Source organism: Phycodurus eques, chromosome 1 (genome assembly GCF_024500275.1).
Source record: "Phycodurus eques isolate BA_2022a chromosome 1, UOR_Pequ_1.1, whole genome shotgun sequence".
NCBI lineage: Eukaryota > Metazoa > Chordata > Actinopteri > Syngnathiformes > Syngnathidae > Phycodurus > Phycodurus eques.
Genome location: NC_084525.1, coordinates 12945770 through 13231295, shown reverse-complemented (window position 1 = coordinate 13231295; position 285526 = coordinate 12945770). Strand labels below are relative to the sequence as shown.

General features: G+C 43.1%; 8 protein-coding genes across 26 annotated transcripts; 4 read left to right on the top strand and 4 right to left on the bottom strand.

Annotated features, from left to right (window-relative positions):
* Positions 1–5955: 5955 nt before the first annotated feature.
* klf7a (Kruppel like factor 7a) lies at positions 5956–42478 on the bottom strand. The gene is made up of 4 exons (XM_061681464.1): positions 42187–42478; positions 18984–19584; positions 12516–12639; positions 5956–7874 (listed from the first exon to the last, which is right to left on the bottom strand). Exons 1-4 carry the CDS (start codon positions 42286–42288, stop codon positions 7823–7825), a joined length of 879 nt encoding a protein of 292 aa, XP_061537448.1. The 5' UTR covers positions 42289–42478; the 3' UTR covers positions 5956–7822.
* A 64992-nt stretch (positions 42479–107470) lies between these two features.
* Positions 107471–115107, top strand: LOC133403339 (cyclic AMP-responsive element-binding protein 1-like). The gene is given in 9 exon segments (XM_061678252.1): positions 107471–107620; positions 109786–109873; positions 109967–110113; positions 110199–110299; positions 110397–110536; positions 112240–112422; positions 112495–112648; positions 112726–112741; positions 112743–115107. Coding segments are annotated over 8 exon segments (951 nt in total). The 5' UTR covers positions 107471–107620; positions 109786–109792; the 3' UTR covers positions 112872–115107.
* On the bottom strand, positions 113611–115950 carry mettl21a (methyltransferase 21A, HSPA lysine). Its single transcript, XM_061678266.1, has 3 exons — positions 115700–115950; positions 115514–115625; positions 113611–115424 (listed from the first exon to the last, which is right to left on the bottom strand). The coding sequence occupies exons 1-3, from the start codon at positions 115844–115846 to the stop codon at positions 115027–115029; spliced, it is 657 nt and encodes a 218-aa protein (XP_061534250.1). The 5' UTR covers positions 115847–115950; the 3' UTR covers positions 113611–115026.
* A 653-nt stretch (positions 115951–116603) lies between these two features.
* Positions 116604–128728, top strand: LOC133403331 (cyclin-Y-like protein 1). 4 transcript variants are annotated; one of them, XM_061678211.1, is made up of 11 exons: positions 116604–117426; positions 117531–117605; positions 117695–117729; positions 118554–118654; positions 119047–119082; positions 120803–120854; positions 120935–121054; positions 121941–122107; positions 122394–122559; positions 122637–122768; positions 128642–128728. In XM_061678211.1, exons 1-10 carry the CDS (start codon positions 117270–117272, stop codon positions 122751–122753), a joined length of 1026 nt encoding a protein of 341 aa, XP_061534195.1. In that variant the 5' UTR covers positions 116604–117269; the 3' UTR covers positions 122754–122768; positions 128642–128728. The 4 variants fall into 4 exon arrangements, with proteins under 4 accessions (XP_061534195.1, XP_061534205.1, XP_061534215.1 ...); XM_061678221.1 differs by having other exon boundaries at positions 122637–122787; positions 128642–128717; XM_061678231.1 differs by lacking the exon at positions 128642–128728 and adding an exon at positions 123149–127295.
* tns1a (tensin 1a) lies at positions 128692–220040 on the top strand. Of its 12 annotated transcripts, none has more exons than XM_061678106.1 (35): positions 128692–128773; positions 142422–142580; positions 154749–154863; positions 158239–158276; positions 171526–171564; positions 173440–173481; positions 184429–184478; positions 184962–185133; positions 185213–185263; positions 185324–185446; positions 186588–186652; positions 186970–187053; positions 188335–188447; positions 188537–188597; positions 188677–188752; positions 188846–188975; positions 190404–190469; positions 190556–190672; positions 205041–206711; positions 207557–207720; positions 207856–207934; positions 210295–210357; positions 210535–210567; positions 210747–210828; positions 211297–211859; positions 211929–212015; positions 212088–212216; positions 214062–214157; positions 214223–214300; positions 214379–214450; positions 214554–214580; positions 214699–214867; positions 216945–217013; positions 217749–217778; positions 217855–220040. In XM_061678106.1, exons 2-35 carry the CDS (start codon positions 142485–142487, stop codon positions 217982–217984), a joined length of 4980 nt encoding a protein of 1659 aa, XP_061534090.1. In that variant the 5' UTR covers positions 128692–128773; positions 142422–142484; the 3' UTR covers positions 217985–220040. The 12 variants fall into 12 exon arrangements, with proteins under 12 accessions (XP_061534090.1, XP_061534119.1, XP_061534081.1 ...); XM_061678135.1 differs by lacking the exon at positions 128692–128773 and adding an exon at positions 141811–141905 and having other exon boundaries at positions 211297–211838; XM_061678097.1 differs by lacking the exon at positions 128692–128773 and adding an exon at positions 141811–141905.
* Positions 220041–232901: 12861 nt separating this feature from the next.
* On the bottom strand, positions 232902–243454 carry LOC133404735 (homeodomain-interacting protein kinase 2-like). 5 transcript variants are annotated; one of them, XM_061681061.1, is made up of 12 exons: positions 243350–243454; positions 243150–243185; positions 241956–242224; positions 241698–241883; positions 236289–236470; positions 235285–235408; positions 235110–235217; positions 234970–235038; positions 234705–234898; positions 234393–234626; positions 234207–234316; positions 233419–234125 (listed from the first exon to the last, which is right to left on the bottom strand). In XM_061681061.1, exons 3-12 carry the CDS (start codon positions 242145–242147, stop codon positions 234022–234024), a joined length of 1503 nt encoding a protein of 500 aa, XP_061537045.1. In that variant the 5' UTR covers positions 242148–242224; positions 243150–243185; positions 243350–243454; the 3' UTR covers positions 233419–234021. The 5 variants fall into 5 exon arrangements, with proteins under 5 accessions (XP_061537318.1, XP_061537045.1, XP_061537133.1 ...); XM_061681149.1 differs by lacking the exon at positions 243350–243454 and having other exon boundaries at positions 243150–243253; XM_061680964.1 differs by lacking the exons at positions 243150–243185; positions 243350–243454 and adding an exon at positions 242387–242624 and having other exon boundaries at positions 241956–242229.
* A 12160-nt stretch (positions 243455–255614) lies between these two features.
* On the top strand, positions 255615–263296 carry igfbp5a (insulin-like growth factor binding protein 5a). Its single transcript, XM_061680823.1, has 4 exons — positions 255615–256294; positions 261004–261176; positions 262465–262584; positions 262676–263296. The coding sequence occupies exons 1-4, from the start codon at positions 255844–255846 to the stop codon at positions 262811–262813; spliced, it is 882 nt and encodes a 293-aa protein (XP_061536807.1). The 5' UTR covers positions 255615–255843; the 3' UTR covers positions 262814–263296.
* A 2572-nt stretch (positions 263297–265868) lies between these two features.
* igfbp2a (insulin-like growth factor binding protein 2a) lies at positions 265869–282576 on the bottom strand. The gene is made up of 4 exons (XM_061678084.1): positions 282182–282576; positions 269958–270130; positions 268603–268743; positions 265869–266159 (listed from the first exon to the last, which is right to left on the bottom strand). The coding sequence occupies exons 1-4, from the start codon at positions 282561–282563 to the stop codon at positions 265995–265997; spliced, it is 861 nt and encodes a 286-aa protein (XP_061534068.1). The 5' UTR covers positions 282564–282576; the 3' UTR covers positions 265869–265994.
* Between the last annotated feature and the right edge of the window lie 2950 nt (positions 282577–285526).

Below are 285526 nucleotides of genomic sequence, written 5' to 3'. Positions count from 1 at the left end.
CCTGGATTTAAGCCTGCCAGATCCAAAACTCCACTACCAGAGTGTTAACGTTCAGCGGCTCTCTACTTACATGTAAGCTACGCCAGTCCTCGCAATATTTCTGATCCCCATGTTCTTCCTTGTCCTCAACGCTCCTTCCATGTTCTCCGCCTTGCTTACCTCTTCCACCACGCTGTCAAACCATCCGCTTGCTCACGCCACCACCTGCCGCAAGCTCCCTGTCTCGACGACCCGCCAGTACGCCTCGAGGATCCACCTCCGAATCCCTTGTCAATAAACTATTCTCCACAAAACTTCTTCAGCCTCTGCCTGCTTCGGGGTCCAGTTAAAATTGCATCGTGACACCAAGAAGCAGTTGAATTCTTACTTTTGTTGCAAATGTACAATTAATTGCCATAAAAGTGCAAATGCAGAAGCACTTAAGTGCTTGGAGGCCACTGCTTTTTCAGTGGACCCGGCTCAGAGGTGCTCCAGAATCCAAATGGCTCACAGCGTTCCACTTGCTTCCACCATCATCAGTCTTTTCATGACCTTCGCATACACCCGTCTTCCCTTGCCACGCTTATTATTGACAGTGTTCAGTTGAAAGCAAGTGTGATTGCGGTGACCTTTCCATCTAACCTGTTAGCAACGTGAGCTCGTTACGCTTGGGTGTTTAATTAGTAGGGGGATGGCAATCAAGAAGGAGTCTGGGACCTCTGTGCGAATAATGGATCAATGGCCATCAGGAAGTTGTGGTACACAACTATTGTATGCTCAGAATGCAAAACAAAACAAAACAAAAACAGAATAGTGGCACAAAAACATCTCGAGTGAGTCTTTTAAAACCACACCGATCATGAACATGATGCATGTACGAAACGTAGTATGGTGATTGTAGTGAGCCAACTCTCCAAGGCTGCAATAATGATGAGCGAAGGTGTTTTAGCACTTTGGACACACACACACACACACACACACGCACACACAGACACACATCTTTACTTGCCCACTAGCAATCATGCAGACCAACAAAGACGAGCTTGAAGCCAATGCCGGTGAGCTCCAAGTGGAAGCAAAAAGCATAAAAATGAATCCAAATGCTCAAGTCTGTTGTTCTATTTTTATATTTATATTTTTTCTATTTTTACAGCAACATAGTGAAAGCATAATGCATGGTGGCTCAGTGGAGTGCTGAAGATGTTGTCGTTTTAAGACCTTTTTAAGTGTGCAGTCCGTCATTATTCAGTTCCATTTCTGGCCTGGTCTTGTTCGCCTAACAACTGGCAGGAGGCGTTTTCAAGTGAGAAATTATTTGACTTGTTTGGATGTAAATAAGTATTTTTTTAATTCTTCCCACAACTGCAACAAAAACAAAAATAAATACATAAATAAAAACAAGGCTATTAAACGCCACTAGAATCCAATGCATCACCAGAGTCCAAATTGCATTAAAGGGCACGTATGATACAAAATATTCTGTCACAACAAATTGGGTAGATTTAAAATGGCAAAATACCTCACAGGGACTGAAATGTTGCTCAAAGCTGCATATGGAGGGAAGCTTGATGCGGATGCTTCTCTGCAGCCAGTAGCTTGATTAGGTTTTAATTACAGAGGGCCACGGTGACACATTCTCTATAATTGTAACTATTGAAGCGCTCAGCTGCTGGTTGCACAAATTCAAAAGACCACTCCCCCCCATCTTCATAAAACCTCATGATTACTTGATGTACTATAAATGAACTCTTGTGGATGTAAGAGTGTCTCAGACATTTCTATATAAAAAAAATATATATATATTGCGTGAATCTTAATGAGATAATCCAGGAATTTGCAATACAAAGGGGCGACATTTGGTGCTGATACAATGTACTGTGGAACTATTTGCTGAGGTTTGCACTTTAAATGACAATTTTAGTCAATTAATTTAAATGTTCCTGTTATTATTAGTACTTGTACTTTCCTGCATGTTTTTGTTGTATACGTGACAGTTGCTGATGAAGGTAAAAATTGTATATGTGGATATAAGTACGTTTTAATTTAAATGGTGCTTACATTATTTTCCTCGTAGTTGTAGCAATTAAAAGCAACTCATTGCATGCTCTCGTAGATTGAAAAAGTAATTTCTATGATTCAGATGAAGAGAACCTTTCGAATTTGACTCTTCTTGAGTATCCACCTGTTAATAAATACAAAGAATAAAAAATTTACGGAATAGTAAGAGAAGTTTGACTTTTGCATTTGTGTGCAAACTGGTCTATCATCCATCCATCCATTTTCTTCACCGCTCATCGTCACTAAGGTTGCTGGCTGCTGGAGCCTATCCCAGCTATCGTTGGGCGAGAGGCGGGGTACACCCTGAAACGGTCGCCAGCCAATCGCAGCTGGTCTATCATTTGAAACTAAAATTATTTTGTGTGCAGATTAAAGAGGAAGTTAATTTACCATCACGGAAGCAGTTTTGTGGTGACCATCAGCCAGCCGCACACCGAGCACCACATCTGAACTACAGAACTAGACAATTTTGAACAAATTGTGATTTGTGACCCTTGCACACCTTCTGACAATCCTGAACTCGCTGCAACAAGATTCGTTCACCTTTGGTCTTGACAGTTGACCAGTTCAATATGCCCTAATTTAGCCGGGACATTTTTTAGTTCCTGCTGTGACCCTGGACAGGATAGGCTGTACAGAAAATGGATGAAAGAGGACCAGAGTGAGCAGTTAAGCATCTCTAACCACGTTTATCAAGACTGCTTTTCAATTATTTCCAGAATATTCCACTTGGGATCTGTGGTGTAATAGCAGGATTAAAAAAGTGTGTCGTTATCCTGCTGTGAAACTTTCTAGCAGTAGGAGTGTGGGTATTAGTGGTAGTGGGTTCACTGTGAACTCCTACCCAGTCTTTTACCACCATGTTTCATGAAAACAGAGCCTTTATTGAAAAATTATTCAGTCATTTCTTATGTAGTAGTAGAAGTAGTAAGTACAGTTAGGTACAGGGGTACGGAAAGTATTCAAACCCCCTTACATTTTTCACTCTTTGTTATATTGCAGCCATTTGCTAAAATCATTTAAGTTCATTTTTTTACTCATTAATGTACACACAGCACCCCATATTGACAGAAAAACGAAATTGTTGAAAAGGTTGCAGATTTATTAAAAAGGAAAAACTGAAATATCACACAGCCATAAGTATTCAGACCCTTTGCTGTGAGACTCATATATTTAACTCGGGTGCTGTCAATTTCTTCTGATCATCCATGAGATGGTTCTACACCTTCATTGGAGTCCAGCTGTGTTTGATTATACTGATTGGAGTTGATTAGGGAAGCCGCACACTTGTCTATATAATACCTGCCAGCTCACAGTGCATGTCAGAGCAAATGAGAATCATGAGGTCAAAGGAACTGCCTGAAGAGCTCAGAGGCAGCATTGTGGCAAGGTTACAAAAAAAAATCTTATGCACTTAAAGTTCCTCAGAGCACAGTGGCATCCATAATCCTTAAATGGAAGACGTTTGGGACGACCAGAATCCTTGCTATAGCTGGCCATCCGGCCAAACTGAGTAATCGGGGGCGATGAGCCTTGGTGAAGAGGTAAAGAAGAACCCAAAGATCACTGTGGTTGAGCTCCAGAGATGCAGTCGAGAGATGGGAGAAAGTTCTAGAAAGTCAACCATCACTGCAGCACTCAACTAGTTGGGGCTTTGTGGCAGAGGGGCCCGACAGAACCCTCTCCTCAGTGCAAGACACATGAAAGCCCCAATGGAGTTTGCTAAAAAAACACCTGAAGGATTCCAAGATGGTGAGAAATAAGATTCTCTGCTCTGATGAGACCAAGATAGAACTTTTTGGAAAACCAGGTACTGCTCATCACCTGTCCAATACAGTCCCAACAGTAAAGCATGGTGGTGGCAGCATCATGCTGTGGGGGTGTTTTTCAGCTCCAGGGACAGGACGACTGGTTGCAATCGAAGAAAAGATGAATGCGGCCAAGTACAGGGATATCCTGGACGAAAAAATTCTCCCGAGTGCTCAGAACCTCAGACTGGGCCGAAGGTTCACCTTCCAACAAGAAAATGACCATAACCACACAGCTAAAATAACAAAGGAGTGACTTCAGAGCAACTCCATGACTGTTCTTGAATGGCCGAAACAAAGCCTTGACTTAAACCCAATTGAGCATCTCTGGAGAGACCTGAAAATGGCTGCCCACCAACGTTCACCATCCAACCTGACAGAACTAGAGAGGATCTGCAAAGTGGAATGGCAGATAATCCCCAAATCCAGGTGTGAAAAACTTGTTGCATCATTCCCAAAAACACTCATGGCTGTATTAGCTCAAAAGGGTGCTTCTCTGAGCAAAGGGTCTGAGTACTTATGGCTGTGTGATATTCCTGTTTTTCTTTTTTTAAATAAATCTGCAAACATTTTAACAATTCCGTTTGTTCCCCCTGTCAATATGGTGTGCTGTGTGTACATTCATGAGGAAAAACATGAACTTAAATGATTTTAGCAAATGGCTGCAATATAACAAAGAGAGAGAAATTTAAGGGGGTCTGAATACTTTCCGTACCCACTGTCGATAGCCTGTCTGTAATTACTGATAATAGTACATTAAGTTGAACAGATAATGTACATGTAAGCTTCTTAATGAGGGTGCAAGTTTTAATTGAAGCATACAGTATAAAATGAAAAAAAAAAAAAAAAGCAGGGTGGGGGAGCCCTGATGGAAGCTCCTCTTTGCCAGACCCAAGGAGAATTAATACACTATATAGGGCCATTTAGCAGGGAGTAATTACTCCCTAATTATCCATTACTTATTCAATTAGCCTTTTATTAGCTGGTCATGGTCAAAAGGCAAGCATAGCGGAGAAGCCTTCGCACCTTGTTTGCTGACAGATGTGATTACTCAATGTGAGCAGGTGTTTTCAGCCTTCCTGTGAAGGATGGAATCTGAAGTCAAGATACAAGGAACACAAAAACGACACACTGAATTCAATTCTGGTCCCACTTTCAGGGCAACTGCAAAGACATGTCAGTGATGGGCGCAAATACAAGGGGCTGAGTCTGCGATTGAGTCTTGTTAAGACATCATAAAGATGCTTTGAGAAGATGTGATTGACAATGTGTGCATTTTGTCACTGAACAGACCAGCCATGAAACATGACTACTCCATGCCAAACTGCATCTACCATTTATTACACATCATTACATTCTTAAATTAAAAAAAAAAAAAAAAAAACGAAACAAAACAAAACCCCAAAAAAAAAACAGTTGCTTGCATAGAGATATTACAATACCAATTTAAAAAAATTAATTATGAAACAAACTGGTAACAAAAATAAATCTCTCATTTTTCCATAATAAAGAACATTATCATACCCATACATCATAATATACAAATGATAAATTTGAAACACTGTATACAGTCGAAAGAAAAGGAGAAAGACAACACAGGAAAACAGGGGGAAGTAGGTGATGGGGAGTTGAAAGGGTTGATATCTCATGGAGAGGAGTGCAGGGAGGAGGAGGCAACAAGGGGACGCTGGTAGAAAAAAGGGTCTGATTTAAAATTCAGGAGGAGATCAGCAATGCTGAGAGCTGCAGCCTGCACCTCAGACCGTGCCAGTGTGTAAGTGAATGAGTGTGTGTGTGCACCCTTGTGTGTGCACTCGCATATGAGTGTCTGTGCATGCGCTGAGGGCGTGCTTGAATGTATGTGCGCAAGTTTGTGTAAAAAAACAGCTACTGTACAGAGATGCGATGGTAGTGGTGTGAGGTGCACAAGTGGACAGAAAACTTCAGATAGGTTACTTTTTCTTGTTTTCCAAAATTGAGTGCAAATACAGACAAAAAAAAACAACAACACACACACAGGCACAGCATAATTGACCATCATTCGTTAAAATGACACGTGAAGCACACAAAAAAAAAGTATAAAAAAGTAAACATTCACATTTTGCCAACGTACACTTTCAAATTAATTATGTCGTTTCCAAACAATGCTGTATTTGGGATATTTGTGTGCTCTCGTCCAGGGCTGTCCATGAGAACATTTAGATGAACCAAAACCACCAGTCATGTCAACATTACATCTGGATTTTTTTAAACACATACATAGAGCTGCCATTGAGGGTACAAACCACTTGTATTCATTTTGTCTGCATCCAAATACGGACCGAACACGAGGACTGCGAGCTAGGAGCTGATCTGGTGGCTTACGTACTATCCTAGAAGAGCTCATTTGACTCAAAATTTAAAAAATCCCATTTTTTAAACAGAGACCGTAGATTGTGTCAAGGATTACAGCTGAGTCAGTCAGAATCATGGCATAGCCTCCATTTGTCCACACTGCCTGGATAAAAGGCATTTAAGGGTGCTGGCAACTGGGATTCAGAGGTCAAAGCACCATGAAGAAATGCAACTATGTGTCTTTGTATGTTGATGTCTCACTCTGTTTAAGTTTTAGGAGTTGAAAGGGCAGTTAACTTTGCTGAGTGTGCAGATCTGATCAGTGTGCAGATCAAATCCCTCCTCTCTCCCTCTTAACCCTCCATCGAACACCCCATGGAAAGCTGCTCTCCTGACCCCTTGATGGTCAAGCGGAACAATGTATGACACAAGTCACCAGGCGTGACTTTCGAGTTTAACAATGACGTGGAAAGGTGTGGTTTTAACCAGAAGTGACTGTTACACCATTCACATTTTCAGCTTCACGTGCACAGACACATTAAAGATACATTCACATTGATCTGCCAGCCAATTGATTGGACTTGTTCTCCTACAAGTCCATTCCATGTCCTACAGGGGATGAATCGGTGGAATGTCCCAGGAGATGCATAGGGCCTGATTTACTGGAGAAGATTGGAAGAAAGGAAGTGGACGAAACTGGAAAAGTTCTGCATGGCGAGCAATGTGGTGGCTGATCTGATGCCAATCACTCTCAAAGGCCCGAGAGATCACCTCAGGCATCAACAATTTTTATTTGGCTGCATCCATTCCCAAAGAGTTCTTCAGAATGGTCTTCCAAACAAATAGGAGATCTTTGCTTAAAAACAATATAACCTTTACATACATAGTGATCTTGTCTGATGTGCGATTACAGTCAGCAAGCTGCTTTGACTTGTGCATGGGGCCCAGGAGCCTCTCATTCTGACAAACTTGGGCCTTTCTTTTTAACAAAAGGTTTGCAAAGAGTCAATTGTGCAATAATTTCAGCTTCGAAGATCTGGATATCAGGTTCAAGCAGGAGATGGCCTCTCTTTGCCAGGAGTAGATTAGTTGACCACATCCAGGGGAAAGTCCTAATGGATGATGTTTCTAGACCCACACAGCTGTTTGGATGACCTCAATCAGCCTCCACACACAGAACCACACTACAATCTTCAAGTCTGCAATCGCCAAGTGCCATCGAACCAGATGGATTTATCAGTGGATCAAATAAAAAACTTATGAAATTATGCCACCTTTGACTGAAGAGAAAGGCTACGGCAACCTAGCAAGATCGTGTTTAGCTCAAAGAGGATGAAATAGAGGCGCTAAATTGGCTGCATGTGGGGCAATGCTGCATGAGGCAAAAGTGGACTGAAACCAAGAGCTGCCAGCTAAAGGTCCCATTCCAGGAGGCAGACGACGCTTAATGGAATCTTGTGGGACCCGTGTGTTGCCTGCCAGTGCTTAAGCCAAAGGCGTGATACATCTGCCTCCGCTCCAGAACTGCCAAATATGGGGTTTGACATCTGTCTGAGATCCGTGGTAATAATTTGTCTGCAAGTGTCGTTGCCCTCTCTGCTCCCTCTCTGTCTCCACTCCCTTTCTGACTTCTCTTGTGCTCCTCAGATGTGCCTCTTCATGTGCAGCGCCAAATGATCCGACCGTGAGAAACACCTGCAAGCAGAGGGGGAAATGTTTCGTTAGGTTACAAACACAGTGCTGTGGAAAGAGGACTGTTTAGTCATTGGTGCTGTTAGCTAGCGAGCACTGAGCTATCCAATTAGTACTCGTGTAACTCATTCAAAATCTGCATTTTCAGCTGGAGCTCCTAATGATTTGAGCTGTCATGCCATGAGCAACGTTAGACACTACACGAAGCTGAAACAACAAGAAAACAAAAAGGAAGCAAAGAGGGAGTTTTAAATGTGATTATTCCAAACACAATGGCCTTAAATTATAATCATAGAGCTGGTGTTATAATTATGCATGTTCATGGTGAGCGTGGAGCCATTACATGAGACCCGCATTCCACCACTGACTAGATTGACACCATTCCTGCTGCATTTCAAAAGGTAGGGTGCCGGCTGTATGTTCTGGTGATTATACTGTGTTGGGAAATATTTCAGAAACCGGAATATTGTTCATGTGGCAGATTCCTTTCAAGACTAAAAACAAAAGTGACAATTGTAACACTGTTGGTAAAAACAATTCTCTTATGGCCTGATTTTATGTGCATGTGCAGCATTTGCAAAACATCAGCCTTGTTTATGTACACGCAAATGCATAACACACTTCGATAAACTTACCAGCTTGTAAGGACAAAGCTGGTAAAATAGACTGTGTTCATGTCATTTTCTGTAAACGAATTGTGACACAGCAAAACATTGGTTCCAAAGCCAATCCCCCATTTGAAGTCTACTCTTAATTTTCTTTCATTTAATTATTTAATCTTGCAGTGGTCCCCCTTTTTTTTAATTTTTCCATAGCTGTATATCTTTTTAAAAATATTTTTATTTCTGTGCGGCCGCCTACATGTTTACTGAAACTCCTCTCACAAAATACTTTTTTTTTTCCCCCCAAGAAGAGTGGAATCCTTTAAACCTCTAAAGTCAAATACCCTGAGGAAAAAAAGTATGCCTCAAAAGACTCAAGATCTCAGTTCAGCGAGCATCAAATGATTACCTTCGCATTTCTGTTTTGCTTTTACTCTGCCTTTTATGTGGCTATTTTGTGACAATAATTCAAAAAGAAGGATGAGCCTCAATAAGGCTTGTTCAGTGAAGGAGAACATACAGAATACAGAGACTGTTTAAAACTACTGTGTGTTAACATAGGGGAGTCACTCAAACAATAACTCATAACTTAATATTTTGTTGGACAAGCTTTTCAGGCAATCGTTGTAACCGATCGCATTTGGTAACTTTCAAAGAGACCTGCCAGGTTTGAAGGCTGTCTTCTCCAGACTGCATGTTTCAGCTCCTTCTACAGATGTTTAATTACACCAGGGTTTACAGATTATACATATTTGCCGCTAGCTTTCTGACACATGCTCAATATTTAATACCTTGGTTCAGCTATTTGTTGGTGTGTTGTAGTCTGCTAGATTGTCCAGATAATTATTCAAGTTACTAAAAAAAAACGGCGGTTTTGCTCATTTAGTGTTTTTTAGCACTGTAGTTGATTATAACTCATTCGTCTGTACAGTGAACCCTTTATTCAATTTCTACTTATATTCTTGTGACAAATAAGAGAGGGGGGTGTCACATGGTTTGTTGTGATAAATTTTTTTTTAGCTTGGAATTTTTACAGTGTGAACACACACACAGACACAGAACACAGACAGAGATAGCACATATTGTGAAAGGACTCATTTTTGTATTACTTAACAGAAGGTAACTTATTATTACATGTGTATGACCGATAGTAATATTGAAGATGTTAATTAAATAAATGTCAGCTACTGACATTTCTATGCTGGAATAGATCATTTCTATTTGCATTATCTACTCAAACCACAGGTCAACGTGCGTAACCTGGAACAGATTGTGTTCAACCTAATTAAAAAAAATAAAAATAAAATAAAATAATTTTAACGATTTACAATATTCTACGTCCAGGTGATGAAACACACTTAAATCCAAAGGAATTGAAGTGAGATTTTTTTTTTTTTTTTTTTACACTTCCGATTGCTTCTTTTGAGCAAGACAGAGGTGACTGTCAGGATTAATCAGTGTTTGGCTAATACACTGATCAGCCACCAGTCATGTGTCTTACTGTCGCACCTGCAAGCATGTACAACCACAACTCCAATGAAGTTGGGACGCGGTATTAAACATAAATAAAAACAGAATACAATGATTTGCAAATCATGTTCAACCTACATTTAATTTAATACACTACAAAGATAATATATGTAATGTTCTAACTGATCAACTTTATTGTTTTTAGCAAATAATCATTAACTTAGAATTTTATGGCTGCAACACGTTTAAAAAAAACTGGGAGACGTGGCAAAAAAGACTGAGAAAGTTGAGGAATGCTCATCAAACACCTGTTTGGAACATCCCACAGGTGAACAGGCTAATTGGGAACAGGCGGGTGCCATGATTGGGTATAAAAGGAGCAGCCCTGAATTGCTCATTCACAAGCAAAGATGGGGCGAGGTTCACCTCTTTGTGAAAATAGTCGAACAGTTAAAGGACAATGTTCCTCAACGTATAATTGCAAGGAATTTAGGGATTTCTTCATCTACGGTCCATAATATCATCAAAAGGTTCAGAGAATCTGGAGAAATCACTGCATGTAAGCGGAAAGGCCGAAAACCAACATCAGTGTGTAAAGGATATCACCACATGGGCTCAGGAACACTTCAGAAAACCCATCCATCCATTTTCAACACCGCTTATCCTGGTCAGGGTCACGGGGCGCTGGAGCCTATCCCAGCTGACTTCGGGCGATAGGCGGACTACACCCTGAACTGGTCGCCAGTCAGTCGCAGGGCACATATAGACATCGACAACAATTCGCACTCACATTCGCACCATCACTGAGTGGGAACTGAACCCACACTGCCCACACCAAAATCAGGCGAGTGCACCACTACACCATCAGCGACACTTCAGAAAACCAATGTTCGGCGCTACATCCGTAAGTGCAACTTGAAACTCTCCTATGCAAAACAAAAGCCATTTTTCAACAACACCCAGAAACACCGCCGGCTTCTCTGGGCCCGAGCTCAACTAAGATGGACAGATCTAATTAAATGATTATTTGCTAAAAACAATAAAGTTTATCAGTTTGAACATTAAATATCTTGTCTTTGTACTGTATCCAATTAAATATAGGTTGAACATGATTTGCAAATCATTTTATTCTGTTTTTATTTATGTTTAACACAACGTCCCAACTTCATTGGTATTGGGGTTGTATGTATGTGTACATGTGTGAGTGTGTTACTGTCTTATGCCATCAGACAGCGTAGCAAACACATGGGGGGAACGAAAGGCTCAGGAGACACTCAAGCATATTTTTTTGAATATGATCAGCGAGACAGATGGTAACGTATGAGTCATAACTCGGGGCACCACACCAGCTGGCACACCGCGGGTCTTTCAGCCCCTATCACTACTCACCTCCAAACCCCCCCCCCTCCCCATCCTCCATCTCCCAGCCTGTCTTCTCTTTTCCTTCATCTCAGCAGGATCTGCACGGGGCCCGAGGGGTCGGGCGCCATGCGACACATGACAAAGATGAGCCCGAATTAGGGAATGCGCCTGCAGGGTCCGGGGGTGGTGCTCAGATGCAAGAGGGAGATGGGGAATTGGGGGTGGGTATGGTTTACTGTATTTACAGTGTGTCCAGCTGAGGCCTGCTGATGACAGATGCTCTGATGGCCATGAGACCCTCATCAAGACAAGCAAGCTAGCTATCAGGTAATGCACACTAAGTGTACCGGCCTACTACACGTTGATACTTATTGTTCAAAATGGCCTATTTAACTATCATATTTACAGCATATGTACATAATTCTGTTGACTATTCACACCCAACAACGCATTTACTTTTTAATATAATCGCTGACACTGATGTATAGGACAATATGGCCCCATAAAACAATCTTTACGATGCTACAACTCTCTCAGATTTATACCGTTGGATGCGCTTTCAACAAGATCCCAAAAATGACCCTTTCATTCCAGCAGCTATTCCCCTGAAGACAAAATTGCTGTGAGATCTCCGAGGTGTCAGCCAGGGTCAGATCACAGACAGAGGATTGTAATTAAAACAGGGCTAAAAGATTTCTGTGTCACAGTCATCCGTGATCTTTTTATAGCAAATAATGGCCTCTGAATGCGCGATGGTTTCGGCAGCCAGGCTGCAAATTAACATTTTGCTTGTCTTTCTTTATTAAACAGGAGCCGCGGTGACTAATTAAGGTAGGGAGTCGACAGCAAATTACGTCACATCACCACAGCAGCGATGCTTGAATAATATCTTATTGTCTTTTGCATAGGAATATGCAGAGTTGGATAAAGATTCATTCCAGGGCCCCCAATCCATCTGCCAAAGAATTAAGTATTTAGACGCTGAAATATCATGTGGGGCAAACTGCTTAGCTGGTCAGTTTACTCTGCTGAAGGACGCATGGGATCAGAGCAGCAGTCACAAAATGTTCTGGTAAGTAAGTGGGTCAGCTTGAGGCTTTATTTACAGAAACACACTGACCTGTATTCAAGCATCACCCTCAGCTCAAGAGTGATCACTCAAAATACAGAGACAAAAAAAGTGAAGGATTGAGGGGGCAAGTTGACAGACCTGTCGCAGTGGTTGCACTTGAAGGGTTTGGCGCCGGTGTGTTTGCGGTAATGCCTCGTCAGCTCGTCACTCCGGGCGAATCGCCATTCGCAGCCCTCCCATGAGCACTTGTACGGCTTCTCACCTGTATGGGGGAGGGGAATGAAAACACCTGTTTCATCAACAATAATACATTAAGCAAAGACACATAATTGTCACTGATTATGTCCCAATGGTGTGTGATCATGCTGAATGCACAGAAGAAGAATGGAGGGAAGTGGATAAAAGAGGGAGGAGGACGTGTGGGGAAGATGGCTAGAAGGTGATAGAAGGGCCTCAGAAGCAGACAAAGGCAGGGAAGGCTGTAGTTGGAGGGGAAGGGCACTGGGAACCAAAGCAAATCCTGCATTGAGAAGTCACTGTGTCACCATTGAATAGCTGCTCACAAAGAAAACTGGGATTTTGAAGCGTAACTGCCGATTAACCCTTCAATAAATCAAAGTTTCTTCATGTTACTTACAACATAATGCTAATTAGCACTCTGACAATGGGTTATACCTCAGTTCATGTGTTTGGAACACGGAACCTTGGTTTGAAATCCGATAAAGACCGGTGGATGCAACAAAGAAACACATATGGTCACTTGCAAATGACAGCATGGACAGGAGAGCTTCAAGATCCAACTGGATAAAAAAAAATTGATTCGCCTTCAGTCTGAACAAGGCCATTGAGATAGAATTTATTTATTTATTTGTCTTGATGATTCTTGGTAAACGTAAAATGTATTTTAAAAATTTTTTTTTGTCTTGATGATTCTTGATGAACGTAAAATTATTATTATTTTGGACTGTGGAGAGAAGCTGGAGTACCTCGAGTGAACCCAAACAAGCACAGGGAGAGCATGTAAAGATCACAAAGAATTAACCCAAAAAACCGAGACTCCCAAGCTGAATCTTATTTCTGTGAGGCAACAGTGTTAACTAATGCACCCGTGTGCCGCCCATTAATTAACATGAATTTATGAATAAGAAATACTGTATACAGTTGCAATTACAAATTAAGAAACATATCCTCATGGTCTGTTTTAGGGGTTGTATAGACTAGTGGACTAGTCAATTTTACTACTCCACAATGATGTTTAGCGCTTAATGTTGACAGTCACTAATTCCGTGTTTGGGTTGAGGAGGAGGCAGAGCCGCTTGCTTGACCAGATGAGTGCCCTGAATGAAATTAACCCGTCACTTTTATTGACTTAAATTGTCTCCAATTTCTTAATGCATAGAGTTGGTATTCAATGGGATACAGTAAAGGAGAAAAAAGCCCAGTTCAAGACGGATTTTGAATAATTTTTCGGCACTATCAAAGTGGAAGGAGAGCGAAGAATTAATTTACAGCACTTGAAGAGGTCATTGACTATTTGCACAAAGACAGGTTTGCCTGTTTGGCCAAGTTGGGCAAACATTATTTGTGCTTTTGTGTTCTGCACTGAATAAAATGTCATCAGCGACTTGTCGACATCAACCCGACTTTCATCACATTAGTGTTGACTTCAAAGAATATGAAGTCATGCATAACCTATTCTGTACCCAGAAACAATTAGAACAGCAGGTGTGGGCCAACGGGCTGTGGTCAATGAAACCCCGTGAGACTGGGATGCTTGACTGTGTTGCCCAGCAACGGGGCCCAGAGAGAAGGAGTTTGTGTTGATGCTGGGTGAATGCAACATGAGGAGGCAGTAGTCAGTGCAGCTGGCTGGATCTGGCAACGGCACGCTGCCGTGCCACCGGCCAATTACCAGGCATGCCGGCAGAGCATGGAGGCAGTTGCCTAGCAACCGTAGCTGTAGAGATGTAAAGAGCAAGGGGGAGGGATAGTGAGAGGTCTAGTTGTGGTGGTGCGGAAGGAAGGAGGAAGGGGGGCATTAAGAGACCAGTGCCTGCAGCAATAATAACCACTCAGCTACCGAGTCCTCCACCGAGTCCTCCACCGTTGCCTGGCAACAGAAGCCACCTCCCCCACTCATTTCTTTCTCAAGATACCCTCACAAACCAGACAAGTACATTCTCCTCCTCAAACACACACACACAAATACAAATGCACACACTGCTTCCATTCAGTGTCAATAAAAATTGGAGATCAGTGATTTAATCCACCAGATTAGCCGAAATTTGTCAACATAATCTGATTATGCTCTTGCTACTTTTATAAAACATGACATGGTTTATGTTATGGATCATTTCCTTTCATTAAAATTATTATAAATCCTCTGTTACCGGATCCACTGGAAAGTGTTCAGAAGACACTGTTCAGACATGTCATGCTGTCCAAATGGTTTTTCCCCTTCCACCTTAAAATGCCTCACCGAATAATCAAATCCAATAAGAAATTATATATTCACATCCGTAATCTGATAACTGGGTGTTTCCTGAGTCACGTAATCATATCATGTGTCACGCACGCACGCATACATACACACACACACACACACACATGCGCGCACACACACGCACACACACAGAGGGAATGGACTCCAGCCTCTCAGGTGCCAGTGTTGATCTTAATTGCATTCCCTCCATTAACTGGAGCCAACACCGGGCATCTGGGTCTCAGAGGTCATTAGAGAGGCTCTCCGAGAGCGCTTTACAGGCTCCGACCTGCAACCAGCATTACGGACTTTGATATTAGAGAGTGATGTGGGGTTGGGGGTAGATGCATGAAAGGAGGAAGACTACAGATGTGGGTGGGGGGCATGTTAAAGAGAGCCTGGAGGTCGGCTCAGATATTCATGTGGCTATCAAAAGACAACTTTTCTTTACATAAAATGCTTTAAAATCAGTAAAAACAACTGGATTTTGATGTCTTTTAGATGGTGATGACTTTTACATGGATACTGGCAGTGACCAGAGATATAATGATGGGAGCATAACCCTGATAAACCCAAGCCAGGGAAGAGGATTTGGGTTTGCACTGTTTACCGACACGTCCCACCATGTTACTACTCAATAACAGTCACATGGTAAGGTTACGCATCACTGTTGACTTGTATAAGTACTACACATTGGAAGCTAATGTGTCTAACGGTGTTAAATTACAGTGAAGCAGCTACCCCAGTGTCAAGTTAGAACTGGAGTGCAAGTATTTTTGTGAAGAGAGACACAGGAGAGCAAAGAGGAAGGTGATGGAGGATGTTGAATGAGCGACAGAGGAAGAATAACTTGAGCAGTCTTGTGTTTTAGCTGTTCCGTCAACCTGCTCCCTATCTAATTGTACCTCGCCTTATCTGCCATAAGCCTATTCACAAAAAAACTCTACAGGGTACCGCTATTCCATGACGAGCAGTCTAATTCCAGATTAAATCGTTCCCTTTTCTCCGGCAGTAATTTATGGAAATAACCAGTAAGAAAAAGAGGATTTGAGTAATGACATCTTTAAACGTGTCAGGATAATAGCGCAGTGACTGGGGGAGCCTGTTGTACAGCTGTTGCTTCCCAAAGAGGATTGTGCCTTCGTGTTGCCTTGTGTGGCTTCACTCTTTCATACATCATCCTTTTCCATCTACGTCTGTGACTAAAACACTTGATTTATGTGCTGTTTGATTATAAATCTGATTGTCTTGTGGTGGGTCAACTTGAGTACCGTAACTTCTTGATTTTAACACACACATTATTGCTTTTAAATGAGCTCAAAATATTCTGGTGCATATCATACACGAATGCAAGCAAAATACTTAAAATACTTTGTCTCGCTAAAAATGTCTCATGATTGCAACACATCTGATTCATAAGCTTATTGCTTCCCTTTAAAAAAGGTTTTTCAAACTTCCGTAACGCGTTCTTGTCTACTCGGCTTAGCACTCGCTAAACTTGATCCGACAAAAGTGTATGAGCACATGAATACAGCCAAGGTCAGAAATTGAGTAATTTGCATATGTGAAGCAAAAGGTGTTTCCGCATCAGTTTAAGAGACACAATCGTGTATTTGTTGTGAAAATACTGAAATTCAGGTAAAAACCAGGGGAAAAAAAATTTCCTGGTTAACTCACTTGACATTATGTTTACCCGTTTTGAAGGCAAATATACTTTCCAGGTGAAATCAATTCGTGTATCTTTATTTTAGTGTGCCTGGTGCCTCCAGTACATCTATGGAGTGCATAAAAGGAGAAAGGCATACAGAGAGAGTTTTCTTGCTCTTTGACAAACAAGGCACAGATAAGCCGACTTTAGTCATAAGCGTGACAACACAAACATGTACATTGTACAGTTTTGCCAGTGGCAAAGAGGGTTGCGAATAACTTGTACTTGCACCTGCCTAACGGTACACCTGCATTTACTTCAGGGGTCCACCAGTCTACTATTGATTCTTTTTTAGCCTTTAGGGCATTCAGCTAGCCTTTTAATTATTATTATTATTTTTTTTATAGTTAAGCATATTTTTAAATACAACGGCCACTACTGACTGTATATTTAAAAGGACCTTTCAGAACAACTTTTTAAGAAACTGAGGTTGAACATAACAAATATGTACAAAAATGAATATAGTAAAATTTAATATATCAATTGCAGAAAATATGGCTTATATCTTCTCACTGATCTCTTCTTTTTAGGACAGTGCAACATTAATATTTTAATTTTAATTTTTTTGAAAATGTAGGATGCAGACAATTACAATAACGGTTTTAACAATCTGTATAATTATGCAATAAAAATTTGTTATGTAAGATGCTGTTGAAATGCTTATGAAAGTTTGAATCGCAATTGTTTTCTTCTGATCTGCACTGATATTCAAGTAAGTGCCAAGAAGACCTCCAAAGCCAGAGGCTGAGTTGCACTGTTTATTTACTGTGTGGCTTCAGCGTGAAGCAACTAGCTTGCTGTCCCTTAACTTAAACACTCTGTGTAGGAACTCGTGATGGTACAGAGGTGTACCGAATAGGAATACATGTATCTTTACACGACAAATACCCGGTAATAATATTTCTGATACATGCCTGTCAAAATTATGTTTCTTCTTTGTCTTTTCCTTTCAGCTTGTCCCGTTAGGGGTCGCCATAGCGTGTCATCCTTCTCCATGTAAGCCTATCTCCTGCATTCTCCTCTCTAACACCAACTGCCCTGAAGGGGATCAGGGTTGATCCTTGATGCAGTCCCACCTCCACCATAAACTCCTCTGTCACACCGTATTTTCAAAATAAAAGGCAAGTGCAACCTGGCATGCACATTAAATATTTCACTGTACATGGAGTCCTCAGTTTACGACAGTTCTGCTCCTATAGCGGTGATGTAACCCAAATTTGGAGGTAAATCGCAACATGCCATATTCTCTCGCTAAACTATGCTAATGCAGCAGTTGAGTCATATCAGTAAATTGTAAATTTTATTTGTATGAAAAACACTTATGGGCTAGGACATACTGCAGATATAAAACAATCAAATGAAAATCAGTAACAAATTATGGCGGTAACTGATAGTGCCTTGATGTCGTGCAAAATACTTCATTGCGCGGTGTTCATAAATAAAATATAATATATGTCGTATGTCGGTACCGTTTTAAACCGAGGATCCCCTACATTTTTTTAATAGATGTCAGTGGCCCTCTAAGATGGCTCAGTGACCCACCCATTGGACCCACCAATTGAGAATTACTGCTTTACGAGCAGGTGCTCAAGTGGCAATACCAACCAAGTAAATTGAGCCAAGTGAAGACTTGTCATGTAACAGCGACTTAATTTTTTTCTTCAACCTTCTTTGCTGAGTTCAGTAGGTAATACTGTGTCATTTACTTCACTGACAGAGCTACTGTATCTCCATCTCTCCCACACAAGCCATATCCAGGTCTGGAAAGATGGCTTTAGATGATGGCAAGGCGTGACCTAACACACGACAATATAAGCCACCATACCATGACCTGCCTCCATAACAGTTATGTCTGCAACATATTTTTAGTTTCTGGATGATTACAGCCCCAGCAAAAGGTGGGCAGCCTCTGACCTAGACCTGTGGGATGCTTCAGTAGGGGGAAGTGGGATGTGCGTGGGGGTGTAAGTGTTGGAAATAAAGCTAGGAATGGCAGGCAGGCTATCCAGGTCAATCCATCCATCACTGAGCAGTTACTCAGACGGAGGATAGTTCTCCGACAGGGGTCTGAGTGGTTTGGGATGGAGATGGAGGAGTGAGAGTTATGGCATTGGGACCCTCCCCCATTCGCTCTCGTCAACAACCTTGTCACTGGAGACAGGGCTCTAGTAGAAAGCGTGGGACAAGAGAAGTGATATTATTTCCCCACTATAAAAATAAGTTTTCATTTCATATTTCAGCTCATTCTTCACCAAAAATCGAAAATGTGGAAATGTATTACAACAAAAGAAGCCTACCAAAAATGGATGTACATCGAAAACATAAAAAGATCTGTACATGAGGAATGGAAGTCATGAATGTGAATGTAGTAATGACTAGCCATCAGAAATTTCTTCAGGCTAATAAAAGTTCTCACCTGTGTGTGTCCTCTGATGGGCCTTTAGGTGGGAGCTCTTGGTGTAAACCTTCCTACAGCCATTGAACTGACAACGGTGGATCCTCTTCTTATTCTCCGGCAGCTCACCGAGCACGCACGATACTCCCTCGTCTTCTTCCTTTACCTGGACGGGGAGCGGGTGTGCCGCCACCAGCCGGGCAGCGCTAAGCCCCACCTTCCTGGCCACCAGCTTGAGGGTGAGCGCCCCATCAGCAGACGCTGTTAGGGACGGGCTGGGTTTCACAAGATGCCGACCCAGTTCTGGCGATGAGGGGGGCGTCAGGGAGGTGACTGCACTTAGCTGGGCCTGGTGAACTCCTTCCATCCCTTCTGTGGGTTCTGGTACCTTTGGTTCAGTTTTTATTGATGTAGTGGAGGGCAAGTTCTTCCGTGTGGGGCAGAGTATCACTGTTGGTGGGCTCCGGGGCTCATGTATGCTGGGGAGGAGAACGTCAGATAGGTCTTCCTCGGCATCATCCTTCAGGTAGGCCGGGGTCAAGAGTCCATCCAAGTCATGGTCAAAGAGCTCGGACAGACGCTTGGGCTCCGTCTGCAGATATCGCTCCAACTCGAGGCAGGTCTGGAAGAAAGAAAAACATGACAGTGCTCACTCTCCAATCCAACTTAATAAACATCCATCATTGGATATGCCATCATGCGCTTGCGGGGCACTCCACTTGTTCAGCTGTCACAGGTGCGCTCACACACTTTGCTAGAAAGTTTTGACAGTGATTACATGCTGATTGATTGCGAGCGCAATAGGAGACGTCCTAAACTGCATACAATCCTTACTAAACAACATTTTATTGTGCTGTGACGAGCATGCATGGATTGGAAGATTTATTCAGCTGTAGGATCCTTTTCCCAATTACTCCAGGCACCTAATCATAGATGCCAAACAAAAGACCCCTGATTTATGCACACTGGCGTCCTGAGGAGTCTATTACTTTACACTATGTTGTCACGCTTCTATGAGGCGAGCTGGCCAGGGAGTGAGGCGTCCAATGTCCAAGGATAAAGCTATTATGTGCGGGCAGACGGCGCCGGTTTGATCCCAGGGATCGTTGTGTTTCACTTGTATCCACTAACCCGTTTTGACAGCTGAGATGGAAGCGAGCAGCTCTGGCGGGTGCGTACTACTCCCCACTTCATTTGTGTGTAAATAGGCACTGACACACAGAGTAGCTGGTCCCATTATAAGAAATAAGGTTGTACAGACTGAACACATCAGAAACATTTACACCCCCCCCCCCCTCCCTCGTTCCCCCATTCGGCTTCCATCCTTCCCTCCTTGTTTGCACCTTATAAAAATAAAATCACACATTCCTCCTCTTTTTGGGGGAGGGTGGGGTCTGTTGCTAAGGGAATGTGTCTTCCAGGAACAAAAGCGGATTTTTTATTTTGCAATGTTTACACGATTTGCATACTGACATCAAATTAAATGCAACTCAAGACCACCCACCTCCTCTCTGTGCCACACGCCTACATGATTTCTTCCTCACTGTTAGGAATTTAGAAAATAACTATGTATTTAACTAACTATATAACTTTATATTACCAAATGATGTATATATAGTATATAAATGACAAACATTTTGGTAATGTAAGGAGTGATGTTTCATATCTGTGGCCATGTCCTATTATTCTCCACAGCCTGTTTTGCTTCATTTTAAGTCCTCTTATTGTGGCTGCTTCCTCTCCCAAGGTGAGCACTAATTATCCACCTAAACCAGGCACTCAGAGAGGAATTTCTCCAGCAAAGTGCTGAGGACTGCAAACCAAGGTAAGAGTGTGTGTGGGAGATAGTCCAAGCAGACAGAAAAGAGGATAGAAGAGGATAAGTGGGAGAAAGAGGAAAGTGGAAAGTGAGTAGAGCAACAGGGGCAACAGTGAAAGAAGCCAAAGAGCTGAGGAAGGTCTTGACTTCATTTTCTCTGCAGGGGGAATGGCGGAGTGAATCATTTTGGGAAGTGTGACATTTGGTGTAAGATGGTCTTGTCAGTGGGCCTCACACACACACAGCAGCATGCAGGTGCAAAAAAACACACGCTAAATACAAGGTTACGATCCATGGTGAAGCAAAGGCATCTCCACTGTAACACTGCATGAGGTGAAGCGTGTGCAACTTATGTGTGGGTTGTGGCCGCTGCACTCGCTTTCTACACTTCTTTCCTCCTGTCACTCCATCAGGCACCACCCCCACACCACATCCATGCCCCTAGGTGGTGACATTAATATTGTTTGAGAGAAGGTCATGTAGTTGATCAGCAGCCTGTGTGTGTCTATAGGCCGTGCAGCATGCGGCGCTGGTGTCATGTGGTCAATGTATGCTGCTCTGAGTGTAATTATTCAATGCTTGTATTTTTGTGCAAACATCTACTGTATGCTTATGCATAAACAAACCTCTTGCTAATCTGATGCCCTAAAGCAGAGGTGCTCAATGCGTCGATCGCAAGGTAGTATTGGTAGATTGCATGACATCGCGTGACATAAAAAAAAAAAAGACATCAGCCTATCATCCATCCGGTTGCTTGATTGATATACCTATATAATCGATGATATCTGAATTTTCTGACACTTCGGTCACGCACATGCGCAAACAACGCTGCTAAAAGGTAACTGCATATGCGTAAAAAACAACAACACCAAGTGTGTCAAAACTAACAAGCTAGTCAGTGAGTTGCCTCCAATTTTTCTCTCTCTGTGTTTTCTCTTAAACTTAAGAAAGGGTATAAAAATGAGTGGGGGAGCTGGACCAAGTAAGAAGACAAAAGCTTCCCACTTTCATACGGAATTGGATGAGGAGTATTTTTTCACGATTACATTTTCGAAATGCATATCCCTTATCTGCCAGTCTGCCATCGCATTACCAAAGAACGGAGATATGGAGCGGCATTTTAGGACTGTGCATGGAAAATACGACACTGACTACGCTGATTCACTTCAGTGCAAGTCATCGGAGTAAACTCAGGTAATGACAAAACAAAATATTACATTCTTATTTATTTTGTGTTGTGCAAGATTGGCTCGTGGTGATGCAAGGTACATCAACATACATTGGTGCTGAGCTGTGTCGGCGGCCCAGAATTTTAGCTCACTGATAGCGCTCTGCGCTCTCAAACCCGGAGACATGGCCCCCACCCCCCAAAAAAAAGGTAGATCGCGGGAGGTCGGCTGCTTGAAAAGTAGATCTTGGGGCAAAAAAGTTTGGGCACCCCTGCGCTAAAGCGTGTGTGCCTGTGTGTGTTTGTGTGAGCGTGTGTGTGTGCATTTGTGTGCGTGTGTGTGTGTGTGCATGTGTGTGTGTGTGTGAAAGACTTCTTGGCGGAGTCCCTGTCAGGTGTGCTGACATTTATTGGTTCTGCACAAAGCCAAGTTCCATTCTCCTCATGGGCTTTTTTGGGATGATTCCTTTACATGGGCCAGGATGAGGTGGGACAATCCGTTGGCTATTCCAGCTGCCAATCACTGAGTGAAAGGTGGTGGCAGTGACGGTACATTTGTGGCAATCTGGCGACCTGGCAGTCCCTGTCTTGAATCGTTTGACTCGCACAAAACCATTGATGCTTTTGGCAAAAAATAAAATAAAAAATAAATGCTAGCTGTATGGGTGAATGGTAATGTTGAGACAGAGGATTTATCATAAAAATTGATCTGAGTGAACTCTTATGTGTACAACGTAGTAAAAATGTGAATGTTTTTTTTCTTCTTCTCTTCTTCAGATTGACTGGCAAACAGACCAGACCCCAATGTGGATAAGCAGTAAAGAAAATGGTTGGACATATGTGTTTTGTACAGACGCCTTTGAAAACAATCCAAATTCACACAGGCTGAAATGACTAGCCATTAGTTAGCAATAGCACTTTGTAAAGAAATAATACAGTATATGCATGTTTATCAACTACTTGTACTATTTGAAAAAGATAATTTCAACATCTTTATATCTGTGAGTTATGAAGAAAGTATTGGAACTCTGCTGGACACATTAAAAGTGAATATACGCTTTCCCAAAGAATCATTTCAAAATGCTGAACAGTGATTTTTTTGCCATGCTACTTTGGCTGTGATGTACTCATCCATGTCCAGAGTACAGTTTCTTCCATTCTCTATCACACAGAAAGAAAGAAACTTGCTTTGTTGTCTTATTTATACCAACAATTTAAGCTTTTTTGTGTTTCGTGCGCAGGTTCACTAGCTTGAGTATTCTGAGCTGTGCATCACTTGGCAGCACTTCGTACATTTTTGCTCGAGTTGCTGCACCTTGATTATGAAAAATTACATGATGGAACAAGTATTTGCAGTACAAAAGGGAAATTAAAAAGGCATTTCTCTGCCTTTAAGTCCATTAATCTATTTTAATGGGTGTAGCTCGCCGAGTAATGGCACATATATGCACAAGGCTTTCTTTACTTAGATTTGCGTAGTTTATAGCATTTAATTTTCTTTACGATCCCCTTCAGCTTACTTTGATCAATGCTCCTCTAATAGTAAATTCCCAAAATGCTTTAGAAATCATTAAAAGGATCCGTAGGCATATTGTACATACACAACTCCAGTTTTAAATACAGCAGGTGTGACAACACCAGACAGACAGCCTGCCTGCCTGCAAACCAGGCTCAGCCTCACCTCCCCTCTTTTGCGGGGGACCTGGGCCTGGCAGCTGATGCCCTCTCCCCCGTTGCCTCCCTCCACCTGCCTGCCATCGCCATCAAAGCGCAGGCTGCCTCCCAACTGTTAGCTCCCCGCTACGCCGCTAATAAAAAGTCTGGGTTATAAATATGAACAGAGGAGCATGCTTAATGCCCTAAAGGAGGACCCAAAACACCACTAAACAGATAAATGTAATGGGATGGATATGGCTCATTAATTTTAGGATGCTTAGTTTTTACAGATACTGTGATAGAGACAAGGTGTTATGAATAACATAAAAAGCGTTGGACTGCATTTAAATGCAAAGAGGTTTACATGGGATGGGAGGGGGAACCAATCCATCTGCGTTGTCCTTTTAGAGGCTGCACTATTGCTGAGTAATATGGATTTTTTTCCTGATGTAAATTCTAAGACAACATCGATTGTGCATTATTTAGCATAACAAGCGACATCCTGTTAATGGCAAGTCACAGATCGATAAAATATTTAAAAAACAAACTGTGCTCTGGAGTCATTTTGGATGCAACAGAATTTGCTTTGCCGCTTTGTCTTGTGGCATCACACTTGTGAAGGTTATTCACAAATGGGAAAAAATAAATGGCTGATAAAGATGAGCACTTGGTTTTATTTATTTAAGAAGTCAGGGTTAACTTTACTGTCTTATTCTTTTGATGCAGAGTCCTGCTGTGTGTGTCTCAAAGTGGCGAGGTGCTACAGGCCTCCCATTGATCTCGGGCTGAGCCATCACTTTGAGATGACAGCTAAATGACCTGCAGCCCTGGGCGCTGACCATCTCACCATCATCCTTTGTGTGCGCGTACGTGTGTGTTTGCATTGCAGTGACTAATCGATAGGGAATGATGCCTGCATAGAGCTCATCAGTGGCAGCAGTCGCAGCAGACAGACTGTAATCTATAGGTTCGCTGAGCAATACTTACAGGGCGCGCCCCCACCTGCATGCACGAAAAAAAAAAAACAGCAGAAAAGGGGAGGAGTCCCCCTCCCCCCCTTTTCTGCTAAGCCCCCCTGCCCATACACCCTTTGCAGCCTCCTCAGAGAGCAGCACAGGATCATCATGGCGAAGCAGCCTGCAGGGCTCCAAGAGGAGCAACGATTAATTTTCCTCAACGCCCCTTATATTACCCACCATTCTCAATAGATTCACTGGCAGGGGTGTATTTTGGCCAGGAGGGATTTTAGAGGCTCCGATGGGGCTCAGGAGCAGAAAAAGAGGAAGGAAAGATACAAAGAGAAGGGAGCTACAGGGGAGAGAGGAAGCTCATTTAATCTGTCTTCTGAGAGGTGAGACGTAGAGAAAGAAAGGAGGGCAGCACGAGGGGTGAAAGATCTCCAAACATTACACTGCAGATTAGAGTTGAAGATAGCGAGGAAGAGATACTCCTGATCGACCAACAGCTCCGTCTCTGCCAGCAATCGAGCCTTACCTAGCTACAGATAACGTGGCGGAAACAGCTTAATTACACACACGGCCTTATCAGGAGACATTAGCCCGGCAGTGTTAATCAGTGCCAACGTCAGGCCCTTCCGTCAAAGTCTTGTGGCGCTTTCAGATTGAGTGGGCACCAGGCTGATAACACATATCACCCCTTGTTAAATCACAATTTGCCGATAGGTTTTGAGGGGATGGAGCACAAGAACGTGTAAAAAGATGAGTCCCTCATGTATTGGGCATTATTTTTTGCTTAGCTGAATCGCACAAGAAGTATTTTGTCTTTGAATCAATTGTTTTACAATTTAGGGCTTGAAACTGAGACATTCCTTTCATTCTTCTCTTCTTTCTGCATCCCCAGAAATGTCAAGAATAGTATTTTATAAGAAACGTCACAGATGGATAATCTGTGTTTTGCATGACATGTAAACCGATTGAACTCATGCAGTTCGGCTAACCTTGAGATGCACACAGAGTTCAGGAGGGCTCAGGGTACAACAAGTGTACAGCACATAAAGACCAAAGAAAATCTGTCTGAAAGGCGCGTCACAAAGAGTGGAAAATTTATTTTTGTTCTGGTACTAAGGACGATGATTTGAGAAATGAGTGTGTAAGAGGATAGAGAGCTCAAGACAGAAGAGGAACGATGGAGAGGAAGGTTGAAGATGCAGCAGAGAGGAGAATGGCAAAGAGGATGGAGGCAAAGGCGGGGAAGGGGGAGGTATAATCCCACAGACAGAGCGCCAGGGAGGGGAAGTCTTTTGAACTGGATTTGGGTGAGCTGTTGTTTATCCGCGCACGATTGGCTGAGTGGCCCCTCTTAGCTGTCAAAACCATCCTAATCTAATCACAAGACATTTCTGCCATTTCACTCCAACATGCACGTGACGTGTGTGTGGGGGGGACGTGCATGCAGTGGGGGCCGGTGACAACAGTGGTTTTATAGTTTGCGGTGGGATTTGGGGAGTGTGTACTCCGGATGTAGGGGACCCCATTGTGTGAGGCAGACTGGCTAATCTTCATTACCGCACACAATGGTGGGTCCAAAGAGCGAGTCCTTGGCTGCAAAAGGCACGGGGAAACAAAAGAGTGACGAGCAACGAACGAAATCGGGCAGGAAGGCGGGTCGACAATAACAGGGCGAGAGATAAAGGGAACAGTGAAGCGTAAAAACTCTTACTCATACAGCGAGCGTCCGAAAAGGCTGCTCAGTACCACAATCACGTCCTGACTGCAACTGTGGCGCTGTGCTACCACTGATAAGGTTCGTTCATACATGCTGAATTAGGGACACATTTTGAGTGCTTTCACCACGGTGGCATTGTGCAGCTGGCTGCCATTGTCCTTACCATGCCAAAATTCTCATGAAAACAAGGGAGGGCATCGAAAGCAGGTGAGTGGAAGTGTCACCAGGTGGATTAGCTCAGGTACATTGTGGCGTGCACGATCTCATATTTGCCACACTAATGTAATGAAAGTCGAGTCGATGTCGACTAGTCACTGAACACATCATTGATGGTTTTTCAGTACAGTACTATATTTAAGAGGAGGGAATGCTTGGGAATAATATATATTCACCAACAATAGACAGCTCATACACAGAATTTATGCAGAATTTACACCTTAGAAAACAAGAGCATGGACATGGGCTGGGTGAAGAACTAGCCCGTTGTCAAGATATGTTATTTCTAGCCAAAGATAAGCCTTTTGCTCTGTGTGCTTGCCGCTGGGACAGCCCGGTAACGTTTGCACAACTTGGCCAAACGGGGAAACGTGTCCTCGTTCTGGGCCCACATATACATTTATTTCTGGTGGGCCGCCACAAATGAATTTTGGCCGACACTCATAGATTTTGCCGCTTTCTATTTGTCCTCACTGTGAACGTGTCAATAGGTTACGTTATGCATCGCCTCCGCCAAGACACGCAGCTTGGTCTGCCAGAGAAGAAGAGGCTCAAGACGAAGCAGGCCGCCAGCGCGACTCACGAGGGACACAAACAGACGAAGGTAAACAAGTAATGCCATCACAAAAAAAAAATAAAAAATCATATTTCACCAAACAAGTCCAGATGTTGGGGACGGTCAAATTTATTTATTTATATAATTCATATTAATTAATTCATTATTAATTATTCTGTTAACGTAGCTAGAAGCTAAACATGAGCATAGACAGTATTAATTCGCGCTATGTTCATTATTGCATGGAGTGGTTCTGCTTGCGAATTACTCATTCACACAGATGAATATTGAAAATTATTTCAAGCGAATCACGAAAAAAAACTCGTCCTGAGGACACATGGCAACATGCTGTAAATCAGAATCAGAATCATCTTTATTTGCCAAGTATGTCCAAAAACACACAAGGAATTTGTCTCCGGTAGTTGGAGCCGCTCCAGTACGACAGTCAATTGACAGAAAACACTTTGGAGACATAAAGACATTGACAAAAAAACAGTCAGTGAGCAGTAAAGGGTTGCTTGTTATCTGGTAATGCCGGTACTTTTTTTTTTTTTGACAATTGTGCAAAAAGATGCAGAGTCCTCTCGCACTTAGAGCAGTTCGAATGACTAATATTGCAATAGTCCGGTGCAATGACCATTGTGCAAAGCGCGCCGGGACTTCAAGGAGTATATGTGTAAAGTGTAAAGTCTGCTAGTTTGGAAGCAACAGGTGAGACTTAGCACTTAACACAAGGCTGATCCTAATTTATTTTCCCCTTTGCCTTCATGACTGCATCAGCGAAGTGCACTAGTGCATTTGACCCAGGGTGGTTCAAAATGCCTCAGTTTAAGTCATGGCTGTATGTGACACAGCACAGTAAATTTAGTAGCTGAATTATATCTTCAGTTATTAATAACCTTGTTTTTTAAGAGGGTTCATCTTGTAATTTGATCAATGCGCTACATTTTAGGGATGTTTTGTTGATTGTGCAGAATCCACAAGCCTACAGCTAAGAAAGGCCCAGGAAGGAGTTTCTTGAGTTTGGAGCAGAGGTTTACAGAAAAGACGACTTGGAACGGCCGGCTTGTCACCACAGAGCACCACAAGGAACAAATATCTCTCACACTAATTTTTTAACAGTAAATACGGTAAGAGCATCATTTTAATGAGCAAAACAATCTTTCAAACTTGTTATTATGGGTGCAGTTTTGACAGTTATTTTTATTTTTTTATTTTTTCAATTAATCCTTAGGTGAAAACAGACCTCCGCAATAGCTGACGAGGAGAACCCCTGGCCGCCTGCTTCTAAGTATCTGTTAATGGGCACGATCTTGTGGACGTACATTTTGAGGAGGCTTTGCAATATTTTTTTAGAACCTACTGAATGTAAAATGCAATGCTCCAGTGAAGAGCGCAAACTGCAAACTTTACACTTGTTACTTCTGCTGATTTGTTACGACCCTATTTCTTGTTTAAGTAAGCTATTATATTGTGATTGAAATGTCCTTTATTTGGTAAGTGTTTGCATGATAGTTAATTTATAAACACATTAATTTATTTGGCGTTATTTAAGTTAGCAATTTGTAATTTTTTTCTTGTGTTATTCGGTGTTTGTTTAAACACAACATTAATTTCTTGGTGGTAAATGTCCATCCATCCCTTTTCTGTACCACTTATCCTCACTAGGGTCGCGGGCGTGCTGGAGCCTATCCCAGCTGTCTTTGGGCGAGAGGCGGGGCTGTGTACACCCTGAACTGGTCGCCAGCCAATCGCAAGGCACATATAAATTACTTAATTGTAATTCAATTACTTCACACGCACCGAAGCTTTAGAGCATGATTCGACAGAATGCCGGTACAACCGTTAGTGCTAGCACTAGGTTGCTAAGCTACATTGCGTTTTGTTCCCTGCTTGCGAGCCGTATCGTATGAAAAGTACGTGAACATACCTCGAGCAAGCCTTGAATTAAAGTACTCTCCCGAGCACCGGTGACCACCAGCACACGTTTTTCCCCATTTTGTTCTTATAATACACACGACGCGATCGTTTGATGTTGTCGTGGCCGTGGTAACGAGTGTATCCAGTCGCATTTGAGTTGACAAGATGAAGCCCAGTGATCATAAAAGACGGGGTGCGGTGGTATTGGAATACCAAATAAAGATTGTATTGCAGTAGTCTGACATAGTGCAATCGTGAAAGACCAAATTTGTCTTGTAGTCTGATCCGGGCATTACGTGTTGTCTGTCCCACACCGCCGACATGTCTTTTTAAAAATAATTTTATTGGTTGTCAGATATTTACACTACTACGTCAAAAGACATGCGACAAGGCTACAAATAAACCAGCTTTGGGTTCAAATATACTGTGCACGATGGCAACGCGGAATAACGGGCGATGGGGAGCCGTGGCCCAATGGTTAAGATTATCGCGTGCCACCGTGGGGGACCTAGCTTCAAGATCCCAACCGGACCATCTGCCAACATCCTCCGGACTCACGGCTGTGGTGTCCTTGAACAAGACACTGATACTCCGAACTGCTCCCCGGGTGCTTCAGCTGCCCCCTGCTCCAGTGTGTCCCACTAACAAGTGTGTGTGTTCACTGTGATGGGTAAAATGCAGAGAACAAATTTTGTGTACATCCATGCATGTTCATGACAATGAAGGTGATTCTTCTAAATGTCTTTTACGGAGCCAATCAATGACGTCATTGATTGGATCGGCGAATTATGACATAAAAGCCGATCAGCATAAAATGCTAATTATCGTCCGATACCGATCAGGTCGATCAAATTGGTGTAGAGTCTACTGGTAAGGGCTGAAAATGTGTTCAAAATCCTGTTTTGAGCCTGGTGTTTTGAGCCTTTAATGGGTCTCCCTCACTTACCAAAGCTGCATATTTAGAAAAAGAAGACAATCGAAATGAATTAAGGTGACGGACTAATTTCATTCCGTGCTATTACTTGTTGCAGTAACCGGCTCTACTTCCTCCTCAAGACAAAAACAATCTCATTGTGGTGTAGTAAAGTCTACTAGTCGACTAGTCTGTACATCAGCGCGCGCGCACAGTTACACAAAACAATAGTGTTCACATCACAATGATTATACTTGTGCCTGTTTGAGCAGCTGGGATACTGTCGTTCGGTCTGTATTCCCACAGCAACGCTTTTAAGACAAACCCGAGTGGGAAAGATTAGCCCAGGCTGCTTAAAATATTGAAAGACATCTCTCCACCGAGTGGTGAGAGAGCCCAGGAGTGAGTTGATGTTGCTCACGGATGGGCGGAAGTGAGGCTGAACCCAGTCACCCCTTTGCTGCCGCAGCGCAAACAGTGTGCACCCAAATTTCATCCCCAAAGCTCCACAACAATGGCTGGCTGGCTGAGCTGCAAATGTTGCTTGACCTTTCACGTTTACCTTTGCATTTAACTGTGTTGTGGTGCATGTTTCTGTGTGTCATAATACACACACGCACACACACACACCACCTGCGAGTCAGAATATTCAAAGGAAAACTCTTCTGACTGCTGCACACACACACACACACACACACACACACACACACACACACATAAACCCAGTAAACTCTTGCTTGTGATGCTTGCTGTGTCGCTGTTCCTGGCTTACATGCACGCACGTATTCACACATGCATGCACACACACACGCGCATACACACACACACCAGTGAAAATTATTGATGTTCTCTCTTATAAAACAGTAGCTGGTCCCTGAAGTATTCCTGGCAACATCACGGGCTGAAAATAGCTGCCGACCCAAATAACTTTCCCCGACGGAACGGAAACAGAGCCAGACCACAGCCACAGGCAGCTGGCTTAACTAATTGGCATCATTTTACAATGAAATAATATCTGGGACGCAATAGTGGTAAACTACAGAGCAAGAGGGTGTGCTGTCTAGCCATGTACATGTCTGGGAGGAGCTTCCGTCTTGTTGGTATAACTTATTAGTAAAGAGACAAAATGTGTGTGTGCGCGTGCGTGTGTTCGTGTAAGTCAGTGTGTGTATTTGTGTGGAAGTGGTGCCATAAAGGCATGCTTGGATGACTTTGGTCGGAAAGAAAGCACTTGCCTCGAGAAATTACAGCAAGTGAGAGGCAGACCTGAGTAAGAAGTGGGAAATTCATCTCATCAAATGGTTGCCAGCCCAACATTAACGCCTGCTGTAGACCGATCCACGTGGCTGGATGCTAATGAACTGGACAACTGCATAACTATCTCACTGCGACAGTGTGTGTGTTATATCTAGCCAATATATATATATATATATATATATATATATATATGTGTGTATATATACACATGTATATATATATATATATATATACATATATAGATATATACACATGTATGTATATATATATATATATATATATATATATATATATATATATATATATATACACACATGTATGTATATATATATATATATATATATATATATATATATATATATATATATATATATATATATATATATATATATATACACATGTATGTATATATATATATATATATATATATATATATATATAAATATATGTATATATATATATATATATATATATAAATATATGTATATATATATATATATATATATATATATATGTATATATATATATATATATATATATATATATACACGCACATGTATATATATATATATATATATATATATATATATATATATATACATACATATATATGTATATATATGTGTATATATATATATATACACATGTATATATACACACATGTGTATATATACACATATATATACATATATATGTATATATATATATATATATATATATATATATATATATATACATATATATACATATATATGTATATATATATATATATATATATATATATATACATATATATGTATATATATATATATATACATATATATGTATATATATATATATACACATACATACATATACATATATATGTATATATATGTGTATATATACACATGTATATATATATATATATATATATATATATATATATATATCCCCTCCCTTAGCCGTCACCTTATCGTGGTGGAGGTGTTTGTGTTTTTTTTTTTTTTCCCAATGATCCTAGGAGCTAAGTTGTCTGGGGCTTTATTCCCCTGGCAGGGTCACCCATGGCAAGCAGGTCCTAGATGAGGGACCAGACAAACCACGGCTCAAAGACCCCTTATAATGACGACAAAAAATGGACTCAGGTTTCCCTTGCCCGGACGCGGATCACCGGGGCCCCCCTCTGGAGACAGGCCTGGAGGTGGGGCTCAAAGGCGAGCACCCATGGGGCCCGGCCGGTAACAGCCCGAAAGGGTAACGTGGGTCCCCCTTCCCATGGGCTCACCACCTGTGGGAGGGGCCATAGGGGTCAGGTGCAGTGCGAGCTGGGCGGTGGCTGAAGGCGGGGAGCTTGGCGATCCGTTCCCCGGCTACAGAATCTGGCTCTTGGGACGTGGAATGTCACCTCTCTGGCAGGGAAAGAGCCCGAGCTGGTGTGTGAGGTCGAGAAGTTCCTACTAAATATAGACGGACTCGCCTCCACGCACAGCTTGGGCTCTGGTACCAGTCCTCTCGAGAGGGGTTGGACTCTATTGCACTCTGGAGTTGCACACGGTGAGAGGCGCCGAGCAGGTGTGGGTATATTTATTGCTCGTGGCTCGGCACCTGTACATTGGGGTTCACCCCGGTGGACGAGAAGGTAGCCTCCCTCCACCTATGGGTGGGGGGACGGATCCTGACTGTTGTTTGTGCCTATGCACCAAACAGCAGTTCAGAGTACCCACCCTTTTTGGAGTCCTTGGAGGGGGTGCTGGAGAGCGCTTCCGCTGGGGACTCCATCGTTCTGCTGGGGGACTTCAATGCTCACGTGGGCAATGACAGTGAGACCTGGAAGGGCGTGATTGGGAGGAACTGACCCCGATCAGAACCCGAGCGGTGTTCTGTTATTGGACTTCCTTGCTCATCACGGCTTGTCCATAACGAATACATGTTCAAGCATAAGGGTGTCCACACGTGCACTTGGCACCAGGACACCCAAGGTCGCAATTCGATGATTGACTTTGTGGTCGTGTCATCGGACTTGCGGCCGCATGTCTTGGACACTCGGGTGAAGAGAGGGGCGGAGCTGTCAACTGATCACCACCTGATGGTGAGTTGGCTCCGATAGTAGGGGAAGATGGCGGTCCGAAGTGGCAGGCCCAAACGTATTGTGAGGGTCTGCTGGGAATGTCTGGCGGAATCCCCTGTCAGAAGGAGTTTCAACTCCCCCCTCCGACAGAACTTTTGCTCATGTTCCGGGGGAGGCGGGGGACATCGAGTCCGACGAGGAGCAGTGTGGTTTGGCCGTGGAACAGTGGTCCAGCTCTACACCCTTGGCAGGGTCCTCGAGGGTGCATGGGAGTTCGCCCAACCAATCTACATGTGTTTTGTGGAGTTGGAGAAGGCGTTCGACCGTGTCCTTCGGGAGGTCCTGTGGGGGGTGTTTCGGGAGAATGGGGTACCGAACTCCCTGATACAGGCTGGTCGGTCCCTGTACGACCGGAGTCAGAGTTTGGTCCGCATATCCAGCAGTAAGTCGGACTCGTTTGCAGGGAGGGTTGGACACCGTCAAGGCTGCCCTTTGTCACAGATTCTGTTCATAACTTTTATGGACAGAATTTATAGGCGCAGCCGAGGCGTAGAGGGGGTCCGGTTTGGTGGCCTCAGTACTGCATCTCTGGTTTTTGCAGATGATGTGGTTCTGTTGGCTTCATCAAGCCGAGACCTCCAACTCTCACTGGAGCAGTAAGCAGCTGAGTGTGAAGCGGCTGGGATGAGAATAAGCACCTCCAAATCTGAGACCATGGTCCTCAGTCGGAAAAGGGTGGCGTGTCCTCTCCAGGTCGGGGATGAGATCCTGCCCCAAGTGGAGGAGTTCAAGTATCTTGGGGTCTTGTTCACGAGTGAGGGAAGAATGGACCGGGAGATCGACAGGCGGATCGGTGCAGCGTTTGCAGTGATGCGGACTTTGTATCGGTCCGTTGTGGTAAAGAAGGAGCTAAGCCGAAAGGCGAAGCTCTCGATTTACCGGTCGATCTACGTTCCAACCCTCACCTATGGTCACGAGCTGTGGCTCGAACAAGATCCCGGATATATATACATATATATATATGTATATATTTATATATATGTGTATATATATATATATATATATATATATATATATATATATATATATATATATATATATATATATATATATATATATGTCATATATATATATATATACACATATATACACACACACACACAAACACACACATAAATACATGAAAACTAGTGTAAACTGTGTGACAGTTCAGTGACGTTGCACAGTTTGCGGTGGACCTAAGTTTTAAACACGCACTGTCCATCCATCCATCCATTTTCTGACCCACTTATCCTCACTTGGGTCGCGGGCGTGCTGGAGCCTATCCCAGCTGTCATCGGGCAGGAGGCGGGGTACACCCTGAACTGGTTGCCAGCCAATCGCAGACACGCACTGTCCTGCTCACATTATGTAAGAAGAACAATGAAGAAACATGTTCGATGTCATGCTGATGAATGGCTCTTCCCACAGGTCTCATTAAATCATTGCAGGCCACTTCCCAGGCCAGTTGGAAACTGACCATCATTCTAATTTGACACTCATATGACAATTTTTTCCCCTCACACCAAGGCTAAATGTCAGAATAAAATAACATCACATCTCATGTTCTGACGTGTAGGCCAAGAGCAATTTCAAGTTGAATCAACCCTTTTTGAGGTGGATGTATCATTCAAACACTTCAAGCCTGGAGCTTGGAAAAGAAAACGCTGCAGGACCTAAACTTTAATTTGTAAAGTTTTCCATGTATGATCTTTCCATAACATGTTTTAAATTTAAGCTGCATTCTACGCAGCATTTAGCTTTCAAAACAAATTTCTCATCAGAAATTCAGGTGTTCCAGCACTCTGGCCTGCTCTCTGGCCCACCATGCCTTTCCCCTGCAGATTTTTAATGCACCCCATGTATTTGCATATCCTTTGGGGAGCTGGTTGGCCTCGGTGTGGGTGACAGTTACGGGTCATCATTGCCCTGTGACTGTCTCGCCTCACCCCCACCAGTCTCCCCAATTTTAATCCACGACACCCCACCACACACAATCACGGTACAGGGATAGTGGTTGCCATTCTGGTACCTGGTAACCGTAGTAATAGGGTGGTGGTGGGTATTCACCTCTCTTGGCTTGACTCCTGGGGCCTGCAGACAACCGCCCACCCCAACCCTTTCGGTTGTCGGGGTGCGGAGAGATGGGGGTCCGCCGCCTCCCCCCCTTGGGGCCCCGCCTTCCTCTCGCCTCTCTTGGTGCCCTCGCTCGTCCTTGCTCAAGACTGGGGCTCCCATGCTCTCTGGGGGTGGTGAGGTGCGCTGGGTGAGGGGTGGGGCTGGGGGGATTGGCCGTGGGGGGCGGTGGTCCGCTGCCCGTGACCCAACCTCTGGGACTAGTCGGGACACTTCAGTTGGGCTGGGGACCGGCCTGGGTCCTGGGGAGTGGTTGGCGTCCCCCTGGTTGGGTCCCCTGCTGGACGGGCTCACTGGTTTGGCCGCCCCTTCCTCAATGTGCCGGCTCAGCAACTCCATACACAGTTGACTAACATGCATGTGATATGGTGTTCATTCACTAATAATACTGATAGACACGCTATTGGCTTTATTTGCTTGTGCTGGGACCACAGGTTATACTAACATATCAACTCTGAGGTTCTTCCAGGTGTTTAGACACGAAAGCGAATCTCACTGCACGACCCATCAGTAGCACTGCCTTGCTCTTTTCTCTCTTATCTTGTTCTCTTTGTTAGGTATTGTATGTCCTCACCGGGTGACCCCCCCCCCCCCCCCGCGGGTATACCCCCCCATCCACAAATAAAGAACACGATTTGTTACATTACTTGTGCTCAAATATCTAGACTGTCTAACTATTGTTCTGCTGTGGTTCACACCCCAATTCCCCTTGTTCACTCTGTCCCTCTGTCTGTCCCCTTAACCCTTTTCTGTCCGGCTGCATTTTCAATATATCCAAAAATATTTACAAATAAGCAGAGGGAGTATTGCAAACTCCCCTGTTACGCAGCAAAACCGTTCCAGCAAAAAAGGCATACAGATCCACCATTCAGCAAGGCCATGCAGCTGAATAGGACAGGTTAAAATTATATTTAATTTATTTATTTAAATTTTATTTTACAAGATTATAAAGAAATATTAGCAACGGGAAGAAAAAGAACACCAACTGTGATGGAGCGATTCTATTGAAGCAGGTAAAAAATACCTCTGGTTTGCATGTGGAACAACCATGCAAAGTGCACACAAAGTGGCTTACATAACATTGGAAGCTCCTGCTACACCAGCTCGTTGCAACCTTGGGCCAGGATGAGATCTCATCTAAAGAGAATTTAAAAGCATATGCATCACACAAAAGTCAAGATGCTTTGCCCTGCTTTATAACAAGTGGCTTTACGGCATGTCCTTGCCGCCGTCAACGGCACAAGCTAAACGCTGTGATTGATGACTGGCTTCAGATGACAACAAGGAGTGGTGTTTACTCAGTCAAATTGCCCTTGTCTCTCTCTGCCCTGCATCTCTTTCCTCTCCTTGGCTCCTATGGGAGAAGGTCTTCATGGCTGGATGTTTTTTGGGCGTCTTGTGCTCCCTCGGGGTGGGATTAGTCTCCCCTAAGGAAACAAGCAAACAGACAGTCCTTTCTACTGGCATTGCTTACCAAGGCTGCCTAGCAACAGGTAGCCAGTGAGATGGGATGGCGCACTGTGCCAGTGATGGTCATAAAATGCATGAATCGCCTGTTCGCATCTATCTGTGGTTTAGGACAAAGTGGAAGAGGATCATTTCATTTTCAAACATTTTTAGTATAGTTTAGGATCGTTTCATTTTAAAACATTTTTTTCATACAAATTATATCAGCTTTGCTGAAGCACAATCGCTGCGGTATATCACCATATTGAACTCATGTTCTCATTAATCATACACACCTACAAATGCAGTCACTGGTTGTGTAGTGGTACACTCGCTTGACTTTGGTACGGGCAACGTGGGTTCAGTTCCCACTCAGTGACGGTGTGAATGTGAGTGCGAATGATTGTCTGCGTCTATATGTGCCCTGCGACTGACTGCTGATCAGTTCAGGGTGTAGTCCGCCATTTGCCTAAAGTCAGCTGGGCGACCCTAACCAGGATAAGCGGTGTTGAAAATGGATGGATGGACCTACAGATCCTCACTGACTCTCCCCCCTATCAACTGCGATTTTTCAATAAATGCCCATAATAATACAAATAACCACGGAGGCAGTAAATAAAACTCCTCTGTTGCACAGAAAATCTGTTCCAGCATTAAAAGGTTTACAGATCGTCCATTCTACATGACCAATCAGGTGAGCAGTACAGGTTTAAAACTCGTACCCTCTTTCAGACACTTGTTTCCCTCTAAATGTTTAAATAAAGCCAAGGTCAGGGCCCTCTGAGTGCCATTCAAGTCTACTGTTTGCTTTGGCATTTTCCACACGCAAACTGCTTTGTAGTCACAGATAACTGACTTGTATAACATGTAAACAAGTGGGGGAGAGGGAGTTGGGTTTGCCAGATGTCATGGTGCGTTGTATTCTTATGCAAGCTAATTTGAATCTTGTTTTTGTTTTGTTAACTTCATATCTTCATATCCAAGCATGATATTATATTATTACTTCACTTTACTATTAGTGTACAGTATGATTCCACTTTTCCTTGATTTGCTGTTTGTGAGTATTGTGCCTTTTTGTGGCTTCTGATTAGCTAAAATGACAATACAGCTAGGGGTCATTGCTCCACCAGTTTCTTGTGCAAGCGCATGACAGCCTGAGAATGTGTCTTCATGTGGGCAGAAATTCCTATGAAACATCATTGGTGTGGAGAGAGATTTTCTCAACCTGAGTATTCTTTTTGTTTTGTACCTGTGGCAACTCGGTCAGCCAAGCATATGTGAGCAATTTAAGGTGCCACGACGGGCGTCCCGATATTGGGCTGAAATGATGTGAAAGTCATTGCCAAGCCATGTGTGTGCGTGAGTGTGAGGTGACAAAAAGACAACTGACTCTGCTGGTTGTTAATCAAACCTGGGGCGGCAGAGCGTTTCGGAAAGCTATACATAAAGATGTGCTTGTCCACCGCACTCCCAGGCCCCTCCCGCTCCCTCTGACACGCAAATGAATACATCCACCGCCGCACTCTCTTTCATCAACGCTTCCCGGCTTTTCATCAGCTGCCATAAAGCAGGCACCTATCACTGACGATAGCCTCTCAGCTGCCTGAATGATGAGACAGACATGGCAGAGTTCACGAAGCGCTCTCATAGCAGAATGGATGTTACTAGGTCAGGGGGTCACTTGCACATCGCATTACACAAACCTGCGTGTGCACAGGACCATCAGCAAGCGATAAACCTGAGCATGCCTCAGTATGAACAAACACCAAGTGCCCTGTCTCGTTAACTGTGGTTCCAAATAGAGTCTTAACAGTTATGCCTCATTTATCAGCTCATTTTAATTGGATGAGCTTCTAGCTGTTTTTTCTAATGGTCATTTCTTACCCTTTTAAACAGACATGCGTCCTCGCTCCAAATAGATGCTTTGAGGAATAACATTGTGGCTGGATAACACAAAGGCTGCCTTTCACTGGCCAAGGCATGTCCAATAGATTCTATGTGACCAACATCTCCTGACTGCTTTTTGTCTTGAGGCAAACATCAGCCATATTAGTCATCTGAGTATCACGAGATAAAAAAAAAAAAAAACTGTAATACTTTTAGAATGTTTTTGGAAATTAAAAAAAATTGGAAAACAAAGGTCAAATTTATTTTGACAGACCTGAAACAATGAATTCCACTTCAAATAAAAAAAAAAAAGCTATAAAACACGGCTATCTGAGACAGGTAAGATTACATTGGTCCTCCCTTCTACTGTTCATAAAATACATAAAAGTGCACATTTGATCGATCTCATCTTCATTTGGATAGCATAAAACCAAATTGAGCAAAAAGGTGCTGGAACAGGTAGAACAATCCATACTGAGCTACTTCTATAGGAGGGAAGGGAATGATGCCAGGATGTGAGAGGCAAGAAAGAGGGGTGGTTGCTATCAAGTCTGCTGCGAGTGAGAAAAGCAGCTGTGGCCCAGTGAGGATTACATAACATCGTGAGATGCACGGCTGGATGAGCGTTCACACGTATGGATTCAGACGTTCTCTAATAGATGGCAGATGCCACTCTTTATCTTTTTGCCACTTTTCTTCACCGCCTTCCTATAAACTGGAAGAGGGGTCACCGTGCGTGTGGAGCTCTTTTCCCACTTTCTAGACTACATATGCAACCCTGCATCTTCATCTGCTGTCTGTCTGCCTTTGGGGTTCAAGCCCATCCGACTGTGAAATGTGAAACCCTGCAGCAGTGGAGAATGTGCGTGCTCGGCAACTTCCTCCACTGCCATGCTTGCACCGGCTCCCCCACCTTGGCCAGACTGAACCGCTGTAATGTGCGTGCAAGAGAGAGCAGATGTATGCGAGCGCCGCGGCTCGCGGGTTGCCCTGCTGCTGCCGCTTCCAGCCACATGTAGGCAGGGATGTCCACATATAGACACCTATAATGCACTGCAGCAGCATGTAGCCATTTCGCTTGGGCGGCCATCATGCACTTGCTCCAAATGCGTGTGTGTGTGTGTGTGTGTGTGTGTGTCTGTTTGTTGAAGCCATAAGAGATAATAAACTGTATGTGTTAGTTGGTATGGAGTGTGTCCTGGGGTCAATGACAGTTATGGTGCCCCGTTACTCATCAGGGTCGAGTGCTACAGAAAAAAAGATGCATAAGTCAGAGGGATGCCTAAAAATTACAGAAGATGCTAATAAATGTCTGTCCACATGCCAGACGAGGCTTTATCAAAGTGGAGCAAGTTTACAAAATGCACAACAAAGACTGGTAGAACTGCAGCTGAGATAAGTCCTTGTTGGAGTTGAGTTGTGATTATTTGACGGAAAAGCTCAACTAAGTCCAGTGTAATACCAGCTATTTGTTGCAAATCTGAATGGCTGACCATACACGGATTTAGATGCAAGACATTTTAGCTCCAGTAATGCAACAAAAAGCAGCCTCAAATGTATCATCTGCAGACCTCCAAACACGTTCGCCCATGTCTTCTCCCCATTCATCCATTATAGACACCAATACGGGACGAAGTCATCACTCTCGCCGTCACATCTCTGGGAGCCATTTAAGTCCGACAACAACGGCCTCCTATATCACCACTCCAGCCCATAAAAGACATCAAATTCTAAATTGTGGCTGGAATAGAACAACCTGCTCAAACCTCGACTCACGAATTCCCTTATTTAGGCGGACTCAGTGGCATCTTCATTTTGGAGCTGGCATACGGCATACTTTGCAAACATGCCAACATGAGTGGTTGCCCAAGTGCAAAGTGAACCATTATTATTATTATTATTATTATTATTTCCATTGTTAATGAGACACAAGACTGTTTTGTGTGATTACAATTAGGTAGCGCGGGCCTAAGACTTTGATGGGCAAAAGTGGCTAAAGATGCACCAAATAGCCTGACATTCTTAGAAATCATCATCTTGCAATATAAAAGAATGCACAACACGTTGCTACAAGTTGGAGAATTACAGTACAAGTCTGCTGGAGGACATTGTTTTTCATTCCAAAATGAATGATGTCTTGCAGGCTGCAGGCAGTCAGCCCAGTCAAAGCAAACTGACATTTCCAGCCTCTCCAGATAAGAGCTCTCGCACTCTCTTCCATTTGCATTAGGTATTGATTCAGGGATGCTGGCTGTGGGTGAGGCGTGGGAGTGCCATTTAAAATTCCACTGACAGAGGAGGCAGGGAGTAGGGAGCATTTTATGAAAAGATGCGTTGGTGGGTAACAGTGGGATGCCAATTAGGCTGCTTGGCTACAACAAATGGATCCATTGTCACGCACCGTTCACCCTCTTTTTTTTCTTCCCCTTTAGGCATGGAGCAAAGGAGGAGGGAAAGCTGGACCATGTCAAGTATATACTGTCCATATATGTTTGTGCTTTCTCTGTTTTAGTTAGTCTGAAATAAAGCACAGTCAGCATCAGCACCAGAAGCAACAATGCAGGTGGTGCTGATGCAAAATAACAAACAAACAAAGAAATTAGTAGTAAAATTGCACAAGTGTTTTGGCATCTTGACCCAAACTGTTAACCTTATGTAACAAAATGGATACAATTTTGTTTGAAAAATATGCATGAGCTACAATGCGGATTTGTGGATAAGATGACACATCTCAATGGCTATGTGGCCACGTGTTCACCTCCGCAATCATCCACTGGACTCGGATTCAGGAAGTAAGATACAAGAAGAAAGCGAGCACAGATGACAGTTAATGTCTTTCTGGAATGTTTCTGGAATACCTATTGCAGCATTGTATTTAAAAGATGCAAAGACAGACATGTCAGGGTATCAATTATGGATAAGGGGAGAGGGCGAGTGGAGGGGTTGTTGAGGGAAATGAGGGGTGCGCGCATCTCTTCGTGTGGGTCTCCACAACTCGGTAATGCGGATGTATAATTCACGACCAATTCGGTCTCGGTGATGGCCTGCGCATCTTCATCTTCCCAAATCTCGCTTGGCAGCTTTATTACGCGCCGGCGTGCGTCCGCATCCCATCCAGCTCTGTGAAAAGTGTCACTCATACTCCACTGGGAAGGAGAAAAAAAACAACAACCTTTGAATTCACTTAATTCTAACCTGTACATCAGTTGCACGTAATTTGATCAAATCGTGTTAAACTTCCATATATTATTCTATTAGGGCAGTTTACCACATTTTAATCATGTGCAACTGATGTACACGATCAAATTAAGTACTTTGTATATTGTGCGTGACATATTGAGGGGGGGGGGGGGGTGGCAGCAGCTTTTCCTCATTTATACTTTACTACTCGGCTAAAAAAAAAAAGTTAGCATCCTATATCCCTGAGCGCACAAGTGTTCAGCTTCGAGCCCCCGCGTCGTTGTTTGGACGCTTACCTGCTGCCAATTCTCTTCCAGCGAAGGCATGGCGGAGAAATAACCGGTGTCGTGCACTAGCTGAAGTTCCTGAAATATACTGTGGTTGGCCAGGACGTCCATGCTGACACTCGCGGTCGGGACAGATAGACTGATCCACGGGAAATGTGCCTCCTCTTTTTGCCGTGTCACGCCTCTATAAGCGCACGTTTGTCATATTAGTCCACAAGAGGATCGATTGCTCAAAAGGTGACGATCAGGACCGGCGCATTACCGGACTCGGTGCGTGAAAGAGAGTGGGGGTGATGGAGACTCCATGTGTATCCGTACTGCCAAAATAGACACTGATAGGAAGCCAGGGGAGGGGAGGGGCGAGAGTAAATGAGGAGGCGTGTCTTTATGTGTCAATCAACTCCCCTGTTTGTCCATGTAAGGTAAATGGGCGGTCGGGGTGCCATTAACGCGGCAGTGGAGCGTGGAGAGGCGGGACTAAGCAGATTAGAGGAGCCCGATTGGCTCCAGCGCATTGTCACTCACGGTCAATATAGGCTGGATAGGCGCGCTATTTAGGGATGGGTATATTAGATTTGGGAGGCTGAGAGGCTAGTCTGAAAGCAGAAGCCATGGTCTAAACATGTGCAAAAGCTGGACTGGCCGGTATTGTTTCACAGAGTAAATATTTAATTAGTGTGAGATACAGCATGTGAGGCTTTGCAGTACACACGCTTCATAGCAACCTTCCCTGTCAGATCTTCGAAAGAACTTCAATACACAAAGATGCACACAATTTGTTGAATGAGGTTAAGAACAAGACTTCTTGGCATGTGACGTGATGTCACCAAGATAAGGCCAGGCTCACACCACCATTCCAAATATACTGTACACATTTTTGCCCTTTTGTGCATATGCAACTTGTGTTTAAGGTAATTTAAAACACGTTCAGACTGTGTGTTCTCTCTTCAGCGTGGGTGACCATAACACCCATTTGTTATTACTAAAATTAATATTTTACAGTTGCTTTGATGGCTTAGTAGCAGAATGTGCGGAATAATTGCCTTGAAACTATTCAATTTTGATCTTTTTGTTTTGGGTTATTTGTTGTTAACTAACGTTTGATTTTGTTGTGCTATGTTGTGAGAAGTTTGCAGCAATGACTTTCTTTCGGCTTCTGGCTCAGAGTGCCTTACACTCAAGCATTATAGCGCCATCTGTGCTTTTGATATGCTGAAGACATTCTGCAAATGCATTTTTCGTACAGGCGAAAGACATTTCTACAAAATGACAGGTTTAGATGGCGATTCTTTTTCACATGGTAGTGGTGAAAAATACAAGTTGTGTATGTGCAGTTGCAGCCATACATTATTCTGACCTGCTGGCGCATTACTCGTGTGCTGTAAATTCTGGACTGGGTGTGCTCAGAATGACAAAGATGCATCTCAGTTGTAAGTGATTCAGATTATTCGCTCGGTCCGTGGATGAGCGCATCAGAATTCTTGAGGTCTGTAATCTCATTATTGTGTGAGAGGGGAGGGGAGCATGTGATTTGTGCATGGCATTTTGGGAGGGAGCATTTGGTTCAGATGGCGACAAAGCTCTCTCTGACATTTATCCATCTGACACAACTCTCTGCATCACTCCTTCCTCTTCCTCTCACTGCTCTCTCTGATATGCTGCTTTTATTCCTCCCTGTTGCTCTTTAAATCTGCTTTTATTCCTCATCCGTCTCTTACTGCCATGACCATCCCAAACCTAATCTAGCAACCAGCTTCACCAACAATCCTACATCAAACTTTGTATTCCACAGTGTGTGTTCAGTAGAATGAGAAGTATGACATTAAGTGCTGGCTCATCCCATTGTGTTTCTTTGTACACCAGAACGTGAAAAGAAAAATAAATAACGTAGAGTATTTTCATAGTTACAGATGACAACAAGATCTGGTTTAACATTTGGCAAAAAAGTGGGTTATGGATAGATGGATGGATATTTGTTGGTGCAGACTATAAGCACCTTGTGTTAATTTGCAGTCTTGTGCCATTTTGTAAGGCAATGTCATTAAAAAAAAAAAAAAAACGCAAACACATTTACTGTCAAACATATACTGAAGCAACAGTTGATACTACACGCATGGATAAAATTGTTGGTTCCAGTATGGTCACTGTTTTAAACATGAAAAACTAATGGAAATCAGGCATTGTTTTCTTTTTGTGGTCTAACAGCATTATTTAATGAAACTGGCCTGAATAAAACCATGATCTTAATGTTTTGTTGCACAACCATTTGAGGCAATCACTGAAATCAAACAATTTTTGCAACCCTCAATAGGATTTTTGCGCCTGTCGACAGGTATTTGGCCCACTCCTTGTGAGCAGACTGCTCCATTTGTCTAAAGTTTGAGGTGTGCCTTCTCTAGATTCAGCTGCTTCATCAAATGTTCAAAAGGGTTTAGATCAGTGATCTTCAGAATAGTCAGATTTTTTGTCTATAGCCATTCTTGGGTACTTTTGTATGTTTTTGGGTCATTAGCCTGTTGACTGACCCGAGACCTGCAACTGAGACCAAGCTTTGTGACGCTTGATAGCCTTCAGACTCCATTGGACACTGCTCAGATTCAAGAAAGATTCAGCAAATGGAGCCCAGAAGGGTTAGTTGGTACCAGTTTTTTAAATAACAAAAATACAATAAATACTATTTTCTTTTTAAAATTCACTGTCATTTTTGTTCTTTCCCCACTTCAAGATGACCCTCGTTGCCAACATCAGCAAATAACATACAGAAGGTTGCAATATAATAATAATAATAATAATAATAAGTGAGGCCTATTATCCACAGGGCATGCAGCATTATAGTGTGGGTGCTGACATTGCTCTTACCTGGCAGCCTCTGCTTTTACTATATTAATAATGGAGCAGGCGCCATCCGTGATGGGGCTACAATGTTGCTAATCATGTCAGCCTTGTGCATATTCACCCGTCTCACCGGAAGATGGTGAGAGGTGGACTGGGAGGACAGAGAGAAAAGCGAGCGATAAACAGAGACCGTGGTGGAAGAGATGGAGGAAAGGGAGGCAGAGAACGGGGGAGATGCGGGAGGACGGTATCAATGTGCTGAAACACATGACAGATGCCCTTGGCCTTTTGCTGAATGGCTTCCCTGTTGGCAGGAGTTAACCAGTGTATTTAAACAGGACAAGACGAATGGGACCTCTACTCCCCCTGCTCACTGAACCAGCCCATTTCTATTCCGACTCACAGCCGTCCCCCATGTGGGAATGCTAATGCGGCTAGCTGACATTGCCAGGCTTATTGGAGACACACATTACTTGAACTTTTTCATCTCTTCAGTATGATTTGTCAAAATATAAAAGTTCTGCCATTGCTAAGCTCGTTAAATGGTCATACACCTGACCGCTGTCTTAGCAAAGTGCAATTAAAATGATGCTTGATTGCAAGCAGAGTCACTGTTGTTTGCTGCAACCAAAAGACCTTGAATGTTGCTTCATTTCCCCTCATTCAGTGGACTATAAGGCATCTGTGCATTCTGGTGTCTTTACAACATTTGCACAATGTTCTTCCTGTTTAAACTGCCTCCGTGATGATCTTTACGTTTTGAGAAAATCGTCTGGCCACAAACACGCCTTACGCCGTTGGCACAGAAAAGGAAATTTGCCCAAGACGGGCAGGGCTGGTGAAATAAAGATAAAGTGTAGTGAGCCATATGTCAGAATCGCTTCTGGCTCGGTGCCTGGATAGAGAGTAACTCCAGACATCTTCTTCATGCTCGTGGAAGAGCTGTGGGAGAAGGTAAAGATGGGGGCGGATGACTAAAGGATAGCAGGAGGAGTGAATTCCAGAGCGACAAGCTGACTCTGGAAAGTGATAATGAGTGCTCTGAGCTGTCTGGGGTGCAAACCCCTTCCCGAGCGAGGAGCACAAAAGTGGGGGAGGACGTGATGGGAGCAGAGGGTGCAAGCGAAGGTGCACCCTCAGCTGGTTTGATATGGAGCATTACTGTTTCCTATACCAGGGCGAACGAGCAGAGGCATAACCATCAAGGCGGCCATTCGAGGCGGCTGTTAAGTGCCAATTAGGCTAAGAGTGGGAGACGGAAAATACCCATTTGCACTTTTGCAAGCAGGCAGGATGTGAACCAAAAAAAAGCGCTTAAACCCTCTCCGGTTTCAGAATCACTTTCTTGCTAACATCCTGTCATCTTCCATTGAGCTTAATCTCCTCTGTAAATGTTGTCACTTCTTATAAAAAAGACAATGGCTGGCACAGGCATCCAATTAATGGACACATTCATAAACAATAGTAGAGCATAACCCGCACTTGATGAGGTTGAAGGAGTTAATTGAGCTTTGTGCATTGTCTATTCTATATCTGAATTTGTTTGGCAAACCATAAATCTCTTTTTTTTAACCAGCGATCTTTACTGAGTACATCAGGAATGGAGTGCATTGTGAGTTGCAGGAAGTGAATTGAGAAAAAAAAAAAAGCAGGAGCTACAAGGTCAGGAATAACATCAGTCTTGAGGACTGAGGAAGCTATGGCAACTATTGGCATACAAACCAGCTGAGCTTGCTTGTAAAAGGCATTTACATCATGTTAATCCATGACACATTTTCTTCCGCCTTGTGTCGTGTCAAATCGTACAAGAATCCAAATTGCTTTGATAAGTTCACAATTACTTCAAATAGAAATGTGTCACTTGTCATCAGGGCAGCCACCAGTGAACAGCTGATGTCCATGCTCTTTCTCTATGTTGTTTCCAAGCAAGCCACACACCCGTGGCCTTGCTAATTTCCCAAGGCTGCCCCCTCTGCAACATTCGGTTGTATATTCATGTGTGTACCTTCCTATCTTAATCCTAGCTATTACACAAATGGCTGGCCATGTCAAGCGGAGATTTGCTCACTCACGGTGAATGGGCCAATATTGACAGCACACCCACCGCATCAGCGATCAGTGTAAGGGCTTAGCGCACAGTGCATTCACGGCAGCAACACTGAGTGCAATCAGGAGGCAAGCCATCCTCATAGGGAATCCATGCAAATGTCAGTAATGATGGTTCAAAGGTGCTGTGGTGTCTCACAGATATAGCGCATGTTGTTTGGGTCCAGTAGAAAGCCAATGGCGTTTAATGTACAATATTTCAGTCTGTGTCAACACTGGCCCAAAGCAAACCTGGGGAACTACAGACTGCACTGGTGTTAGTGTGGGTTGCCAGGATCTGGGGTAAGTCAAATATTATCTGCCCCTAAGCTGTGGACCTCCAGCATTTCTTTTTAACCAGTCCAGCATTCTCTTTTTTTTACCCATTAGGGAACATGTCAGAGTAAAAGCGGGTAGAGAAAAGACAAATAAAACGTTAGGTGAGGGAGTATAAAGGCGGTTATTGTAACTCAGCAATTATTATTATTATTTTTTAATTCAACCACAATTTTTTACCCAAATTCATTTTATGACACTGGAGACAAGTTCAGAAGGACTGCGGGTGGGTGTTAACTGCTTTGAGGTTACCTCAGCTCTATCACAGGTCAGACATTTGCTTGTTTTCATTCTGAAGTGTTTGAAATACATATCATTTTGGGTATTGTGTCAGTCCGCCTCGCAAGGGCTACCTCACTTGTAATTTAAGAATGGTCAGGATAGGCTTTTTGAATTTGGGTCAATTCAGACTCAGTCCTTGACAACTGCTGACCACCTCCAAGGCTAAAAGGTGATTCCATCACGGCAAATATTTCTGAAGCACCAAATAAAAAAATTTTTTTTTTTAAAGTTGGAGAGCTACCGGCTCCATCGAATGACTCACAAGTTGTGTGCGATGATGCTCTAAAGCAGTACGACTGACATCATTCCCAGTGACACATAAGCAGCCAGAGAAGCAAAACCCTCCAAAAGGGTTTTCACTGTACTTTCAAAACCTCAAGACATCATGTATAATTAAATCTGATTTGTGATACACCATTTTTAGAACTCTGAATCAATACGCCATAAAAATACCTCATAGGGTTGCATGTCTCCATGTCCAATAGTCAGAAGCTGTGAGTTCCCTGAAGACTATTGATTCCGGCTGTGCAACTATCCTCAGGCCAGTCAAACCGGCGTGGCTGAGTTGGACCATGAAGGCCTCTCAATAGTCACATTCAAGATGTCCCTGTGTCAGGGTAATTGGATTTGATGCAGAACAACAACATGAGACACGTGAGAGTGGGTGAGCCCATGTACTGGTCATATGATGGTGACCTCACATTGTGCCATGGTTAATGCTAGATACTGAATCTTTTGTAGATGTTGGTGCAGTGGAGGGTGTTTACAGAAAAAGCTAACTCTGTGGTTGCCCAAAATGTTCTGACGTATCACCAAGTGATGAGGGGAGCGTGATATCTGCTGTCACCGCACACAAACATAAACAAACTCCTTGTTCTAAGAGACGCACGTCTGTTTGTTTTGCAGAAGAGCACTCCCCATTAACAGGCAAATTGCCGTTGGACATGGAGCCTGCAACGTTAACAAGCTCGTCCTGCGTGATATGTCATTACCAGCCATCTACATTGCCTTCATGCCAAATCCCCCTTTTCAATTGGTCCCCTCCCTCACTGTTCTGAGAGTACAGTGAGGCTCACACTTCAAACTGCTCTAAAATGAGCTTGCTCTGCCAGGCCGGCATCTAGCCAGGCCAATCATCCATCTGCAATAATAGAAATCGCCTGGCTGATGACAGACTGAGGCAATCACTGGACAGGCTGAGTGGGCTCTTCAGCCCGGCCTCTGCACCCCTGCTGGTGGTTGATAGCGGGGGAGAGCCGGGGGAGGCTGGCACTGTTATCTAGTAGGTAAGCCTATGAGCTTTGGCAGCCTGTGTGAATACACATGGAGAGGAGGAGTAGCAGGAATAAACACAGATTATATTTGCAGTTTGCACCTTTTAGCATTTCTCATATCGAGCATGTACTTTCTCTCGGGCACACAAAAAATGTGCAACCATCATTAATTTCCCCCCTGCCCATCACATCTCGTCTCCCCTTCCAGACGGTCCTTCTACCGAATGTTGGATTTCCACACTTCCACTTCAACCTCAGTGTGTTCCTCCATCCAAACCTGCCCCTCTCTATTGCGTTCATCTGCATGAGGAGTGGCTTGCTCCGCCCGAGCTAATTGGTTCTAATTGGAGTCATTCAGCAGGGGTTAATCAAGGATGACTTACGAACATTACGGCCGCTGTGCTCGGTGAAAGGGGGCGCAGCAGCAATGGAGAGTCAACGTGTCACAACACTGGATCAAGACATTTCCACCTCTTTCTGACAAAAGAAAAGAATATTACAATAAAAATAAAAATAAATAAATAAATAAAAGAATATACATATAAATACACACACATACATCTCAAATATTATTTTTTTTTATACATCTAATTTATAATCAATAGTGAGTTTCTTTATTAAAATACAACCAGAAAACATAATGAAAATGCGAAAGTTGCAAGTATTTACAGCACAGTACATAGTTCTTAGGCCACCACTAGCTTTGTTTGTAATTTTGACTCAGCAAAACAGTAAATACGAAGCGCGGATACAATTTGCAGTATTATGAAAAATACAGTGGTGATGCATGGGCCAATGAAGAACATTGGTAAAGATTGTCCATAAACCAGGTATTTGCCTGGTAACTAACAAATCAATGGAAAAAACAAACACAAATTCGGCAATCCACTATAATCATTTACCATTTTTGGCAGGTCTTCAGAACTTAAAAACAATAAATTTTGTGTGATAGTAACACTCTATTATGAATAAATCAAGGTGCCAACATATCAGTCGTGGCTAACATTGGCTTGGTTACAGTTCTAACGCTAGCTTAGTATTGCGAGGCAAGAAAACTGCAAAATCAGTTCAGGGTGTCCCCACCTCTCACCCAGAGTCAGCTGGGATAGGCTCCAAAATGCCTGTGACCCTAGTGAGGATAAGCAGTTTGGAAAATGGATGGATGGATGGATGGACGGGGACTTAATGGTCCATATTTCACTAACAAGTTGATTTTATGTATTTTTTTTTTGTTTAAGAAAATTAAACTGACAGTCATTTCCAATAATATCAATCCATTTTGGAGCAATTGATAAATAACTACTTGTCTTTGGAACATCCTTTTTCATCGCCAAAATCGACACGCCCCCCATGTCTTGGTGTGACGTCAGTGCATATCCGGTGTGGAAAAAGGAAAACACTGTACTATGTAATGGCATTATTTAGTCATATTTTATATATCGTAGCTGTCAGGCGGGAACTCCCCACCTCCAAAATGACAGTTTTGAAAAGTTTTGAGTTTCGAAAAAACAACAAGCACAAAAAAAAACCAAAAAAAAAACAGCTTGCTTGAGCTTCCAAACACCACTTTGTTCAAGTTGGTATTATTGCTATCATTACACCGTTGCACTCTGACATGAACACAACAGCCCCAAAAATTATGTGCAGTAGCTTATTTAATATTATGAAAAATAGCCTATTTATTAGGGTGTCATCAATTAAAATGGCAAAAACACGGCAGCAGATGCCACACTTCCTCATCACAGCTTCATCAACCCAAGCAATCATATAGCATTGCTTTGCACTCGGACATGAACAAAATAGCTATAGGACCCCAAAATTATGCTCAGTCGCCAATTCAATATGTTCAAAAAACTTTTAAAAACGTTTTTAGGGTGTCATCTATTAAAATGATACAAACATGCCAGCGGGTGCCACATCCTTGCAAGCCTTGTCAACCCAAGCAATCATATCCTGTTGCAATGTTCACATTAAAGGGCTCCTATAAAGCAAAAAAAAAAAGAAAAGAAATAAATTATGGGTGTGGGATTAACAAATATGAACAATGAACAACAACTTCATTGGAATCAATGTAATTACGAAAACATTTACTATTTGACTATGTCAAAATGACTTTTGTGAAAAAGGTCAGTCTTTTCCACAGTCCTAACAGTACTGAAGATACAGTTAACATTAGCAAAAAGATGCAAATGATAAACAACTGCACAATTAGATAGCAGAAGGTTGTGTTTAGATGAACCGATTCAGCCAATGTGCATGAATTGATGACATCATGTAAGTTTCATTTACAAACTGGAGACCCTTGACATCATTAACCTAATGACCACCACCTTGCACACCTGCTGCTAATTAGCCGGGCTATCCCGAGTGTCTTACTAAAGCAGCTGCGTTGGGGTCATCACCCGCATATCTCGCACCTGATTACTTCTTTTAGAAGCTGCAATACTTGTCATGAATGGCGCCTGCGATCTACAAGACAAGGCTAGGCAAGTTTACTTGTGTAGGACCATTCATATACAAGGCAAATCCAGAGTGCTTTATGGAGGCAAATACATAATTATTAAAAACTAGATACAAATGCAAAAAAAAAAAAACGTAACATAAAATACCAACATAAAAGCATGCAAAATTAAAAGACGGGGAGGAAAAAAAAGTAAAATGGAAAAGCATATGAATTGTCAAGGTAAAATCACAAAATAAAAGCAAGACGGTGAAAACAAGAAATACTATTTGGATTTATGAAACTGCATTAGTGAACAATAAAGCTTTCAGGTCAGCATTAAATATACCAACAGGTTGAGCAGATATCAGGTGTTCAGAAAGTTTGTTCCTTTGTTGACCATTATAGGAACCGAATGCAGCTTAATTTTATTTGTTTAGGTTCTGGAAACACTAAATAAGCCTGCATCTGACGGCCTGAGGGGTCTGAATGTCTCACAGGGGACTAAAAGGTCTTGAATACAGTGGTACCTTCACTAACAAGTGCCCCAGCTTTCAAATTTTCCGAGTTACAAGCCATCGCTTGGTGGATTTGTTTGCTTCATGTTGCGAGCCAAAATTTTATTTAAAAGCGAGGCGCTTGAGTGAAGTGAAAATTTTTTTTTTCCAGTAGTTGTAGGAATGGATAGGCTCCAGCACGCCCGCGACCCTAGTGAGGAGAAGCGGCTCAGAAAATGGATGGATGGATAGTTGTAGCTGTAGTTCCGTGCCTGAACGATGTTAGCGATACCGCGTCTATTAGTCAGTTTGACGCTAATACTTATATGCTACGTTGGATGAGTCAAGACGCTGAACAGATGTTTAGCGAGGGTCGGCCAGGGGTTTGGTGTCAGTCAACTCTTGATGGTTGTTTTTGCTGGTGTTCTGCTCCTAGCCTAGAAAGCCTCGAGAGGCTAGCGGGTTGGGAGTTAGTGACAATTTTGCAAAAATGTAGGGTAGCCTAGCGATCCAAGAATCAGTAAATTCTTGAGTAATACTCTTGAAGAGTCATCAACTGGAAACCACATTAAAGCGGAAAATAAAGGGAAAATAAATAGCAATATGGAAAAGAATAGACAGCTTCAATAAGCATGAATAACGTAACATACACACAGTTGTAGTTGCTGTTGCATCACCACCCTCAGAGGATGACCCTCAGAAGCATTGTAGCTGCACAGGGAAAGGTGGAAGTGACGGTCCACGAGGAAGGCAGGCATCATAGCCACAGGTGTTCGGCAGACTCTTCTTCTTCACCGCATAGTTACCAGATGTCCGTTTCTGATTGTTCTGTGAGGCATAACCATCTACGAATTATCGGGTGGTGGCTGGTATGGAACCGAAGGTCAGTCAGTTCTGCGTTGTTAAGTCTTAGACGCACTGGGTCATAATTTCTGTCCAATCATCAAATAAGAGCCAGTCTTGTTGATGTGTTTGTCTCAGCCTGTGGGGGTTTAGACCCTTGTTTGGCTTCAGCATCGGCCATTTCATTGCCCATTAGGTTGAAGTTCCTTGGAATCCACACTATCCGCAGTTGTTTGGATTGGGTAGTGTGGGAGATGTCTGTTTGGACTGAAATGACTGAAGGGTGTGTTGAGAATTGATTCTCCACTGCCTCAACTAGGGATCTGCAGTCAAAGGCTATTTTTGCTGAGTTCCAATCATCAAAGGTCTTCAGCCAGGTGAATGCTTTCTCAATAGCTACCCTTTCTGCCTGGAAGGAGCTGCTTCTCAGAACTGTTGAGTCATGCGATCTTTGGATGTCCTCATCGTTTTTTAAGATCACCATCCCTGCTCCTCTGTTATCCGAATATACAGTACTTGGAGGTTGGTGCTGCCACGATGGTTGATTATTTGGTGAGCCTGTCGTTAATTGGAGGGACACAGACATCATTTTCTCAGCTTTGGTTACTACAATAGATGCAGGAGGTGGACGATCCCAAGGAGGTGGGGACCATTGTTCGTCAAAGAGCTCAACTGGATGAAGGCTCATACCTGAGAGTATAGGCAGGGTTGTGCTGCACCGATCTCTTCTGGCAAAATGTCGTCGTACACTTAATGTGACAGTGAGTCGTTGTTGCAAATTCCGGCTTGTACCAACATACAGTAATTACTTTTGCACCCGAGTCGAGTCCAAGTCTTTGATTTTAAGTATCTGCCTACACCGAGTCCCGGTCCGATATAACCATAACTCAACTTTAATATTTAAAAGAACATTCATTCATTCATTCACACCCTGAACTGGTCACCAGCCAATCGCAGTATTTAAAAGAACAACCACAAAATAAATTAATAACAAGTACAGTAATAGTAGTAAAAAATAGACGGGGAAAAAAATATTAAAAAAATATATATAGCAAATAGAAATAATTTTGGTAATCCTAATTGCCATAAAACAGGAAAATTTCAATGTCTTATTTCATGTCAGAGAGTGGGGGGCAGGGGGGGTGAGTGTATCAGCTGTTCCTGCTGTTTGCGCCTTGTCCTCTTAGGGGCGGTGTGGTGCCATGCATGCATGGAGCTACAGGTTTGCAGTAAAAAAAGAACAGTTGAAGAAAAAGATGTGATAAAGATAAAGATAAAACATTAATTTAACTTGTTTTTCACAGATTAGGAAGAATATTGCATATGCCTGTAAGTATTGTTATCTTACTTGTCTGTATGTGATATAAGGAGTTTAGATATAAATATTCATTATTTTAGGGTAAATCCCGTGATGCATCCTAATTTTAGCTAGCCTGTCAGTGGGTGTGTCCATTGACTGTTAGCATTAAACTGGCGATTTCTAAAAAGATCATATGTGTCTTCAATTTAAATACACGATGTGTGTAATTCTTTTTGTTGCGTGTTTAGTTTAACAGTCAACGACACCTGGAGTGTCATTAAACAGTTTGAAGCACTATCAGGGAAGGCAGAGACTGTGTTTCTGTGTGAGTGTCGCGCACGCACAAACACAAACACAGAGCCACCTTTAGAATCTTATATTATAAGGGTGATAAAAATACTCCAAAAAGTTACATTGTTTTATTTAAAACTAAGATATTACTGTTCCATGTGGCAAGATATTTGTACCTTTGGATTATTTTGTCACTTTGTGACATTTAAAATGTTAGAAAATGAACAAACCGATCTTTTTCACCCAATCTTGATCAGCTGGAAATCACCTAACCAACCCCGATTTTCCATCACATCGGATCGGGACATCTATCCATCCTTAGTAATTAAACTTAAATAAAAAAGATTTAAAAAAAGTTTGTTTCTTTACATTCTCTTTCATTTATGTTTTTTTGAAATATAAAATATAGTGCTATTTTTTCTTTATTAAACACACGTAACACACAAAGTCAAGGTACCAATATGTTTAAGTCCAAGACCATTCAGAGCGTTGCAGACTAACAATAAGATCTTAAAACCTATTCTTCGACTCACAGGCAGCCAGTGTAGAAATTTTAGGATCGTGTGATGTGGTTCATTTTCCGAGTAACAATAAGAACTCGAGCAGCCGCATTCTGGACCAGTTGCAGTCGTCAAATTAGTTTTTCTGCCTTGTAACCCCCCTGTTATGACAGTCCAATCCACTGAAAATTAACACGGCAACCAGCTTTTCTAAGTCTTGTTTGGACAGATTGGAGAGATGAATTAATTCTAATTGTGTTTAAAAAAAAAAGAAAAAGAAAGATCTCCTATTAATACTGACTTGGATCATCATGCTGTTCTTACCAGCATGCACACAACGCAATATCACAGGTCTCTTTATCGCCTTCTCTAGCCTGCTTCCCCTCTACACACGTGCACACACACATGCACACACACACACACACACACACACACACACACACACGCAAACGCACACACACACACACACACACACACACACACACACACACACACACACTGGACAGAGAGTAATGGTCCAGCCCTTACTGGTAAAATGGTCCAACTCTTACTGGTAATGGCTTCTGCTTCTAAGTGTGTGTGTGTGTGTGTACGTGTGTGTGCGTGTGGGTGTGTGTTTGTGCCTGCGTGTGTGTGCGTGTGTGTAGGTGTGTGTGTGTGTGTGTGCTCGTACCAAGACTATTTGATGTGACTAGTCCATTAGACTTTCACTGGGCTCCTACGATATAGTCGTGAATACACTAAGGCTGTTTTTTTTTTTTTCCGACACCCCCGTCTCTCCGTTGGGCTCCTCACTGGAACAGCACTATAGACTGCTCCTGTCACCATTGAAGCAGACAAATTTGCCCCTCGTATATGCTGCATATGGGACGGTATTGTCTCGTTATGGACCCGTTACGTCCCCCCGTGGCAACATTAGCCAGCAGCTGTAAAAAGACCATTAGGATCCAAATCATTGCGAAGGTGGAGCAGCAAAGAGGAGGCTGTGAGGACTGATGGGAAATTGAAGATGCAGAAAGCGTTACCAAAGGATTAGGTGGAGTGATCATGCACGTAGAGCAGGTACTTTTTCTATATGAAGACATCAAAATGTTTATTTACCTTCCCCGAGGGGGTTATGTTTTCATTGCTTTGTTGGTAGGACTACAAACACAATTTTTATAGTGGTAGCGACATGGACCACCAGAGAACCATTACATTTTATTTCAGATCTTGATAATGATGCTGATCCATAATTTCTGGGGGCCAATGATAGTGTAGTGGTTCAAATAGCTGATCTTAATTGTACCAGCATGGCCTTACAGCCCACTTTTTCACTTTAGTTAACATTTAACAACAACGGCATTATTTCCCTTAAAATACATGTATATTGGTAACAAAGTCGAGGAATATAGTTTGCTATTCCAGTTCTTGAGTGGATTTTTCCTCCCACATCCCACTTGGCCAGAGTTGGCTGGGATATGTTCCTGCTCACCTGTAACATCAAAGAGGACAAACGCTATTGAAAATAGATAGATGGATCCATATAATTGTGTTTTCTCATTTTCAGATTTGGAAGAACCCTTTTGCCAGTTCAGACATTTACAGTTACAGTTGACATTTACAGTTAGTGGTGTAACCAAGATGAATAAGGTTTTAGACCGGTCAAGTCAATCACCAGACTTAAACCCTATAGAGCATGTGTTATGTCTGGCAAAGAAGACTGAAAGGTGTACCTCCCCAAAAAAAAAAAAAAAACCTACTTAAAGAGACTGTGGTGAAGCCTGGAAAATCAACATAAAAGCAAAACGCAAAAATTTAGTCATCTCTCTGTGTCACTTGATGCAGTTGTTGCAAAGGTTTCATTTGCAACACTTACAATATCTTTGGTCAATGAAATATCTTTGAAGAAGGGAAACATCGAAAATTGAGTCACTGAAAGTTTTCATCCGAACATTTTTGGTTTTCGGCCAAAAGACTTTTGTCACCGAAATAAAAGGGCTGAAATAGGATGTTATGATGATTCAGGCAAAAACTGCAGCCAGTGCGCAGTTGTGTACGCTATATGGTTTAAAAAAAAAACCATACAAGAACAGAACAGTCACCCAACCTCCCTACTTTCCGCTGTTAAGGTACTACTGGGGAGCGCGTTGCGCATGCTATTTTGCACCTCCCCAGCTACATACAAGCTACAGCTGGCTATGATGGCTAAGCAAGAGGCAAAAATGTGTTTCGTGTCCAGTGTCAACGCAGCATAAGTCACAATTAATCGCCTCCATGACAGCAAGTGAGCGCCACTTCTGACAAGTATCATTATCACAAAGGGAGGATGAGGAGTAATTAGCAAGAGAAAGATGGAGAAGCCATGATAATGGTTAAGCTATCGTGACACGTAGTCTCAAAACACTGAAATAAATGACTGGGTGATATACACTTGTCACAAAGGTCTGGCTAGAACCGCGATAAAGGGAGAGTAACCAACTTTAAAACTGCAAAATAGCAGACAAATTAATAAGTGTCTGAAGAGAAAATAATACACAGCGACACAGGACGCCATCTGAAACCGGAAATGAACTATTAAGTCACCACATATGTCACCTGAGGGCAGGGGCCTATGAGTTTGCAAGTACATAAATATAATGCAGTGCAGAATATATTGTCTGTGCATAATCTATCCAATGCAATCGATGAGTATTTGTTTCTTTGCAGAGTGCTGAGTTTCAATTTTGATTTTTAGGATCTGATTAATATGATTTAATTGACTTGCTTTCTTAACTCCGGTTTAAAACAGAATCGGTAAAGGCTAATCAAGCCATACAGATATTTTTGATGATGGCACTATTTGTTTTTTTTTTAATTGTAAAATGTCAAACAAAGCCAGTTGTAGTTTTAGACTTTTGTACAGTATTGTAAATACTTGCCACTTTAGTTCATGTTTTCATTATTTTTATCCTTTTATCATATTTTTTATGTTGTGATTTCTTATTGCATTATAATATAGAGGAAAAAGGCGCCTTAAGATAGCACTCTCTCTCTCTCTTTTTTAAGACGAGATAACAAAAAAACAAAATAATGCTCATTTATTTCATTCAAACTATCATTCCTTTTTCATTTCCTTGTGTTTCACAAGCTGGAAATTGGAAATGCCCCATGAATGTGCCCGGAAAGCATCCAAAACCAAATTGAGGTGCCATTACCCTGACGGGCAATTCACAGCGCCGGGCTGAAAAATCTCTGCCGTCCTCCCTAGTGCTCAATGATTGTCTCATCAGCAGGAGTAATTTGGGTTCCTGGTTATCACGTCATTTCTGATGCAGACGAGGGGAGGAAAATGGGGAGAGAAGTAATTACTTCTGTTGGCAGGCGGAGAACAGATGAGGTATCGTCGAGTAATTAATAACTAGCGACTGAAGTAGATGGTACCATCTCAGAGAGACTCCCATGTTGGATCAGCAACAGGCAGCTCACAGAGGGAGATGGTAAGAGAAAGAAATTAGAAAGCATGGTGAATGCGAAGGAGGCGGAGGTGGAAGATCGAGGAGTGATAGAGGAGAGGGTAAAGATAGGGAATGAAGAAGATGGATGGAAAGGGGACAGATCGGCCTCAGCTTTAATACACGTGAGAGGCAGGGGAAAAGAGATTGGGGAGGATATAAAAGAAAAAGACTAGTCGAGAAAGCCATTAACCCAAAAAAAGACACGATAAGAAGCTATCAAATCTGGCACTTTTCTGTATGTGTGGAAAAAATATTGCAAAACCTCACCTTTTACTTTTCATTTCCTCTGCTGTGTTTAGATAATACATCTCTGATCGCCTGTTGCTCGTATCTGCTCTCTCAGACACATGTCACTGCAGCCTTGACAACATACTATCTACATATAACAACATTAACAACATACAATAAAATAGCTTTGATTATGCTAATTTTACAGTTAAACATGAAATTGATCACTTGCGCAATCAGAATTATGTTCTTAATCTGTATCATTGAAGGCCCTTTTTGAGTGGAACAACACTATTTTATATCATGTTCTAGCCTTTTTGAAAGCTAAAGTGTATACCATCTGACTGTGGGTGAAAGGCAAACTACTCCAAGCTAGTGAATGGCAGGGCACATAGAGACACAGAATCCGAAATCAGCTCTCCAACACAAAAACATTTGTCCAAAACAATACAGTATGTTGCAGCCATAAAAAGTACACTGGAAAAAGCAGCAAACAGCTGTTGGGAGTATATTCTTTGTAGTAAAAGTGTGAGAGTACAGTGGAACCTCAAAGGTTGCAGCACATTTCAAAACCTTTTATTCATTTAGAAAATAATGGAGATTGAAGTTATCAATTAAAGGGTCAATCCGTCACTATCATAAAACCTAGATATATACTTTATTTATCCAATAGGAAATGCTATATATCAAGTGCACAGGTAATATACTAAGTAGAGTTTTACACCCTATCTTGCAATGAAAAATGGAACAAAACCCGTACCAAATTTGGCACAATTTGAAAGGACCGTGAGAAGCCGGGGAGTAACATACATATGCTTCCCATCTCATAATAGACTGCCTTCAAGTTTTGATATGCCCTAGTGTGTACTGTCAAGTTTAGTTGCGGTCACCACGTTTCACTACGGCTGACTAGGTTTCTCATCTCCTCCATTTTCTGACAGTTTATAAATCACACCCCGCCCCTCCTATGTTGTCTCACTACCAACTTGCTTTGTCCACGATGGCCTAAAGCGATGTTGCCGTGGCATTAAGCAATACTTTTGACTTGTATTCATTTCTCCATCTTATTTCCTGTTTGTACTTTGTAGCGACCTTGCATGTTACAACATAGCATTTATGGTTCTGATATTAAAACTTACCCTCTCCATGTCTTTTCATCTTCCCATTTCTATTCTGCACCACTTCCTCTCTCCCCGTGCTTAATAAGATCTTTGAGGTGGTGAGCTGCTGCTGAGTGCTGTCTGTGAGAGGGATGATTGGCGCTGGTCAAAATACAATCTTGAGTCTCAGGTGAAGTCAACAAGATGGTATCTTGACAGCGAAGATGAAGGAGGTGATGTCTCCCTGTCTGTTTAGAGTGCGACGCACACAAACACATGATCGGTATCTACCGCGACCGCTTATTGCTCACCCAAATCACATGCAAGAAAGTCCGCATGGGCATATCCATTTATCACTTGACACAAGAACAGTGATGGTATCTTTCACGCTATTGCACAAACACAAGCTGATAGCAAAGCCAGGTAGACGGCCAGCACACCCATCTTTATGAGTTATGGTGCAGAATGTTGGACGAGGGCTGAACTCTAATATGCAAAGACAATAAAGGCAGATAAAGGCGCAGACGAAGAGGAACCGAAAGGTAAATGAGTGCACTGAGGAGCTGCATATTGTTACAGGCCAGTGCGAATCAATCACGCTCATCTCTCAGAGTTTATTAACAATTCAGGAAGCTGCAACACCAGTTTGAGATTAATTGATGCTTGCTCAATTGTGCCAAGACTATGCCATTCAGTAAAGTCTCACACCTATTTTTTGCTCCATCTTGTCGTCAGTTGGTGGAACAAATGTGCAAATTAGGCAGTGCTTCACTGACCAAAACTTCTTTTTTTCCAATTTACTGTTTGCTTTTAGCCACAAATGTCGTTATCATTTCACTTGAAGAAGCAATCTCTCACCTCACTTCCCTTTTGTAAGACTGCAAAATATCTCATGGGTCACAAAGATGATGCTAGCTGGTTGCTCGGCAACCTGTGACAGCATGAGTAGGCAGAGGCTCGAATTGCCGCTGAGTACAATACAAGGGAAGCTGAATCCATCAGGTAAAACATGTTTTTCTGTCTGCTGCCAACACCTGCGGAGGGCAGCTGGCTGGGTTGCAGTGTGCTTCACATCCTACATGTGCAGGTGGTGGGGGGCTAGTGAAACACGCTGAGTGTTACAGCGATGTTTCACACCGTGACAACATTCAGTCAACCTACTGATGCAACTGCTCACATGGGACATAGGAGTGGAGCTCACACACAAAAAAGCCAGTTTTCCCATTTCAATTTCATTCTCAGATCAAATCGGGGTTCAAATCTCGGCCCCACCTGTGTGGAGTGTGCATGTTCTCCTTGTGCCTGCGTGGGTTTTCTACAGGTACTCCGGTTTCCTCCCACATCCCAAAAACATGCATGAATTGGAGACTCTAAATTGCCCGTAAGTGTGCATGTGAGTGCGAATGGTTGTTTGTTTATATGTACCCTGCGATTGGCTGGCGACCAGTTCCCGCCTCTCGTCCGGAGATAGCTGGGATAGGCTCCAGCACACCCGCAACCCTAGTGAGGATAAGCGGCACAGAAAATGGATGGATGGATGGCTGGACAATAAGTAGTCAACCAGTATAAAATTAAAAACGTAAGACAAGGAGACTACAGTATATTTGGAGATCAGTGGTCTCAGCTAATGCTTATAGAGGTTAATGTTCATCACATTCATATTTACATTTATTTATGCATATCCAACACTTTTTTGTTACACCAAAAGAAAGGTCACACTGTTGGGTTTTCTGTGTTTCACAAATGATGTTGACTGAAAATTATTGATACAATATATTGTCAATGTGAGTGTTAATGCTTGTTTGTCTGTTTAGCCAACCGCTGAAGTCAGCAGGTCTAGGCTCCAACTGACCTGCAACCCTGAGGATAAGAGCAATAGTGAATGGATGGATGTCTTTCTGGGCACGAACCCCCTTGGCCCCACCACTCAGACACCACTCTGGTAGCAACTCTCTGGCTCTGCCCCTGTCGTCATGGTAACAACACCTGACTAGCCATTGGCCCAGCAGTACATGAGGTGGGGTATACAGTCACTCAGTTGCATGAGACGGGGCTGCCCCCCCCCCCCCCCAAACCGAGCAGACAAGACAAGAAATAGTGTGTTAAGAGTGTTCAGTATTCATTATTTTGATGAAAAGCATGTCACAGACATGCGAAGACAACTGTTTTAAATTGTGAAAAAAAATGCACATTGTAGTTTCATTAAACTAATAACTGATTTAGAGTATTATATATAAAATCAATAAGACTGCATTAAAGTATTTGATGTATTGGACTCCTGCTCACTAGCGTTATTAAACTGCCATTGATTTCAGGGCAGCTAGCTCTTAGCAACAATGTGAGGGTTGAGCAGGTCTCAGAGGTGGGTAAATCAAAGGTTGCAGCTTGTTATCAGGTTTCATATGCAGCTAGAGGATCATGGCTATGTAATGTAATAAAACTGGAGCTCAGAGGGAGAGCAAGGATGGTATTACTACTGGTGCATTGGGTAAGCCAAAAGCCTGGCAGCCTCAGAAACATAACTTATTCACATGTACTGTATGCATGAAATAATGTAGAACACAGAGGGCCAAAAGACTAACATAAACACTGTATTATATACAGATAAATGTCTATAGGTGCAATAGCCATTAAATATAGCATGTATGTATTTTCAAACTTTTAATTCTGATGATTTATAGAACTCTGGAAACCTTTATCACACCATCCCGCCTACAGGATTGTTCAATCCCCACCACTCCCTGCCTGACAGGACAAATTCCCTCTACCCCGGCCAAAATCTAATCCTGCATCAGTGTGTGCCGAGCAGTGCAGTGACGGATAGTTTGTAAGCATCCCACCATGTTTCATCAAGCCCTCTGCTCTTGTCATGTCTGGAGAACAAAGACTTCCATGTGGCGTTTCAGCTTTGGGACAGTGGCATCTTCAATAATTCAGTGGCTCCAGTCCTGCGGAGAATACTCGCCAGTGACCGATGAGCATCAAGAGTAAGTTCAGAAAGGAACAGCCCACCCTACCCTATTTAGTTGTCTAAAATGGGTAATAAGTCCAACTACAATATAGACAGAATACATAGAGATTTAGAATTTGTCAGCCATCCCTTGGTAGCCTCTGGGCTAGCATTTACTGCGCTTCATATTAGCTTGGCTCAAAATGCTTTGATAGCCATGCTAGCACACGCTAAGGCCTCCCCTCGCAAAAATGTTTTGTTCTATTCCAGCAATGTTTTAATCACAATGTGCTCCAGGTCATTGATAAACTTCAGATTTGTTGAAAAGGAAAATGTAACATTCTTAATGGTTGTACAAATGTACAAAAGTCTGTTCATCACTGCTCATATTAAAACATTAATACATTAAAACACTTTTCAAACAGTCTAACAACATGTGACAAATGACGAGGAGTGCACCACAGTTATGCGTCATGCATCTCATTTATTAAAGGCAGGGTATGCAAGTTTTCAAAATGCTAGCAAGATTTGAATCTAGCCTCATTTCATGTCTCTGCCCCCGCCCCTGCCGCCTCCAGCTCACTCAACGAAAGAGTCCTCGTCGGTTTCCCAGGCTCGCACGACAAGCAGCTGGAGGAACAAGGTTGGGACCTGCGTCCCGCTCGCTTGCACCTGCCTCACTCAGAGTGCATCGTGAACGCTAACGTTACACGAAATGTTGCCAGTTTGATGTTGTAGTTTTTAGATTGTACAATCAATTAATAATATAAGAGAGGTGATCAATTTACCTGACAACTCGGTGAAAACAGTTAGATGTTTACCCTTTATTTGAAGTAGAGCGACCCAATTCTTTTTACCTTTTTTAAATTTATTTATTTATTTTTTGGTTAACTGGAATTAAATAATACGGCTCAGAAACAACAGTATACTTGTCACGACTGGGAATCATATGATGTTGGACTGGACCCAAAAGCAGACGCAGGCGGAGGAAGTAGATGAGAATGGTTTATTAAATAATCGCTCAGTGGGTAGGATATCTGTGGGGCAATGGTGGTCCATTGGAACATGGAAGGTGTAGGAAACGGATGCATGGGCAGGTGGAGTAGCTGGGCGGTGTGGCTTGAATGGGCAGTGAGGCGGGAGACACGGAAGGAGCACTGAACACAAAGAAGAACACGAGGGGGTAAGTATGGTTGCGAGTGGTCGAGGTAATTTACAAGGAGTCATGAACATTGGCCTGTGTACCACGGATTACGTCAATACTCTGGCGCTGATTTCCAGACTCTGGCAGGCTTATATGCAGGCAGTGAAGAGTGCTGATTGATAACAGGTGCGTGGCCAAGATAGTACTGATTGCTAGGGAGAGGAGAGAGAGAGAAGGACGAAGCACAAAGCGCCACCCGAGCTCCAAAAGGGGAACTGCAGGGCACAGACTATGACAATAATCTCCTTTTGCACGAGGCTGCTAAATCCCTCTGCGAGGTTTGTGAGCATGAGGTGCGTGTGAGCAAATTATTGGCAGACTGTTTGCTCGCGCCTCCTGTCTATACACCAGCTGATTGGCTATTATTGTCCCGCCGTGCCTAGTTGTAAAATAATAATTAGAAATAAATTAGAGGCATTAGATGGGGCCAGAGAGGGATGTATTTTATATATATATAAATATAATATTCTGCCATCAGGTCATAGAGACAGTTTTAACATACAGTATATGAAAAGAAATTCGTTTTTTTTTTTAAACTGCAAATTCCAGCTTCAGCATTCTTAACTGCCACACAAGTGTAAGTGAACCATTGAATAACAAAACATTATCAACAGTCACTCTGGTAACAAGTGATCATCCAAATAGCATTACAATTTTCTCAGATTACTTAGCTCTGACCACTGAAGTTCCGATTGCAAGTTTGTCTACGCCAAGTGCAATTCCCATTCCATATGGTATACCCTGGCCGAAAGTATACTGTACATTTGGGGGTGGTTGTAACTCATCAGTCAAGACTTTGGAACCAGAGGCTGATGTTTAGAGTCCTCCAGCAAACAAAAGAAAGTGCAATTAGTTGTTGGAGAGACGCTAGTTTACATCCTCACTACTGTCAAGGTCTCCTGAAGCAAAACACTGAACTGAAGTCACACCCCCTCCCCACTCCACCTGGTCCTGGTTCAGGGGGGCTGGACTGTTTCCTCGCTCCATTCCACTCTGACGTCCCACCTTCCATATCTGCAGTTAAAGCAGTATAAACAGAAGAAAATATAGGTCATGATGTTGTAAAGCCAAAATGAAACCATAAAAAGTCACACATTTATGTCAGTCCAAATTTGGTGACAAATGAGCAAAATTTTTAAAAACGAATTAGATGAATAAAGGTTTTACTGATTCAGAAATAATGAAAAAACATTGTCGCGACTGTTTTAAAAAGTGACACTTTTTACAGGGTACACTGAGCAGGATGTCAGTGAAACAGTCAAGTCATTTGGACAGATGGAAGGAGGAGCTTGGGTCTTCAAACTGTGTAATAACATTGTTTAGAAAGGTAGTAGCACACCCCGAGCAGTATAGGTTTTATATTTATTTATTTTTAGGTTCAATGACAAGTTGAAGTCCAGGTCATCTTAGAAGGAATCAAGAGTGGAAGGTGAATTTCCCTCAGGTGGTGTGGTCTCCGAGGTTTGTGGTGAATTAAAGTTCAACCCTTGGCTGCTGCTCCCCCTGCATTCTGCTTGTGCCCTCGACGACCGATGGTGGCCAGGATGACAGACAGACGCAGTGGGAATGGCAAAACTGAGGAGAAAGGCACATTGAGGCTGGCCAAAATAATGGCCACTGGTGAGGATCGAGTCCTCCAGGGTCTGGGGAAATGTGTGAATTGGAGGTTGATGTGCTTCTGTGGACAAGGCACCAACATGGCCACTGGGTGCATCCTACAAATCAATGCGCTGCTTGACTCATTTAAAGAAAAAAAAAAAACTGTTGTCTTTTGAGCGCTTGTAAAAGAGTCTCCAATTAAATTTGAAATGGGATCTTATCTGTTCATTATATTTGTTCATTCTGAATGATCACACCTGTCCTTCCTGCACATTTTGTAGCCTCCCAAGTCTCCTGCAGGGGAATTCCTCTGCCATCAGTTTCACCTCTGCCACATTTATGTGCCATCCCTTTAACAAAGCTATTGAGAAGCCAAGAAACTGACGGGACTCCTGCGTGACATGTCAGCCATGTAGCTTCAGGCATCGTTAGCCAATTCCAGGTGGCGGACGGGAGATGGGAAAAAACAAAGAAGAGAAGTGCATAAATGACACAAGGGAGGGAGAAGGCTAGAGGAGGATGACTGTAATTTTCAGGGTAATAACAAAGCGGTGATGGAACCCACAGCTCACAGTGTGATTAAAATTACATTATCAATGCTTGGCTTCAAAACAGGACATTCTGCGTTAAAATTTGAGAAACGTAAACATCAATTTGCACTCAATGTTATTCTAAAATGTTAATGCCAGACAAGCATGACTTGTTAAAATTGATCATTTTCAAGTTTTAAGATCATTTATTGTATTTGATGCCAGAGTTGTTGTTATTGTTGAACGGTTTCATGTGCACATTAGTGGCCAGAAAAGGGAGATTATGACTCATGTCTAGCACTTTCACGGGACCACGCCACACAACTGTACACACATGATAACCCTTTTTGCTATGTTGTGCTATCCTCCCAGTGGTCCATCTCTCTGTACAGATCAGAAAAAGACATAAAACACATAAAACAAGCACACGATCTATTTTCTCCTACGCTGTTGTCTCAGCAGAGCGCAAAGGAAGCAGCATGTTCTAAATAGCTCATTAACTTTTGATGACCGGGTCCTTTGGTTGTAGATCTTGAAAGCATACAGGAGCCAGAATCCTTATGGCTATTGATTCAGCAATCACCCCCACCCCCACCGCAACCCCCGCATCCGGACCATGGCTACTGACAACTTCAAATTATTCATGCCAGGCAAACTAAGCGTTGGTGAAAGAATTGATGGGGCAATGTGTCCACTTTGGTTTGATAAGTATTAGCATTAGATTTCTGTTGTATTTTCCAAGCTACAGTAAACTTTAAATTGAGGTATTAAGAAATATTTTTCAGCACCCTTCTCTTATAGCTTGGAATATTTAGAGGACACATTGTTACTCGTGTGTGTGAGTACGTTTCTGCATGAGTGTGAATCATACAGAGGCTTCTGGGCTCAAGAAATGTATGCAAATAAGGTCAACCTGCAACTTCCTTTGGATGCTACAAATTCTGGGGTGTGGCCGATTCCAATCTCAGAATAACGCATTTGGTAAAAAAATAAAATAATAATAAAATAAAAACTCCTGTACCTGCATCCTTATACAGATCCTCTCTTAAATACAATTGGTTCTTCCTTGTGTCACGCACAATGCCTCAGTAAAGTTATGTGGATTTTTATTTTTTATTATTTTTTGTCATATACCTTGCTAACTGTAGGTTTCAAATGACAAAGCTCCACCATGCTGAATTCTTAACAAAGCTATTAGAATGCTAATTGACCCAAATATTTACCAAAAAAGCAGGCATAAAGCCTATCACAGTTTGGAATTAGATTGCGGTTTGCAGCATTTTTGACAGTAAACAGGTTTGTATTGCAGTTTCACACAAACACTTTGATGACAGATAATAGAGTCTGTACATGATAGAAGAGTTTTTTTTTTTTTTTTGCTGAAAAGAGTTATGGAAGTGTGTGTTAGCAAGGAAAAACCTTGTCAATGACGGCATGTCTGTGCGCCCGAAGGAAAACACAAATCTTCACTTTTAAAGTCGCACCTTGAACAGCTCAAAGGCCAGCAGGTACCATGTCCGAGCCTGATAGTGCCGCTCACTGACTCAACCTATATCTGACGTGGTGTTTCCTGCACGGTTTCCCGAGCGGGGCCAGGAGAGAAAGGCGGCTAACAGCAAGGAGAGCACTGATAAGGTGGGGCCGGTCATGTCCAGGTTCCGTGTGGCTGAGATAGGGCTACACGAAGTGAAGTGTGACCACTTTCTGATTGTTTTCCTCCATTTTTGCACCACAGGCCTCCAGCCCTCTGCTCATCCTCAGAATTGTGGCATTATATCGTGCAGTACTAATGTATGCTGCTTGTGTCTTTGCTTGTACTCATTTGCGTATGAATGGCACCTTTGCCACCAGCGTTCAATGTGGCTAAACGTTACACTGGCCGCTGCGCTTGAGCAGAGTCCCTACAGTGTGGACAAAAAACAAAACAACAACAAAACAAGAAAGAAGAGACGTTAAACCTCTGCATTCATTTTACTCCTTGTCATCTGCAGCTCCTTGAATGTAAATGGAATTTTCACCCCACTTCTCATAAAGTTCTGTCTGGCTATAACACTGAGGATCTCGCACATCTTCCCCTCACACATTCCCGCAGGATAGACTTCAACATCTGCCTCATTGCTTGAAGTCAATTTGATGCTCAAGAGGGAGGCTGACTAGGAGAGAATGTGAGATCTGGGTTCTCTCATCTTTCCCTGGCCAATCCGGTGGGGCGGAGGACACTTACTGTACAACTCACTCATCTCCAGTGGCAGCTTTGATTCTCCGGCCCCTCTGCTGATTTTGCATAATCACGCGATAATGAAGTTGGCGGCGGCCCCGGCGCACTGCATGTTAGCACACGCTAAATTGCTCCAAATGGCTGAGGAGGTTCCACTAGAGAGGTGGTCGGAGGAGTGGAAGTAGGAAAGGTGTGAAGTCCCCGACATGGCAGCCACATTTGTTAGAAACACAATTACACATGTGCACAGGGGCATGCCAGACTCCACAATGATTTCTCCATTCTCCAGTCGGTGGAGCGGCTAATTTCCTCAGCAGCTTAGTACTTATAGACTGTTCTGACGGCGGCCTCACTCGGGTGAGGACAATGTATTGCATGGTTGTTTTTTTGTATCCATTAAACTCGGAAAACATTCAGACTCACTTTAAATTTTCTTATGGTGCAGCCTTGTGCTATAAGATTTCATTTTATTATTTCCCGCATCAAACCACATTCAGTAGCCTGTATTGACAAAATGAAAAGAGAATACAGTGGAAGTCAAACACCCCAGTGCTGTATGGAATTCTACCAAAATTTACCAACAATGCCTGTTGCACAAAATCTTGGGTCAAAATGCCATGATTTAGCTCACTTTTGACCAAGCATACATATACCTCAGACTTGACCATGTGTTACGCGTTTTCTTTTACCTTTTGTGGCTTGTTTGTAAAACTTAGTTCAAACAGTTATACATTCGAAAGGATTTTGGTTTTCTATTGAACTGTGTGTTAATTCAACCTTTTAAACATTTCACACACAGTTTTTGGTGTTTACATGTAAGGTCTGGTCTCAAATGAATGCAATTCAGCTTGCTCGAGTATTCAACAGCCTAATATTTTCGTTTCATCAGTTTGATTAATTTATGTTCAATGTTTTCAATTGGGGCGGCACGGTGGACGACTGGTTAGAGCGTCAGCATCACAGTTCTGAGGACCGGGGTTCAACCCCCGGCCCCGCCTGTGTGGAGTTTGCATGTTCTCCCCGTGCCTGCGTGGGTTTTCTGCCGGGCACTCCGGTTTCCTCCCACATCCCAAAAACATGCATGAATTGGAGACTCTAAATTGCCCGTAGGTATGACTGTGAGTGTGAATGGTTGTTTGTTTGTATGTGCCCTGCGATTGGCTGGCAACCAGTTCAGGGTGCAGCCCGCCTCCTGCCCGATGATAGCTGGGATAGGCTCCAGCACGCCCGCGACCCTAGTGAGGAGAAGCGAGTCAGAAAATGAATGGATGGATGTTTTCGATTGGAATAAAATGTGGATACTTCCAAATACATTTGCTTGTAAGGAAATGAAAGTTATTATGAGCATTCTGTGCTTTACTCATTTTTTCAAAACATTGTATTTACCCCTGGCCTTCTATTAAACAATGTATGGTGAATTTGAGCTGCAAAAAGTCCAGTGGCTCTTGGAGTATTTCCATCAAAAAGTCAATTTGTACACAGAGTTGAAGACTTGAAATGTCTTAAGGCAGGGGTACCCAAAAATTTTGGCTCAGGGGCCACATTGACGTAAAAAAATGGTCATGCGGGCCAGCATTAATTTTACATGCTACCGACGAGGGGAATGCTTTTTTGTATTTATTTTTATTTTACTTTGTTTTACTATGCTGTCTGCTGCTAGGTAGATCTGATAACTGCCTGACCTGGATTAATGAAGGTTAAAATAAAAATTAATGAAATGCAAAATAAAGTATTTTTATGAAATTTGACTCAAACTCAAACTTTATTCATCAGAATCAACAAACAACATGTTTGCATTAATGTGAAGGGAGACACTGAGATCTCGACTGCAGTAAATGGGGCAGGTCTGGCTCAAAAGCGGTGGTTTTAATGCGCAATATGTCACGCAGGTGGGAGTCACTTAGTCTTGTCCTCACGCGGTTCTTATTCATGTTCATGACTGAGAATGTCTTCTCACACAAGTATGTCGAGCCAAACAAGCTCAACATTTTCTTAGCAAATGTACGAATCTCCTGGAACCTGTCTTCATCCAGCTGCTGGTAAAAGTTGACAAGAGGGAGTTGTTGGTACCGGCTGCGACACTCCGTGTCACACTGCAGCTCAATGAGCTCCAACTGCAGGTGGGCTGGAACGTCACTGAGATCCACGGAAACGGGAGAAGAAAAAAGCGTGATCTCCTTTTCAATAGTTGCAAAATCCCTGAAACGCTGTTGAAACTCCTCAGTCTGAGATGAGATGTTTGCGGCATACCTCCTAATTTGCGCACTGATATTGTGCACTGGAAAACAGGTCATTATTTCTTGCAGAGATTGGAAATGTGTGGTATTGGGCTGCGTTTGTGACAGGTGGGTTATGAAAAGTAGCAGTCCGAAAGGCTTTAATATGTGAATACAGTTGGCTTATCAATGCATTTTGCTCCTGAAGGCTCGTGTTCGGGGTGTTAAGATGTCGGGTTATGTCAACTAAAAATCCAAAATCAGACAGCCAAACAGGATCGGTTAGTTCTGGCATCGGTTGTCCCTTTTTTGCCAAGAATTGTTCAATTTCCTCTTTGAGTGAGTAGAAACGCTGCAGTGCAGACCCCCGACTGAGCCATCTTACATCAGTGTGATACACAACATCTCCGTATTCAGCGTGGCTATCCAGTAGAAATTGTTGAAACTGGCGGTGGCACAGCGCTTTGGAGCGAATATAATTAATAGCCTTCATTACCGGTTTCATAACATGATCATATTTCAGATGTTTGGCACATAGAACTTGTTGGTGAATAATACAATGGAGTTTTATAGCTTTACCTCCTTCTTCGCTTACTTTGTTACACACTAGGGTTGATAATCCACTGTGCTCGCCAACCATGGCAGGTGCGCCATCCGTAATAATCCCCGTGATTTTATTCCACTGTAATTTTATGTCATCTACGGCGGAACAAACAGAAACAAATAAATCTTTCCCTCTTGTTTGGTCTTTAAGGCTCTGGAGGTCAAGTAGCTCTTCACGCACGTTCATTTCACTGTCCACTCCTCTAAAAAAAAATCAGTAACTGAACGCTGTCGGATGCATCCGTGCTTTCGTCACAGGCTAACGAAGAAAATTCAAACTCCACTCCTTTTGCGTCCAACTGTCTCTTAATATCAGAAGAAACTTCTTCGATCTTTTGTGACACAGTGCTACGAGCCAGGAAAAAATTGGCGAACTGTTCCTTTTTCTCAGGACAAATGTTCTCCACCATTTTCATCACACAGTCTTGAATAAATTCACCCTCAGTAAAAGGTTTGCAGTGCTTGGCAATCAGCGTTGCCACCTCATAGCTTGCCTTTGTTGCATTTTCATTCTACTCACTGGCTCTTGTGAAAAAGTGTTGTTGTGCCGTTAAACCAGCTTCCAGTTGCTACAATTTTTCACTGCGTTCGTTCCCAGTTAGCTTGTCATAATTAGCATGTTCCGTCTGGTAGTGCCTCTTTATATTGAACTCCTTGAACACAGCAAATTAGGCAGACGCAGTTGTTTCTAAACTCAGTGAAAAAATATTCAGACTTCCATTTGTCCTGGAAACGTCGGCCCTCGCTATCAACTTTCCTTTTCTTACTTCCAGTTGCCATTTTAGAAATGGGCAAAAAACAGATCATGCGCAAAACGGCCCCGCGAGAGTTCAGCCACAAGTTTACTGCCATCCTGTGCTTAAATATAAAATTGCGCATGTATTTTGTACTGCCGGTCCACATATTATTGGTTTTATGACAGAGGCTTCGGGCCAGTGGAAATATGAACACGGGCCGGATTTGGCCCGGGTGCCGGACTTTGGGCATGTCTGTCTTAAGGGTTCTCATCACAGCCACAAGCAGCATTGTTGACAAGAGGAGCGACATGATCCATAAAGATTTGAGCCAATTCACTCACACATGCACACACGGGGCTCATCATCCCGCTGTACGTGGAACACATGGTGACCAAAGTTTAATTTATTTATTTGAATTTATTTGTTTTGAAGTATTTTAGGCGGCACAGTGGCCTACTGGTTAGAGCGTCAGCCTCACAGTTCTGAGGACCGTGGTTCAATCCCCGGCCCCGCCTGTGTGGAGTTTGCATGTTCTCCCCGTGCCTGTGTGGGTTTTTTCCGGGCACTCCGGTTTCCTCCCACATCCCAAAAACATGCATTAATTGGAGACTCTAAATTGCCTGTAAGTGTGAATGGTTGTTTGTTTGTATGTCCCCTGCGATTGGCTGGCAACCAGTTCGGGGTGTATCCCGTCTCCTGCCCAATGATAGCTGTGATGGGCTCCAGCACGCCCTGCTTGCATGCAATACATTGAACAGCTATCTGTCTGGGCTATGTGTGCACACATTGCCACATGATAGCACCATTTACTTACAGTGCGGGTGCAAATATTCATCTTCCACTAGTTTGGCTGTCAGCGTGCGGCCGGCTCCTGAGAACATCTCGTCATATTAGTCCGTCTTCACAACATCTTTCACCCATGAACACATCGCACGGGAAGAAAACGCTCCCGAAAGAGTGTTTTATTTTTTAATAAATACATTGCTTGGTGATGCACTGTCTGCATCCTCTGAGCCTGCAGTAATCCAACAAAATGCAGCAGCTAGGGGCTCACCATTTTTTTTATCCTTATCAACCTTTAGGTCTGCGTGGACCTTTAATGAAAGCATCTTGCCTGGAGGTCTGTCTCAGTGCCATAATGTATGGTTGAGTGTTGAGGCCTATTTGCCATTATAACACTCAAGTCTAATCAGAGAATGGGACACTTTTAGAGTGTTTGGAGAAAACCCTTGTGCCCACAGGCAATCAACACCTCATCACTCTTATGTGCAGAGAAGAGGGCATGAGGCGCAAAGCAGTGAAGAGTGCAATTTCACCTCCTCGTCATTCCCTTTGTTCTTGCATTAAACCCCATGTTCGTTTCCTCTGCTCTGTATCACACATTTCTCCAGCTAATTTAGTTAGGCTAAATAAAGTCATGTTTCCACCAGAGAGTGTAAATCCTGTTTAGGTCGCCATAGTACAGTTTAGAACAGTCACGACAAATTGTAACTCAACAACAAGGAATGAGACACAGTAAACTCATGACAAGAGCTTTGAGATGCACGCGTGTAATTTGACGACTTGGTTATGAAGTGTCACCTCCATGAGTGAAAATACAATTGATGCTTCTACTATCTGTCTCACAGCAGTGGCTTCGAGCAAGCTGATTCACTTGCAGTATGAACGTGTAGGTATGCACAGCTCCTGCTCTGACTGCACCTGGGAGGGAGGCTCAGAGTTACAGAAAGTCTTCAATGACACACACACACACACAAAAGGTTTGTTGCTAGTTGCTTTTTTAGTCTAGCCCCTACTTATCTAGGAATCAAAAGGACACCCCACAGTAGAAGGGGACAAGATGAGCGGTGGCACAATTGCATGAAACAGGACTGCATGAAAAGCTAAACTGTGTTGCTGAACTGCCTAAGAATACCACCTCCCATATCAAGTTTGTCCACCCTGATTTGGCAGCTAGGCTGGGCGAAGATCAGAATCAGAATCACAATCATCTTTATTTGCCAAGTATGTCCAAAAAACACACTCCGGTAGTTGGAGCCGCTCTAGTACGACAACAGACAGTCAATTGACAGAGCACACTTTTGAGACAGAAAGACATTGACAACAAAAAAAGAGCAGTAAAGGGTTGCTAGTTATCTGGTAATGCCGGTAAATTTTTTATTTATTTATTTTTTACAATTGTGCAAAAAGATGCAGAGTCCTCTAGCACTTAGAGCAGTTCGAATGACTAATATTACAATAGTCCGGTGCAATGAGCATTGTGCAAAGGGCGCCGAGACTTCAAGCGAGTAGTACGATAATCTGGGACAATGTTGATTGTGCAAATGTTGCAGATACTCCTCAGTCAGTGTGCAAATGGAGCAGATGCTACTCTGGCATGAGTGGAGCGGATTTTGCGAAAGTTGATGAAAGAAAGTCCGCAGTAGCCTCCTTGACCTCCGAAAACGAACAAAAAACACAAACACAAAGTCGAGAGCGCGTAACCGAGGCGACCACACTGGCAGGCGCCATTTTGGATACGACCTTGGATAAGATCTGCCATTCTCAGGTTTCGGACTAGCAACACAGAAACACAATCACAAAAACAGTGACGAGGCACGGTCATCAGTGGCACTTTTGCATGAGACATAACTTGAGTTCCGCGAGGCTCGGTAAAGCAGGTGCAAAGTTTGATCAAATTCATAAACCTTGGGGTATTTTGACAAAAGCATGTCACAGATGTTATTAAAGTTCCCGTATTTTTGCCAAACCAACTTTTTCCAGTGTTTGGGATGTAATATTATCTCTAGTGCCTCAATAAACATATGAAATATGAATTAAAATCGTCCACACATTCCTGACTTCTAGATGTTTTTCTGTTGAGAGGCTTGAATTCAGGTCATTCAAATTCCTCGAGCTTATCAACGTCACGAGCAAAGATCTCCGCCTCCTACTCCGCTCCCGAGCCAGCGCTGTCTATATATAAAACATAAGTTTGTCTGTGTTTCTATATGTGCCCTGTGATTGGCTGGGGTCCAGCATACTCACGATCCTCATGAGGATAATCAGCACAGAAATTGGATATTTTGTGTCAACACAATATCTTGATGGTGTCTTACAAAGACAGCAGTTGCAATAACAAATCATGCTCATCAAAGAAAACGGTCAATAGCTTTTATAAATATGAGTAACGGGCTCACTTACAATTTTGTAAAGTTTGTGACGATAGCGGCAGCAATGTTGGCATTTTGACATTTGTGTGACTTAAAAAAAAAAAACTTGGAAAAACTGAAAAAAAAACCTGGGAAATTTGATACGGTGCCGACTAAATAAGTTGTTTAAAGTAAATCTGTCTCGACTCTTAATGAAAAGCTAATGCTTCTATATTTCAAATAGTCTTCTCTTTGCGATGCACAAAGGCAGACAGACAGAAGAGGGCAAGTATGGCAGAGCATACTTGACATGCCCATCCACCATCACAGACCCACCACTGCTGGCATGTGGCCTCGGATGATACCAAACAGGTGAAGGGAATGAAAATGAAATGAATTTAGATCTTTACTTGTACAGCCCCCGGGCCACAAGTTGCCCGTGCCTAATCTGGATAGTTAAAATAGTCCAATAAAAGCAGAGTTAACCAGGATTTATAGATACGTTTTTTTTCCAGCGTGATGTAGAGAGAATTGACAAGAAATAGACAATGAGTAGGCTGATGCTGCAGCATATTCTGGACCCAGACTCCCATTCACTTTGGAGTTACTCCACTCGGCACACTTGACTCCTCCACCTGTTTCTCAGTAACTCCTGTCAAGACAGGCAAAGCGAAAGAAGGCGTGGGAGTGAGTTGAAAAGAGAAACAGGCAGAGATGCACTAATGAGCCTCGGGAGGTAGACATATTTACGTGCTTCTGCGCTTCACAGTCTGCATTTGTAGACGAACACATCACGCTATCAGACACCCGTCATTGTCATGTGGCAAATTTGGAAGGAGCGGCACCTTCCTAGAGTTGCCACAAATCTCCAAAAGCCCTTTTTGTGTCAGGCAGTAAGGGAGTCTTTCATTCTGATGGCACTGAGAAGCAACGTCAGATTTTATGGCACTTGTTTCATCGGAGTGGGATGAAGGAAGACAAACAAACAGGTTTACATCCTCTATCTCGTCAACACCATAGCAAGCGCCACAAAGAGAAGCAATTATAGACTGGAACAGTCAAGGTGGGAGTGAAAGGAATATGACCATCAGGTGTTTTTCTTCATTTGAACTAAACACTTAATGGATGAGGACGTTTTTCTGCGCTCACTCAACTGAGCAGAACTTTACACCTACGCAGCCTCAGTTTTGTGATTCACGACAACCTTGACTGGCACATTAATCAAATGCGCACTCCACTGTTATGGTCAAGTGCCTCTTTGTGTCAAAAGCATCGATTTTATGGTTCAGTAGAACAAGAAGTCAGCTGGCACGCAGACACACACACTTTGGCAGAAAAATTTGAAAAGAGAAATGAATCTGCAATGTTCCCATAGTTTGCAATCTCATATTTGCTATAGCCTTTTACTCAAATATGTTGCATTATTCAAACTGCACCACATGAGGTTTATTATTCTTTACTGTTTGATGCTCTTCACAAGAATCAAAAAGCCGTTCCCAAACCTCTAATTTGAGAGCAACTGTTCCTTGACATTCTCCACATCAGAGGGGCCTTTTTTTTCTCTCAGATCTATGTTGTAAGTCTGTAAGATTTGACCACTGGGCAGACTTGCGCCCTTTCTCTCACACAAAAATGACCTCCTCCTAGTACTAATCGGTGGAACCTTGCCATTAAACCGGCACATATGCAGAGTGCCTGGTGCATATACATGAGGGAACAGCCGTTTTTTGTAGTCTTTGCCACCCTTAGCTCCTTTCTGTGTGAGACTGCATCTGCCATTTTGATGCTTGGCAAGTAAGAGAGAAGGTGTGGGATGGTGGGGGGTTGTATCACCTTTCATCCAGCAAACGCTTTCATGAAGGGAAGAAGAGATGTGTTGTCAAACCAGAAGAATATTAACGTGCAAGATGATCAACAGGTACACTTGTTAAGGATGATTTCCCTCAAATCTTCAAGTGTCATGTGTTTGTGAACACTGAGCGAGTAGAGGTCCATAATTATAAAATCTTTGCATATTTTATTTTTAGATGAACTGCCCAATAGAAAAAGGTGGTGAGTATAGTCTGGGGTTGTGGAGACCAGTTCAGTCCATTAGGTTTGAAGGTTTGATGCTGTGCAAAACCCACAGTGGATGAAAATGTGGAAATTAGGATTAGTTACTAGAGAGATGTCGCAGCAGCTTCCAAGATTCCACTGAACAAGGCGTTGAGACAACTCAGAGGCACAAGATTGTTGCACGACAGCCTCACTCTGACCAAGGTCAAAGTACTTTTTATTGTCAATTCTTCAATATGCGCAACACATACAGAGGATTGAAATTATGGTACTCAAGGGCCCACAGTGCTACAAAAGACAGTACAAATAATAACATCAATATAAAAAGCTAAATAAAACTATGGTATATACAGTATAAAAAGTATGAATTGAATGTGCAAATATCAAAGATCAGGTGACGTGTGCACCAAAGTCAAGGTCAGAGAACCAAGGCAATAAGACTATAATGCATCTAAAATAATTATGTGACGAAATCCCAATGCTGCTAAAGTGGCTGGTGTGACCCTGAGTCTGGTGTGTGTGTGTGTGTGTGTGTGTGTGTGTGTGTGCACTTGCATGTTTGTGGGGCGCCAGAGTTCAGAGTTCAGGTAGGCAGAGGACAGAAGAGGTAGAGGGGGCAAAGCGGGCAGAGAGTTCAGATTCCTGACAGCCCGATGAATAAAACTGTCTTTGAGTCGGCTAGTCCTGGCCTGCAGACTCCGCAGTCTCCTCCCTGATGGCAGCAGACTGATGATGGATGGTTGGCATCCCCCGCTATGCGGAGGGCTTTGCAGGTGAGGCGGGTGCTGTAAATGTCCTGCTGGGAGTGTACAGTATGTGAATTGGGACTACCAAATAAACCGAAAAACCTGCGGCCTCCTCCTGGTGGACGGTTTTCGGGGCGCCTCGGTGGGGCCGGTGGACCGCCCTGGATCCCTCGGTGTGGAACATGTCCCGTCCAGCGGGCCGCTCTCGGTAGACTCCTGGGCCCGACCCCGCCTCTCGATTGGGTGGGTGGGGTCCTCAGCCCCCGCGGTGCAGGCACAGCAATTACAGTACACTTCTGACGGTCATTGTGCATGCAAAATGGTGTCAATTCACTCATATGTGTCCGCAGACACACAAACCTGGGACATATTTGCTTGGTGTGAGGCCACTCACTCATTGGGACAAATAACTTACAACTACAGTATGTGAATTTCTTGGGAATACTCTCACTCACACTCTGGTCCTACATAGCCATTCCCAGCCAGGTTCACGACCCTTGCCCTGCATGCTTCCCCTCCTGTCCGATATGGGTCCTATCTTGTCCTATCCTTCTCTCACAGGGTGTAGCAGGACTGCCCCATACAACACTCATATCTAATGCGCATTGACACATTATATAATAGTGTAAAATGATTTACTTTCCGGCGGCACGGTGGCCAACTGGTTAGAGCATCAGCCTCACAGTTCTGAGGACCAGGGTTCAATCCCTGGCCCCGCCTGTGTGGAGTTTGCATGTTCTCCCCGTGCCTGCGTGGGTTTTCTCCGGGCACTCCGGTTTCCTCCCACATCCCAAAAACATGCATGATTGGAGACTCTAATTTGCCCGTAGGTGTGAATGTGAGTGTGAATGGTTGTTTGTTTGTATGTGCCCTGCGATTGGCTGGCAACCAGTTCAGGGTGTACCCCGCCTCCTGCCCGATGACAGCTGGGATAGGCTCCAGCATGCCCGCGACCCTATTGAGGAGAAGCGGCTCAGAAAATGGATGGATGGATAGATTTACTTTCCTCATCTTGTTCAAAGCTAGTTTTGTCTTTTGTTGTCTTCTCTTTCGATATTATTTAGTTATCTTTTCACTCCTCCTCCTTTTTTTGTCAACCCCCTCTGTTTGACTGATGGACTTTGAGTCTCAATAAATATCCATCAAAATACTAAGAAACCAGCAGCTTAAAATGGCATGAATGGGATACAGATCCTCCTTTCTGCTTGACCTAACAGCTGAAGAGGACAAAAAATTAAAAACATTTTAAAAAGTATGGACTGGAACTGCAAAAAAATAGAATAGCGTGTGATGATAAAATTTTTATTGAAATGGTATTTGGTAGTCTTCACTTAAAGGCTCTCACAGGCTGCTCGGTCCTTGTACGGCTGGTGACAGTTTGGCCCACATTTCAGGCAGTATGTCTGATTCATTTGCAGTGAAGGTTGGACCCCGCCAAAGCTGGACTCTGCATCGGTCTGTTGTGGTCAACTAGTAGCTGAAACAAAATGCAAAGCTCTCTTTTTACCGATCGATGTACATTCCCAACCTCATCTACTGTATGGACATAATGGGTTGTGACTAAAAAAAACATATTCTCTATCTGAATATACGATGAGTTGAATAAGAAGAATTCGTTTGTGGTAAAGACCGAGAGGACAAGCAGTTGGTGCATGCCCAAAATATAGGAACAGTATGCAAATGACGTTTCTTCAGACATCTTTGCAGTTCACTGTGAATAGAGACAGTTACTGTATAACATTGTCGTCTGTTGGTAAAAACACAAAGAAACAAAAACTCTTTTTACTACACTCTTCGCTCCATAGCAGTTGTGCCTTGGTGCAATTCTGCCCCCCACACACACTGCTGTGCTCTCTTACTTTGCACTCTTACTTGCTTCAGTTTCTATACTATGAATTTCCTGATCTGTCGATTATTTATAATCATTCTGTTTATTTCAGCAATGCATTTATTCATTCATTTGAGACAAAAAAATCCTTTAATACAATAACACATCCAGGTTGGGCTCAAAGATTGTTTGGAAACATATCAAACAGCTGAATTGCTCCAATTACCTTTTTCACACCTAACCAAAAGTGGAAGAACAAAGTTTGATTCAAACAGGCTAAGGTGTAAGAAAAAACATTTCTCAAATGGATGTACCTTATAAATAATTAGCATTTTGCAAAGCAGCCAAATATGCAAAACTGCTCTTTAAACTACTGTGACCTTTACACTTTTGTAGCATGCATGCACAAAAGGTGGCTCAGTAATGAAGCTGTGTCTTGCACCAGGCTTGCATAGTGGGGGTGAGCTCAAAGTAGTCATGTTCAAAGTGTCCTTGCATGTAGATCTCTGTCACTGTGCTACACTGTATGGCACACGTGCATATGAACGTTAAGCGCCCGCAGACTGCTTGTTTGGCCGCCAAGGTTCAAGGTTGTCTCAGTGGTGCTCAAAGCTTGTCATTAGGCCCACATCATGGCTGGCAGTCAGGAAGATATTTGTTGCTGCAGTAGACACTTGAATATCGTCATCACCTCACTGATTGCAGCAGGCACTCATGTTTGTTTCTTCAAGGAAACTATGCATTTTTTTTCACAAACAGTGCATGTTACATGCTTCTGTCAAAATACCCCTAAGATTTTTCTTTTGCGAGTATGGCTTTGTGTTTCCACGGCAACCAGAGGCAAATCTGAATTTTCCTTGAAAAGACCAAACGTAACCCAAGCGGCCATAAATTAGAAATCTCTTTCAGTTAAATAGTCAGATTTATCATAATTTCGACTCTGAGGATAAGCGGTTAAAAAAAATTTTTTTTAATTCATGGATGGATATTTTCATATGTTTTTCTAAAATCGCCCCAAATATCAACAGTGGTACCTTGAAGCCCCAAAGCTCTGCAGTTTGACCAAATGTAACTGTATATCATCAATATTATGTGGGACTTGAGTGCACCACAGTATACGTACGTTGTGGTTTCGATTGTTGTGAGCTTATCTCTACTGCCTTTTTTGATATCTTCAACAAAAATTTAACAAGAAAGCACTTCACTAGAACCCATTCCATTTTTTGTTGCCACGTTTGTTTTCTGAAAGAACAACCAAGAGAAGAGTTGATATAGAAGTTACCATGAAGTCAGTTACTCACATTCCGAACAGAAACAACTCTGCAGAGTCCAAGTACTATAGAGTGTTTCGGTCTTCGATATGGATCTTGTGTGACTGGTATTGTGCATTTGAGACCATGTGAAGAGATGCTGGAGTGCATGCATTACTGCAACTGGAATTGTCTGGAGGAGTTATTGGTAGGTCTGCTGAACATGATCGAATACTGTGGACTCTGACTTGTCAATCCATATATCACACAATCAAACTGACCAACGAGGCGAGAAGCTTGCACATAACCTGACATGTCAAATGGAAGATGCTTGTACAAGTCTTTGCCCAGTCTTTGAATGTCAACAATACATGTACTGATCAAAAACATTTCAATTTACATCAAATGAAGTAAACAAAAGTACCTGTACTGTGTTTAGCTGATAAAAATCGATTGACACCAACTGCGATGAGGTAAACTGGAGTCCACGAAGATCCACCGTTACTAACATCATTCTTAACTCAGCTAAGAGGATATTTTGTGAATGTGCAACATGCTCGGATCCCATATGAATCTCGTTTATGTGCAACCTACTTCCGCATTCGGAAAACAGGTCTAAGCACTTCCTCCTGCTTCAAGTGAATGGCGAAAGGGCCATTACATAGCAACCGTTAGGTACTTTAAATGTCTACAATGTCTTTTTTTAAGACAAGATGTCACCACAGAGCCACCAAACATTACAATGTTCAATGTTTAGACTTTGTTCGTATTTACATATAATTTTATATTTTCAACTTCTGTTCTTAGACACCAGCCAGAAGGAAAACTCAATTTTAGCAATTTTATCTTGGTGATGAAGATGCGCTTTTACTGTGTTCATGGGTGGTTTTTCTTCACTCTTGGCTGCAGCTTTCACAAGTACTAAGTGCTTTCCTGCCACCGCTTGTCATGGTAACAAAAGCCGTACCCGGTGTTGTCCCCGTCGTGGGTGGGGGATTTTGGGGCAGTAGATTTTGTGGAGTAAGGATTGCCTCCTTAAAATAGGCTGAGTTTGATGGGGCTAAAATGTGAAGAAAAGATGCTAAGACACCTGGGAAATGTTTAAATTGTGGGAAAAAAACGTACTGTATATTTCTGCTTTATGCTCTGCGATTGGCTGGCAAAGAGTCCTGGGTTTATCCTGTTGGTACAGTATATGCATTAATGTGTGTCCACCGCCCGGTGCAGCTGTCTGGGTGCAGTCCAACATTGTTACTCAAAGAGCAGCAAATGCGATATCAGACCGCTCGTGTTTCCTAGTTTTTTGTATTCTTTCTGATCCCTATGATCATCACATTTATATATTTTTCTGTGATTCTGCATGTGCAAATGTGATGTAAATTGATCGATTTACAAACACATTGCCACCGATGGGGTTGAATTTCTGACACACGCTTTTCTTTCTCTTTTCTGTCGCATCCAACGCTCATTTCATGACTTTTATCAAGTATATCGCATTTATGCTGTGCTATATTTATTTTATTTATGTATCCATCCATTTTCTGTACCGCTTCTCCTCACTATGGTCGCGGGCGTGCTGGAGCCTATCCCAGCTTTCTTCGGGTGAGAGGTGGGGTATACCCTGAACTGGTCGGCAGCCACTCGCACGGCACATATAAACAAACAACCATTCGTACTAAAATTCACACCTACAGGCAATTAAGAGTCAACCTACCACGAATGTTTTTAGGATGTGGGAGGAAACCGAAGTACCTGGACAAAACCCACGCAGGCACGGGGAGAACATACAAACTCCACACAGGCGGGGACGGGATTTGAACCCCTGTCCTCAGAACTGTGAGGCAGATGTGCTAACCAGTCAGTCACCGTGCTGCCATTTATTCCTTACTATGTATTTTAACAATGTATCCTTGTATGTATTCATTCCGAGCTCTTAAATTTTATTTTTTTATGTTTTGTGCCGCTTTCACTAATTCAACTTCGGTAGAAATTAAAAAGGATTAATAAGATTGCTGGTTTCTGTGTTTAGCAAGCTTTCTGATGATACAACATTTTTGATAAAAGGGTAAAGATCAAGAAAGATGTTTCAGTAAAGACATTATTTGAGACATCTCTTGTGACTTGTTTTTTAATCTCTTGCGAACTTCAACCTCCGTGCATTGGCTGAGATACGTCAGACGTCCTTCTATAGAGACATGGGGGCGCGGTCTCTGCAGATTGCATTTTGCGGGCATGAGCTCGTCATTTACAATGAATTCTGATTGACTAACATATGTACAGTAATGCCAAGAAAACTGGCTGGTACACGTGTCAGGAATCCGTCGGTGACTTTGCGTACACGCTAAATGCATTTATTCGCAAATGAGGCCCAATGAATGCATTTTACCTCAACGCAGCTTTTGCTTTCGTTGCCTGAAGCCACCACTGGCTAATTTACCATTGGTTGTTAATTTTACATGTGGTTTGTGAGCAGACATTACAGAGACCAAGCTACATAAACAATTAAGTTGTACACAAACAATAAAGTAAATGTTTCCATAGTATGTTCCCTTTAACTTTAAAGTGCAGATTTGCCTTGTGTCATACTTGGTGGTAGATTTGTCCTCTGCACATAAGGAACTTGCTAGAAATGTTGAACTAGAATTACTCATATCATAAATTCAAGCAAAGTGGCCTTGGTGCACTCAAAAGCAGCCGTCTCTCATCATTGCTTACAAAGTTATCACATACTTCAACACTTTCTCCCACCCTGACTCCCGACATTGGTGGTGATAAGACTGCATGCTGCATCCAGCCTGAATATTAGGGGGGGAGGGGGAAATAAAACACTCGAATGAAATGAAACGTCCTTGCCACAGCATCCTACAAAAAAACGCTTCATACTAAATATTGGACTGTTGGGAATTTCTTAATTACAGAAAACATTTGGAAACAAGATGAACTGTTGCCAGCTTGTTCAGCTGTGCACAAATTGTCACTTTATGGCTTTTCCTGCATTCGATAGTGCCAATGATCATGGAAAGCTATGTGGTCTGACATGAAATTTATGTTATTCTATTAAGTGGAATACAGGAAGGGAAACTATAAAAATTAAAGTTATAACAGCAATATCATCCTCCTTTTTTTAATCTCCCCACACAACATCCCAGTGCGGCTGTTCCGTCCTCGCTCGTATAGTTTGTCTGTGCATGCTGTCTTTTGTGTGCTTTTATTTTTACAAGGACTTATACAGCAATCGTGACTTACTGCCAACAATCGCCTTTTGACTTACGCCGCAGTATTTGTGCTGTTGCTAGCCGAAAGGGTTTCGCTCCAGTGGGTCTCGGATAAATATTGATTTAAGGTATTATTGAATGAGGAAACGGGCGGCACGGTGGCACGGTGAACGACTGGTTAGAGCGTCAGCCTCACAGTTCTGAGGACCCGGGTTCAATCCCCGGCCCCGCCTGTGTGGAGTTTGCATGTTCTCCCCGTGCCTGTGTGGGTTTTCTCCGGGCACTCCGGTTTCCTCCCGCATCCCAAAAACATGCATGAATTGGAGACTCTAAATTGCCCGTAGGTGTGAATGTGAGTGCGAATGGTTGTTTGTTTGTATGTGCCCTGCGATTGGCTGGCAACCAGTTCAGGGTGTACCCCGCCTCCTGCCCGATGATAGCTGGGATAGGCTCCGGCACGCCTGCGACCCTCGTGAGGAGAACCGGCTCAGAAAATTGATGGATGGATGAATGAGGAAACCTTCAATATCTCGCTGAAGTTACAATCGTTCAGTGACCACACCCAAAGCAGCACAGCATTGCCCCCACCTGCCTTTCCACACCTGATCTCTAAGCATCAAGAGGAAAAGCCCTCATGGGGTCTATCAGTGTTGTACATGATATTGTCTTCTTTTCAAGACTCTGGTGCGCCTCTGTCAACATGATGGATCATGTTTTAGGGTTTCCTCTCCTGGGAGTGATCTGCTGTCTGCACCGTCAACTGCAGATAAGCGAGAATGAGGAAGAGACAAGCGGACGGACGTGGAGCAGAGAAATTTTTCACTACAGTCGAATCCTGCAGGGGGTTGACCAGAGTGAGAACAACTTGAAGTTAGCAGTTGGACGACTCATCTCGCACTACTGTTTAAGGAAAAGTCGCACTCATGCAGCCACATTCGGTTAACGCGTCTCTTGCCTCTGGGAGCTCATTATCTCACCAGACACGCTTGTTCTCCTGACATTGAGTCACTTTTTTGACATTGGGCGAAGAAATGTGTGCCGTAGAGACGCTTTGGTATTACAGCAGGCTAGGAGTTTCTGTGTAATAGATCTCCAGTGAAACGTTCTACCTTTCAGGAAAAAGGAACAAGACAATCTTAACGGCAACAGGTGCACGTTATGTAGGCGTCTCACACAAGTATTCAATTGAATACCGTCCGTCATAGCTAACATTGTAGAGTTCCACAAAATATGAAAGGAGCAGTTGAAAAAAAAAAAAATGACTGAAAGTGATTTGTACCAGTGAAGTGTTCATAATCCTGTGACCCTCAGTAGAAGTCATAGGGTCATCTTCTCACCGCTGCATCACGGTCTCGGAACCAGAGAAAAGGTCAATAACATAAACTAAATCCAATAGGAATATTGCTTTTCATTGATTTTTTTTCTTCCTGTCCTGCAATAATACACACATTTCCGGCAATGATGGTGTGTGTGTGTGTCTGTGTGTGCGTGTGTGTGTACGTGTCTATGTGTGTAGATACATGAAGAATGATTGTGCCTTCACCATGGGTGCAAATAGAAATGTAACTCTTTCAGAATGTGTAGGAGACATGGGACAGTACAAGACTATAACTTAAAAAGAGTGTGTTGTTGTTTGTGTGCCAAGGCGCACACACAAACATACACTATACTGACTCACCAGTCACTGCCGAGAGGCCGAGGCCAGTTATTTGTTAAATGCCATCACAACTACTCTGTTGTACCTAACTGGATTTCCGTTCTCACTAAAAACTCCTCTACTGTTAAAGGGAATGACCTCTTAGTCGGTCACATGTATGACCCACATATGCATATACACTGCTTATATTCCTAAACTAAACACACACATTGCAGTGCAAATATACTTGGCCTCATTTACCATCAATTGAATTTGTAAGTGCAGGTGTGAAGTGACACAGAAGCTGTGTCCTAATTCAGAGGCTGCATCCTTTTGGCTGTATTGGTATACGGACGCCATCATAATACCATGGAGAGGCTGTCCCAATTGGAAAGCTCCTCCAACTGCATCCCACAAATGTGGTTATAAATTATATGAGTTAGTTAATCCTGGGAACAGTGAAGTCTGCTAAGGCAGCGATGTGCAAATTCCAGGCAGCAAACTCAATTTTACCGGCCTGCAGCATATTCTAAAAGTAACATTTAATACTAAAATTAAGCTTGTCTACATTGTCCTTCTTACTTTCGATTCATTTGAAAAAGAGTAGTGGATATTGTGTGAGACATAACAAAGCCATATGGAATGTTGCAGGCGCTATGTAAAAAAGCAAATAAGTGAAGAGGAGGTGTGGCTGTTTAATATGCAAATTATGGTTTAAGGAGACCAACACAAGCCTGTTTAGCCAACTCCATGTTTGCCGTGCCAACAAAATGCAACAGCTTTGTCATCATTGTGTTTTTGGAAAAGCTTTTCGGAGTGATTTCATAGTAAAGTGTCTCACTAAAGTTGGGAATAATATTCAGAGAAAATACAGGAATTAATCAGTATTAACATTGTCCACAGGCACAGACGGCCGGTGAAAGTTTTATTTTTACTCCATCGTGTAACGAGTGACACCAGAGATTTACTTTAATTTTTTCGCAACATGGCGATGATATCTTTTGTGAATAAGGAGTTGCTTGATCTAATGATTTTGAACAACAACAAAAGGTGACTTTTGTGGCTTGTGATTTATTGTATGTGTTATGTGTATTAGCCAGAAAACATAATGAATGTAATATATTTTGTATTGGAACGGTGAGGCCAAGTCCTTTTTTGTGTGTGTGTGTGTAGACTAAAACTATTTCGGGTTGAAATTAAAAGATCAACACAAAACAAGCAATCAACTTTTCAGATTTTATTTCCAGGTAATTACATATTCAATCTGATACACAATTTAGGGAACATCACATTTTCCGCTGAGCAAGTACTGTAACAGATAGATATTAGGTAGATAAAACTGACATAACAATTGCAAATCCTTAGTTCACAACAACTGCATTAAGCCTGTGTCCTATCAATTTGATCTTTGGCCAAACTACAGTATGTCTGTTTTGCTAGAAGGCAAAGATCTTTTCAGTTTATTTCCAAAAGGGGTTCAACAAGGAAGAGTGATTTGTCGCTACATGGTAACTGGTACGAGCCGATTAAGTAAAGGCAGGGATATCTTTATTGCGCTGTACAATTGGACATGCGGGAATGTGTGTTTGCACAAAGATTTGCTTCGATTCTTGTGCTTATGGCGTCACTCAAAAGCAGGAGAAAAAAGAAATCCTAACGTGTGTTCAGCTGTTGACACTTTAGTACTAAGGTCCTCTCAAGATTATATGACGCCATATCAGAAGTTAAGAGTACCATGACATCTGTACATGGATATTGTCAGTGTTAGTGTGCTAAACTCAGCCTGTTTTGAGTGTGTGCTGTAATGTGAGCACATTACAGTAGTTGTATTTTTTTGTTTTTCTTGCATCCTTTTTTTTTATTTGTTTACACCATTGCTGCTGAAACATTGCAAATTTCCTCTTTGTGGGACTAAAAGGTTATCTTATCTCATGATAAGAGCGGATTAATGGATTATGTGGAGTTTAACAGCTGGCTTTGATTTAGTATTAGCATAATATTATAAACTTCGCTGGGTAGGACATTGTTTTAAATGCATTCATCGCTTACATGTAATATGTAACTGTTGTTAATGCGCAAATGTTTGCACTTACTTTAATTTAGATTAATTTTAATTAAACATATACAACTGTACTTGTCTATGTTCTATGCACTCACTGATTATATTATCAACACTATTTTTTGGGTGATATTAATTATGGTAACGCGAGGCATCGATAAAGATGTTTGTTTCAGTAATTGTCGTGGGCTTACGAAATACAGTGGAAATATTTTAATTGTAGCCGGCACGGTGGGTGACTGGTTAGCACATCTGGATCACAGTTGTGGGGACAGGGGTTCAAATCCGGGCCCCGCCTGTGTGGAGTTTGTATGTTCTCCCTGTGCCTGCGTGGGTTTTCTCGGGGCACTACGGTTTCCTCCCACATCCCAAAAACATGCATGAATGTAGGTTGATTGAAGACTCTAAATTGCCCGTAGGTGTGAATGTGAGTGCGAATGGTTGTTTGTTTCTATGTGGCCTGTGATTAGCTGACGACCAGTTCAGGGTGTACCCTGCCTGTAGCCTGAGAACCCAGAGAATACTCGTGTAAGCACCAGGAGAATATGCAAACTTCACACAGCAATGTTTTAACAGCGATTTGAACCCGTATTTCGTGAATGTGAGACAGATGAGCTAACCAGTATTTCACTGCGCGAGCTTTCTTACAGTCATATACTAGAAAAATATTAACTTCTTTAAGCTGATTCAATCGGTGGAATAGTGAACATGAAAGAGAAGTTTGGTTCCAATCGAATAGTCTTGGTGTGTTAATACACCTTTTAAAAAGTTGAACACGTGGTGTATTTTGAATGTTTAGTGTCATTCACAGTGTAATTAGTGCATGTAACCATACTGAATGTCAGATTTAATATTCAGGCAGATTCTTGGCGATGCCCCAGAGTTCTCTAGCACCAGATGACAAGCAGACTTTCAGGGCTCACCCGGTCACTCTCTAAACGCATGCCGATTCTCTGTGGAAGTGACCCAGTCGTCGTTGCACCCTGATCTCACTGCCGCTACTGAGGATTATGGCCCGTGCCCCTTGTCCTCCACCATCTGCTCCCCCTTAAGGAACACGCCCCGATTCACTCAACAGTTTTACGAGTTGTGGTTTTATGAGCTTCAGCCACTTTCCACCTTTTTCTGTCGACAGCATTTTCAGCTCATTTCCATCGGACACCCTGTAGGGAATCTAAAGTTGTGTCTTTCTTCCACTCCCCCTCAACTTGTGTGACCACAAAGCAAAGGAGAAAGGTGCTTCAGTGATTTGTCAGCCAGAATCCTCATGGAGATAATAAGTCATCCTTGAAATATATTCTTTTTGAGAGGCTACATGTAGGTTTTCTTTGTTTGTCGCTGTCGTTATACTGTATGTAGTCATTTGTGCATCCTTATACTACTCACCCCCTCACCATTTTGTGTCCTTTGTCATTCAAACTTGACCCCGCCTTTATTGTTCTCCCCCTCCTTAACTCGCCATCAACATGCGAGCGCTTGAAAGGCAGCCTCTTGTGACCTGCTCTTATCTTCCACCGCTTCCTGCTTTTCTGCCTTGCCCACTCTTGGTACACACCCATTACTGACAGACAGCCCACATGCTGCTGCCCCGTCCCTCTCTGCTCAGCTCAGCTCTGCTCCGACGGCTGCCAACAATAGGGACTCACGAGCCATAATGGCAGCCTGTGTCTGGCTTGGCCCCAGGGGGGCCGCAGCATATCGTCCCAGCCAATCTTAATGCACATTTTCCTCAACAAATTGGCCAGTTTACTTAAGAGGCGGCTGCAGTCCATGAATATTTGATGGAGTGAAGGCGGCCGGGTGACGCAATACAATGACAGGGGCTTATCTTATTAAGGCAGACGGAGGGGGTCGGTACCTGGCCCGGTGCAGAACACTCCACCAATCTCCTGAGATCTGAGATCCAGCTGTCTTTAAAATGCTTTTTTTCCCCATGTCCACTTGTCCACACCTTAAAAATGGAAAAAAGGCCTTCCAATCAGAGGTGCTGGAAAAAGTCCAGACATGGGCAGAATCTGTCCTCTTGCTGAGTAAACACAAGGGTCTTTATGCACCCAGCCATACTTGAAATGACAAAACGGAAATCATAATATTGAGTTGCAATGCCTAGAGCGGTGTGAGGCTCAAGTTACTGTGATGCGCCACACAAATTATTTTTCTCTTTGTGACAAAGTCCTGCACAAGATACAATGATGGCAGAAAACAAAACAACACAGGGATAGTTTCGCCAACGATCCCTCCCCTTTCCTCTCTCTGTGCCTCCTTTCTGTCCCTCTGGGCTTGTGTGATTTACAAAAAAAGGCTTCTCATATTGCCTTGGCGGTGATGGCGAGTAATACAGCAGCCTCCAAATCAATGGAGCCTGTCCTAGATTTCGCCGCGGTCTCAACTCTCTCTATAAAGGGATCTGGAGGGCACTCTATATTTTTATTAGCTGCAGAGAAATGGAGAGGCAGGGACCTGGATCTCATTACACACACAGACACACACACACACACACACAAAGGCACGCACACACACTGATACACAATAAGTGGATGTACAGTATGAAGACAGCAGTTGCCTACACATAAAAACACATGCAAAAGCACATGGAATCCATCCACTTCACCTGAGACCTGCTGGTGACTGGAGGAAGGGGGGCTGATGGCTCTTCATCACGGACTGAACACAGACACATACACGCGCACAAAAACACACACATGATGCAAATGTCACAATGGGTTACACTGCATTGCTGACACTGCACTTGGGGGCTGTAGTGGGGAAGGATGCATACGGCATGCAAAGAGACAGAAGACAGAAAGCAAAAAAAAAGACGTGTCCAGACATTTTCAATTTTCACTCAGCAGCGATTAAAATCTAAACTTTGAGGACAACGAAACCAGTTATCCATCTTTCGATGTTCTATATCCCTTTTTTGTTCAGGGACACGGAGACCATTGAAAGTTGGAGGCGGACCCTGTAAAGGTCATGAGTCAATCACAGGTCTGACATAATGTAGTGTCTTCAGTGAACCTAACATTTGGACAAGCTGGCGTATACCGGGACCAAAGCTACGCGAACACAGTGCGAGGATGTAAACGCCACACAGAAATGCCAGTCTAGATTCGTACACAATATTATGCTGTTAGGGCGATAAGATGGTCATTGACTGGGGATAATTGTAACTAAGGCAAACGCAAAGAAAAGTGCCGCATGTTGTTATTTTTAATGAAGCTTTAAGTTTTATACATGAAATTATTCTATTCTGTGGATTAGTTAGGTGAGGTTTTTTGGGGGGGAGGGGTGGGGGCGGCGGCATTTGTGTGTCATACATCAACATCAGCATCAGTGTGCTGACTAAGGTCTGCTGCCATTGAACGCCACAGCTGGCACAGTTACCGTACTCGTTTATTTTCATATTTAGCATTCTTATTGCTTTCTTGTAACAGACTAGACTCGTCTTCATGGGGATGAGAAGCTTATTCAAGGATTAATGACGTGCAGTATGTGCTTCATAGAGGAGACATCAGATGTTTTGTTTTATTAACAGGCATGCAATTGTGAAATTGTGTGACTTTGAATTGTAAATAGAATGCAGTTGAAAGGAACCAAAGGGGTGGGGACAGCCAGCAGACTGCAGGTAAGAGCGGGAATGACCGTTTAATAACATCATGGTCACATCAGGAGTGGCTAGAATAATTCTTATTCTGTGAAATACAAGTGCTTCACATTTGTCACGCCGTGTGTCACAAACACATACGCAGGCATGTGTCCGAGAAAGAAACAACTTCACAAACTCATTGCCAGCCACAAGTATGAATTTTAAAAGATAAAAGAAGGAGTTTGCAAACCCATGGACGACCCTCCTTTGTTCCTGTTGACTGGACTGATGTCAGACTTAATCTGACACACAGAAGCAGCGCTTGCAAAGTGCATTCTCAGTCGTCCGTCACCCGCTGACACGGGCGGGTCAGAGGCGACGCAGCCCTCTGAGCATCCTGCGCCCCGTTCATCCGCCCGGCTGCCAGACCGCCAGGCTTCGTCAGCAGCTAATTAAATCTGCCGCTATTCATTTGCCCTTAATGTGCTTTTAATTGGATTACGGGCCTAGTGCCAGAGTGAAGGGGTTTCCAGGAAGGGGCGATGGGTAAGCCAGAGGTGAGGCGACAAGGGAAGATATCAGTCTGAGTGTTGACCCTCAATTCTGACCAAACAGGGGACAAAGATCAAGAAGAAAGCTTTCACATTGATGCATTTCTCTTTTTTTGCATTCAGCAGGTTTGTGAGGTTTGAAGAGAAATATCCATAACCATAATGTATATTTGTGTTCTGGGGTGTTGTAAGGGGGGGAAACATGACTATTCTAGTCTACTATTCTAGGCGCATGACTGGCAGGGGCTTTAGAAAATAGTATTTTCAATTTGCAGCATTAAAGTGGTGGGAACTAAAGTGACTTTTTTTTTTTTTTTCTTCCAGAAAGCACCAAATCCCTGGTGGCACCCCGTCTCTGTGTGTTTGGGGCTTGGAAGAAAGCAAGACCGATGTGGTAATAAAATAATTAAAATATCTTGATATTTTGTTGTCATTTACAAGTAAAAAACAAAAAAGAGCAGTATTCGAGAACTGTTTACTGTCAAAAGTCCTGTTCACAGATCCTATTTCACTGGTTTCTTTAATTTTACTCATTCATGTAGGTTTGGTATTCAAGTCATTACATGCTGCAAGATGAGAAGAAGGGGGAGGGTTGGAGGTCAATGTTTATTTTTTTTAGTAGAACTGATAAATAAATTACAGTCAGATCGACGGACTTTTAATGTGTCTCTCTTGAAAGGAGGCCAAATCTGACTCCTCTCGCTGCCTAATTGTGATTGAAAGTTGTTTTCTAGTATGAGCAACCTGCCCACCAGGACCTCCTCCACTGTGTCTCATAGAGGTGGACCTTCATTACTTTTAAATGGGTGAAATTAACAATGTTCCATGTCTTTTAATCTAACCAAGTTCTCACACTGTCCCCTTTCAAAAAAAAAATTATGCAAAAGGCAAGTCATTTACAGTAGGTTGCTCAAACTGGCGACAGCTCATGACCCTTTGGCTTAGGATGCAAATGCAATGAAGCTAGTGCAATGTAAATCAATGCAGCATTGATGTATGGACATTTAATAGACCGTACAAGTTTAATCTTTTATTTTTCACTTAGTAATCAAGATCTAAACCCACACTAAATGTACTTGTGTCTTCCTCTGTACAGTTTGAAGCCGTATTGGCAACTAATTCATTGCTCTTCCACCTCTACTCTTCATAAATATTTGCATTGAGCAATCAATACAAAAACTTAAGAATGTGCATTGATTTCTTCGCTTCCAGTTCGGGCTAAGTGGAGTCACTTCCAATAAAAATGAAATGATTGTGACATTAGCGAGTAGCACAGCCCCGTTTGGCCAAATTAAAAGGGTCTTCATCTATCAAGTGATGAATTGCAGTATAGCAGCTCGATGCAAGCGCTGAGCTAGGAGCATCTATCTCTTCTGCAACTCTTACACATCATTTAATGTGAATGTCATCAGTTTACATCAGAATTGTCTTGTGTCATTCAAGAGCTTTATTGAGGTCTGTTTTCAAAGAGAGAAGCTAGGGGGGAGTGCTATGCACCGCTGTGGACTGTTAAAAAGCGATGACAGCATGTTCTGCGGATTACCTTCAGTAACGGAGAGGGTCTTATTGGAATTAGATAACACAGCAAAAGGTTCCGGCTCAAAGCTCTGAGCAGCTGGAAATGAATTCAGTGCAACTCCAGTGTGTCAGAAAGGTAATGTCGGTAAGTTGTGCTGGCTCAATGAAAACAACATCCACAAGTCACAAAAGGCCTCTCGCAGCAGGACCTGAAGAAACGTTTCCAACAAGTAGTGAAGTTCATTTTGTTTTATGGTTTAGAAAGATACAGCCCAAATCGCCCTTGTTTTCCTACAGGGTGGTGAAAGCTGTTAGTTTTGTAAACATTGTTACATTATAGCAGGATGACCCCAATGTTCCTTCTTCTTGGGCAGTGGTGTTTATTACATGTAATTGTCATTCTCTTGCCATTTACACATGGCAGAAAAAATACTTGGCAATAGGCAGTAAATCAACAGCGTGCAGTGTGTGTTCTAGCACCATCTTAAATGTCATTTTGCTGGAAAACTATGTACTGTACAGTTAGCTAAAACATGTTCTTTACACAAAACGATAGTTTAAAAATATGTTGACATAACGTTACCTTTATATTTTAACTTCTGTTCTTCTTTTGCGGAAATGTGCACCCGAGGGCTTAGATGTCCTTTTCATGATGGAAAAAAATTGCAAATAAAGTCACCTGTCCTGTTCTGACAGATTGCTCATTCGCTGACTTGAGCTGCGCACCCACGTCATGTGACGTGACTTGCCAAGTGACAAACATAGTTACATTAGTTTATTTTGTAATTGTATTTGTTATTTTTGTTATTTATTTTTTTGTGTTATTTTCAAGACAGAAACGTAAAGGGGCACCAGTAGGCGTCACAAATTATTTTATGATTTTATTGCAATATTAGGCGGCACGGAAAGGCGGCTCCGCCTGTGTGGAGTTTGCATGTTCTCCCTGTGCCTGCGTGGGTTTCTTCCCACATCCCAAAAACATGCATGGTAGGTTGATTGGCAACTTTAAATTGCCCGTAGGTGTGAATGTGAGTGCGAATGGTTGTTTGTTTGTATGTGCCCTGCGATTGGCTGGCAACCAGTTCGGGGTGTACCCCGCCTCCTGCCCGAAGATATCTGGGATAGGCTCCAGCACTCCTGCGACCCTTGTGAGGATAAGCGGCTCAGAAAATGGATGGATGGATAGTTAAATATTTTTCCCGAGGAAGAGTGTGCTGGCAGTGCGCCCCTCCAGCAGATGGTGCCCTAGGCGACCACCTATGTCGCCTATGCCCTGCAATGTGACTATTGGGCACACGTACATCGCGATGACGATGCTCAAATAAAACATCATACAGCCCTACCGCACAGTAAGTCTTTTGTTCTCAAATTGGCTTCAATTTTAACCGCGTTATTTCTTTTTGAGTGGGTCCTTTGGATACATTTGTATAGAAAAACCTGACATGGGATTGCTTCCTTGACCTCAGTGGCCCTTCAGATCTGCTTCCACAAAGTGACACTTTAGTGGCTCTGGTTTAAGAGGCAGCCACTGAAGCACATCCCAAGCGAATGATGTCAAAATCAATATGGCAATGTCACCAGGCCCGCTGCGGGAGTAATGACAGGGCCTGATCGTGCTCCCAAGTCACACACAGGCACGCACTTAAACACACCCACTTCATCATATCATCAAGCCCATCAGCAGGCTTAATGGTGGAGCGCTTGATACATCGCAGGGGTCGAGGTGAGCGAGGCCCGTGACACTTCTGCTAACAGCAGCTTTGAGCCAATGCCGCTTCACTTGTCGCCGTCTTTTGGCTGTACACACCGTTATGCTTATCACAGGAGCCCTTTGTCTAAATCACCACTGAGGAATGATAACAGGCCAGAGGTCAATCCCTTCTGACGTTATGAAGTCATTAAGTAAGGAACTTAAAATCCAGATGAAATCTTTCAGTTGGATCAGCCATCCCCCTCACCTGCAATGCAGTCTGTTTATCATGCCAGGAAGAGTGTGGCAAAAACAAATTAGTCTGTCTACATCCATCAATCCATCCATTTTCTGAGCCGCTTCTCCTCGCTAGGGTCGCGGGCGTGCCGGAGCCTATCCCAGCTCTCTTCGGGCGAGAGGCGGGGTACACCCCGAAATGGTCGCCAGCCAATCGCAGGGCACATAGAAACAAACAACCATTCGCGCACACTTTCACACCTAAGGGCAATTTAGAGTCTTTAATTAACCTACCATGCATGTTTTTGGGATGTGGGAGGAAACCGGAGTACCCGGAGAAAACCCACGCAGGCTCGGGGAGAACATGCAAACTCCTCACAGGCGGGCCCGGGGATTGAACCCTGGTCCTCAGAACTGTGAGGCAGACGCTCTAACCAGTCGGCCACCGTGCCGCCAAATTAGTCTACAGGAGAGAAAAATAGCCAGAGATATTGATTTTGCCTTTTCATGCCAGAGTGGAGCACAGAAAATATTGGGATATAAAAGGGAAACAAGGATATAAAGCCATTACAGTGCACACTTAATTGATCCCTCTTCCCATAACAAATTAAGTGAGCAGAAAATCGCAGATGGTTTTGATGAATGTCATAAAAAGGCTTGTCAGCAAGGCTGGTGTGTACGACCCTTAACCATATGCATAAGAATGGGGGCTCGGCGTGCAAATGTGTATTTGCTCATCTGTTTGCATCCCAGCGATGCTGATGTTAATCATGTTGACTTTTTGACATAATTGCTAATTGTCTGCTGTTTCATTTTTGCGCTTTCCTCACTGCGTCACTGGCTGCTCAACGTGTAAACGCTTGGCTGCTGTGTGTATATGTGTGTTTCAGGGTATTCTTACTGACAGGTTGCTGCCCTCGTAGCAGAACAAATGCTAATTTAATCAATTGGCTATAAATCCTACTGGCCGCTGACTCATGCGTCTTCTGCCCAGGGGACTGAAAAAAAAAAAGAAAAAGCCCTGCCAGTGCAGTTTGTTCAGCACACTCATGCCAAGCCACACACACACAACACACAAACACACAATCCTTCATCTTACTCCTCTTCCATCATGCAACATCAATATCACCACCACAAATATATTGGAGAAACCAGAGTGAGCGCATGTTGACATCGTGGGATTATTTTTTTACACATCCTCTAAATTTCTGCATCTGTGCAGACAGCTTGGAAACTGCGGTGTGTAAACACACTTGGGTAGGCATCCAATCTCTGCTGGCGCGCCTGCAACCCTCTTAACCACAGAATTATTTATTGAGAGCATATTCCCTCACATGGTTGCCACACACACACGCACGCACACACACACACACGGCTTCATGAAATCCAAATATCCAAATTGGCTAACGTTGCTGTCAGCGACTTCAGGGGTCTTAGAGGCTGTTTAGGGGGCACATGGAGATGATGGAGTGACAGAGAGACAGCAAACTGGGATGCAGAAAGTGTCGTGCGACAGAGGAAGAGAAGTGTCAGCGTGAGCAACAGTGTGATAAAGAAAAGTCGGAAAAAAGGTGACAAGGGAGGACTGAAGGAGTTGCTGTCTGCTGGCTACAATCGAGCTCTGTTCAGAATTCTGTGGGGCCTGTGCGGCCCCAGTGTTCCCCATCAATCTCAGGCTTCTATGGCAGCCGCCAGCAGCTGCATCTTAATCTGCTGGGGCCGGACGTGAGGACGGACAGGTCGCCAGGGCCGAGCAGTAAATAACCCATCTCCTGAGTGTCACAAATGCAGACATGCAAACACACGTCTTCTGCAACTATCCACGCTGCTAAGAAAATGTTTTTACATTTATAACGTGCATTTCAAAGCACTTTTATTCTTATCACAACAAATGACAGCTCTTTGGACCTACAAATAACCTTAGGCCCAGATTACCTCAGATTGCATGTATTCTTCTATAACTTGTTTTTCTGTTTAAATTGCACCTCCTCCTTGGCATGAGTGTCTCACTATTGGCCAGATTTTTTTTGTCACTATTCATGAAATCATTGGGTGGTTTTACACTCAGTTAGTGTACATAGGCTGCCGCACAACAGGCAAGGCACCTGAATCCTGAACTCTGGCGCAGTGTGCGTGGTTTGGCAACATTTTTCAGGAGTGACCGATCAGTCAGCCACTGGTTTTGCCAAGATTCAAAGTTTGAATTGCCAGCGCACGGCATGCTGTCGCACGGTCACAAATTACAGCCAATCAAATTGCGCATAAGCCTTCACTCATGCTAAAAATAAATTTCTGGGTTTTAAGCGAGTGAGACAGAAGGCCGCCGTGCCACCCGCAAGCCATATATATTCAGTATACAGTATAAAGCATCAAATATTAACGATAATCTCAAATGTGGCTGTTAATAATGAAAAAGCAAACCTCATAGCCAAAATGTGCACGTGTGGTACATTCAAATGAATGGGAGCGAGGCTCTTTTAAAATATGCACACACTCAATTTTATTCTCACCCACGCCCAATCTCTTCAGCAACCTGCTTGTTCCTTAACTACCAATCAATCTTTTTATCGTTGAATAAATGTGATAAAATACAAGTTTAGGGCATCCATATATACGATCGATTAATGTGCAGGAGATATTCAGCAACTCTAATTTTTTGGGGTGATCCGCTCCATTCCGGTTTGACCGTATCGTGCAGTGTGCGACAGGTTACATGCAGCAGTGAAGATTACCCACTGCACTCTGCACTATAGCACATAGCATCTGGCAAGTGACGCTCACCTAACCACATGGATTACTGACAAAAAAAGTGTTCAAACTCACACAAACTCAAAGGAATGCAACATACTGCTGCGGCAGGGCGAGGGAGCCAGCACTGCGAGGTTAAGAAAAATATATTGTTTGAAATTGTGGAAAAAGATGCAATTGAAAGGCCCATTAAGATCATTATCATTTGTAATCTCTTTCAGCATTTTTGTTTAGATAAAGGCATCAGTGCCTTAAAAAAGTAAAATATTTTAGTATGTCAACTTGTGATTTTGGTAAAAGTAACTCAAGGCAGTAGCAATGTTGCAATACAACATTCGAATTCACAGGCAGTAATATTATCAAATGGCAGTAACTAATAATATGTAATTAATAAAATCTTAGACCAGCCTTACATATGCATATTTTCATGAAATATGTGTCTTCATTTCTGTCATGTGGGGCCTAGAGTCACTGTTTTAGGGATGGGGGGTTATTGCAGATTTGGGAGTGATGGTTGGGGTCGAAGGGACATGCTTACGTCTCACCGTATTTCACGCATCTGTCCCACAAATGTACAGAAAATGGTGGTGACAAGTGCAAAGACGCTGACACAATAGATGCTTCATCTGCGAAACGTCAGCAAGGACGGTAGTTTAGAACGTGACAAATGATTGTTGTAAAGCTACGCGGCTGCACTGGCAACCCAAGGCAACTCTGTTGCCTTGGGTTGCCAGGCACTCCTCTGCATGCACAAGACATTGGCCAAGTCAAAGGGGAGCATATTCTCCCCACCTGCCAAGCCATCTTGCTCCTGTAGCCACAGGGTAGAGACTTTTGTGTTCCACTGCGATGTTGGTAACCATGGCAACCTTTGAACCATGAGAGAAGGCAAAGTATGAGTGAGGATTGTAAGGTAACGTCACTATGGATGTGGTCACACTACAAGGAAAAGCATGGAAAAACATGACCCCAGTTTAATTGAGATTTGTGCACTGCACCCACGTGTGGCCGAACGCAACTGAATTGTCACGCAGTGTGTGGGGTTCTGCACATAGTGTTCATTCCCGCTAGTTTTGCTTCCATTCACAATTTCAATTGCAGGTGAACAAAAGAGATATACATTCCACTGTAATTCAATATGTACCTGTGGCTAAAAAAAAAAAGCAAAGCATGGAGACTCTCTATTGCCAAAATACTGTACAGGAGTGCAGTCAGTGAATGGGGTCATCATTGTCAAGAGTCTCTGAAGTATCCACACTCTTCTTTATTTCTTGCCAGTTTCCTCTCTTTGTATTAGTATAATATAGCTACAGCAGGCAAAACATAGTGTGCCGCTGGGCCTACGGAGTGAGCAGCCCCTTCCCCTCATGGCCCGTCACGGATACTGTGATAGACTGTGAGACAACTTCGCCAGACTTAAATACGGAGAAAAAAAAATTGCAAAAATCTCAAGGCGCACTACGTTCTGGAGCAAACAAACGGGGCTGCCGTGGCCGCCGGGAAAATAAATACTGTATTGTAAACATACTGTACAACAATAAGAGAGCCTGCTGTTATCTCTGGCCTCAGAGTGCATGTGAAGCTTTGACAAAATCATCAGGAAGCACTCACCCAACCACATGGATATCAACAGAAAGTCTTCAGAATCACACCCATTAAAGAAAACCAACACGCTGCAGTGGCAGGCGGAGAGGATCTGGGAGGCAGAGACAGAATTATATAATTCCCTGGCTTTTTAGATGGATGTTTGACAGCAATAATTCTCTGTTAAACGCCACATTTATTATAATCCTCAACTCAAATAGATGTTGAAGATTCCGTGTTTGGGCACTTACAAAATCAAGTAAAGAATGTTTTGTTTCATTAAAAAAAATATTTTATAAATATACAGTATAAATACAATTCCAGATTTACCTTACGTACTTTTAAGTATAATATGATAATAATTCTGTTACCGCAACTTAGAAATATTATGATACAAAATGGCTGAAAATAATGGGCAAAAACTGTACTCTCTCTGGAACCCACTGCTTGTTAAAACTCAGCCCAAGTCAGATGTTTCATACCAATGCTGAGCTTATTTATAAACTTGGACTAGTATAAAACAGTATGTTGGTGTAGTGAATTAAAGTACAGTTGCATTATCTGTTTTCCATCCATCATTCATCATCATCTGCTGCACTGAACCCACACTTTCTGCACAGAAGTCAAGTGCTTCCATTATTACAACAACAACAACAATTACAACACACACTCTCATTGACTGCATTTTCTGTCAGTGTGCACCACAAACTATACGGTGGAACCTCAATTTACTCAACTTGCTGTTATGATAGGACTCGTTGAGGAACAGAATTTAGATGGGTTCATGCCTGAGTCTTAGTTTTTTTTTCCATTGCTACGGCCTTGATTTTCTCTATTTTCCCTAAGCTTGCTCATATTAGAAAAAAAAGAAGAAGAAAAAACAGTTTAGACCATTGAGTCACACATAGGAAAAGTGCTGAGACATTGTTAGGCTGTGTAACGCTCCTGCGATGGTGTAGACCAAGGCAGGATAAAATGAGGGAACAAACTAGGGGGTGAGAGACACTGTAGCCACCGTGCATCTCCCAGCGCTGATATCAACTCTTCTGGCATTAAACATGCTTAACTGAGAAAATACAGTCTTTTGGTAGTTATGTTCATGTTAGTATAGCAGACATTAAAGAAACAGATCCATCGGAAGTTCGGACGGAACATTACGAACCTCATTTTAATTGCTTCTTGAACTGGGGTTTGTAAATTGAAACATTTGTATATTGAACATAATATTCCCATAGGAAATAGTGTAAACATGAATAATTGGTTCTACCCTTGACTAAAGTCCCTATTTTAGTAAAGGTTTGTACTCTTTCAACACAATATAAACGTATACAGTACTGTATGTCAAACATGACAAGGGGTGATTGATCAAAAATCTCGAGCAACTAAGTTAACAACAAGCAGATCTGTTCTCAATCATATGCAGGTGCCATTCAGAAATCACAGCAACCCTTAACTTTTCAACCAGGTTGCTACAATTATGAAGAATAGAACAATAAAATCCCTTTTACCTTGACTTCTTGGCTTCAAGCTTCTTTTCTTGACAAGTCAGCATGTAAGTCAGCAAAGTGCCTCGCCTTGTCACAAATGATAGCCTCGGAAATGCTGTCATCCGTTAGCTGTTTTTCGTTAATTCAAACGAGCAATAGTTTTTTGACTTGGTACAGATACTTCACTCCCTCAGCCATGTCAGCAGCAACAACAAAAAAAGTATTTTTTTTCCCACAATAGTGGGAATTGTGGACTTGTTTCTTTCACTCTACTATACTTGTAAGCAAGCTTTGCAATGTGAGTGCCATTGATATACTCCTCTCAAATAGCCTTTTTAAAGTCCACAGTGAGTCCCTCTTGCCAGGCTTCTCCATTGCTTTTTCTTGGACCCATATTGAGCTATCAAAACACAAAAATAAAGGGGAAAACCACTGAAAAGGCACACGACACACTAAGCAAAGAGGCTGAGAGTGATCCACCACCCCACAGTGGCTGCACCACCCGGCCGACACATAAGGGATGAATGAAATGTTCGCCCACTGTGACAAAGTTCGATCATCAAGCAATATTTTTGTTTGGTCTGTGTTTCGTAAATTGAATTGTTTGAACATTAAGGCATTCAGAAATCAGGGTTCCACTGCAAATACATTTTGATTATTCTAAGACTGACATTTACTTAGATGTGCAAATTTACAGTACAAATGTATTTTTTCCCCGTTATAACAATTGCATTAGCTTTAACATGTTCAACAGTAATTAACAAATCCCCCCCAAATGTAATATTGCATACTGACATTATTAGTTGTCACATGAATTGTCTGTCACTGAATAAAGTTTGTATGCAATAGAATAGCATGGCACATATCTTTTTTGGGGGGTCTTGATCACTTATAATTTTTTTTGGGGGGGAGAGCTTTTCAAATATTATTTTGCATAAGTAACAACTGTGAACGAAATAATTAAACTTGTTGGCAAGTATAAGTCAAGTGTACTTCTATTGAGTACACTGTACAATATGCACTATCTGTCGTGGTAGAAGAAATAATGATCACTAATAATAAAGCACATGTAAAATGGAGCACATGTAAAATGGAACACTGCATACTGGCGGTTCGGTCCCGGATTCACCTATTTGCTGATTTTGTATTTCTTTCATTTTCATTTTTTTTAATCCTTTTTTTTTTTTTTTTTTTTAAATCATTTTCTTTTTCATTTTCGTTTTTTTTTTTCTTTTCTTTTTTTTTTTTAGGGCAGGGTGGGGCAAGGAATCAATCCCAAAAATGCTTGTTGGTGGTTTATCCCTGTTTCTTCAAAAATTGTTGGGGGTTAAAAAAAAAATTTTTTTGTCAATGCAATTCGAATGGGTCACCTGTGCGCGGATTTTTGCGATTTGCGGTCCAAATAGGTGGGCTACACTATTTTCATTCTGATGCTGTTTACATGACAGGAAAATGTCTCTCAAAGTGAAAGAAAACAAATGACTTTGATAACACTTCTGCAAAGAGTACATTTGAATACCAACTGCCACCATCTCAGTCCTATTACTTCTTTAAGTCCAGTTTTAAACAGAAACCAATGCCAATGAAGCCATGAATGGGAAATACTGTATGGAGGATGAAGGCAAATCCATATTTACCTGGCAAATGTGTGGACTTGAAATGACACTTCATTTCCGGATGTAAGGAAATATGGAAGGGAGTAAGAAGGGCAAAAGGCAAAAGAGGGAGGAGTTGCCACCTTGATGGATTGATTGAAATGGCCAAATAAACCGTGGTGCCTCCAGCATGGATTAGCAAGAGGTCCAGGTCAGCACAATCTCACCACGTTACGATAACTTTGCTGCCTGGCGGCAGAAGCTCAGGTCTGACAAATGTGAAACCGGCGTCTTTAAATTTGATAACCTTCCTTATATATATATATGTAGTGTGTGTGGGTGTGAATGCTGAAGTGCCTATGGGGCATAGTAGCCATGGTAACCCCCCGCCATGTGTTCATATGAGAGTCTGATAATACAACTTATGAAAAGCATGCATATGAGGTTAGTGGTATTCAAACAAGTCAAATCTCCGCTTTAAGGCACACTCTAGACTTTGCCACATACCTGAATGCTGCAATTTAGTGTTAAGATATTTTCCACGCTACACGATTTAAGACTAAAATGTTGATGTAAAATGTGCGTGCGAATGGTTGTTTCTATGTGCCCTGCGATTGTCTGGCATCCAGTTCAGGGTGGACCCCGCCTCTCGCCCAGAGTCAGCTGGGATAGGCTCCAACACGCCCGCGACCCTTGTGAGGATAAGCGGTATGGGAAATGAATGCATGTTGATGTCATATATTTAACACGTTTTTAATACTCAATATTTTGTCGGGAGACACTGGTGACAGCCACGGCCCACAAAGTCAAGAGGGGTCACTACATTCCAATATGAACAAGTGATTAAAAACAAGTGAGAAGAGAAAAAGGGTGAAACCCCAAGAGGGTTGAAGGGAGACAAAATGTTAAATGTCACGGGGCATGCTGTCGATGAGGTTTCAGGAGCTTGTGTTAAGCCAAGAGGTTTGACAGCTGGATTTAAGGAGGTGAAAGGGCTATAGATTGGAGTTAGGTCGCTACATGCTTAAGATTAAACTCCCATCCTCCTCCTACGCCATTTTTGGAGGGGTCTCTGACATCATTGGCTCGGCTGTTTGGGCTGTGATTTACAGCCTGCTGCAGCACTCTCTGGCAGCCTTGAAAATCAGATTCTCTTGCAGCATCAGCAAGAGGAATCGAATTTCATCACAAGGCACACTGACCACGGCGATGTAGAAAATGTGATGAAGAGGTTAATTACAGGAAATTTCAATTTTGCCAAAGTTTGACTTCGAGGCCAGAAAGGAATCAAAACATCAATTTGTGTCACGCTTTCAGTCAAGAAAATTGGGCAATGCTCTGGTCTGCAGGTTTCGTGTGATTTGCTTGACAGATGCAAATGTGCCTCCACTGTTTCCCTTTTAGGTCTTACTACAGGACAAGAAAAACTCCATGAACAGCAGGCACTCTTTATCGACCAAATTGCGCAGGCATGTTGCAAATATACATGTTTTTTGCACTGCATGGCAAATCAGGGTGGGGATGCAGGCTAACATGGGATGCCACAGCTACCTTAGCTGGTGGTCTTGATTAGGGGAAATCAATGTTTAATCAAGTCAGCCACCTGCGAGGACAGATGTAAAGGCAGCTTCGTGACAAATGTGTATTACACAAGCTCTTTGTGCCTTACTTTGAATGGAAAAGTACAAAACTCAGTCCTTTGAGATGCTGTATCCTACAGCCATGCACATTTTATTGCAAAGGACGGCGTTTAGGTCAGAAGTGTTTGCACCACTGGGATATTCAATCACTCGCTAGGCATGCTTCACATCTGTAGGTGCGTGTTGAAGAGCTGCTGTGGTAACCTCGCACACAGAGATGATGGCCATAAATTGGTCTGAAGTCTCATTTTCCCCGCAGGATGTTGACCAGCTGCCACAGCTTAGAACCCGCTTTGCAGCGGCAGCCCCCACACGGCGAATGACAGAGATAATGAGAACATTTTATAGCCTGGGTTGATGACCGGGGCGAGGCAAGTGTATTGCGAATGCAAGCGCTGTAAATAGTACATAATAAGCACCACATGGATGAATTCCACTGGTCTTCCATTAAGATAAAAAGATTGTAATTTCACCCAGTCAGGCTTGTACGACAGAGAAAAATTATGTGCAATAACAGGCCAGATCACCGCTGAACGGGATGGAGATAGCAAGTATTGGTTCATTGATGATTTGAAATGATATTCTACCGCCACCAAGATGATATTCTACCGCCACCAAGTGGATGACAAGACACATTGCCGCGAGCGAGCGCTCAAATGATCGAAAAATGGGAACGTTGCATGAACTCGAAAAACACGTTTTAAAATGTCCTTTAACGAATTTCATTCATTACCCACCAACACTCCTTTATTTTAACATATCACTTTCAATTACCTTTTTTCATTGACAGTTTTGGAATGACATCATGTGAAAATGAAGACTTTGAAGAGCGCTATGAAGGCTCCTGTGGAATTCTGTTGAAACATTTAGGCAAGGCAAATGTATTTATATAGCGCATTTCATACCCAAGGTAACTCAATGTACTTTATATGATGAAAACAATTTAAATCAAAGAGCAAAGAAAAAAAAGTTAAATCTTACTAAAAACGTAGAGTGCAAGAAAGATAATTTTAAAAATGGGAAATGCTTAATCATAAACATGAGTAAAAAAAATTAACCTGGACTTTTACAATAAGTAATTAGTAATTACCGTGTCAAAATAATTATGCTCTACTTAACTCCCTTTGGTTACAATATATACACTGTTGTCATTATAACATGTACACTTGCTTTCAGTAAGTGGTGTGCCTTGTCATGGAAAGAGTACATGACATTAAAAAAAAAAGTATACAAACAGTCCTTCTGTGGTACAACACAGTTCACACACGATTTTAAATCATTTCATAACATAGCCAATATATTTTTAATACACACCCACCAATTTTCTATAGCACTTATCCACAAACGTATCATGGGTGAGCTGTAGCATATCCCAGCTGACTGAGGTGAGAGGCGTGATACACCTGGACTGCAGACTTGCTAACCCAATTACAGAACATTCACTCAAAATCAGATGATATGCGTGCTTATACTCCATTTATTTAACTTGTATATGGAAAGGTACAATTTTGTACATCTTAAAATATTGGGTTTATTATCAAGTTCTCACATTTTTAACAATTCTTTTTAACATAACGCTAATACAGTGTTTAAAGTAAACTTACCTGTTTGTCATTGGTGAGATTCCTTTTGGCGGGGGGTTCTTAAGTGGGACAATGTTGCTGTCATTACTGATGACACGGTGAGATATAGCACAACACCAAGTCAATCACAAGACTGACCAAGAGAGACAACCACACAAGCAGGAGCGCCATCAGGGGGTGGCCACGGCCCCTATGAATTTGTTGGCCACATCAGTGGCCACCCCACTCACTAGTCAGTCACATTAATCCTAGTGTCAGGTATATTAAACGGCGGAAAAGTCCCCTCCACCACACCCCCGTCGATAGGTTCGGCGGCAGAAAAAGTCAATCAGCACACCCCTGTCTCCATTGATGATTGGTTGCAGCCACCCCACCACCCATCGACGAATGCCTTCAGCCACCACACCAAATAATTTCTGGAAGTGTTACTGCATACACGGGCAATTTCAAATCATCAATGAACCAAGCATACATGTTTTAATTACTGGGGGAGGAAGCAAGAACACCAGGTTTTGAAAAAGGACATGCTAAATCCACTGACTTGAGGGAGAACATGGGGAGAGAACAAGGGAGAACATGCTAAATCCACTGACTTGAAATTGGAACACTTTCTGGTTAAGGCATCCGTAAGAGTAATAATAATAATGCATTGCACTTATAGAGCAGGTTCAATCCCCGGCCCCGCCTGTGTGGAGTTTGTATGTTATCCCCGTGCCTGCGTGGGTTTTCTCCGGGCACTCCGGTTTCCTCCCACATCCCAAAAACATGAATCGTAGGTCAATTGACAACTCTAAATTGCCCGTAGGTGTGAATGTGAGTGGTTGTTTGTTTATATGTGCCCTGCGATTGGCTGGTGACCACTTCAGGGTGTACTCCGCCTCTCACCCGAAGATATAGCTGGGATTGGCTCCAGCACGCCCGCAACCTAGTGAGGATAAGATGTACAGAAAATGGACTGATTGATATACATACACTTGAATCATTATCTACATAGTTGATTTTAATTTTCCTATATGTAAGTGCATTGTTATTGTTCAAACTGTGCATCATATTACAGTGACTTATAATATTAAATATAGTCTTTTTTTCGAATAAAACCTGTTTTTATACTAAACTTAACTTATATATATATAACTTGTAACTTAAACCTACTATGCTGCTGTATTTTAATGTTGGGCCTGATGGTGGTACTTGGGGAGCTAATTTTTTTGGAGGTGGTACTTTTTAACAATTACACGACACTGCAACGACACGTCAAGATCCAGGAATCTCCCTTATTTAAGTAGGCTTTGTTTATTTCCAATATTAAATAAAAGATCTTTGCTCATCCATTGGGCTGTTTTTGTGCTCCATGGTCCTTCTTCCCTACATGGGCGCCCCAGGGAATTTTACAAGCGGCAATTTGAATTTCAATATTCCTTCACATTGCCACTGTTTAGAATTCGGAGTTTGTAAGAACAGTACGGAACCAAGGGAGGCGCTAATACAAACACAATATTCGACGCCAACCTCCAATAGTAGCAGAGGAAGAAGCTGTCGTCCTTACTCGGGAGTTGTCGGCTCCTCGGCAATGTTCGGTACTTACCGGAAATTCATTCGTTTTTTGCCGATTCTCGCTGTCGTCGGATGCCTCGTCCTCCTCTCGGTGTTGTTGTTCTCGGTGACGCGACGGAGGTGTAGCCTGACGCGGTCTCTTACGTGTCGGTCTGAATAAAAGTGGAGCTCCGTAGACCCGGGAGTGACGAAGCGAGTCTGTGTTGGTAAGAGGATACGTATCGGATCTTTGCTAGACAGTTAGATGGCTGCCCGCAACGTTTATTTGCGGCTTGTATCCGCACAACGCCAACAAAGAAATCATGGCGGCGGCGTTGCAGAGGCTCACTAAAATGAGTCAGTCTCTGCAATGCTCGCAAAAAAAAAAAAAAAAAAAAAAAAAAAACAACAACAACTCAGACTTAGATGGAGACTGGGCTACATTTTTTTTTTTTTTAAAAGAAAACCGAGAACACTGTTGGACTAAGTCACAGAAGCAGTTCGTCTTCTACATTTTAGCCAAAACATTGTTTGAAATAAACATTGAGTATATAAACTGTGTGGTACACAGTTATAGAATTTTCCCTCGCAAATACCCAACGCCAGCAACTTTGCATTATTAATCAAATGAAAGCATGCTGAATTAATCAATAGAGACGCATTTTAATCTGGACCACTAACGACTCGCAGCGGGGATGCAAAGGAAAAAAGAGTGGCGTTTGAAGCTGAATTAAAGTTAATGTATGTTAGCAAATGTGTTAGCATGCTAACCAAGCAATGTTGGCCACCCTGGCTAGCCACATGCTACATTGTTCTGCACAAAAATAAACGAGACTACAAATTAGATCAATTAGTCTTGAATTGGCTTGCTAACGCGGATCATCATGGCTGATTACTTTTTTAAAAAATCATTATTGTTTTATTTTGTTAAAATAAAATTCGTGCTCGCGTGTTAAGAAAGCCACACCCTTCTTCGGGGTGCCTTATAAATCTTATGTCAAACTCAGGCCAGGGGGCCAAATTTGGCCCACGACGTAATTATATTTGGTCCGCAAGACCATATCAAATGTGTATTAGAGTATGTGTATTTTATCTGTTCACTAAAGTAAAAGACAGACCTGTTTGTTGTGTGCGGAGCAACGTGGCTGTAGCAAAGAATATAACATAATTGAATTAATGTTTTTTTTTAATACCCTTTATCAACTCCTAGGCAGAGACTGTTAATAGTTTGAAATTTGGATTTTTATTGAAGGACGTTCTTATTTTTTGGGGTTGTTTTGTTGTTGGCTTTTGAAAAAAGATTTACATAAAAAAGAAGGTACTTGGAGATAAATAGAAAATAGAGAGACAGAAGAATTCATGTTTTCTACTGAAATACAAAACAACAAACAAATACCACTGATGTCTTTTATCGCAAATTAGATTTCTCGTGTTTACAATATTAAAGTTTGTTTATTCCAGATTCAGTGTTGAAGCAAAATTTACGTTTGTTGTCATATGATAAACTTTAACACTACATTTCTGCAGAGAAGCGAAACAAGCATATCGCAGTGATTTGCCATTAAATAATGAGTTTGGTTCGTGACGTCCCAATTTTTAATTTTGGCCCACCGTGAATTTGAGTTTGACACCCCTGCCTTAGAAGTTGCTGAGGTAAAGCATCTCTGCTGAATGTCAGGTCTGCACATTAGAATCAGAATCATCTTTATTTGCCAAGTATGTCAAAAACCCACAAGAAATTTGTCTCCAGTAGTTGAAGCCGCTCTAGTACGATAACAGACAGCTATTTGCCAGAAAATACTTTTGAGACATAAAAGCATAAAAACACAGTACGGAGAGTCATTGAGCAATGAAAGGTTACCGGTAATGTGTTAATGCTGATCCAATTGTGTGGTTTTTTTTTTTACAATTGTGCAAATGATGCAGTCCTCTAGCAATTTAGAGCAGTTTGAAATTCCTAATACAACAATAATCTGGTACAGTGACCATTGTGCAAATGGCGCAGAGACTTCAAGAAATTTAAGCAGTTTAAAGTTACTTGTAGTGCGATAATCTGGATTAGTGTCAATTATGCAAATGGTGCAGATACTTCTCAAGCACATGAGTGGCCAGTATTGGTCAACAACAGATACGCAAGTAGTGCAGAGTGGCGAGACTACTACAGTGAGTCAGTGAATATTGTATAATTGGCCCGACAGAGATGTGACAACAATCTCAAGACAAAAATTGGCAGCATGTTACAATGCAATTGTAAGTTAACTGTTTTAGAAGTTAATGGCAAGAGGAATAAGGTGTTGGAATGTCTGTGAATTTTAGGTTGCATTTAATACAATGAACAAAAATTAGTTAAGAATCATGCACAGACAGTCAACATTTTTTTTTAATTGTGCAGATTTTAAATGACAATGGAAGCTTGTGCAGATACACAGCAAAGTGTTGAAACGGGTACAAAGCTGGAGCCTGAGATTGCCCTGGCACAGGTAACATCATCATATCACTGCTGATAGCTGCAAATGTCGTTAATCTATTACTGAGCAGGCAGTGTATGACTGGGTGGGTTGTCCTGGTCGCAGGCCTCCATAGCAACTGGCCAGGTGTCATCCAGCAGCCCCACAGTGGCCTTGGTGCAGTTGCCAAACGGCCAAACCGTCCAAGTTCACGGGGTGATCCAAGCGGCCCAGCCCTCGGTCATCCAGCCTCCTCAGGTCCAAGCAGTTCAGGTGTGCACCAAATACCTGATGCTTGGGTCGTCAAAATACAATGAACTGTCGAAATTTAAGATTAATTTGTTTTGTCCCTGCAAAGATTTCAACGGTTGCTGAGAGTGAGGACTCTCAGGAGTCTGTCGACAGCGTCACAGATTCTCAGAAGAGGAGAGAGATCCTGTCCAGACGACCTTCATACAGGTTTGTTGTTTCCTATTACTCTTCAAAGAACCTTGTTTAATCCATTCTTGTTTTATTCTTCGTCTCGGAATTCAATTTTGTCTGCTTTTCGCTTCAGGAAAATCCTAAATGACTTATCATCAGACGTTCCAGCAGTTCCGTGCATTGAGGAAGAAAAGTCTGAAGACGACTCAACCCCGGCCATCACCACAGTCACCATGTCCACGCCCATCTACCAAACCAGCAGCGGCCAGTACAGTATGTTTATTTTCCACTGCCAGCTTGCAATGTGGGTTTTGAAATACAGTGCCACCAGAAATTATTCACACCACTTCACATTTTCCACATTTTGCTGTTTTACAGACTTATTCTAAAGCTGATTTGTGAATATTTTCCTGAAAAAAAAAATGTACATAAAATATCCCATAATGACCAAGTAAAAATATACTTTCAGACATTTGTGTAATTTTATAAAAAAATTAAACATTCAAACATAATAGGTATATAAGTATTCACACCATTTGCTATGAGACTCAAACTTAAGCTCAGGTGCATCTGATTTCCACTGATCATCCTTGAGATGCTTCGACAACTTGAATGGAGTCCACCTGTGGTAAATTCAGTTCATTGAAGATCATTTGGAATGGCACACACCTGTCTATACAAGTTCTCATAGTTGGCAGTGCATATCAGAGCAGAAACAGAGCAATGAAGTCTAAGGAATTTTCTGCAGACCTCTGAGACCAGATTGTGTCAAAGCACAAATCTGGGGAAGGATACAAAAGAATTTCAGCAGCACTGAAGGTCCCGAAAAGCACTGTGGTCTCGATTATTCGGAAATGGAAGAAGTTTGGAACCACCAGGACCCTTCCTAGATCTGGCCGTCCGAACAAGCTGAGTAACCGGGGAAGAAAGGCCTTGGTCAGAGAGGTGAACAAGAACCTTATGGTCACTGAGTCGGAGCTCCAGTGTTCCCTTGCGGAGATAGGAGAACCATCCAGAAGGTAAACCATTGCTAACGCACTCCACCAATCAGGCCTTTATGGTAGAGTGGCCAGACGGAACCCGCTTCTTACTAAAGGGCACATGGCAGCCCACTTGGAGTTTGCCAAAAGGCATCTTAAGGATTCTAAGAACTGCAGAAACAAAATTCTATGGTCTGATGAAACCAAAATAGAACCTTCTGGCCTGAATTGCAAGTGTCATATGTGGAGGAGAATAGGCACTGCACATCACCTGGCTAACACCATCCCTACTGTTAAGCATGTTGGCAGCATCATGCTGTGGGGTTGTTTATCTGCTGCAGGAACTGGGCGACTAATCTGCATAGAGGGTAAGATGACAGAATATAGAAATATAGAGAAATTCTTCAAGAGAACTTGCTCCAGAATGCTCTGGAACTCAGACTAGAGCGTCCATTTACCTTCCAACACGACAATGACCCAAAGCACACAGCCAAGGTAACAAAGGAGTGGCTTCAGGAGCAGCCTGTGAATGTCCTTGAGTGGCCCAGCCATAGCCCGGACTTGAATCCAATCAAACATCTCTGGAAAGACCTAAAAATGGCTGTGCACTGACGCTGCCTATCCAACCAGTCTGACCTTGAGAGGATCTGCAGAGAAGAATGGGAGAAAATGCCCCAAAACAGGTGTGCCAAGCTCGTAGAGACATACCCAAGAAGACTTGAGGCTGTGATTGGTGCCAAAGGTGCTTCAATAAAATATTTAGCCAAGGGTGTGAATACTTATGTACTGATTATGTTTAAATGTTTACATTTTCAATCATCTTCTTTACTTTGTCATTATGGATATTTTATGTAGATTTAAAAAAAAAACTGTAGTTGAATCACCTTTAGAATACGTCTGTGACATAGCAAAATGTGGAAAAAGTGAAGGGGTATGAATACTTTCTGGTGGCACTGTATTTCAAGGCTGACATGTCATAATAATCTTCCCCCACAGTCGCCATCACCCAGGGAGGGGCCATCCAGTTGGCCAATAATGGGACAGATGGCGTTCAGGGCCTGCAAGCACTCACCATGGCCAATGCTGCCACAGCCCAACCCGGCGCCACCATACTGCAATACGCCCAGACCAGTGATGGGCAGCAGATCTTGTTGCCTAGCAATCAGGTGGTTGTACAAGGTAAGAAAAGCTGGTAAACACAGTTTCTTTGAATTGTAGGATAGTTACCATTTGCCCCCCACCACCATTTAGCCGCCTCTGGAGATGTTCAGGCCTATCAGATCCGCACAGCACCAACCAGCGCAATCACCCCCGGGGTTGTCATGGCTACCTCACCTGCATTGGGTACAGGGACAGGAACAGAGGAAGTCACACGCAAAAGGGAGGTGCGCCTTATGAAAAACAGGTATGGTGCTGGTAATCCTGCAAGCTAACAGTCCCCCGATCAAACACAATTTTCAGACCTTTTTTCTTCTCATCCAGGGAGGCTGCCCGTGAAGTGTCGCAGGAAGAAGAAGGAGTACGTCAAGTGTTTGGAGAACCGTGTAGCTGTGCTGGAGAACCAGAACAAAACCCTCATTGAGGAACTCAAAGCCCTCAAAGACTTGTATTGCCACAAATCTGAGTAGGTGCACCATTAATCACCCGCCCATGTACAGAAACTCAGCAAAGAGCCATGCAGATGGATGCCACTCCACCTTTTCTACTTACTTTGCTTTCTTAAAAAAAAAACTAAATAATAAAAAAAAAAAAAATGCAAGACATCGATTACATTGCCCAGTAGGCAAAGTAAACTGCCACTTCTAAATTAGCATTCTGACATCTTGATGAGCGGATTTATTCTCAGAGGAGTGCTCATAAATGGAGTGACCAATGCAAGGGATTCTGTCACTGATGAACTGGAGTTGGAGCTGCCAGATGTCATCAGCAGCAACGATTGAACGGTTCCGATTCCCCCTTCGTCGCGGCGCCCGGCTCACTTGGAGATCTTGCGTCATTCAAATGGCGCTACAACACAAGTTGCTTCACTATAGTTTAATGATGTATTTGAATTTGCATCATGGATTTTATTTTTGAGCTGTGTTTCTGGTCACTTTCTGTTCCTCGATTGCCTTTGCCCTTTTCGTTCGCTTACTTTACCTTGCTCCATGAACAAAATTGTTAACCATTTGGGTTGTCATGTTTAATGCAGCAGAAAACACACGCAATCTGGTAGTTTTTTTTTTTTTAATTGACATTTTGTCTCCAACCTTAATACTGCAGGGTCATTATTTTTTGTTTTTTTTACTGATCTGCAGTTTTTTTTTTTTAGAAAACTAGAGTTCCAAACATCTGTTTGCAATAAACAAGGTCTTTTTTAGACCTGCAATGAGAAAAGATGGGGAAAATATGGAGAAAGAATAATTGACAAAGCGTGTGTGCGATCCAAGTAATATGAAATGCTTTTTGTATTGTGGCTTTTATTCTAATCATTATTGTCATTATTTTTTTAAAATAAAAACCAAAAATAATGAGCCCTGCTTACAACGTATGCAATAGATACATAGTAAGTAATAACAGATGGCCTGTGATGATGTATTTTAACTAACCTGACATGTTATTGGGAAGGTTTATGTAGTTGCATTAGTAAGATGATGTGGAATACAGTATGCACTTTTCCTTGCTGAAACAATCCAGATGTATGAGGTGTCTGAGAAAAGTTCCAGGACAAATGTTACAAACAATATTTCAAACTCCCTTCGAAATAATCCTTCTGGATAATGGGCTTGGGCTTTCACTTATATGGTGCTTTTCTACCGTCAACTAACTTCAACACTGTCTCCTCATTCACCTACTGATGATGAGCAACTGGGGGTTCACTATCATGCTCAAGGACAATTAGACATGATCACAATGGCTTAGTGTCGGACCCACAACCTTTGGGTTGGGATATAACCACGCTACCATCTGAGCTGTGCCAGCCCAAACACTTTTGTAGTCTTGTCTGCCATTCCTTCATGCACTCCTGGAAGTATTTGTCAGAGATCCTCTGCGGCTCCATCGTCATGGCCATCAGCCATATCATCATCTATCGCTTCAAAAGGTGTCTCTTTTATGAACCCTTTGAGTTTGGGAAAGAGCAAAATAAAATCGCACTGAGCCATGTCGTGTTAATAGCGAGGTTGCCTTTGCACAGTGACGTTCTTGGCCACGAAGTGTCGTTTGGTTAGGACATTGTGAGCAGCCGCACGTTCTTCCACAACTCGCCTCTTTTAATACACTGAACGAAGCTAATGCTGAAGGATTTGCCGATTGATCATCCAGCCTGTATTCAAAGGACAAGCTCGTAGTTTAGGTTTGAAATATATCTTGTGACGCTAGTCTGGAACTTTTCCGACACCTATTTCACATGTAAAAATGAAGGACTTGGGAAACTCAAAGCAGAAATTGATAATGAAATGTTCAGGTCAATTATTATTTTTTTAATGATCATTGCATATATGCATTCGATAAGGTGTGCTGCATATCATATTTGACTGCGGTCAAACGTAAAAGGATTGAACAGTTACAACCAACCCAAGAAACTTCAAGACGATAGAATACCATATTTTATTCTTCGGCTGTATATATAGTGAGTCTTGTTATCTTTGATGTGGCTTTTCATTAATTTTCTTAATGTCTGCACCAATTTGTATGATACATTATGTTAGAGCTGTTACATTTTGGCAGCTGTTAATGTGTTTCTGGTAAGCTTGGCTTTAAAATCAAGACATTTATTTAGATATCAAGTATTTGAAAAAGAAATCATAAATCACTCCTGGGCAGTTGTTTCCAAGCTTTGTATATATGAATGTCCCTTTGTTTGTCATAGTAAACCTTCTCAACAGTGAACTGCTGCCTCAGCATGTTTAAAAAATTGGTATCTCGTTCATAGCGGATCCTGCATGCCAGGAGCACCACAGTAGCATCTGCACACAGGTGCTGAAGCGTCTTTATCAACGGCACAAATGTGTCCTCCAGGTAAACTATGTCTGCTCCTAAGACCAAGTCGAATCCCCCTGCTGGGTAGCGGTCAAGACCCTCGCCCCAAGACAGCTCAGACATGGCCACAGATTCCCAGAGGTCAGAGGGCAGGTTGCCTTTGACATTGGCAGAAAGGAAGTCCAGTGCAGACTTCCTGTCAGTGATTGTCACTTTGGAACCTGGGAAGTGAAGAAAGTAATGTTTACTTGTCTTGTACAGTGTGCAGACTGCAAAGACATCTCCAGTCAGACACCATCAGTGCTATTACCCAGCAGGGCTGCGACGATGCCGACCAGTCCAGTGCCAGCTCCCAGCTCAATCGAAACCTTGCCCTTGAGCTCGACCTGGCCCAACTCCAAGTACATACACATGACAACAGCCTGCAAACATGTATTATTATGAATACAAGGACATTGTTGAAGAGCAGTGTTGCTCAACCATTAAGGTAACTGACCGCGTCCCATACAACCGCTGCAACTCCATGCTTCCTCCAGTCCTGAGCTATGCGGATATCATGGCTGGCAAAATGAAAACGCGCTGATGAATTTTGAAGTTTGGAAAGAGCAGGTACCACGTTCTCTACGTACGGAACCAGAGCCATGGTGCAAATAGAAACATTTAATGCTAAAACATTAAAACAAACAAATATTTTTTGTTCTTTCCGTCTGCATTTTCCACTTCCGCTGAAGCTAAAGGAGCCGTCATCACTACATTTGCCACGCTGCTGCCCTCTTCTGGTGAATATTATCACTACAGTATATTTTCTTTTTCCACTCAGTATACTTCTACAACAAATTAATGACATATATTTATACACATGAAGCCTACTGTCACCCCTCGTCAATTTGAAAACCGTTTTTTGAATTGATGAAATAAATATAAATATTGCGATGTGTGACGTAATACCCTACATGCTGCTGAGATGAGTTTTAGCCAATCACAGAAGAGCTTACTTAACCAGTTATAAAGTGCAGTAATATATATATACACATAATTTCCGGTACACTTGTCAAAATAAATGTCGAATGAGTCATGCTCCAGAGATATTAACCTCGACTGTAAATGTGTATTAAAATATGCATGCATTGAAATCGACGAACAGCTTGCTTAGTCCATACTCCATGCCTTGACAAAAAAATATAATCTAAATTATCTTGGATTTGGGGGGGGGGGGCGATTGTCGGTTATGTTAATCTCTTCCTGTCATATAATAAACAATGAGTAAACATGAATGAAACACCAAATACATTAGACTAGCTCATTACATTTTTCATCATCATTTGTATTTTCACAAATCGTGACAGCTGGTTATCCTTGAAAGTAATTTCACGGATATGACGTCGATTTGGAAACTCCGGTGGACGACAGCTGTCTTCCACTATGCGTAAAAATGAGAGCTAACATGGGATATCATTTCAAAATTCAACTAGAGTACTTCTGTCTCCAGCCTCACTTAAACGTCATTGGTTGTTTTTATCTATGTTTCGACCGTCTACGCTGGCTTTTAATTGGGGCACAGTTTTCAGCTCCGGTAAATATAAAGTGAAGTCGAGGATTGGAATGGGATGCGGAAGCTAGCCGCACAGCTACCCACGGGTCAGGAGAGAGCCGTGACTTTGTGTTTTTTGTCTCTACTAAGTAAGATGACTGGACATGGTTTACACTTTTAAACCTTTTACACCCATGTTTGAAACGATCCTATAATGCAGCAGTGCTGAAATTGCTACGCACACACTCTGAACATGTCAGCTGTTCAAGACATGTCTGGTTTGTTTTCATATTTGTCAAACACTGTAGAACCTCCTTCTGCAAAGCTAAGCCACCTTTCGTTGAGGAGCCTTACACGCCGGCTGTACATGTGTCTTACATACTTAAACGGACCTTGACTTAAAGGATAATAGTTGAAGTCTTGTGAATCAAGAAATAGACTCAGATGCTATGTACAGTATGTCACACTGAAAACTTGCAAGGTTGCAGCCACCCTGCAGCTAAGATTCCTTGCCAGTTGCATGGGAAAATAAGATATGGGTGGCTCGGTGTCCTGTTGCATCTCTGCGAGAGAGAGTCCCAAAAACCACAGGAGAGATCTGGAGTTGGAGGAATGTCCTTTCAGTGCACAGGATGTGAGTGAGGACACTGGGACCTACCTGCAACACATCAGTGACAGAGAGCTCCCAGATGGTGAGAGAAGAGCACTGTCCGTTGTCCAAAACAGCAACATTGAGCGACAGATGTTTTAGTTTTCAACTGATTTGAGTATTGAAAAGACCTTTCCTCCGTTTCAGAGCTTGCTCAAGAGGCCAACCCATCGGACCACCCCAGAGCCAGCACCCTCTTCCTCAATAAGTCTCAGACGGATGGTCAGGCCTTCTCTGTCAGCATTTGTGCTCCTGTTAGGTGATTTACCTGTAAGTCACCTAATTGTTCTGTTTTTCATCTTTCAATTTAGTGAGAGAGAAACGGAAAAGCAACTACATAAACCATGTAAGTTTGCCTTATAATTGTAATTTTGTCATTCACTTATTGCTGATTAAAATATGAAATTTTAACATCAACCTTAGACGAATACTGTATTATAAAACATCGAGCTGTGCATATTAATGAACATTCACATGTAAATATGTCCAATTGTAGCCACAGCCTAACTCGCATCTGTAGTGTCTTGGCAGGTTAGGTTTTAAATTTAAGCATACCTGTCAAATAAACGAGAGAGGAACATGGAAGCAAAAATATTTGTTTTTGTTTTCATGGTAAATATCTTTAGAATATGTATGTATGTATGTGTATTTATTTGTGTGTATACTGTATATGTTTTTGTGACAAGTGATTTAACTATTCAACATTTGATGCTTTCCAACAACAACAAGCTAAAAACTAAGCACCTACCATTGACTGTATGACACATAAAAAGTGAAACAGATGCAGATGTATTAAATTTGCTAGCCTGAGAAAACTTACCCGCCAAAGTCCCTTTTAATCAGTAGGGTTGCAATTGAGGGATAGCAGAAAGGTAGATGAGTAACTAGCCATAATGCTCACACCAAAAAGGCTTGCCGGTTCTACTCGGCATTGGCACGGGTGTTTCTGTTTGGAGTTGGCATTTTCTCTACGGGTACCCTTGCTTCATCCCCTTTCACCAAAAACTGTATGTCAGATCAATTGAAGGCTTCAAATGTAGGTATTACTGTGAGGCCCCAGCCCTCTTGTGACCCTAAGTCAGATTGGTTGACTGGTTAGGAAAGATCCACTCAATTTAGTGACAACAGCAGGTTGTTTACACTTAACCTAAACATTGCCATTTTCACCAGGTGTCCCCTTGCCTCCTGTCAAGGAAGTACAGCTCCTGCTCTACAATCTTCCTAGATGACAGTACAGTCAGCCAGCCCAACCTCAAGAACACCATCAAATGGTACATCACTTTGCTTTGCACTCTGGCAGGTACGAATCAGGCCAGGATCGACAGTTGAACAGCGGACTTCTGCATGATACTTCCTAAAAATTTAAGACTCCCTTTTCAGTAGCCACCAGTTATACTGCAGGTAGACATGGTTTATAAAAATAAGAATAAATAAATGAATCAAATTACACAATCTAGTTGCAATTTTGAGTAAATGCAAACTTTGGATTCATCAGAATAAAAGGCCTCTCAACATGAAGGGACAGCATGTCGTGTGAATGAATGTCAAATTATAATAAGGGTCTTCTTTATAGAAATACCTTTTAATACTTTAAGACCTTCTCCTTCGATCTGTTTCGACTACATGTACATCCAAAGCTGAAGTCCTTCTTTTTCCTTTTCAGTGTGGCCTTAGCCATATACTATCACATAAAGAACAGGTAAGAGTACTTTGCTTGTTTGCTTAATGAGAGTATCAATTAAGATTCTTGGATGTAGCAATTTCAAGGAACTCACACTACTCATAAAAAGTTTCAGGTGCAATTTCAGGGTAAACTTAAAATGCACTATAACCTTAAGAAGTGTGCTTAATTTGACCTTTTCTAAACCTTTGAATGCACAAGGCCAACTACTCAATGTTTCATTACTTTTTGCACGTGCTGTTCTCTAACAAGGAGCCTAATAAAAAAAAATTCACAGCAGGTGTTTGATTTATGAATCAACCAATACATTTCCGAAGACGTCCACATAACATAACATACATAACAAGTTTATTTCTGCCAAAGAGGAAGTAGAGGCTAAATGTTTTTGAGGTCTGAATAAATTAGGCTTTACACGATCAGGATTTTTGTGGCCGATCAGCAAGTTAAAAAAAAGTAAAAAAACGTTAACCGATCACTGATCCGATCACAGGATGGAGGAATGTGTCTATTTAAATGACCTGTTCATTTACTGTATATACTTGTACTTAATTGCTCAAAAAAATATATTTACAATCAATAATGTATCTTTGTTCCTCTATTTATGCCAGTGAGGCATAGTGACAGACAGAACAAATAAATGCTCTTCTATTAGATGACAGGAAGTACATACAGTAATTAATGTATCCACTTTATGTGACATTTTTGTTTGTTGGTGTTCTGTGAGATTTTTCAATTGTAAAATATGTTCTTGGCTCCATAAAGGTTGGAAATTACTGCTCTCGTCAGATTGTGTATTCTAATCAGTCAGGCCAAACCAACATTACATGACAGAAATAATGGGTGCTAACTTACTGTAATTAAATTACTTTATTTTTAATTAAATTACTTCACCCACACCTAAACTTTAGAGGCATGATTCGACAGAACGGCAGCATGTTTACTTCCAACCGTTCATGCTACAACGAGCCTGCTAGGCTGCATAACATTTTTGTTAGCTGCTTGTGAGCCGTATCGTTTTAAAAATACGTGACCATACCTCAAGCAAGCCTTAAACGAACGTCCTCTCCTGTCCTGAGCACCGGTGACCACCAACACACGTTTTTCCCCATTTTGTCCTTATAATACAGTCGGCGCGCTCCACTCTTATTGTCGTCGCCATGGTAACGAGTGTATCCAGTCGCATTTGAGTTGACAAGATAAAGCCCAATGATCGTAAAAAACGGGATGCGTTGGTATCGGAATACAAGATTTTATTGCAGTAGTCTGACAGTGCAATTGTGAACGAGCAAATTTGTCTCCTAGTTTGATTCCGGGCATTACGTGTTGGCTGTCTCAGACATGTCTGTTTCACACCGCCATGTTTTAAAAAAAATTTTTTTAAATAACTTTATTGGCCGTCAGCTATTTCCAATACTATGTCAAAAGACGCGACAAGGCTAAAAATAAACTAGCTTTTGGATTCAAATATACTGTGCACTATGGCGACACGGAGTAAATGTGTTTTGCAGAGCCGATCAATGACGTCATTGAGCGGATCGGCAAATTATGACATTAAGCCGATCAGCATAAAATGCTAAATATCGGCCGATAGCGATCAGCCCGATAAAATCGGTGTAAATTCTAGTCCAAATTATTCATTTAACATCATAAAATCGCACACTATTAGATTTTGTGGCTATAAGAAAAACAAAATACCACACACAGTACAACATGAATTCCACATTCTCTCCCACTGCAGAGATTCCAGTCGCTCACTGGACATATTTGATGAGAGGAAACACCCACTTTCGGTGAGTTAAAAGTCATTCCAACTTTCACTGGCCCCTCTTTTTTGCCTCATGACTGACAGATGCCATTGCTGTCTCCCTAGCACGAGAAAGTTGCAGACAACTACTCGGCTGTGAACCCTGAGCACAAGCTTATCTACCGCTTCATACGCATGCTGTTCAGCTCTGCACAGCTTACTGCCGAGTGCGCCATTGTGACACTGGTGAGTTCATGACACTGCATGTGATTACCCTGATTAAGGCAAGTCAAGTCAATTTTGTCTTGCCACATTTCACAACAGTTAGTTATCTGAAGGCACTTTAGATATGGAGCAAGACAATTCAGACACTCATCTTCTCAATTCCAAGTTATCTGTAGAAAGGAAAGAGAAAGGAAAGGAAGCAGAATATTGCTTTTATTGCATACAGAAACAGATGAATTTTTACAGAACAGGACCAAGTATAATACCCTGTGGAACACCAGTCCATACATTTATGGGAGTGAATGTGATTAATCTCTACTAGTTGAGAGAAGAGACTTAATGATATTAATAAATTCTGTGGAGAAATTGCAGTTGGGTAGTTTACTCCATTTACTCTTAGTTTAGCAGGATTTGTGTGGTTAATGGTGTCTTTGGGTAAGTCAGGAGGCTTTGGATCAGTTGGTAAAGCAGGTCGTCCAGTGACCGAAGGGCTGGCGATTTTAAACCTGACTTACTGTCCGCTGTCGATGTTGTTGTTGGCCAAGACACTGAACCCTGAATTGCTCCCAGTGGGCCATAGCAGCAGCCGCCCATTGATGTATGAATGTGTACGTGAATGTGTGAGCATCTGTAAAGCGCTTTTGGCACTGTGATGCTGTAATTAAAGCACTTTATAAGTGCACTCCATTTACCAGGTAGAATACTAATGGGTCTGTAGTGTGAGGAGAGTGGAGGGTCACCATCTTTAAAAATAGTTTTTTCAATGACAGTTTTCCGAGGTTAAGAAAATATACCTAAATCCAAGGTTTTGATTTCACTAAAAATGAGCTGATTTATTTCGGCATGGATGTGTCCCACCTAAGGAAATCTTTAGCTCTGGAGGAGGTAAAGGATGATTCTCTCACAGGTGTACTTGGAGCGGCTGCTCACCTATGCAGAGATGGACATCTGTCCTTCCAACTGGAAGCGCATCGTTTTAGGTGCCATCCTGCTAGCCTCGAAAGTCTGGGACGACCAGGCAGTATGGAACGTCGACTACTGCCAGATCCTCAAAGACATCACTGTGGAGGACATGTAAGTGTTGCTTGTAATCTGAGGAAGTACTGTCAAAATGTCAGACTTCTGGCAATTCGGCTATGCACTATTGTAGTCATGGAAATCTTCAAACTTTGAGGTATTCTTTATCAAGTTACCCGAAGTGAAAAGTTAAATCAGTACTTTTTACCGCTCTTCTTGCAACTTCAACCTTTTCATTATTGTTTCACACAACCATTTCATAATTATTATTATTATTTTTTTTTTTAGGAAAACTGACCAACTGCTCCGACACAATCGCTCACGATTCTGTTTGCGTTTTCAGGAATGAGATGGAACGACACTTTCTTGAATTGCTCCAGTTCAACATCAACGTCCCAGCCAGTGTCTATGCCAAATACTACTTTGACCTGCGGTCCCTTGCCAATGATGACAACAACTTTGGCTTCTCCATGGAGCCACTCAGCAACAAGCGGGCCCAAAAGCTGGAGGTGACTAGTCGAAAGCACCTCGCCACGTCCGTGTTCTGGTTGCTTGGGTATTTACCTCCTTGCATTCTTCTCTTTAGGCGATCTCCAGGCTGTGTGAGGACCGGTACAAGGACCTGAGTAAAACCTCTTTACGGAGGTCTGTCAGTGCAGAGAACCTGGGTGCTGTCAAGAACACAAAGGCAGTACTGTCCTAATTTGAAACCCACAAGGTAGCAAAGCATTGATGGGGTACGATCCTAGATGTTTAAACTGGCGGTATTAATTTTAAATTATGACTCACGGAAATTCCTTTCAGAGTGACATTACAAAGTGTCTACAAAAACTGTTAAATGCGATCCTGTGGTGGTGTTCTGCGGCTGGACACAAAACAAGACTTTGCTTTGCTTACTGCGTAGGCTACAGTGCCTTGAAGTATTCATACTCCTTGATATTTTCACATTTTTTGACCTCAGAATCACACACTTTAATGTATTTTGTTGAAATTTTATGTGATAGACCAGTACAAAGTTGCAGATAATTGTGAAGTGGAACAAAAATGCTATATTGTTTTCAACATCCATCCATTTTCTGAGCCGCTTCTCCTCACTAGGGTCGCGGGCGTGCTGGAGCCTATCCCAGCTGTCATCGGGCAGGAGGCGGGGTACACCCTGAACTGGTTGCCAGCCAATCGCAGGGCACATACAAACAAACAACCATTCGCGCTCACAGTCACACCTACGGGCAATTTAGAGACTCCAATTAATGCATGTTTTTGGGATGTGGGAGGAAACTGGAGTGCCCGGAGAAAACCCACACAGGCACGGGGAGAACATGCAAACCCCACACAGGCGGGGCCGGGGATTGAACCCGGCTCCTCAGAACTGTGAGGCTGACGCTCTAACCAGTCGTCCACCGTGCCGCTTTGTTTTCAACAGTTAAGCGAATATTGACGTGAAAAGTGTGGCATGCATTTGTATTTGGCGCCCGCTAAATACAATCCAATGCAATCCGTAGCCTCCAGAAGTCATAATTAGTATGAGTAAATGGAGTCCACCTGGGTGTAATTTACTCTCAGTATAAATACACCTGTTCTGTAAAAACCTCAGTGGTTAGAGAAAACGAGTGAACAACAGGCGTCATGAAGACCAAGGAACAGAGGCATCAGGGATAAAATTGTGAAGATGTTTAAAGCAGGGTTAGGTTATAAAAAACATCCCAAGATTTGAACGTCTCAAGGAGCACCGTTGAACCCATAATCCCAAAATGATGGCCCAACTGCAAATTTACCAAGGCATGGCCGTCCACCTAAACAGACTGCACAAGTGAGGGGAGCACTGATCAGAGAAGCAGACAAGAGGCCCATGTTCACTCTGGAGGAGCTGCAGAAATCCACAGCTCAAGTGGGAGTATCTGTCCACTGGACAACTATAAGGCGTACACTCCAGAAGTCTGGCCTTTACGTAAGAGTTGGCAGAAGAAAGTTGAAAGAAAGGCGTCACAAGTTCCATTTGCCATGTTGGGGATGCCACAAATGTGGAAGTTGTTGGTCAGATGAGACCAAAGTTAATTTTTTTGGCCTAAATGCAAAGTGTTACAGTATGTATGGCAGAAAACTAACACTGCTCATCACCCTGTACACACCATCTACTGTGAAACACGGTGGTGGCATCATGCAGTGGGGATGCTTTTCGTCAGCAGGGGCTAGGAAGCTGGTCAGCGTTGATGGGTGAATTGACAAAATTAGTTATATTAACCTTTATAAGGTTGAATGTATTCTTTGTGTATTCTGTTGTTCCATAACTCACTCCAGTGTGTCCACCTTGCTTAGCCAGTTATCCTGTAGAACAGTAAGTCGATATCGATAAGGATGCTGCTGGATGTTTATGAACTTTCTCTCATGGGAATTTATTCGATCTGACTGAAGAAACTTCCTTTTAATGTGTTTTTTGCGGTTTGGCTTCAGAGATCGTGTGGTGGGTTGTAAGGAGCATTAGGAACTCTAGCTGTCTGTCCCTCTCACCTCATATCACTTTGTCTGTATGTGTACATACAGTGGGTACGGAAACTTTTCAGACCCCCTTAAATTTTTCACTCCTTGTTATATTGCAGCCATTTGTTAAAATCATTTAAGTTCATTTTTTCCTCATTAATGTACACACAGCAACCCATATTGACAGAAAAAAAAGTAATTGTTGAAATTTTTGCTGATTTATTAAAAAAGAAAAACTGAAATATCACACAGCCATAAGTGTTCAGACCCTGTGCTGTGATACTCATATATTTAACTTGGGTGCTGTCCATTTCTTCTGATCATCCTTAAAATTGTTCGACACCTTCATTGGAGTCCAGCTGTGTTTGATTATACTGACTGGACTTGGTTAGGGAAGCCACACACCTGTCTATATAAGCCCTTACAGCTCACAGTGCATGTCAGAGCAAATGAGAATCATGAGGTCAAAGGAACTGCCTGAAGAGCTCAGAGACAGAATTGTGGCAAGGCACAGATCTGGCCAAGGTTACAAATAAATTTCTGCTGCACTTAAGGTTCCTAAGAGCACAGTGGCATCCATAATCCTTAAATGGAAGATGTTTGGGACGATCAGAACCCTTCCTAGAGCTGGCCATCCGGCCAAACTGAGCAATCGGGGGAGAAGAGCCTTTGTGAGAGAGGTAAAGAAGAACCCAAAGATCACTGTGGCTGAGCTCCAGAGATGCAGATGGGAGAAAGTTCTAGAAAGTCAACCATCACTGCAGCCCTCCACCAGTCGGGGCTTTATGGCAGAGTGGCCCGACGGAAGCCTCTCCTCAGTGCAAGACACATGAAAGCCTGCATGGAGTTTGCTAAGAAAACACCTGAAGGACTCCAAGATGGTGAGAAATAAGATTCTCTGGTCTGATGAGACCAAGATAGAAATTGTTGGCCTTAATTCTAAGTGGCATGTGTGGAGAAAACCAGGCACAGCTCATCACCTGTCCAATACAGTCTCAACAGTGCTGCATGGTGGTAGCAGCATCATGCTGTGGGGGTGTTTTTCAGCTCCAGGGAAAGGACGACTGGTTGCAATCGAAGAAAAGATGAATGCGGCCAAGTACAGGGATATCCTGGATGAAAACCTTCTCCAGAGGGCTCAGAACCTCAGACTGGGCCGAAGGTTCATGTTGGATTTATCTTGCCCAACATTATAAAAAATAGACACAAAAGGAATGAAGACGCTGGTTTCTTTTTCTCATGAGGAGGGCGCATGGGAGATTGTTCAGATTACAGCCTCTCAACACGCTCTAAACAATCTCTCCCGTCGCTCCTGCATTTATTTGAAAATAGGGAGGTTTCTAAGTTTACAAGACACAGCACACTAAGGGGAGGGTTTCAAGGTGAAAACATGGCACCAACACCTGCCACGTCCCGGCCACGTCCTTCTCTCAGGTGATTCCTGCTGAGTCATCTTCTTGAAGGCGAGACATCTTTCTTTCTAAAAATTGTCCATAATACTAATGCAAGCTAAGCAAATAAATGATAACTTCTACAATATATCCAACAGTTCACCTTCAAACAAGACAATGACCCTAAACACACAGCTAAAATACAGAAGGAGTGGGTTCAGAACAACTACGTGACTGTTTTTGAACGGCCCAGCCAGAGCCGTGACTTAAACCCAATTCAACATCTCTGAAAAGAATTGAAAATGGCTGCCCACCAACGTTTCCCGTCCAACCTGACAGAACTGTAGAGGATCTGCAAGGAGGAATGGCAGAAGTTCCCCAAATCCAGGTGTGAAAAACATCATTCACAAAAAGACTCATGGCTGTATTAGCTCAAAAGGTTCCTTCTACTAAATACTGCGCTAAGGGTCTGAATACTTATGGCTGTGTGATATTTCAGTTTTTCTTTTTTAATCTGCAAAAATTTCAATAATTCAGTTTTTTTCTGTCAATATGGGGTACCGTGTGTACATTAATGTGGAAAAAAATGAACTTAAATGATTTTAGCAAATGGCTGCAATATAAAAAAGTGACAATTTTAATGGTGTCTGAATACATTCCATACCCACTGTATTATGTAAAAAGCACTTCGTAATAAAACACTCACAAAGATTCCTTTCTTATTATTTTTCAAAACATGGGAAGATGGATGGATCATACAGGGCAATCCTGGAAGAAAACCTGTTGGAGGCAGACTGGGAAGGAGTTAAATCTTCCAGTAAGGCATGCTAGACATAAAGCCAGAGCTACAACGGAATCATTAAGATCAAAGAATATTCATGTGTTAAATTGGCCCAGTTAAAGTTCAGACCTAAATCCTATTGAGCATCTGTGGCGAGACTTAAATCGCTGTGCAGATGCTCTCCCTCCCATCTGGCTGAGCTTGGGGTATTTTGCAAGGAAAAATGGACAAGAATTTCTGAGTAGTGCAAAGCTGGTAAAGAAATACCTCAACAGAAACAGCAAAATGTGGCTTTAAGAAGTATTGATGCAGGGGAGCTGACTACAAATTAACAAATTTTTCAGATGTTTTTTATTTTTATTTTATTTTATTTTTTTATTTGCTTACATTTTTTAAAAATGTGCTTCATTTCCGTTCCACTTTATACTACTTTGTGTTGGTCGATCACATAAAATCTCAAATCCGTTTAAGTGTGCGGCTGTAAGGTGCCAAAATGTAAAATAGTTACAAGGTTATGAATGCTCCTTCAAGGCACTGTATTTTGGCTGAAATGTAACAGATGCTATTCAACTAAAATAAAAAGGAGTATTGTAGTTATTGGATTTAGTCCCAAAAATTGGTAATTGTGTAGTGCAGTACAAACATTATTTCCTTTTAAATGTTTGTGAACATCCATCCATCCATCCATTTTCTGAGCCGCTTATCCTCACAAGGGTCGCGGGCGTGCTGGAGCCTATCCCAGCTATCATCACCCAGGAGGCGGGGTACACCCTGAACTGGTTGCGTTCCAATCGCAGGGCACATAGAAACAAACAACCATTCGCACTCACATTCACACCTACGGGCAATTTAGAGTCTTCAATTAAGCTACCATGCATGTTTTGGGGATGTAGGAGGAAACCGGAGTGCCCGGAGAAAACCCATGCAGGCACGGGGAGAACATGCAAACGCCACACAGGCGGGGCCAGGGATTGAACTCCGGTCCTCAGAACTGTGAAGCAGACGCTCTAACCAGTCGCCCACTTCGTGTGTGTGTGTGTTTTTTTTTTGTGTGTGTGTGCGTGTATATACACTTTAAAGTGCTACTTGTTCCATCAATTGCTCGACTTGCTTCCCTCCACAGAGAGGCAGTGTTGCGTTGCCTTCAGTAAGTGAGCGCACCTTTTCATTCAACGTCCTCTCCTGGGCGCAGGTGCAGCTCTACTGTATCACACATTCGCACTCACAAAAGTATTGTTGATACGTGCGTAAAACAGGTTCGAATTTAATCTTGGACTAATGCAGAATAGTGCTTGCTGCGTTAAAGGACACTGGCAGTTTGAGGCATTAGTGTATGGCTCTCCCCCTCCACTTTTCACAAGTGGAGGGAGAGACACTTTAGGAGTAAACTGACTTTGAGGATCAAATTATCATCTCACATTCAACTACTCCTCTCCGTACTGGCAAAACAACTAAATAACCAAACTGTCAAACATTGCTGGTTGAGTCACAATGGCATGCCAATATAGCATAAATAGCCACATAAATTCCCAGTGGTGATGCTAAACACAAAAACTCAGTGAAACATTATTCTTGCAAGCAAGCATTGCACATAAAATGGAAATGAGGTGGAAAAACATATGAAGCATTATTATTTTAAAAAGTCAACATCCTCTGATTTCAGCCTCTCAAATGATGTACTTAGTCCATCATGAAAGCAAATGAATGATCTTTGTGTTTCAATCAAAATGCCATTAATGGACATCAGTAAAACCGATCGAAATGTTTACCTATTTTCTGACATGTTTTGAATCATACGCTAACCCAGTAATTCCCACACTATACAGCTGTGGTAAGTGGGAAGGACATGTCCCCTTTGTCAACTATGACTATAGTGTGCTCTAACAGTATGACGTACACTGTGTAATATGCAGTCTGTGTGTGTGTGTGTGTTCCCTGTAGGACTCAGTGTCAGTGTGGCTTCATTAATCTCTCAGCATCATGGGACTTGACTGAACTCATCCAGCTGCCCCCAACAGCACCTGGGGGAGTCTCACCATTTACCCTCTGCTCAGGTCACTCTTCACAGAGGCGGTGAGAGTTAGACTGTATACCTGTCAGGCTTCACAGCAGGAAGCAGGTTGGGCTGGATTAGTTAGACTGAACGGACTCGACATTTATTCAGTGCCATTACCACAAATGTATAAAATCAAACATCATGCCATGCATATTATTGAAGAAACAATTGTGAAGTAACTCGCCAGGTCAGAGTCAGCATACTGTATATGACCATGGATTTAGACTGCCATGTCATAAATTCCCAATTGGCTCAATAGGCTACTTATGACCAAAACTACACAGTTGATATAGTGGCAAAAATGTGTAACATCTGTGTCATAAGTATTTACTTAACAAATAATGCACAGAAAATGCACCATTCTGATAACATTGCAAGATATTCTACATTACTGTAATTTAGAATATGACTCACACTGTGCATGTCAATTAGTCCTACTGTATGTCTCTGTGAGTGTTAGTAAATCTGCTCAGTTCCCGCCCTCTTTAAAAAGTATTTATCTCTGCATTCACTGCAGAAACCTGAGTGGTTTCCTCTTTGGAAGATAAATGAGAACATAAAATGTCTCTTAATTAAATAAGGTACAAACGCTTGAAACACATTCTGGCAGCTGCAATGCTCTGATCCATCAGCAGGCACCAGCACAGTTCTTGCGTTGGTGACTCGGCGAATCACGTTGTGCAGCATCCCAGCAACTTGTTGCTGAGTGACTGTCGTCCACACTGCAGCTGCACCAGGAGGCAACAAGTTGGATTTGGTCAATCTGTTTGCACTTGAAATGTTTCAAATTCCATAATACTCCTAAAGATGAGTTAAGTAGCTAATGAAGACTGTCATTTTATCTCTGAATGGAACCATAATGCATTTTCTGCCTGGATACCTGCTTACACTTTTGATGATGAAAGTATAAACCTTTTCATAATGTTTGTAGATAAGAGGTGCCTGCAGGGTCTTTCAGGGTGGCAGAATGCAAGTGATTACTGCTGACCCAAATTGAAAAAGATTTTTTAAAACTTGTTGTGTTTGGGGTTGCAGTACCAGTTATTAACCAAAAATGTTTGTTTTCTTTTCAATTTTCTACAAAAAAAAAATCAAATAAAAAAAAATCCGGCAGAACCTGTGGCGGGAGAAGATAAATCGAATGGATGCCATAAATACGTAGTTGTACGGAGACAATTGCAAGACTGCCTGGTAGCGGAATAGCCAATTCAAAAGGGACAGAATGGGAACCAAACTTCCATCATTAGGTTTTTGAAACACATTTTTTCACAGGAATGTAGAAAATGTTTGGTTGGGTTGTTTTAAAGGAAATTAGCAAAACCTAATGGCTAGCCTCACTCGGAGACAACAGCGTGTTATCCGTCAAAAGAGCACGCCTATGTCATTAATCCGAGCAACAGAAAAGGAAATTAATTAGCCTGCTCCTAAATTTCCACCACGTATATTTTTGAATCCTCATATCTGTTGTAAGATAAATTATAGCCACCATTCCTTCCTTGGAAGCAATTTACCTAACGTAACATCTTCTTTTCGACTGACACGTCACACATTCAATCTATGAGGCAGGGAAGATGGCTTGAATCATCATCTCGGTCTATCTTTGTCAAATGACATGTAATGGTTTGTTTACTATGACAATGCTTGAGTTTTTGCCAACCAGAATTATGTGTGACATTTTGTAGAAAATGTCTACAATCACCTTAATAGAAAACCTCATTCATTACATGTTTCACCAGACATATCGCATTTTTTTGCATTGTGTTGACAGTGAAGTCAAAAGTGTGATGCATCCGCCTCAGTGTCATCTGCAGGAGTGAAGTGATGTTGTTAACCGTGCGTGTCGGCTGCACGCTTTCACATTATAGCTTCCATCTTGGCTTTGCTGCACCGCCGCCTTTCATGCTGAGCTGGCAGAAAAATGGCTGCTGACTGCCGCTGGTTCTGTTTGTCTTTTAATGAGCTCCAATCCAAATTTTGCCATGCAGCCCAGGCAGAGGAGCAAAGTATTACACTGAAACAGATGTTAAGCAGACACCAACGGCAAGTTTCGCTGTAGCGTACCTGTATACCCTTTGACCTTAACTGAAAACAAGCATGGAGGCTGCTATAGCATTAAAACCGTTGGCATGTGAATTGTCTTATAATACCACTCATCATCACAACACAAAATTGCAATCTATATGATACATAGACCTCCATCCATCAATCAATTCTCAATACTGCTTATCCTGTTCAGTGTCGCGGGGTGCTGGAGCCTATCCCAGCTGACTTCTGGTGAAAGGCAGACTACTTCCTGAACTGGTTGCCAGTCAGTCGCAGGGCACATATAGACACGGACAACCATTCGCACTCACATTCATAAGAACACGGAGTTGGAACTGAACCCACGCTGCCTGCACCGAAGTCAGGCGAGTGTACCACTACACGATCAGTGAATCAGTAACTCCACGTACAGACATGTAGTCTAACGGGATCTCGTTTGTTGTGCGTTCCAGGTCTGAGACTCACAAAAATTAGTAGGGACGCATAAAGTACCGTCAATCTGTGTTTTAGGACGCAGAGCTATGGCTTAGTACTCCGTTGTGGTGCTAGACTATTTGGTCGCGTATGCGCCCTCATTTCTGAATGATGCGGCAAAAAAAGAGGGTGCGTACAGGTGCCCAGTCATTTGAGGAAGAAAAAAATAAATCCACATCTTGAAAGCACATATGAAAACCATCGTGGTCTCTAAACCAATCAGTGAAGGGCGGGGAGCCTCCGTCTGTTTGGATGTGTGCATGTCTGTGTGCGTGTGCGCGCGTGTGCCAGGAACTTCTGCACCACTAACATAACAAAATAATTCACCAACGTTGTTGTAAATGTTGGCGGTGGTCACACGTGGCCATGCGAGAACTGGGACAACCAGTTAACTTCCTCAGGAAAGATGTTTATTGGCTTGAATGGAGTCAGAGCTCCATGTAGTGGACAAACGGTACAAGGATATCATTCTGCGTGAATTCGACACTTAACAGCATTTAATGCTTCATGAGAAATTCAAACTTTATCTGTGTTTGATCGGCAAAACTCTGGCTGAATATTATTACTTCGTGAGAGGCTAAAATCAGCCAATTAAATCGGCCGACCGATTTGTTAGTCGGGCCCTACTTTCATTTGGCCAAAAGTGGCAAAGTTAGAGCAGAAGGGCGCAATTTGGCAAAATCAGTATAATGTTGATGTAGTTAAAGTTCTGAAGGTGGAATTGAGTAAAAAAATAATAATAATCTGACACCCTCCAAACACATACATTTGGGGAGTTTTATTACATTTGCATTAAACACAGCCCAAATAGTTCAAGAAAAGGTAGCAAGGTGGAAACAAATGGCCAGCATAGGGTGTTAAGCTTGTGTTTTGACATACTGTACTGTACTTCTCACTTTGGTGCCAGATGGCTAACACTGCTATTATACTATTAAGGGCCATGAAATGCTTACTTTTTCCTCTGGTGCCAGTTTACGGTGGCACAGGAGGCGAACCTGATGATGATGCTCCCTTTACAACCACTGCGTTTATGTTCCTGTGCGCTGCAATTAGTAGGTGCATCACGGTGATGATGAGTTGAACAAAAACGTGGTGTTCTGCAATACAACTATGATTGCCTTGTTTATATTGGAAGAGACAAACATTTCTGTGTGGGATCTCATGTTGACCTTGACATCAAACCCCGCACAATAACTGCCACCAGCCAAGACAGTGTAATAAAGCTAATGGAGCACGAGGCAGTGGAGAGAATGGGGGGAGGACACTGCGCGGCTGTTCATGCATGGCTCTGCCCTTATCGTCCCAAAATCTGGCTTGACTCTCACTGCAGCCTTGAAGTAGCATGTGCCACATTTACAGCATTTATCTTTAGGCAACCTTCAGGTTTTGTGCTTTAATGTATGGTTATGCTGAGGCTATCTTAGCATGTTGCAAATTAAAATTAACAGGAAAAAAAAAAAAAAAAACGTTTCTGCATTGATAGTGGGCGCTTCCAGAGTCAGCCATTGAGGTGCCACTTTGACTCCATTGTTCTGGTTTCCCCCAATCGAAGCTTAAAATCACCTTATCGCCCTCCTCAAGACAATTACTCCCTCTGTTAAATCACCAAGAACGGACATTTTTTGAAGTGCGACAATGCACCCCTGCTCTTCGGCACCCGCATTGACAGTTAACAGGATTAGGCATGGCTTACATAAGTGTCTCCCATGGCAACAGAGCAATGGCAGCAAAGAAAAGACAGTGAGGAGATTCGCACGTGCAAAACATCAGTGCCAGTTTTCCTGCATATCCACACAAACAGGAAGTCCTCTTTATCCTCTCCATGTTAAGCTATATACTGTACTGTACTGTACATTGTTTTTCACACAATGTGTTTCTTTCTCCCTGTGACAGTTGTGCGTAGATGCCTCAAGTTTGGCCCGTTTACATACACGAGGCCTTTAAAATGGTTCATGTCCCAAAATTCCCTCAGGAGAGACACATGCACACTTTCACCCTCTCGTGACTCCAGTCATTTTGACTGTACATTAGCAATACATTATAATAGTAACTGAATTGCTACTTCTCATACAAAATAGACACTCAAGGGGTCAAGTGAAGCATTACAGTTTAGATTTTGTATTACTGTAGTGCGTGTGTATGTGGTTTCGAATGTAGGCACACAACTACACCCTGTCCATATGCTGGCTGATTGACAGCTTGGTAAAACATTTTATTATGATTTCAGATCCAAGCAATGAATAATGAACATGACCTTCCATCATGTTGTTGTGCGGTAGCGCTAACCATTTTTCAGCTGTTAGCCTAATTTCCAAAAGACCTACAACCATGAAATATAGTAAAATATTATTCTGTGTTCCATTATTTTATGTTTGGCAGTCAGCTGCCTCGGTTCCTTCTCCTCTCCCATCTTTATCTCAAGGGCAGCGGATTGGCCAAGTCCCAGATACCAGTCCTTACTGAGCTTTACGCATCAACTGGATGGAGTCTCACTGTCACTTGTGCCTAAAAATGCAGCATTACTTTGAATCATAGTCCAAGGCTATGATTGTTGATGAATGCGTATAATTAGAAGAGGCAAGGTCGTCCGATTGATTCCTTGGCCCATTTAAGGAATGAGGGCTCTGCAGACTTCTGAGCACAACAGACAGAACAAGGTGATTAATTTGCTAATAGATGTGTAACGCTCACCGTTCTCTCAGAAACAATTAAAGCTGAAATGCATTGCTCTCTTGTTTCTGTCTCAATTGCTGGCGCCAACCTTTCCTGCATGATCATGCTTTAACCTTGAGACGTCTCCCCTGGCGCTGGTGTGTTTGTCGACCACAAGGGGGTCTTTAACCTACATAGGTAGCAACATTAGCGGAGCTAAAAGCATGCCACAAACTCACCTGGAGAACAGCCAAGTCAACAGCGGGATGCGGGCTGGCAGTCAATGTTCGGACGAGCGGGGAGAGAGTGTGCCTTTCGGCTCCGGCTCTTTTCAGGCTCACACATTCTCCTTCTGCTGTGACCAGGAGGACAATGACTTAGAGTGTAAGGCCTCTCAGGACATATTTCCATTTCACACATCCCAAACTGTCTGGTGACCTTGAAAATGACCTTGACAGTCATTTAGTCCTTGCATGTTTATGCTCACATCGCATTTATTTACAGGTAGGTAGCCAGTGCCATGGCCTCCTATTGGCAGCAAAAGCTGTGGCATCTGGAAGATTTAAAGGTGTGGAGTTAAGTTGGGGGTCGATTTTAATTTGGTCCAGCGCTGCAGCTGATTGTGGCGATAACTGTTGAGGCGCATAACGTTGCTGTTGTCTGGCTGATGCCGGTTGGAGCTTATCAGGAGCAGGTACATTGCTGATTACATGCAGCTTTCTGCAGCTGAACCAAGATCAGCCATTCTTGTCAGGCTCATTGAAGCAAGACAGTAAAGGTGACAAAAGGACAAATAGTGAATTATGATCATGGGGCCTTTGGGAGCATTAAAATCAGGTCGGAATACAAATCCATAATTTTGAAAATATGATCACTGATAATGTCATGGTTCATTTGGCTGACTTCTGTGTAGCCAGCATAGGTTCCATTTCCACTTAGCGATGGTGTGAATGAGACTGTGAATGGTTTTCTGCCCCTGCCCTCATTGAAGTCAGGTTCCAGGTCCCTGTTAACCAGAAGTCAAGTTTATTTGTATAGCCCTTAATCACAAAAGAGTCTCAAAGGGCTTCACAGGCCCATAGTTGGCAATGATTGAGAACATCCCCTTATCTAAACCCCCCAATCGGGCAAGGAAAAACTCTAAACCCCATTTGAGCAAAAAAGAAAGCTTGAGAAGGGAAACAGGATAAAAGGTACTGAAAATGGAGGGATGGGAAAAATTGGTTGAAAGTTGAAGAAAGTGCTTTTACCCTTTGCCGGGGAAAGGAACCATTTGCAAAGCTTCTGTATGTGCATGATCAAAATTGACCTTGCACTCCTCCCCATGAGGCTGTAACTGTAAACCTGCATAAGTAGAGTTTACTTATGAAAACTCAGATAATGTGTTACCTTAAAATTTCCAAGTAATGTCAACCATCCATTTAACTTATTATTAAGTAACTTATTAAGTACTTGTTAAGTAGACTCTGCTTATTACAGTACACTTACAGTACACTTATGAGTACAACTGTTCTTACCATCATTGCTACAACAGTAATTTGGAAGTTATTGTTATTTTTCCTCCAATGTTGTTGGCTCTAAAAAACATTAAGAAGTCAGATATAAAGTTCCATCAACAAATATGAAAAAAATGGGGACTTATTCATGGTATTTCCCACAATGTTGCATGGTCCTCCCTTGGGTCGCTGGAGTGAGGTAGGCGGGGAGGCCCGGCTGGATAAGTGAGTGTACCTTGGCAGCCAGCCCTGGATGTGTCACCACTCATGGTCCTCCACTTTAAGTGCATCTCCGTCCCCTCACATAATTTGGTCCCGCTAAAGACAAAGCTGTCACCTGGAGGTTTATCCTAGGAGAGATGAGCCATGGGCCACTCCGAGAAGGTCCCTCATTCTGACCCACACATCGCTTGTATGAAACAACATTGTCAGCTTGAGCCTGAGACACATGTGGATCACTCAGATCCAGCGATTCAGTTTCACTGAGTTAGTGATCAAAGCACATTGGGAGAATAGACAAAACCATTGATTGCAGGCCTCTGGGGTCACCTCTGTCTTTGTGGTGCTTTCACTTGGATTAGACAAATGAATACGTGATGAAGAAGGACATTTTTGACGCAAAAATGTGTCACCATTGTGGGAAGTTATTGCAGATGCAGGGGTGCAGGCTCAGTCGGAGCCGAGGGGGAGGATGCAGAGAGAGAAGGGCATCAAGAGAAGAGAAAAGGTTGGGATGAAATTTAAAAAGGAGCGAATGTGAGGATCAGCAAGAGAAAAGTGGAAGACGAATGAGTCAGCACATTAGTGAATGATGAGGTGTGTGATGGGACCTAATCTGGTGTCTGCTCCATACAGTACACACTCTGTGCCCTGAATGTGAATGGGATGCTGGCGCAGGAATAGAGTGGTGTGTGGGTGGGTAGCAAATGGTCTGGCTGTCACTCACAGCCTTGGCCAATCCATTGTGAGAGGAGAAGAGGATCACTGTTGTTTTTCCATCCATTTTCTGAGCCGCTTCTCCTCGCGGGCGTGCTGGAGCCTATCCCAGCTATCATTGGGCAGGAGGCGGGGTATAGCCTGAACTGGTTGCCAGCCAATCGCAGGGCACAAACAAACAAACAACCATTTGCACTCAAATTTACACTTACGGGCAATTTAGAGACTTCAATTAACCTACCATGCATGTTTTGGGGATGTGGGAGGAAACCGGAGTGCCCGGAGAAAACCCACGCAGGCACGGGGAGAACATGCAAACTCCACACAGGTGGGGCCGGGGATTGAACCCCGGTCCTCAGAACTGTGAGGCTGATGCTCTAACCAGTCTCCACCGTACCGCCCTGTTGTTGTCCCCCCCCCCCCCCCCCCATATAATTATTGATTTATTAAGATTGTTTTTATTCGTATTTCCTAATTTTATTTCGAAATAAACTTTTTTAGAGATGCAATCACATTTTGCAGTAGGTGTGGTTTACAACATCACAGGCTTGTGTCTGTTGTCTGGGGCTTTATGCGCCTGGCAGGGTCACCCATGGAAAACAGGTCCTAGGTGAGAGACCAGACAAAGCACAGCTCCAAAAACCCCAATGAAGATGACAAATTCAGGAAGACGTTTTCCCTTGCCCGGGCACGGGTCACCGGGGCCCCCCTCTGGAGCCCCGGCTGGAGGAGGGACTCGAAGGCGAGCACATGGTGGCTGGGCCTGCACCCATGGGGCCCGGCCGGACACAACCCGAAAGGGTAACATGGCTCACCACCTGTGGGAGGGGCCATAGGGGTGGGGTGCAGTGTGAGCTGGGCAGTGGCCGAAGGCAGGGACCTTGGCGATCCGATCCTTTGCTACAGAAGCTGGCTCTAGGGACGTGGAATGTCACCTCTCTGGCAGGGAAGGAGCCCGAGCTGGTGTGCGAGGTCGAGAGGTTCCGACTAGATATAGTTGGGCTCGCCTCCACACACAGCTTGGGCTCTTGTACCAGTCCTCTTGAGAGGGGTTGGACTCTCTTCCACTCTGGAGTTGCCCACGGTGAGAGTCGCCGATCAGGTGTGGGTATACTTATTGCCCACCGGCTTGGCGTCTGTACATTGGGGTTCACCCCGGTGGACGAGAGGGTAGCCTCCCTCCGCCTTCAGGTGGTCAATGACGGTGAGACCTGGATGGGCGTGATTGGGAATGGCCCCCCCGATCAGAACCCAAGCGGTTTTCTGTTATTGGACTTCTGTGCTCATCACGGATTGTCCATAACGAACACCATGTTTAAGCATAAGTGTGTCCACACGTGCACTTGGCACCAGGACACCCTAGGTCGCAGTCCGATGATCGACTTTGTGGTCGTGTCATCGGACTTGCGGCCGCATGTCTTGGACACTCGGGTGAAGAGAGGGGCGGAGCTGTCAACTGATCATCATCTGGTGGTGAGTTGGTGGGGGAAGATGCCCGTCCGACCTGGCAGGCCCAAACATATTGTGAGAGTCTGCTGGGAACGTCTGGCGGGATCCCCTGTTAGAAGAATCCCACCTCCCACAGAACTTTGCTCATGTTCCGGGGGAGGCAGGGGACATCAAGTTTGAGTGGACCATGTTCCGTGACTCCATTGCTGAGGCGGCCGACCGGAGCTGTGGCCAGAAGGTGGTCAGTGCCTGTCGTGGCAGCAATCCCCAAACCCATTGGTGGACACCAATGGTGAGGGATGCCGTCAAACTGAAGAGTGAGTCCTATTGGGCCTTTTTGGCGTGTGGGACTCCTGAGGCAGCTGATGGGTACCGGCTGACCAAGCGGAATGCAGCTTTGGTGGTCGCTGAAGCAAAAACACGGGCATGGGAGGTGTTCGGTGAGGCCATTGAAAAAGACCTCTGGACGGCTACAAGGAAATTCTGGCCCACGATCCGGCGTCTCAGGAGGGGGAAGCAGTGCACCATCAACACTGTGTATAGTGGGGATGGGGCACTGCTGACCTCGACTCGGGACATTGTGAGTCGGTGGGGAGAATACTTCGAAGACCTCCTCAATGCCACCGATGCGCCTTCCCATGAGGAAGCAGAGTCTGGGGTCTCTGAGGCGGGCTCTCCTATCTCTGGGGTTGAGGACACCGAGGTGGTTAAAAAGCTCCTCGGTGGCAAGGCCCCGGGGGTGGATGAGATTCGTCTGGAGTTCCTAAAGACTCTGGATGTTGTGGGGCTGTCCTGGTTGGCACACCTCTGCAACATTGCGTGGACATCGGGGACTCTGGATTGGCAGTCTGGGGTGGTGGGCCCCCCTTTTAAGAAGGGGGAGCGGAGGGCGTGTTCCAACTACAGGAGGATCACTCTCCTCAGCCTCCCTGGTAAGGTCTATTGAGGGGTGCTCGAGAGGAGGGTCCGTCGGGAAGTCGAATCTCAGATTCAGGGGGAGCATTGTGGTTTTTGTCCTGGCCGTGGAACAGTGCACCGGCTCGACACCCTCGGCAGTGTCCTCGAGGGTGCATGGGAGTTCGCCCAACCAGTCTACATGTGTTTTGTGGACTTGGAGAAGGCGTTCGACCGTGTCCCTTGGGGAGTCCTGGGGGGGGGGGGGGGGTGCTTCGAGAGTATGGGGTTCCGAACCACCTCATACGGGCTGTTTGGTCCCTGTACGACCGGTATCAGAGTTTGGTCCGCATTGCCGGCAGTAAGTCAGACTTGTTTCCGGTGAGAGTTGGACTCCGCCAAGGCCGCCCTTTGTCACCGATTCTGTTCATAACTTTTATGAACAGAATTCCTAGGTGTAGCCAAGGCGTAGAGGTGGCCCGGTTTGGTGGCCTCAGTATTGCATCTTTGCTTTTTGTAGATGATGTGTTTCTGTTGGCTTCATCAAGCCGTGATCTCCAGCTCTCACTGGAGCGGTTCACAGCTGAGTGTGAAGCGGCTGGGATGAGAATCAACACCTCCAAATCTGAGACCATGGTCCTCAGTCGGAAAAGGGTGGTCTGCCCTCTCCAGGTCGGGGATGAGATCCTGCCCCAAGTGGAGGTGTTCAAGTATCTTGGGGTCTTGTTCACAGTGCAGCGTCTGCAGTGATGCAGACTTTGTATCGGTCTGTTGTGGTAAAGAAGGAGCTAAGCCGAAAGGCGGAGCTCTCAATTTACCAGTCGATCTACATTCCTACCCTCACATATGGTCACGAGCTATGGGTCTTGACCGAAAGAACAAGATACCTGATACAGGCGGCCGTAATGAGTTTCCTCCGCAGAGTGTCCGGGCTCTCCCTTAGAGATAGGGTGAGAAGCTCGGTCATCCGGGAGGAGCTCAGAGTAGAGCCGCTGCTCCTCAACATTGAGAGGAGCCAGTTGAGGTGGCTGGGGCATCTGATTCGGATGCCATCCCGGACACCTCTATGGTGAGGTGTTCCGAGCACGTCCCACCGGCAGGAGACCCCGGGGATGACCCAGGACACGCTGGAGAGACTACGTCTTTCGGCTGGCCTGGGAACGCCTCGGGATCCCCCAGGAAGAGCTGGATGAAGTGGCTGGGGAGAAGGAAGTGTGGGCGTCCCTGCTAAAGCTACTGCCCCCGCGACCCGACCTCGGATAAGTGGTAGAAAATGGATGGGTGGATGGAAGAACATTCTGCATCACATCGAAGTCAAACCTTATTCAGTAATCTCATGAAGATTTGAAGTATAATCAAGGGGTTGAATCTGCACTAAAACCTTATGTTTTGTTTGATTTATTATTTTTGTATTTTTGGCAGCCTTCAGTTTTTGCACAGGCTTTCTATTCTCTTGGATGGGCAGTGTGACAGGCCGGTCAATTGAAGTCAGCAGTGATTATGCGAGTTGCTTACGCTTAATTAGAATGATCAGCTCATTGCCAAGTGAGCAGAGAATACCTTGTGATTTTGCCTCTGAAAATGTCCAGCAGTACTATGTGGGGCCATTTTCTTCTTTGTTACTTATAAATTGATGGTCGATCAAATAGGCTACTTAAGTATTCATCACCTTTATCACCCTTTGATTCAATGATGATAACTCACCACAAGGTCAAAATGTGGCATCTTGGCATTGCACTCACAGTAGCAACATGACAAGCAGCCGTCATCTTTGTTAAATTTTCTACTATGAAAAAACATGGAATGAACACTTCAATTGCCTCTAAAATGCTTTAATTATGCTCATGCTGGAATTGAAATGGGCCATTTCCACACAGTTTCCAAAAAATTAAAACAAAAGGCAACTGAGCTCAGAACAACAATACTGTCATTCCACTGCCATCATAATTTGCATGTATTCCACTTCTAGGATGAACCCTGGAATAGTCCAGATGATGGAGATGAAGAATTAAGAGGTCTTAAATTAAGCCGCAATTGATATATTATGTGCACTGGGAAAAAGTACTTCATTTGGAGCTTTCAATATGTACTTTTATTAGTATTGTGTATTTGATATCTGTTGAATAGCAGAATGTACGTTATCTTAAACCCACTTCCCGTTGCAAAAACATATTTTTATTGCCACATTGTTTCCATATGGGCTACCATTTTGCCCCCAGTGCCTAACGCATTTATCACCTCCCTGCAGGCTAGATGTGGTCCTCCATGCACTTTTGTATCTACCTTGCTCACTGCTTTGATGTGTTGTGATTGCGTTGGTGTGGTGGTGGCGCCGGCGGTGGTGCACTCGGTCGGGCTGGGAAAGGGGGGAGAGAAAAGCGTTCTGCAGTGAAAATGGGCTCCTACTGAAGCGTAGAGAGACTGCAGCACCAGTGAACGAGCCTGTACACCACCTGCAGTCCTCTGTGTGTGTGTGTGTGTGTGTGTGTGTGTGTGTGTGTGTGTGTGTGCGTGCGTGTGTGTGGGGGGGAATAATCAACCAAGACAAGACAAGATTTAGTATCGCTCTTCTTGCTCCTTCATTCCATTCAGCTCTATACTGCTCACACACCACAATCATCTCGCTGCAATCGGGGTCTATTTGTGTGTGCACATTGCGCATACTAGTGTGTGTATGTGTGTGTGTTCTCATTGGTACTCTCTGCTCCCCAAGCCCTCTCTCCCTTCCTGCATCTTTGTTTTGTTATTCCTCTCCTCTCCTGATATCTCCCATCCATCCATATTGACTCATCCATTCACTCTTTCTTTTCATTCCATCACTACTTGACGTACATCACCTTTATGCACATGATCCCTTCGGCTCCACTCTCAAATACAACCAATGTACAGTATACACTTGGTTTGTTGTTTCTGTCTCGACAATTCCCATCATTCTGTTTCCCCTTTTCAACCAATCCTTCAGTTACCAATTCCTCCCCCCTCCCACCAGCACACATACTTTTTTGCACCCATCCACTCCCTCCCCTTGCTGGCCGAGTAAGTGCTGCAGCATCATTGCATGTGTGTGTCTGTGTGTGTGTGTGTTAGAGAGAGCGAGAGAGAGCAGCAGCAGCAGCAACGTGTAACTGTGGGAGCGCAAAGCACCGGGAATCCTGAGCCTAGAGGGGAGCAGTACGATGAGAGGGGGGATCTTCACCCTGTGGATGTATGTGCCAGGACAGCATTTTTTTCCTCAGTATTTTGTTTTGTTTTGTTTTGCTAAAGGCAAGCGCTGTGTGTGTGAAAGAGAAGACAGTGAGTGTGTGACATGCCTATGTATGTGTGTAACGGTGCAGTCGATTAGCGGCGGACTGTTCGCATTATGCAGCCGCCGATGCTCATGACACTTAGACTGACCTAGAGTGGCTTGGGAGGCAGAGGGGACCAGTGCCAGATGGACAAACAGGAAGATAGTTGTTTGGCTTTGGGTTGTGCTAAACCATCACCCAAGGGCTCTTGTCCATTTTGGGAGAACTAGTTGCTTGACACAGACCCCTGTTATCCCCCCTCCACCCCTATGCAAATTGAAATTTGCAGACACGCAAGCAGACAGGTAGTCCAAATTTGCGAAAATCGAAAACCATACAAAGTTTTTGGCTATAGGACTTGGACTCGGAGAATATTGTTTGTGTGGGGTCTTTTTTTTTTACCTTGACATTGTTCTTTTTTGTGGGGGTTACAGGATCCTACCCTGGAGCCGAGCCGGAAATAAGGGGCTCGTAGACAAGAAGGAACATACGCAGGCATGGCTCGCCTCAACTGGTGCCTAGCTGCCATCATCAGCTGGGGCAAGTTCCTCTTCGCATGCTTCTTTCCACTGCGCGGGTTCAAGCAAGACAAGGTAAGACTCCTCCAAGGCTGAGGAGGGACTTGAGGAATTGAATGATTAGAGGAGTCTGCAAATCTGCCAGTTGGCATCCATGCATCACATCATTCGATGATGCTTGGGAACCATTCACATCCCCCTCCAAAATGCCAGATTGATTTTGCAGGGAACAAAACATTGGGGTATGGCATGATCTTAATTAAACAAACCATTACATGACATAACCAAAACGTGTGAATGTGTTGGGGGGGGGGTTGGTCATGCAGGGACCACAGTGCATGACGGCCCCTCTAAGTGTTGATTCAAGGTCAATGTTACATCTAAACATGGTCTCCAGGCAGCTTCTCCATGTATCCTGTAGATGGGCTCAAATTTGGGGCTGGCTACTCGCAACCATCAACTGGACAATGGATGCTCTGGGTGAACAGGGTGACCTTTCTTTCATAAATTGCAGTTCACTATTATCTGCATTGCACGGCAGGCTGTTGGCAGGAAGACTTTTCATCCCTTTGCCGTGGTTTGCCATGCCACACATGCTTGAGCAATAAAGGCCAGACAGAATTGATGAAACGGTATCGGCTCTGTTCACACGCGATTGGCATTCTAAAAGCTACACCTTTTTGGCTTTTTGTGCGACTTTTTGGCTTTTTGTTAGTAGAATGGCCAAATGGCATTCCTGCCATTCACATACTTGAAGTTGCAGACTCACGTGAGGACGGCTAACGCCATGCCTGAGCTAATCCTCTCATTGAACGTATAAATCATTTTGGGATTTTCTTCTCGTGGCCGTTTCTACAAGTGGCAAGCACAAAGAGAAACGTTTTATTGGCATTTCATAACAGTGACCAACATCTTCCCTTGTGAGATCATACAATCATCAGTGTCCCCATTGTTTCAGTACTTTGGTTAATTTTGCATCATGGAATGCTGCAAGTCAATCTAAATCTTTCAAACTCCAAAAATGTGCAAGATGCTAGATACGAATATAGAGGGATGCTGTGTAGTGTGCAGTGCTGCAGCCGCCCATCACATCAAGTCCCAACACCCTCCTATTAGCACCAAAATCCAACCTTCCCCAATCCCACCCACCCGTCCCCCCACACTCAATTGCCGCAGCTCCTTATCTCTACACCCGCACTCAATCCCAGCGCGTCTGTGTGTGTGTGTATAAATGTTTCACATGCGGACTTCGCAGGTTTGTTGAGCAGCTCTTGTGCAAGCATGTTAGTTCAAATTGGCATGGAGGTGTGCAATTTCATTAAAACTAAACACTCACTGTGCTACACCTTTCAGATAAGTAATGCGTTTGGGAGTGCAAAAAAAAAAAAAAAAAAAATTGGGTGCAATGATGTAACACTACTAGCCCCCTCCCTCTAGTCTAGTTTGATGGCTCCAGCTGCAGTGCCAGAGCTCATCATGTGACTGACTGGGACGTGAAAGTGGAGAGGTAAGGCTCCACGTCTTCCCCTCCGAGGACTGCTGTGAGCTGTTCAGTTTCCATGGCAACCAAGCTCACACAGTCCCAGGCCTGGGTTATGCCAGGAGATGGAGCAACAGGGAGACAGGGGGAGAGGTGGAGGGCCGATGATGTGCAGAGGTTTTTCCGTTGCTATGGTGACGCCATGATAGCGCATACATCTGGACCCCTTTCTGCTCATTTTCCTCTCCTCTACTTGTGTTGTTTCCCTTCACTGGCATCCTTAATCGTTTTTTGTTTTTTTTTGCTTTACATCTTTTTTCTTTAATGTCCTTTTTATTGTAATCATTTACAGTTAGGTCAAGAAGTATTTAGACAGTTAGAGGTTTTATGATTTTTACCTTTAGACACCACCACATTTGATTTGAAAGAAAACAGTTATGTTTCAGGTGTAGACTTTCAGCTTTAATGTAAGCGATTCTCCCAAAAATATGGCATTTACCATTCAGGAATTACACTAATTTTATGGTAATTTTCAGTTTCTCAAATGTATTCGGACATTTGGCATAATTATGAATATTGGTCCAGCGATCTTCTATACCTCTTATCCTCACTAAGGTCGCAGGTGTTCTGGAGCCAATCCCAGCTAACTTTGGGTGACAGCCAGGCTACACCTGGACTGGTCACTAGCCAATTTCAAATGATTATAAATATACCCACAATTTGTAAATACTTGAATGAAATTTATTTTCACCAAGGTCTGAATTGCCTCCCTGGAGATGTTTTTCTAGGCCTTCACTGCTTCCACCTTCATATAGTGCTGCTTTGTAGGTCTTACTGCTTCCACTTTGGCTTTCAGTTCATGAAAGCATGTTCCACCAAGTTGAGAACAGGCCACTGACATGGCCGTTGAAGAAATTTTAATTGATTTCCTTCAAAAGGTCTCAAGTTCCTCTCGTAGTTGTTTGAAGTTGTTCGAGGTCATTTTGAACCGGCACTGAAATGTGGTCTCGTCAGTATTGAAGCATTTGTTTGAATCAGAATTTGGTATCCATGGACTTCCGACTTCAGATAAACTCATTCATTGTGAAGAACTTTCATGTCAATATCAAAATGTACGATTACATTTACAAATATCTCAAATGTCCAAATACAATTCAATTCCTGAAAGGTAAATGCTATATTTCTACAAAGCCTCATGAATTAAAGTGTAGTCTAAACTTCAGTCACATGCTGATGGTCTTATTTCAAATCCACTCTGGTGGTGTATCGAGGCAAAATCATAAAGCCTTTGCCATTTTCCAAATGCTTCTGATCCAACTGCACTTTGCTCCTCAAATGTTTCCTTTGTTTCCTCCTCTTTTTTTTCTCTTGTGGTTTCCATGCTCCATTCTTTCTCCATAATCTACTTTTAATAATTTTTGTTCTCCTTTGTTACGTTTCCTGTTGCATCCTCTCATCTCTCCCTTCCTCTGATGTTTAATTCTCCCTCTTCATTTAACTAATGTCCTACCTGGGCCGTATATTCACATCACGCAGTGCTATGGACAGCTAAAAGACAGGATGGTGATGGAAACTTGTCCACCCAATGGGCCCTCCCCCCGCCATCCGCACACCTGTAGCATTTTCATGAAAACATAAATCGTTGTTCCCTGTATTAATAACTTGGTGACCCTCTGCAATGAGTAATGTCAGCCACTTGTGGCTGAGCGCCATGCAGGTACTGCACGTAGAGAATTGCCAATTTTGTCCCTGAATGGCTCGCAGTATTCTAGGCCGGCACTCTACGTGATGGATGCTTTGTTATTCTTCCATTAAAGCTTTAATGTGATGGATTCCTCAGCTAAAGATCAGGAAGGGTAACTTTGCTTCTCTTGTTTCATTGTTTCTCATAAAACCCAAATATTTGCACATGTGATCTTGGGTGTGCCTAAAATTTGTATTTGTTGTATGTGTTCTGACCTCACCATACAACTGTTGTGCTGAGGAAAAAACACCACTCCCATAGCAGTGAGCCACTGGACCTCTTGGCTGTATAATACAACCAACAAACCAGAGGCAAACTAATGTCTGCAATGTTCTGAACTATATGTGCAGGGAAGTTTACCACCTGCACCCACCCTCTGAGGGTTTGTGAGAGACCACTAGAGGCTGCTAGCAAGCCAGAATAGAATGGTTAACTGCAGGAAAATAATAGCTGTCGTGTATCACAGGCAGGCTCCAAATTATTTCACAACACAGTCATTCACTTTGCCAAAGTTTCCTGTTAGTTGCATCATTTCTTTACCTTTACGCATACACACACACCTACACACATGCATACACACGCACACACACACACACACACACAAATTATGTGTCAGGTTAGCTTCTGGATCGAGGTAACTGTTACTACAGTGCAAGTGATGAATTGTAGCATCGATCAATAGAGGGTGTTTTCTCAAAATGAATTGACTCTTAGCCCGTCATTGATCTACTGGAAGTTTATTTTGATGTAATGTGCCCATCGATACAATGTTGATTCATTACTTGGCTTTTTATTGACATTTTGATGGGAGATGCTCATACACACTCATGAATTGTTTACACAGACTGCTGTTGTACGTCATCTCATGACATAACCTCAAAATATTTGCTCACTTTGTCAAGTGTATCTGGAGAATATTTGGTCAGCAAAAACTTGCACATTTGTGTCAAGTGTAAATGCAGAAAAGCTGGCACCTCTATCACCTCTGGTTTCCAGCTTTCAACACCACAAGGGTGGGGTTCATGTGAGCTTGTAAATGAAACATCTGTTTGTCGCAGTAATTTGTGCCATTTTGGATTTTGGAGTGAACAAGGTGAGGTGATTAGGGTATTTGAGGAGGGTGGGACTGGACAGTCTAACAAGATCGGGGTGAGAGGAACATAACATCTCCTGGCCCACCTCCCCCCTTTTTCCCTTTGTGGAATAAAGTCGCACGAGTTGACAAGAGCGCCTGGCAGAAGTGGCCGAGGCACGGAGAGCGAGGGAGCAAAGCAAGGGAAGGACGAAGCTCAGATGGGGTTAGACTGACTGATCATTCCCTTCTACAGCATTTTTTGCCCCTCACATCTACCATGGATCTGACTTGCCATCGGAGCCTGAACGCCAGTGCTGGGAATATCTGGGAATATTCTGGATTTGTCGTGTGATCTGGAAATCCTTCTTTTTCATTGGTCAGGATGCCCTCTGTGTCTCTGTCTCTGCCCTCTGCTCTTGCTGGACAGGCAAAGACATGGGTCTGCCTATCCTGCATGTTTTGGGTAAGACATTTTTTCAGTCTCAGGGTCTTTTATTGCTTGATGGAATGTTGATGGAATGGGTAATCTTGTCAAAGTAGGGGAGTAACAAGAATGGCATTTGATTTAGAAGGCAACCTGGATACTAAATAGTTACCCAAGTAATCTATTATTTCCTGCCTTGAGTGCTTGTCTTGCCGGGGCTAATCTAGTTGCTCCTTGGTGGTGACTCTCACCGGTGTGTCCAGGCGGCCGCGGCACTGGAGCTATTTCTGTTCTCTCCTGTATAATTTAATCTCCTTTGCTTTTTGTCCTATGCGGGACTGACTGAGTGTCAGGAACCAGGACATGCACCACAATGACTGTCCATGTTGGACAAGAATATGCAGAACATGAAGATCTGCCCACATTGCTTTACACATGTATTGGCTATTCTCAGCAATGGGACTTCACTGGTACTGGTTTATCACACATTACTTAGCTTTTTAAACATCTTAAATATGTCTTTGCAACATTTCTAGTATGCATTTAGGTGAATTCATTGCTTTTTATCATTCAGTATGTATACACATTATGTGATGATGTGTCCAGTGAGGCTTCTGCCCTACTTTTGCGTCTAGCAGTAGATGAGAGAACATTTAAATGCAGGAGTGGAGAATCTTCCATGCAGTGTGAATGCTAAGCACCACTTCCAACATTAGTGGCCACTGGATGCAGAATAATGTAAAATGAACGTAGTGAAGGAAAGACCTCAAGGGCTGCGAGGAGTAACACGCAGGAGTGACGTGCAAGAGGCTGGTTCTAAGAAAGCTCCCCAAATACACACTATCAATGATTTATCTGGCCCATGCACAGGGAGTGAATATTAGATGTGACACGCTGACAGAAGCAGCTCTCCTACTGTAGCATGTGTGTGCTGATTGCTAGCTAGCAACTGATTTTTTTCTTTTTCTTTTTACACTTCTCCTGAAATACCTCTTACTATCTTTGCTCCATCCGAGCACACAGCTTTTGAAATACTGGAGGTTCACATGTATGCCATATCTATCATGTCTTCTGTTGTCTAACAGAGTCCCTTATTGATTTAACCAAATCCCTGGAGAGCTGTGAAAATCAATCAGGCTTTGATTGGACGGTGACGGAGTTTTGTCTGTGTGTGTGTGTGTGCGTGTGTGTATGTGTGTGTTTGTGTGTAAGTGATGTACATCGCTATATATGGTCTGTGGCGCTTTCGAACGACCTATGTGCTCCTCATCAATCCCTTCAAGAGTTGTGTGTCCTGGTGACAACAAAAGCTCAAGAGTCATGCTTTTACGGTGGAACCAGGATGCTGGGCCACCTCTGATTTGTTAAACAATACTTCCCACAGGAAATAATGAAAATGAAAATGCATTCTCGGGTCAAATTGTTGCCATTGCCATAATAAAACCTATATTACTTGTTTTGACAATATTACATTTTAATTTAACCATTGTCAACATTAGAATGTCATAATAATTTTAGTCTCTCTCTTAACTTGATGTGTGGAAGTGACTTTCCTTAAATTAAATAGTACTGGTCAAGTTAATTCTTTGATGCTCACTGAACAAAACTCCTGTGAGGTATGCTGAGTGTGTGTGATCAATAATATATTGTGACACCATGTATCGTGGATGGAATTCTTAAACTTTGCGCAACCTTAGAGACATGTTTTCCCAAATATTCGGTAGAAATCCGAATTGTATGACATCAAGACTTTAGAGCAGCGGTGTAAAACTCATTTTTGTCAAGGGCCACATTGTAGTTATGGTTTCCCTCGGAGGGCCATTACGTCTGTGAACCCATATAAATATATAATGGCCTCATATTATTACCCATACACTACAAATTGATGGATAACTTGTTTTGAAATCAGAAGCCAGTAAAACATTGCTTGTTCTAGTTTCCCAGTTGAGGCTTATTGAATGAAAATGACTTAAGGAGTATTTTCCATATTATTTATTGAGTTACAGTTACTAGGCATAGTGGGAGAAAAAAGAACAATCTTTCTCCGGATGAAGAAGACCACTGGACATTTCAACAAAATCATCATAGTTATAAATCATTTGTGCATGACTCACAGTAGAGCAAAAATATCATATTACGAGCATGTTCAGATCAGGACCATCCAAAGAAAACTCTTTGAAAATTATATTTATGTACTTCTGAGCACACTGCAAAAGTTTGTCAGTTTGAGATTGGTTAAGCAGGGTGGCCGAAAAATAGCTTTATTCATGAATGAAAGCCTTTGGAGAATCCTGCATTGCGACTTTAGAGACAACAGCAACTTCAAAGACCTGCTTGCTGCGCTGTTAATTCTTCACTGATGCTATGCTGCTTTGTGTAGTCCAAATGGACAGTTCTGAAGTGTTGGTGAATTGGCACCATGTCCCAACAAGGCTGCAACGTCGGCAGTGAGGTGGCAGAGTGACAGTTTGGGCTGGAATAATGGCGCCTTTATGGTGCTTGAAGGTGCCTAAGTAACCTCAAAATATTTTGAGATTCCAAAAAAAAACAAAAAACAAAATCTCCTGCAAGACAACGCACCATCTCAAGCTGCAAGCATTTAAAAAATATTTTGCTGCTATGGGTACCAAGGGAGACCATAATTTCCTGACCTCAACCCTTTTGAGAGCCTTTGAAGCATGCCTTGAAGAAAAATACGAGTTTTCAGTAGTTAAAAAAAATAAATAAAAATTATGACCAGAGCTGCAGACCAACTGTTAGGCGTACAATGCTAACCACCCTTTCACTGTGCCGCTCAAAACAAAATATTGCTGGCATTGGGTGTAATCCGTACATCTCCAAAATCAACGCTTTTCTGAAAACTCCCCCCCCAAAAAAGGCAAGGTTTTTTGTGTCATTAACATTGCGTCTTTAAAGAGAGGCAAGCCACTTTCAACACTTTAGACTGATCAATAATTTGTAAAAAATAACATACCCACATGGTGATGGATCTGTAGTATCGATTTGTGAAAAAAAAAGTGAAATTAACCAGATTTGGACATAGGAGGTTTCGGTCCGACGCCAGTGATATGCCCAATATCTTAGTGTATGTGTACAGTGTATGTTCGCATGAAAATAACGGTTAAATATTCTCGTGTGGCCACATCAAACTTGTCCAAGTCAAGGTTGTGACCTGCTCCAGTAAATGCTGTCTACAATTCAATAATTTTATTAACATGACATAAAGAACTAATCATTTGTCGTTTGCTCTAATAATGGGGATGTCCGCCTCCAGCACACATGACCTGAAACTGTAGATCACCTCAGTCGGCTTTGCTGCCTCCACTTTTCAAAGCAGTGTAAACTATGGGTATCTTCACCGCTCCTCTGAGGATGTCACTCTGGCCAAACACACCTATGCGAGCCAAGCAGTACTTCTGCGCCTCTTCTCGTTGCCTGTATTGGATCTTTGCCCGCAGTGGTCAGAGGATGCCTGCTAGGAGGCTGCACATTCGTCTGTATTTGCTCCTCATATCTCTAAGCCAGCTCGCACTACGCTCCTGCTATAGCTTATGCAGAACACAAACCAAAGTTACGTTTAACATTCTGCTGCACAGACGCTCCGTACAATCTGCTTTTCAAAGCAATGCGCCGTCTTGCCCTTCATTTTATGTGCGCTGATATGTGTGCCTGTATGTGTGTGCGTGTGTTTACCAGCGGTTTCATTAGCAACCATCGTGTTCTCAGTACATTAGTGACCGCCCTAACAATCATAAATGGCCGTGACTTCATGATCGCACTTTATTGATCGGTGTATCTTCTGCACCTGGTATTGATCATATGACAGCCTGTTTCCAGTTTGTATAGGTTGATGCTATCATGCTAACACAAGCAGCACAAAGCTGTCACCACGCAACAAGTCTCTGCACGATCAGCTACAATCTGGCCACGGGCCCAGACAGTCAGTCCACTGGGATTGACTGTATTCGCTGTCATTAATAAAACATCATAAACTCACATCTAAATTCTTGTACACTGATCCATACTCCCGCGATGCATCACTGCAGAAGGGGGAAGGAACATACAGTATTGGCAAAGCGAAAGAGAAAATCTGGACAATATCTGGACAATATATTTGAAGGTGCCATATTGTTACCTAGCTACACATAACGTCACTAATTTCCGCAGAAACCTCACAATATATATTTTTTAAAGTTAATCTGAGGTTCTCATCATGGCCAAGATTTTTAAGACAACGTACGATAATTAATTATTCATGTTTAAAGTAATGATGCTACATTCATATTTTCCCTGCCACAGATGTTGGCTTTCTTTTTTTTTTCCCTCTCTCTCTCCAGGAAACAATGCATTCGCACACGTTGTCCAGGACAAGTGGGACAGCCTACAGCCATACAACAAACACCCTTTGCCATAAATCCACTTATAAAAGGCCAAAAACTGACTAAGGCTGCACTTCTACTATAAATATGGCGGAAATGGAGACGTGGGGTGACAACATGGTGTCCATAGATCATGTGACATGGATTTAACCAATGACCAGTGACAGAGCAGTTCTGTCACTTTAAAGAGTGTCCAGACTTTATATGGCTTTGCAGGGTGTTGTTTTTTTCCGTCATGGTGGTGAGCTTCAATATAATAACATAATTAATATAATAATATCATACTTTAATTATTTTGTGAGTCAAACAGACATAACCTCTTTCTTGACATAACCTTTGGATCATCAAGGTTGATTGACAGTGCCATTGTGTAATCGGTAAAGAATCAAGCATGTAGTGCTCATTAAAGCCTGACAAACAAGTTACATCTGGCATTGCAGTTTTGTGAGAGCCAACCAGTAGCAGGCTTCCTTCAGCCCCAGCCTGTTTGGTTAACCATTTGCGTGGGTAGATGACCTATGAATGTGTTTTCATGTAGCCTCTTCATTTTGAGGAAGCCCATGAAATGGGTTTAGCTGAAGTTGGAAGGAATTGGATGCTATTGTTAGCACCACAGCTTGCAATATTGCATGTGTAGCGAACTGTCGGGTTTGCCCTTCTCATTGGCCCAGTCCCTGTCTCACAAAGGCGCCCTTTGTTCCAGGCAGAACTTCAATCTGGTGGAAATTGAAAGCAGGTGTTACTGCTTTCTTTCTTAATTCTGTGGGCCGTGCAGAACTTCTCCTGCTCCAGGGCTTGTTTGTTTCTGTGGAGCCTGTTGCTCTAGCTTACATGCTTGCTTGGCTGCATGGAGTCATGCTGGCCAGTGTTATGACTCAAGGTGGGATTTGGTGCGCCTTTTGGGCCAAGTATTGGCTTCACTTTCCCCTTTTTTCTTTTTATGGATGAATCAGTTGTCCCTCTCCTCCCTCCTCCATCATCCAGGTAGTGCATAGACCAGTATGCTCCTTCCTCTCACCGCTCCCGGCCAGCATCCATTATCAACAATTTCTACACTCATGGAGAATGAAATTTGCACCATAGGGGCAAAACTGGGAAACTTTAGCTAATAAAAGTCACAGACGCTTTCAGAATATCAGACTATTTCCAAATGCAATTTCTACCCCGCTACCTAGTTTGTCATCATTCCTGTCTGCAATGTATTATTGGACTGCAGGCAAATTACAGAAGCATTTTATTCCAACACAAGCCAAAGTCAGAGTCCTGTCCTGTCATTTGACAGGACAGGACTGTGACTTGAAGGTGCTTCAGGGTGTTATAGGCATCTCTCACATATTTGTGATAAATATCGATAAAATGACATCCAGAAAATATTCAGTTGAATAGAAAACTCATGAGCCTTTTTTTTTTTTTATCAGTACCGATAGATTTCAACCCATTACCATATCTAATTTGCATCATTTTTGTGAAGATGAGGAGCAGGGGGGGATCTCCTTAATTACTAAATGAATAGTGCTTGTTTATTAAAGACAAAATTGAGGTACGCAGGAAGTGGGTGTCTGTGAATGTGAATCGTTTGGTGCTGATCCAACTTGTTCAGCCGGCTAAGTGCCATTTGATTAAATTCATATCTTTTGTCATTCATACATGCCAACACTAATCTGTATTCATGGGGTGCCGAAGGACACAGTGGTGCCTTTGGGTGTGTCGCCCCGCTTTGCTACCTCTGTCTCGCTTTCCTAGTGATACTGAATCTCGGCTCTAAGTGAGGTCGAAGTAGTGTAGCGCTGCTTTTCATTAGCTAAGTGGACCTAGGGGAGAGAATCACCGAAGCTTGATTTACTGTGCTAGCTGTCTATAAGCCATAGAGAAACACCTGCTCTCGTTCTCGTCCATCCTCGACTCTTAGGCCATCCACTCTCTTTTTATGTCCACTATTCTCTCACCATCTATATCCATTTTCTGTCTCTCACCTTGAAATCCCAGTTTTCTCTCTTGGGCCTCTTCAGGGAGACCAATGCTGCACAGAGGATTGGGAATTGTATTGGCCTGTCGTTTTGAGAAATACAGGGTTATTGACATGTCTTGGAAGTTTGAAAAATGCTCCATTTCAACTATGTCTACTGCCTCCATCAATAGAGAGAGTAACAGAACAGGCTGACCCTCGTTGCCGTGGCAGCCAGCTGGTAAACGGGTGTAAAAAGTTTATTTGAACCAAGAGTTGCAGTTCAACAGATTCCACCATATCTTATTCAGAGTGCACGAACACAAAAAGGAAATGACATCACTGCTATGACTGGCCGCCGAGGGAGAGGGGATGATGGGAAAATGAGTGGAAAAACATTTCGTCCAGGAGAGTTTTGGCTCAGCACCACTCTGATTGGAAAGACGTAGGCATGGTAGAGAGAAACACCCTGAACATGCACACTCTTATAAACGGACAATCTTGTACCATTCTACAGTATACAAAGTTTCTTTGTATGAAATGAAATAATCTGCATTACCTTTTGAGGCAATTAGTGGAATCAAACTATTTCCGTAACTTTTAATGAGACTTGTGCACCTACAGACATGTACAGTATTTACAGCTATTTTGGCCCACTTCTCGTGCAGGAACTGGTCCAGCTGTCTCAGATTTAAAGATTGCTTTTCTTTTTATGCTTCATTTTTGTGTCTGTAAACATAGAGCTGTCCATTAATTTCATTGGTTGAATTATTATTTATTTTTATTTAGTTGGTATTTAATTTTTTTCAGTTGGACCACAAAAAAAAGCAATCCTTGATAGTCATTAGTTAATTTTCAGTGCAATTTCAATTATTAGTACTTTTGTCAGTTTCAATTGATGAGTATTGGTTTTTTAAATTATTATTATTTACTTAAACAGACTGGTACCAACAATCTTGTCCACTTGCGTGTGAATAATGACCAACATTATTTTGCTGCTGTGTGACTGTTTCTCCACTTCTATCATTACTTAGTCATTTCATTAGCTATCTTCACAAAGAAAACATTATTTGCTGGTAGTTGTCTTGTGTGTGTATTAAGGGTGTTGTGTACTTGTGGATGCATTGTGTTGAGATTTTAAATTCATTGAAGTGATCACTATGTATGACGATGACTTCTTCTCCGCTCCAACTCAGCCCGACGAGCTGGAGGGGGTCCACACACACTCCTTCAAGTTGAAGCCATTCAAGAAGGCCAAGAGCTGTGATATATGCAAGCAGGCCATCACAAAGGAGGGTCTCATCTGCAAAGGTGAGTGAGTGTACTTCCCAACAGCATGACAGGTATGGATTATTTGCACAAATCCTGCTTTTATTTTGTTCCTCTGATTATAAAAATATTGTAGCTATTCTCCTAACCTCCCAGATAAATCAATTGATGGTGTATCTGATAGCAACCGTTCCCTCGCCTCTCCGCCACACGGGGAATGGCTGCGGCTGCTGACGACCTACTTTGTCCGTTTAGTTCAGCAAATTGCCATCACGCCTGCCAGAAACATTACTATGCCTCACTGAATGTAGGCTGATGATGTTCAGGAAATCTTAGTCTGTTGCTGTGTCTGTTGAGTTGTGATCCAGTTCCCTTTACATGTGGGGCTTTTTTGGGGGGTTGGGGGGGGGTGCAAACATATGTCACCATTCTTTTGTGGTTATAGTGCAAATTTCTGTGCTAACTGCAGTCAAAGCCAACAAACGCAAAGCCCCAGCAGTAGGAGATGAGGCTGGTTTGAGGATTTGGCTAAGGATTTGCTGTTAAAATTAGCACGGCTACTGCAGCTGCTGCTGAATTAGCCTAGATAAGAGGGAAAGTGGGGTGGTAGAGAGAGGCAGAACGGGGAGAGAAAATGGGGAAATGTGAAGGAGACCGCATGAGAATTACCTTCATCCCTCTTTTGTTCCTAGTTCCGTACACTGCGTTTTGAGTGCAGCAAGTGGTCCTTGCATAAAGATGGTCACCACACCCCTCCAATTGGTAGTGGTTGCTATCATGGCCAGAGCAAGCACTAAGGTCCAGTGTGTTTCATGCTAATATGTAAAATGACAGACTCTTGTCAGATGTGACACAACAAATATGATCTGGTTGTACCAGTACACAGGATAAGATTTAGTTCACTCTATATTTACAGTGGATCTGGAAAGTATTCACGACACCTTTTCAACATTTTGTTATTTTACAGTTACAGTTTTGTTATTTTGATCAGAATTTTACACACAACACTTACTAATGACAACTTGACATGATTATTTTTAAATGTTTGCAAATGTATGTATTCACAGTCTTTGCTTGATACTGGATGTTGATGAACCTTTTTGTTTTAGCCACAGTTAAAATCTCAAGTGTTTTTAAATATGTTGCCAAAAGCTTGGCACATCTATCATTGGGGCAGTTTTGCTCATTCCTCTTGCACGACCTTTCAAGATCTGTCAGGTTGTATGGAGAGCGACGGTGCGCAGCCATTTTCAGATCGGATTCAAGTCTGTACTCTGGCCACTCAAGGAGATTCACAGAGTTGTCGTGAAGTAACTCCATTGAGATCTTGGCTGTGTGCTTAGGGTCATTGTCCTGCTGAAAGATGAACCGTCGCACCAGTCTGAGATCTAGAGCACCCTGGAGCAGGTTTTAATCCAAAATGTCTCTAGATATCACTGCATTCATCTTTCCGTTAATCCTGACTTCCCAGACAACAATTTACCTTTGTTACCATCTTAACCTATTTTTCACAAATAAAATATACTGTATGCTGATAAGTATAAAAATTACTATTTTTGATAAGACTGGTGGAACAAGCATTTGATGTGTTTGGTTCTCCCCTGGTATGCCGTTGAAATATTTCATTTGTAACCCCCTGTAAACGGGATCCATTTCACAACATTGTTGAATGTGCAGGTGTACTTTACAAAAACACAGAAACATAAAATCTGGATTTAATTAGCTCATTCTTGTGCAAAGGTACAGGAAACACAGACAACCCATCCATCCATCCATCCATCCATCCATTTTCTGATCCGCTTCTCCTCACTAGGGTCGCGGGCGTGCTGGAGCCTATCCCAGCTGTCATCGGGCAGGAGGCGGGGTACACCCTGAACTGGTTGGCAGCCAATCGCAGGGCACATACAAACAAACAACCATGCACACTCACAGTCATGCCTACGGGCAATTTAGAGTCTCCAATTAATGCATGTTTTTTGGGATGTGGGAGGAAACCGGAGTGCCTGGAGAAAACCCACGCAGGCACGGGGAGAACATGCAAACTCCACACAGGCGGGGCCGGGGATTGAACCCGGGTCCTCAGAACTGTGAGGCTGATGCTCTAACCAGTCGGCCACCGTGCCGCCACACACAGACAACCAAACTCACAAATTCGCAGCTCAGGACAAATAAAGCAGGGGTGTCCAAATTACAGCCCAGGGGTCATTTGCAACCCGTCGTCTGTTGTTTATTCCATCCATCCATCCATTTTATGAGCCGCTTCTCCTCACGAGGGTCGCGGGGGTGCTGGAGCCTATCCCAGCTGTCCTCGGGCAGGAGGCGGGGTACACCCTGAACTGGTTGCCAGCCAATCGCAGGGCACATAGGAACAAACAACCATTCGCACTATAACCAGTCGGCCACCGTGCCGCCTGTTGTTTGTTTATTTATTTATTTATTTTAACCAGGTCTATACTAAAATTACCATTTCACACATATCATTTGCCTGCATTGTACTTATTATAGTACGTGACAAGGCTGGAAAAGAGAAGTTAATTCTTATCTTTCACTTCCTTGTTTTTAAATAATTTGGTAAGACACCTCGACCTGACTGCAGAGCTTGCTACTTCTGCTACTGTTCTACTACGGCTACTACTACTTCTACTACTACAACTGCTAATAATAATAATAATAATTCTTATTATTATAGTAATGCATTGGTTTGAAGTTGAGCTTTTGTAGATTTGCAAAACCACAAAGAAACTATTTACAACTAGACTATAGTAGTAACAAAATTTTGATTCATAACGCCTCGCTGAATAAAGATATTTCGGATTCAGTAGCAATCACAGCATGACTAGCCATTGTTTGCTCAACTTTCTCCTCCGTGTTAAGGTCAGATTAGTACAGGTTGCTCTTGCTTTGGTTCTCAATGTGGACATGTGATTGTACTGCTGCTCAATGGTGGAGCTATTTCAGCGGTGCTTCAGGCCCCCTGGCCACCCCAAAATACTGAAAATTCCCTGACTTTTTGCTTTATCGCCTAGCTGTTTTTCAATACATTTATTTACATACATATAAAATCAACGGTTTTTACGTTGTTAAATACATCAAATGTGAATAATTTCTAAGTGGCCTTGCATCCTTCGATTTATTTGTGTGCGGCCCTTGGAAGTAAAAATTGGACACCCCTGAAATAAACAAACAAACCATCTTTCTTTTCTCATGTGCTAAGCATTGTGGTGGTTGGAATTTATCCACTTGGGGGCAGCACCACACTTCAGCATTTACTATACTAGGAAGCGGACTGACCTTCTTGCAGTTTCCTTTCCAGCTCACTGACTGAGCAGTAGTAAGCTTGACAGAAAGAATGACATTGCATGTTTTGTGTCACTGTACAGCATATGTAACAAATAATAATTGTCTTTCTTCTTGCAGCTTGTCAGCTGTCCTGCCATAAAAAATGTGAAGTAAAGGTAAGACATTTACTCTCGATTGTTTGTATTTTGTATGTGCAACTTTCCATGTTTTGCATTTGGGTCAAGCATCAGCTCACCTGACTATGGGGGGGGGGCCATCAGGTACATAATTCAGGATTACCTCTCACTCATGAATTATGTATATGCACATACACTACTGAAACACTCATGCATATTGCTGAAACACATATTTCAGTGTATTGTATGACCGCAATTCAGTATATTTTATGATCATATTTCATTGTGATGTGTAAAATGTGTATAAGTAGTGTGTATAAGAGCTTCACTAGTATGTGAGAAGTAATCTTGAATTGTACTGTATCCCTGACGAGTCGTCAGTGACGACCCCTCACACCTGACGGGCACACTCACACACAGGCACAGTACAATACACTGTATGTAGCATAATAAGTTAAAGATGCCATTTGTCTACATTAGTTACTGTCGAAAGGAGCAAGGGAAGTATATATTATACGGCAAGCAAATAGGGATGACCGATAGATTATCCTTCTAATTTGTGAATTTATCCCCCAGAGAAAATTTCACTTTACACTTTGCTGTATGCGTGCAAGAAGTGATGTGTGTAAAATTTACTGCCCATAATAAATGGCATATGCACACATTTCCTCCAGGAGGCCCACTAGTGTCTATCAGTCTGTTTCCCTCTTCAACCCTTTAATGTCACCACACGATCCCAGTGTGCAGTGGAAAACAGAACAAATGAAAAGGGGAGGATATAATGATTGCTAGACGAGTAGAACCGCACAAGGCTACTCTTAGTGGGTTTTGTTGGTTGGGGCCGAAGCTGAAAATTGTCGTCACCCTCATCTCTCCTCAGCCAGGATTCTCAACTGAGACATCCTTGACTCAAATGTGTCTGCATGAGTGTTGAAAAAAAAAAAAGCCTCACACCAGGAAAAGTCGTGGTGGTGATTGATGTTGAACGGGATATCTTGTGGGGAGGACATAATTTAATTCCTCAAATGTTTGGAAACTATGGTTTTATCTACAGCCGCTGACCTTATAACAGTAAATGTGCCACCAGTCACAATGATTTTACTCTTTACATTTATTAGAAGCGTTAACATCCTATTGTTTACCTCATAAACATACAGTACAAGCAATTGTTTAAATGCTTTAATGCTGGGGTTCTTGCATTTTATGCTGTTTATGGCACTTTCATGGGGCCTATAATGATTTGAATGAGGGTGTCAAGAAGGTTTGATGCTTCCAACATGTGGCATGCATAATATTAATATATCCCAATCCACAAGCAGATTCAGTCTTGTGTCAACTCTTTATTATTGTTGATGCAATGAGGTCTGTATTGCGACCTGTTTTTTTTTTCTTTTTCTTCCCTGTCCTGGATTGTTGCTGCAGTGGTTTTCGGCAGCTTGCATGATTCAGAGAAGTTTGGCCCTATGAGTTTGACAGGGGAGGGGATGTTTGAATATTCCTGTACTACTGTGGTTTTGTTTCCTAAAATACTACGTGTATGTTTTTGTGAAAACACGCCATATGTTTTGCTGCTCCAATTCTACTTCACCCCGAAGACAATTTTATTTGGAAAGTCTTAAATTCACAGTACAGACAGAGCAAGAATTTTGTTTCAGGCATGTACGAAAGTTAAAATGGGAATGGCTGCAGCTCATATACTCTACATAATATTAAATGAGGTATGTCTGAGCATTTGAAAGGTTCTGTAGTGTAGAGAAAAAAATATCACAATGATATGATTTAAATTATGTTTGTGTAGTTCTTTTGTCAGGTTTTGCTTTACCTTCAGTTGAATTAGATTATACTGTCATTTTGTTTTGCATTGCATACATTGAGTGAGGTAATGCTGCTGTTGTGTTATTTATAGCTGCACGGGCGTCACCCAATTTATAAAAAATGTTAGAATTTCTAACTGCTCCTTTGTCCCAGTGACTCTATTAGCTGGTAACTCCCGTTTAATCCCCTGTGGCCTAAAAGTGACACACGTGCACATCAGCGAGAATGACTCCTTGTGGGAGTACTTTGACGTTTAAATCCATATCCGGACATGTGAATGTGAGACACTGACTGAGGCCTTTAATTAGGTCAACAAAATGCTGCATACAGTGTAATCCACAACCCCCTCATACTATATTAGCTAGCACTTTGGCGTATACACGTGATGATGAATCAGCTATATTCCCAGTCCGCTGCATCCCAGTTGCTGGCTCCGTATCATCGCTGTGGTGTTTGTCATACAGTAGCTGCAAGGTGCAAAGCTCTCCATCAAGCCTTCTTAACATTGTTTTGGCATTTGCTCTGTTGTGGCAGTTTTGGGCGGCACTGTGGCCGACTGGTTAGAGCGTATGCCTCACAGTTCTGAGGACATGGGTTCAATCCCCGGCCGCGCCTGTGTGGAGTTTGCATGTTTTTTTTTTTTTTTTTTTAATCAGTTTATTTGAAAGGGGACAATGCAATTTCATAAAACACATGAAATACACATGGTTAAAAAAGCCAGAATTAGCCAGAAGGCTAGTTTTCATCTGTAGTCCCCTGGCCATGATGTAAAAAAGCAGTAAAATACATCTACAAGACAATATAATACAGGATACATAAAGACTTACTATACTATTAAGAGAGAATAAAACACAAATCATTTGATCATAACAAAAAAAAAACCATCATAACATACTTGTCTTTTAGTGTTGGCAGCTATAGGTGTTAACTAACCACATTTTCAGGTTTTGGGAAGGCCTTGTATGTTGTAAGCAATTTAACCTCCTCAGGTACTGAGTTCCACTCACCAGTTCTCCTCACTGACCAGGCTGACTTACTGAAAGTGCTCCTGCGCAGAGGAATGAGACAGTCACCTCTGACAGAGCCTCGAGTGACACGCTCAGAGCTGTTTCTTTGGCTGATGAACTCAGCCAGAGGAGCTGGAGCCAAATCATGCAGTACTTTATAAATCTAATTTAAATCTGCAAATATGTGAAGACTGTCCCAGTTTAAAAGACTGTATTTTTTTAAATTGCACAGTGATGATAGTGCCTGGCGGCACAGTGGCCGACTGGTTAGAGCGTCAGCCTCACAGTTCTGAGGACCCGGGTTCAATCCCCAGCCCCGCCTGTGTGGAGTTTGCAGTGTTCTCCCCGTGCCTGTGTGGGTTTTCTCCGGGCACTCCGGTTTCCTCCCACATCCCAAAAACATGCATTAATTGGAGACTCTAAATTGCCCGTAGGCATGACTGTGAGTGCGAATGGTTGTTTGTTTCTATGTGCCCTGCGATTGGCTGGCAACCAGTTCAGGGTGTACCCCGCCTCCTGCCCGATGACAGCTGGGATAGGCCCCAGCACGCCCGTGACCCTAGTGAGGAGAAGCGGCTCAGAAAATGGATGGATGGATGATAGTGCCTTGTTTTTTTATCCATCACTTTAATTACTTGTTTGTACAAAACTTCCAATGGTTTTTTTTGCATTCTGACCAGCCTGGGACCAACTGGTTATGCAATAGTTAAAGTGACTAAGAATCATTGAATATAAGTAAATTTTTGTGGCTTCAGTTGACATTTCATTTCGAATTGCACGAAAATTTGCGAGGTTTAATTTGATATTTTTACACAATTTGTCAATATGGGCTTTAAAGGAAAGCTGTGAATCTATTATTAACCCAAGATATTTGTATTGGCTGACAATTTGCATTTTTTCTCCATTAACAAGTATGTTGGGGTCAGGTGATACTCTATTTGTTTTAGTGAAATACATGCCTACAGTTTTAGAAGCGTTTAGCTGTAGACAGCACTCCTGCAACCAAGTTGTGACACAGGACATTGCATTAGTGAGTTTAGCAGCAACAGTATCTTTGGAGCGTCCATGAACAAAGAAAACCGTGTCGTCTGCATACATTACGCACTCTGCTTCAGAACAAACAGTGGGAAAATCGTTGATATAAAGACTAAATAAAAGGGGGCCTAATATTGATCCCTGAGGGACTCCAGAGGTTAGCCTAAGAGACTCTGATCTGCAGTTGTTAACTGATACAGATTGTGTTCGGTCATGCAGATATGATTCAATCCAGCTCACAGCTTTGCGTGAAAAGTTAAATTTTGAGAGCTTGGTAAGAAGAACAGAGTGATTTACTGTATTGAAACCTTTCCTGAGGTCCAAGAACACCACCCCTACAACTCCACCCTTGTCGAGAGAAGATTTCATTTTCTCAATGAAGAGGCATGTAGCCATTTCAGTGGAATGCTTGGATCTGAAACCAAACTGCATGGCATGGAGAGAGGGGGAGCTGCTGTTTAAATAATGGACAATCTGCTCTGACACCCATTTTTCTGCAACTTTGGAAATGGCCGGAAGAATGCTTATAGGTCGGTAGTTATTCAGACAAGTTGAGTCACCGGATTTAAAGACAGGGGTAACAATAGCAGATTTCCAGGCCTTTGGAAAGATCAGATGAAATTGAAAGATTAATGATTGAGGCAATAGGAGTAGCAAGAGTTGAACCTAGATCTTTGAGCATGTTCGTGTCCATTCCAAAAACATCCTTTGCCTTAGATGGTTTGAGTGAATGAATTAAATCGATAACTTTGGTCTCAGTAATATTTGTAATAGTAAAGAACTGCGTTGCAGACAATGCAGGGTATTCCTTCCTTTGTATTACTGCAAACTTAGAAGAGATTTCTGACACAGATTCAATGAAGTAGTTGTTAAAAGCATCAGCCATCACTTGAAGTTCCGTCAGGATGTTTCCATTTAATTTAATTTGCATTTGTTTTGTTTTGTTATTTTGTGTATCACCCAATAGTTTTTTAATATAATTCCAGGTTATTTTTTAATTTCCCTTCGCACTATTCAAAGCAGTAATGAAAAAGTCAGCTTTAGATTTTCTTATTTCTTTCACAACCCTATTTCTCAGTGAAATAAAGTGGTGTCTATTGTATCCTGATTTGACCGACAACTTCAAGGAATGATCGCGTTCTTTCATCAGTTTCAGAATAAATGTGTTTAACCAAGGAAGGCCATTCTTTCTAGCTTTTAATTTAATTATCTGTGTAAATTGTATAATAATTTATTGTATTTTGTTGGCAAATTTAGAACAATCCTCATCTAAATTTTTACCAGCAAGTAATACATCCCAGTTTACTTCTTGGATAGAATCTTGGAAATTTTGTTGTTCATGTTTTGGTATCCTATTGGATTCAGTGGTGGCCAAGGGTTTGAAGCGCTTTTTATTAAATTTTCTTGTGACCATTATAAGATTGTGATGAGACAATCCTGTGAGCATATTGTATCCTGTGAGCATATTGTATGGCTTCAAGATCCTAATAGGCCAGATTAGTAAAAGCTAGATCAATCTGAGTTCGGGTGGAGTTTGTAATTCTCGTAGGGCCATTAATTACCTGAGTCATATCCATATCATCCATAACCCTTTTCAATTTTTCCTAACTATGTTAACTTCCCAATTAACATTTAGGTCACCCATTATTATCACCTCTTTTGCAAGATTGAGTTATTTCAGTAAAATTTCCAGCTTTTCATAAAAAGCGGCATTTGATGAGGGAGGCCTATAAATATCTACAGGAATAAAAGACATTTGCTGTGACAAAGAAACAGTCCAAGAAATTCTAATCCATTCTCATCTGTAACATGTATTTCATTACAATTAAAAGTGTCCTTGGCATAAATCATAACACCTCCTCCCTTAGAACCCTGTCTGTCATTTCTAAAAATGTTATAACCAGGTACAGATAGTATTGCTGAGGGCGAAGATTCATGGAGCCATGTCTCAGATAGGCAGAGGAAGTCAATATTTGAGTCAGTGAGAAGGTGATTGACCTGATCACTTTTTGTTAAAATGCTTCGTATATTTAAGTGTGCACAAGTGTGTGGGTTTTTCTCCGGGCACTCCGGTTTCCTCCCACATCCCAAAAACATGCATGGTAGGACTCTAAATTGCCCGTAGGTGTGAATGTGAGTGCGAATGGTTGTTTGTTTGTATGTTCCCTGCGATTGGCTGGCAACCAGTTCAGGGTGTACCCCGCCTCCTGCGCGATGATAGCTGGGATAGGCTGCAGCACGCCCGCGATCCTAGTGAGGAGAAGCGGCTCAGAAAATGGAAGGATGGGTGGCAGTTTTGTCTTTAACAGGCATGGAGGGGAGGCAGTGAGCAGCCCTCAGAGAAACAAATATACAGTAGTTAGTCGAGTGCGAGAGGCCTTCAATGTCATCACCATTTCCCTCTGTTAAAAACATCCCAGTAGCTGACGTCAAAGTACTCCACAGTCTCTTCAGACCAAACTTTCGCAGTCGTTATATTGTCTGCCTACTGTTCCACCAATAGCCTGTAGGTAGTCTCAAAGTGTATTAAAATGTGGTCCGATTTCTTGAGACTATAGGGAGAGAAGAATCCCAGCACATTAGCCTCACAGGCCGTGGCCTTCCTCTGCGGAGTTTGCATGTTCTTCCCATGCTTGCGTGGGTTTCCCCCTGGGTATGCCAGCTTCCTCCCAGATTCCAAAAACATGGATGTTAGGTTCACTAAAGACCTTGAAGAAATTGTCCTTCGGTGTGAATGTGAATGAATTAATGTTTCTCTATATGACCTGCAATTGGCTGGCTACTGGTCAAGGGTGTGCCCCGCTTCACACCTAAGGTCTCCTGGGATAGACTTCAGTTCACCCACGACCTTAATGAGGACAAGCACTATCGAAAGTGGATGGGTGGATTGTCTTTCATGAAGGCTGTTTTTTTTTGTATTAGTTATCTTATGTTGCGGCCAATGTGTGTATGTTGAGTTCATCTATCTATCCATTTTCTATACTGCTTATTCCCACTACTAGGGTCACGGGTGAGTTGGAGCCCATCCCAGCTGACTCAGGGCGAAAGGGGTACACTCAGGACTGGTTGCCAGCCAATCGCTTGGCACATGACAAAAAACCTTTCACATTCAATCCTAAGGACAATTTACTCTTCAATTAACCTAAGAAGCATGTTTTTGGAATGTAGGAGAAAATTAGAGTACCCAGAGAAAACCCACACAACCAGGGGAAGAGAATACAAGGTCCACACATTAAGGCCGGAGCCCGGATTTGAACCCGCAAGCCCCAGAACTGAGAGGAGGAGCCTACTTGTCCACTGTTCCGCTATGTTGATTCTGATTTTCCCAGTTCTAATGCAGTTTCAGGATGTTGTTGATGCAATGATACATATCATCCTCTTTCAACATCTGCTTTGAGGAAAGTGAGGACAGGAGTGCGTACAGGGGAATTAGTCAGCGCTCTGAGAGGGAGGGATACAGTTACTGTCTCGCTTTGGGCACCAAAGAGCCCCAAGCTGCTTTCTTGGCCTTATATAGTGTGTTTGGATACTACTTGGCAGTGGATAGAGGAGCCTGAGCCAGCATCATAAAGAGTACATCCTAGTTCAGTCCAGCGGCTGAACACAGTTGACTTTCAGTAGCTCTCTGGCACGCGTCCGGGATTACGGCTGGTGTTTTGAGTAAGGGGGTTGGGGGGGGGGGGGGGGGGGGGGGGTCTGTGGCTGAGGAGGTGGTCGAAAGTGTCTGTATTTGGTGCTCCTTCTTTTGCTTCTGTGCTCTCAGGAGGGGTGAGGGTGGTGGGTGTTTTGCAGCCAGTGGAAATGCAGAGTTAGAAACCAGGCAGAGCAGGAGAGAGCTCCAGAGTAAAGGTAAGAGTTGTTTTAGGGTGCTTTCAGCATTTGCATGCTCAAATAACTGCCACAAGATCAACTTTGCTTGCTTTTAGCTCATGTTAGACAAGCTTGAAGACTCCTTTTTTTTTTTTTTTTTTTTGGTATGTGTGGGTTTTATATGTTGATGTCGAATTCATTCATGAGTAAGTGGGTCCCACGATAACTCAAAAGGTATTTGAGGCTCAGCATTATCCTTAAAGGTGCCACTGTATGCGCAACAACATGAAATAAAATCAAGCTACATAGTTTACATCACCTTTTCCCAGTAGGTCCATCTTCAGTTTTGAAAAAAACCTGATGTTGTTAATCACTCCTCTCTGACCTTCACGGGGTACACAGGGGTAGCAGCTAAACATGAGTGGTCGAGAGGTCAGTGACTTGTTTGTCCTATTTCCCATGTTACGGCTGAGACAAAACACAGGAATGCAGTTTTATTGCTGCGCTGCTGGGTACGGCACAGCCTGCCAATGTTCTTAATTTGCTTCAGAATATCTAGAGAAAACATTCCACCTATTTCTCACCTTGCCCATAACAAGAGTCACAGTCATGTGTCCTCTTGAGCATCGTAAGGTGAAGACTGATGTTAATACAACAGCTGTTTGTCTCCTCTTATAGAACCGGGTTCCCCTCAGGGAAGGTTACATGTTTACCCATTAGAGAACAACCCCAAGGGAAATGTGGGAGAAGCATTTCAAATCGTGTATCCAAACAGTTCTTCACTCTAAATGTTAAACAAGGGTGACTCATGAACTAGTGTTGAATATGGTGTTTTACTGTAAAAGCACACATGAGGCTGTGTACTAGACAGCTCCACTCTGGCAATAAATTTGTTTCTGGAGTTGAGCTGCAAATAATTCTTATGGGCTTGTATTTCATCACAACGTATGTCTTTCTCCTGAGTTAACTGTGCTTTTCCTAGGCCATTATGTGCCGTTGCCTAAATAAACAGGAACCAACACGAGTACTGTCCAACGTCAACATAATTTTTCTTCTGAACATCAGCAAAGAAATGGCCTAAGATTTCCCCCAAGAATGAGAGTCCAAACAATGTTTACGACAAGCAATACCTGTGTTTAATCCGGCCTTTCCAATCAGGTTTTCTGTGTCAAAAATGAACTTCAATTTTGCATCTGATCTTCGTCAGTTCCTCGTTTAAAGGCCTTTTTTTTTAACAGTAGTCGTTATTGGCTCACTCTCTGCTCGCTTTGGCCTTATAGTGATCCAAAAGCTACTTTCTTACTCATCTATGGTTCTCAGCCTCTTGCGTGTCTCTTTTATGAAGCTCCTTTTGGACCACAACGCCATTTCACAACTGTGGCTGTGGGGAGGAGAACGCTTGTCTGCTTCTCGAAAGAGAAGCAAACTCATCCTAAATATCAGTATGCTGTGGTCTTGGCAGACAATATTTTGTTGAAACCACAGGGGGTTTCGGAGTAAAAAGTCAATTTCATATCAATCTTTCTGAGAAGAGAATGAAATAATATGATGACATCTATCAAGTGAGCAAATGCCGTGCTAGGAGGTTATTATTTCCAACTTCCAATTGTTGCCAACTGAAAACTATTGCTTTAGGGGACTTTTAAACCAACTGCTTGTGTTGTGCACAATATGTTGACTCTCTTGAAAGATGACCACTCGTGGTCAACTATTGCCTCTTGGTGTCTTACTGTTCAGCTGTCCCATGTTTATGCTAAAAAAATTACCTTTACTTTCCCGTCCTTGAAAATATTAGTTGTACCCATGTAGGTCATTAATCCAAGTCACCCATCTACTTACCCTTGATTTATCACTTTCTGAATGTGCAGTAGAATGTACAGTAGAATGTGCAGCATCATCCTATTCTCATGTCAAAATATCTTACCAAAGATGAACATGCACTCAACTGTTACGGTGCTCTGTGGATTTCTTCCCTCTCCCAGGAAAACAGAGCCAGCATGTTTAAATCCATCCCAAAAAGCTTTTTGAGCTTTGGTCCTTATTTGGCAGTTGCTTGGTGAGCGGGGAATTCGATTTCTCAGGCAAGTTGCCATTGATGTGGCGCTGGCTCAGGAGGATTGCCGAGGGAATTGTGAGTGTGGTTGCCCCACTGGAGGCACTGCACGTCTACATCCAATTAAATGATGTGCGCTATAGAAAGTACAAAAAGTATTTGAGCAACATACTGTATGTACATCTGGTCACTGTTGGTGGACATGAGGGCTTGCCGGCTTGCCGGCTTGCCTTCTCTGTTGTAGTTTGTCTCACAGCTGTTTAATGGACCTGGCGTTCTGCCAGCAAATATTTTTGGACAAAAATGGCCCAAAAGTGAAAAACAGGATATTTTGATCCCGCAAGCAAAATCCGCAGCTCGGAGGACTCATCAATGATGAGATGGTGTGCTCCGTGGGCGTCTCAGTCTCGCTGTTTAGCGTCTACGACGGTCTGTCAAAATATGTCTTAAATTAAGACAGCTGTAAACATTAAATGCAACGTCACATTACGTACCTTTTCTCAAGCCCGCCGTTGACGCTGGTGCTAGGGGGGTGTAAGCAACTGGAGACAATGACAGAGGTGTGTACATCTCGGCAATTCCCATGGCCAGCAAACTAATGCTTGTTGGTACTATGCGACCCCAAACTCCCGTGAACATCCAATGTGTCCATTAACAGAATACACAGCCAGCTATGTCCGAAAGCTAACAAAGCAATCATCAGCTGAGTTAGTCATCTCAACTTAAAGTTCAAAAGTCAGCACTGTCTCGGATGGGTGATGATAAAATGATAACAATGCAGGTGATAATAAAACAATAAAAATACATATCTCAAAATAACTTTTCCTTGATAAACATAGCGGCACGGTGACCGACTGGTTAGAGCGTCAGCCTCACAGTTCTGAGGACCCGGGTTCAATCCTCGGCCCCGCCTGTGTGGAGTTTGCATGTTCTCCCCGTGCCTGCGTGGGTTTTCTCCGGGAACTCCGGTTTCCTCCCACATCCCAAAAACATGCATTAATTGGAGACTCTAAATTGCCCGTAGGCATGACTGTGAGTGTGAATGGTTGTTTGTTTGTATGTGCCCTGCGATTGGCTGGCAACCAGTTCAGGGTGTACCCTGCCTCCTGCCCGATGACAGCTGGGATAGGCTCCAGCATGCCCGCGACCCTAGTGAGGAGAAGCGGCTCAGAAAATGGATGGATGGATGGATGATAAACATATGAGACGCCATCTTCGATAGATTGCATTCGTCCATGTTTTGATAGACAATACGAAGAGCCAATAATAATGCGAGTTACTCCGTGCTGACCCAATCATGTGGCATCAGTAGAACCATCCGAAGTCAGTTTGATGGACACAGCACATTATGCGAGACGTAACAGGCGCTAATGTTTGAAGCCTACTGCTGCAGCTGTGGGAAAATACTCTGTTTCTTGTGAGACTTTATAAAACTAAAATAACTCCACACTGCCAAACGTTTTGGGCCTTTTCCGTCAACAATGTCATCGTGCACCACCATGCGAAAACAACAAATTGTATTGCAAAAGACATGCTACCAGACAGTAATCACAGTTAAAAATAAGGGATTCAAGCAGATGATTCAATTAATGGACCCCAGTTACCAACTTCTTGGGCGTAAATTGGAATTGGTTTTGCAAACCTATACAAAGGTTTCTACATCTTCCTTCTTAGCTATGGAGAAGGGGAAATGGAGAAAAGACTGGCAGGGCTGAGGAAAACAGTCCTCTCTTATGAGTTGTGCTGTAGGTCATGGCCTCCCAGAATCCCCTTGTGATGTGATGCGATTTTAAGCTCTGTTTCATGGCTGAACCCATTTAGAGTTAATTTGGCTCAATTTTGGATAATTTGAATTGTTCTCTGCCTGTGGGTTTGCTCTAAAGGAGCAAAGAGAGGCTAGAACGAAAGCTCACCGTAGCAGCTCTCTGACATGCATAATTTCTGCAATAAAATAACCAAAGTGGTTGAGGGTTTTTATTCTGATGAAGCAATCATCAGAATAAAGGGGAGAAGATACACAAACTCTCCGTTTTTGGGAGAAGATACACAAACAACCCAAATTTGGCGCATGGCAGAGCTTCTCAGATAGTCCTGTGCTTTTCTGTGTCTAAGGAGGTGAAAACCACATGAAGATTGTATTTGCTTCCCACATCGGCCACCTTATAAGGACATAGTCAGTGTAGACGCAGTTAGGAATGTTCACAGTGAAGGTCTGTCATCAAGCCTCTCTCGAGTCTCATTACCCTCATCTCAGACACCTTTTGACCTTTGGATCAACAAACATGCCATATGCCAGTGATTCTCGGGTCACGGAACGGTTGTCGGCAATGCAAAAATAAAGATGCAATAGAATTTTCATTTTGCAAAGAAAACGTACTTTATATACCAAGCGAATGTTCTAATTGTGTGACTTTACTTATTGTGTGGAGCCATGATATTTAATTATTTAATTGTGTGAAATTATTGTTATTACTCCGCTATTCCTCAATGTGCCTCGCAATGCACTTTGCAGATGTGATTATTTTTAGGCACATGACACATTTGTTTTCAAAGGAACATTTTACATGTTCTCCCAGTGCCTGCGTGGGTTTTCTCCGGGTACTCCGGTTTCCTCCCACATTCCAAAAACATGCATGGTAGGTTAATTGAGGTTTCTAAATTGACCGTAGGTGTGAATGTGAGTGTGAATGGCTGTTTGTTTTCTATGTGCCCTGCAATTGGCTGACAACCAGTTCAGGGTGTACCCAGCCTCTCGCCCAGAGTCAGCTGGGATAGGCTCCAGCACTCCCGCGACCCTAGTGAGGATAAGCGGTATGGAAAATTTATATATATATACTTCTGTGAAAGTGCCTCATGACATAATGACTGTGGGGAAATGTGAGTTCTTGGGTAACCCAAGTTGAGAACCCCTGTTGTATAGTACATTGCTGCTGTAAATGAAGTGGCATGCGCTAATGATGCAGCTACTGTGTGCCCAGAAAGTTGTGTTAATGTCATTCGGGACCGCAGGAAGTGAGGCAAAGTGCATGTTGGCATGAAAGCAAAATGCTGACTTTCTTCAATGATATTTGCCAGCTTCTCCAACACATGGCATATCAACAATACTGTTGCAGCTTCTGTATTCTGATATGCTCGGTGATAACCTTGCAAATGTCAACCAGACTTTTGTTCTCACTGTGCAAACTAATTACGGTGGCTTCCTTCCCACCAGAGCCTGCTGGCCGCTGATAGTATGCGCCCATCTCACTGTGTACAAAGATAGAGCAGCTCGTGTTTATGGGTAAAGTTCCCTCATTTGCTGGATCCTAATCAGTGATGTGCGACTGTGAGATGGTCATACAGACTATCAGGAGCCGCTTTTGTCATAGATACTTGGAGCACGCGCCGATGGCCTGCCTACTATTTAAAGATGCACCATCACAAAATGTAATGATATCCAATCTAATTCTGAAGCAATGTTATTATCAGAGGATCAACATTTCCTTGCTTGTTATAATCTGTTGTGTCAAACTGTTTCATAGCAGAAAACAGAATCACAGTCCTTCAACCCATGTCTCTCCTCTCACAGGTCACCACGGCGTGTCAAACGAGCACCAACTATGAGCTTGTGAGTCCAACACGCCGTGCATGGATGTGCCATGAAAACCTTCACTGCTGACCCATTTGACCTGCTGAAACCCCCTTTCCAATTTAATTATCCTTCTTGGAATTTTGGGCAAAGTCACTCCCAAACGCAGTGAGCTGCTCCTAGAGGTCAAAGGGTGATGCTGCAAAGCAGGGGTGTCGCAGGCCACATTGTAGTTATGGCTTCCCTCAGAGGGCTGTTATGACTGTGAAACCGTATGAGCCTCATCAAACAATTCCATGTAGACAACAAATTGATGGAAAACTGTAGTGAAGAAAAATAGTTTGTTCAACTATTAATTTTAAAAGGGGGTTTGGTAACAAAAAATGCTTACAATATCTAAGTGTTATTTAAAGTGAAGACAATTTGCAATTTTGGGATGCATTTTAGCAAGAAACAAAAAGTACCATATTTTCACGACCATAGGGCGCATCGTATTAAAAGGCGCTGGCTCAGTTACGGGGTCTATTTCTGTATTTAACACATCCATAAGGCGCACCGTATTGTTGGGCGCAGGCATGGTAAAACATACGGTAGCATGCATGCATGCTAAAACAATGTTTTAAAAAACATGTTTTTTAAAACAACAATGCCCTGCTTACACAGATGTCCAGCGGTTCGTCAAGCCTCCCTGAATGATGGCAAGCCCCGAGTTATTGCACTCAGTCAAATGGTGACCGTAGAGACGCTTCTCCCGGCTGTTCTTTGCTCATGAATCCATTGCTCAAGTTGGTTTTCCAGCTCTGGGCCACCTCGCCTTGTTTCCGCGTTTTGTTTTTCTTTTTTTTCAGTGGAAACTCAGCTTCGTCTTCTTGACTTGGCGAAGCTTGTTTTCCTGCTTCCTCCACTTGCGAACCATGGATTAGTTGATCTAACTGATAGCTTGCAGTTTAAACTGTGCTTCGTAAGCGTGTCTCTTCGTAGGTGACATTTTCGGGGGTCCTTAGCCATACCAATGTTGTTTTGCACAGTGCACACACCAGAAATGCTCCCAGTCAGTCGAGCGGTTAAAAAAACAAACAAAAAAACACCCCGGCGCTATATCCCTACTGGGGGCGTGGCTTTAGCGTCCCCCTTCACGTACCCTTCCCTATCCTCAGCCACGTCCGCTTTTCCTCTGTGTAAGCAGCACGTCGGCAGGAAATGCTTAAAAAAAAAGTCAAGCGTAGCGCTCATCACACAACAACATTTATAGATGTTGGAACTCGGTGCACACATAAGGTGCACCGCATTATAAGGCGCCCCGTCCATTTTGGAGAAAATTTAAGACTTTTAAGTGTGCCTTATGGTCGTGAAAATACGGTAGATGTACATGATTTCCTTTAGCGAGCCACATAAAATTATGTGGCGGGCCGTATCTGGCTCTCAGGTCTTGAGTTTGAAACGTGCTCTAATGCTCGTGTTAATAAAAAACATTTTGTGTCCGAAGTCCGATGCAGAAGTGTGACATTGAGCACCACGTCCAGAATTGGTGCTGGTTGCTGGATGCTTTCTGTTATTTGAAGAGCTGAACAAATTAGGAACATTCCTAGCAGTCACTTCTTTGCACTTGTTTGCTTTGGATGTAGGCCCTTTAAAATGACCGATGCAGACTGTTAAACAGTCTCAAGTCATGTTTATAGAGCTCGACTAAGCACACTGTACTTAACTCAACTATGAACTTTTCCTGGATAGATACGGGGCTGGATGGCTGCATGCATTTTGTTTTTTTGGGTTTGTCACACAATTCACATGTTTTTATACCCCCGTGTACTTCTATATGTAGGTACATAATGCTCTATAAAATAAAAGTCTGATAACGTGACCCCATTTGGTGTTTAGTGACAAACCACTTGGCTGTCTGGTTTCTCTCCGCAGCCCCCCACTCCTCAGCTGCCGTTAAAGCATGTAGACACTCCGGTAAGTTGCATGTCTTTCTGGCTCCACACATATTTCAAAGGCCACAAAATTCCCATGTGCATTGTTAATATCAGCTGATTGGAGGTCAGTCCACATAGTAAGTTCCGTCCAAGTACAATGAACATTTACTGTATTTAGAATTGTGTTCAGAATAATAGCTGTGTGTTATAAAATGTTACTAAAACTCAATCCATATGATAGCTTTGATTTACAAAAACTGAATAATCTGTATTCCATATCAAGGGATGATGAAAAATGTATAAAATGTTATTACTTTTCCTAAAGTGAAGAAAAGTGAATATAAGGGTGCTCAAAAACAGAAGTGTCTGTGTTTTTCTTTATAATCTCAAACATTTCATGTACAGTGATAGAACGGACTAATAGGGGCGGGCGGTTGTCCGATATAGCCGATTGTCCCTTATGCCTAGATCAGACTACAGGATTTTAGCGCCGATATTGGCCCGATTAGCTATCGCAGCCGATTTCCTAGATCGGGCCCAACATCTTTGGTCGGGAACGACAACATATCTTGTAGTGTGACATAATCCACGATCAACGATTTGGCCCTACGACGCCAAAATTACAAGTCTAGTGTCATATATTTTAATAGTACCACAATCAGAGTTCCTTCGCAAGGGCCAAATGTTTGGAGATCTGTATTCAAGCCAACCATCTTTTCTTTGAAGTTCTACATCAAAGGACTTCCTTCAACCATTTGTATGTTTATTAGGGTTTTCATTCTCCGCCCAGATAGTAACATGTCTTGGGTTCACAACAGGCGTCCCGGTCTGCAAAGAGGATTATTTTGCATCTTATAAGATGAGGGAACCGGGTGTGAGCGTAGCTAGAAGGTGAGGCGCCAGCAGGCGGGTGTGATTCCAAATATGGTCATGAGGAATGGCCATCTGCCGGGTGTACCCAGGGAGGGGCTAATTCCACGCCCAGAGAATTAAACCTTGATAAACTGAGATCCAGGGGTTTTCGGGGGCTTTTTCGTTGTTCTGGCAATGTGAGCAGCTTTTATGACACGAAGGCTTGTTCAATAAATCGATTTGCCCAAACGCCAAGTGTCTCGAAGTCTTCATTCATCCCATGCCCGACGGAAAGCCGCAGGTCTCCCGGGTGACCTCCGACTCGGAACCACAGTCGAAAAAAATCCACCTCACTACCATGTTTGATTTTTAAAATTGTTCTTCCGTGTAGTGTGACATATCAACGACAGCTCTCCGATAGCGCACCTTGATGTCGACCAATAGGATTCCGTATTGTGTCCGCATTGCCTCCCGTCCTTGCCATTGTCAACATACTTGCACACCTTTGTCAAAATTTTTTCGCGCGCATGAACCAATGTTTACCAGCGCTTTAAATTAGACAGAACGCCAGCATGTTTACGTACAATTTTTAGTGTTAGCACTAGCTTGCTGGGCTACATACAGGACCAGTCCTAGCCAATGTGGAGATTTTATATGGCGCCGTCCTCCATCAACTATTTACAAACGCTTACAAAAAAGTCAAATAACAATAGTTTTTAACATTGCCTTTAATTTATATGATAATGTGCCACACAATTTAAAATATAATATGAAACATTTTCTTCATTTTGTATCGTCACTGCCAAACAATGCATGTGTGTAACTTGCTGTTGCAACACCTAATGGGACAAACCAAAAGTAGCAACAACTTGACATCTCTTTCTCCTATTTACCCCCATTTTTTCTTCGTCCGTGTGTTCTAGACAGTTTTGGTCATGTTTAGATGTTTCCAGAGTTTGATGGGGTCACATCAATAAATTTGCCCCGACCCCAACAGAGAGCGAGCAGTATACCTATCAGCCAAAAGAGGGAGTATTTCGTATTATCATTTGTAGTAATATTAATTGGGCATGCCGTTACATTTGAATCTGTTTTCCATATTAAAAGAACTCAATGCCTTAGGCTTTACTGACATCTAGGGGTAGAAACAGCACAAACCACATCTCGATACAGACGCCACTGTTTCAAATGAATTTAGGGGATTTACATGAATATGCATCCCTTGTCCATTTTCTTTTGGACATTTTTTGGACTTTGATGTTTTCCAACAAAGAATCTTCTTCTTTTCCTTTCGGCTTGTCCCGTTAGGGGTCGCCACAGCGCGTCCTCCTTTTCCATGTAAGCCTATCTCCTGCATCCTCCTCTCGAACACCAACTGCCATCATGTCTTCCCTCACGACATCCATCAACCTTCTCTTTGGTCTTCCTCGAGCTCTCTTGCCTGGCAGCTCCATCCTCATCATCCTTCTTCCAATATACTCACTATTTCTCCTCTGGACGTGTCCAAACCATTGAAGTCTGCGCTCTCTAACTTTGTCTCCAAAACATCGAACCTTGGCTGTCCCTCTGATGAGCTCATTTCTAATTTTATCCAACCTGGTCACTCCAAGAGCGAACCTCAACATCTTCATTTCCGCCACCTCCAGCTCTGCTTCCTGTTGTCTCTTCAGTGCCACTGTCTCTAATCCGTACATCATGGCTGGCCTCACTACTGTTTTATAAACTTTGCCCTTCATCCTAGCAGAGACTCTTCTGTCACATAACACACCTGACACCTTCCTCCACCCGTTCCAACCTGCTTTGACCCGTTTCTTCACTTCCTGACCACACTCACCATTGCTCTGGACGGTTGACCCCAAGTATTTAAAGTCCTCCACCCTTGCTATCGCTTCTCCCTGTAGCCTCATTCTTCCCCCACCAGCCCTCTCATTCATGCACATATATTCTGTTTTACTTCGGCTAATCTTCATTCCTCTTCTTTCCAGTGCATGCCTCCATCTCTCTAACTGTTCCTCCAGCTGCTCCCTGCTTTCACTGCAGATCACAATGTCATCTGCAAACATCATGGTCCACGGGGATTCCAGTCTAACCTCATCTGTCAGCCTATCCATCACCACTGCAAAAAGGAAGGGGCTCAGGGCTGATCCCTGATGCAGTCCCACGTCCACCTTAAATTCTTCTGTCACACCTACAGCACACCTCACCGCTGTTCTGCTGCCCTCGTACATGTCCTGTATTATTCTAACATACTTCTCTGCCACTCCAGACTTCCGCATGCAGTACCACAGTTCTTCTCTGGGTACTCTGTCATAGGCTTTCTCTAGATCTACAAAGACACAATGTAGCTCCTTCTGACCTTCTCTGTACTTTTCCATCAACATCCTCAAGGCAAATAATGCATCTGTGGTACTCTTTCTAGGCATGAAACCATACTGTTGCTCGCAAATACTCACTTCTGTCCTGAGTCTATCCTCCACTACTCTTTCCCATAACTTCATTGTGTGGCTCATCAACTTTATTCCTCTATAGTTGCCACAGCTCTGCACATCACCTTTGTTCTTAAAAATGGGCACCAGTACACTTTTCCTCCATTCCTCAGGCATCTTCTCACGCACTAGAATTCTATTGAACAAGCTGGTCAAAAACTTCACAGCCACCTCTCCTAGATGCTTCCATACCTCCACAGGAATGTCATCAGGACCAACTGCCTTTCCATTTTTCATCCTCTTTAATGCCTTTCTAACTTCCCCCTTACTAATCATTGCCACTTCCTGGTCCACCACACTTACCTCTTCTACTCTCCCTTCTCTATCATTTTCCTCATTCATCAACTCCTCGAAGTATTCTTTCCATCTAGCAAGCACACTGCTGGCACCAGTCAACATATTTCCATCTCTATCCTTAATCACCCTAACCTGCTGCACATCCTTCCCATCTCTGTCCCTCTGTCTGGCCAGCCTGTATAGATCCTTTTCTCCTTCTTTAGTGTCCAACCTGCCATACATGTCATCATATGCCTCTTGTTTTGCCTTTGCCACCTCTACCTTTGCCCTGTGTCGCATCTCAATGTATTCCTTTCGCCTCTCCTCGGTCCTCTCAGTGTCCCACTTCTTCTTAGCTAACCTCTTTCCTTGTATGATTTCCTGTACTGTGAGGTTCCACCACCAAGTCTCCTTCTCTCCTTTCCTGCCAGAAGATACACCAAGTACTCTCCTGCCTGCTTCTCTGATCACCTTGGCTGCAGTGGTCCAGTCTTCTGGAAGCTCCTGCCGTCCACCGAGAGCCTGTATCACCTCTTCCCGAAAAGCTGCACAACACTCGTCCTGTCTCAGCTTCCACCACATGGTTCTCTTCTCTGCCTTTGTCTTCCTAATTTTCCTCCCCACCACCAGAGTCATCTTACACACCACCATCCTATGCTGTCTAGCCACACTCTCCCCTACCACTACCTTACAGTTGGTAACCTCCTTCAGATTACATCGTCTGCACAAGATGTAATCCACCTGTGTGCTTCTACCTCCGCTCTTGTAGGTCACCCTATGTTCGTGCCTCTTCTGGAAAAAAGTGTTCACTACAGCCATTTGCATCCTTGTTGCAAAGTCTACCACCATCTGTCCCTCCAAGTTCCTTTCCTGGATGCCGTATTTACCCATCACTTCTTCATCACCCCTATTACCTTCACCAACATGTCCATTACAATCAGCACCAATTACGACTCTCTCTCTGTCTGGGATGCTAAGAACTACATCATCTAGCTCCTTCCAGAATTTCTCTTTCACCTCTAGGTCACATCCTACCTGTGGGGCATAGCCACTAATCACATTACACATAACACCCTCAATTTCAAATTTCAGCCTCATCACTCGATCTGATACTCTTTTCACCTCCAAGACATTCTTAGCCAACTCTTCTTTTAAAATAACCCCGACTCCATTTCTCTTCCCATCGACACCATGGTAAAATAATTTAAACCCTGCCCCTAAACTTCTAGCCTTACTGCCTTTCCACCTGGTCTCCTGGACACACAATATATCAACCTTTCTCCTCATCATCATGTCAACCAACTCCCGAGATTTTCCTGTCATAGTCCCAACATTCAAAGTCCCCACATTCAGTTCTAGGCTCTGTGTTTTCCTCTTCTCTTTCTGCCGAAGAACCCGCTTTCCACCTCCTCTTCTTCTTTGACTTCGACCCACAGTAGCTGAATTTCCAACGGCGCCCCGCAGGTTGACGGCGCCGGTGGCGGACGTTGTTAACCCGGGCCACGACCGATCCGGTATGGAATTCTTTGGATGAACGCTCATATTTGTTTGGCAAGGTTTTAAGCCGGATGCCCTTCCTGACGCAACCCTCTGCATTTATCCGGGCTTGGGACCGGCCTACAGTTTGCACTGACTTGTGCCACCCATAGGGCTGCATTTTTCCAACAAAGAATAAACTCTTAAAATACAAGTTTAGAGGGCTGATATTTGGTCACACAGTTTTGAACAAGTTACGTTTTTAAAACCATGGCACAATTTCCAAGTTATTAGAAATAGGAGATAGGCAGCTTGGATTTGCAAAAAAAAATAATGGTTTGGTCTCTGGTTCCATTTGGTGGTTAGTTTGAATGTTTTTTGGGGGAAGAGCTTGCAACAGAAGCAGTATAAGTTGTTGTTTTTTTCTTTAATAGACTAACCAAGACCTTTTCTCCATTCACTAAATGTCTATAAAAATGGTGGTGATGGCAACCTCTCCCATCTTCTCTTTTGGGAAACGGAAAGTCTGATGATACCTGGTATGGCCCTCTGGTGACTAACTCTACTCTTACGTTGTCAGAAAGAGATGGCCAGTCAGCAGGGTCCAAAGGGGTTGCCTTTGAATTTCCTTGCAGTTCAGGATGGCTGACAGTCAGGGGGACTTCAGGCTGTGGAGACAGGATAATGCCCACTATGCTTGGGCCTTCACCTGCAAGCAAATTAAACAGACATGCAAATGCTCACAATGATTTACAAACTACAATACATCAGGCAGTAAACACATCTGAAGCACAAAATATGGATATCCATCCATCCATTTTCTACCGCTTATCCGAGGTCGGGTCCCGAGGGCAGTAGCTTTAGCAGGGACGCCCAGACTTTCCTCTCCCCAGCCACTTCATCCAGCTCTTCCGGGGGGATCCCGAGGCGTTCCCAGGCCAGCCGAAGGATGTAGTCTCTCCAGCGTGTCCTGGGTCGTCCCCGTGGTCTCCTCCCGGTGGGACGTGCCCGGAACACCTCACCGGGGAGGTGTCCGGGAGGCATCCGAATCAGATTTCCCAGCCACCTCATCTGGCTCCTCTCGATGTGAAGGAGCAGCGGCTCTACTCTGAGATCCTCCCGGATGACCGAGCTTCTCACCTTATCTCTAAGGGACACCCTGCGGCGGAAACTCATTTCGGCCGCTTGTATCCTGGCCTACAAGCGGACGAAAATATGGATAGTAACAGTAATATTGTTCTATTACATGAGAAAAAGATTAAGAATCCAGTTTTATTATTTTATTATTAGATAGCATTTTGAAGGGGAAATAATTATTCTACCTTTAGTGTGTCCCGTAGACAACTTGATTAAGCAGTCTAATCTGAATAGAGTTTCAGTTAGCTATATATACTGTATTTCAGTTAGCTATATATACTGTATTTATCATCAAATATATTTTCTTGTGCAACTGTTACCATATGATACAAGAATGTAGGAAACGGTTGATAACAGAGAATGTTGGTAAATTGACTAAAACATTCCAGAAGTAAAGGGCAGGATGGTTCGTACATATTTATATGTGATGTCAACATTGTGACAGAAAATGTGTTAATTATTGATAGGACATAGTTACTTGAGTTTATTTTGTAATTTTGTTTGTTATTTTCAAGACAGAAACGTAAAGGGGGTGCCAGTGGGCATCACAAATTATTTTAAGATTTTATTGAAATATTTTTCCTGAGGAGGAGGGCGCTGGCAGTGCACCCTCCAGAAGATGGCACTCTAGGCGACCGCCGATGTCGCCTATGCCCAGGGCCGGACCTGGCTATATACCCTCTTTTTTGACTGCTTGTGAGCCGTATCATATTAAGTCTATGAACATGACTCAAGCCATCCTTGAATGAACGTCCTCTCCCGATCACTGGTGATGACCACTACACGTTTTTCCTCATTTTGTTATTTTTTACCCCCAACACAATACAGTACATTGGCCTGGCACTCCGGGCGAGTTGACCGGTGATACGTTTTCTGGTTCCGCCTCCCGACAGTGTTTGATTTGAGAAGATAAAGCCCGGTGATCGTAAAAGGCAGAATGCTGTGGTATCTGAATACAGGTCGTGTAGTGTTGCCACTGTCTGCCCGAGATACGGCAAGATTTTATGACATAGTGCAATTGTGAAAGAATAAATTTGTCTTATAATCTGATCAAGGCATTACATTGAAGATTTTTTTTTTTTTTGAGGCCATATGCACCCATATTACTGTACAACACAACGTTGTTTTGTAGGGTTTTTTTTCGTGGCCTAGAAAGACCATCTATCCCTCCATTTTCCATACTGCTTATCCTCACTAGGGTCGCGGGCATGCTGGAGCCTATCCCAGCTGACTCGGAGCGAAAAGCGGGGTAGACCCTGAACTGGTCGCCAGCCAATCACAGGGCACATATAAACAAACACCCATTCGCACTCACATTTACACCTACAGGCAATTTAGAGTCTTCAATTAACCTACCATGCATGTTTTTGGGATGTGGGAGGAAACCGGAGTACTTGGAGAAAACCCATGCAGGCACTGGGAGAACATGCAAATTCCACACAGGCGAGGCCGGATTTGAACCCTGGTCCTCAGAACTGTGAGGCTGATGTGCTAATCAGTGGTCCACCGTGCCGCCTAAAACGACCAGTACAATAAAAAAAATTTTTGGAAATAAATATTAAAGAAAAGCTTGAAAATTTCACATTTTATCCAAACTTATCACGCTGGTGTATTTGGTCATGGTGTCATTGTTGACGTACAATACTCATAGGCAAGTCGCTTTTGTGAGCCGCGAGGAATTAATGTGCTTCCTTGTTCCAAATCTGTTGCCAAAGGCGAACGGCTTGACCAAAACAATTTACTGTCCCAAAAATAGCATGTTCCAGACTCCAGAGACTTGTTTTTTTGTATTTCTCAGAGTTAACGCTGCCGCCATGCCACTCTCTCTCTCTGTCTGTCTCTCTCTTTCTCTCTCTCTGTCTGTCTGTCTCTCTCTCGCTCTCTCTGTCTGTCTCTCTCTCTCTCTTTCTCTCTCTAGCTGTGTGCGCTCTATGCACAATAGACAATAGATATAACCATCATGAAATGACCGCCGCATCAATGTCCCACATCCAACATGGCCGCCACATAGGCACAGGAGGCATGTCTTTTGGAATTGGGCCCAGAAATCCGTCAATCCCATTATGTGCCTGCATTGCGCCACAGCCCCAGTAAATAACAGCGGCCAATTCTGACACAAACAGACTTTGTCAACGGCAGTTTAAGTGACAAATGGAAACTATTTTTGGACACATTGTTCAGTCCCGACAGTCTGTTTGAAGAGATAGCTGTTTTATCAGGGTACGTTTTATCGAGGTTCCATTGTATGACAAAAAACGTTTATTTTTGCTTTCCTGTAAATCAATTAGCATAAATATTTAACAGTATAACCACTGTTTCTGAAAACTGCTTGACATCTGTGTTTCATGAAGTGCCTATGTCAAGTGTGTGAACTGCTTTTCCCGCCTGACACAATTGGACAGACAAACCAGATAAATGCAGTGCTGCTTTCATTCACCCAAGCGTATTTGTCGTTTGTTGTTTATGGTCTCCACGAACTGTATATTCAGATCAATTTCTGTATTCGTTGTTACGTGTCACACTAAACCTTTTTTTTTTTTGGCCCATGTCACAAATTCATGGGTTAAACTCTGTGGCAGATGTCTCCACACCCAGATTATGCTTTGGCAACTGAGCAGGGATGAAATATGGCACCCAAATTGACATGCTAACACTAAAAACATCAGAAATTAATCTTCTAATCATCTCCATCATATTTTTCACAGAAAGTTGCTGCGAACAAGTTGAAAAAGACAAGTTGATATTTAAATGTAATATACTACATTAGAATCCATACATATTGTTCCACAGTATTCACTGCCGGATGAAGTGATGGAAAAAAACATTTTTGTTTTCTCCCTTTTGCATAGAAAACATCCATGTAAAACTTACCCGCGCGCTCTGACCATAACTGACATTGTGTGGGGATTGTCTGGGTTATGGAAGTGCTCTGTCAGGAGTTTTATTTTTTTTGTTTCTTTCTCCAGAAACAGTATAGACAACGGGCTCATGCACATCGAGACAGTTTCAGTCTCTGTTCAACCACAGCTCCAGCAACACCAGGACAACACAAGTTGGTTGTTACTATTCTGAGCTCAGGACCTCTATTGTGAAGAGTAATTACAGTCAGCAGCGCATGTTTACAGTGCAAAGGAAGTGCACATCAACACTTGACTTGAGCGGGGAAAAAGGGAGTAACTGTGGTGGGTTAGTTGGGAATAATGAGAGATAATGAGACTGAGGGAGGAGTAGTTGCCAAGGAGGGAGAGTATGTTGAGGGAAACATCCGCAGTTGGTGAAAGCAGCATCAAGTAGCAGCTTTTTTCATCATGAAAACTCGCATGGAATGGAATGCAACCTCACCGGACATGGATATGCCATGCCAAACTTTATTTTCTCAATTATATTGATACTCAAAACAAAAAGCACCCACCAACCTGCTCAGCCATGCTTCTTGGCAACTATTTTGGGAGGCATTTGACCTTCCTGGGCTTAATTTGGAGGTGGAGTACAGGTCACCAGGTCAACAAGGTAGGCCCCGCCCACATTGGAGAGCAGGCTTATGCTCAGCTTCATTTTCACAATAATGTCACACATACGCCCTGGTGGGAAAAGCTCAAGCGATCTCCAATTGCCCCACTCGTAAACAAACCCATGTTATTTGACCAAGGCAGAGCTATTGAGAAAACTGTCGAAATGGCTTGAATTATGATTTTACCCTTCTTCTCTACAACTGTCGTGTGAGTGTGTGAAGTGTCAGTTGAAAAGAAAATGTTTTGAGGTAAATTGCTTGTAAGGGAGCTGGAATGGCGGCCTTAATTTACATCAGAACGGGTAAATTGAATCAAATATAGATGTAGTGGAAACTCATACATAGTTAACATGATCATTGAGGGGCTGTCTAATTAATGGACCTTTCTGATGCTTGGATTAATGGCTCTTCTGACGGTGAAATGGATAGCACACTGTAGAACTGACGTTAGCTAGCTGGCTAGCCACGATATTTGGCAAAAATTCTCAAAGACAACCCAACCATGTCTTCCACAAATAAATCCACGTCTTGCCATAGTTCAGTCTGTCCCTTTTGAAGTGGCTACCCAGCGCACCTTGGGAGTCTTTTGATCTTCTCTGTACAACTATTTCTGACATCCACTGAATTTATCCTCCTCACCCAAAAGTTGTACTAGATTAATTTGGATTTGTTTAAGAGTAAATCTAAAAACACCTAAACCTATTAGGATATATCTGGCAGTGTAACCCCAAACACAACACACAAGTTTTTGTTATTGTTTTGAGAAGTCAGTGGTACTTTATCACATTTCTTCTACCCAGAATTACCCTGGCCCCTATTTATTTTTATTTTTTTTCAAACTATATGAAAAGGTCTATTGAGCACTTTAGAATCGTCCAATATATAGACTAAAGCATTTGGACATGATCATTGTAGGTTGTCCCGTCCTGCAGTTATAACAGCTTGCACACATGTTGCTACAAGACAACAGACTGTTGTGATGTGGAATGCAACACCACTCATTAAGCAGTGTCTGAGGCATTCCTCACATCTGGTGCCTGTCAAAGCACAAAGAGGATGCTTCCCATTTTTGCTCTTGCAGGATAGTGTCATCTTTGCCGCATTCCCGTCTTACTCCCTTCCCAAAAAAAGGAATCATGAATACCTTAAACAGGCGTGTTTGTCAAATAAGTTGCATCTGATTCTGTAATATGTACAGTATAACAATTATTGACGTGCATGTGCTGATTTATCACATTCCTCCCTTCAGGGGTCAGCCAGGTCCTGCAAGAGTGCTGAAATAAAGCGAAAGCAGTCACGGTAAGACATATCATGCACGGTCATGCCACACACGCACAGACACATGTCCAAATATACATTTAAATCATGAGAAAGAACAGAGAACTTGGATTGAATCCTGGATGACTTCTATTTTGTTGATAGATGTACAAATGTGTGTGATACAAACCCCTTTTCCCCTAAAGCATGTGTATTCCCATTTCGCACTTTTGTCAACAGTTTTTGCTCTCATTACTGAGAGGTCATGTCCGTCCTTGGATGATGGGAAACTTTTTCAAGATATATAAAGAATGGTAGCGTACTTTCCGTCAGAATTCATGGACAACATATATATATATATATATATATATATATATATATATATATATATATATATATATATATATATATATATATAATAATAATAAAAAGCTTCTAAATGCGCCGTCACAACAATTACAATCTCTGCTCCGGTGCACAATGACATTGTAAAGCGGTCACCTGATCGGTGCTTGCCCTCCCCAGGAGTCAGAGTATGGTCCAGGACATGGAGGAGAGCTATGAAGTTGACCTGGTCTACATCACAGAGAGGATCATCTCCTTCTCTTTCCCTGCCACTGCCGAGGAGCGCGGCTACACCGTCCACCTGAAGGAGGTGGCAGCCATGCTGCGCTCCAAACACGGCGAACACTACCTGGTGAGGAATTCCCCTTAAATTCATCCAACGGTCTTCCTGTGGGCTTTTATGCATTAATCTTTGTACTTCCTGATTTTAGGTGCTCAACCTGAGCGAGCTGAGGAACGACCTAGCAACATTAAACCCCAAGGTACGTAAAAGATGTAAAAGATGACACTTGAGAAAGTTCATACTCACTTGTTCTCTGCAGGTGCTGGAGTTCGGCTGGCCAGACGACCACGCACCGCCGCTGGACAAGATCTGCAGCATGTGCAAGGCCATCGACACATGGCTCAATGGTGACCCACACAACGTTGTAGTGCTTCACAACAAAGTAAAGTCATACATACCAAACAAACCAATCAACATTTCCTTAGCCTAATATGTAGCATACCGTAATTTCTCATGTATAATGTATTTTTTTCTCCACAAAAAATTGTCAAACGTCAATACTGCACATTATACATAGGTATAGGGGAAAATGAAAAAGCGTTCACATTTTATAAATGTATGCCGCCATGAAAAAGCTATACACTTTCAGTCCAATGTCACCGCCACCTACAGGTTATGAGAACGGTGTATACTTTCATTCTAATATGCCGTCACCGAGAGGTTATGAAATAGGTGTAGCCTTCACTTTCATTCCAATATGACAGGGGACTGCATGTACTGTATGTACAGTTGTGCTCATAAGTTTACATACCCTGGCAGAATTTGTGAAAATTGCTTTTTTTTTTTTTTAATATGACTGAACAACAACCATCATTCATTTCTTTATGGTTATGTTTTGTTGAATGATAATGCTTTTCTGAAATGTTTGACAGTTTAATTTTAATCCCATTAAAATACAATTAAATGTGTTTCGCCTAGCCCTTCATGTTTTCTTTAAAAATGTTTACCCATCTTACAAATTCTGCCTGGGTAAGCAAACATATGAGCACAACTGTGTGTTTTCTCATTTACTAAATAAAAGTAAGGCTGTGAATTTCAAAATAAGAGCAAATAAATTAAAAAAAATATTACATGTTCAAATAAAGTGCTTAACTTCAGAATAATTCTTTGAAAAAATAGTTCGTTTTGATCATATGGTTAGAAGCAAAATCATGCATTGTAAAAATGCATTATACATTGGTAGAAGAGTTTTGCAGAATTTTGAGGCCAAAATGGGGGTGCGCGTTATACATGGGTGCGCATTATACACGAGAAATTACAGTAATTGCCAAAGTCATTTTTGAAAAACAAGAAAAAAACACAACCAACAAGAGTCTGGCTTCCTTGATTCAACTTTGGTGGGTTTCCATGACGTTGACTGAGAATCTACACAGAACATAAAAAAATAAAAAAATTAGCAATCGTTGATTTTGTGACAGTAAGTTAAAAATAACTTGGGCAATTATGCTATTAGTAGTCTAACGATTTATAACGTGTATGTATGCATTACAATACTGTACAGTGGGTCCTCTTTGGTATTCTAGGGAAACCGAGGTCGGACAGGGGTGGTAGTGGCTGCCTACATGCACTACAGCAACATATCAGCAAGGTAGTAAACACCTTGTTGGAATTCGCTACCTCATGATTGTTGGTGTTGTTCAATGCTGCTTTTTTACTTCAACTTTGATCCCCCAGTCTCGAAAGCCTTGAGGTGGATGTGAGTCTGCTGTGTGATTAATGTGGCAAAACAAGCCATCCCGGCTGGTTTATTGTTCCGGTTCTCTGAGAGCGAGCAGCTCAGATGTGTCATCATTCTTTAATGCAGCCAGATGTTGTTAGAACTTTAGAGATACTTTGAAACTTTGCAGATTTATTCTTCAAAAATTTCCCCTGTGTTCATCTACATTTCATCATGTACATTTGCAGTGCTGACCAGGCCTTGGACAGGTTCGCCATGAGGCGTTTCTATGAGGACAAAGCACTTCCAATGGGTCAGCCGTCACAGAGAAGGTTAGTTGTTCCCTCACTTCCTGTTTGAAAATGCTTGCTTATCACACAGTAGAAAGTATGCACTCTATGTTTCAAAACCACATAATTTTCCAATGACTGTTAGAAATGGGGTCCATTTCTTTACACAGGAAAAGTTTTTCTCTCCTGCAATTTAGTTTGAATCGAGATAATTGTGTGAAAATGTCATGGCATCCACTGTGTTTGTTTGAGGGATTCCACTCATGCCAAGAGAGCTCTCAAGAGAGTGTAGTTAAGCCTGTTTTCCACCAGTGAGATGATGTCATCAAGCATGTTGTGGAATCAAAGAAACTTACAGGAGGGAGATAAGAAGAAGGTGACAGTGAATAAACAAACAAATAGCTTTCAAGTCTGACGGCTCATCCTTGGCCAAGCTGCAATTTCCCGTTTCAGATGTAATTATCTCTGCCCTCACTTGCCTGGTATTAATAGTTTGGAATGTGAGGCATTAAAACTGGGAGGAGTTTAGTTGCTACTGTGTGCTTGTAAAAGTATAAAACAAAAGTGTATTCTGTCATTAAGATATCAAAAATGACATTACAGAATGTGAAGCAAGTTATAGTGTACATATCTTTCAACACGTAGAACTAATGCACCAGAATTCCAAAAGGTGGTAGATGTGTATGTGTGTATCACAAGCACTGGCTGCCTTGCCTGCCTGCCTGCATTCCTTCCTTCCTTCCTTCCTTCCTCCCTTACTGCCCTTCCTTCTGTGAAATCCCACCTCGCTAAACCATCTGGCTTCCATCAACGGAGCAAAGCCTCCTCACGTTCAAGGTCATGTCGGGTACCCTCCTTACAGCAATGGTTAGCAACCAGGCCAGGTTAACTCACCAGACCTCCAGCTGGTCTCTGTACACACCAATTCAATCAGACACTTTCCACAGTAGACCGGAATGGGATTACAGTTGGAATAATTACAGAAAACAGGAACAGGAGGACTGACTGTGGGGAAAAAGATGCTTGTGTTTGATTTTTTTTTCATTTCATACAATTATTTGTTTTGTTTAGTGCGACGTAGGCTCAGGCAGCAACAGTGCTGTCATGTTTACTACGTCTGTCCCACTGTTGAGAGGCACTGGGTTCCTCCCACATTACAAAAACATGTATATTTTGAGTGAATTGATGCTTCTAACTAGTCCATAGGTATGCATGTAAATATTTTTTTGTCTGTATGTGCTATATTTGCTGGTGACCAGTCCAGTTTGTACCGCGCCTCCTTCAATGTCTACTACTGTCACACCTTCTTTCTTTGCTCTTTAGGTATGTGAGATACTTCAACGGCCTTTTGTCTGGCCACATAAAAATAAACAACAAGCCTCTGTTCCTGCATCATGTCATCATGCATGGAATTCCCAACTTTGAATCCAAAGGAGGTGAGTATCTGCACTGCAAATATTTGGAGCCAGTTTTGGGGAGTGAGAAAGAAGTGTTTAAATGTCCACTCCCTCTTGGTCGTGCCCAGGCTGCCGTCCATTCCTGAAGATCTACCAGGCGATGCAGCCAGTCTATACGTCAGGAATATAGTATGGAATCATTAGTACCTCTCAGTTTGCTGCATATTTAAATTTGTTTTTATGAGATGCTGTTGTTGTTGTCACACAGCAATGTACAGGGAGACGGCAACACCAGCATTTGTATCACCATTGAGCCAGGCCTCCTGCTGAAGGGTGACATCCTGGTGAGCGATTCCTCCACCCTTATCCTGTTCATGCTTGATCTTTCTGTGTTATCATCACACAACACATAATCTTTCCACATTCACCTGCCACAGCTCAAGTGTTACCACAAGCGCTACAGAAACCCCACCAGGGATGTTGTGTTCAGGGTGCAGTTCCACACGTGCGCCATCCATGATCTCGGAGTGGTGTTTGGGAAGAGCGAGTTGGACGAGACATTCAAAGGTAATATGGCAAAATCAATGTTACTGCATATGTGTGCATGTTGAATTTGAATTGAAGTCGCCCAATATTGTGATTGGCAGTGTTTACAAATTAGTTGTATGTTATACATTCAAAGAGAAGTTGATAGTTGTTACAGTTCACAGCTTTTAGAGCCATATTTCCCAACCAGTGTGCCATGGCACAGTAATGGGCCGGGAGAGATCATCAGGTTTGTTGCAAGAAATTATCAAATTTCACTTAATTGGTCTGAAACTTATTCATTTACAAAGAATATATCTTTGGTCACCAGTGACCCACTCTTCCATTTTATGGCAGAAGGTACATAACAACGCATTTAATGACATTTATATTTGATGGTATCCCATCATTTTTCTCAGTTAAAATAGGTACCTTGACTCAATAAATAAAGATTGGGAAACACTGTTTTAGAATGAATCACTGATGGTGTAGTGGTACACTCGCCTGACTTTGGTGCAGGCAGCGTGGGTTCAGTTTTCACTCAGTGACGGTGTGAATGTGAGTGCGAATGGTTGTCCGTGTCTGTATGTGCTTTGCGACTGACTGGCGACGAGTTCAGGGTGTAGTCCACCTTTTGCCCAAAGTCAGGTGGGATAGGCTCCAGCGCCCCGTGACCCTAACCAGGATAAGCGGTGTTGAAAACGGATGGATGGATGTTTTAGAATGAATAAGGTACTCCAGTGGTGGGCCCAGCTGAGTGACTGCAGCAACTTCAAGGACTATAAAGTTACATGCTTCAGTGAACAGCCACATATTCACGGGTCAGACTTTGCAAATGTGCTGACTCAGAAATGTTTTGGGGGAACCTATCCTCCATTACTGCCAAAAACTCACTTTATACAGTTTTTTTTTTGGCCAAAGCTGTTTCTAATATAAAAATATTGCATTGGTGCCATCTGTTGGCATCTCTATGCCAAGCAACTATGTTGAAGTCAACTCAACAATGGCAGCCATAACAAAGTTCTGTGCATAAGCGCAAACATAAAATACAACAAATAAAATGATAATAATATAAACAATAATGATAGTAAATTAATACATAAATAAATACTATTCTTTTGTAATTAAAGTATTCATGAAGAGCTCCTTTCACATTGGCATTTGACATACGGGTGGTCCCGAGTTTTAGTCCCTCTCGTCAAACTGAGGGAAGAGGCTTCATTTTCTCAGATCAAGGGCCAATAAAAAAGTACTTTGCCGCCATCTTGTGGCATCTACAGGCAATTACAACCTTCTGGGTAGGCGTCATTTTGTCACGGATTTCCGTTATTTGTGGCTGGGCTCACTACCTATCTCCCACCAATAGCGAAGCTTCACTTAGTTTATATTTATTTACAGAATTATTATCATTATTTGGGGGGTGGAGTAGGGATTGTCCACTCTTTTAAAGTAAATTGTGTTTTTGTACAGATGACAGGTTCCCTGAGTATGGGAAGGTGGAGTTCGTCTTTTCATACGGTCCACAGAAAATCAAAGGTAGCATGTTTTTATCTAACTGCTTATTGTTCCTTCTTGTTGAAAAATATAGGTGCCACATCCCCATAATGAAATGTGTTCCTCAGGTCTAAGCCATCTGGAGAATGGGCCTAGCGTCTGTGTGGACTATAACACTCAGGATCCTCTGATCCGTTGGGACTCGTATGAGAACCTCAGTCATCGCTCTGAGGATAACCAACACGGTATGCATACATATCAGTACTGTACTCATCTCACTGGCAGCCAATGCGGTGCCAAATCCTTTTCTACTACTTTACTACTATAAAAAGACAAATTCTAGTTTTATGGACTTCCTCAGAGTGAAGTTGTGGAAATTGCTGTATTTCAAGAAGGTCAGTAGGAATTGCCCAAATTGCATATTGTTTCCTATTTAAACAGGAACGCTGCAGCCTCTTGGCAAGTAATTTCTCAAATTTAAGCCTTCCGGGTGTCCAGGAAAAGTGCAGGACTTTGCTTTTACCCCATCTTCGTGGAATGCTCTTTAAATAATACAGTGGTGTCTTGAGATACGAATGACCCAATTTTCAAGTTGTTCAGATATGAGCTGTCGTTTGGCCGATTTTACTTTGAGTTTGTCTTTTGAGAACATTTTGAGAAATGAGTGCTGTATGGGATAGTGGCAGTAAACTCACAATAAGCAGCGGTTTGGCATAGTGAACAATTCTTAAAAAAAGAGGCTTCAAGTTGTTTAATGCCATTTCTAGTTCGTTTATTGTCAGATTAAACTTAAAAAAGAGAATTTCACGTTTTGTATTTCGAACAACCACATAGCTTTGCTTCCACGTAGCTTAATGGTAATAAAGAATGCAAAGTGCAATACACAGGCTAACAAATAGCATTAGTGTTATACCCCTTCAAGCAACGGATTTTTGAACACAAAACATGGCGTAACACATGTAGACAGACAATATAACAATACTCAGGCATATTTTCTTTATTTTCTGCCAAAATGACTGTCTGTCTTTTAGATTTGACACACAACATTTTTGTTAACAAGTCTGCCAATTTGAATGATAAATAAAATTTGACAATTATATAATATAAGGGCAGCATGGTGGACGACTGGTTAGCACATCTGCCTCACAGTTCTGAGGACCCAGGTTGAAATCCATCCCCACCAGTGTGGAGTTTGCATGTTCTCCCCATGCCTGTATGGGTTTTCTCGAGGTACTCCGGTTTTCTCGAGGTACTCCACTTATTGCTTCCATTCAGCTGTCAATCAAGTACATGTCTGTGGCTCGTGCGTATCACACAGCCGCAAGCTGACGGTCACTGTTTCTAGTAAACAGTTAGGTTTTCCTGATATGTCGCTGTTACGTGGACGCACACACGACACACTGAAGGCGCTCGGCAGTGGCAGTTCGAGGGGGGTGGGGGACGGGGGCATCCCGTCCCCACCCCACCCACCGTGCACTCCCCTTTTAAAGACGCAGGAGGTAGTCGACAGTTTGAAGCCATTTTATTGTCTCGGCTTCAACACAGTCACACGCGCACACAAAAGGCATTTTACAACAGAAAGTTTTTGGCTGACTGTCGGCTTATTGTATACTGGCCTTTAAGACACCATATGAGCGCTGTTGCATTTAAAAAAAAAAAAAAAAAAAAATTTAACCAGTACTAAAAAAAACGGGCTATTTTTTATTTCAAAATACTTCAGTCCGGTACTTTGTGCAACACTACTTTTTATTGGATTTAATGTTACTACTATATGTTTTTGATAACATATAAAGTTATGCAAAGAATGAATCTCATATCTTAAGGCACCACTGTACTTGTAGGCTGGCGTCCGAGAAAGGTTTAGCAATTTGCTGAGGGAACATTTGGGATCCACTGACAATGTAAATTAGGTGTGAAATACAGACAAGACCTCAGCATACGGTGACTGCATGAAAATCTTGTATGGCAGAGAATGGGATTCAACATGTCGCGGCACAGCCGACACCGATCACTCATCAGTGGTCATTTGCAGAAGCCAGACTAGTTCATTTGTGCTAGGGTTCAGGTGTTGATTTCTTAATGCATGTCTCTTTACTCCCCCTGGCGCCATTTTTAACACTGACCTTGGGCATGGAGTTGAAAAAGATCAGCAAAGGAATGGTATATTTCAAAGATTCTGCTGGATTAGGATGCTTGTTGCTTTCATTCTAACTCATAAGCCCCTGAGGCTACAGTGTAGTGTTAGTGCTCCTTGTTAGCGTTCACCTGTGTGTGTCTCTGCATACATGATGTTATTAGCTCGTTGAGTTTTTACTTTGGAATGCGAGCGTGTGAGTCAGCGTGACTGCTCCGCTAATAACCCTGGTCCCCGGCGGCTGGCGACCTCGCTTCCACTACAGTCAGAAAGCCACGGTTGGGCCGGTGCACAGCCCAATTGTATAAGTTACTTTAAGAGTTTCACAAGCTGTTGTTTTAACAACAGGAACTTGTAAAGTTTAAATGCATGCACCTGATTTTTCAAGACACAGAAAGCAAACATATGCATGAATCAAGTATCATTAGAGAAAGGGAATATTAAATATGGCTGCTATGGATATGTTACGAAGCACTGGAATTTGTGTGTATTGTTCAGAAGCCAGCATGGCCGTCCCCCTTGTTTACTACCCCTCCCCTATTTGACCGGGCCAAACATGTCTGGAATAGCAGGACAGTGACAGAAAGGGACACTGGCGGTCGCAGGGCGAGGCAGACCCCACCAGTTTTATGCATTGAGCCACTCAAGTCATTTTGTTGTGCATTTCCAAAGACTGATTAAAGGAAACAAAACGTCAAGCGAGACTAGTTGACTTTTCTTTGGGTGGTGAGTGTAACTGTGAGTTTTTTGTTCACATTAATGCTTGTGTTTCATTACATTTATTATCTTGCAACCTGGTTGTCAGCCATGTCACTGTTGATGATGTTTCTCATTGGCAATAAATAATCACTTAAATAAAAAAGAAACTCGGGCTTGGCTTTACATTAATAACATATTTTACTCGATGTTGCAATATGATACAAAGTGTTTATTTCACATGGTCAACATGGCGTGAAATAACTCAGAGAAACACGCAAACCCTTATACCTTGGCACTCCAGGGTCAAACCTACAGTAGCCTATACCTGTACATTAAGGACTAAACAAACTAAATATACTAGAGCCACCTAAGTCTGCAGAAATTGAGAGCGGTGGAATATTTTAAATGTGTGCTTGTGTGTGTCACACGAGAACGAAATGCTTGGAGCTGGACGTGCCGCTGACAGCACGGTGAGCTGCAGCAGCAGGTTCAGATCCCACCAGCCCTCGAAACCCTGCCGCAACTGTCCTCATCTCTTAATGTCTCATTTCTCCTCTGAATGGCTATTTTGGAGTCAACCTGCTGCTGATCGTATGTCCTTGCAGCATGGAGATGAATGTGAATCAGACATGTCTTACACATGACATCACCCTGACAGTCGTCTTGGTGGGTGACACCAATACGGTCACATAACGTTACCTCTAAAGAGTGACTGATGCATGGAGTGGGAGGCAGACATTGCTAATTTAAAACCAGACCCTGTCAGTTACTGATGCTCAAAGGGTGACACATGCTTCGTGATGTCATATCTCACTCTGCAAATGTCCACTATTTAATAGAGAAACTTGACATACTGCCCTGCTTGAGATGTCACTTTATCGTGGTGGAGAGGTTTGTGTGTCCCAATGATCCTAGGAGCTAAGCGAGGAGCTTTATGCCCCTGGCAGGGTCACCCATAGCAATCAGGTCCTAGGTAAGGTATCAGACAAAGCACCGCTCAGAAGACTCCTATGATGTATAAAAACATTGGAAAACGTTTTCCCTTGCTCGGACGCAGGTCACCGGGGGCCCCCTCTGGAGCCAGGCCTAGAGGTGGGGCTCAAAGGCGAACACCTGGTGGCCTGCAGCATGGGGCCCGGCCGGGCACACCCCGGAAGAGTAACACGGGTCCCCCTTCCCATGGGCTCACCACATGTGGGAGGGGCCATAGGGGTCAGGTGCAGGGTGAGCTGGGCGGTGGCCGAAGGCAGGGACCTTGCGATCCGATCCCCGGCTACAGAAGCTGGCTCTAGGGACATCGAACGTCACCTCTCATGCAGGGAAGGAGCCCAAGCGGGTATGTGAAGTCGAGAAGTTCCGACTAGATGTAGTCGGGCTCACCTCCACATACAACTTGGGCTCTGGTACCAGTCATCTCGAGAAGGATTGGACAATCTTCCACTTTGGAGTTGCCCACGGTGAGAGGTGCCAAGCAGATGTGGGTATGCTTTTTGCCCCCTAGCTCAACGCCTGTACATTGGGGTTCACTACGCTGGACGAAAGGGTAGCCTCCTTCCGCCTTCGGGTGAGGGGACGGGTCCTGACTGTTGTTTGTGCCTATGCACCAAACACCAGTTCAGAGTACCCATCCTTTTTGGATTCCTTTGAGGTGCTGGAGAGCGCTCCCGCTGAGGACTAAATTTTTCTGTAGGGGGACATCAGTGCTCACGTGGGCAATGACAGAAAGACCTGGAAGGGTGTAATTGGGAGTAACGGCCCCCCAATCAGAACCCGAGCGGTGTTCTGTTATTGGATTTCTGTGCTCATGATGGATTGTCCATAATGAAGACCATTTTCAAGCATAAGGATGTATATACAGTGGGTACGGAAAGTATTCAGACCCCCTTACATTTTTCACTCTTTTTATATTGCAGCCATTTGCTAAAATCATTAAAGTTCATTTTTTTCCACATTAATGGACACACAGCACCCCATATTGACAGAAAAAAACGGAAATTGTTGAAAGTTTTGCAGATTTATTAAAAAAGCAAAATTGAAATACCACACAGCCATAAGTATTCAGACCCTTTGCTCAGTATTTAGTAGAAGAACCTTTTTGAGCTAATACAGCCATGAGTCTTTTTGGGAATGATGCCATTCAAAAACAATAACGGAGTTGTTCTGAGGTCACTCCTTCTGTATTTTAGCTGTGTGCTGAGGGTCATTGTCTTGTTTGAAGGTGAACCTTCGGCCCAGTCTGAGGTTATGAGCACTCTGAAGAAGGTTTTCGTCCAGGATATCCCTGTACTTGGCCGGATTCATCTTTGCTTCGATTGCAACCAGTCGTCCCTGCAGCTGAAAAACACCCCCACAGCATGATGCTGCCACCACCATGCTTCACTGTTGGGACTATATTGGACAGGTGATGAGCAGTGCCTGGTTTTCTCCGCACATGCCACTTAGAATTAAGGCCAACAATTTCTATCTTGGTCTCATCAGACCAGAGAATCTTATTTCTCACCATCTTGGAGTCCTTCAGGTGTTTTTTTAGCAAACTCCATGCGGGCTTTCATGTGTCTTGCCCTGAGGAGAGGCTTCCGTCGGGCCACTCTGCCATAAAGCCCCGACTGGTAGAGGGCTGCAGTGATGGTTGACTTTCTAGAACTTTCTCCCATCTCCCGACTCATCTCTGGAGCTCAGCCACAGTGATCTTTGGGCTCTTCTTTACCTCTCTTCTTACCTCTCTTCTTACCTCTTCTCCCCCAATTGCTCAGTTTGGTCAGACTGCCAGCTCTAGGAAGGGTTCTGATCGTCCCAAACGTTTTCCATTTCAGGATTATGGAGGCCACGGTGCTCTTAGGAACTTTTTTATTTTGTAACCTTGGCCAGATCTGTGCCTTGCCACAATTCTGTCTCTGAGATCTTCAGGCAGGTCCTTTGACCTCATGATTCTCATTTGCTCTGACATGCACTGTGAGGTGTTAGCTTTTGGTGTGGCTTTTGTAATCAAGTCCAATCAGTATAAACAAACGCATCTGGACTCCAATGAAGGTGTAGAACCATCTCAAGGATGATCAGAAGAAATGGACAGCACCCAATTTAAATATATGAGTATCACAGCACAGGGTCTGAACACTTATGGCTGTGTGATATTTCAGTTTTTCTTTTTTAATATATCAGCAATAATTTCAACAATTAAATTATTTTTCTGTCGGTATGGGGTGCTGTGTGTACATTAATGAAGAAAAAATGAACTTAAATGATTTTAACAAATGGCTGCAATATAACAAAGTAAAACATTTAAGGGTGTCTGAAAACTTTCAGTACCCACTTGGTACCTGGATACCACAGGTCGCAGTTCGATGATGGACTTTTTGGTGGTGAGCTTGGTCTTGCGGCCACATGTCTCAGGTGAAACTCAGGTGAAAAGAGGGGTGGATTTGTCAACTGATCACCACCTGGTGTTGTGTTGTCTCCGATGGTGGTGGAAGATGCCGGTCTGACCTGACATGACCAAATGTATTGTGAGGGTCTGCTGGGAATGTCTGGCAGAATCCCCTGTCAGAAGGAGTGTCAACTCCCACCTCTGGCAGAACTTCACCCACGTCCCAGCGAGGCGGGGGACATTGAGTCTGAGTGGACCATGTTCCGCACCTCCATTGCTGAGGCGGCCGACCGGAGCTGTGGTCGTAAGGTGGTCAGTGGCTGTCGTGGCGGCAACCCCAAACCCATTAATGGACACCAGCGGTAAGGGTTGCCATTAAGCTGAAGGACTACTATCTGGCCTTTTTAGTTTACGGGACTCCTGAAGCAGCTGATGGGTACCAGCTGGCCAAGCGGAATGCATTTTGAGGCAAAATTTGGGCGTGGGTGGAGTTCGGTGAGGTCATAGAGAAAGACTTCTGGACAGCTTTGAGGAAATTCTACGTCTGGCGTCTCAGGAAGAGGAAGCAGTGCACGATCAACACTGTGTATAGTGGGGGTTGGGCACCACTGACCTCGATTTGAGATGTTGTGAGTCGGTGGGGAGAATACTTCGAAGACCTCCTCAATTCCACCGACACGCCTTCCCATGAAGAAGCAGAGTTTGGGGTCTCTGAGGCAGGCTCTCCTATCTCTGGGGTTGAGGTCACTGAGGTGGTTAAAAAACTCTTCGGTGGCAAGGCTCCGGGGGTGGATGAGATTCGCCCCGGAGTTCCTAAAGGCTCTGGATGTTGTGGGGCTGTCCTGTTTGACACGCCTCTGCAACATCGCATGGGCATGAAGGACAGTGCCTCGGAATTGTCAGACTGGGGTGGTGGTCCCCCTTTTTAAGAAGGGGGACTGGAGGGGGTGTTCCAATTACAGAGGGATCACAGAGAGGAGGAGAGGAGGGTCCATCAGGAAGTTGAATCTCGGATTCAGGAGGAGCAGTGTGGTTTTCGTCCTGGCCCTGGAACAGTGGAGCAGCTCTACACCCTCGCCAGGGTCCTCGAGGGTGCATGGGAGTTCGCCCAACCAGTCTACATGTGTTTTATGGACTTGGAGAAGGTATTCGACCGTGTACCTCGGGGAGCCCTTTGGGGGGTGCTTCCGGAGTATGGGGTACCAAACCCTCGTGATATGGGCTGTTCTGTCCCTCTACGACCAGTTTCAGAGTTTGGTCCACATTGCCGGCAGTAAGTCGGAATCACTTTCAGGTGAGGGTTGGACTCTGCCAAGACTGCCCTTTGTCACCGTTGTGGTGAAGAAGAAGCTAAACTGAAAGGCGAAGCTCTCAATTTAGCGGTTATCTACGTTTCTACCCTCACCAAAGGTCACAAGCTGTGGGTCGTGACCCAAAGAACCAGATCTCGGATACAAGTGGCCGAAATTAGTTTCCTCCACAGGGTGTCCGGGCTCTTTCTTAGAGATAGGGTGAGAAGCTTGGTCATCTGGGAGGGGCTCAGAATAGAGCTGCTGCTCCTCCGCATTGAGAGGAGCCAGATGAGGTGGCTTGGGCATCTGATTAGGATGCCTGCTGTACACCTCCCTGGTGAGGTGTTCCAGACACGTCCCACCGGGAGGAGACATGCTGGAGAGACTATGTCTCCCGGCTGGCCTCGGAACGCCTCGGGATCCCCTCAGAAGAGTTGGGGAAAGGGAAGTCTGGCCTTCCCTGCTAAATCTACTGCTCCCGCGACACGGACCTTGGATAAGTGGAAGAAAATGGATGGCTGGACATACTGTGTACTTGTTCCCTTGAGGATTTTGCAAGATGGGCTTTTAGCAGGTTAATGTGACACAAGCAAGTGTGTAGGATCCTGTATATCGGCCAGTTGTCAGTCAAACCCTGTCACCTTCTACAGGCATGCAGACTGGCTGTCGTCACAGCGATATGAAAGCTGAATGTCACATCCCGTTGCGAGATGACATCATTGGGTCCTCACATTCCTGCCCTGGCCTTTCAGTGTGTATAATTGTGACTGCTTTAAGATGTCGACACGCTGAAGGAAAACACCCACCTCTATCTTTCGCATTTTGGATGCACAGTATCCATCTTTGTGTAGATTACAGATGTTTTTGTTTTTGTTTTTTTTCCTCCAAGGCAAAATGCAGTTTTACTGCGCTCTTGCATTGCCATTGAGGTTTGAGTTGCTTTAGGGTAAAGCTCCAGACTGACAGTTTATCTAGCACACATCAGTGAAAAAAAAAAGTTTTTAAAAATTAAATGAAAAATAATGCACCACATCCAATCAAATTTAAACTGCAGGTCTATCTTCCAAAGATAGGTGTATGACATACACACCTGTATATATAGTATGGTTCCAAGATTAGGCCATGCATGTAAATGTCAGGTGCGGCACTACTATATAAATCTTTCATCAAAAAAAAAAAAAAAAAACTGGTTTGGGCCCTTCTCGTAAGGTCATTACGCATCTATCATCCATCATCTCATTTATAAGACTATATGCTTCTATATAATGTGAATATCCCACTGACCTGTTTTTGTTTACCTCTCGCAGGAAAGCACAAAAAGGGACTTGTTGACAGTTCTGTCCAGAAGTATTTGGACAATGCCTGAATTAGATACTTTGTTTTGGATAGTTTGCCTCTTTACACCACCAGAATGGATTTGAAATAAGACCATCAACACGAAGGAAGTGTGGACTCAGTTTAATCATCGAGAAATGTTTTTGTAGATGTCAATTTTCATTGACTGAAAAGTATTTGGACATCCATCCATTCATTTTCTGAGCCGCTTCTCCTCACTAGGGTCGCGGGCGTGCTGGAGCCTATCCCAGCTGTCATCGGGCAGGAGGCGGGGTACACCCTGAACTGGTTGCCAGCCAATCGCAGGGCACATACAAACAAACAACACTCACATTCACAATCACATTCACACCTACGGGAGATTTAGAGTCCCCAATTAATGCATGTTTTTGGGATGTGGGAGGAAACCGGAGTGCCTGGAGAAAACCCACGCAGGCACGGGGAGAACATGCAAACTCCACACAGGCGGGACCGGGGATTGAACTCCGCTCCTCAGAACTGTGAGGCTGACGTTCTAACCAGTCGGCCACCGTGCCGCCTATTTGGACATTTGACATAAAAATTATATAACAATAATGTTTAATAGTGGTCATGACTACTTGTAGTCTGGAGTCTATGGGCATAACCAAATTGCCAAGTTTCATCCCTAGAATGCATTGACAGACCATCTCCAGACACCTTCACTTGCAGGTACCTCTGGCAATAAAGTGCAATAAAGTGTATGTTGTTGAAGTGTATGGGGTGCATGTCACCCCACAGCACAGATGGGAACAGACCGGGCTGCGATTCTATTCTGTTGTCAGCTGTTCCATTAGCAGTTATACAGTACGTGTCCATCCCATAACATTTCCTCCACCCTGGTTGACACATGATGTGGCGTACTTCGGCTCATGAGCTGTTCCTTTTCTTCTTAATACTTTTCTCTTCCCAACATTCTGCTACATTCACATGATGTGCACAGCATCTGATTTCAGAACATCATAGTTTTTTTATATGTCTTCTCTGCTTGAATGTTAACAGTAGTTTGCACCTGTGTTTTAAATGTATTTTGACTCACCTGCCTTGACTCAGATATTAATCCATTGGGCTTAATATGACATCGGTCCAACCTCTGCAATTATAAACTCTTCTGGAAAAGCTTTCCATAAGGTTTAGGCGTGTGTTTATGGGAATTTATGACAATTTTTCCAGAAGCGCATTTGTGAGGTTACATGCTGATGTTGGACGAGAAGGCCTGCCTCTGTCTCTGCTCTAATTCATCCAAAAGTGTTCTATAGGGTTGAGGTCAGGATTGTGCAGGCCAGTCAAGTTCATCCACATCAAACTCTCTCATCCTTGTCTTTATTAACCTTAATTTGTGGACTGATGCACAATCATGTTGGAACAGGAAGGGGCCATCGCCAACTGTTCCCACAAAGTTGGAAATGTCCAAAATATTAGCCCCTGGAACTCTGAATGCTGCACCAAGAGATTTTGGACAGTCGAACAGTTTGGGGACTCCCCCTTCCTGTTCCAACATGTCTGTGCACCAGTGCACAAAGCATGGTCCATGAAGACATGGATGAGAGAATTTGGTATGGATGAACTTGACTGGCCTGCACAGAGTCCTGCCTTCAACACGACAGAAAACCTTTGGGTTGATTTTGAGTGGACAATGAGCCAGGCCTTCTCATCCAACATCAGTGTGTGACTTCACAAATATGCTCCAGGATGAATGGGCAAAGATTCCCATAAACTCACTCCGTAACCTTGTTGAAAGCCTTTGCACAAGAGTTGAAGCTGTCATAGCTGCAAAGGGTAGACCAACATCATATTAAAACATCCATCCATTTTCTACCGCTTATCCGGGTCGAGTCGCGGGGGCAGTAGCTTTAGCAGGGACGCCCAGACTTCCCTCTCCCCAGCCACTTCATCCAGCTCTTCCGGAGGGATCCCGAGGGGTTCCCAGGCCAGCCGAAGGACGTAGTCTCTCCAGCGTGTCCTGGGTCGTCCCCGGGGTCTCCTCCCGGTGGGACGTGCCCAGAACACTTCACCAGGGAGGCGTCCGGGAGGCATCCGAATCAGATGCCCCAGCCACCTCATCTGGCTCCTCTCAATGCGGATGAGCAGCGGTTCTACTCTGAGATCCTCCCGGATGACCGAGCTTCTCACCCTATCTCTAAGGGAGAGCCCGGACACCCTGTGGAGGAAACTCATTTCGGCCGCTTGTATCCGGGATCTTGTTCTTTCGGTCACGACCCACAGCTCATGACCATAGGTGAGGGTAGGAACGAAGATCGACCGGTAAATTGAGAGCTTCGCCTTTCAGTTTAGCTTCTTCTTTACCACAACGGACCGATACAAAGTCCGCATCACTGCAGACGCTGCACCGATCCGTCTGTCGATCTCCCGTTCCATTCTTCCCTCACTCGTGAACAAGACCCCAAGATACTTGAACTCCTCCACTTGGGGCAGGATCTCATCCCCGATCCGGAGAGGGCATGCCACCCTTTTCCGACTGAGGACCATGGTCTCAGATTTGGAGGTGCTGATTCTCATCCCAGCCGCTTCACACTCGGCTGCGAACTGCTCCATATTAAAATATATGGATTTAGAATACAACCAGCTCAGGGTGTACCCCGCCTCCTGCCCGATGATAGCTGGGATAGGCTCCAGCATGCCCGCGACCCTCGTGAGGAGAAGCGGCTCAGAAAATGGATGGATGGATTTAGAATATCACTTAAAATCATATGTGAAACAAGGCAGTTGAGTAAATACTTTTGGCAATTAAGTGAATGTTGACATTGTGAAGTGTTCATTCACCAAGGAAAGGATTGTGCTATTGCCCACTTCAGTTGTCTGAGCGTTACTGTAAAAAGCAACTCAACACTTTTTGAAGGCAAAAAATGGTAAATGTATTGGTATATTTTTCTTTAACTGTAATTAAAGCTGAAAGTCTACACTTCAATCACAATTTTTTTTTAGTTCTAATCTATTGTGGTGGTGTAGAAAGGCAAACTCACAAAAACTCACAGTGCTAATACTTCTGGACCTAACTGCATGTGCACACTACTATGTGCTCCACTTCCCTGGTGGGTTATTGACACAGCAGTGGCACACAGTGATCAACTGCTTCTATTTATAACAAACCATTAGCCACATTTGTGGAAATTGCTTTTTAATGGCTGCCAAGTCCGTGACGTGCCAGTGAGACGCCCACTTGTGTTTGGGAGTGAGTGTGTCGGTCTGCAACTGGCACCTTTCGTTTAAAAACAAGCGTCAATACACAAGGTGAACAAGCATGTGCACCACCATTTGGTGAGCATGGCACACCGCCCGGGTGACTTACCTGATCTAATTTAAGGTCTGCTGCTATGATTTAATGGCGCCCAGGGAAGCCTGTGTATTCCATTTGGGTGACATACGGTTTGTACAAAATCATGGTCACCGCAGTTAATACCCAGCTGGAGTGCCGCTACAATGATGTGAAGCTCTCTGCCATTAATGTGAGTGATAAGTGCATGCTAGGTGCCTTGCAGCGCCATTTGATATTTTTGTGGTCGCAGTTAGATGCAAAGCATGTGTTCATATTTCAAAAGGATTTCTCAGAGCCATAAACATTGCTGTGAACCTTTTACTTTAAGCCACACGACTGACATTGCACCGTCATTCATCGATTTTCTATACTGCTTATTCTGTTCATGGTCACAGGGAAGCTGGAGTTGATTCCAGCGGACTTAGGGTGAGAGGTGGCATACATCCTGGACTGGTCACCAGTACATCACAGGACTAATAAATTGCAGCAGAAAACTATTTATACCCACATTCACAATTTCGGGCAAGTAGTTTTCAGTCAACGCAGTATGTGTATTACTCTCACACCATCGTTGAATTTGTTTATAACTTATATTTATAATATAACTAAAATGTCACTTGGTAGAGTGCAGACCTCCTTCAATACCGAATTTTCATCAAGAACGGATAAAAAAAAAAAATCTTGGACCCAGTATTTGTGTTTGGCCATCTGTTTGTTAGTTAGCCAGCTTACTTCCTGGCTCATGGAGGATGACAAACAGATGGGTGGTGCCATTATTATTTTGGAACGGGTGGAGAGATCTCTTGATGCCATAGATACTCAATTGGGTAAATAAATCCATGTATCTGCACCTTTATTCAGGATTATCACCAGAACAATTCCTTCTTGGCCCATTAACCACCTCACTACAAAGTTCAGTGGCGGGTTAGTAAGGTAAAACTAACCTGTTTCACATTGGTCTAGACTAGCTCACATTCCATGTTAGTGGGTGTACAATCCATGGCTTGGCATATTCTGATTCACAATTTGCACAACTTTCTTAATTGTATCATCCTTCTAAGTACCAGTACTGTTGTCTATGTTGAAATCATTTTTGTGGAAAATGTAATGTACTGTACATGTTTTGGACTGCGGGAAGAGGCCACAGAAGCTAAAGTAATATTTGCTAATTCATTATTTTCCAGTGTGTGCGGAGGGGGAGGTGTCTTGTTATGCCTGATATTGTTTGTCACTTCTTTCTATCAACGCTGAGGCCTGCTTTCTCTAAATGGCAAGTGGGGACAATTGTGAGTGATGTTTTTAACCATGAGTCAGCTTGTGTGAGGATGCAGCTCAGAGCCTACTGGAAATTCAGCTTGTTAGTTTTTCTTTTTCAGTTTTGAAGATGCAATGAACTGTATTAACAGCAGTGTGAGCAGAAAGTACTGTATATAATAAATGAGTCCTTGTTAAGCCCATAGACGTTCAAGGTGGCTTTGAATGAAGGGATCCCCCCACCCTGACCAATGACATCAGAAGGCTAACAGATGGGAGTTCTGTCCAAAGTGTAGCCACTCCCCTGCTGCTGGGAAGAGTCAAGTGGTGGTGCAGCCCCACGTCACTTGCTTCAAACACATTTCTGGTGATGGGAGGACATAGAGAAGGAAGCAACAGGAGAAGGCTCCCTCTTCCAATTATGTCACTTTTGTTTTGTGGGAGGGAGAGTGAAGGAAAGTCACATCTTCAGGTAAGGAGAATTTTTCATGACAGTTTTCTGAGACTTACGATACTGGCTTATGACCCCTTCCTTGCCATAAGAAGCAAGCATAGGGACAAGCTGTTCTTCTAGCTGGTGTTCTGCCTTCCTGATGAGATGAAGTTTTGAAATAACTGCGGTTGGAGTGATCCACCATCTGTCCTATGGAGTCGCACCCCACATACAAGTCAGCTGTTGTTGGTGTACTTGTCGTGTCTTTCCATTGCTTTGTGCTACTTCAGATAATTTGGATGACTTTTTTTCTTGTGCGTGTGAGAGTTACTCTTACTAGCCGCGCATTAAGGTATCTTTATTGTCAGCTGTTCATTCTTTGTGTATGCCACCGATTTGACTCTGCAGGGCTTCTATTCCCAATACCTGTTCTACTGGGGAATTATTTTTTACAGCCTACCCAAAGGCCCAAAGGATCATTTGTTTCAGTCCATCAGTTCAGATGAAATATTATTTCATTGCTCTGTGTGCTGGTCAGGACCCACACTGATTCACATCAGATTGATTTGGTCCTCAGTGACGCAATGGTAGCTGCGCCTTTAGCCTTGTAAACTGTCTATAAATAGTGCACGGGGCCAGCATTGCTGGTTGCTGGGCTAATAACTCGGGGTTTAAAAAAAGACTTCCAGAGCTTCCTTGTGCTTGTAGGGTGGGCTATTAGGTCTTTTGCAACTTGTCTATTTGATTATTGTTCCTTTGTATACAGATAATATGTTTTGGGTTAATCACTTTTTATCTGTTTTTCAGATGTTGTTCACAGTCAAGGTCCACTTGATGGAAGCCTGTACGCACAGGTCCGAAAGAAAGACTCCCTGGAGGGAGTGGTCACCATCAACGGCCTCCCGGTGCATGGAGACCCCCTGACTGCCACACAGAATCTATTGCAGCACCCAAACCACCCCCTTCAACCAACAGAGCATACCCTTCCTGTAACAGGCCACGCCTCTCTCCCTGCCGTCGACCACACTCTGTCTGTAAGCAGCGACTCGGGAAACTCCACAGCCTCCATCAAGACCGACCGTACAGAGGATCACAGTCAGTCTCTGCAGGGGGGCTCAAGCCACGACAACCCAGCAGCAAGCCACCTGACCCTCAGCCCCCAGGAGAAGAGAGAACTAGATCAGCTTCTGAGTGGACTTGAGGTGCCTGTTCATCAACGGCAAGTTTATCTGTCTACTTCAACCAGTCCGGGAGCGGGTGTCCGGCACCTGGTCCCCGCACAGGTGCATGTCAACGGGGGCCACACCAGGTTAATTGGGGGCACTTCCGCAGAAGAGCGTGAGACAGATATTCTTGATGACGAGCTTCCCAATAGCCAAGAGGGCAATAGTGTGGACAGTTTGGGCACACTCTCATCCTTAGAGGGCCAGGCCACACCAGCTGACCTCTACTACCAGTCACAAGGCCCTGTCAGCAGTCAGAACGACAGCCCCTACCTTGAAAGAGGTGTTCTCAGCGATACGTTGAGTGAGATCCCTGTGCACGGAATACAGACACCCACTGCAATGCAGGAGTGCAGTGCCTCTGTGTTGCCATCGGGGGCATATAACAACTTCCAAAATGAAAGCGGAATGTATCGCTCACAGTCCTTTGGTAACCCACCTACTAGCAGTCATGAATCCAACCCTAAACTAATGCCCAGGGCCCCTGAGAGGAGCACCAGTAGCCGGGAGGCTGTTCAGAGAGGTCTCAGTGCATGGCACCAGTACAGCCTCCCAGATGATCCTTTTGGCCCACCGCTCCAGTCCACCCATAGCTTGCCACATTTTCCATCTTCAGCTTCTCAAAGGGACATTGAGCAGTCTATTGAAGCCCTCAACATGCTCATGCTCGACTTGGACCCGATCAACCCCCACATGTCCAAGTCACACAGTGCGCCACCTGGGGAAAATACCTTTAATTCATCACCGGTGCCCTTCTCCCAGACACTTACAAGGCCATCGTACCAGGCAGACTCAGCCATCCATGGCTATAGCACCTCTGGGTCATTCAATAATACTTTCCATCAGCCAGAATGCATGACTGGGAGAATTTTTCCCAACCAGAGCCCTCTCTTGGAGTCTCCAGTACATTCTCCTCAAAGGCCCAGTCCCACTTTCCAACATCAAAACACCACTCCAACACACACACCCGAGCCCTATGTTCACGCACGTCAAGTACTGCACCAGCTCCCCTCGGATCCATCCACAAATGTCCATCCCTCGTTGAAGCCTCTGAACTCGTGCATAGTCGGCACAGTGTCCAACTCTCCGGACCTACAGGGCTCATCTCCCTTTCTGGGCTGTAGTGAGTCCTCCTCTCCACTTCCTGCTCTCACCCCTCAACCTAAGGACACTTCCTCTTCCTCTTTGGCCCGAGAGCTGGATGCTGAGGAAGAGGCGTTTAACCTAGAGGGCCTGGTGGCTCACCGCATTGCTGGTAAGGCTGGGCTGTGCCAAAAAGTATAGTAATCGCATAATTGATATGTATGACAAGGCTCAGTGCATTAAACGCCTCACTGGAGTCAGAGTTTAATCTGTAAAGTTTCAACTCAAGCTCCCCATCTGGGCCGCTGAGGTGCACATGGTCGAGCAGATTATAGCAGTTCCTGTTACACATTCACCAGAGGAATGAGATGTGCACATATAATTAGCTCTGCAGTTAAAATGAAAATAAAAGTCAAACCTGAGAGTGCAGGGTAATAATAGCAGGAAGTGTTTTGAGATTACAGCTTCCATGAGTTCACATTTAGGTAAACCCATTGGAAGATCAACGCTGCCTCCCAGTGGATTTAAGTTGCATATACAGTACCTTCTTGTTTTGTGCGTTTAACACTCCGCTTCTTGAGTTGTGTTAAATATGTTTTAATATTGTTTTCCTTTAAGTCAGTTGCTTTTTTTGTTTTTATTCTCTTTTTTTTTCAATCCATCGCTGATCGGACAACCCCTTCCCACCATTGCTTCTTCCACTGCACGTCTTCCCACCTTCTTCCTCCTCTACCTTCCTCCTGTCCACTATCCGCCCGCTGACCTCCTGCCCCGGCATCAGAGTACAACGCTCGTATCCGGGGCATCTGTGAAAGCATAACACCGCAACAATCTGACCGCCATCGCTCCTATTCTTTCTCTGGTTTGTCCACCGCCACTCCCTTTCAGTTGCTTCCTTTTTAATTTCTTACACATCATTTCTAGAACATTTCTGACATTGCTTGCATATTGTTCTGATCATAAGTAGTTATTCTTGCTCACATTACTTAATGTGTTTGTGGGGGGGGGGGCGTTCAGGGGTACGCTCCAGGGGAATGACCCCGGAGGTAAACCAGGAGACGGGTCGGCGTCGGACCACCAGTGAGGGTCAGTACCAGAGTGGCCACGACAACAGGCCGGATGGCCATTCACCAGATTTCAGCAACAGTCTGCCCCACAAACCTGGAGGAAGAGCCAGAGAGGTACATTCATCAATTTCCTCCTCCCTGTAGCGCCCCCCAGAGCTCGGAAGAAAAATAAAACATAAACGTTTAATACTGTTTGTAGTGCTGTATGGTTTTTCTGCTTATTCTGTTTGCTTGACTCCTTTCTGGCAGGGTACAGTGCACAGCCACCGGGAGGCAGTTGAGAACAATGATAGGTTTGCCAGCAACAGTCCTGCTTTACGAGACTGTGGTGAGAATTAGCCTCAGACAATGAAATTTCTCCTTTCGCCCGAGAATGTATTCATTGTTTGTCAGCCTTTCTGCAGAAAGGAAGCATTTCTGAAACCATCCTGTACCGCTTGCATCTTTTTATCTCTATGTTTTACGCTTTCTCGTTAGTTGAAAAAAAACGACAAGCAGCTAAGACCATGCAATTATTTTTATTTCAACACTTTTATTAAAAGTATACTTGACAAAATTAAGACCAGTAAAATACCCCAAAATTAAATGACCAACTATCCTGATTGTAGATACTGTACCCAAAAACTGAGAGTTAAAAACAATTAAATGAATGAATACATGGACTAAAGAGGCTTCAGCTACTTAATCAGTAATTCTTTAGTAGCAAACAAAATAAAGCCTCTGCTCACAGTTGTGAGCCTCCCACACTGAATCTTCACAAAAGTAAATTTTCCCCAAACTAACCCCAACGAGCGTGTTATTGGTTCCGCAAATGACACCGGTGTCTGTGTCTTCATTTGGAATCCATCCCATCACCTTTAAGGCACCACACTTCTGTCTTAGTGCCGGACATGAAGGCCTCTCGTTACCAACCCACGCCTCGTATGTCAAGTGCTCCCTGTCTATCCAGCGCCAGCCCACTGGGAAGAAATGCAGACCCAGCCAGACATGCTCAGTAAAGAGGTTCTTGTCCAGCTGTCTCTGGATCAACAGCATCTCTGTCTGTGATGTCACGCTGGCCAAGTTGCTATGTCTCCCTCTCTGCAGTGCTCCAAACCTTCCTCCCAGCTCGCACTCTCCCTCACAACAATTGCATCGAAGCAAAAAAAGGGTTCGTGATAGCCTCTGTCTCTATTGTAAATCCTATAGTTGATCATCATGCCGACGTCTTCGTTTGGCACATCATCTGGCTGCCCTCTTCCCCAGAGAATTGTAGATGCTGCGCCACCACCTGACCACATCCATTTGTCAGTGTCATTCCTCACCAGTCCGGTCCAGAAGCTAACCACATAGCCACTGATTTCGTAGTTTCCAGATTTCCTCATCGTTAACAACCTGAGCCAGATCTGTGTGAAACTCACGGCAGTAACTCTGAGCGTCGTGCCATTTCATTCTCTCCCTTACGTAGACATACTTTCCCAAAGTGGCGGGAAAGCCCTCTAGGAGCAGGAGAAAGGCACATGCTTGCACTCTCGTAGTCATCTTGCCAGTCCTGCATCACGATTTAGATGGGCTTGAAAATGCTGTGTAGTTTTGCATAGGCTGGGCCTGTGATTATTTAAAAGGATGAAAGCATGATCTCACACCAAATAACACACTGAAGCTGTGTGCAAATATATGTAAAAAGTACCTGATAGCATTACCTGAGTAAAAGTCAGAAAATAACATTAGTCACCTTGTAGAATACTACTTGAGTAAAACTCTTAAAGGATCTCATCATATTAATTACAGTATGCCTAATAAAGTTAATGATAGCCGCAATAACATTGACATTTACATTTTACACAATTAATATGAATTGATTTTAACCTGCTAGCTAGGTTGAATGGGGAGTTTTGGAATGCCAATATTTCTGTCACTTTAGGTAGTCATGAGAGTCACTTCATCCGAAAGGAAGAGTCTTTCACTCCAGTGTACGAAAAACAATTCTTGTAAATACGTCCACGTGTTTGTAATATTATCCTTGTTCACCTTTTTTAGTTGGTTTGGTCATCATCTGCTTCTGGAAATGTTGTGAGAGGAGCAAAGTCAGCAGCAATTTAATTTAATTGTATTGTATATAATTTGGCGGCACGGTTAGCACATCTACCTCACAGTTCTGAGGACCAGGGTTCAAATCCTGGCCTCGCCTGTGTGGAGTTTGCATGTTCTCCCCATGCCTGCGTGGGTTTTCTCCAGGTACTTCGGTTACCTCCCACATCCCAAAAACATGCATGGTGCGTTGATTGAAGACTCTAAATTGCCCATAGGTGTGAATGTGAGTGTGAATGGTTGTTTATATGTGCCCTGCAATTGGCTGGCAACCAGTTCAGGGTGTAGCCTGCCTCTCACACGAAGACAGCTGGGATAGGCTCCAGCACCCCCCTACCCTAGTGAGGATAAGCGGTACAGAAAATGGATGGATGTATATAATTTGTATTGTATGCCTCGCTGTGTCTTCTGATTTTATTTTAGGGGAAATTTATCAGCGGAAAATACATTTTACTTAAGAAATGTTGTAGAGTAAAATTTAAAATTATCAGAAATAATATTAACAAAGTACTGATTTGTGAATATTGTAAGTACAGTAACTAAGTATTAGTACTCTGTCACATTGCAAGGCTGTCATTTATTTGTAGTGAGCTTCACGCTCTTAATGTTTGTCTGCAGTTCGCTCCCCACCAGGCTGGATGTCATCAGCGGGAATGAAGCCTAATCAAAAGTTTGCATCAGGTCAGTGACGTTCAAAAGTGTATCTTCCAGTCATTCTGCATCTCCGCTACCCTCTTTTGCTTCAAACAGTTACTGCTTCTCCCTAGATAACTGTCTTATTTTTTGTAATTGTTCCTTGCTTTTGTGCATCTCCTCCCCTCTTCAAACTGGCTCCTTCTGTTACTTTTCCCCGATCAGACTGTCAGACTGTTTCTAATCATGGAGAACAAGGTAACATAGGCTAACAAAACCCCCAAGTTTTTGTTGTTGCTTTTATTTCTATCCCATCTTTGTTTCTTAAACTGTCTTTAATCTATGCAATACTTCATAGTCACATAGCTTCTAATCTGAGTTGATCGATTATTATTATTATTATTTTGTTTGTTTGTTTGTTTTTGTTCTTTTTGCAGATAATCGAGGTTTTGTGGAATTTAGAGCACAACAGTTCAGCGGACCTCTCACCTGCAACAGTCCTGTACACAGCCCCGAAGGGTGCGTATCTGTGCAGGACTGACACTTTAAGCTCTCATGTTGAGAAATAGCGGCAAAGGTCGTCGGTTTGTCCACACCTCGGAATACACCGCTGGTAATATTTGAACAAGAGAAGGTGAAAGAAGCTTAAAAAAATCTTATCACACACCCTTGCATGTACTGAAATTTTAGTATGAACAATTGAAATCTGTTATAAGATGCAAGGTACCACAGTGCAAACAGAAATAAAAATTCCTCACCCAATTAAGCTAATCAACATGGATAACCAACCAGATGAGGTATGGATGGATGGAGATGACTTGGACTAATGTTGATTGATGTTGGTGTATGTTTGTTTTCATTCATATATCCAGCTGTCCCTTGCTCTAAGACTTTGCCTTAGGGAGACAAATAATGACAAACCCTCAACCTTCAAACTTCAATGTAGATGGAGAAATAATGTTTTTTTTTTTCAATTTCCGTTGTCAGAAGGAGACATGGTCCTTCCGACCACAGCCCAGCACCATTTTACCCGCAAGCACACGCCTCCCCAGATGGCTCCCAGGTGAACATCATGGGCGTCCACACTGTCCCTGGTAGCCCCAACACCCTCCACCGCACAGTGGCCACCAACACACCCCCAAGCCCTGCCCTCCAAAGGCGCTTGGGCCAAGCCAGTCCCTCACCGGTCAGACACACCCCTCCAGCAGGCGGGAGCAGGGATAGCATCCCCTCCAGCCCCTTGACTGGCCGAAACCCCAAAACAAGCAGTGCAAGTTTGCCCTCCGCCAGCCCCCTGATGGGGCGGCGAGCTATAGCGGGCGGCCACAGTACCCCTGATGAGATGGGGGCCACGTCTCGTCAGGCACAGCCGCCTTCCACACCCGCCTTCCCCGTCTCCCCCCAGCTGCCAGTGAAGAGGCACGCAAGCAGTGGGGACACAGAGAGGATGGACAGCAAGAACCCAGCAGCTGAGGCTGGAGGGTCAAACTTGACTGGGACTTACCCAGACACCTCCAAGTCCATCTATGGTGAGAGACTAAAAGACAACTGTGAGTGTAGATTTTTTTTTTCTTTTCTTTGTCCCCCCCACATTCATAATTTTATTCTGTCATCAACAGATGGTTATCCAGATATCAAGATGAATGTTAAGTTTGTCCAAGACACGTCCAAGTTCTGGTACAAGCCCGACATCTCCCGAGAGCAAGGTGACACCACGAGCTCTGCATGCTCTTCAGCAAATGCCATGTCGCAGTCTTGACTCTCATCTTTCCTTTCAGCCATTAACGTGCTGAAGGACAGGGAGCCCGGCGCCTTCGTCATCAGGGACAGCCACTCCTTCCGTGGGGCTTACGGTCTTGCCTTGAAGGTGGCCTGTCCACCACCAACAGTACAACAAAGCAAAAAAGGTGATTTCGATACTGTATAGGTCCAATGTGAAAAATACAGTGATACTTTGACTCGCGAGTGCCGCAATGAGTTTTTCGAGCTACGAGGCTTCGCTTGGTCGTTTTTTTGCTTTGTGTTGTGAGATAAAATTTTAATTGTGGGTGAGTTTCAAATGTACACACACAAGAGTGAAGTGAAGGTAAAAGGAGCACGCCAGTCGAGGATGCACTTTCAGCACACTGATATAGAGTGGAGCCCGCATACTTGCTGTTCGGCACCTGCAAATTCACCTATTTGCGGATTTCTTTTTCTTTTTTTCCCCAATTTGTAAAATGTTTTTTTTTTCCATTTCTTGGGAGGAACCAACCCCAAAAACGCTTACTTGCGGTTTATCCCCGCTTATTCAAGATTTTTTTTGCGTTCAAAAAATTAAAAAAAAAAAGGCCATTTTATATATATATACACGCACACACAGTGGTTACGGAAAGTATTCAGAGCCCCTTAAATTTTTCACTCTTTGTTATATTGCAGCCTATTTGCTAAAATCATTTAAATATTTTTTTTTCATCATTAATGTACACACAGCACCCATATTGACAGAAAAAAATCTGGCCAAGGTTACAAAAAACATTCTGCTGCACTTAAGGTTCCCAAGAGCACAGTGAGCTCCATAATCCTTAAATGGAAGATGTTTGGGACGACCAGAACCCTTCCAAGAGCTGGCCGTTCGGCCAAACTGAGCAATCGGGGGAGAGAGCCTTGGTGAGAGAGGTAAAAAAAGAACCCATAGATCACTGTGCCTGAGCTCCAGAGATGAGTCGGGAGATGGGAGAAAGTTCTAGAAAGTCAACCATCACTGCAGCCCTCTACCAGTCAGGGCTTTATGGCAGAGTGGCCCGACAGAAGCCTTTCCTCAGTGCAAGACACATGAAAGCCCGCAGAGAGTTTGCTAAAAAAGAAAAACACCTGAAGGACTCCAAGATGGTGAGAAATACGATTCTTTGGTCTGATGAGACCAAGATAGAACCTTTTTGGCCTTAATTCTGAGCGGTATGTGTGGAGAAACCCAGGCACTGCTCATCACCTGTCCAATACAGTCCCAACATTGAAGCATGGGGGTGGCAGCATCATGCTGTGGGGGTGTTTTTCAGCTGCAGTGACAGGACGACTAGTTGCAATCGAAGGAAAGATGAATGCGGCCAAGTACAGGGATATCCTGGACGAAAACCTTCTCCAGAGTGCTGAGGACCTCAGACTGGGCCGAAGGTACAACTTCCAACAAGACAATGACCCTCAGCACACAGCTAAAATAACAACGGAGTGGCTTCAGAACAACTCCGTGACTGTTCTTGAATGGCACAGCCAGAGCCATGACTTAAATCCAATTGAGTATCTCTGGAGAGACCTGAAAATGGCTGTCCACCAATGTTTACTATCCAACCTGACAGAACTGGAGAGGTTCTGCAAGGAGGAATGGCAGAGGATCCCCAAATCCAGGTTTGAAAAACTTGTTGCATCATTCCCAATAAGACTCCTGGCTGTATTAGCTCAAAAGGGTGCTTCTACTAAATACTGAGCAAAGGGTCTGAATACTTATGGCTGTGTGATATTTCAGTTTTTCTTTAATAAATCTGCAAAAATTCCAACAATTCCATTTTTTTCTGTCAATATGGGGTGCTGTGTGTACATTATTGATGAAAAAAAATAACAAATGAACTTAAATGATTTTTAGCAAATGGATACAATATAACAAAGAGTGAAAAATGTAAGGGGGTCTGAATACTTTCCGCACTGTATAGCATTACTATACAGTATTTCCATACTGTATAGCATTGCTTTAACATGCTATGTTACAATGTTACTAGTTGCCGATCTGACCAGCGAGCTGGTGAGACACTTCCTGATTGAAACTAGTCCCAAAGGTGTCCGCCTGAAGGGTTGTCCCAATGAGCCCTACTTTGGTGAGTGCATCTGACGCTACTTAATATTTCGCCATCCACTCGACTCACACACTATTTCACTGCAGGTTGTCTCTCTGCACTGGTTTACCAACACTCCATGACTCCTTTGGCGCTGCCCTGCAAGCTCATGATCCCCACCAAAGGTAAAAGGGCAGGCAGCCAGGAGCCACTAATAATTCCCAAGTTGCATGTGATGTTTCAAATGTGCTTGTCTCATACAGACCCAAATGAAGAGGCGCTGGAGCTGGCCACACCCACCGACCCAGTTGTGGACCTTCTCAAGCAAGGAACAGGTAACTACTGCACCTACTTGCTGGTGTTTGCAAAATTGCGGAAGAGAGTGAGTGCTCTATATGGTCGTCCACTTTGTCTCACAGTGTCACTTCTACTTTACAGCTCAGAAGGTTCCGGAGGAGTCTCACGGTAAATACTGGACCGCCGCCGTCTCTCACATAAACCAAAGATTTAATTTTTGCTGAAGCGCATGCACAGTTTTCCTGCGTCAGATGACTGACGACATGTTCTCCCTTGTGGCCTCCAGCGTCAAATGTGCTCTACATAAACTCTGTGGACATGGAGTCCTTGACTGGCCCTCAAGCCATTGCCAAGGCCATCAGTCAGACGCTGGAGACCAATCCTCTCCCCACCGCTACCGTCGTCCACTGTAAAGTGTCTCCGCAGGGTGTCATGCTTACAGACAGTCAAAGGAAGTAAGTGCATAAAGTTATTATTCACAAAGTAATAACAGACCTTTTCATAACATGTGTAAACAATATGTACCAGCACCAGTGTACTTTTGGGTGGCAGAACGCGAGTGAATACCGCCGACATGAACTGGAAAGGATGACAAAAACGTGTTTGGTGTGGAGATTTTTGATTTACTTAAACCTAAATTAATCCAGTGGATCGATTTAAATAGTTGTACAGAGAAGATCTCAAAACTGCCTAGTAATGTAGTAGCCACCTCTGAGGGGACAGACTTGGAACCAAATATGTGAAGGACATTTTCTCACAGGTTTGTACAATATTTTTGGTTGAATTGTCAGTGTAATTTATCAAATTTGATGGCTAGCCTAATAGCTAACATCAGCTCCGTAGCACACAATTACCTAAATTAATCCAGTGGATCGATTTAAATAGTTGTACAGAGAATATCTCAAAACTGCCTAGTAATGTAGTAGCCACCTCTAAGGGGACAGACTTGGAACCAAATATGTGAAGGACATTTTCTCACAGGTTTGTACAATATTTTTGGTTGAATTGTCAGTGTAATTTATCAAATTTGATGGCTAGCCTAATAGCTAACATCAGCTCCGTAGCACACAATTAATTTCACCTTTTAAAGAGGACGTCTGTGCCATTAATCTGAGGAACATAATTCAATTAATTAGCCAGTCCCTCAATGATCATGTTAACTATGTCTGAATTTCCACCACATCTGTTTTTGAATCAATTTACCCATGGCTTGATAGCAGACTTTGTCACTGGATCATGTTAACTATGTCTGAATTTCCACCACATCTGTTTTTGAATCAACTTACCCATGGCTTGATAGCAGACTTTGTCACTGGCGGTCTGAGTGACAACTGGACACTATTTTTGGACACTATTTTCTGCCACACATATACAGTCGGCGGAACGGTGGACGACTGATTAGCACATCTGCCTCACAGTTCTGAGGACTCTGGTTCAAATCTGGCCTCGCCTGTGTGGAGTTCGCATGTTCTCCTCGTGCCTGCGTCGGTTTTCTCCAGGTACTCCGGTTTCCTCACACATTCCAAAAACACGCATGGTAGGTTAACTGAAGACTCTAAATTGTCCATAGGCATGAATGTGAGTGTGAATGGTTGTTTGTTTATGTGCCCTGCGATTGGCTGACGGCCAGTTCAGGGTGTACCCCGCCTATCACCCGGAGTCAGCTGGGATAGGCTCCAGCACGCCCGCAACCCAATTGAGGATAAGCGATGTGGTAAATGGATGGATGGTTGGAGATACTGTACAGTATACTGTACAGTCAGTATGTGACATGAAATTCTCTCCTGGGTCATGTACGAGTCATTCTCGACCTGCCTTCCACTCTTCATTAAAAAATATTTTCTTTTCCGTCTCCTCTTCCTTCGTCTCATCATATTTCTTCTTTGTTTGTTTTCTCTCCGGGTCTTTGGATATCTTCCACATTCTGCTACATACTGTAGCTGAGCTTAGTATGTCTGGCACCCTGTCAGCAGTGATGTCAGCAAGAGGCTTCACAAATGGACCAATGAGCAAACACTTTATTATTACAGATGCAATTTGAGAATACAACAATTAAATATATATATTATTCGACTCACTAAAGTGACTAGTGGGAGTGTCAATGTTACCTGTCTTTGATGAAATTCACCCACATTTGGCGGGTGGCGGGTGTTTATGTCAAGCTCTGAACTTACCTGTTGAAATGTAAATTACGACCAGCATTCTGTCTGCCATGGATGCAATTTATCTCACATAAGATATTATTTTAGAACGACACTTTACACAAGTACGGTGGTAGATGTCAGAAAAATCATCACTCGCGATGGAGAAAACGGGGGAATTTCTCCATCGCTATGCTGTGGTCAAATGACATAGAAGAGTTTGTTTACTCGTGGTGGTACCATCAGAGCTATTGCCATCCGGATGTACATGTGACATCATGGTGAAAAGGTCTATAGACAATATATCATACACATATAAATACCTGGTGTTATGGTAGTAGTCGTAGTAGTAATAAGAAACAAATTTTATGAAGTGTCATGGTTTCTGCAGGATCTTCTTCAGGCGGCATTATCCACTAAGCACCATAACCTACTGTGACACCGATCCCCAGGACAGAAGGTATGACTCAATATGAACATGAATAAACTTTTAGTGCCATCAAAATAGTAAAATTGTTGCATTTTAATGATCTAGAAAAGTGCTTTACAATGGCCGAATTGTTGAATCTGTAGATTCAGATTTAAAAGAAAACATTTTATTTATCCCAACGAGCCAATTAAACTACTTCTTTCACAACAAATCTGACTTCTTTATTTGCTTGTTAAAAAGAGAAATAAAATAAGATTAAAAAAAGGAAACATTTAGATTCTGCTACATCTAAATGCAGGTGACACATGGGCCTTGGACCTTGCATGCATCACTCTGTCAGTAGAAGAGAATGAGTGACAGAAAAGAAAGCTTATCATGAAAAAGGTATTGTAAAATATTATGTAATCGTTTCTTGATAATAATCATGAAATCATCATGATCTTGAAAACAAATACAAATCTAAAAAAATTTAAACAATTGGAATGTGAGGGTCATTAATAATATACAGTACATTTAAATTTAAAAAGCTAATTTACATTTTTTACACATTTTGAGTATTAGCCAGTGAAGTGTGACCTGTACTTAATTCTAATCAATTAATACTAGTTTTCTAACTCATTATTACCCTATTAAATACAGGTTTGCAAAAACGATTTCAATAAAATGTATAGCTTTTTGTAAAAATTTAAAGATTTTAATTTTTTAAATATAAATTTTCACTATGGCTTTTGAGTCTAACAGTAATTAAATGATTTATTTGCCCAGGTGGGGCCAAGAGAGTGGTGGTTCTCTCCGGTAAGTATTTTCAACATTACTTGTGACACATTTTGTGCACATGCACAACAAAACACACACATCTGTTTTCTTTCAGGCTTTTTGGCTTTGTGGCAAGGAAACAAGGAAGCACAACAGACAATGTCAGCCACCTGCTTGCTGAGCTGGACCCTGACCAGCCGGCCTCAACCATAGTCAGCTTTGTCTCCCAAATGATGAGGCGGTGAAACCTACGCCTGGATGGCGTTTTTTTTTTTTTTCCATCATTTTGGTGTCTTTTTCTCTCTGGGGTTTGCCAATCTCCTCTTATCTTTTTAACTTAATTTATATATTTTTTTCTGCCTTTCTGGTTTGGCGTGTTGCAAATGTCTTTTTGCAAAAGGCATTGTGAACTTGCAAGAGGATGTGCCAATGTGGGGCTGAAAATAGAGGTCGCTGGACTTAAAAACGTGAAGATGAGAGCAGATGGAACTTGGGGAAGTTACATGTGAGGATGTGGGGCTCGGATGTTTCAGGGTGTTTTCTTGTTTCTCTTGATTGATTTACCAAAGGTAGACGCAATACAAGTGCAAGAATGACGTAGTGATTAAGCCATTCTTATTATTTCCTCCTTTAAAAGATGTACCTATGAACACACACAAAAAAGAAAAGAAGTACTATCTTCTTAACATTGTCTTCAGGAAAAAAAAAAAAGTTGGCCTTGATGGCTTTTGGCAAAACATTGTCTGAAGACCTTATGCATGTTAGCTTGAACTTTAAGCTCAGTTCTCCTACCTTCCACTAGTACATGTGGAGCCCTTAGCTTGGGATTTTCTGGTTCTGCTGTGTGTTAGAAAGGGCTCTGTAGTGAAAAGGCAACTGATCTAAACTGCACATTGCAGACCAGACTCCCAAAAAAAAGAAAAACGGCACACACACACAAACACTAAGCTCCGTACATGTGCGTTTTCATCGACCCCCTCCTTCCTTGCAAGATGCTTTACTGCAAGCAACTGGTGACTTTGACAGATTGTCCACAGGGTAGAGCCACCCAGTCAGGCTTGCACCAGGGCGCTTGTCACGGAATAACACTGGAAAGCACCTCCAGGAAGCGAAACCTGGACCTATGCACTGTTCTTTCTGCATGCTGTTACTCCTTCATAGCAGTATTCCCTGAAAACATTCTATGCTGTGTGCCCTCTTAGACACTGAGGCCGTTTGACTTGTCAAAGACCGCATGAAGTAGACTTTTTTTTTAATGCTCCTCAGAGTACTCAACAAGATGTAGACACCCCATTTTTAAAGTAGTCAAATGATGGTGATACGCTATATTTCTTATTTTAATTATTGGTCTTGGCTACCTTTTGAGTGTACCCAGGGGTCTCTGTTGTTTCCACTGTGTTGTCACAAAACACATTTAGATACTTTTAGCAGAGAAAATACAACATGAGCATTCACACTGTGCACAGTTGAGCACATGCAAACATCTACAACAAGAGGATAGCTATATATGTACATAGATGAACTACTTTGAAAGGTGACTTAGCGAAAAGTATTTATTTTTGTTGCTTTGGTCCCTCATGAGTAATCATTATGCATATATTGTACAGTCTCGATAAAGAAATGGGTTTGGAAAAAAAATGTATAATTATTTTGGCTAATGATTTTAAAGTCTGAGGATTTTGAAATATGTTTGAATATCTGGTGTACATTACTTTGTACATGTATCCGTTTTGGCTCGTCTTGTTTGTCATCTTGGCAAAAGCAGTGTAGCGGAGTTGCATGGACAGAAGAGTGTGAACAAGAGTTTGTTGGCTGCAAACATTTCAAACAGATTATAGTTGATAGAACATTGGAGATTAAAACAAAAAGATAAGGGTAAAGAGGCCAAGCTCAAATGCAATAGAAAAACAATGTGTGCCCATGACAGTTATGATTTTTGCCAAAGAGTCACATGAGCTGCTTTTTATGTCTTGCTTCCATTTTAAATGCAAAAATGTTACACAGGGAGGTCTACATTTATGCACTGAGACATTACTGACGTTTCTTTTAAACATATGTCCAGAGAAAAAAGATGCCTGCTGTGTACATGAAACACTTAACCTAACAGCAGCAGAGAATGACAGGAATTCCACATGCAAAAAGCTCTTCCAAGGCTTCATCATCAGACCTCCCGAATGCCAATGATTTATTTATTCTTTTTTTTTCTGTCAAAGATATCTTGTTCCATTGTGTTGTATGGAAGCATAGCAGTGCAGCATGCTTTTGTCCAAGAAAGCGTTTTTATAAAAGAACTAAAGTGTCCATATTTGTCTGAAATGTATTAATGTGAAAAAAAGACACTCTGATTGTGTTTGTGCTTATCGTCGTCATTCGATCATTATGGCTTACCTAACGAGGGGAAACAAAACATTAAAGCAATACAAGTCTGTTACATCTAAGTGAATGTCCGCGTATGCGCGCGTCATTATTTGTTCTTGGCTCCAAACGCGGGTGCTGTCTTGGTCTGTGACAGGTGTACAGCATCAACCCTTTAGCTTGATGGAGGACATCTGCCACAAATGAATTACTGTACTGTACTCTAAAGGAGTGCAGCTGATCTGTGATACTTCCGTTTACTCAAGTTCACACTGCCCGTCTTACCATATGATTTTTTTCTCACTTTCTGACGTGAAATCAGACAAAAATGTTCCTGTTTTAGGTCAAGGATTCAAAGACTTTGTCATACCAACAAACATTTACACATCATATGGCACAGAATTTGATACCCAAGGTCCCTGCTCAGCACAATAAGTCTCAAGACTGAATAGAATGAAAAATAAGATTTAAAAAAATACTTATTTGCAGTTATGAATGTGAGTCAGGATTAGCAAAATTATTTCTCTCCAGAATATATTCTCTCCAGAATAATGAGACGGAATTATTTCTCTCCAGAATAATGAGACGGATTTATTTTAAGGCAAATTATCATTACTTTCTTCAAAGTCAGAAGTTTGCATACAGTAAGATTACTGTGCCTTTAAACAATTTGGGAAAAGCCAAATGGTGATATCATTTCTTTGGAAGTTTCTGATAATTAGAAACTCGGAACGCCAGAAACATTGCTTTGTGTAACATGATGGGAAAGTCAAAGGAAATCAGACAAGCCATCAAGAAGGGAATTGTGGACCTGCACCAGTCTGGTTCATCCTTGGGTATAATTTCCATATGTCTGAAAGTCCCATGTTTATCTGTTCAAACAATAATACGCAAGTATAAACACCATAGGAATGTCCAGCCATCATACTTCTCAGAAAGGAGACAGGTTCTGTGTCCCAGAGATAAGCATGCTTTGGTCCATGATGTGCATATAAACCCAAGAACAAAAGTAAAAGTCCTTGTGAAGATGCCGGCTGTGTTATTATCCAAAGTAAAACAAGTACTGTACTGAGATCGGCTGAAAGGCCACGCTGCCAGGAAGAAGCCATTACTCCAAAAGAAACAGAAACAAAAACAAGTCAGATTTCAAGTTTGCAAATGCACACAAGGACATAGACCTTAATTTTTGGAGACAGGTCCTGTGGTCTGACAAAACAAAAATGTAAGTGTTTGGCCATAAGGAGCATTGTTACGTTTGGAGGAAAGAGGACGCATAGTTAAAGAGCTGCCCTGCGTGTGTGTGTGTGTGTGTGTGTGAGTTGGTGAAGAGCTTCCACACACACCAAATCAAAAGTAAGTATCCTTTCTTGGTGCTAGCCAATCAGAGGCAGATTAAGGTGAGTTACAGTTCCACACAATGGACATGCGAGATTTTTCTGGACTTGATCAATTTTCATTGTTTTGGTAACACCTGCCGCGCCACTCACGACGCAGCAAGCCGTTGGCCGAACTGCGTTTGCTTCATAGATGCACACAACCGGACACTTAAAGGAACATTAAGTGTTGATTACATTCGCTAGCCGGCAAGCTAACGAGCTAGCGTGCTATGGGTTGGAGCTAAAAAGCTCACTCTACCACGGCAACATCGTTAAAACTAACGCTCGGAGTTGTGTGTGTGTTTCCCACATAACACACACACATATCTGGGAAATTTAACTGTTTATTAACCATAATCACAGCAGTACACATTATCAATATTCAGGCAGTAATAGACTTCGGCAAACTCATTTTCAGCGTCATTGGATTGACAGATGAAGGTCTCACATCACAGTCCAGCAGTTTGAGGGCCTTATTTTACATTTTATTTATTCTTTATTTAACCTGGTAAAAGCTTATTGAGAGATAAAATATTTTTTTCAAAAGCCAAGAGGCAGCAAAAATTAAGCAGCTGAAATTATAGGTTACATAACATGACAACATTCATACAATAAAGAAAAATAAAGACTAAAAAAATAACTGATATTAAAATGTATGTATTTAGAAACAGTGATAAAGCCCAAATTCTTTCGAGTACATGTTGCTTTTTTTATTCATTCAAAATGGCAGGCTTTCAGACATTTTTGGGCCTCTTTAGTGGGTTAATGACTGTATACCTATGTGCCAAATGTTTAATGTAGCCCTCACTGGCAGTACTCACAAAACCGTTAAACCCTCAGTTCACTGGGGAAAAGAAAACCGAAAACGATTGGCTTAGGAACGCGCCCTCAAAACGCTTCAGGAGGCACAGCGACTGGATTCCGTAGCGTCGAAGCGGCAGCCCGGTGGCGTTCAGCAGGCAGGACCCGTGGCGTTGAAAGAGTAAATCCGTTCGCGTTGAAACAGTCAATCCGTTCGCGTGGAAAAACCAGGTCAAGAACCCCCCAAAAAAAAAAAAAAAAAACCTTCTTTACCGCCGCATCTCCCGCTCTCTCTCACACGACCCACCCCCTTCCCCCAATCCCATTGGATGCACCACCCATTCAATCAATCATTAAAAAAAAAAAAAAACCCTGAAATGTTCACAGACCCCTCGGAACGCAGGACACCCCAGTACCCATCCACACAAAGAACCAAACAAACTTTTAACTAGTTTTCACAACAGCAATTCAAACAAATACAGTTCAACAGATTTTAGTCAGTACACTACACTCTCCCCCCACAAAAAAAAAAAAAAGGGTGATGCCCTCATGACATGTATAACAACATAACCTTTTATGAACAGGATAAACATTCCCCTCTCAAACCAATCCACTTATAAAAAGTGCTCTTGTACCTCAAAGGTGATGGAGATAAACCATCTGTCTTATCATCAACCTTAGCTAGAGAGACAGTATGAGTAATAACTGCCACAGAGCTTGGAATCCCTAACAAGTCATAGGTTAGTCGGGTAGGAACCCTTTTCAGTCTTTGAGGCCGTCGTGCCTCGTCTGAACTCTCTGTAACACTGTCTTGTCTCGCAGTCGTTACATCGAATGACTGTGCTTCAGTGTCCCTTCCATTATCAACAGTACTTTCAAAAGTCTCATCTTGCACTACGGATCCATCGTCATCTGTTGCCGCAGGTGCCTCAATTGTAACCTCATCCATCTCTTGGTTAATTGGAGGGACAACTTGATCCAAATCCAGGCTGACAGGTTCTGATTGAACAGTTTCCTGAGCTTCCGGTTGTCTTGACTCACATATGGAGTGATAATCATACCACACACCCATTTCATCCTCTTCTGAGTCAGATGCAGACTCAATCTTTTCAACATGATCAAGCGCTGGTACACCAGAAAGATTATAGTTTTCAGCCCTCTTTGCTTTGAGTCTTTTGCTGGCTCTCCTTTTGCGTTGAAGTGTATCTTCGTTCTTTTCCACATTCAATTTCACTTCCTGTCCAATGGGCAGAATGTGATTTCGGTGCAATACTTTGTTAGAGCCTTGTCCATTCTCTGGTTCAACTTGAACACAGGCAAACCAGGGAGTTGACTCTCCACAACGTATGGTGTAACTTTCCAACGATCAGCTAGCTTGTGTTTTCCTTGCAGTCCAAGATTTCTGATTAACACCCTGTCACCAGAGACTAATGGATAGAAACAATCTCTCTGATCATAGCGTTGTTTGTTCCCTTCATTTTTTTTCTCTAGCCATGCTCTCGGCGAGCTGGTAGGCAGTCTGTAATTCTCGTTTCATTTTTTTGACGTATTTCAGATAGGACTTGAGACTCCAAATGCCACATCTACTGGCAGTCTAGCCTCTCGACCAAACATGAGAAAATATGGCGAGTGGCCTGTTGACTCATTTACCGTATGTATGCATGCACCAGCTGACTGATGTATTTACTCCATTTACTTTTGTCCTGTGCATCAAGAGTACCAAGCATGTTGAGAAGAGTTCTATTGAAACGCTCAGGTTGCGGGTCACCCTGCGGGTGGTAGGGTGTGGTTCTAGACTTCTTTATACCAAGCATACTCAACAGTTCATGAATGAGGCGGCTCTCGAAATCTCTGCCTTGATCCGAGTGTACTCGCTTCGGTAGACCATAGTGGACAAAATATTGTTCCCACAGGACCTTAGCAACTGTTGACGCCTTTTGATCCTTAGTCGCAAAAGCTTGAGCATAACGTGTGTAGTGATCTGTAACTACAAGCACATTACAAATGTTTCTGGAGTCAGGCTCAATTGTCAAGAAATCCATACAGACAAGATCCATCGGCCCTTCACTGGTAAGCTGTGACAACTCAGCAGCTCTCTTGGGCAGCGTTTTCCTCTGAATACACCTTGGACAATTTTTACAATACGTCTCAACCTGTGTTTTTATATGAGGCCAGTAAAATCTCTCTCGCACCAACCCATAGGTTTTGTCAAACCCAAGGTGACCTGACTGGTCATGCAAAGACTGAGGAACAATTTCTCTGAACTTCTGTGGGAGTAAGAGTTGTTGTCGAACTGGTTTGTTGGGAGGCTTACTGATTCGGTACAGTACAGAGTCCTTGACCTTAAACCTTTCCCACTCTTTTAACAACAATGACACATCCGGATGTTTTCGTTTGTTAGCCCGGTCCGCAAAGTTCTGCACAACAGCACACCACACTTCTCCGATGCATGGGTCTTGCTGCTGAGAATGTGAGATGTCAGCTAAAGACATTTGGGGCAGTGGCTGAGTGCTTACAGAAGACACACTACAATAAGCTCTGGGTACAGCATGCTTGGATGAGCCCAGGAGGTCCACAGCTCTGCAACGGTGAGGATGAGGTGTTCTAATTGACGACATGTGACAGACAGCTTGGATGCTGGTAGGAGACATGGACACTTCCTCTTCACCAGACACATCGCTGTCAGCATGAGGACGCCGTGACAATGCATCTGCATCAATGTTTTGTTTTCCAGAGCAATATTTCAGGCTGAAATCATACATTGATAGCTCCGCTAACCATCTATGTCCTGTTGCGTCCAACTTAGCGGTGGTTATGACATATGTTAACGGGTTATTGTCTGTTGGAACTTCAAACTTGACTCCGTAGAGATAATCATGCAGCTTGGTAGTGACAGCCCATTTTAAAGCCAGAAATTCAATTTATGCGTGGGATAATTTTTTTCTGACGGAGAGAGGCTCCTACTCACAAATACAACTGGGCACAAACCTTCTCCTTGGTCCTGATAGAGGACACCTCCTAAACCTCTACTTGCATCAACATGGAGAACATAAGCCAGATTTGGGTTTGCGATTGCTAGGACAGGTGATTCTTTAAGACCGACCTTTAATGTCTCAAAAGCTTTCTCACAGTCTTCATTCCGCCTTGCCCCAAACGGCTCTGAGGGGTGGTACCACTCTGTTGTCTTCATGTCTGTTTTTGAGTTCTCTCTCTCTTTGTTGTTCTTTTCCATTTTAGTCTTTCCTCCTGGCCTTCCAGTCACAATTCAGCCCTGCAGTAGCTGATTGAGCGGATAACAGACTCTGGAAAAATATTTCACAAACCGTCGGTAGTATCCGCAAAACCCAAGAAAAGAACGGAGAGCAGTGATGTTCTCTGGGCGTGGCCACGACTTCACATCTTCGATCTTTGAAGGATCAGTAGCAATGCCATTGCTAGAAACGACATGCTCAAGATAGGTTATAGAGGGACAGCAGAACTGACATTTATCCAAAGATAATTTAAGTCCCTCTTCCTTTAATCTGTCAAGCACTTTAAGAAGGCGCTGCTCATGTTCCTCCAATGTTCTCCAGAAAACAATGACATCATCAAGGTACACTAACACTTCCAGCAGATTCATATCACCAACCGTCCTTTCCATGATACGCTGAAACGTGGCTGGTGCTCTGCAGATGCCTTGTGGCATTCTCTCAAATTGATAAAATCCTGCCGGACAGGTAAATGCCGTTTTTTCTCTGTCAGCATCACATAAAGGGATCTGATAGTAGCCACTTCGGAGATCAAGCACGCTGAACCATTTGCTACCACTCAGGCATGTCAGGGCATCCTCCACACGTGGGACTGTATACTGGTCAGGAATTGTTCTCCTATTTAATGTCCTGTAATCCACGCACATACGTATGGTCCCATTTTTCTTGCGGACCACAACGATAGGTGACGCATAGGGGCTTCTAGACTGAAATTATTCCAGCTTCTTTCAAAGCATTTAAATGTTTTCTCACATCCTCCAAATCCTTTGGAGGTAAGCGTCTAGAGCGTTCTCTGAAGTGTTTGTCCTCCATCACTCGAATGCTGTGTTGTGTGCTCTTTGCACAACCAACGTCAAACTCACTACAGGAGAAAATCTCTTTCCTTTCCATCATTCTCTGACACAGCCTCTCCTTCCACTCAGGAGGCACAGGAGAATCTGCGAAGTTGAAAGACGAGGGGGATAGTTGAGATGTGGACGGCTTAGATGACTTCTTTTCAGGGACTGCATTTATTACATCCACCCTGTGCAAATGAGCAATTTGCATACCACGTTTCAATGTCACAGAATGATTTGATACGACGACAATGAGCAGCGCTTGCTTTATCAACAACAGGCATCACTAACAGTTCTTCAGGGAAGTAACCCTCCTCTGGGCGTTCTACAAGAACAGCCTGACCAGAAAACCCCCCCGCAAATTTTGGCACGCCAACCACTTTTGCAACGCCACCAGGAGACAGTAGTAAGGGCTTCTCTCGAGTGAACCAGACTGTTCCTCTTTTTAGGTCAGCTGTGTCATCTAGGGTGCTCCGAAACTTCTCATAAGCCTCTTTTATTGCTGGGTGAACAGACATGTAAGAAATTATCTGAAATAAGCTCCGAACTATGGAGGTGTTTGTGCCAACCACAATAGAAATCTCACCTTTCATGGCTGGGTCTGGACACACAAGCACAAGTGTTTTTATGGTCTTAACTACACCCACTACATCTCCAGCAAACTCAAGTTTCACACACACATAACCATCATCTGGATATCGGTCTGCACTGAGGCGCCAAATCTCCAAGCACTCAATAGGGGTCAAGGGCAGGTGTTTCAGATACTTGTCATAAAAGGAGCGGTACAGCAGGGTAACTTGGGACCCACTATCAAGCAAAGCTTTGGCGTAGATGCCCTCAACTTGTACAGGAACAACAGAACTAGGTCCAATTAAACCCTCTGGCGAATCAGCCTTGCTTTCTTTTAGCGTATCACACTTTGTGGAACGTGTTCTCTCCAGAGCATCAGGCCGTTCCTTTACTGAGCTCCTGGGAAGTTTCCCATCAGCTGTTTTGCTTTCAGGAGATGCTTATTCACTTTTCGGAGATTCTCTGGGTTTTCACACTCCCGCTGAAAGTGACCATCTTCACCACATTTGTAGCAAAAAACATCTGCACCATATTGAAATCTGGGAGTTCTCTCTTTCCCACTTGCATATTTTACAGCAGCTTTTTGAGTGTGGTTCTGGATTGCATGCTGTGGTGGACTTTCTGATGTGGCGACAGAGACAGATAGCAGACATGCAATATCACTTTTAAGCCCCTGAATTTCCTTCTTCAGACTCTCTATGGCATGGTCGGTCTCCACTCCAACAGCTACTGATGGTGCACACACTGGTTGTTTTGACACCACTGACGCCGTAGCACAACCTGCACACTTAACCGCAGATGAAGAAACAACATTCTTCACTCTTTGTCTTTCAAGAACCATCCCCTTCTTCTTCTCTTACCTCACGAAGGAGCTCTGTGAAGCTTGGAGCGGGCTTTAGCTTGTAAGTCACCCTTATACGAAGTGCAGCAAGATCATGAGTGAGAGCACCTCTTAGCAATTTGCTCGATGCGTGTCCTGTTCATGTCAGTGACGTCGATCCCACCTCTCTGATGAACAGCGTGCAGCAGTTTGTCTAACCTGAGTAAGTATTCTGACAACTTCTCAGTTTCTTGCTGGAATGTGTTACGGAACTTTACCATGAGATCAGCTGCACTATCTGTGGTCCCAAAAGCTGTTTCTAGGGCCTTAAGATACTCATTGGCAGTGGCACTGGGGTTAGTGGCTCTTAAACCCCGGACAATATCTGCTGCAGGCCCTTTGAGACTTTCAGCGATTCTCTGTTTCTTGACAACATCAGAACATTGCCACTCATCCAGCAGGTGGGTGGTCTGTTCCGCCCAAGAGTCATACTCCTCTTCTCCAGGTAGCGTTGGCTTTATGCCCGAGAAGAAGCGAAGTTTACGATAGCCTTGTCCGTCCATAGGCGGGGCTTGACATTTTACCACAAGCATTGGCATTGACAAGCTCTGTGTTCAAGTCAGGAACAGCGGGTGGGGCAGGCGTGGTCTTAAGCAAACCTGTCACATCATCTAAAGTCTTTCCTTCACTGGCTAAGAATGATACTAGCTTGGATTGGAAACCTCTTTTGTCACTAGTCACATGGAAAGTCTGAAAATCAGAGACGCTTACTACCCACAATTCTGACGGGTCCCCAGCAACCAACTGTTCAGGTAAGTCAGTTTTAGTCATGTCATCTGTGGTCTCAACTAATACGGACTGATTGTTGTTTGTGCGTGTTAGACACCGTCCTCTGATTTTAGTGCGACCAAAAATTTTAGCTTCATCAAGTACCTTATAAATGTTCTCATCAGTAACATCAAGAGAAAGCCCACTAAGCACAATAGAATTCTTAACATCAATACCTTTGTCATCACACCATTCGATTATTTGTTCGGACTCCATGTTTTGAGTTTTTTTTTTTTTTTTTTTCAAAACCAGTCACACAAAACACACTCAGTATTGTAATTACAGTGCTATTACAACCCCGGTCAACATTGGCCGAATTTCTTCTTTTTTTTTTTTCTCTTTGCTCACAAATACACTAGTGAACAATAACAATCCCGGACGAGCCCCCACATGTAGCCCTCACTGCCAGTACTCACAAAACCGTTGAACCCTCAGTTCACTGGGGAAAAGAAAACCGAAACCGATTGGCGTAGGAACGCGCCCTCAAAACGCTTCAGTAGGCACAGCGACTGGATCCCGTAGCGTCGAAGCAGCAGCCTGGTGGCGTTGAGCAGGCAGGACCCGTGGCGTTGAAACAGTAAATCCGTTCGCGTTGAAACAGTAAATCCGTTCGCGTGGAAAAACCAGGTCAAGAACCCCCCCAAAAAAAAAAAATCTTCTCTCCCGCCGCATCTCCCGCTCTCTGTGGCCACCACAAGAGTGGCCACCACAATGCCCTGATCTCAATCATATTGAAAATTGACCTGAAAATCCATGTGTGAGCAAGGTTGCCTCCAAACTTGGCTCAGTTATACCACTTCTATTGTGAGCAAGGTTGCCTACAAACTTGGCTCAGTTATACCACTTCTATCAGGAGGAATGGACCAAAATTCTTTCCAACAATTGTGAGAAGCTTGTGGAAGGATATCCAAAATGTTTGCCCTAGTGCTGGGACTCGTCCCCTAAAACCGTAATCACTATTTGCAATGACATTGCAGAATGACTATCAAATAAAAAATTAATCGTTACTCCTTATAATATTCCAAAAATACTGCAAAAAAAAATAGTGGAAAATGACATGTTTTTAACTGACACGTTTTAGCTGCCATGTTTCTTTTTCTTTTAAAATGCAATAATTTAACAAGGATCCTCACAGTACCTTGGCCACAGGTAGAATCCCGGGTCTGTTTTTGTCGCTTGTCATTGCCATGACTCCTTGTGGACCAGATTAAGATGCCGCCTTTTAAGATAGCCTGCTGTTTAGCTTGCTGGCTACCTAGTCGCACTCGCGTCATGCTGGGTTAGATCACCTTTCTTCCATTAAATCTGCCACCGCACTTCGGTCTATCTCTCCAGCGATGGTTCTTTTTCGATTTATGTCGTGGGGCTTCCATCTTATCTCTGCAGCTCATTGGAGAGCTAGACTAAACGCAAGCCTCCTTCAGCGGAGAGTTTGTTTTTTGGGTGGGCGTTTTCATGCAAACTTTATGCCACTCTCGGTACATGCGCAGAAGCGATGCGCACTAATTCTAAATGGTGGCGGAAGTAAACAAAAGCATTGCAGCGCTTGTCAAAATAAAATACGTACTTTGATTAGTTTTCATTCAAATGCACGAATTATGATTTGGGATTAGTTTTTTTCATTTTGATTCGCAATTCAATCTGAATCCCTTTCAATTTGTTCGTAGCACTAGTTTGACCCAAGTCATAAAGGCAATGTTTAAAGGCAATGGTAATGAAACGTATGTAAAATTCTGATTTAGAAGACAGTAATGAAAAATGGTCTAAATCAAATCTCATTATTATGGCATTTAGCAAATAGAAATAATTTTGCTAATCCTAATAACCTAAAACGGTAAAAGTTAGACAGACAGTAAGAAAAAAAAGTGTATGGTCCTTTTAATTAGTGTACTGCTAGGTAAATTTCAGGTTTCAACTGAATAATGTTCAGGTCATTTTAACAACTTTTGACATTTGACAGCAGTAAAAAGACCCTGACTATCATTCTTAATAACAGTAACTTGGTAAAACTGTCGGACAAGGGGTGGTTAAAATGGCTGATGACGGTGGAAGTCACATGTCAAGGATTCCCAGCTTTATTTGCAGTATATGTAATCTAGTCACAAAGGCTGGACTCAGGCGCCACTTGAGAAGCGTCATTGACAGCGTAATGTTGACTCTCGCGCGTACTACTGACCAGCCTATTACAGGGCTGTGATTAAGGGTTAAATAATCCCGTGAAGTTTGGGAACAACCTGCTAACCTCTCTTCCAGGCCAAGGCTTCATCCATCAGACATAGCTGTATGTTACCATCGTAGCTGTATTGTGCACCTTTCCCTGTGAAATTTGAAGACTTTTCCTTAATGGACTTAAAATATACAAAAATAAAAATGTGTGTATGTCATCCTTTTGTACAGGTGTTACAAAGTGTGTGTACAGGCTGTTCTGGCTCAAATATGAGCCAGCCATCCATCCATTTTCATCCGCTTATCCGAGGTCAGGTCGGGGGAGGGGTGATCAGTAGCTTTAGGAAGGAAGCCCAGACTTCCCTCTCCCCAGCCACTTCCTCCAGCTCTTCCGAGGGAATCCCGAGGCGTTCCCAGGCCAGCCGAGAGACGTAGTCTCTCCAGCGTGTCCTGGGTCGCCCCCGGGGCTTCCTCTAGCTGGGACATGCTTGGAACACCTCACCAGGGAGGCGTCCAGGAGGCAGATGCCCGAGCCACCTCCTCTGGCTCCTCTCAATGCTCTACTGAGCCCCTCCCGGATGACTGAGCTTCTCGCCCTATCTCTAAGGGAGAGCACGGACACCCTGTGGAGGAAAATCATTTCGGTCGCTTGCATCCAAGATCCTGTTGTTTCGGTCATGACCATAGTTAGGCGAGGGTACACTGTAAAACATTATTTTGGAGAGTGGTAAATATACAGTAATCCATGAAAATCTAAATTTTACATTATTATATTAGATAGGTAAAGTACCCTAGAAATAGGGTACATTTTCCCTACACTACCTATTTGACAACAGTAAAAATATAAATAAAATTTAGTAAAATCCACCTGAAAGCCATTGGTACTACAATAGGCATCACGTGACGCGTGCATACCGCACTAATTGGCTGACGTGTCATCGGCTCATCAGCACAAAATGGCGTCGCCTTTCGGTGACAACTGATCACTCTGATTGGTTGTTAGCTAGCGAATCTGCATAAAAGCAAACAAAAGATGGTTGTTAGCTAGCGAATCTGCATAAAAGCAAACAAACGACAAAGAAAAATGCACAATATGATAAAACAAGCTTAGCTAAACGTTGATCATTACTTAGATTCGTTCCTGTTTGTATTATGTGTGTGTCAGGTAAGGTTAGCAAGCTATATGTCCATTTCATTTCATTAAACCGTGTCTGGGGATTGTATGGAAATCATTGATTTCTCAGCCATACTCACTAAAATGTAGATGATGTCTGTCTAGGCATCTCACTGATTGGCCATTTGAGTCTATATACAGTGGGTACAGAAAGTATTCAGACCCCCTTAAATTTTCACTCTTTGTTATATTACAGCTGTTTGCTAAAATCATTTAAGTTTCTTTTTTCCGCTTGTTAATATACACACAGCACCGTGTATTGACAGAAAAAAATGGAATTGTTCAATTTTTTTGTAGATTTATTAAAAAATAAAAACTGAAATATCACACAGGCTCAAGTATTCAGACCATTTGCTGTGAGACTCATATATTTAACTCGGGTGCTTTCCATTTCTTCTGATCATCCTAGAGATGGTTCTACACATTCACTGGAGTCCAGCTGTGTTTGATTATACTGATTGGACTTGATTAGGAAAGGCACACCCCTGCCTATGTAATACCTTACAGCTCACAATACATGTCAGAGCAAATGAGAATCATGAAGTCAAAGGAACTGCCTGAAGAGCTCAGAGACAGAATTGTGGCAAGGCAGAGATCTGGCCAAGGTTACAAAAAGATTTCTGCTGCACTTAAGATTCCTAAGAGCACAGTGGCCTCCAACATCCTTAAATGGAAGACGTCTGGGACGACCAGCACCCTTCCTTGAGCTGGCCGTCCGGCCAAACTGAGCAATCAGGGGAGAAGAGCCTTGGTGAGAGAGGTTAAGAAGAACCCAAAGATCACTATGCTGAGCTCCAATTAAAGTGGCTGCAAATTGTTTCCCTAAACTTATTGGGTGAATTCTATTGTTTGTTTTTTACAGTGTATGAACGTAGAGCAACCGCTAAATTGAGCGCTTCACCTTTTGGCTTAGCTCCTTCTTCACCACGACGGACCGATACAAAGTCCACATCACTGCAGATGCTGCACCGATCCGCCCGTCGATCTCCCTTTCCATTCTTCCCTCACTCATGAACAAGACCCCGAGATACTCGAACTCCTCCACTTCGGGCAGGATCTCATCCTCGACCTGGAGGGCACGCACCCAGGCCAACACATGCACGAGGAGAACATGCAAACAACACACAGACGAGGCCGGATTTGAACCCAGGTCCTCAGAACTGCAAGGCAGATGTGCTAACCAGCCGTGCCGCTAATCGGAATCTTGAAACTGTGAAATAGTACATGCCATAAATGCGTGCACTTTGTGAAAAGTGGCAATAGTGTTGAAGAGGGTGCTTGAAGGAGAGCTGAGATGTTGTGTTCCCTTGACCTTTGCAGAGCTTCCCACAGAAAAATGCACCGATTTGGGGGAATCTCGAAATAATGAAAGAACAGCGTAAGGTTGAGCATAAAAAAAGGATATCACATTGTCAGATTTTTTTTTTTAATCCAAAAATGAGTGGTGTTAAAAAAAAAAAAACACTTTCCCTTTTGTCTGAAACACTAAGGATTAATGAGCCATTTATTAATGTCAGACAGGCTAAGAATTTTAAAAAGATATGTGGTTCATAATTCCAGGTAAGCAATTATTAGGGTATTTATCATATTTGATATTTTTGCCCGTGGTCAAAAGTGACCCAACGTCAAGAGTTTATGAGCACATGAGATTTGTTTCCACTGCTCCTTTCCTTTAACTTCACATACTCAAGGCTCCAGGGCAACATGCTTTCTTAAAAAGGTTTATTTAAAAATACTCTGGCTACTCTAAACATTGGACAATCTATTTTAGCTGCTATACTTCTGCAGGATTCCCAAAAAGTTAGCATTGTAGCTTGATATAAAAATAGAAATCTTTTGAATTCCTGTACAAGTCCAAATGAACACGGTAGAATTACAGGGTAAAAAAAATAAACTATCAACAATGTCTCAGTCTTAGCACAAACTTTCTTAAATTTGATTTTAAAAAAACATCTGAAAAAGGACAACCCTGATGAGGACAAGAGAAAATTGATGGATGTGGGAAAACTACCTTAAATAGTGGTGACTAAATGTCACAACAAAGTAGAATAATAAATAAAAAGAGATTAAATAAATACATTATCACAATAAAAAAATTGAATTACAATTCACAGATCTTCCCCTCTGCTTTTTTTTACACTGTGCACCTGTGTTGCTGCCTGGTTCTTGTTCCACTGGATTGTGGCATCACCACATTCTAAGTGGAGGAGTTCTGAGTAAAACAGAATGTTTGATTGTTATCTGATTATTTATCTTTGTCATTGTATAGTGTGTCACACTGAAACAAGCATACTTTTGTGTGGCTGATGTTTCATGTCACCCCCGCCCTTCCTGGAGCTGTCAATTGAGGACATGTATATGACTTCTGCATCTCTGCTGCTCCTTTTACTTGCAGCTGAAGCACTGTGTGGACCCAAATCCTCATTTTTATGTCTTGAGTAAAAAGGATGAGACTTTTTGCCATCATGTCACCACCTACCGGCTCGCGATCTCTTCATCGTCATCCTCATCTCGTTTCCTTTTCCTGACAGCATTGTTGCTTGTAGGCAAGGAATTGACGCTGTTGATCGTGATGACCGACTGGTCTAACATCCTGGGCCCAGTAGTGTGATCCCCACATGTGAAGCTTGACATGCTCCAAATGGGCCTCACGGAGGTCTCCTTGTTCTGACATGTTTGACCAACCTCCATGCAATCGCGCCAGAGTTTGACGCTGTAAGAGAAATAATCAGGGAGTCAGACAATGTCCTGCGTAAACACCACCAGAGAAATGGCACATGCATACACTTACTAAGCACTGTTTGGGAATTTTCCTTCAAAGTGCCTCATGGTAACGAACGGATGGTCCAGAATTTGGTAGGGCCTTGACCTTTTGCTCAGGTCCATCTGGAGCATTGTAGCAATTAAGTTCACAAAGCTCTCCAGATCACACTGCATAGCACGCCAGTCCTCATCACTACAGTTGATGGGTCGCACAAAATGAACCTAAGTAAAGGCATAAGGAAACTTGTTATTCTCGTTTTGAAGCCAGATATATGCAAGTAGCATGAACAAACCTCGAGCAGATCTGAAAGCTTGTTTAAAGGTTGAGTGCCATCATAAGTCGTGACCATTTCGGCTCGGTTCTGAGGAGAAATGCTAGTGTCAGCAGCAGGTTACTAATGCACCAAAGGTGAGTGCAAGAACATACAGGTACCTTCAACCTCCATTTCTTGGCTTTCTTGCGGAAGAAGCAAGACGTGAAAATGCCGGCATCAAGGAGGCTCGCTGGCAGCTTTCCAAGTGTGGTGCTGATCTGAGACAGCTGTGGATGTAACATCGATGTTACAATTGGTGAAGTATAGCTCTTCGCAAGGTCGTGTCACACTGACCATGCTGTACTCATCAGAGCCATCAAACAGAGCTCGGCCGAGCAGAAGCTCCACGGCGACGCAGCCCAGAGACCACACATCGATGGCCTCTGTGCACTCATGTCCCAGTAGCACCTCGGGACATCTTGGAGGAGAGACATCAAACTTTACCACGTCGACAAGAACACAGTGACTTTTCCCACCATACTCGGTCCAAAACATCAAGTTGTGTTTTCCGTAAATATCTCCACATCAATGAAGGGCATTCACGAGCAACATGTGGTCCTATAACCCCAACCACAAGGCACCTTTAGGCAATCAAAAAAAGGCTGGAGTAATTTGACTGAAGAACTGAACTTGAGCCACATTTCCACAAGTCAGTCCAGTTCAAAACAGTGCTGTTCAGATTTATAAATACTTATCAGGCTTGTGTTTCCAGCATTGGAACATAGACTATACAACATAGCCAAGATGGTAAAAGATGCATTAAATATGTAAATACTTGGACTTGCCAATGAATTCAACAAAGAAAAAAAAATGCATGAAATGACATGAATTGTCATGTCATTTCATGTCACTTTGTGGCACTCTATGTGCTTTTTGTTTTCTTTATGCTCCAGTCTTCATTGTATTGTAATGCAGAACTGAAAATTCTCTGTCGACTAATTCACAGAGAGCAGTATGTTTAACTCAAGCCTACAGAAGTGAACTGTACCACTACAACCTGTACCCCAATGAACGCTAGCTGAAAAGCAGGCTAGTACAGGTATTGACCTTTTACTATAAAAATGCAGGAAAATGCACACCATATTGAAATTAATTCATAAAAAACAGACTATTTAAATTGTTCTTTTTTCTCCTCTATAATATAAACAAAGGAAGACGGGTTTTGGAAACTCTTCACCCTGGCTGTTATTTTCCAAAAGGTTTGTGATCTGTGTGGATGAAATGCCAAAAATCATGGCTATGCGTGGAGAGACAGCCTTACTCTGGAGGCAGGCGCTCATGTATGAAAGTAGACTTACCGGTACCACATACTCTGCACGGTCATTCCCCGTGACAGCTCTGAGGCATGCAGGGCCAAGCCAAAGTCGATGACCTTCACCTTCAACGGCAATTGCAGGTGGTCCACAACCATGATGTTGTCTGGCTTCAGATCGCAGTGAACAATCCCCACACTCTTCAGGAACTGCAGCGCAGTCGTCAACTAAAATAATATATAAGATATTAGATCATACAGTATGTACGTGTATAAGGTATGAAATATTAGATGCTTGTTTCCAAAGGTGATGCTCAGTTATGTGAATCTGCCACATAGGGGCTGGAAGTGGAGGTCATGATGGATCCCTTAACTGATCAATAGTCAATCACACAACTGACACAGAGATAGACAACCATTCACACTTATATTCACATTTATGGGCAATATAATCTTCGGTCAAGCTGACAATGACTGTGTGAGGAAGCAAAGCATCCATCCATCCATCCATTTTCTACCGCTTATCCGGGTCGGGTCGCGGGGGCAGTAGCTTTAGCAGGGACGCCCAGACTTCCCTCTCCGCAGCCACTTCATCCAGCTCTTCCAGGGGGATCCCGAGGCGTTCCCAGGCCAGCCGAAGGACGTAGCCTCTCCAGCGTGTCCCGGGTCGTCCCCGAGGTCTCCTCCCGGTGAAACGTGCCCGGAACACCTCACCAGGGAGGCGTCCGGGAGGCATCCGAATCAGATGCCCCAGCCAGCTCATCTGGCTCCTCTCAATGCGGAGGAGCAGCGGCTCTACTCTGAGATCCTCCCGGATGACCGAGCTTCTCACCCTATCTCTAAGGGAGAGCCCGGACACCCTGCAGAGGAAACTCATTTCGGCCGCTTGTATCCGGGATCGCGTTCTTTCGGTCACGACCTACAGCTCATGACCATAGGTGAGGGTAGGAACGAAGATCGACCGGTAAATTGAGAGCTTCGCCTTTCGGCTTAGCTCCTTCTTTACCACAACGGACCGATACAAAGTCCGCATCACTGCAGATGCTGCACCGATCCGCCTGTCGATCTCCCGTTCCATTCTTCCCTCACTCGTGAACAAGACCCCAAGATACATGAACCCCTCCACTTGGGGCAGGATCTCGTCCCCGACCTGGAGAGGGCATGCCACCCTTTTCCGATTGAGGACCATGGTCTCTGATTTGGCGGTGCTGATTCTCATCCCAGCCGCTTCACACTCGGCTGCGAACTGCTCCAGTGAGAGATGGAGCTCACGGCTTGAGGAAGCCAACAGAACCACATCATCAGCAAAAAGCAGAGATGCAATACTGAGGCCACCAAACCGGACCCCCTCTACTCCTCGGCTGCGCCTAGGAATTCTGTCCATAAACGTTATGAACAGAATACGACAAAGGGCAGCCTTGGCGGAGTCCAACCCTCACCGGGAACGAGTCAGACTTACTGGCGCATATGCAGACCAAACTCTGACTACAGGGACCGAACAGCCCGTATCAGGTGGTTCGGTACCCCATACTCCCGAAGCACCCTCCACAGGACTCCCCGAGGGATACGGTCGAACGCCTTCTCCAAGTACACAAAACACATGTAGACTGGTTGGGCGAACTCCCATGCTCCACTGTTCCAGGGCCAGGACGAAAACCACACTGCTCCTCCTGAATCTGAGATTCGACTTCCCGATGGACCCTCCTCTCCAGCACCCCTGAATAGACCTTACCAGGGAGGCTGAGCAGTGTGATCCCCCTGTAGTTGGAACACACCCTCCGGTCCCCCTTCTTAAAAAGGGGGACCACCACCCCAGTCTGCCAATCCAGAGGCACTGTCCCCGATGTCCATGCGATGTTGCAGAGGCGTGTCAACCAGGACAGCCCCACAACATCCAGAGCCTTTAGGAACTCCGGGCAAATCTCATCCACCCCCGGGGCCATGCCACTGAGGAGCTTTTTAACTACCTCGGTGACCTCAAACCCAGAGATAGGAGAGCCCGTCTCAGAGAACCCACACTCTGCTTCCTCATGGGAAGGCGTGTCGGTGGAATTGAGGAGGTCTTCGAAGTATTCTCCCCACCGACTCACAACGTCCCGAGTCGAGGTCAGCAGCGCCCCATCCCCACTATACACAGTGTTGGTGGTGTACTGCTTTCCTCTCCTGAGACGTCGGATGGTGGACCAGAATTTCCTCGAAGCCATCCGGAAGTCTTTCTCCATGGCCTCACCGAACTCCTCCCATACCCGAGTTTTTGCTTCAGCAACCACCAGACCTGCATTCCGCTTGGCCAGCCGGTACCAATCTGCTGCCTCAGGCGTCCCACAGGCCAAAAAGGACTCCTACTTCAGCTTGACGGCATCCCTCACCGTTGGTGTCCACCAACGGGTTCGGGGATTGCCGCCACGACAGGCACCGACCACCTTACGGCCACAGCTCCGGTCGGCCGACTCAGCAATGGAGGCGTGGAACATGGTCCACTCGGACTCGATGTCCCCCGCCTCCCCCGGAACATGACCAAAGTTCTGTCGGAGGTGGGAGTTGAAACTCCTTCTGACAGGGGATTCTGCCAGACGTTCCCAGCAGAACCTCACAATACGTTTGGGCCTGCCACGTCGGACCGGCATTTTCCCCCACCATCGGAGCCAACTCACCACCAGGTGGTGATCAGTTGACAGCTCCGCCCCTCTCTTCACCCGAGTGTCCAAGACATGCAGCCGCAAGTCCGATGACCACAAAGTCGATCATCGAACTGCGACCTAGGGTGTCCTGCTGCCAAGTGCACGTGTGGACACCCTTATGCTTGAACATGGTGTTCGTTATGGACAATCCGTGACGAGCACAGAAGTCCAATAACAGAACACCGCTCGGATTCTGATCGGGGGGGGCCGTTCCTCCTAATCACGCCCTTCCAGGTCTCACTGTCATTGCCCACGTGAGCATTGAAGTCCCCCAAAAGAACATTGGAGTGCCCAGCGGGAGCGCTCTCCAGCACCCCCTCCAAGGACTCCAAAAAGGGTGGGTACTCTGAACTGCTGTTTGGTGCATAGGCACAAACAACAGTCAGGACCCGTCCCCCCACCCGAAGGCGGAGGGAGGCTACCCTCTCGTCCACTGGGGTGAACCCCAATGTACAGGCGCCGAGCCGGGAGGCAATAAGTATACCCACACCTGCTCGGCGCCTCTCACCGTGGGCAAGTGGAAGAGAGTCCAACCCCTCTCGAGAGGACTGGTACCAGAGCCCAAGCTGTGTGTGGAGGCGAGTCTGACTATATCTAGTCTGAACTTCTCAACCTCACACGCGAGCTCGGGCTCCTTCCCTGCCAGAGAGGTGACATTCCACGTCCCTAGAGCCAGCTTCTGTAGCCGGGGATCGGATCGCCAAGGTCCCCGCCTTCGGCCACTGCCCAGCTCACACTGCACCTGACCCCTATGGCCCCTCCCACAGGTGGTGAGCCCATGGGAAGCAAAGCAAATGTATTTATATAGTGCATTTCATACAATGTGCTTTACATGATTAAAATAATTTTAAAACCAAGTAAAAAACAGTTTATAAACATTTAAAACAAAGAGAAAAATAATACTAAAACAGCATACAGTGCAAGAAATATCATTTAAAAGTGGAAATACTCTAAAAAGCATGAGAAAAAAAGAAGAGTTTTTATCCGGGACTTAAAAACATTCACGTTGGGGCTGATGTCACTTCTGTTGGCAACTTATCCATTTGTGTGGAACATATTCACTTATTGCTGCTTCACCATGTTTGCTTTGGACTCTGTGCTCCACTATTTGACCTGAGTCTGTCGATCTCAGAGCCCTACTGGGTTTACATTACATTAGCATTTCTTTCATTTATTCAGAACCTAAACCATTTAGTGATTTATAGACAGAACTTTAAAATTGATTCTAAAGCTGACTGGGAGCCAGTGTAGAGACTTTAAAATTGGAGTAATATGCTCTGACCTCTTTGTTCTGGTCAGCTGCAGCTGTTTAATGCTCTTTTGGGGGAGTCCAGTCAGAAGACCATTAGAATAGTCAGGTCGACTTGAGATAAAAACATGGATGAGCTTCTCCTGGTCTCCTTGACACATGCAAGCCTTCACGCTGGATACAGTATGTTCTTCAGATGGTAGAAGGCAGTTTTAGTAATTGATTTTGATATGACTGTAGAAAGTCAGTACACCAAGGTTTATGACTTTGTCTTTGGTTTTTAAAGAGACTGACTCCAGGTATTTACTCACAGCAATCCTCTTTTCTTTATGGCCAAAAACAATTATCCAAGTTTTGTTCTGGTTTAATTGAAGGTTTTGTCTCATCCAGGAAGCCAAAACCAGAGTATTGTACCTGGAGAGGAAACACATGAGCACAGGAAGAATGTACTGTAAGCAGGACCTTCTTGCTACAACAGTGCTATTTCACCACTGTGATGCCCCAGGAAACAGAACTGTCCTGCTTTCTTTTTAAAGGGGTGGGGAATGGGTCAAGGAAAGACCTATCAAATTTGGTGCGGATCCGGATGAATAGAATATATGAGGTGGACAAGGGTTGTGCTCATCTGAGTATCACACGGTACTTGTTTTGCGCGGCATCCACCATGGGGAAGGGCGCAACGAGGACGGCGACCTGGCTAAAGCTTGCCATATTTGTCGCTGGTTGCCGAGCGACCAAACAGGAAGTAGCCCAGTGTACACGCTTGTTTGGACTTGAAGTAGTCTGCAGCTGGGCAATATGGATTTGTTACAACGAAAAGCACTGGTTTCACTTTTACTGAGGAGGAGACGAGGAGCGGCAGCAAGAAAAAGGGAAGGGGTTCATCCGATTATAAAGGCATGGCAGGATCTCTGGGTGCTCAAGCTTGACCGAGGAGAACACTTCAAGGTGTACTTCAGGTTTCTACAAGTTTCTCCATGCTTTTTTTGAGGTAGCTGACAACACCTCGAAAATATCTTGCTCTTTTCACTCTGAAATCATTCGTATCACCATCTCTCCTATTGGCTCCGCCGTCTTTCATCATGGTGGCGCTGCACCCAAACTGAAAATCCAATCAGGGCAACAACGCTGGCATAGCATTCCAACGGTGTACCGTGGCAGCATGTGTACACAATGAATGGGTTTGCTACAGTGGGTACGAAAAGTATTCAGACTCCCTTAAATTTTTCACTCTTTGTTATATTGCAGCCATTTGCTGAATTTTTTTCAGAATTAAAAAAAAAAAGAAAAACTTAAATATCACACAGCCATAAGTATTCAGACCCTTTGCTCAGTATTTAGTAGAAGAACCCCCTGATGCCACAACCTGAACAGAGTCATGAACAGAGAGACCACCACCTTTATTTTGTTAAAACCTACATTAGATCTCAGATTCTATATCAGAACACTTCCAACATGTATATCAATTTGTTTTTATCTTTATTTCCATGTAATGATGATCATATTAGTGCTGTAACTGTCAAACCTGCTGCAGGACAGGTCGGATCTCCATCACTGACAGAGGAAGGCGCCACTCGAGCAGCTGATGGAGACTCATGTCGAGCTTCTCAAACTCCAGACAAAACTGCCCCTGGAAGGTGAACGAGTCATTCCAGCAGACAATATTGAAGCGGTCCGAGCCACGTTCTTTCAGCTCGATCAGAACGCGCTCCTGTAACGCACAGTATGAAAGTCACATGCAGTGTGTCTTTGTGAAGTGCAACTAAACTTGTGACGTAAGCACCTCATCCTTGGCGTCCTCCATCTTACTGCTGTCCTTGATCACCTTCAAAGCGACAGTCTCGCCCGATGACATTTTCCTACACTGGACCACTTCGCCGAATGACCCGGCCCCTAAAAGTTCCTCCATCATGTAGCTGCAGGTGGGAGAGGAGATCTGGCACTCCACAGTCACTGGAAAGTTGGAACGCTCCATCCTCTGGTTCCTCACACTGAGATGTCAGACCATGCCCAGTCCATGTCTTTACAGGCATGAGACCAAAGGTACTTCATCTAATCTAGACCACAGCATCCACCAGTGACAGGAGATTAAGTGAAATGATTCATCTTTGCTTGGAAGCATTCACACAGTTCTACAGACTTTAAGGTCAAAGAAAGCTCAAATGAAACAACAGTCTTTATTTGCAAGCACTTACCGGAAAAGAAAACACTTACCTGTCAGTCACTTGGACATTTGATCAAATAAGATATTTTAGAAGTAAAATATATTTCAGCAATGTATAAATTAAAAATGAAAATACACAAGAAACTACAAAATGGTACAACAAATAGTCATATAAGGCAAAAGCCAGCAGCAAAGAATTATCTATGTGACATCACACTTATGTGACCTGTGCCTTTGTGACAATCACAAAGATTAAAGATATGTCAGTTAGCCAGCCTGACATTTGTATCCATGGTGACAAAATCTCAAAACAGTATTAATGATCAGAGAACTCTATATGTAGGGAGGCTTGCCTTTGTACTCCTCCTTTTTGTAGGTTTTGCATAATCCATATTGTCTATAAGCATAACATGGCCTTATATTTTCTTTTGAGCTGACAAAAATCGTCCTGCTTGAAAGTGCCACTTACTATAGGTAAATACAGGCTTTCCTGTCTTCTAATCAATTAAAATGTTTCTAATGATAAATATTAGCCTGCTACTGCATAGGCAGCCCATATAGCTCGTAGCACATGCTTTTAGTATTAATGAACCACCATCATATAGTTCCACATCTTAGATAAGCATACATTTCTTGAAACTGATGCTTCCAAACAATATTTAATACTCAAACATGTTGTGACAGGTTTTCCATTTGCTTGGTTGATTTGAGTCAAACATTTCCAACAACTGGCCATGTGATGTTTAGAAAGACTAAAAAGGTGCAATGGAATACAAAGCCATCTCCAAATGGCAGCCCATCTGTTTGGCTCACTCAGTTTCCAGTTCTGGCTTCCCGCTCGAGTTCCACCTTGCATGACAGGCAAACACGTGAGATGGCAATAAAAGAGAAAATACTGTATAGACAAATCTACATGTTCACAGGGCCACAGACAGTGTATAACTGTACAAAAATACCATTACTGTACTGACAAGTGATGTGGCACATACCAAGTGCAAATGAAATACATTCACCTTAAGAGACACGGGATGGTTCATTCCACTCCACATTGCAGCCACTATGATTTGATTTGCACCAGCCCTGAGGACACAGCAACTCTGACGACACAATAATTGTAAACAATGAACTAATGCCATGAAATAGTTGAAATAAGAGCTTGAAAAAGCGATTTCCTCTTCATGTCTTTTTTTTAATGTTCTTGTAAACACAAATCAAATAAGACACAGACACACACGACACACACAAGCTGGAAACGTATGACCTTCCCACATGTTGGAAAAAGCTGACCCCTGCACTTGAACATGCTGTTGGACTGTAAATATTCAAACAAGGGAAAGTTCCCACATTGCTCCTATCAAATGGAAAAATCAACCTGTTTGTTTTGGGTTGCACGCAACCTTCTTCGCCCATTTTTCTGAACTTAAATCTCCTGCAGGTGCATTAGCTGATACAAAAAGCGCTTCCAAACATCAGTTACATGTTGATGCTGTCAAAAGGCTGATGGCAAGAAGGCAGCACAGCAAAAGTGATTTACAGTGTATGAACTTTGCTGTAAAAAGCTCCTTATCTGCTTATTTGAGCTCCTGAGGGTTTCCTTGTGATAAAGGTTGGGCTAATTAGGTCGTGGAAACGCTACACTTAGCTTTTCCTCACATCCACATGTTGGCCAGGAAGAGGCAGATATCCACAAACCTCTTAAACGCTCCAGCTGTTCTCCCACCATAAGCAGGCCAACAGCCTCCTCCCCATTTCACACCCTTGTGAGCTCTCTCCAGGACAATAATATTCTTCACACCAGTTGGAATATAAGGGCTGCAGTTAATTCAAACAGAGTTATGAGACAATTGTAATGATGAGAAACCATCATCAAAAGTAAACACTCTTGGAATAAAGATGAAAACTTTTACAAACTTTATTCCACCTAGATCAGTTTACAAGGTACTTCTGGCTCAAATTAATGCACCGCCCTGCAATAAATGCCCCAGCATGGTGCAACTATTTATTTATTTTTTCGGTGCGCTTTGACTTGTAAACTGTTACAATGTAAATTTTTCAGGGTTTTTGGCCTGTCTACTGTTAGGAAGACCATAAATGTCTTACCTGCCACCAGGGGTGTCACTAGGTTTTATGGATGGGGGGGGTCTTAGCCCCCAGGAGATGAACAGGATGTAAGCGAATGGAGCATGCCAGCACAAAATTTCATAAAAAGCTAACAAAGACTGAGGAATTGTTTTTTTACGTTTTTGTACAGATTTTAAAACAGTACAATACTAGGTAAAAGTTAAAAGTCACCGTTAGATTTGTAGTGTTATTTCAGTCTGTTATTTTAATCATGTACACAAACACAGGAAGTATGTTTACAACATTAACCACAAAAAAGAAAAAAATATATACATTGTTACAGTCTATGCAAAGCTCTCTGCAAAAAAAGGTCACTGTATTGTCACAAGTCAGCCAATCCCATCATTTTCAATTAAAATTACAGAATAATTTCACTTCGAGGAGCTAACAATGTGATTAAATTCAAACTAACAGCTGCAATCACCAGATACTTGGTTGGTGGAAGCATCAATGAATGCAGTCTGTTTTTAAGGGTGGCATATCGGTCTATCACTGTTGTGACTCAGATACTGTCTTTTTCGATTGACATTACTGCAAGACGAATTTTTCCCCTTCAAGATACATTGAAACACAATAACTGATTTACTATGATTATTATTATTATTATATCCACTAATGACAACTAAAACCCCAATTCCAATGAAGTTGGGACGTTGTGTTTAACATAAATAAAAACAGAATACATCCATCCATCCATTTTCTGAGCCGCTTATCCTCACAAGGGTCACGGGAGTGCTGGAGCCTATCCCAGCTATCATCGGGCAGGAGGCGGGGTACACCCTGAACTGGTTGCCAGCCAATCGCAGGGCACATATAAACAAACAACCATTCGCACTCACATTCACACCTATGTGCAATTTAGAGTCGTCAATTAACCTACCACGCATGTTTTTGGGATGTGGGAGGAAACCAGAGTGCCCGGAGAAAACCCACGCAGGCACAGGGAGAACATGCAAACTCCACACAGGCGGGGCCGTGGATTGAACCCCGGACCTCAGAACTGTGAGGCAGACGCTCTAACCAGTCATCCACCGTGCCGCCAACAGAATACAACGATTTTTAATTTATGTTCAACCTATATTTAATTGAATACAAAGAAGATATTTCATGTTCAAACTGATAAACTTTATTGTTTTTAGCAAATAATCATTAACTTAGAATTTTATGGCTGCAACATGTTCCAAAAAAGCTGGGACAGGTGGCAAAAAAGACTGAGAAAGTTGAGGAATGCTCATCAAACACCTGTTTGGAACATCCCACAGGTGAACAAGCTAATTGGGAACAGGTGGGTGCCATGATTGGGTATAAAAGGACCTTCCCTGAATTGCTCAGTCATTCACAACCAAAGATGGGGCGAGGTTCACCTCTTTGTGAACAAGTGCGTGAGAAAATAGTCGAACAGTTTAAGGACAATGTTCCTCAATGTACAATTGCAAGGAATTTAGGGATTTAATCATCTACGGTCCATAATATCATCAAAAGGTTCAGAGAATATGGAGAAATCACTGCATGTAAGCGGCAAGGCTCCCAGTTAACAGCAAAAAGTCCCATGCTAGTACTAAGTAGCTTGTCAATTACAGTGGATGTCGTGATTGTCGGCATGTCATTGTTTAAAATTTCAGAAGAATTCTGTGAACCCACTTATTGTCCTCCAAGCGTCGCCTGGATTGAAGCCAGGCGGAAAATCACAAGCCTTGTACGGACTTGTTATGTCTTTCCCTGATCTCCTCGGTGAAAGACACTGTTGATGGGCCTTGTGATGACTTCTATCGAACTATGCTCTATGCCACACACAGTCCTGAACAAAGTTATTAGACCACCTGTCCCCATTTGTGTCTTTGACCATCCAGCATTATGGAGTGCAAAGTTTTAACATTTTCAACATGAATAAGGAATTTCAAACTGAATTCACCATTTTATATGCAAATTTCTTACTGAGCTTCTCTTACAAGTCAGAAATTAATCCAGCATTACATTTAACAAGGCAATCGATTTTTTTGTTTGTTTGTTAGAGCGTCTGCCTCACAGTTCTGAGGACCGAGGTTCAATCCCCGGCCCCGCCTGTGTGGAGTTTGCATGTTCTCCCCGTGCCTGCGTGGGTTTTCTCCGAGCACTCCCGTGTCCTCCCATATCCAAAAAGCATGCACGGTAGGTTAATTGAAGTCTCTAAATTGCCCCTAGGTGTGAATGTGAGTGTGAGTGCGAATGGTTGTTTGTTTATGTGTGCCCTGCGATTGGCTGGCGACCAGTTCAGCTTGTATCCCGCCTCCTGCCCGATGATAGCTGGGATAGGCTCCAGCACTCCCGCGACCCTTGTGAGGATAAGCGGCTCAGAAAATGGATGGATGTTTGTTTGTTTGGAATGCTTCTAACTGATTTAATCTTAATCAAGAAATAAGAATGTGCTTTTATATTTTTTCGTGATTTTTTTAAATCAGTTCATTTTAAAATTCAAGGATAACAATAACGTAGCATGAAAAATATAATTTCTGTTGAGTTTCTATACACAATATACATGTAATGGCCATGACAAAAAAAAACTAATATTTTGGTATTTACCAATGTTGATAATTTAGAGCGAAGGTGGCCTAAACCTCCTTCTCCTCCTTTTTATTTTTTTATTTTTTATTTTTATTTTTTATTTTTTAGTCATTATTATTTACAATTAGCAAAAAGTAGAAGAAATCCATATTTGAACTGAATGGGCTCTTCCTTTACCCATGTCATGGCCATCCACAGTTATTGGAGAGGTCTGTATTTGTGTGAACAAAATGTTATTCTCGAACAAAATAAAATCAAAAACCTAAAAAAAACAAAAAATATATAAATCTACAAACATGCACACATGATGCATGCAAGCTGTAAAATCAAATCAATTGCATGCAAATCTGTTCGTTAGTAAATGTTTAGAGACCCCATGGGTCTCATAAATTAAGTCAAGCGCATACAACCAGCTGTGGGGCACAGCTCAAGCAGTATCACCCTCTCTCTTCTCCACAGGCAGCGCGGCCACATCATTCCATCCCAACAATATGGTCTGGCCCTAGTCCATCATCCTGACAATGGCAGCTAGCTTGCAGGCAGACTCAAAGGGTTCATGCCGATTTTCCAGTATGTTTTCCAGTGGCCCCTTGTGCGCATCATTTTCTGCAGCTTTAGTGCATCTAAATCCCTTGAGTCAACATTTTATCATCAGAGCTACGTTCCTCCTCCAGCTAAACTTCCAATCTTAAGTGTGCTCTTATGCAGGGTCATTGTGCATGTTTAGGAAGTCCCAGCCTCCCACACAACCATCTGCTGTGAATCCTGGATTGAATCGCATTGCAAGTTGGTCCACAAAATTCCCAGGGCTATAGGTTTCATGCTAATACTAACACAAATGCTTTAAAATAAGTGTTTTCTGTTCAGGAAGTGGCTTTAAATATCTTGTCAGGATCCTGAATAATCATAAGCTATCACGTGCACCTGAGATCATCTCCTCCACCTGGGGACAATAGGCATCATTCACTAATAAATGCGTAGAAATGTTCTCATTCTGCACACAAGTTGAGTGTAAATGTGTGATTGTGTGAAAATGTAAATGTGTGATTCATGACATGTACGTACAGGCCAATATTCTTCACACCACCATACGTATGTTAGTGAATCATAATTCATTCTAAATGACGAGCTCTTGCCAGCGAGCTGCAATCTGCATTAACCGCTCCCCTATTTGTGCGTCAAATGTGCGTACGCACAATTTAAGCGCAAATCTGTGTGTACACACAGTTTGTGAATGAGGCCCCATCAGATTGCTGTATATGAGGAAAGCAGGGGGTTTTCTTCTCACGATTTTTCGCATCTTAAAAGATTATTTATCTGTGATAGACCCGACACAAAAAGATAACAAATCTGGCCTTTAACAGTTTTGGTCGTATTGTGTGTGGTGTGCTCCATAATCTCAACACAGAACACCACACACATAAAGATTCTGTTCTGCTACCCATCTCGAAATCTCATATGATCACACGTGGTCACACGTGATCTCACAAAACTGTAGAAGAAGAAACACTTCTGGCTTTGCGCCGTTGTGTGTGTGTTGTGTGTGTTGCCCAAGGTTGTGTCCTCTCTCCGCTGCTCTTCTCTCTCTACACGAACGACTGCACCTCAACGCACCCGGCTGTCAAACTCCTGAAGTTTGCAGATGACACCACTGTCATCGGCCTCATCAAGGACGTTGACGAGTCTGCATATCGACAGGAAGCGAAGCGGCTGAAGCTGTGGTGCGGCCGACACAACCTGGAGCTGAACACGCTCAAGACTGTAGAGATGATCGTGGACTTCAGGAGGCATCCTTCGCCACAGCTGCCCCTCACGCTGTCCAGCTGCCTTGTGTCAACCGTCGAGACCTTCAAGTTCCTGGGAATTACAATCTCTCAGGAACTGAAGTGGGCGGTCAACATCAACTCCGTCCTCAAAAAGGCCCAGCAGAGGATGTACTTCCTGCGGCTTCTGAGAAAGCACGGCTTGCCACAGGAGCTGCTGAGGCAGTTCTACACAGCGGTCATCGAATCAGTCCTGTGTTTTTCCATCACAGTCTCGTTAGGTGCTGCTGCAAAAAAGGACAAACTCAGACTGCAACGGACACTCAAAACTGCTGAAAGGATTGTCGGTACCCCCCTACTCACCCTTGAGGACTTGCGCGCTACCAGAACTAAGACAAGAGCGTGCAAAATCCTCTCGGACCCTCCACATCCCGGTCACCGGCTCTTCCAGCTCCTTCCTTCAGGTAGGCGCTACCGATCAATGCAAACTAGAACTAGCAGACATTCCAACAGCTTCTTCCCTCTTGCAATCAACTTCGTAAACACCTAACCTACAATTCCATTGCAACATGCTGGCAATTTTTTGTCTTTTTTCTTGAGTGTGTCGTCACATTTCTGTCGGGCCAATTATATATTACTCGTGCACTCACTGTAGTAGTCTCACCACGCTGCACTATTTGCATATCTGTTGTTGACCAATACTGGCTACTCATGCCAGAGTAGCATCTACTTCATTTGCACACTGACTGAGGAGTATCTGCAACATTTGCACAATCAACATTGTCCCAGACTATCGTACTACTCGCTTGAAGTCTCGGTACACTTTGCACAATGGTCATTGCACCGGACTATTGCAATATTGCTCTAAGTGCTCGAGGACTCTGCATCTTTTTGCACAATTGTCAAAAAAATAAATCTTAAAAATAAAAATAATGTACCGGCATTACCAGATAACTAGCAACCCTTTATTGCTCAGTGACTGTTTTTCTCAATGTCTTTATGTCTCAAAGGTGTTATGTCTCAAAGGTGTTCTCTGTCAATTGACAGACGAGAGCGACTCCAATTAACGGAGACAAATTCCTTGTGTGTTTTTGGACATACTTGGCAAATAAAGATGATTCTGATTCTGATTGTTTCGCGAACATTCCCAAAAGTTGCCGGAGCCGAGAGCCTTGTAGAATGGCGTTGTCCTCAAAAAACGACTTCCTTTGGAAAATACTTCTTGCCGTCTGGGGAGCCATTATAAAAAATCGGGAAAGACATGATTATTTTTATCTACAGTCATTTCCTTTTGTTGAGTCAGGGTGCTTCTTGATTGGCTATATTCAGTTCCACGTCGCAATCAGCGGCAGTTTCTGCAATGGGCGATATGGACGCCCCACCCCCCAACAATCGGCCAGAGTTGCGCAATTGACGGTCAGCACACATGGCACATACACTTCGAACTGCTGTTTTGAAAAAAAAATAAATTATATATATATATATATATATATATATATATATATATATATATATATATATATATATATATATGCCAGCACAGGAACAGCTGCATCAACTTGAACATTGTTTTCTCTGGAGGCAAATCTCAGACAGATATTAGTCTTCAATAGTCTTATTAAAGAAAATTGTTTGCTGTCGGCTCCAGGAATGATTTGTGGTGAATGTATTTTCTTGCCGACCTAAAAATCACAAGCTTCAGGCATTCAAAAATTCATTAATTTTCCGTACCACTTATCCTCACTAGGGTCATGGGCGTGCTGGAGCCTATACCAGCTATCTTTGGGTGAGAGGGAGGGTACACCCTGAACTGGTCACCAGCCAATCGCAGGGCACAAAGAAACAAACAACCATTCACACTCACATTCACACCTACGGGCAATTTAGAGTCTTCAATTAACCTATCATGCATGTTGTGGGGATGTGGGAGGTAAACCGGAGTACCCGGAGAAAACCCACACAGGCACGGTGAGAACATGAAAACTCCACACAGGCGAGGTGGGATTTGAACACGGGTCCTCAGTACTGTGAGGCAGATGTGTTAACCAGTCGTCCACTGATCCACTGCATTCAAAAATGTTCTATCTAATTTGAAAAAGCAGATAGAGGTAAGATTTTTGTATTTTATTTTTGTTTTTTTATCATTATCTACTGGAATTCAGCATACTTTTTTTTTTTTTATTAGTCAGTTCGCAACATTACCAAAGCTGTGGGAACATGTCGTTGTAATGTCATAAAAGCCGAAGCCAACACTAACTAGCAAATTTACAATTTTTAATTATGTACGTATTTAATTTTCGTTCGGTCTGTACTGTTTTACTTAAAGAGTAGAATCAGTACATCTCCTTTTACTCAAATCTTTTTACACAAGTATCTGTACTTCTAGTTAATTATAGTATAGTATAGTATAGTATAGTATTGTATAATATAATATAGTTCTTGCCGTCTGGCTTTACTTCTTTACTTTTACCACCTCTGCCTCCGGTTAGAACATCATTCCCCTCCTCTCCCGGCAGAAAACAAGAGCTTCTCTGTTGTACATGGTGCGCAAGAAGATGAATCCTTCTGACAGACGTGTATCATCCCTCTCGACCCTGCAGCGAAGACGCGCTAGTGAGTCAGCCCAGCCCTTAAATCAAGACGGAGCGGGTGTTAAGACGTGTCAGTGACAGCTCAGTGAACGCTTTGTTTTGCCTTGTTTTTCTTTTAGGGTGAGCAAGATGAAGGAGAGGGAGCGGAGGAGACTGCCATGTAAAAACTAAACTAGCTCTTTGTGTGAGATTCTGGTCATGTTGGGGCAATTTCTTGGGCTTTGGGGACGTGTTGCTCCAGGCACCTGTAGCTCAAGTGCAATTGCAACCTGACCCCTGCTTTGTTGGTCTATTCAGACTTGCAAGAGTCCCACCCGTCCCTTTTCCTCATGTCTTCCTTTGATTGTCTGGAGCAGCCTCTGATTCACCCCTGGCTGGCAATATGCTCTTGTTTCAGTATGGGGAAGACACTTACTGTAGCTCTGGCAGGGGTTCCCAGAAAATCAAGTATGGGAACAAGTCATTCCATGCAGCTGAATTGGATCTGAAACGTGACAAATTGAGGGGCGGGGAGAGGTGGTGGCTCAGTGCCGAGAAAGAAAACAGCCCTTATTCATCATACATATTATGACAATTCTCATGCATGTGAAATGTCATCATCGCTGCCTCCATGAATCTGGAACGGACAAGCTCAGCACATCTGATAAGGATCTGCAATGCTCATGGAAACCACTTCAGCCCAACCAATTCTTTTGCCGCTTGTTTTGTGTTGATACGTGAGAGCCCAAAGGACACAGAAGGGCAAAAGAACCTCCGAATCACGACCTCCAGCCATCTGAAACCTGGAAGATCTGTTCTCGTTCTCACATTCAGGGTGAATGTGAATCAGTGAACAGTGAATTGGTATTTGGACAAGGCCACACCCACAGGGGAATGAACAATTTTCAAACACTGTACTGTGTTTTCTTAGACTCTGCAATGACACAGCACAAGCGAGTAAGGGTGATAGAGTGCATGCAGATTATATCAGGGCAAAAAGCGCATCTCTCCATTTCAGGCGCGTTTTCTCCTGCTGTGTGTTGTCATGTATGGCACATGTGCGAGAAGATTAAATAAGGTCATATGGTTTTATAGGCATCACATTTGACACATTTACTATATGATTGGAGGTTCCAGCAGTAAAGTCTGCCAACACTCCTTCATCAGCAAATTTCAACAAACCATTCTGGTTCACTCCAATGTAACTCATTCAATTTAGATGAAAAAAAAAGCTGCTAGGCCATGAAGTTTAATGCCACTTTGCTTGTTGATGTTCAATCAAGAGACGTTAGGGATACACTAAGCCAAAGAGGTTGCAGGTGGAATCTGAATGTGGGAAAGTAATAATGTATTATTATAATAATAATGCATTACATGTATATAGTGCTTGACGAGCTTATATATTATATTGTGCATTACAATTTCATGCATTATTCATTTACTCCACAGTCACACTCTGGTGGTGGTAAACTACCTATGTAGCCACAACTGCCCTGGGACAGTCTGATGGAAGGGTGGCTGCCATTCTGTGCCTACAGCCCCGACGACCACCACTAAACATCTCGGCAAAATGGGTTAACTGTAAGCTAAAGGAGAGGTCAGGTGCATATAAATCTGGAGATGATGAGGTAGTTTCAGTAGGTATGAGTTGAGGGGAGCCATTAAATCTGCCAAACAAGAACATTAGGAGCAAGGAGAATGTCTTGAGTGTAAGAACACAACACACATGTCAGAATGTTGTTTATTAATTACAGCAGTGCTTTTAACACAATTATTCCATCGAATTATTCCTCTGCAATTCCATCTGCAAGTGGCTCCATAACATTTTGACAGGATGACAGCAGACAGAGTTAGGAACATCTACTCATCTACGACAGTTCTGAACACAGGTTCTCTCCAATCATAACCACTGTGGATTCTTTTTTTCACCAAACACAGCAACTGCTGTTGCTGGAAACATGAAGCTTGTCTCCTCAAAAGATTTATTTTTCATAGAAAGAGTTGTCCCTGGAAAAATGTCTGCTTAAACCAGAATTAGTCATGCTAAACAGGTGCAACGCTCGTTTCCTTGTGAATTTCATGCTAACATGCTTGGTGGGAAGAGGACGCATGAGCACCATCCGCACTTCACACTAAACTTGGATTTCACATTGATTCAGGGCTCATCAAGCATGTGGCAAGGCTGCTGCGTCATTGGCGGTAAGCTGGGTCATGTGGTGTGCTGATGGTGTGCCACATACATGTCAATACGAGCACTGATAGATGCGAAAGGCCACACTGGGCTATACATCCATTTAACAATGGGAAAGGTCATGATCAACATTGAGTCTGAGTGTGTGGATCTCTTTGTCATGAACAATCTTTCAATAAATAAATCACAGGTCATATCAAATCCCTCATAACAAAGCTCAGAGCATTTAGCATCCAAGATTACTCTTCCCACTCCTTTTCGAGGCTTACTCAAGAAGCTCATCCACAACCACTTACCATCTGCAGCTGCAACGTCCCACAGTAAAGTAGGTCAGGATATGAACGCCAAGCTGCAGATCAACACAGCGAAACAATGGGAGAGAATCTTTGATGAGAGCAGTATGGACAAATTGCTTCTAACTTCAGCGATGTGAGGAATTTCATGGCAAAGGGTGTTCATGTAAGATGTCAGAGAATGCGAGAAATCCTCTTTTCTCTCTAATGACTGCAAGACCAAAAAACATACAAAAAGCCAGTGTGACAGACTAGTGACCATGTGGACAAATGTTATGTTGCTCAGATGCAATGCAATTCACAGAAATGACAGCTATCACAACACTTCACTGCGCATTGAAAAAGCAAGCCAGGATTTACTGTTCCAACTCATAATGTGATGATATGTCCTGATCTATAGTGCATGCTCTCCCTGTGCCTGCGTGGCTTTTCTCTGGGTACTCCACTTTTCGTGAGTGAGAATGGCTGTTGTGCCCTGCGATTGGCTGGTGACCGGTTCAGGGTGTACCCTCCTTCTCACCCAGAGATAGCTGGGATAGGCTCCAGCACGCCTGCAGCCCTAGTGAGGATAAGCTGTACAGAAAATGGAGGGATGGATGGATGCTCAGCTTAGAGGAAGCATTCAGTTTTCTATTTTGGCAGAAACAAGGAGATGTAAAACTCCTGATAAGGAGAACAAAGCTTTATATTACAAACAAGGAAAACGTTCACTAAATCAAACAACTTTAATGTCATACAATTTGGAATTCTAACAAAATTTTGCAGGAAAGTATGCATCTAGAGGCACACAAGAACATTAGTATATAGTTGTTGAATGACGGTCATGCAAAGCATCCTCATATCTCATGAGATTTCAGCTGAGTGAGTAAGAATGTGTTTTAGTGGCACCACCATAGAAGGGTACAAGTTGAGGAAAAGAGAAGTATGATAAAGCAGTTGAACGACCTAGGAAAGCTTGACATGCATCTTTGTCATGAGACTGGTGTACAAAGTCAACAATAATAAGGAAAGGCATGTGCATTAAAGAATTTCCCAATGTAGAATTGTCACATCATCAAAATGAAGGTTCAGTTGCATGTGGGCTTTAAAATTTACTTCTTTTTACACTGGTATGACTGGTAACTAAAATGATCATCTGATGAAGAGAGCCTGCTAGCAATATGAAACTATGCCTACACTGAGAACTAAAAGCTTTTAAAGATCAGTTTCTGTTCCAGGGCCTTATGATGAGCAAGAGCACAGAGATGTAGGTACAAAGCTCATATCTCACCAGACGAGTGAGCCTGGAAATAACTGGATCTCCAGATTAGTTTTTGAGAGAGAGAGAGAGAGAGAGAGAGAGAGAGAGAGAGTGAGAGAGAGAGCGAGAGAGAGAGAGAGAGAGAGAGAGACGGAGAGAGAGAGAGAGAGAGAGAGAGAGAGAGAGAATATAAAGGTCAACTGTGATTCACATTAAAGTGGAAACACTATATATATATATATATATATATAATAACACATGCTTTTCTGTCTATTCTTGCTTGCATGCTTGCGTTGCCTTAAACTTGAGTCAGATGGATGGGGGTAGTGGTCCTGCTGAGTAGGCCTCAGTCACATCACCGTCTCCCATCTGAAGGCATGCCAGCACCCGCCCTGCAGAATCAGCATCACAGCGTGCACGCTTGACAAGTGCGCCTCCCCCTCCGCGCCTTGTTTGACATCCCCATCGTTATAGGCTTCGCCTCTGGCTTTTTTTTTTTTTTTTTTTTTTTTTTTAAGGCCAGCTCAACGCCAGCCACAGATTACACATTCTGCTCACACGCAGGCACTGGGGCAGGAAGGAGCGACGCGGGGGGAAAACAGACGCGGTCTTTCTCGCGTGGAGACGACAGCTTTTGCGCGCAATCGGCGCCAGTCAGAAGCGGAGGAAGAGGAGGAGAGACAAAACGCTACGTCTAGATCTATACGTGTACATTTTTATTTGTTTTTTTCCACCGCAAAGTTGAAGGACAGCTCGACTCTCTTGGTTGTCAATCGCGTCACGTGTCGATGCGTTGGCACCTTTGCAGTTTGCACACCTGTGGATGCAGCAAACGCCCGATTGATGCTCGGACTCCAGTCTTTGGTACACACAGGATTCTTCAGTTCATAATCATCCCGCGGACCATGCTGCTGAGCGTGCCCCTCCTGGTGCTCCCCTTTCTGTGCGTCACCAGCTGCGGTGCGTCGTACGTGCCCTGCGAGCCCTGTGACCAAAAAGCCCGCTCCCTGTGCCCGCCGGTGCCCGTGGGCTGCCAGGTGGTGAAGGAGCCCGGCTGCGGCTGCTGCCTAACGTGCGCGCTCGAGGACGGCCAGCCGTGCGGCGTCTACACCGGGCCGTGTACGCGCGGGCTTCGATGCCTTCCCAAAAACGACGAGGAGAAGCCTCTGCACGCCCTCCTGCACGGCCGGGGTGTGTGCAGAAACGAGAAGTTGTACAAACTACTGCATCCTTCCAAAGGTAGGCCCGCCGCGTGCGCGTCGTCACGCTAGTGTGTTTTTTAAAGCTCCCACTGCAATAAGTCATATAATCATCTCAGCACCATAAATCCAATTAGGGGACAAATAGCAAAGAGCTGCATTGAGATGCTCCTCCTTCTGCTGTCTTACAGCAGTTTCCCATCGTTTATTGCGCCAATTAAGGCACCCATTTTACATTACAAACATCTCAAAGCACACCACCAAACAACGTCACCAAAAGTATGAAGACTGAAATAATGACTTCTCATCTCAATTTACTTACAAATACAGGTATACTTACTCAATATGAAATCTGGCGCGGTTTAATAGCTAATATAGTATACTTGCAGGAAGCCATGACCGAATGATACACAGTTCTATTGTACCTTCTGCCATCCAACGGAAAGCCGTTTAATTGTTCTGCCTGTCATTATACGTCACTTGCATATAGATTGAACAAATATGTGTTTGTAATACAATTTCTGACATTGGATAATTTCTGAGGCACCCCTGATGATCTCTCAGGGACCACCAGGGTGCAGGGGGAATCACAGGTTTATAGCATATGTGTCACATTCATGGCCTGGGGGCCAGATATAGTCCACCACATGGTTTTATGTGGCCTACTAAAGCAAACTGTCTACTTCACGTTTCTCATTAAATGGTTTAGTTCTTTTCAAGTTCACAGAAAATCTGTACCAAAATTGCAATTTCTCTTAACTTTTTACAGTATTACAAATTCCTTCTTAACATACTGTACATTGAACAGTAGTATTTATATTTAGAGCAGTCGTCACTCTTTCCCAGGACTTCTGATTTCAAATTCCATTTTTCATTGGAAAATATATATAATAACAATGAAATGAAGGGTCCAATTGTCTATGTAATAATATCATGAGGTGATTATCCATTTATATGATTTTCACAGTCATAATGGCCCTCTGAAGGATTCCATAGCTACGATGTGGCCTGCGACAAAAATAAGTTTGAGGCCCCTGCTAACAGCAAGAGGGTTGTGGATTCAACTAGTTTATTATTATTATTATTATTATTATTACGTGTGAGCTTCCTCCCACAGTCCGTGTATAATATATGCTGCAGTAATGAATGGTTAGATCGCTCTTGCCGGCAGTTTATTTCGTGGAGTAGAGAATAATAACTTGAGGTGTTGACCTCTTGGAACCAGTAAGGGTGATGCGTCGAGTCTCCACCGCCCTTAAAAGATAGCCTAACATCTGTCATTATAGTGCATATGACTCAAAAGCCCCCCCAAATACCCCTTTGTCAAATTGCCCCTACCACTGCACCCAGCACGCCCTGCCCCAGTGAAGTCAACAATGGGTGCCAATCAACCTGTCATCTTCAACCTGAAAGGCACTAGGGCTGCAAGGTATAAATCAGTAGGTTTCATGTGTGCGTGCGTGTGTGTGTGTGTGTGTGTGTGTGTGTGTGTGTGTGAGTGGCCAATGGCCCTGGGGGGGGGGCGGGCTGACCCACATGAAACAAGGGAGAAAATTACAGGTGGGACCTTGTGAGGTTGGCTTAGAGACGTGACATGGAGTCATTTTGTCTGCTAGTGTCAAGCTTTGTGTGGCCCTCTGATGTGTGAAGTCATATTTTATTCATCTTCTACAATTTCTTGTCTTTCTTTAACACTTGGTGTGGCAGATCTATTATCACGTGCCATGTTTATGTCTCATATTTCTCCATTTTCTCCAATCTCAATGTCTCTTCTCCATTTTCTCTGTCTGGCATAAATGAGCTTGCTTCATATGAGTGAAGTAACATTTGCCTGAGGCCCAGAAACATAAAGAAGGACATACAATTCAAGAAGCTTCAATTCCAAGTGTTTAATGTAACCTAACTGAGATTACACTTGTTGGCATTCACTCCAACCTCCAAGCAGACCAGGTTGCCGCCACCTTGTGTGCTTCACTCGCTGCTCTGGCTGAGCATGGGCTGCTTGCAATTTGCTCTGTAACTTGCCTGTCAAACGCTGATTTCTTGTTCAAACAAAATGATGTCATACAGTATTGTATTATTATGTCAGTCTCTCAATGGATCTGTACTCCATGCACTGCCAGCATTTATCTGTAGTTTTTCCATCTTCCATCTTTCAACTATGGGTTCAGTTTTCCTGTTGTCATGAGGTGTCACATTCTGTAGCAAAATATGACAATAGGCGGCATCAGCTCTAGTTTGTAAAAATATGAAATGACCACGCAAACAAAATTTGATGATCTAAGATTTTGGTCTGTTGCATGAATGCATTGAGGGACATTCCAGGTGGATGTGTGCAACCAACCATGACAACTCAAACACAAATAGCGCCGTGTAAAAGTTTGCAACAACGTGATTAGCCAGCAAAGGTCAGATTGGGTGAGGATTAGCAATCAAAGACTTGATGGACGTATAAAGTGGATCGTGCCTCTATTTTTTTTTCCTGAGGGGGAGAGAGAGAATAATTGTGTCAGCAGGAAACTATTTTTCAAGAAGTCATTATGTGGAGGGATGACATCACTGTGATCTACGGCATCGTCATTGGAAGGGCGGGAGCTTTGGAGGGGAAGGGGGTGGGGGGTGTTCATGGTGACCTTGTTTCACCACCCTGTTATCTTTGTAGCTTAGCGAGCACCCACACTAGGCTATGTACCAATGAGATTTAGGAATAGGTACTATGCGTGACACAGCAATGGAAATGGGCCAGTAGGGGCTTAATACAACAAGACGTGTTTAGGTCTATAGGGTCATAGTCACTCATGTGGCATACAGTAATCGCTCGCTATATCACGATTCATTATTTTGCAGATTCAGTGCATTGTAGATTTTTTTTTAAGGTCAATAGAGAGCATTTACCCACCTGAACATATCGGATACAGTCAGCTATATAGGCCAATTGATTTAAATGTGGCAGCAGTGACTCACTGAAGGTCAATTAGGCAAATGTTTCTTGCAGATAAAGCAACTTTATTGAGTACCTTATCTGTTTAAAACACAAGCCACAATCAGAGTTTTATGGGGGGGGGGGGAAATCAAAAATACCAAATACCTGATGAATAGCTAATGTACACACTCATGCCAATATCGACAGGAACAAATGCAAGTAAGGAGCAAAGTTCAGATTGATGTTCTACAAATACAGTACTTTTTGCTGACTACATTAAAATGGTTCATCCAGGAAATGGCCTGCTCACATTCAAGCAGGGTATGCATAATAAGCACGTTTGAGTTGTGTGTGTGGTTGGCGACCTCAGGTGGATAAATAAAATTCCTGCGCCTCGCTCAAAAATGCAGTTTTACAATTGGCATTGGAATGCATATTTTGAAACATACTATTTACTGCAAAGATTTTTTGGAACATACTGTACGGATATGAGCAGTGGGTGGGAGAAGGTAATGGAGCTGAGGTTTGTGCCACTCTTCAAATGTAACATCCGTGCGGGTGTCAAATACAAAGTATTTATTGTAAAAATGGTTTAAAACATTGTATCTGCCTTTGTTTACTGGCATTAAGTGGGCGGCCATTTTTAGGTCCTTTCACGAGAACTATAGAAATGATCCCTGAAAGTATAGTCTTATAGGTCCTAATAGCACCTTTCACTCTCACGAGTGTGAATTCATGAGAATGTGACGTTATGTTCACCAATTCCTGCCCGCTTTATTTACTAAGAAAGCCATACAGTTACAAAATATTCGTGAAATGACAAGCTACATATTCAATTTTATTTTCAAGTACATAATAAATCATAATCCTAAACGTCATCATCTATATGTACTTAGCGAGTTGTGACCTGATCTGAATTTGTTTTTATGGATGTCTTAAGTTGATGTAAAATGCTTTTACTCTGCGCTACACTTCCTTTGATGACCGCTGCATGTTTTCAATCACAGCCATGATGTACACAGAATTTAATGTTTAAATCCTTTGCCCTATGCAATCTGTCAGTTGACACAGTTCAAAGGCGTGCTGTTTTATTAAGCAACTCGCTACTGTAGCTTCAAAAATCACTTCCGGTCTGCAGCTGATGATTTCGCCCAAAAGGGTGTCCTTGTTATGTTGATTAATTATTCAGTTTAATTCTTATTCCATAAACACCATGTTAATCAGAGTAACATGCTTTTGACTAATGTTTTTAAGCTTTGATGTTTAGTTCCCCTTTTCACATGGGTTGCAAGACGAAATATTTCATTTAGGTTCGGGGCATCATGGTGAATTAGTACATCTGCCTGACATTTCCGGACTTTAGGGCTCGAACCCTGGCTCCGGTTTCCTCCAACATTCCAAAAACATGCATGTGCGGTTAAGTAAAATTCAAAATTACACATAGAGTAGATGTGTACCCTGCCTCTCGCTCAAGTTGGGATAGGCTCCAACTCACCTCTCCCAAGGACCAAAAGCATTATTGAAAATGGATGGCTGGTTATTGGCTACACATGCTTTAAAGTCCTTCCAAGCTGCTACTCATCTGTGATATTTGGTTACCTTTCAAAACAGTAGAAACCTGGCATTATGGAGCACGTGGTTAGTGCATTTGCCTCACAGTTGAAAGGTTCTGGGACCAAATCTCAACCCAGGCCTTCCTGTGTGGAATATTCTCTTGAATTTTCTCCGAGTGCTCTGCCTTTCCGCCCGCATTCCAATTTACACAGTAGTTTGTCAGCAGGTGAGGCAAGGGAAAGCTCCTGATATTAGTCATTTTTCTGTCACAGAGTCCCTGATGCCACAAGCCAAGGTGCCCATATACGGACGGGACCACATTAGCAGTCGGAAGGCCCAGGCGATGAAGCAGGCTAAGGACCGCAAAAAGCAGCTGGCCAGGGTGGGAGCCAACAGCAACTTGGACTTCCCTCTGCACGGCCTGGAGAAACTGGAGCCTGAGTTTGTACGTGATCAGCACACACTCACCACTGTGCTCCAGGCTTCATTTGTGTTTTACCCCACTTGGTTTTGGCAAAGTAACCTCCATGCACCATAGAGCCAGTTTCACACTAAACAATAACTTGGTCAAGTTCTGATCGCAGTCTGTTTTCTTCTTTTTGAGTGACTTTGAAGTGGATAAAAATCAGACAGGCAAAACCCAGCAAGGGGCCAGCTTGAGTCTGAGTCCTGCTCTGCCTCGCACGACCAACATCTTTGCTTTCAACTTTGAGTCTAAATTGTTTGGCGTAAAACAAAATGTCTTTTAGTCTCAAATATACTCTTGAGTTTTTCTTTATCAAAAATATGTTTAAGTTTTTTGTTACCAAAAATCTCTTTAAGTTTTTTCTGTGCTAACAAATCGCTAAGCTAAGTTAAGTTTTGGAGTACCGATATAAAAGATTCAAGATTTTCAGTATAAAAAATCTTCTCAGTCTTTTGTTATTGGGAAACCGGAAGAAAGAAGAAAAGACATGAAAAGTTCAGCTCATAATGTACAAACATGAGCCGCCAACGGAGGGACAATTAAATTACAGGCAGCAAACATGAGTTTATATCCATTATATGATGTAATTTTTAAACTTCCCCTTTTGATCTTGGCCAATCGTGAATGAGTAATTTTCTATTTGTGTCATAAGTAAGACTATCTGTCTAGCTATTGTGGGACTAATTGGATGTACTGGAATCACAAGTGACAGACTCGTCAGTATGTCACACTTTCAATGTCTCAAAAGTATTCTGTCAATTGACCGTCTGTTGTCGTACTAGAGTGGCTCCAACTACCGGAGACAAATTCCTAGTGTGTTTTTGGACATACTTGGCAAAATAAAGATGATTCTGATTCAGATTTTTCACCTGAATGTGCCGGTGACTCATGTGCACCTGCGGGCTTATCTCTTTCTGTAGTGTCTTCAACTCGGTTGTGGTCAGAATCTCTATGCAATTTGACACACATTCTGAGGTTTGCCTGTGAAGCCTGATAGTTTTCTCACAGGGCATATATGTACTTGAATTCAAAACCTTTGGGGGATTTATAAAAATAAATAAATACAAGAGGTTACAGCAATTCTTAATGCAAGCATGAGTACATTAATTATTTCAAATGTTTATATAAATGGCAAAATGTTTCACGAAAGTGGAAAATTTGACTTCTGCAAACATTTTAAGCTCTTTGTGAGCAGAGCCTTAAAATGGTGAATGTAAACTAGAGTGCAAATACAAGCAACCATGTCTTCCACTATCTGTGCATGTAGGGGCCCTGCAGGAGACGTCTGGATCACCTCATTCAGAGCATGAAGGACACATCTCGGGTCTTGGCTCTGTCTTTGTACATCCCCAACTGTGACAAAAAAGGTTTCTTCAAGCGCAAACAGGTACAGCTTCGTCCTCCACCTCCTCCATGTGTTTACTTATAAAGGTCCTCCAGGGAATAATACTCTTAACCCCTCACCTCTCCACCTGCAGTGCAAGCCGTCCCGTGGCCGGAGGAGGGGGATCTGCTGGTGCGTGGATCGCTTCGGTGCCAAGATCCCTGGCATAAACTATGCCGGTGGTGATTTGCAGTGCAAAGACTTGGACAGCAGCAGCAATAGGAATGAGTGAGCTTGAGTCCAGCCATCACACGTGTTGAGTGCCAACCAGCAGTCTGATTTGTCACCGTGTGGTCATGATGGACTGTTGTTGTTTTAAAAGGGAAGTTGCAACGCTTGCTCATAGATTATGTAACTGTGGTTCAAAACGGACTGTGTTCATCCACTTTATATGCATAGATTATAGACAATATATATACAGCTCTGAAAAAAAATTATGAGACCAAAATAACTGGACCTTTTTAGGTATTTTGACAATTTTGCCTTTTCTGCAAATAAATACTCGAAATGACAAGATTTGTAATTGTAATTTGGGAGTTACATTTTCAATAGTTTATAGAATAAAACAAAAATGTTTATTTTACACAAACATTTAACTAAATAGCAACACCACACAAACTGATGATTTATCAGTGGTACCCATTTTTTTTCCAGAGCTCTATATAGACAGTTATATCTCAATAAATTAAAATATCTTAGTAAAAGAAAATTGTCTTTATTTATTCAAGTAGTTTATTTCAAAAATAAAACTCATATTATTATTATATATATTGTTACTGTAGACTGACTACAAACAGAGTGAAATATTTCAATATTTTATTTTATTAGTTATTACAATTTACAGCTAACAAAAATCCATATTCACCATCTAAAACATTTTAATAATCCACGAGAACCAGTCAAACTGTTTTTTTGTTATTTTTAATGTAGAAATGTTGGCCTTCTGAAAAGCATCTTCATTCATATGCAGTCAACACTTAGTTGCCTTAATTCCTGCATTAATGCAGAGTGGTATGGAGGTGCTCAGTCTGTGACAGTGTTGAGGTGTTATGGAAGCCCAGGTTACTTTGATAGCAGGCTTCAGCTAATCTACAGTACATTATTGGGTCTGGTGTCTCAGCATCCCCAATAAGCTTCTAACCAAAAGGAAGCATAAAGTGGTCTAAAAGTGCCTGGTAAACAGCTGTGTTGACTTTGAACTTGAGAAAACACAGTAGACCAACACCTAGGGGTGGGCGATATATATCGCTTTCGATATAATCGTGAACATTGCTTCAACGATGTGCAATTTTACGTTATCGAGTATTCATACTGTCTCTAAAATAAAACAACCGAACGGGTACACTGACGAGGAGGAAAGAAATGAGGAAGTGGATGAAAGTCATCATTCCCCAAATCAGCGGGCATGATTAAGTCACGTGACTCTGTGGCAGGCAAAATAAACTCGCTCACAAACTAGCGGGCCGAGCAACCTTTTCAGGAGTTTAGCAGCTTAACAAGTGGGTGAATTGAAACAATGGACCTCAATGGAACGCATATATAGTTTGTTGTTGGCCAACAGGAAAATGACACAGGCCACCGATGTGTGTGCTGGCTTCCCAAACGCGGCCAGTTTAGAAGCGAAACGAAGAGATCGGACGGCGCTGGTCACATATCATCGTTTCAAAATTGCGTGTGTGTGCGCATGTGCTCGCAAGTGTAAAGCTTGATCTTTTTTCCATTTCACTCTTCATAAGAAACACCTTCTCATGTGAAAAGGCATTAAAACTTTGTTATGAAGCTAGTAAATCTAATTTCCCTGACGGGGTTGAATGAAGTATCCATCCAGCCATCCATAGACGACTTCTGCTAAAGATTAGAAAATCTGCAAAACACACTCAGAAAACCCTTGCTGAGTCATTTAGCAAACACAACCTATATGACAAAAGCAAGTAAACCTTGGCAAGACATAAAAAACGCCATCAACTACATTTTCTTTCTGCAGTGCTCTAGCCAAATTTGTATGCCAGTGTGTGCTGCAGTGACAAACCTGTTTGTTTGGTTTAAAATATTTCATTAGGGTTAAATTTTTATGTCATCTTAATTTTTGGAGATTTATTTACATTTTTTTTTAAACAAAAGCTTAAGAAAAACACTATTGTGCAAACCTGATTTGGCATATTCTCCTGTATACACCCTGGACGTAACTTGAAGTTCCATCCATCCATTTCCTGAGCCGCTTCTCCTCACTAGGGTCGCGGGCATGCTGGAGCTTATTCCAGCTATCATCGGGCAGGAGGCGGGGTACACCCTGAACTGGTTGCCAGCCAATCGCAGGGCACATATAAACGAACAACCATTCACACTCACATTCACACCTACGGGCAATTTAGAGTCTTCAAACAACCTTCCACGCATGTTTTTAGGATGTGGGAGGAAACCGGAGTGCCCAGAGAAAACCCACCCAGGCACAGGGAGAACATGCATTTTTCCAGTAATTTGGGATGTAATATTGGGTTATTTATCATTCATGATTGAAACAAATGGGAGAAGCACTAGAGCGCATCTGTCAAACACAAGAGCCAGCACAGCACCTTTTATATGACAATTATACATTGATATGGTTTCACAGCCATAAAGTTCCCCTTGGGCAAACCATGACTAACATGTAGCCCGTGACAAAAAAATATTGTTTCACAGCCCTGCTAAAGTAAAGTAAGTGAAAGGTTTTCAAGTCCATCCATCCATTTTCCGTACCGCGTATCCTCGCTAGAGTCGCACGCCTGCTCGAGCCTATCCCAGCTAGCTTTGGGTAAGAGGTGAACTGACTTTGGTGCGGGCAGCGTGGGTTCAGTTCCCACTCAGTGACGGTGTGTAGGTGAGTGCGAATGGTTGTCTGTGTCTATATGTGCCCTGCGACTGACTGACTGGCGACCAGTTCAGGGTGTAGTCCACCTTTTGCCCAAAGTTAGCTGGGATAGGCTCCAGCGTCCCGCGACCCTAACCAGGATAAGTGGTGTTGAAAATGGATGGATGGATGTCATTACCATATCTTTTCATCAAGTACTATACAATATTATAGTGTGGATTTTGTCTTATTCAAAACCACATTACAAAAACTTTTGTATTTTTTATTTTTGAGGGGGTTGCTATAATGGAATAATTAATGGCATTTCTTTTCATTGCAATGAGAAAAGACAATTTGAGATACGAGCATAGTAACAGAACCTATTAAACTCGTATCTCTATGCATCACTGCCTGGTTTAAAGACAAAAAATAAATGCAAAGTAGCCAACTGAATCTACAAATCTTTTTATTACACGTTAAGTTTAACATAATGCTCTCTCTGACGGTAAACAATTGCAAGTTAACCTTGGGTACATACTTTTGTTTGTACCCATATGCTTTATAGTTCCTTTTTGTTTCATTATCATTATATCTGCTCCATGTTGGCCAGCTCCAGCTCCAGCTCCAGCTCTGGAAGGTACTGGCTGCAGTTGGGGTTGCCCCGCACAGTTGGGGCTGCTGGGATGGGTCGGCCGGTGTGGGGGCTTACACACCAGCACTCGCCCCTCTGACCATAAAGAGACATCTTGCACTGAAACAAATTTTTTTTTCAGTCAGCAGCACTGTATCACAAATTTAACTGTATTAGTATAAAATGCAAAAAAAAACAACAACAACCTCTGAATGCCTGTATAGACATTTCTAACATGATGTCACACTTATTTCTGAGGGACAGAAGACAGAGCTTTCCACTAGTAAACAAACCCTTCCATGTCATTTGACCAAGACAGAGCGACTGAGGAAAACATTTAAATGGCTTGAATGATGGTTTAGGTCATTTGGAAATGTCAGTCAAAGGGATGTAATTTTTATTTAAACAGGTAAGTTGATAAAAAAATAGACACGATGGAAATTCAGACATAGTTAACATGATCAATGAGGGACTGGCTTATTAATTGACTTTTCTGTTGCTTGGATTAATGGCACACATGCGCTCTTTTTACGCTGAAATGAATAGCGTGCTGTTGTCTACTGGCAGCCCAGCCATTACTGTATGTTTTGCTAAATTAGTCAATGACAACTCAGCCAAACATTTAATACAAACCTGTGAACAAAAGGTTTCCATAAACTTGATGATCATGGACGCCGATAGTACTGGGCATGCGACGACACATCCCCCAGATTATGGCTGCAACACGTTCCAAAAAAAGATGGGACAGGGTCATGTTTACCACTGTGTTACATCACCTTTTCTTTTAACAACATTCAATAAACGTTTGGGAACTGAGGACATTAATTGTTGAAGCTTTGTAGGTGCAATTCTTTCCCATTCTTGCTTGATGTACAGCTTCACCTGTTCAACAGTACGTGGTCTCCGTTGTCGTATTTTACGCTGCATAATGCGACACACATTTTCAATGGGAGACAGGTCTGGACTGCAGGCAGGCCAGTCTAGTACCCCCACTCTTTTACTACGTAGCGACGCTGTTGTAACATGTGCAGAATGTGGTTTGGCATTATCTTGCTGAAATTAGCAGGGGCGTCCATAAAAAAAGACATTGCTTGGATATGCATATGTTTCTTCAAAACCTGTATGTACCTTTCAGCATTAAATGGTGCCTTCACAGATGTGTAAATTACCCATGCCATTGGCACTAACACTGCCCCATACCATCACAGATGCTGGCTTTTGAACTTTGCGCCCATAATAGTCCGGATGGTTCTTTTCCTCTTTGGCCCCGAGGACCCAACGTCCACAATTTCCAAAAACAATTTGAAATGTGGACTCGTCGGACCACAGAAGACTTTTCTACTTTGCATCAGTCCATCTTAGATGAGCTCGGGCCCAGAGAAGCCGGCAGCGTTTGTGGGTGTTGATAAATGGCTTTTGATTTGCATAGTAGAGTTTCAAGTTGCACTTACGGATGTAGCACCAAACTGTATTTAGTGACATTGGTTTTCAGAAGTGTTCCTGAGCCCATGTGGTGTCATCCTTTACACATTGATGTCGGTTTTGAAGCAGTGCCGCCTGAGGGATCGAAGGTCATGGGCATTCAATGTTGGTTTTCGGCCTTTCCGCTTACATGCAGTGCTTTCTCCAAATCCTCTGAACCTTTTGATGATATTATGGACCGTAGATGATGAAATCCCTAAATTCCTTGCAAGTGTACGTTGAGGAACATTGTCCTTAAACTGTTCAACTATTTTCTCACGCACTTGTTCACAGAGGTGACACAAACAGGTGAACCTCGCCCCATCTTTGCTTGTGAATTACTGAGCAATTCAAGGAAGCTCCTTCTATACCCAATCATGGCACCCACCTGTTCCAATTAGCCTGTTCCCCTGTGGGAAGTTCTAAACAGGTGTTTGAAGAGCATTCCTCAACTTTCTCAGTCTTTTTTGCCACCTGTCCCAGCTTTGTTTGAATGTGTTGCAGCCATAAAATTCTAAGTTAATGATTATTTGCTAAAAAGAATAAGGTTAATCAGTTTGAACATTAAATATCTTGTCTTTGTAGTGTGTTCAATTAAATATAGGTTGAACATGATTTGCAAATCATTGTGTTCTGTTTTTATTTATGTTTAACACAACGTCCCAACTTCATTGGAATTGGGGTTGTATCTTCGGGCGAGAGGCGGGGTACACCCTGAACAGGTCGCCAGCCAATCGCAGGGCACATATAAACAAACAACCATTCACACTCACATTCACACCTACGGGCAATTTAGAATCTACAATCAACCTACCACGCTGCCAATGATGGAGGTTTGATTATCAGTCTGTCCCTCTAGAAATGGAAATGATACCTCCTTCTCTGTACAAATATTAATGACATCCACTTGATTTATCCTACTCACGTACAGGTTTTGCTGGATTAATCTTTATATATATATTTTTTACAATTCTTTAAAACAACTAAACCTTTTGGGGTATATGTGGCAGTGCAACCCCAAACACAACAAGAGGTATAGTCTATCACTTTTCCTGGAAGTAGCATGGTGCCTATTGCAAACAACATGAAATGGTTTATTCACCTGTTTGAGGTTATACTGCCCCCTCCTGTCGCAATTGGGGATGTGCAGGGCATAAAGGTCCTCTAGGGGACCTCGATTATCTCTGAAGGGCATCTTGGAGATCCTCTCAAGCACTTGGTCCAGCTCTTGCTGACACGGAGTCTTATACCCAAAACAAGGCACACAGTCAGCATGGGTGGGGTGGACCATTGCGGCTGCTTCAGAGAAATGTATTGATAGTACTCACTCTGAACTGGAAATCTAATAGGTTAAAGAATTGTAATTTTCCTATTGTTTCAGTTACAAAGCACGACTCATTCTGAAGGCTCTGGGCAGATTACATTTACAAGGCAGCACATAGAGGCTAAAGTCTAACGTGTATATATTGCACTGGAAGTAGTGTAGGCAAGAGAAACACTATGAAATTAATATAATTCCATGAAACAAATATTTGAATTTGGCCTGTAAATGTAGGTCTGTGCCTCTGATAGTATGTAGGTCAGCATCGAAGGCCTTGCTGGCCCTAACCACCACCACTGGATGTACTGTATGTTTGCTACAAGTTAGGCAACAAGCACCAGCACACAAGCAAGACAGCCTGAAGCAGGTGAGTTCTGTAATTGTATGTTACAGCAGCAGTCAAGTTTCTATCAATATGGCCAAATCCAGTCACACACAATTTTTCAGAGGATGGACGGATTCTTAACTTCTTTTTTTTTAAATCAAATACTGTAATTGACATCGATACCACTGGTCACTCATTATGCATGTTTCAGATTCAGATCAGTGTTAATTACTTGATGTGTTGTAAAAACAGAACTCAGTTGTCACCACACACACTTCTACAGACATTTGTGAATGGAGAAAAGACCAAGCGTGTGGTGTAGTCCAAGAAAAAAATTGCTGTTTATACTTCTTCTGTTGCAAGCCCTTCTAAACATGTTTGAGTTGTGATTTTTTGTTTTTATTATTAATTGTATTTATTTACATTAAATATGGTGTAAATATGGTATTTAGAGGTGTATAGATGGCGAAATAAGGAAAATAATAGTCGACAGTTCTCGGCAGTGTTTTTTGTTGTTTACTTTTTTGTTGTCACTGCGCAGTGTTGACAGTTACGTAACAGTTTGTGCATCCATGCATGTGGATTGTTCCTTGTATTCACTTAAATGTCAACACAGGGATAATGAATAGCTGTCACTTCAAATCTATATGTAAATAAATAGTCAGAAAATCTGATATATGCACAAGCTCTGAATTGGGCATTTAGACCTGCATTGTAAATCTAACCTTATTCCAAAAGAGGGACCTGCCTTAATAAAGGGTACATGAAGCAGACTCCATTACCAGTACATCAATTCCTGGCTTATCCTCACCTGTTTGGGTCGTGTAGGTTTAAGCTCTTCCACCTTATTGGTCTTCATTTTGGTCATCATCTCTTGACGATGTTGTCGCACAGCGCTCTCCTTGGCTCCCATCCAGGTGCCCTCCTTATTGGGTATGCGGACGTCACTCAGACCTGACTCGGACAACAGTTCCATAGTCTCACCTGTAGGAGGAGGGGAGATGACTCATAGTTAGAGACCATCTCTGATAAATTTAGGGATACAGCACTGATGAAAATAAGGCTCTTTTCTGTTCTTCAAGGTAAAACCGAAACTATGTCCCACAAAAACGTGATGTGAGTTTTTAAACAGATGACAAACGAGTCCCGTTTATGCATTTGCTGAAATGACTGAAAATGCTGTACTAGACAGGCTATAATGTCACATACAGATACGTGTCTGCCATGTTTACATTTTTAGTGTTTATGAATTAAATAATAACAGGTTTAGTGTGTATAACACACTTTGTGACCCATTATCAAATGTTGGTGTTTTAGGTTCCAAAACAGCTGTTTTTCAGTTAAAAACTGTTCCGTGTACACTGCCTTTGGGCCCTTGCCTAATTTATACAACCGTCTTATGACAAACCCTATAGGTCTAAAGTCTAGGAAGCTCCACACATGAATGCACAATTTGTGAAGGGCAAAGGCCACAATCTCTTGAACTGTATGTACATGCATCCAACCACAGAGGACCACCCCAGCAGACCCCTCCTTCTTTTTATGGGGAGTTAGGCCTCGGTGGGCTCGGATCAGCAGTATGAACAGAGGTGCAGGCCAACTGTCCAGTCTACTGCTTTAATTAATCCCCAGACAATGAGTTCCTTTCTATATCTGATCCATGACAGATTCCCAGAATGCACAAAGGCCAGAGGTGTCACGTCAAGATTCAGGTCAGCAGAGCGAATAGTGGCTCATTCACTTTTGTTTATGGAGAGCACTCAGATGGCTGTTAATGGGTCTGCTCAGGCCCAATTGGTTGGTTAAATTGCTGCACAAAAGTCCCAAGAATAAATCAGAATTTAAAAAAGAGAACCGAATTAATGTGAACATTACAGTCTGTCATTCCAATATGAGATTGATTGGCTCATAACTCAGGAGAAAGAAACAATTTTCATGTTGGATTTGACATACAGTATGTTGGTAATACTGTGAATAGAAGCACAGCCGTCAATCAACCATTTAAATCACTATGTGGAACTGGTTTTCTAAAAACTGCAGAAAAAATATGTGTTTACCTTTCATCTCAAAGCACCGTTTAGACATGTTCTGGCATGCTTACATGTACACACAAACGCATGCACGCATACACTCATTAACAAGCATATATACAGTATATTTACATGCATCTCGCTCACCAACAAATGGTAAATGTATTTCACATACTGTATATGCAGCCCTATAAAAAAAATCCTCAATGAACATTTACAGTGTCAGCTCATTCACACATCTGCACAATTATTAATGATGCCATGAAAGAAAAGTTCAATGCTCATTCAGAGACTTAAAGTGTAGCATTAAGAGCATCCAAAGGTGATGCGTATTGCTCATGCATGCTTGGATGGGTCTGCTTCCGGAACTGACAAATCAAACTGGCAACATGGGAGATGACTACAACTAAGCATTTTTATGAAACCTTAAATGATCCCTGCACCGGAATGGTGTTGTCTGGCTCACAGTTGTCAAGTTTGGCAAGTCCGGGTGCTCTGGCTTCCTCCCAGATTCCCAAAACATACAAACTAGGTTCATTTAATGTGCCCAGCAATTGGCTGGCGATCAGTCCAGTGTGTATCCCATCTCTCACTCAAAGTCAGCTAGGTGACCCTACTGATGACAAGCACAATAGAAATGGATGTACAGTATGGATGGATAAAATGAGCCCTGTGGCGATGGTGCAGCAGTAGCAAAGCGGTGTTTGTACAGTTTTAAATCAGTCTTTAGAACAGAGGAGGGTGAAAGGTTATTCTGCTTCTCGGTACAAGCACAAAACTTCGAGGCACAGCTACTTGTAAAGTTCCCTCCTTGATTGGGAGTAGAGGAGGTGGCAGGGGTCTATGGCACTGTTTTTGGAGAAGTCTGCGGTGGTGGGGTGGAGGATTCTTTTTGGGAAGGATTATCTCTGGGCTATTTCAGTCCTGCAGGCTTCGACTGGACAGGAATGCCTCTTGTTAGCTAACCATGTTATTTCAGATGGCACTGCTGTTTCTTTCCACTCTGGCTCTCACTTCCAGGATCACTGATGTACTTGACATTGTTACCGCTCCATACAGACAAATATGGGGTTATTGGGGTATAGGTTGTTTGTTGCATAAATCATAATGATCTAGGCGACAGACAGAGGTTGCATTGTGTCTTACTACTATGTTGTATGTATATTGTATGGATACAAATGTTTCTCTCTGTCTCATTGTATTGTAACTAAAAGTCTTTGTTGTATGTTCAGAATCAGAATCATCTTTATTTGCCAAGTATGTCCAAAAAACACACAAGGAATTTGTCTCCGGAAGTTGGAGCCACTCTAGTACGACAACAGACAGTCAATTGGCAGAGAACACTTTGAGACATAATGACATTGACAAAAAGACAGTCACCGAGCAATAAAGGGTTAATAGTTATCTGGTAATGCCGGTACATATATATATATATTTTTTTTTGACAATTGTACAAAGATGCAGAGTCCTCTAGAACTTAGTTTGAATGACTAATATCGCAATAATCCGGTGCAATGACCATTGTGCAAAGGGCGCCGAGACTTCAAAGAGTGTATGCAGTTTAAAGTGACGAGTAGCGCAATAATCTGGGACAATGTTGATTGTGCAAATGTTGCAGATACTCCACAGTCAGTGTGCAAATGGAGCAGATGCTTTTCTGGCATGAGTGGCCAGTATTGGTCAACAGCAGATATGCAAATAGTGCAGCGTGGCAGGACTACTACAGTGAGTGCACGAGAAATATATAATTGGCCCCACAGAAATGTGACGACGAACTCAAGCCAAACAAAAAATTGCCAGCATGTTGGAATAGAGTTGTAGGTTAGGTGTTTAAGAAGTTGATCGCAAGAGGGAAGCTGTTGGAATGTCTGCTAGTTCTAGTTTGCATTGATCGGTAGCGCCTACCTGAGGGAAGGAGCTGGAAGAGCTGGTGACCGGGATGTGGAGGGTCCGAGAGGATTTTGCACGCTCTTGTCTTAGTTCTGGCAGCGTGCAAGTCCTCAAGGGTGGGTAGGGGGGCACCGACAATCCTTTCAGCAGTTTTGATTGTCCGTTACAGTCGGAGTTTGTCCTTTTTTGCAGCAGCACCTAACGAGACTGTGATGGAAAAACACAGGACTGATTCGATGACCGCTGTGTAGAACTGCCTCAGCAGCTCCCGTGGCAAGCCGTGCTTTCTCAGAAGCCGCAGGAAGTACATCCTATGCTGGGCCTTTTTGAGGACGGAGTTGATGTTGACCGCCCACTTCAGGTCCTGAGAGATTGTAATTCCCAGGAACTTGAAGGTCTCGACGGTTGACACAAGGCAGCTGGACAGCGTGAGGGGACAGCTGTGGTGAAGGTTGTCTCCTGAAGTCCACGATCATCTCTACAGTCTTGAGCGTGTTCACCTCCAGGTTGTGTCGGCCGCACCACAGCTCCAGCCGCTCCACTTCCTGTCGATATGCAGACTCATCACCGTCCTTGATGAGGCCAATGACAGTAGTGTCTTCTGCAAACTTGAGGAGTTTGACAGCCGGGTGCGCTGAGGTGCAGTCGTTCGTGTAGAGAGAGAAGAGCAGCGGAGAGAGGACACAACCTTGGGGTGCCCCAGTGCTGATGCTGCGTGTGGATAAGGTGGTCTCTCCCAGCCTCACCTGCCGTGTCCTGCCCGTCAGGAAGCTGTAAATCCATTGGCAGATGGCAGGTAAGACGCTGAGCTGGAGAAGCTTGGATGAAAGGAGTTCAGGGATGATGGTGTTGAACACTGAGCTGAAGTCCACGAACAGGATCCTCGCATAAGTCCCTGCACTATCGAGGTGTTCAAGGTTGAAGTGTAGTCCCATGTTGACTGCATCATCCGCAGACCTGTTCGCTCGGTAGGCAAACTGCAGGGGGTCCAGCAGGGGACCTGTGACGCTCTTGAGGTGGTCCAGCACGAGACGTTCAAAGGACTTCATGACCACAGATGTCAAGGCGACAGGCCTGTAGTCATTTAGACCCGAGATTGCAGGTTTCTTGGGGATTGGAATGATGGTGGAGCGTTTGGTACTTCGCACAGTTCCAGAGATCTATTGAAGATCTGAATAAAGACTGGCGCGAGCTGGTCCGCGCAGACTTTGAGGCAGGATGGGGACACATGGTCTGGGGCTGCCGTTTTGTTAATATTTTGTTGTTTGAAGATGCGTCTCACATCCTGTTCGTGGATGGTAAACGCAGAAGTCAGAGGTGTGATTGGAGTCGGGGGTGCGGCCGGATGGGTGTGGGGTGTGAAAGTGTCCTTTTCAAATCTGCAGTAGAAGGTATTCAAGTCGTTGGCTAGTGAGCTATTGTTCTCAGTTTGGGGGGATCGTTGCTTGTAATTAGTCAGCAATTGGAATGCATGCCAGACTGATTTAGAGTCGTTAGCGCTAAACTGTTTTTCCAACTTTGCTGCATAGTTCCTCTTTGCAATGTTAATTTCTTTAGTCAGCAGGTTTCTAGCGCAATTATACACGGCCCTGTCCCCGCTCTGATATGCGTCTGATGACTTTGTTGGTACACACACATCTTTACAGAAATTTTTTTTTCTTTACAGAAATTGATATAGGATGTGACAGTGTCCGTATATTCATCCAGGCTACCCGCTGAATTTTCAAAGACACTCCAGTCTGTGCAGTCTAAACAGCTTTGAAGTTCCATCTTTGCTTCATTGGTCCACTTTTTTCACTGTTTTCACTGTAGGCTTCGCGCATTTAAGTTCTTGCCTGTACGACGGTATTAAGTGAATTAAGCAGTGATCAGACGAGCCCAGGGCTGCACAAGGTATAGCACGGTATGCGTTTTTTACTGTAGTATAGCAGTGGTCTAAAATGCTATTTTCCCTGGTCGGACAGTTGATGTGCTGCTTGTATTTAGGGAGTTTGTGGTTGAGTTTAGCTTTGTTAAAGTCCCCGAGAATAATGACGGGTGAGCCCAGGTGTTTTTTTTCAATTTCGTTGACTTGTTCGGCGAGCGTTAGCAGTGCAGCGTTCGTGTTAGCTTGAGGCGGGATATAGGCACCAGCGAGAATGAATGATGCGAACTCACGCGGCGAGTAGAATGGCTTACAGTTAAAAAACAACGACTCCAAATGCGGGCTGCAGTGTGTGCTGAGTTCCGTGACGTCCATACAACATTTTTCGTTGATATAGAAGCATATCCCGCCGCCTTTTGTTTTCCCCGATAATTCTGCAATGCGGTCCGCTCGGTGAAGATGGAAACCCGGAAGCATGACGGCGAAATCGGGTACAGCCTCACAAAGCCAGGTCTCCGTAAAACACATGGCGGCGGAACGTCCGAAGTCTTTACTGGTCTTTAACAGAAGATGAAGCTCGTCCATTTTGTTGGGTAGGGAGCGTACATTCGCGAGGCGGATCGACGGGAACGCCAATCTGTATCCTCTCTTGCGGAGTTTCACCTGGATGCCGGCTCGCTTCCCTCTGTGGCGTCGCCTGCACCTCCATGCGCCGAAAACCGCGGACGCCGCTGCGGTGAGTAACTCGTGGAAAAAACTGAGTGGATTTGCAAAAGTTGGTGAAAGAAAGTCCGGAGTAGCCTCCTTGATGGTTAGCAAGTCTCCTCTTGTGTAAGTGAGTCGTGTAATGTTTCCAAAGACGAACGAAAAACACAAAAACAAAAACAATACTAGAGAGCGCGTGACCACATATGAGTTTCAGACTCATATAATGTGGAAGGAATCTCGATAAAACGGACCACGAAATAATGGACATTGGATAAAACGGGCCGTCGAGATTGAACAATGTGTCCAAAAATGGTTTCCATTTGCCGCTTAAAATGCTGTTGACAAAGTCTGTTAGTTCCAGAATTGGCCACTGTTGTTTACTGGCGCTGTGGTACAATGCAGGCACAGAATGGGACTGACATATTTCCGGGTCACCGAAACACAATATTATTCGATAGAATTTTGAAAGACTTTGTCCCCGTGTCTATGTGGCGGCTTTGTTGAATGTGGGGCAATTACGTGACGGCCATGTGACAATGCTTAGAGAATACTAGGCCCCTACTCAAATTGTTATATTTTTGCATAGTTTCCCCACTTTAATGTTTAGGATCATCAAACAAGTGTAAAAAAAAAAAATCAGACAAATACAGTGGGGGAAAAAAAGTATTTAGTCAGCCACCAATTGTGCAAGTTCTTCCACTTAAAAAGATGAGAGAGGCCTGTAGTTTTCATCATAAGTATACCTCACCTATGAGAGACAAAATGAGAAGAAGAAAAATCCAGAAAATCATAGTCTGATTTTTAAAGACTTTATTAGCAGATTATGGTGGAATATAACTGTTTTGTCACCAACAAACAAGCAAGATTTCTGGCTCTCACAGACCTGTAACTTCTTCTTTAAGAGGCTCCTCTTTCGTCCACTCGTTACCTGTATTAATGGCACCTGTTTGAACTCGTTGTGAGTATAAAAGACATCTGTCCACAACCGCACACAGTCACACTCCAAACTCCACTGTGGCCAAGACAAAAGAGCTGTCAAAGGACACCAGAAACAAAATTGTAGACCTGCACCAGGCTGGGAAGACTGAATCTTACTCAATACGTAAGCAGCTTGGTGTGAAGAAATCAACTGCGGGAGCAATTATTAGAAAATGGAAGACATACAAGACCACTGATAATCTCCTTTGATCTGGGGCTCCACGCAAGATCTCACCCCGTGGGGTCAAAATGATCGCAAGAACGGTGAGCAAAAATCCCAGAATCACATGGGGGGGACCTAGTGAATGACCTGCAGAAAGCTGGGACCAAAGTAACAAAGTCTACCATCAGTAACACACTAGGCCGCCAGGGACTAAAATCCTGCAGTGCCAGAAGTGTCCCCCTGCTTAAGCCAGTACATATCCAGGCCCGTCCGAAGTTTGCAAAAGAGCATTTGGATGATCCAGAAGAGGGTTGGGAGAATGTCATGTGGTCAGACGAAACCAAAATAGAACTTTTTTGGTAAAAACTAAACTTGTTGTGTTGGAAGGAGAAAGAATGCTGAGTTGCATCCGAATAACACCATACCTACTGTGAAGCATGAGGGTGGAAACATGCTTTGGGGCTGTTTTTCTGCAAAGGGACCAGGACGACTGATCCGTGTAAGGGAAAGAATGAATGGGGCCATGTATCATGAGATTTTGAGTGAAAACCTCCTTCCATTAGGAAGGGCATTGAAGATGAAACGTGGCTGGGTCTTTCAGCGTGACAATGATCCCCAAACACACCGCCTGGGCAACGAAGGAGTGGCTTCGTAGGAAGCATTTCAAGGTCCTGGAGTGGCCTAGCCAGTCTCCAGAGCTCACCCCATAGAAAATCTCTGGAGGGAGTTGAAGGTCTGTGTTGTCCAGTGACAGTCCCAAAACATCACTGCTCTAGAGGAGATCTGCATGGAGGAATGGGCCAAAATACCAGCAACAGTGTGTGAAAACCTTGTGAAAAAAAACGTTTGACCTCTGTCATTGCCAACAAAGCGTATATAACAAAGTATTGAGATTAACTTTTGTTATTCACCAAATACTTATTTTCCACTATAATTTGCTAATAAATTCTTTAAAAATCAGACAATGTGATTTTCTGGATTTCCCCCCCCACCCCCCCTCATTTTATCTCTCATAGGTGAGGTATACAATGCACAATTGGTGGCTGACTAAATACTTTTTAAAATGCTGTTTTTAAGTGGTGATTTCCTGAATTAAGGGGAAAAAAACTATTCAAATTTACCAGGCCATGTGTGAAAACGTAATGGCTCCCTAAACCAAATAATTGGTTGGGCCATCCACAACAACTGAAATTACGCGTTTTCTATAACGGGCAATGAGTCTTTCACAACTCTATTTTGGCCCACTCGTCTTTGTAGAATTGTTTGAATTCAGCAAAAATTTAGAGTTTTCAAGCATGAGTGGCCATTTTAAGGTAATGCCACTGCATTTCAATTGGATTCAAGTCTGGACTTTGACTAGGCCACTGCAAAATCTGGACGGTGGTACGGGGGATGACTGGCTAGAGCATCTGCCTCACAGTTCTGAGGACCGGGGTTCAATCCGAGGCCCTGCCTGTGTGGAGTTTGCATGTTCTCCCCGTGCCTGCGTGGGTTTTCTCCGGGCGCTCCGTTTTCCTCCCACATCCCAAAAACATGCATGGTAATTAACAACTCTAAATTGCCCGTAGGTGTGAATGTAAGTGCAAATGGTTGTTTGTTTATATGTGCCCTGCGATTGGCTGGCAACCAGTTCTGGGTGCACCCCGCCTCCTGCCCGATGATAGCTGGGATAGGCTCTAGCACGCCCGGGACCCCAGTGAGGATAAGCCGCTCAGAAAATGGATGGATGGATGGATCCTGTTGCAGAACCCAAGTATGCTACAGATTGAGGTCACAAACTGATGGCTGAACATTCTCCTTCAGGATTCTCTGGTAAAGACCAAAATTCATGGTTTCATGAATCACAGCTCAATCAGGTTTACCAGGTCCTGAAGAACGAAGGAGCCCAAGACCATCACACTACCACCACCATGTTTGACTGTTGGTATGATGTTCTTTTTCTTAAATGCTGTGCTACATTTACGCCAGATGTACAAGACACACATCTTCCAAAAAGCTCAACTTTCATCTTGTCAGTCCATATAATATTCTCCCAAAAGTCTTTGGAATCATTCAAATGTTTTTTTGTTTTTTTTTGCAAAAGTAAGATGAGCCTTTGTCTTCTTTTTGGTCAGCAGTGATTTTTGTCTTTGAACTCTGCCATGGTTGCCATTTTTGCCCAGTTTCCTCCTTATTGTTGTGTCATGAACACTGACCTAACTGAGGCAAGGGCGGCCTGCAGTTCTTTCGAGGTTGTCCTGAGTTCCTTCATGTCCACCTGGATGAGTCATTGCTGTTCTCTTGGGGTAATCTTTGTAGGCCAGCCACTCTTGGCAAGATTCATCACTGTTCCATGTTTCCCCACATGAGGATAATGGCTGTCCCTATGTGTTCAAGGAATCCTAACGCTTTAGAAATGACTTTCATAACCCTTTGCAGACAGATAGATTACTTTATATCTTGACTGTTTTGGAATTTCTTTGGATCGTGTCCTTTTATTGCAGCTTTTTTAGATCTTTTGTCCGACTTGATTTTGTCGGGACAGATTTGAGTGATTTCTTGATTGGACAGGTCTAGAGGTAATCAGGCATGGGAGTGATCAGTGAAAATTAAACAAAAATTGTGATTAGCCACAATTAATTCATGATTTAAGAGGGGGGTAATTACTTTTTTACACAGAACCAGGTAACTGAATATTTTTTTTCCCCTTAATAAATGTAAATACCAAATGCTGTTTAAAAACAGCATTTTAAGTTCACTTAGATTGTATTTTCTGATATTTATATTTGTTTGATGATCTTAAAGATGAAAGTGGGGAAACTAAGCAAAAATATAGGAATTTGAGAAGGGGGCCAATGCTTTTTCACGGCACAATATCTATTGTATCATGTATGTAGAGCAGAAATAGAGGCTACAGCGTTAACTCTGAGGAGTACAAAACACGAGTCCTTGGAGTCTGGAACATCCTATTTTTGGTACAGTTATCATTTTTTTGGCAAGTCGTTTGGCTTGGCAACAGATTTGGAACTAGGAAGCACACTAATTCCTCAGGGCTCATTGAAATCGACTCGCCTATGAGGAGTACTGTATGTATTTACAATAACTTTGGGCGATATAGGCCATGAAAAACCTACAAAATAATATTTCTTTTACTTTACAGTAATATGGGTGCATATGGCCTAAAAAAAAGTGCTTAAATGTCACGGACAACCGGCTATATCGGAAGACCCCCTCTCTCTCAGGACGGGAAGTGGGAGTTCAACATCAACTCCATCCTCAAAAAGGCCCAGCAGAGGATGTACTTCCTGCGGCTTCTGAGGAAGCACAGCCTGCCACAGGAGCTGTTGAGCCAGTTCTGCGCAGCGGTCATCGAATCAGTTCTGTGTTCCTCCATCACAGTCTGGTTTGGTGCTGCTACAAAAAAGGACAAACTCCGACTGCAACGGACAATCAAAAGTGCTGAAAAGACTGCCGGTACCCCCCTACCCACCCTTGAGGACTTGCATGCTGCCAGAACTAAGACAATAGCATGAAAAATCCTCTTGGACCCTCCACATCCTGGTCACCAGCTCTTCCAGCTCCTTCCCTCAGGTAGGCGCGACCGAACAATGAAAACTAAAACGAGCAGACATTCCAACAGCTTCTTCCCTCTTGGCATTAACTTCTTAAACAGTTAATTTACAATGCCATTGCAACATGCTGCCAATTTGTTTGAGTTTGTTGTCACATTTCTGTCAGGCCAATTATACATTACTCGTGCACTCACTGTAGTAGTCTCGCCACGCTGCACTATTTGCATATCTGTTGTTGACCAATACTGGCCACTCATGTGCCTGAGTAGCATATGCACCATTTGCACAATTGACTGAGTAGTATCTGCACCATTTGCACAATCGACATTGTCCCAGATTATCGCACTACTAGTCACTTTAAACTGCATACACTCCTTGAAGTCTCGGCGCCCTTTGCACAGTGGTCATTGCATCGGACTATTGCGCTATTAGTCATTCAAACTGCTCCCATTGCTAGAGAACTCTGCATCTTTTTGCACAATTGTCAAAAAAATAAATACAAAATTGGACCGGCATTACCAGATTACTAGCGACCTTTTATTGCTCAGTGACTGTTTTTCTCAATGTCTTTATGTCTCAAAAGTATTCTCTGTCAATTGACTGTCTGTTGTCGCACTAGAGCGGCCCCAACTACTGGGAGACAAATTCCTTGTGTGTTTTTGACATACTTGGCAAAATAAAGATGATTCTGATCACCATTTTGCATGTGTACACAGAAAAGATGCCGCTTACAAACACTTCACAGAAACAACTCAAACAACCAAAATGACAAAATGTAAAAGGCCCTTATCAATCATTATTGTTATTATTATCATTATTATTATATTGACATGATAACTCTTTAGCAGGAGACATTCATTCAACAAGGAGAAGATGCTGCGCATATCCTCGCATCCTTGTATAACAACCAAGTGAGGCTGTTGGAAGCCTTGTGCGCCTTCTGATTCATCGCCTTCACTTAAGATGGCTTCTGCGTGAGGTTGCATCAAGGACTAACTAAATCATGATGACTGCTGATTATCAAAGGAATATTTATTCTCCAGCACACGAGCTCCAAAATAAGCGTATCATTCTGGCAAAGCATTAAAAAAAAAAAAAAACGGCAACTCGACAAGCTTCAATGACGGCCTCAGAATCAGCCAAATAATGAGGCTGTTTACTTTTCCTCTTCGCAGTGACCCATCCTTGTACAAACACAAAGCACATGAGCCTCACTGGAGTCCTCATGCACACACAGTCGGCCCATTTTCAAGGTAGACCACAGTGTATGCTTACTCCAGGTCAAAGCCTAAAGTCCAGCTTTTCCAAACAATGCAACATTCCTCCTGCTGTCTCCCGGCTCTCTCCACTCCCTCAAGGAATTGTCAACATCAACATTGGGATTTTTTTCTAGCACCAAAGAGTGCAGCTTGTGAGAATTCTGACCAATACCTTGGCTCGCAGGTTTAAAGACAGATTTCTAGAGATGGTGAAAGAGTGGAGGGCCTGGGGGCGACTGTTCCTTTTGTCTTCTGCAAGCTCATGTGCACTTCACCCAGGTCTGTGCAACAAGGACTTGCACGTGATCAGTGTTTCGGGAAAAAGACATTATTGAATGAAGGAGACACGACTAATTAATGCTGTAAATTAGCAACAAGCATCTGTATACTGTAAGTGCCTTGTTCTATTGCGACCAAGACAGTGTATTTTAAATAAGCAGAAGTCGTTTAATTTTGACATATGATAAATAGCCCATCAATGTTGATTATTGCTCATTTTGGGGACTCAGCTCTCATATTTTATATTCGGATTTTATTTTTCTCTCTTACAAACTGATTCAATGCTGACAGGACTGACAAAAGACGGACTGACCGCTGGTCTGCTCCCGGTGCTCCTGGCTCGTGGTTTCAGTGTCGACCGTGTGCCGGCACAGGCCCTGGCCCTGCATCAGTTGCTCCAGGGGAAGCTCCGAGTCGGGCGACGGGTAGCATCGCAAGCCAGCAACACACCTCGGGGTGTACACGCCGCACGTCTCGCCCTCCTGCCGGGCGCACACAGGGCAGCACCCGCAGCCCGGCTCGCGCACGATCTCGGCGCAAGGCTCGCTGAACCGCGGACAGAGAGCCTGGCGCTCCGCGGTGCACGCCGGGCAGCGGAAGACCATCTCCGCCAGCGAGGCGCCGGCGAGGGACGCGGTGATGACCAGCAGGCTGTGGAGCTTGAGCATTGTTATTTGCCGTGGGTTTTGTGGCATTATCGTGGGCTGGTGGAAGGCATTACCAAGTTTAAAAAAAAAAAAAGAGGGAGGGGGAGTTCAGGCGCTGTGCGCTCCGTACGCGAACAGGTGAAGCGAGGGGTACTGCTGGGTCCTACAATTCTCAATTTTGCTCTCGGGTGTCTCAAAGTTTTTGCAGGGGAGACATTTTTCCAATGACCCCCTCCGCCCCCAAGTCTAAATAAAAGCACCCTGATTGTGTACCCCTAAATACCATAGGAATTAAAAAGTTATTTTAGATTTAATAAGAATGTCCTAATGTTACAATAACAAATTTACATTTTCATAAAGTTGTAACATTAAGAGAATTAAGTCATATTTTTCAAACATAAAGTCATTATGCGAGAACAAAGTCAGGTAAATTAAAAAACAACAACTTTATATGAATTAGGCCGATGCCTTTTATTTTGTAAAATATGCTTTAACTCTCTAAAACAGTGGTCCTCAAAAAATATCAGTACTTAGCTCTCCAAGTATCACCATAAAGACCAACATTAAACTACAGTAGCATATGATGCCCTAGTGTTCATCACAAACGACACACTGTTGTGATTCCTAAAAAGTATATTTAATTTTGTAAGCCACTGTAACATTATGTACAGTTCTAAAATGAACACTGCGCATCAACAGAGGGAAAAAAGTTAACTTAAACGATTCAATTACCTATTACAAGCTAAATAAAAATTGCACCTTATGTTTCAAAACAAACATTTCTTAAATGCCACAAACGCAACTGTATTAGGAAGATTGTGTAACCTACCGTATTTTCACGACTATAAGGTGCACTGTATTAAAATGCGCAGTCTCAGTTACGGGGTCTATTTCTGTATTTAACACATACATAAGGCCCACCGTATTATCGGGCACAGGTATGGTAAAACATACGCTAGTTTAACACATACGGTAGCATGCATTCATGCTAAAACAATGTTTTTAAAAAAGCAGCGGGAGCAAAACTGAGTTCGGTTGTACTTTATTGAAGTATTTAACAATGTACTCACGTTATTTTTTTATCAGTCCTCACCCACAAATCCATCAAAGTCCTCATCTTCTGTACCCGAAATGAACAGCTGGGCAAGTTCTCCATCAAACACGGCAGGTTCCCTCTCGTCATTGTCGGAGTCAGTCTCGTTGCCGTGCGGCTCCTCAGAAATGATGCCGGCTTTTACGAAAGCTCGAACAACAGTGCAAGCAGACACTTTAGCCCAAGCATCCACAATCCATTCACAAATTGTGGCGTAACTCGCCCGGCGCTGCCTCCTAGACTTAGTAAAGACGTGTTCGCCATCTGTCATCCATCGCTCCCACGCAACTTCACTTCGAACGCCCTGTTTACACCGATGTCCAGTGGTTGGAGTTCCTTCGTCAAGCCTCTCGGAATGATGGCAAGCTCTGAGTTATTGCACCGTCGAATGATGACTGTCGAGACGCTTCTCCCGGCTGTTCTTTGCTCATTAATCCATTGCTCGAGTTGGTCTTGTTGGCCACCTCGCCTTGTTTCCGCGGAAACTCAGCTTCGTCTTCTTGACTTGGCGAAGCTCGTTTTCCTGCTTCCTCCACTTGAGAACCATGGATTCGATCTTGAATTCTCTCGCGGACGCTCGATTCCCATGTTTCTCCGCGTAACTGATAGCTTGGAGTTTAAACTGTGCCTCGTAAGCGTGTCTCTTCATAGGTGCCATTTTCGGGGGTCCTTAGCCAAACCGATGTTTAGCACAATGCACATACCGGCGCTATATACCTACTGGGAGCGTGCCTTTAGCGTCCTCTTTCACACGCACCCTTCCCCCGTTAACATCCGCATGCTGTCCTCAGTCACGTCCGCCTTTCCTCTATATAAGCAACGTGTCGGCAGGAAATGCTCCCAGTCAGTCAAGCGGAGCGCTCATCAAAGCCACACAACAACATTTACAGATTTTGGAACTCGGTGCACACATAAGGCGCGCCGCATTATAAGGCGGCCCATCCATTTTGGAGAAAATTTAATACTTTAATGTGCGCCTTATGGTCTTGAAAATACGGTACTTTGGTAGTCGACATGACATGGCCTGTAGAGCATGGCCTCACTCCATCACTGGTACTGTTACCGTAGTACTTCCTTTCATGACTGTGAGCAAAACCATTTCGGGTTAGGGACCCAGATCTATAAGTACTTTGGTCTTAAAAAAAATATTCAATGATCTCAGGAACTGATAAAAGTCCCTTATTGACTTCAGGCGCATGCAATGGTATTATGGCTCTTGAATGGTATGCAACAGAATCACTGAAGTAGATACAAACACAATTTACAACATTTAGACTATATATACAATTATCCATCCATCCATTTTCTAAACCGCTTATCTTTATTCGGGAGCTGCTGGAGCCTATCCCAGCTAACTGCGGGCAGGCGGCGGGGTACACCCTAAACTGGTTGCCAGCCAATTGCAGGGTACATACAAACAAACAACCATTCACACTCACATTCACAACCACAGGCAATTTAGAGTCTTCAATTAACCTATCATGCATGTTTTTGGGATGTGGGAGGAAACCGGAGTACTCGGAGAAAACCCACGCAGGCATAAGGAGAACATGCAAACTCCTCACAGGTGAGGCCGGCTTTGAACCCGGTCCTCAGAACCGTGAGGCAGTTGTCCTAACCAGTGGTTTACCATGCCGGCCCGCCAATATACAATGAAACATATTATATTTAAGCTTGTAGCTATGCATACATCTGCAACTGTTTTTTAATCCAGTGGAGTACTTTTTTTTTTTTCTTCTCATGTAGAGTACATTACTTTTCATGTACAGTACATTTTAAGTACAGTTTGGTCGCCTCAAGTGCGTCACTCACAGGTTGTACAGAAAAAAAAACCTTTGTATCATTTGTGTGATCAGTTGAGTACAATCCCGCAATCTTTAATATCTTGTTTTCAATAATATTATTTGTAGAAATGCAT

Bases quoted from the DNA above. Each gene is read 5' to 3' on its own strand.
- klf7a (XM_061681464.1), bottom strand. From the start codon at position 42,288: ATGGACGTCCTGGCCAACCACAGTATATTTCAGGAACTTCAGCTAGTG. The intron at 19,585-42,186 runs GTAAGCGTCCAA...TCTTTCTTCCAG, and splicing joins TGGAAGAGAATTGGCAGCAG to ACCTGCCTCGAGTTGGAGCG. The intron at 7,875-12,515 runs GTCTGTCAACTT...CTCTGCTTGCAG, and splicing joins AAGTGCAACCACTGCGACAG to GTGTTTCTCACGGTCGGATC.
- mettl21a (XM_061678266.1), bottom strand. From the start codon at position 115,846: ATGGCTCTGGTTCCGTACGTAGAGAACGTGGTACCTGCTCTTTCCAAA. The intron at 115,626-115,699 runs GTCAGTTACCTT...ACATGTTTGCAG, and splicing joins CAGCGGTTGTATGGGACGCG to GCTGTTGTCATGTGTATGTA. The intron at 115,425-115,513 runs GTAATAGCACTG...TTCACTTCCCAG, and splicing joins CATCGTCGCAGCCCTGCTGG to GTTCCAAAGTGACAATCACT.
- LOC133403331 (XM_061678211.1), top strand. From the start codon at position 117,270: ATGGGTGGCTCGGTGTCCTGTTGCATCTCTGCGAGAGAGAGTCCCAAA. The intron at 119,083-120,802 runs GTAAGAGTACTT...CTCCCACTGCAG, and splicing joins TACTATCACATAAAGAACAG to AGATTCCAGTCGCTCACTGG. The intron at 122,560-122,636 runs GTGACTAGTCGA...TCTTCTCTTTAG, and splicing joins AGCGGGCCCAAAAGCTGGAG to GCGATCTCCAGGCTGTGTGA.
- tns1a (XM_061678106.1), top strand. From the start codon at position 142,485: ATGGCTCGCCTCAACTGGTGCCTAGCTGCCATCATCAGCTGGGGCAAG. The intron at 210,829-211,296 runs GTGCGTATCTGT...TTCCGTTGTCAG, and splicing joins CCTGTACACAGCCCCGAAGG to AAGGAGACATGGTCCTTCCG. The intron at 214,301-214,378 runs GTAAAAGGGCAG...TGTCTCATACAG, and splicing joins GCTCATGATCCCCACCAAAG to ACCCAAATGAAGAGGCGCTG.
- LOC133404735 (XM_061681061.1), bottom strand. From the start codon at position 242,147: ATGGAGCGTTCCAACTTTCCAGTGACTGTGGAGTGCCAGATCTCCTCT. The intron at 236,471-241,697 runs GTTTGACAGTTA...ATATTATTTTAG, and splicing joins TCCGACCTGTCCTGCAGCAG to TTGACGACTGCGCTGCAGTT. The intron at 234,126-234,206 runs GTATGCTTGTTT...TGTTTTACTCAG, and splicing joins GAAACATCAGCCACACAAAA to AACTCCTCCACTTAGAATGT.
- igfbp5a (XM_061680823.1), top strand. From the start codon at position 255,844: ATGCGTTGGCACCTTTGCAGTTTGCACACCTGTGGATGCAGCAAACGC. The intron at 261,177-262,464 runs GTACGTGATCAG...CTGTGCATGTAG, and splicing joins AGAAACTGGAGCCTGAGTTT to GGGCCCTGCAGGAGACGTCT. The intron at 262,585-262,675 runs GTACAGCTTCGT...CTCCACCTGCAG, and splicing joins GTTTCTTCAAGCGCAAACAG to TGCAAGCCGTCCCGTGGCCG.
- igfbp2a (XM_061678084.1), bottom strand. From the start codon at position 282,563: ATGCCACAAAACCCACGGCAAATAACAATGCTCAAGCTCCACAGCCTG. The intron at 270,131-282,181 runs GTCAGTCCGTCT...CTCCTCCTACAG, and splicing joins GCACCGGGAGCAGACCAGCG to GTGAGACTATGGAACTGTTG. The intron at 266,160-268,602 runs GTGAATAAACCA...AATTTGTTTCAG, and splicing joins GGCAGTATAACCTCAAACAG to TGCAAGATGTCTCTTTATGG.